The sequence below is a fragment of the Lepisma saccharinum genome, chromosome 1 (assembly GCF_977018435.1).
Source record: "Lepisma saccharinum chromosome 1, izLepSacc3.1, whole genome shotgun sequence".
Lineage (NCBI taxonomy): Eukaryota > Metazoa > Arthropoda > Insecta > Zygentoma > Lepismatidae > Lepisma > Lepisma saccharinum.
This window is the reverse complement of record NC_139229.1, coordinates 10,410,957-10,699,314: the sequence shown is the minus strand read 5'-3', so window position 1 is coordinate 10,699,314 and position 288,358 is coordinate 10,410,957. Positions and strand designations below refer to the sequence as shown.

General features: G+C 37.9%; 6 protein-coding genes across 10 annotated transcripts in view; 4 read left to right on the top strand and 2 right to left on the bottom strand.

Annotated features, from left to right (window-relative positions):
• Positions 1-205, bottom strand: part of Nrx-IV (neurexin-4) — a 114,191-nt gene extending 113,986 nt beyond the window's left edge. Inside the window, exon 1 of the mRNA XM_083129054.1 lies at positions 64-205. Within this exon, the coding sequence (XP_082985180.1) occupies positions 64-190 (127 nt within the window). The 5' untranslated portion in view covers positions 191-205. The remainder of the gene's footprint in view (positions 1-63) is intronic.
• The window catches only part of LOC145992689 (V-type proton ATPase 116 kDa subunit a 1-like), a 62,678-nt gene extending 21,037 nt beyond the window's left edge, over positions 1-41,641 (top strand). For all 3 annotated transcript variants that reach the window (XM_083129080.1, XM_083129072.1, XM_083129088.1), the window contains 10 exons: positions 2,001-2,151; positions 3,166-3,305; positions 7,251-7,493; positions 8,927-9,036; positions 10,494-10,618; positions 18,347-18,459; positions 22,660-22,767; positions 26,528-26,756; positions 38,460-38,634; positions 41,237-41,641. In XM_083129080.1, coding sequence (XP_082985206.1) covers positions 2,001-2,151; positions 3,166-3,305; positions 7,251-7,493; positions 8,927-9,036; positions 10,494-10,618; positions 18,347-18,459; positions 22,660-22,767; positions 26,528-26,756; positions 38,460-38,634; positions 41,237-41,336 — 1,494 coding nt within the window. In that variant the 3' untranslated portion in view covers positions 41,337-41,641. The remainder of the gene's footprint in view (positions 1-2,000; positions 2,152-3,165; positions 3,306-7,250; positions 7,494-8,926; positions 9,037-10,493; positions 10,619-18,346; positions 18,460-22,659; positions 22,768-26,527; positions 26,757-38,459; positions 38,635-41,236) is intronic.
• Positions 41,642-52,877: 11,236 nt separating this feature from the next.
• On the top strand, positions 52,878-129,684 carry LOC145992654 (V-type proton ATPase 116 kDa subunit a 1-like). Of its 3 annotated transcripts, none has more exons than XM_083129043.1 (17): positions 52,878-53,117; positions 55,250-55,426; positions 57,787-57,915; positions 67,716-67,801; positions 83,078-83,204; positions 87,559-87,735; positions 90,129-90,341; positions 91,376-91,526; positions 92,836-92,975; positions 97,148-97,387; positions 98,528-98,637; positions 107,940-108,064; positions 117,454-117,569; positions 122,653-122,760; positions 123,508-123,733; positions 127,653-127,824; positions 129,147-129,684. In XM_083129043.1, the coding sequence occupies exons 1-17, from the start codon at positions 53,001-53,003 to the stop codon at positions 129,247-129,249; spliced, it is 2,517 nt and encodes an 838-aa protein (XP_082985169.1). In that variant the 5' UTR covers positions 52,878-53,000; the 3' UTR covers positions 129,250-129,684. The 3 variants fall into 3 exon arrangements, with proteins under 3 accessions (XP_082985169.1, XP_082985153.1, XP_082985160.1); XM_083129027.1 differs by having other exon boundaries at positions 67,689-67,801; XM_083129034.1 differs by lacking the exon at positions 67,716-67,801 and adding an exon at positions 77,231-77,328 and having other exon boundaries at positions 129,147-129,683.
• Positions 129,685-131,134: 1,450 nt separating this feature from the next.
• On the top strand, positions 131,135-131,602 carry LOC145993406 (uncharacterized). Its single transcript, XM_083129440.1, has one exon. It carries the CDS (start codon positions 131,135-131,137, stop codon positions 131,600-131,602), a length of 468 nt encoding a protein of 155 aa, XP_082985566.1.
• Positions 131,603-138,766: 7,164 nt separating this feature from the next.
• LOC145993247 (glutamate-gated chloride channel alpha-like) lies at positions 138,767-179,794 on the top strand. The gene is made up of 9 exons (XM_083129428.1): positions 138,767-138,812; positions 158,904-158,990; positions 161,490-161,554; positions 165,063-165,292; positions 168,722-168,804; positions 170,078-170,215; positions 175,605-175,803; positions 177,804-177,987; positions 179,540-179,794. The coding sequence occupies exons 1-9, from the start codon at positions 138,767-138,769 to the stop codon at positions 179,792-179,794; spliced, it is 1,287 nt and encodes a 428-aa protein (XP_082985554.1).
• Positions 179,795-191,872: 12,078 nt separating this feature from the next.
• On the bottom strand, positions 191,873-206,836 carry LOC145983992 (thiamine pyrophosphokinase 1). The gene is made up of 5 exons (XM_083117300.1): positions 206,652-206,836; positions 201,933-202,102; positions 201,032-201,279; positions 195,421-195,679; positions 191,873-192,571 (listed from the first exon to the last, which is right to left on the bottom strand). The coding sequence occupies exons 2-5, from the start codon at positions 202,075-202,077 to the stop codon at positions 192,453-192,455; spliced, it is 771 nt and encodes a 256-aa protein (XP_082973426.1). The 5' UTR covers positions 202,078-202,102; positions 206,652-206,836; the 3' UTR covers positions 191,873-192,452.
• Between the last annotated feature and the right edge of the window lie 81,522 nt (positions 206,837-288,358).

The window sequence follows — 288,358 nt, the reverse complement described above, 5'->3', positions numbered from 1 at the left end:
GTCAACAGGAAACACAATGTTATTCACTTTCAAGTGTATTAACCAGGTTCAATATTTACTCACCGCACTTCGTCTGTTGGCAGTAACAGTAACGATGAAGTACTATATCCAAGTAACACACGCCATTGCTTATAAAGAAGCAGCTTAGAAGTAGCAAAGAATCAAAGACATTCGGAGAATTTAACGTCATGATCCACCGCTCGTTTAAAACCTTGCCTACTGATTGTTTACGTGAACTATAAGTAGATGGAGCTGTTAATGCCGATCCAATTATACCCGCCATCTATTGGTAATTCTTGGAATTCGTATGTAGGATAGATTTGAAGAAATGGATCTGACTGTTCTCAGAAAGCGATTCTACAAAATACGCAGTTGTTATAATTGCAATAACTTCCAGTGGTGTTGGAGAATTTTGGTCTTGTGGGCTGAAAAGTGAACGAAATATTTTCTCATGTTCTGTCTTACTCTGTTTCACCCTTCCTCTCTTTCTATCTCTTTGTTTCTATCTTTTGTCTCTTCTTCTCTATCGCTTTCTACTTTTCCTCCCTCCATATTTTTCCTTTCTCTTTCTCTCCTTTTTCTTCGAATCCTTCCTCTCCTTCTCTCTTCTCTGTGTCTTTCTTTCCGTGATCTGTTTATCGTTCCTTCTATTCTCTTCCCATTTCTTTCTACTATATGACTTCCTCTCTATCTCTTGCTTTTCTCTTCTATGATTTTCCTCTCTTCTTCTGTTTATCCCTCCCATTCTTTCCCGCCGCACGAAACACTCTGACACAAATGAAGGGGACGTGAGAAGAAAAAAACAAATTACTATCCACATTAGTTCGCGAGTTTGCTGCGGTTCTTCTCGTTTAGTTGAGCTAGTTGAGCTGTAAGTACTATATGAAGGTAAAGGATGAGATTATGATCAACTGACCCAACAACCTGCTTGTTATTTAATACATATTCCATTTCTATTTCTTGCATTAATTTCTTTGGTAGGCATATATTTAGACAGATATTAGTCTGGTCACAAACTTGACAATGATTATCATTTTTTTACCCATACATATACTGATAATAATAAATGGATATGTTTAATATTAATTAATAATAGGTTAACTAATCCTATTAACATATTAATTACAAATATTCACAGTGAAAATGGTTTGTTTGAAATAACCAATAACTTGTATACGACAAACAAACATTTGTTGGCACCACAATAGAAGCCATGCGATTCTTAGATTTACTGTGTCATTTCACTGAAATTAGTGGTACTTCAGCTCTCACCCTATACTTCAAGTTTCCAATAATAGGATACTGCTCTCCAAACTGGCCAGTGGCATGTCCCACTCAGTTCTCTAGAATCGCTTTCGCTTTCCACTTTTTCATAGCTATAGTTCAATACAGGGTCCCTCGTTACGCAATTTTTCACCCATGCATCTTTTGTCCATTCTAAACTTACAGACTTCCTACAGCCCCATTTTCTGAATGAGTTTAATTATCTATACAAAATTGCAAACTGCAAAATCAGATGCAACACAATACCTTGATGTACCTATGAGCAAAACGCGTAACACAAATCATATTTTACACAAAAAAATTGGATTGGAAATACAAAAATAAATCTCTCTTCTACAGACATCCTACCCAATATAATGACATACCATCAAGTGTTGATACATTTTCAGCAGAGTATACCACACAAAATTCTCGTACAATGCACATTTAATGCCGAATTCGCGTTATTTCTCGATTTCGAATTCACTGCATATACATTTTTCTGCAAAAACATTAAACATTTTTAAATGTTATCGCATTTACGAGAAATCAAGGTCCCTGCCCATATGTCAAAGTCCACGGGGTTGAGGTCAGGTGACCGTGGTGGCCATTCTACATGGCCCCTTATCCCAATCCAGCGTCCGGAAACACATACCAGTCGCGTACGCCATTTGTTTCAAACTTTATGTTCACCCTGTAGGCATGTATTGCAAACAATACTTTTCTTTGTGTTTCAGAAAGCCTCCGGAAGTTCTGTGTCGTCCTTCCTGAATATTATTCCAACCAGCGACAATCCACCGACTTTTCACAGAACAAACAAGTTTAGCCAGGGCTTCCAAAACTTAATAGACGCTTATGGAGTGGCGAGTTATAGGGAAGTGAATCCAGGTATTTGCCTTTCTTTCTATATTATGGTTCTCTGAAATTATCTGTTTCAGTGTTTGGAAATAATTACGTAGTTACTTGTAACGCAGATGCAAGAAAGTTCTTTTTTACAAATTCTAATTGTAACTACCTGGATTTAACAGTAAGTAGCTGTAAGTGCATCAGAATTACTTTTTGCAATAAAAGTAACGTTATCAATAGTTACTTTTACAGTTACTTTACGACACCTAAACTGTAAACTTGAAATTCTGTAACGTGGGGGATGATCTAAATTTGGCAACTCTGTTTTTAAATGTCTTCTCTGGATGCTAAGGTGGAACCATTTTAGTGGAACCGCCTAACACAATGAAGCTACCCTTCGTTGAATGATACATTTTTAACATCTACACTTTATTGTAATTACTCATTTCCAATTGAGAGAATACTTCACTGTCTCGGACGAATTCCTGCATTCATTAAGAACTTGATTGGCAAGAAAAACGAAATATATGATCATTTAAGAAAAACTGCCATATTTTTTCATAATTTTATTAGTCGTAATAATATAAACATGTGAAGACCCATATCATGTCCCAGAAACATAAACAAAACACATGTAAGTCATCGGCGTACGTATGATTTTTTGGGGGGAGGGGCTTGAATTGTAAGTAGTACATAGCTATACACAATAAGATATTTCGTATATTTAGAATTTTCCACTCTGAAAAATGAGAATAAGGGATAATTTAGGAGTGTTTGCATTTCTCACTCTCTAGGGAACTGAAGAACTTTTATTTGAAAATGTATATTTTCTCCAAATTTAGGAGAGGTCTGTAACCACATCAGCTCCCCTCTGCGTACGCCAGTGCATATTGATTGCTTGTAATTTGCTCGCAAGAAAGTTTCGAGCAGAAAGTGACTAACTGTGACATATTTAATTTTACGAAGTAACTTTCTGAACTCTGCTTCATTTTTCAAGAAATAATTGAGTAGTGATCTACAAGTAATTAATTTATCATATTCTCGTTTCTACTTCAGCGCTGTATACCATCATCACCTTTCCGTTCCTCTTTGGCGTGATGTTCGGAGACTGTGGCCATGGAATTATCGTCGCTGCCTTTGCACTGTTCATGATCCTGAAGGAGAAACAATACATGAAAGACAAATCTGGTGGTGAGGTAGGAAGTCGTAGAATAATGATTGAATCATATTTTTCTCATCTTCCACCACACTGCCACTACCGTTTCCACAAATTATTGGTCGATTTTGTAAGACTCTATTTTCACCAATAATGAATAGAAATACATGATAGAAAAGAAATGTTTGAAGTTTTGCGTATACTTTAAATGCATTCGATGCGCTCCCAGCGTGTGGCAGATGTCCAGGTAGGGCAGATTCTCACCAAATCTTCTCCAGCACGTTGAGTAAATGGCGATTTCCTAAGCCACCGGACCTCACAATGAGCGATTTCTTCTTTACGTTCCTCAACTTACACAGACACTGTCAGAATTGCAAAGGTGCATCAACACCGCCATCGAGAACGTCACACAAGATATGCTTGAGAGGGTTTGGCGAGAGAATGGAAGTACCTTTTTTTTTATTTGTTGTTTTAAGTTCACTTTATGCACAGTAGGGCTAATCGGGACTGGACCTACAATTTAAAGTGAGATCCGAACCACTTGTGCCTCCACCGGGTATCGAACCCGGGAGCCCTTGATTACAAGGCGAAGACGCTACCACTGCGCCATCGAGGAGGCCAGAATAGAAGAACTGCGTGGACATCTGTCGTGTCACACATGGGGCACATGTAGAATGCATTTATGGCCAGTACTAAACTTCAAACATCCCGCTTGCAGATGGTGGTAATATCACGTCTGTCTGTTCAATATTAGTGAAAGCATGGAGGTAAGAAAGGGAGGAGTCAGCCCTACGCGCTGTTTCTGAAGCCGGGTCACGTGACAGAACCGGAGAAGTCAGACCAAAAAGACGCCATAAGAAAGTGTGTAATTTTGTGTACTTCTGAATAAGATTTAGGAAGCAATGGTGCCTGCTCAACACACGACTGTACTAACAGACGCGACAGGAAACCTGAAGGAATAATATTCCATAAGCAAATAAAGCTAGTTATAGTTTGTTTTGTAGTATTCAATTGTAAAGTAAACCTCGAGTTTGCGTTTGTAGTTGGAGCCTACTTCCATGCTCTTTCCAGCCCGCGTGCGCTTGCAGCAGCCAATGCGATGTTTTTCTGTCTGTGAAGTCATTGGTTGAAGTAGATGCGTACAGCAGCATGCGGGCATCTTACTCAGACCATAAGCTCCGCCCACTGGCTTCAAAAGGAAAGCAAGGAGTGATACGAGACTGCAGGCACCTGAGTGAACTGTAATATTATAAAAACGTCCATTAATTTATGGGCACTCTGTATCCATGCACTTACATTCAAATGTCCATTGAGGATTTTGCATCCGTCTGTCACGGGAGTCGATAAAGTTATTTTTAACCTTTACATAATACGGGGATAACCCTGTTAACTAAAAGAAAACTGAGGACCCTGACAATAAAATAAAATATGTCTTAAAACACAACAGACGCTGACCAGGATAGTTTTATTATAAACTAAAGACAATTCACACGTTACGTTTCTGCTCTCAGGGTCTTCTTCAGATGGAGAACTAATCTATAGGAAGACCCTGATACAGGGTAGAAACGTCACGTGTAGAGGTGTTTTTAGTTTACAATAAAACTATCTTGGTCAGCATATGTAGTGTTTCAATATGGAAAGAAGGCGTAATAGTGTTTCTAAAATATGACTGTTAAAAACTCCCTCACTCAATTTTTAAAACTATCACAGTTTTAACAAGAACTTAAACTGTACGGTTTCTGAGGATGAAACTTCCGTACCGTACTTAACAGCTGAGGCTGTAAAGTGGAACTCAGCACAAATAAGATCGAAAAGAGGAGAACGCTGCCATATTGCTAACACGCCAGAGCCTCGTTGCCCTGCAAGAATGCAGTGTGTACGAGGGTGTAGTACGTGGAATAGAGGTTGACATTTGGGTGCCTTCCGAAGATGAGGATGAATGATGATAAGATTAAATTGATGAAGGTACACACGCAGAATACACATTCCCTGGCAGGGATTCGAACCCGTGAGCTGGCATCGTAGTGCAGTTTGCTAACCATTCGCCACGGAGGCAGGCTCTATATGAAAATTACAATTGGTTAAAACTTATAGAAACAAACATAACAAAATTCATTTGTTTTCTTATTGTTTATTCTCCTAAATATGTACATGTTTCATTTATATTGATCCAAAACTTTGCTCGGTTACACATACAGCTCACCGCTCACGGGAAGATTCCCAAAGGAGGGACGACGGGGAGCGGGTGTGAAGGGAAGGATCGGTCCATTTGCAGATTTTAGGGGTAGCAGAAAGCATTCCGCTGCGCCTTTTCGAAGTGCGTGGGAGTTGATTTGCGTCAATCATGCAGAGCGTGTGTCCGCAGCAACAGTTTGCTGCTTTTCTTTCAGTGACCAGAATACTTTTGTATTGCTTATCCTGTGCATTATTTCGACTGCATTTCAAAGAATTTCAAAAGAATATACGGCAACGACTTTAGGGCTACCAGATAACAAACTTAAGAAAGAAAAAAAAGGCATTTTTAGATTGCAAAATGTTGTCAACTTTAGACGAAGACACACGTTTTGTGCTTACTGGTGTTTTGGTATGCTTATAGATCACACAACCCTGTATAATAATTTTACACCGTTTCCGTATAACTAATAATAGGCCTCATTGTCTGAATATTCTAATATTTATTCACTATGCTCCTAATATTATACGGTTGTGAAGCTTGGTCTTTTACTTTAAAAGAATAACATAAATTGACATTCTGCCTCGGAGTTTTTTCTTCCAGGTTTAAAGTCAGGAAACCTGTAAGTCGTCACTAAAAACGCATTTGAATTTTGATATGGTTCAGATCGTTGATAGACAGAACTTCACTCCTCCACTGTCATGTAACAACTAAGAGTACGGCAGTTAAAAAATACTGTTTATTTCTGAATTCTGTTATGAAACTCAAATCAAAGTAGCCGCGGCGAATTGCATATTCTTACCTATTGTCAGAAACTTGCTGCTCATCAAGAGCCGCGGTAGATGTCACAAGTGCTTTCAAATCAAAATGTCACGCGGCGTTGACAACAGAAGAGACGCAAAGGTCCAACAATTTTTCTTTGTTGCAAGAAAAGTTTATTTTCTTTGCGCTTGCAACTGAGTGTTGTATTTCTTTACTTTGAAATTGAAAACGGAAACAATATTAACAATTATTTACAAATAACATTTTGTTACTAATCTTGAAGATAAACAGTTGTCTATACCCGAAAAATCGGATATTTCCAAATGTTCCTAAAAACCCGCCCGGAGCATTTGTAGTACCCGAAAAACAGGAGTTGTCCGTGTAAAAGAGAACTTCTGGTAAGTGGTAACTCTAAACGACTTGCGTCTCTGCACCGGTTACAGCGAGCCCACATGTGTTTTTCATTCAGGGTGTACACCCCCGACCCTAATAGTGGAGTCGCCTGCCGCTACGTCATTCCACTTCCGTCAGGGATCTTCTCCTGAGCGTTCAGCTGTAGTCTGTGTACTTATTCTTGTAAGTTCCTAATTTGTTACTAACAATAGTGCGCCATATTGATGACATTTCAACCTTTTTGGTGCCTCCTTTCCATATACTCAATTTTCAGTTCTGATTTCCACAAATATTACATACCCCAGGACTATCGTCTATCCAATATATTGCGATATTGAAAAAATATCGATCAGGCGATATCAAGTAGACCATATATCGTCATGATATTTTGGCAATATATATCGTCACGATATTTTGGCGATATATATTGTGTCGACGATATATCGTCGAAATTTTGGCGACATATATCGAGGAGACGATATATCGCCCCTATCACGAAAGGGGGAAAAATATCGTATCGTCTGTGACAATATTTTCTTGACGATATATCGCGATATCAATTTCCGATATCGTCCATCCCTACCCAGGACCAAGGTTCACCTAGGAACTAGTTCTCATCCAGTGAAACTGTTCTCAATTTCGTTTTCCTTCTTGCAGATATGGAACATATTCTTCGGAGGGCGTTACATAATTCTGTTGATGGGCTTCTTTTCCATTTACACCGGTCTCATTTACAACGACATGTTTTCGAAATCATTCAACATTTTTGGTTCTGCGTGGAGAAATACATACGATAAGACGACCCTACTTGGAGAGACTGCGTCTCTAGAGCTAGAGATGAACCCTAAGGATAATTACATAGACTACCCATATGAATTCGGGGTAGACCCGATCTGGCAGGTATTGTCACATCTTGTAATTACTATAGAGATAAAAATATGGATTATTTAATTATTTAGTTAATACCCTCCAATTTGAGACGGCACATAAATACACTTAAGTATATTGATATCATGGGCGCCAGCAGGGGGATGCAGTGCCCCCCCACGAAATTTCTAGAAAGAGATATTGTAATTCGAATGGTCAAATTGTAGAGATATTTTATAACAAAAAGTATAGTTTTTTGACTTACAGGCCGTAAGTTACAGAAACCATTATTATTATTATCATTATCATCAGAAATCAATTCAGAAATTATTTATTAGATTACTTTGTATGAAAAAAAAGGTACATATCACTAAAATATATGGAGTGGTTGGAAATATTTAATTTAACAACATTGAGCTTAAGAAGGAAAGATAAAATTAAAGTAATGATACAAAATATTTTGTCAAATAGGATTGATAGTGAATACTTTAGAAATACAATAGTTTATAACGTTACAAAATAAAAAAAAACAATAAAAAAATCATTATCTATTGGCAGTAAAATTGAAAAATTGTGGTGAATTTACAAAAATATTAATCGATGATTTCAATTATGACTTCCCTTAAATATTATATTTAGGTGTAGGATGTGATTTCCTGTAAAAACCATTATGTGTTAATCCATTGATATTACTCTTTGTGACACAGTGCTGTATAAGGTTTTTTCTTTTAATTCTTCTCAGTACTTTTACACTGATTCTCTAACTATAAAAAACAGCTTTTTGACCTACATGAAATAATGCTAAGTATATACATTTAGTTATGCAAATTGTATATAGATATACAGAATATTGAAATCAGGACCGGACTTGGACTGCCAAGAGGGCGGTGACAATTTTCCTTAAGAGGGCGCCCCAAAAAATCGTTGATTGTAATGGGCTATTATTACAGGAAAAGCTGAAATAAGAGGCATTTTACAAGTTCACATTGTTTTTACGTGTGTATTTTTTTTACCTGATGTTCCTGCTGTAGCTATATTGCAGTACATCTGTTCTGAAAATGGTCTCAATTATGAATCACCATATTAATACACTTAATAAACAATACTATATTAGACCAGCAATGGAATGCATTACATTACATTACATTAGATATCGTATCATACTGTAACGAAGCGTAAGCCTGTACATTTTCTAGAAACTTTAAAGCTTCAACCTGACCGTAATTTCAATAACGATCTAATATCACATGTAACAGTGGATTAAACTGGTTTCAACGTTGCCATTGACCTGAGGAAAGACAGAAATTAACAAAACATTCAAGGAATTGCGAGAAATGTTCAAAACCAGGTAAATTGAAGTAATTATACATTTTTATTTTTTAAAAAAAAGATACATTTCTACGTATAGTTTGTCGTATATATTCCACAGAAGTGTGTGTGTATATGTATGTGATCTTCTCTTTCAGATGGCGAAGAACAAAATCATATTTTTGAACGGTTATAAAATGAAGCTGTCCATCATTTTAGGTATAATCCACATGTTGTTCGGACTATGCTTTGGAGTTGTCAACCATCTGTAAGTAGATAGGATCCTCTTGATATATATAATATTATATATATGAAATATTATATATTACAATATTATATATAATATTTGCCATATTTCACTTTAACTGAATTTACCGAGTGACTTATTGCAAATCCCTTATAAACAGAGACGTATTTAAGGGAGGGGTCCGGACTCCCCCTGAAAGACTTACCTAGTATTAAAATTAAATAATGAAAATATACTTGTTTAACATTTGCATCATCTATTGTTATTAATTTCATCTGAACTAAACAATTTCGACAGAGAACGAGATAAATTATATAGTGGTTTGCGTCGAAATAGAATTCCATTCCCTACATCTCTTACTGCCCTGCTCACGGACCCTACTCCTCCCACCATATGGCTTCTTTATGGATATGCAAGAAGATGTAATTTGACGATCTAACAGTATAAATAAATATCAATAGATGTTTTTTTTTTCATTCTTGTGAAATATAAGTGAATAGCGAACTAAATACTTAAAAAAAAAAAACCCTCAGGAAGATGACTAAAATCGACTACCAGTTGATAGGGTCAGAAAAAGAAGAAGAAGAAGAATTCACCTGAACTTATTTGAAGGCAAGGATCACATTGCGATCATTCGGCTTTGAAGGACAATACCAAAGATTTATACTTGCACACTACTATTTATGATAACATACATAAATTATTAATCAGGAGCTTTACTTCTTGCCAACTGAATCTAAGATCCTATTTTGTTATTCAATAAATATTCAATTCTTTATCTTTTTGACATTAGTTTCCTTGCCAGGGCAGTTGTTTTCACACATATTTTGGCGATCTTAACTATACGTAAGCTAGATAATGAATACGTGCTGTTATATCTCTATTATTATACCGTCGGTTTACCTATTCGTGTAATAATATTAATTAACTTATATATTTAATTAGTATTTATTTAATATAATTATAATATAATTATTTTAATTTAAACATTATTATTATTGTTTTTAAGTAAGGTTACATTTAAGCTTACAGTCTATTTTACATTTATTATCTGTATAGAGATATACAGAATATGGAAATTACAAGTGTATGTAAAATAAACATTATTAGTGGTAGTAGTAATAACAAAAATAACAGAAATAATAATAATAAAGAAATAATAATAAAAATTGTATGACTGTGCCCCCCTGAGAGAAATCCTGCGGACGCTCTTGGTGATGCATCTGGTTGTCAAATCGTGCTTATCACTTAAATAAATAGATATTATTATTATTATTGTTTCTGAGACACTTGGTTTGGATATCTTCTCCCCGAAATATATCTCTAGATACCTGTCCACTGACGGTCATAATTTTAGTATCAATTAAGTTTAACTATACTGCAGGATTTAAGAAGGACAAATGTAAAGGTTAGCAAGCTCAAGAATGCTCATAGAGTTCCAAAAGGTAACACCGTTCTCATTTTTTTTTTCCTTCCAGGTACTTCCGCAGAGGATACGCAGTTATTCTTGAGTCTCTGCCCCAGTTCGTCTTCTTGTGCTCGCTTTTCCTTTACCTGGTCGTCCTCATCTTCGTCAAGTGGATCACCTATGGGCCAAATTTTGGTATGAGCGTACATAACATCTGTCAGTAATTGAATCGTTGAGACCAAGAAGGGAAAGATTCCACTCGACCTTACTTTCGGGAAATAATAAAAAAAAATCTCATAGCAACCAAAACTAAAAGCCGGATGAAGAAACTTACAATTACAAACTTATTCATCATAACCATACTAACAATATTCCATAAGTGGTTTGTTTTCAAAACCTTTATTTTAGCTCTGATATGTATTCAAAATATTCAGCCCATTGTGTTCAAAAAGTGGAATCTTCCCCTTCTTGGTGTCACAGGTTCAATTATATTGTGTCGGTGCATAAGTTCGTAGCGTTTAACCTATAACATACGTTAACATGAGTACAATAATTAATTAACACAAGTACACAGGTGGTAAGATGAAACATTGTTATTGTAGTCTAACAATACACAGTCACAACAACACTCAGTCAGTTAAGTAGCCGCCTTTATTGTCAACGACCATCTGCGAACGTTGGGGGAGGAGTTCGATGCCTCGCCTGTACAACTGCTGTCTTTTCAGTATATGGCATTAGCCCAGTACACAGCACAAATTGTTTTTGAGTTGAAGAAATCAGTTAGCCAAGTTTCAAGAGCAGAGCAGCTTCGTTAGGAAATACTTCCTCCTGCTGCACTTGATCCTCGGTTAAACTCGTAGAGCAGAATGTGCCGGAAATGTTCAACTTTGTCCACTTGACACTTATTAGTATGCAAAATAGACAAAATGTGCTCAGAATAAAATATACTGTGTTTTCACGAACACAAAACTACAAACTAAGCAATAACAATGGAATAACGGACAAGGAACTTGGCAACGCAGTGTTGGCAACCCATAACAAAACGCTACGAACTTATGCACCGACCATGGAGCTAAGAAAGGGGACGAGCCAGGCCCGTAGCTAGAATTGATCTCTGGGGGGGGGGGGGGGGCTCACGGTTTATCAGGGGGGGCTCAAGGTTTATCAGGTGACTTTTAAAAAAAACGTTTCACATTAAATAAAGGTAAGCTATTTTGTGTGTGTTAAGGGGGTCATTAAGTTAATATAAAACATTAAAGAAATAGAAATATAATACAAATAATACCCTCTTTTTCAATATCTTCTAAAACACGGTCATCTCTCGAAGTGTTAATTGAATGCTACTGACCTCATTCCTTACTAAACACTTCATACACTTTTGATTACACAAATATTTGTATCCCATATGAAAAATGCACAATATTCAATAATAGTGACTACAGTACATACCTCTGCCTTAAAAAAGTTGGAGTCGGCGATTCTTCATGTTGTTGAACCTGTGAAGCAGTCTCGACATATCTATGTTCGATGCTCGTTTCTTCTCAAATGCCAGAAAAACAAGATTTGCCAGGCGCTTGCTGCACATTGACAGTCTCTGAGGGCTATTGATGCGGGTTAACACAGAGAAAGTGGATTCACACAACGCTGTACTGCATGCAAAAGTTCTTATGCCAGCAAGTAGAGCATAAGTGTCTTCGTAGGCCATTCTAGTTTTGTACAATTCTTCAAAAGTATCAGGAGAATCCAGTTTCTTGAGATATGCATTGGCAACAGTTAGTTCCTCTTTTGACGGAATGGTGATTCCAAAGGCTGATAAATATTCAATATTGCTAAATTGAAGGGACTCAGCCGATGATATAGCCTCCAATAAGTCGTCGTTATTGGTAAAACGTCTATTTATTTCTGTTAGCACAAGATCTAAACATTCGTAGAATATTTGTGTGAGAGATGTGAGCTTTTCCTCTCCTAGGACATCAGTGATAACGAAGTCTTGCAACTGTGTATTTCGTTTTCTCTTTCTTGTGGGGTGCTCAACAATCTCTTCATGAATTCCATCCTCTTCTAGCAGTGCATAACTTTCTTGCAGAATGCCTTCGTACACATCTTCCTGACGCATGCTCCTTAATGTTTCTGTGGCAGCTTCAATCATCTTTCTACCAGCATCCAAATGAACATTACGTGCTTGAAGCATTTTATCAACTGGGCTTAATATTTCAAGGATCTTTTTCATGAACACTAAGCAAAACCGAAACTGAGGTTTGCTAATGACTACAAGCAAACCAACACTTGCTGCTACGTCATCCCCGTTAAAATTTCCATTTTTCACCAACTGCAAAACATGAATTATATCTCTGTAGTTTTCAAATATTGTTCTCGTCATTTTTAAATGTCCCGACCAACGTTGTTCTAAAAGTCGCGAAAGACTTCTCCCCTCGTATAAAATGGCAACTTTTCCCTTTTTTAGAAAATTGTGCAACATGGAACTCTGTTCGAAAAAGTGTTTAATTGGAGAAATTTCATCCACACATTTAACAATTACCAGATGTAACCGATGGTTAAAACAGTGAACGTAAGGAATTAGACGCCCAAGCCGTTGCTGGATTAAAGCTTGCACACCCCCTTTTTTCCCACTCGTAACTGAAGCCCCGTCAAAACACTGGCTGAGCAATTTCGCACTATCCAAACCATATTTCTGAAAAATATTTAGTGTTAGATCTGCAAAAGACTCTGCATCAAAAGCTGACAGTGTTTCTATGCACAGAATTGATTCCACGACTGTTCCATTCTTTACATAGCGGATTCCTATGGCTACGTTTTCTCTGTTGTTTTTATCTCGTGTACCGTCTTCAAACAAAGTATACAAAGGAACATCTGCACTATTAATGTCACTAACAATGTTTTCACGTAAGATGTCAGCCATTATTTCAATAATGTCATTTTGAATTTCAGGGGACAAGTAAGATGCGTTTTTAGGCACCTGCTTAAAACAGTCTGCCAGTTTCTCATCTTTTCGAAAAGATTTCGAACTCGAAAAGATTTCGAAACAGGCTTTGTTCTTCATGTTCTTCTAAGTGGTACGTTCCCCTAAGAGGCAATTCGTTTATTGCAAGGAACTGAATAACTTCAGCAATGCTCTTGATATAATATTGATTCTTTTCAAGAACATTCTGATTGACTAGTGTAGAAATAGATTTTCCCACCAACGAACGGTTTTGCTTTTCTGCTCACCTTGACATTGCTTCTACGTGTGTAAGTGTCGCATCATGTCTCACTAGCCCTGCTTTGGTTTTATCGAGAGCTGCCTTCCAGTTCTTAAAGCCGTTAGATGTAAAAGCCACTTCTTTGCATCCGAAACGCCGATATTGTCTACAAGCATAGCAGAATGCTGCATCTAAAAATTGTGAATACTCTAACCATTTGAACCTTTTAAACCAGTCACTTTGAAAACACCGTCCATCAGCATTTCGGGGGTAATGTTTGAGTTTTAGCTGTGTAATTTCCTCACCTGGTTTGGAAATGTCCTTTACTTCTTTAGGCAATAAATCCTCTTCTTGATTGGAGGCAGCCGTAGATGGGGAAAGAGTAGGTACGGTGGTCGCCGTGGTCAAAGATTCAGATGTTTTTTTTACGAATTATAAATTTATCCATGGTGCTGGGGAATCGTTAAAATATCAAAACACTACACACCAAAGACGAAACATGGTTATATTATTCGTCACTAAAACCACTCACTATCACACGAATCAGTTTTACGAAGATACGAAACGCGAAACCTTCTTTACACGAATGAAGAACTCAACAAAGTGTCTTTGTCAATGTTTTCCCCAACAGGGCATGGGCAAGCCCTTATATTCCACCCCCGACCGGGCAATAAAACTCCCCTTCGCAAAACCTGGGAGCCGATGACCTTTGATGCAGATGGAAAGGACCTGCTACAAGGGAAAGCCGAAAGAGGGGGAGCGAAGGTGCATAGATCAGATCCCCTGTGGAAGAACTTTAGAGAACCTTCTAAATACTTCCCGTTACTTAAACTTCGGTTTATAAACAAGATGAACAAATGCGATAGCTGCTCTTCAATGAATTTATCCTTCTATCAAGTTATGAGCAAATAATATCCACTCTCTACATTTTCACTTGTCACGGCAAACAAATTATGCAATACTTTTACCTAATACCAGGGGGGCTCAGTCCCCCCTGGCCCCTGCCTAGCTACGGGCCTGGGACGAGCAAGCATCGCGCGATTTTTCTGAAGCCTGGTCACGTGACAGAACCGGAAAAGTCAGACCAAAACATTCGAAGACGCCGTAAGAAAGCATGTAATTTTGTGTACTTTTGAATAAGATTTACGAAGCAATGATGCCTGCTCAACACACGACTGTACTAACAGAAGCGACAGGAAACCTAAATAAACTAAATAAAGCTAGTTATAGTTTGTTTTGTAGTATTTAAGTGTAAAGTAAACCTCGAGTTTGTGTTTGTAGTTGGAGCCTACTTCCATGCTCCTTCCAGCCGGCGTGCGCCTGCAGCAGCCGATGCGATGTTCTTTTGTCTGTGAAGTCATTGGTTGAAGTAGATGCAGCGGCAGCAAGCGGCCATCTTACTCAGACCATAAGCTCCGCCCACTGGTTTCAAAACGAAAGCAAGGAGTGATACGAGACTGCAGGCACCTGGCACCGACCCAATACTAAAGGGGGGGGATCCCCCCAAGAAACAATTTAATCCCCGCCAGAAGAAAACGATTTTTATCCCTGCCAGGGATGTTTTTATCCCCCTCAATGAAAATGGAATTAAAACCAATTCTTAACTTTGTAGCAAACACAACATGAAAAATCATTGTCCATTAATGGTCCAGTCATCAAAGATTTCCCTGCCGAAAAGCACGCAGCCTTGCGGATTAAAGGACAACCCATTATGCAACTGACCTACATCACCGATCCAATACACAGCAGGCTTTTTTCCACTTAAGGTACCTGAACCCAATATGGCCTATTTGCTGTTTCCAAGTAATTACATGATTAATTCAGCAGATGACGTTAGTATGACGTGATTGAACCTGTCGACTGTACCTATAGTGCAGTAACTTGATGACAAAGATGCGAAATAGCTGGACCTCGTGATTGTGTTCTATGTGATCTAATATTGCATATGGAAGTTATTACTTATTACATCTTCTAAGTGATAGGTGTTTATATATCTAGTACATATTATGGTAGCTCATAATTTGTACTTTACAACAATGTACTTAGTTTAGACTTTAATCTAAGTCCTGTTCATAACGAAGGAAAAAGTAACACTATGTAAGGTAGACTCAATATGGCCTACATAGAAATATATCGTGAAGGACAAGCGCAAATGTGACATTTGTTACTTTTATGTTCACGTAGAGTGTGTAGGAGTCACTAAGGATGATGAAGGATCTTTCATTTGCCCAGAATGTGATGTGTAATCCATAGTCTTCTGGTAACAAGTTATGACACGTCACTTCCTTGTTTATTGGTTTGTAAACGATGTTATTTCTTTGTGCAATCTCATAACTTAACGTTATGTAAATAAAACGTAAGTGTACCTATATACCTTATCTATCTATAAAAATAACATTGTGGTACTTTCTATGCAATTTATGTTGCATTTTTTTTTATATGAAAAACAAAATATATTACTAGGCCATATTGGGTACATATGTAAACGTTACTTTTTAACAAAATCTTCACTGTACCCGTGTTATTATTTTGAACTAACTCCAATTTTCAGTATACGTCCAGAAATTTTTCCTCTTTTGCATCTTGTGGTTAGTTTTATATTTCTGACTTTGTACACCATTAGAAACAATAGCAAACCTTAGGTAGGCCATATTGGGTTCACATATCTTAAGTTTTCATCGCATATTGTTGATAGTTTGCATGTATTAAAGTGTTCACAAGAAACTTGTAAGTAGATTATATGGACATTAAGTTTGAGCTTGTCGATAGAAATTTCGTCAAGTTTTCGTGTTACTATAGTTCGATTCCTCTTCTTATGCAAGAGTTAGAGTTTTCTTAAGATGTAAATATACTAAATCTTTCTAAATTATATATAAATGTTGATTTAATGATCTACCTTACTACCTTAGAATCAATGTTCTATGGTACTTTGAACAAGGGTTGTTAGAGGTCCAGGAATTTTAAATAAATTCAATTCCGGTCCAGGAGAGAAAATCAGCAAGCGTAAATGGGTTCTGGACCGTAAAGAACCTTTTAATCTGTAAAGTATTTCAATTCGGTCCAGGAACCTTTTTCTGAATGAATTTAAATACGGTCCGGGAATCTTTTTTCCTAACCAATTTAAATTCGGTCCAGGAACCTTTATTCCAGGATCAATTTAAATACGGTCCAGGAACCTTTTTTTCCGAATCAGTTTAAATAGGGTCCAAGTTCCGTATTGAAATGAAACAATACGCAACTTGGATCGAATACGGACCTAGCGATAAACAATTATCCACTTGTGAGCATGAAAGACTAATCCAGGTGCTGGCTGTCTCGAGAATCTAAGGTTCAAGGTAGAAATGAGCGAAACGCAAACGCTGCAGTCACGTTGTACCTCTACATGTAGCCCCATTCTCTCTCGCGCGTTCCTTCACTTGGTTGTAGCAGCACTGCCGTTCCATGTTGTTATATCTGCTGGGAAAACAGCAGCCTCACGTTACCTCATCGACGGCTCCTATTGGCTGCGGTTCCTGGATCGGATGCCAGAGCAACACGTGACGGGTTTGTTTGAACTCAATGTGACGCCACACTAATATAGTCCATTGCGTTATGTAGTACAGTAACTCTTCGACAAGGGAGTTTTTGAACCTGGCCCACGAGAGAACAACGGTAATTTTATTTATTCCCTGCGCTACGTTTTCTACAACCGCAGTGTGACATTCCAATGTAAAACGTACTCGTGGACATTCTTAGAAGGCAACTTTTGATCGGTCAACCTTGGTCCAGGAATTGTAAATAAATTCAATCTCGGACTGGGAGAGAAAATCAGCAAAGGTAAATGAGTTCTAGACAGCGTATATATATATAACATTTTCATATTTAAAGCATTTCAATTCCGTCCAGCAACCATTTTCCGGATCAATTTAAATACGGTCCAAAAACCTTTTTTCAATGTAATAATACGCAACTTAAGCAAAAAGCTTAATTCGCACATTGACTAAAGATATTGTTGAACTCAGCTGTTTCACCTCCAGATATACGAGGCGTGTCCGAAAAGAAATTTTAGAACGGCTAGTATTCATTCAAAGAAAAAAATGCATTTGACAACACGTCCACTACGATTATTTAGTGTTACACGAGTTACTTTTCCACATAATTTCTGGCATTGTCCAAACACTTGTTAATTCTAGATACTAGCTTCTGTATTCCACAGTCGTAGAATTCTGCCGCCTGCTGGAACCACATTTCAACTTCGCTCTTGATCTCTTCATCGTCCTGGAAGTGTTGACCTGCAAGATGTTTCTTAAGGTGGAGAAACAAGTGGAAGTCGCTGGGCCCAAGGTCCGGGCTGTATGGCGGATGGTCCAAAACTTCCCACTTGAATTCTTTGAGAAGCGCCTTGGTGACATTCGCTGTGTGAGCCCGAGCGTTGTTATGAAGCAGGCGGACATATGTTGTCAACATTCCCCTGCGTTTGTTCGAACTAGACTCCAGGTAACGGCCGCGAGACGAAAGCAGAAGGATGAAGGTCAAAACCAGTGTTACCAACGTACGCACTAAAACATCACCTTTCGATCTATATGGGCTGTAACCTATCTTTTCGGATACGCCTCGTATTTCTGTATCGATATAAATAATTAAGCTTGAAAAATGCATTTATATTAAGTTAAAATTCACAACGTTCTGCATACGTTGTTCAACTGTTTGTGTTTTATCATTCCGTTTATGTCTTTACTTTCAGAGTCAAGAAGAGGAACAGCCTGTGCTCCATCCATTCTTATACTCTTCATTAATATGTTTCTGTTTGGCAAAACTGAGAGAAAAAATTGCGACACATACATGTTCCCGAACGAGGTAAGCAAACTGCCAAGATTCTTTTCACAGACCTGAAACCGTTAGCCTCGCTTTAGACGAAAGCATTTCCATTAACATTTTTGCTAGCATAATTGCTACCTAAATGCATCCAAAAATTTTAAACCAAATGGTATTTTACACGGAAGCATTTCATGTAAAATTTCGGTAACCTTTTGCGATTACAATGTATAACATATACAGCATGAAAGGCAGGTCGAGTTACACCATCTATGCTGAGTTCAGGGTGTTTACAATTGAAACAACTAAAATATCCTTCCATACGTGTACAGTAAATGTTGTAAAGTATGTATTTAAGCAGTAGGGTGGATCGAAAAAATCGATTTTTAGAGTATCGAATTGTAATAGGGCTCAAAAGTTGCGTATTTGCACGCTAATCAACGGGAACATATTGAGAAAAATCATACTTTGTATCTGCAGTTCGCGCAAAGGGCCTAAAGTTTGGAAAAAATGACAAAGAATACCAAATTTTATCTTTACGCTCAAAATATACAGGTAACGTTTCTTGCCTTTTAATAGCATCTAACTACATAATTTTAATTGCCTGATGACAGAAAAATTATATTTAAAAACCATGCGCTACATTTTGAGTTCGCGCAAAAGGCCTAAAAGTTTAGAATTTAGGTGAAAAATTGGGATTTTACCGTTTTACAAACAGACGCACTGTGGTATTTTAAGTTATATAAATCTTTCTTAATAATTCTTTAATGTGAGTGATTTTATACATTCTATTTTGATAAGAGTAGCCTACATAATTTTGCAGCTCTTTGCCCATTTCACATTTTTTTTATAAAATGGCCCAGAACTCACCACGAGCAGGTGGCTGCAATTCGATTTTCACCCACACCCTACTCAACCATCCAATCAAGTAGGGTGTGTTAAATTATGTTGATTTAGTCAAGGAAGTTGTCTTAAATTCAGACTTTTAATCAAATTTTGGCCTTGTGGATCTTGAGAGCAAAGTTGCTCTAATGTAGCCATCTCTGTTTTCTTGTCCGCACACTTTTCCTGCAGATTCTGTGACAAGTTTGACGCATCTTTCAACAGCTTGGGTATGGCATGGAAAATTTAAAGAATCAAACTCAAGCAGAGTTTTATCTTGCAGAACCGACGAATAGTCTCTGTTGTCAAGTTTTTTTGTCCAATCTATCAGCTCAATGTAGTCCGTGGCATCAAAATTTATTGAGGGCGTCATAAAAGTTCTAACAGACTTCCCCTTCGGATTTTTTCTTGCCTTTAGTACCCTCCTGTAACCCAACTCTCGTATGTGTTGTCTCTCATCCACTATCATAGCCAACAACATGTTCTCTGGGTGACAGAAGAAAGCGTTTCTCTCAATCATAGCATCGATGATTCTTTTAATGTCGTCTGGCAAATGTCTCGTTGTTTGAACAACCTTGAAGATATGTTTAGGAACATATTTCACTGACTGATATCTCTTAATGTCGAACCAGACATTAGTAGTTTACAAGCATCTTGAGTTCGTTTGTAGGACTTCTTTGGGAAATGAACAACCGTAAGATCCGGTTTGCACCTGTCAGCCATTGGGAGTGACCGAGAGGTCCAGGATCTCTTACAGCCAGATCTGGAGCACATTGTCCTGTCTGGATTGCTCTGACAATATCCAGAAGGTACTGTAGGTCTTTACTAAGATCAGTTTTATTTACATTGATTTCATGTAATGCAATTGGTTCGAAATTTATAACGGGTAATTTCTCACAATCAGCTCGTTGAAGTGAAGTAAGCAAATGAACCACTGCAATGGGCGCTGAATTTTAACCTCTATGTTGCGGATAACACAATTTTTCCACCCTGTGTTTGTTGCTGTGCCACCACAACCAATCACTTCCAGTTCATTAATGTGAATATCATTATCTTCCAGGTACTTAAGGAGTGGGGGAGACGTGTCGCGACAGGTTTATTTGATGTGAGCCTTGCTCAGTATATCACATCACGGTCAGAATAACTGCAATAATCAAGCTTAATTACGATTTTGGATTGCAAACATAAATAACACGCAATGGTTATCTCATTTACGCGTATTACATTTAGTAAAATACTGCGTATATTTGTAAAGCGGTAAAACCCCGATTTTTCACGAAAGTTCGAAAATTTTAGCCCTAATGCGCGAACTCAAAATGAAGCGTGCGATTTAAAAAAATATTTTTTCTATTATCACGCATCAAAAATGAAGTACTTAGACGCTATTAAAAGCCAAAAAACATTACCTGTATATTTTGAGCGTAATGGTAAAATTTGGTGTTTTTTGTCATTTTTTCCAAATTTTAGGCCCTTTGCGCGAACTCAAAATGAAGCGTATGATTTTTAAAATATTTTTTTCTATTATCACGCATCAAAAATGATGTACTTAGACGCTATTAATAGTCAAGAAACGTTACCTGTATATTTTGAGCATAAAGGTAAAATTTGGTGTTCTTTGTAATTTTTTCCAAACTGAACTGAACTTAAGTTTGCGCGAACTGAAGATCCAACGTATGATTTTTTTCAATATTTTCCCGTTGATTAGCATGCAAATACGCAACTTTTGAGCCCTATTAGAATTCGATACTCGAAAAATCGATTTGTTAGACTCACCCTATTAAGCAGTGCCATCGTTTTATAACTAATAACGTTTTATATGAAATGTTATTCCTCTCGGGTAAATAGTAATCGGCTCTTAAAAACGTGAAGTGATACATTGTTTACATCTCACGCGGCCGCCATTACAGTTGCACTTGTGACCTAGAGGTCGCTTCTGATTGGTTACGCTAAGAAAAATGGTACGGACCGAGCCTATCCTTGAGAAATGCCATGAAATATTCCATGGCATATGAAATGCCATAACATTTCTCACTTTACGCGGTAGCTTTTTGGTCATGGCATACATGTTAAGGAAAATGCTTTCGTCTGAAGCGGGCCTGACGCCTTTCTATGTACACTCACCTTCAATAAACACGAGACGCCTAGATCCTGCGTTATGTGTCTTGCCAAACTTGCTTGAAGTTCACTCATGCCGTAAAGTTAGGCAACACACATAACGCCTAGTGGAGAAACGAGTTTTTCATACTCTAAATACTACACAAAAATGCATGTATAGGGTGTAGCACAAAATGAAACCGTAAAGTACACGATAGTAGAAGCAAAAAAAGTTTCAGTAAACATGGGGTCGCTCGCGAATGTATGATTACGATCCGCTACTGACTTGATTGTTTGTACACATCGAACCCTTGTCTCCTTGCGCACTACGAGGTTTCTTTGTTTAAGACTGAACACTGCCGAATATGTAACGCACTGTACAATAGTCCTGCGTGTCTGTAACCTCCCTGGATCGAACTTTCGAACAACTTTTCTCAAAACACTTTCTCGTTAAACCTTCTAAAATTCTAAATTGCTATCCTGCATGTATGCAACCATGCAGGTCACTTTCAGGGTTGCCACTGGTATTGATGTATTGTGCAGAGGAATGAAAAAATAGGGGGTATAGACTGACTGAGAAAGCGAACAAGATGCACCTTTCTTAGAGATTGTAAATATTTCTGTACAAATTATGCGAATTTAATCTTAATGGAAATTCAACGAGGATAAACAACAGACTTCAAGAAGTAAAGCAATAAGATGATGCAGTATTATTTGAGGGAAATGGTTAAGCCTAGCGATATCACCTTGACGACGTCTCTGATGGCACGACACTGAATCCATAAAGTACCACTGGCAACCATGAATCTGTTCTACGTGGATGCATACAGACAGGTTAAAACTTCCATTTCTTGCAGGGCCCTTATTCTTAGAAACAAGGTGAATTAGCAAAATATTATTAAGATGACTTATTCGCCTTGTAGCTTGTTGAATGAGTTTGATCTTAAAGTTAAGTCAACTTCTTTCTTATTGTGACATATCTAAGGCAGCTTTCAGACCGACGCGACACGTGTCATTTGGAAATGAGCCAATCATAAGCAACATTGTATACCGCAGCGGCATGAAACGTTGTACAAGCCTGTATTCGTTTGCTGATATCCCGAAATGCCACGTGACACATGTCGTTTGTCGGTTTTGGTCTGAAATCTCCATCGCATTTAAGTTAATAAAGCAGGTCTTTATTTTTTTTTTACAAACGAGGCAATCACTGTATGGATATTACCTTAATCATTTTCTGACCTTTTTTTGTTTGTTTTATTTTTGCAGGACATAGTAGAAATAATTTTGTTGGTATTGGCCGTTCTCTGCATTCCAGTTCTGCTATTTGGAAAACCAGTTTATTTGATTCTAAAGAGAAGGAAAAGACCAAGTCATGTAAGTAGCCTATAACAGGTAAAACAGATCTACCACGCAAAGTGAAATTGCCTAAGTTTTGAGGTTTGTCGCAATATTGAAACACTTGTAGCGATTTAAGTCATATGCAATACCAGATCATCTCCGATGAACCAAGTAACTGTATGGATTTCAGCTTAAAACATTTTAATATTCTGTAGTTTTCTGGGTTTAAAGTTCTCTCTTGAAACGGTTCAGCACGGTTCGGTGCTTCAATGAGAACCCATTGTGAACGGTCGCCACAGCACCGGAAACCCAATATGAACGGTCGGCAGGGCGGCTGACCTTCATGGATGGCTATGGGTGTCAACAAACTCAGTTGCGAAGTAAAAGCTGTATGGGGTAACATCGCTCTCCCGAAGCAACGTTGCCAAGCGTACTTCTGTTTTGCCAATTGAATACCGACCTTTGGGTGGTTGTTCCGGAAACTTCAGAACCACGCGTTCATTGGCCCGGTCAAAGCAAGCTATTGTAGGTGGCAGCACCCATGTTGTGTAGCTTTTCATGGCAATTGTTCTCTCATTTAAATACATGGGAATTTTGATGCTGAACGTGCTGCTATTACATTAAATTGCAAGTTTAATTTCATCTTAACCTAAGAAATTATGTCGGAACATAATAGATAAATAATCAGTGCTGTGAAACTAAGAATTTTAATAAGACGATCGTCAACAACAGAAAAGATATTGGAACTCAAAAAAGCCTTAAAATTTGCATAGTACTTGTTTACCTTGTAAATCTAGTAAAGAATAATACATAATAATTCTACGGTACTGTACTTTTATTTTTATAGTTGTTATTAATGACTCCTTTTTTTACGTGATATCATACTTTTCCTCATGGACAGTAAATATGGTTCTCTATTTTATACATACATATTTATCGAGAAGAATAGTTATTACAAGAAATATTTTATACGTATTCTGTTTCTTGTTGGTTGTTTGATTTGGTGTTTTAAGTCAACTTTATGCACAGTAAGGCTAATCGGGACTGGGCCTACAGTTTAAAGTGGGATCCGAAACACTATGTGCCTCCACCGGGTATCAAACCCGGGCCCCCTTGATTACAAAGCGACGACGCTACCACTGCGCCATCAGGGATGCCCCATTCTGCTTCTTGTCTTGCAACCTCTAAGGCTTTCTTATTTACAGGAATTATAATGTTAAAATTGTTGTAACCCGAAACAAAATGGACGAAAATATGGGGAGAAATGTCTGCTTAATACAAAGAAAATATATGTTAATATTAAGTTATCGGATAGGGCATAGTGTATAATAATAAATATCATGGATTACTCACTGAACACATTTTTTGTTTGTAATTTGGTGAGTTTCTCCAATTCCTACTCCCGCCGTTGAATTACACATACTCGCAAGTCGCAACAAGAGGAAACTTAAAAGAATGGTGTAAAAATCTATTTTTTTTGTATTCTAGACCGATGGCAATTAGGGGCGACCAAAATTACGTCAGGTTTTGTGCTCTTTGTGCATAAACATACTTGTATATTTAGCTCGTCTGAGCTACCCTGCCGTTTCGCTTTAACATTTTTAGGTAATTCTTCGATTCAGAAGAATGTAATTTCCGGAAAATTATGACTTGCTATATAATCCTAAAGGCTTGCTAAACACATTTTTGTTATCACGAGAAATTCTTATCTTCGTTGAAAATAACATTTGAATAGCCATCCTATTGCGCTCCAATGTAAAGCTTAGGGCAACCAGATGAAGAAGAACGAAATGCTTTAGGGACACAACAGGGGTGGCGCCTCTAGCGGAAAAGTTTGGCAATGAACAGCCCCATTGTACCATCCCTCCCCCAGCCGTGTCACGTGCCAGTTCCGAAGACACAATGAAAGGTGCAAGGAACAAATGTTTCCCGAGAGCGACGATAGATGGCAGCACGCCATGTAAAGAGGAGCAGAGCCAATTGTAGAAACTAGGAGCGGAGAAGAGCGATTATATATATTATAGTAAAAAAAAATATATAAAGGAAGAGTATAAAAATTATAGAAGGAGTGAATAAAATGTTGTATATAGCAAATTAAGATAATTAAGAACATGCTCTTATATGAAACAATTAGGAAAGTTATTAAGTGAGCAAATGAATTTAGAAATGTATCTCTTTTTGATTCTCTGACGAGGAGAACATCGTCAGCTTTTGTATTTGTCCGTCCCTCGGTGGCACTGTGTTCAATTAGACGCCCCGAAGCACTTACGGTTGCGCTTCTTATTAGACGCACTGGGCCATAGGCAGCGCTTGCTGTTAGCGATCCTGGGCTATTCCCCTTTGGTCGTTACATAGGAGGTGGCGCTATTGTCAGTTTAGTCGACCCTAATCTTTCGCGAGCGCATATATATAATAAATAAGATTACGCTTTAAAAAGAAAGACAATAAATTAGAAGAAGGAAAAGAATAAGAAGCCTTTTCCTAAAATAGAAGGAAGAAAAGAAGAACAAGCCTATTCTATAATCAAAGCAGAAAAGAAGAAGCCTTTTCCATAATCAAAGAAGAGGAAGCCTATTTTATAATCAAAGAAGAAAAGAAGAAGCCTTTTCATAATCAAAGAAGAAGAAGCCTTTTCCCAAAAATAGAAGGAAGAAAAGAAGAAGAAGCCTTTTCTCAAATCAAAGATAGGAAGGAAGAAGAAGCCTTTTCCCAGAAATTACGAGAAAAAAGAAGAAGAAGATTTCCTTTCAAGAAGAATATAACCGACGTAAATTTGAAATCAGCATATATATATATTTCAACGTATATACAAGTTTCGCTATATATTTTCTCTGTATTTTGTATAGTTCTGAGAATATAGATCCGCATTTAACTATATCCTCTTGGCTATAAAATGCTTTCTTATTTGGAATTCTCGAATAAAGAACCTATCCCCTGAGATTAAGATATATCTGTAGCCGTGGAAAATAACATTTTTTTAGTACGTACCCCAAGGGCGTAGTACCCGTTGATTTCCGGAACTCTCTCGCTTTACAGTACGTTTGCTAACATGTATGCGACGCTCATTTGTCTCGTCCCGCTCACACATCCAGTGTCTTGTGACTCGAAAATGCCCGATGCAAGTCAAAACAAAATCAACTGATCGCTGATTTGCTGTTTGGAAATGCGACCAATATAAACGAAAATAGCTGGTCGCTGTGGAAATACGCCCAGGACCGGTTTTAATTCTCGAGCAGGCATTCAGGCCGTGTCCCAAAGGTGCAAGACCGTACTTGAAGCGAGCATCCTCCGAGTATGGTCTTGGAGTGCGGTCTTGAAGTCGTGGACTGGAAGTGAAAGTCTTTCGAATTGCACTTCGACTGCAGCGCCAAATATGATCAGTAGATAAAACTGAGTACTAGTTGTTTTCCCCACGTTTTAAACACTTGTTTTTCACCATAGAAATCACGTTGCATTTTCAAATGTTCGTACACATACATTTCCACACATTAGAATCACTTTAACCAACAACTTGCTGACCCATAACGTGTATTTAACCTGTGTTGCTGGCTTTCTACCTCCGCGATTTTAAACAACGAGTGTGGAAATCACGTGACCGAGTCAGCTTCCATCCGCACTGCGAGCTATGCACTTGCGTACTCCTGTTCTTGGCGCTTTCGAACTGTACTAGGTGACGTCACTTCCGCCAAATCCATGCTTTAAGTACGTACTTCGTACCTTTCGGACAGAGCCTGTGCCGTGCTGGCCGTTCATAATGGATTTGCTCCTTAATACCACAAGGTATTTTCATTTTCAGGTGAACCAAGGGGGTAAGGTGAACGAGGGAATCGAGTTGCAGGGTGACGTCGAGGCGCAACAAACCGACGACAGCCCCAGCCACGGAGGAGGACACGACGACCATGACAACATGGAGGTGGGAGAGCTTATGATTCTGCAAGGAATTCACACCATCGAGTACGTACTCAGCTGCATCTCACACACGGCCTCGTATCTTCGGCTCTGGGCGTTGTCCCTTGCACATGCGCGTAAGTACCTAATTGTTTCCACTTCTAAAATTATTGGTTTATGCGCTAAGGAAAGAATGGCGTAAATTATTATTCTCTGCACATAAAATTGATTGATTGTTTGAGTTGCTTTATTTTACTTCGCCTTTTGTGCCACTTTTGGCTAATTTGCGAAGATGAGGATGAGTGATGATAAAATTAAGTTGATGAATGGACACTCACAAACGTCCATGCCCAGGTCAGGATTCGTACCCGGGACCCCTGGCTTCGTAGCGCGATGTGCTAACCACTTCGCCACGGGGGCTCTCTACATATAAAAATGTGTGTTTGTGTGTGTGTACGTAAAAATAATTTGTACGAACTTAAACATGCAAGGTATGTATCCGAATTGTTTATTTTGCGACACTTTCTGACACTTTTCGTTAATCGCATCGATGAAGATGCATGCCTAAACCAGGATTCGAACTTGGGAATTTCTGCCAACAACTGAAGTCTATCTACAACCAAGCCGGCTGGAACATGCAAGGAAATCAGTTTCTTGCCGCCCAATTGAATATCGTCTCGAACCGCGTGATGGACTGAAAAGTATCGGCTGCTATCGGTAAATAAATTCCAATCGATACATAGGGACCAGTATCGGCTCTGCCCAGTTGTTACAGACAGTAAATGTTTATGTTTACATTTTTAACACGGTCTATAGCGCAAACAGCGACGCGGAGGTCTACACTTCAATGGATTGCTCTGTAGCACAGGTTGTAAGGGAAAAATTCAAGCAACAGATAATAGGGCCTCCCCTATGGTGCAGTGGTAACGTCGTAGCCTTGTAATCAAGGGGTCCCGGGTTCGATTCCCGGTGGAGGCACACAGTTGTTCGGATTCCACTTTAAACTGTAGGTCCAGTGAAGTGGACTTAAAACACCAAATCAATCAGTCAAACCAGCAGCAGATAAATAATTTCACTGAAGCATGTATTTTATTAGTTCAAATTATGTGACGTTCAAAATGTAGGACATTTATGATATTTTTCCAATTCCTCCCGGACGGCGGACATGCGGCTAAAATGTAGGCCTAGGACATGTCCGGATGTCTGGTAACCCTAATCACAAGGAAATATTTTCTCACTCCCAGTAAAAAAAAAAAGGCGCCGACCGGTAACAACGTATCTCTCATAGCACCAACCAAAATACGGGTGAAACGTGGTGATGATAAGTGTTCAAAGTGCAAGAAAATTGTCAAAAATGGTATACTATGTGATTCTTGCGACAAATGGCTTCATTTTAAATGTGGGAATTTGTTTAATTAAGATGAGATAGATACCAACTCTGAGTTGTTCTGCCCGCAGTGTGTCGTAAATGAACAGAATTATATTGTGAATAGTGAAGATGATGAAGAACGTGCAACCCTTCTCCATATTGTGTACTTACTGCAAGGCGATAAATGACCATGCAACCTCATGGACGCAAGTGGTAAGGAAAACAAAAAATGTAAGTACCAATGACAAGTTAACATCTTTCATGAATGAAAACAGATACTCTATAGTACAAGACTTATGTACAGTTGACTCAACCCCAAAAAGTGCCACAACAAACAACCCTAAGACAAAGAAGCCAACTAAAAATGCTTCATCGAAGCAAAGTCGAGGAAATCCACCACAAGTACTTATATATGGTGATAGCCATGCAAGAGAGATGGCTGAAAAGGTGAAACATAATATTAGAGAAGTTTATGTTAGTGGTCTTGTCAAGCCGGGCGCTAAAATTCAAGAGGTTTTAAATAATGTAAAAATCGAGGACAAAGAAAACAACAGTGGGGTAGCATGTTCATTTAGGGTGGGAACGCCGAGTCCAAAGGAAGGGTCGGCCATTTTTTGCTTAATAATTTACTTATGGAATTAGTCGCCACAGGTATTGTTTATTTGCCTGAAGTCAGCTGGGTTTTCAATAAAACATCATCTATGCATGTTTTAGCTAGAAAATTAGATGCCTCACTATGCCAAAAATGTTTTGAACTCTGGTGTTTTATACTTTTCGGTATGACGCAAGTCATTAGAAAACCTACCTGAATCAAAAGCGCCTCTGAACAACAGTAGACGTCATTGTTGTGGGCGATCCAACTACTGATTGATTTGGTTTATTTTACTTCGCTTTTCTACCACTTTTGGTTAATCGCGAATATGAATATGAGTGATGATATTTATGAAGTTAATGAAGGGACACTCATAAAGAACACCCGTGCTAACGCCGGGATTCGAACCAGGGACCTCTGTCCTCTTGGCGCGCTGTGCAAAACACTCTGACACGCAGGTGGGTGGATGATCCAACTATCGTACACACTACTGACGTAACAGTGCCGATTAGTACTTCAGACCACTGTTTATTGCATCTTGTAATGGTGATAAAGATTTTAAAATAATTTTGTCCACAGACCATTCGATGTTAAGAGTTTTCAAATGAATGCTAAACATTTCCATTGACACAATATTAAGCAGTTAGATACTAACAAAAAATAATAATAATAAAAAAAGAATAGTTTTGCGGGTTAAGTGGTAGAGCAGCCACAGGCTGAACTTCTACCACGAGGACTTCACCAAATTATTTGACAAAAACTGTGTTGATCTTTTAGTTTTTAATACACATCGCTGTTCGTGCAATAAATTATACAATGCAATGGTCATTAAGAAATGGTATATTTGAGTTTGGTAAAGTTACGTCAGTCAATATTGCGTATTGTAGCATCACATAGCACGAGTGGCACGAGCGCGAAGAACCGGGTAGGAATTCTACCGCTGTCGTCTGCTTAAGAAGGCAGGAAGGGTCACGTGAACCCTAGAACCAATCACGTAGGTCTCTGCTCCGTACGCTGGCGTACGAGAGAGCATTGCGCTGGTGCTTAGAGATCCAAGCTTTCCCTCCAGATAGACAGCAAGGAATATAGAGTTCTTTACGTCGAACCTGCCCGGCGTCCAGGCGGGAAAGGCATTAAAAAAAATGCTGGAACGAGTGTTGTTAGTGGAACGTTGCAAGCGGATCGCGAAAAATAGATATTATAATGCCATGAAGGTCAAACATATATGAAATTAGCAAAGATTTACTTTATATTTACAGCATTTACGTATTTTTGAAATTTGAAATCAGGGAACGCAGGGCATATGGGCGTACTATAACGCTACGCCACTGGAAAACAACTGTGTAGTGCTAATCGCTGGTGCAAATAATGTGGCCTGCAACGAAAGTAAAGATCTGGTAGATGCACTTGAGAACACACTACCCAACCTTAAAAGTAGTAAGGTCATTGTAGAGAATTTACCGACTCGACATGACTTAATACCGGAATCGTGTGTCAATAAAACCATAGAAGTGACAAACAAGAAGATCAAACTCTTGTGCAAATGGTTTCATAATGTTCACAATTTAGATGTAAGCAACTTAGATAGAAATGCTATCACTAGACATGGTATGCACCTAAATGAGCTAGGCAAAGAAAAGGTATCAAACAAAATATGTGAGGTAGTTAAAGAATATTTGATGTGCATTAATAACAAAACAAATCATATTATGTTGAAGTGGAACACTACAGAGGGAAACCCATAACTCCACCTGGCCACTTAAGAAAATTGAGGTGTGATTTAGGTCAGGTGGACCATTCTGTACCTGGTATAAAAAACCCTACTTCACTACATTTTAACGTAATGAATGATATGGTAACTATCATGCACAATACTGTGCAAACAATCACAAATAAAATAGACCAAATTGAGATTTTATTAGATGAGTGTAAACCAGATATTTTTGTAGTAACTGAACATGGACTCAATTCTGACAACTATAGCCTATTCAATATTACTGGATATTTGCTAATTTCCTTGTATACAAGGCCTAACCACAAAAGTGGAGGTACTAGCATCTTCGTAAAAAATGGCATACAAAACAACAAAAGGGTATTAAATATGGATAAATATTGCATAGAAAATGTTCTAGAGGTTAGCGGTCTGCAGTTAAAATTAGTAAGCAATACTGTGAACATAATAGTTGTCTACAGGTCCCCAAGCAGTAACCCAAAATTATATTTAAATAAATTTGAAATTATGCTAGACAATTTAACCAAATCCATGAATGAACTAATTATACTAGGTGATATGAATATTGATCTTCTGAAACGGGAAGTATGTAACAGTCAAACATACCTAGAAATATTAAAATCAAACAAATTAGAATAACAAGTAAACGAACCCACAAGATACCGAAACTACCGAGTCTTTAATTGATCATGTTATTACCAATATTCCCAGAAACTGTGTAACTGTCCAAGATGTTCACACCACTAATCTCCGATCATACTGCTCAACTTGTACATTTAAATGGCAAAAACCTAACGTACATGCCAACAATTTCAATGGAATATAGACAAAAAAACATGGAAAATATAGGATATCTTAAACTACTATTGAGCAATGAAACGTGGGACTGTAACGAGTGCACTCACGGTCCCCGAAATGACGTGTCAATCATACCCCGGCACGGGGCCAAACGTCGTTATGTGTACGGGAAACCGGTCGTGGCACTCACGGTCCAGGTTTTCAAGTTCGGTACTGAGACGGTCGTTTATTGTCATACTATTGCGAGGCGGAGATTAATACCTTGAAATGTTACACTGTTTTGTTTACCTTTGATAAGTAGATTCGAACAATCATAAAACACTAATAGCATAATATCTGATACCTGAAAAAAACGTCAAATAACAACACTGACGAACGGTAAAAAGTGAATATATATTGTAACAAGAAAAAAAAATGCAATCAACAACTGTTTACAAAGCCTCCTCAAACTCTCACAACATTCACTCTATCTCTCTTTCACACACATGAGGTATTTTTACATGCGAAGTATAGATACAAATGATGGATCTCATTAACATATCATTCCTTTTTTTGTTTTAAACCTTTATGTGAATTTAGGGCATTTGTCTGCCAGCTCCTGTGCTCTTTTAAATTAACTAAAGTGCCAGCCCTCGGAAAGCGGTTAACTAAGACAATTGGGTCGGCGTTGTTAAATCTTTCGTTCGAATGAACGTATGCGTCCAGTCGTAAGCACGACATTATACAAGTTTCTCGGACGGGGGTAATACACATAAGCCTCTCTCGTCCAATGAAAACAACTACACAATTACATAGTGATGCAAAAACTTAATTGGCTCCAGCTGCCGGAATACACAAATCAATCGTCGGCGCGAGCTAAAATTACATCAAAAACCACTATGCAACAAATAATACTACTTCATGCGCACGACCTTGTAATAAAAATTACGCTTTCCACAATTAAAAAGGACTCATCAGTCAAGTATTGACAAATTAAATGGCGCGACGGGGCGGTCGGTTACACAAGAAATGGAGCACACTTTGACAATTTACACTAAATACTAAAGAAATGAAATGGAGCTTCTAACGCTGAATGCAGACAATTAAATTAGAACATCTGAACATGAAATAACCCTTCTTTACAACAATACCAAAAATTGTCAGACGCGGGGGGTTAGGTTCGGAGTTTCCTGAGTCACTTTGCAAATAAGTGAGGCTTCGGCGTTAACAGTACGGTGTTGGTACTAACAATGCACGTTTACATGGACATAGACCCTCTGAAGTATACTCTACCAGACTCTGCTACGTTGCGTGGTCATTCATCTCTCCTGGACGCGGGACTTGCACACGGTTCCTTTGTGGCGAAATTATTCTCCGAGGTCGATCGCGACGAAGAATAATTGCGACGATACGGTGTACTTGCACCTCCTTAGTACTTCGGGCGTTCCTCTTGTCACTAGCGTCGGGTGTACGTGGTCACGCGCCGGTCAGGAATCTCTCCAGTGTCGGGCATCAATTGGACGCCGATCTGAATTCATCTCTCTCTGGTGACGGGCTTCGTTTGGGCGTCGTTCTGGAATCGTCCTTCCCTCTCTCTCTCTCTCTGGTAACGAGCTTCGGTTGGAACGTCGAACTGGAAACGTCCTTCGGGCTTTGGTTGGAACGTCGATCTGGAAACGTCCTTCGGGCTTTGGTTGGAACGTCGATCTGGAAGCGTCCTTCGGGCTTTGGGCAGTGTTTGGTTTTGGCGTCGTCCGACTGGCTTCGGCGTCGTTGTAGGCGTCAGGGGAGTCGACGGACTCCCTTCTCTATCTTCATTAGCCCTCCATTATTATGTAGTCCACGCTTGGCAAAAACAAATCACCGCGTAATCTTCACCAAAATAAGGCGCTCACTGGTAACTCTCTATCTGCAATTCGCTCACGGTACGTAAGAAAACGAAGTCCACGGACACAAAAACAATAATCACGCGAGAGTGTAGCGCGGAGATGCTCTCTCTATGAAATCCGGGTAAAAACTGTGTCTGGAATCGGGGTACTCTTGTTTATATGTCCCTTTCGAATTTGTCCGTTGGGAATGACGCTAAGGTGGTTTCGCTTCGGTTTCCCAGGGGATGGAAATGACCTCTGTCCATTGTCTTGAAACGCGGTCGGCAGCGCGTCTTCGATCCTTGCAGGCTTGGGCTCCAGCTGGTTTTCCTGGTCATCCGTGAACATGGGTTCGACCGCCCGCTGACTTGAAGCCCGGTCTCGACGAAAATATTCCTTTCTTTTCTTCGTGTTGGTGCAAATATGTCAACTTCAAAGCGATGACAGCTCGGCTGTCACTCAGAAAAACCCATCTCCCAACTCCCGAGGTCTGGCTGGGATACAAATTTAATCCACAAAATCAAGAACCTCACACTTTTATATTTGAACATAAAATGAATCAATAAACAAAAAATAATTTATATCGAACTGCGTTTCACCTGTCACTAGATACCGTGACATCTCGCCCTCCTTCCGATCAAAAAATTCTGTAGGCGAATAAAAATTTTCACTACTCATAGGCATGAAATTTTGACTACAAATTTTTTAACACCCTGTACAAGAAAAGTCAACCAGTTCGATAACACAAAACACATGATATAAATGATACCACCAATTTACATAATAAATATACATATTGTACACTCTAGGAATGGCGCAGTGTTATTTTATACTTCTAAAATGGCGCGACGTCGCTTAACCATGTTTCGCCATCCCATTCCTCCCTTCGGCGCTGACGGCCTGACGGCCCCGGCTGTGGAGATGTGTTGCTGGGATTCGGCCCGTTCGCGTTTCGCGTCGGGCTCCTTTGAACCCTCGGCGGGCTGCGCCTTGTGTGCCCGTTGTCAGAACGCAGCTCTCCGGTCTACTGTCGGGGTGACGTTGATAATAACCATTGTTCACTCGCCCGTTGGAAAAGTTGCTGTCGTTGCTGTGGTTATAGTGGGCCGGCGAACTGCGAGTCTGACCACCTCGACGTCTCTGTCCCCGATAGTGGCGTCTCTGTCGTGGCGAAGGCGGACCATCTCGAAGCTGACGAACTTCGGCTCCTGGAGCGCGTTGCTGCCCATCGTACATGAAAAACAGCTTTTTGATCTTTCCCTTCACTTGCATAGAGCGTGGAAAGTGCGTCAGGAAGGCTTCCCTAAACGCCGAGTACGAATGAAAGTGTCTTTCATTCTGATCCAGCCTGTTCTGTGCTCGATCTTGCACCCAGCCTTTCAGCACAAGCAATCGCTCTCCATCCGCCAGTCCTAACTCCCGGGCTGTTGCTTCGAATTCCTCGACGGGGGCAGACGGCGATATCCTGTCGTCCCCGGAGAACTTCTTGAAGTTTTTCTCATATTCGGGCGGGAACAAAGCTCTCCCCGCCGACAGTGGTTCAGGCCGTATGTCGTCCTGGCTTGAAGTTTGGGCTTCGAACGGTCGCGGCGATGGAAGATGTAGTCCAGGTTCCACTTCGCTTCCCCCGTTGACAAGCGTAGTCGGTCTTGCGTCACTCGCGCGCCTTGAAGACGAGGGGACCGCAGCTGGCTGCGATGACGTCATGGCTGCCGCCTCTCGCGATGATCCCGGAACGTCGGCTACGTTTAGTCGTTCCAGTTTGTCCTCTATTTCCTTTATTTTTTCGGAATTCCCTTCCGCTAGACTCGCTGCTCGCCGTACCTGTCGCTCGAGGGCATCGTTTCTCCGATTACAGGCTGACTCCAGCTGTGCACATTGTTGGCCGATGTGTTGCAAAGCTCCTTCCTGCTCACTTACGCTCTGCGCCAGTGTTGCCACCTTGGCTTCCTGTTCATCGATGCGATCGTCGGTCCTGGCGATCCTGGATTCGATTCGAGCCTCGGATTCTTGGATCGTCTGAAGGAGCCGTTGCGTCACTTCTTCTCCGGAGGCGCGAACCTTCCCTTGTAGGCGTTCTTCCATCCCTCGCACGTCGGTCTGCATCCCTTGCACCTCAGCCTGCAATCCCTGGATGTTCGTCTGGACCTCGGTCTGCAATCTGGTTTCCAATCCCTGGATGTTGGCTTGCATCTCGGTCTGCATTCCTTGCATGTTGGCTTGCATCCTGGTTTCCATTCCTTGGAGCATCTGGAGAAGCAGCTGGAATTGGTTGGCACCACTGCCACTTCCTACGTCATCTCCTTGTTCCTTGCTGTGGTCGCTGTCTGCACGTGACGATGTACCCCCTTGGGCACTTGGTATCTCCCTTTCCATTTCCAACGGGCCCTTGCACTGGGGACAAACCGGTCCGGATCCCTCGCTGTCGATTTCGAAATCAGAAAATTCCTGTCCGCAAACCTCGCAAACCATCATGACGTCACTCGTGTTCAAACAGTCTATACGGCGATTTCTTAATCTCATGAAGGCCTCTCGCTAAATATCTGCTCGATTTTCTGTCGCACTTTGGAACAGTTACGCAAACTTACGCGAGCTCACACAAAATGTGAATTACAAATCGATACATAAAAAGAAAAAGGAGGTCCGTCGGGAATCCCTTATCCCGCAACTCAGCCTGATGCCATAAATTACGCCAACAACCAAAAATAGTACACAAAAAGTACATAAAAAATGCCCTATGCAGCTGCCCTTGCTGCTTTCGCCGAAAAAAAAAATATCTGCCCTATTGTTACCAATTACGCCCAAAAACGTGTCCTTACATGTGAACCTACGACAAATACATGAAAATAACCCTCGAAATACAAAACGAAAAACACACAAATAACCAGGAACCTAACACAAGAATTTTATGCGTGACGTATACACAATGAAATTTCTACCGCTCTCGAAACCTGGTTTTCCTGGAAAGGAATGACAAAAGTTGCCGTCCCATGTTCGCGGCGCCAAATGTAACGAGTGCACTCGTTACAGGACGACATCTTCAATCTTACTGATACCAATCAAATATGGGACTATTTTGTTAATAACTTTATTTATTACTTAAACTTAGCATGCCCCAAAATAACTAAGAAAGTAACTCCTAGTTCTACTAAAATCCCTCATTAATGATATAATACTTCTCAAAGAAAAAATGAATGATGAATATACTAAGTTCGTAACCCACAAAGATATCAAGTATCAAAATAAATATAAAGAACTAAGGAAATTATACAGATAATCCATTAAGGAACATAATTCAAAGAAAATATTTAATGAAATTGTGAATGCTACTAATAAACAAAAAACAATTTGGAGTATTATAAATAAACGGCGAAAAGCAACCATAAAATATGAGGATAACATAAAAATTATAATTAATGATGAAGAGATAACCGAACCAGAACTAATATGCAACACATTCAACAAATATTTTGCCGATTTGCCTAATACAAATCACAATGTCGATAATGATAATGACACAACTCGGAATCCAACACATAAATATGTTATAAATAGTATACTTATTTCTGAGTTAACAATAAGCGAACTTAATGAAGTCATAAGAGGAATAAAAAATAAGAGGACTTATGGTCCAGATGAATGGTCACATGATTTAGTAAAGACCTGTTCACAATTTTTTGAGAAACCATTGCTTCATGCAGTGAATTCCTCAATCAGAACTGGAATTCTTTCCTAGAATAATGAAAACTAACAAAGTTGTACCTATTCATAAAAAGGAAAATAAAAATAATATTGAGAACTACAGACCTATTTCACTTACTTCTACATTCTCAAAGATTCTTGAAAAAATTATATCTAAAAATATACTCAATTTTTGCAACAAATTCAATGTATTAAATAAATGTCAGCATTGATTTCTCTCAGGTAAATCTATAAATACAGGTCTTGCTCAAATGATTAATTACATATCTGAATCGTTGGAAAATCATGAAATTGTTAATGTAGTATTCCTTGACCTCTCTAAGAAATTTGATAGAGTAAACCATAAAATTCTGTTGGACAAACTCTATAGCTATGGAATAAGAGGGATTCCACATTTATTAATACAAACATATCTACAGGAAAGAATGCAATATACACAAATACGTTTTAATATACGTGGAACACTCACTGATTACACCACTAACACGAGAAGTATTATTAGTGGTGTTCCTCAGGGATCAATTTTAGGACCATTTCTATTTATCTTATACATTAATGACATCCCTGAATATCAAGATACGAGAGTAATTACTTATGCAGATGATACAACAGTTTTGATTAATGACAAAGATATTGCCAATCTTGAAATTAATACTTTTGTAAAAATTAACCAAATAATTCAATATCTAAACCTAAACAAACTAACTATTAACAATAATAAAACTAAATATATGACCTTTAATCCAAGTAAAAACAACAAAAATGTCCCACAAACTACCTTCATTGATAATATAGAAATAGAAGGAGAATATTCTACCAAATTATTGGGTGTTATCATAGACAATGATTTAACATGGGACGAGCAGATTGACAATATATGTAGTAAACTAGCCACAAATCTTTATCTTTTGAAACAGCTAGCACATTAAAACGTAACTGAAATCAATAAAACTATCTATTATGGACTTATTTACCCTCATATTGAATATGGTATTGTAGCATGGGTTAGAGCTTCTCATATTAAAATCTCCAGAATACTAAAACTTCAAAAAAGGGCATTGAGAATTATGTTTAAATTAGGTTGTAGAACTTCCTGTAAAGAAACTTTTAAAGAGCAACAAATAATGACTGTTTTCTCTCTATACATATACAAAGTCATCTTATTTGTTTTAAATACTGGTCTAGTGACCAAAAATTACCAAATACATGACCATAACACTAGAAGCAAAAATGACTACCACCTAAAACAAAACAGACTGCAGTTATCAAAAAACACACCACTGAATTCTGGAATATGGTACTATAATAATCTCCCAAACAATATTAAAATACTCACACCCCAAATTAAACAGACATTAGGTATAAAATACTATTTGCTAAACAAAGCACTCTATAGTCTAACTGAATTTTTGGAAAATCCAGGTCTAGAAATTAACTAATGACACCTATAATTTTTATCATATGTAATTACACCATATTTACTCATTTTATATATATATATATATATATATATATATATATATATATATACTTTATTTTGTACTAGTTGTAACATATATGCCCTCATATATGAAATTCTGTTCAGTAATATCTCCTTTTGCGTATGATAATTTTTATGTAACTTTTAAGGATATATCATATTCTTAACAATCATGTATCTTAAACTATTTGTAGAAAAACTCTCAATAATACACATGCAATTCTTGACGTTTTCCATACCTATGTATTGCAGGTTTACGGAAATAAATTATTATTATTATGTATAGTTCTGTGAAATATTGTTATTCTATTTTGTTGCAGAACTTTCTGAGGTACTTTGGACAATGGTTTTCAACATGGCACTTACCACAAGAGGTCTAGGTTTGGGAGCCATAATGATATATGTCATATTTGCTTGCTGGGCTGTTCTCACTGTGTGTATATTGGTGCTAATGGAAGGATTGTCTGCATTCCTCCACACTCTTCGTCTCCACTGGTAAGTGCATGTGTGCTGGGCATTATTGTTTTTAATTTTATTTTGATTTGCTTCATTTTACTTAGCTTTTTGTGCCACTTTTGGCTAATTTGCGAAGATGGAAATGAGTGATAACATGATGAAATTGATGAATGGACACTCACAAACATCCACGCCCAGGCCGGGATTCGAATCCGGGACCCCTAGCGTCGTAGCGCGATGTGCTAACCACTCCGCCACGGGAACCGGCTGCTGGGCGTTCAGACTCGGCAGTTTTTTTTGTTTTTTTTTAAAAATATTCTGAAACAGAATAAGTCAAACTATCGACCTATCTCTTTGTATGTCTCTGTCTCTCGACTTAACTTCTGGCTAGCATTCTTGTGCGCTAGAGGGAAACGAGCATGTGACGCGGATGCGCACGCACAAGAAGGCTAGATACAGTGTTGCCACAATATGTAGGCACAATTTCCCTTTGCAAGGGCTAAAATTTCCCTTTTTCGCCCATTTTTTCCCTTCATCTAAAGAATTATTATTATTATTATTATTAATAATAATAATAATTAAATATTATCGTTGGCCCATGTTTGTATGTATAAAATGTTTAACTTTTAAATGCTACGACGCCAGTGGTCCCGGGTTCGAATCCCTGCCTGGGCATGGCTGTTTGTGAGTGTCCATTCATAAATTTCATCATATCGTCACTTCGCAATTAGCCAAAGGTGGCAGAAAAGCGAAGTAAAATAAAGTAAATAAATAAACAATAAAATCAATAACTTTTAAATGTTTCTTTCGGAAGATTTACATTCTATTGCTAAACCAAGCTAATTTTTTCGTTTTGAGATGAAAGCTAAAACTATGTTAAAGTTGGCAACTGCAGATTTTCATTAGTAAAAAGCAAAACATACAAACAGAGATTTAATTTAGGGAGGCTAATGGTCCATGTCTTCATCACACCATCAGAATAAAATGAAAAATATTCTACTCAAAATGCTGTTCTAACAGCACAGACAAATTTGTTTGTGGTTGTTCTAGTAAGGCGTAGATAGAAAGAGTTTTAGAGGAAAATCACATTTTTGCCTCCCCATAAACATTTTTAAGTTCGGTTCATGGGTAGGATATACATGTTTTATTAAAATATATATATATACGCGTATATAGTAAATACCTGAGCAAATGTTCCATTCTGGTAAATTTCACATATTAGGTGGAAACTTCTAAAACACAGCAAGTTTTTTTTATTAAAATTTAATCCATTGAATCTGAGAAGTATTGTTGGTCACTTCTTGCCACTCCGCACGGAATTTTTTAACTTGTTTCCGCAGTGTTTTTTCATCTTCCGATAATTCTCCACGACGTTTTCTAATATATTCTGGAGTTGCAGATCGTTTCCTTTGCTTCCCTTGTTGTTCCATCGTCCATGGTCCAAGACGGACACAGCCTTCCACCAAACACTCGCACACGACGAATAACCCAGTGTCCATTGAGGACTGAAGTAAATATAATTTGCGACAAAGAGAACTTTATTGTTTGCACGTGTAGAGGTTGAAGCAAAATTCAGAGAACCGCGGAAAGCTTTACATAAATGATACCCACTCCCAAAGCCGGGACATAAGGGTGAATGGTCAATAGCCTCCGGCCCCAAACGGTAGCCAGATGTGGATCAACCCAAATTCCACCCTTCCTCTCAGAACAAAGTATACGACAAAATAATAAAAAAAAAGTTCTCATTTTCAAAACTGGAATCTCTTATAATGTTTAATATAATTAATGTTGAGTTTGTCTTAAAATTTCCCTGAAAATTCGCCTTTTTTCATCGAATTTCCCTTTTCCCTTTTTACTTAAAATTAGCTCCAAATTTCCCTTCAATAAGGGAAATTTCCCTTCATGTGGCAACACTGGCTAGATATCGTGGGAATCCCTTAACGCACAACGCGCTACCAACCTTTCGTTCTGACATCACCGCGGAATTGTTAGGCTAAATGCCTAAATTATTATGTTAGGCTTACGTTCGCTTAGCATAAATAATGCATTTGCAGTTTATTTATGCTAAGAGAACCAAACCTAACAGACCTGACCTAAAAACGTAGGCATTCCAGTTCCACGTCTGTCGTCAGAACACGCAGTTGATAGATAGCACGTTGTGCGATAAAGGACACCCAGATCTCTTTTGTGCTACAATTGACGCAGATCGCCTTGTAATCAAGGGGTCCCGGGCTCGTTACCCGGTGGAGGAACAAGTTGTTCGGATCCCACTTTAAACTGTAGGTACAGTCCCGATTAGCCTTACTATGCATAAAGTGGACTTAAAACAGCAACTCAAACCAAACCAAACCAATTGACGCAGATCGGAACAAGGCGAACGGCGAGTTCACGCCAATATTTTAATTTTTACTTCCACTTCGGGTTATTTTGGTAGGTAAATCGTGACTACGAGGCAAATTGATGAATTAGATGATGGGACTGATAAAATGATACATTCATGCTGTAAACAGAATATGAATTTATGATCGAGCACCTCTTCTTTCGTGAATTAACATGATTCACAATGTATAAAAATTAAGTATTCTGATACTGGAACTGAACAATTACAATCAAAATTTATTTTAACTATTCATTATTTCAGGGTGGAGTTCGACAGTAAGTTCTACGCAGGAGAAGGCCATGTATTTCAACCATTCTCCTTCAAGACAATGTTGGAAGAAGGGCAGTTTCTTGATGAATGAAGAGAAACAATAATCATATTTCTGTAAAACTTGTTAACTATTGTGATATATGCAGTTAGTTTGTAGTTTACCATTAATGTGGGAAGACAAAGATTTAAGAATAGTTTTATACATGATTTGTGTTAAAGTCTGCCTACTTGAAAAAAATATTAGTTTACTTAGTATATTACATTTTTTTGCCTTTTTAAACAAATAATTCCGTAGCATATTTAATTTATTAAGCTGAATTTGATAACCAGATAAGGGTTACAAAACTTCAAGAAATTAGATGATTGTACTAACGAAGCTGTAAAGGAATGTACCCTAATAAAATGTATACATTGTTGATTTATATGTATGTATGCAAATTTTAGATTAATGAGACTCATTTTGTAGATTTGTCCTTTTCTCTCCTATTATAATGATAATAACTGTAGCGCGACAGCCCTGAAAGGGCCTTGGCCTATCTCCCGACTGCCAGCCTCCCTCCCACAATCCTACCTAGAGGTGGCGAGTTCTTCAACCGGTAATGGGGTGACGTGGGGTCAGCACGTAGAACCCTCAGCCGTTATAGGAGATTTCCCAGACCGGATTACGCTACTCACTCGTAGCTTTCCAATTTCCTGACGATGGTGGGTTGCCACCGGTCCTATACACAGGTCGTAAACCCAGAGACTGAACCAAGGCGGACTCGAACCCATGCCGTCCCGCAGTCGGAGTCCAATGTATAGCACCTTAGACCGCACGGCCACGTAGGAGCACTCTCTCCCATTAGTGATCTTTATATTCCACAACGATGTAGAAGGAAATTGAATTGAGGAAATGCAAGCACTGTTCAGAAATGTATTGTCTAAAACTAATTGAGTTGTAGTTAAAGTTAGTTCACTCAGAAAGTAACTCAGCCACAGTTACTAATTGTGGAAAGTAATTATCTAGTTAAGGGATCCTGGGTTCGATACATGGTGGTGGCTCACCGTAGATCGGATCCAACTTGAATGAAAGTTAAAAACTCCCAGACGTCTCATGTTTAAGACAGTGGAGTGGGAAACGAGAAATTCCACAATGAGCAACAACTTATATACACATTTTGTTTAATATATAGTAAATTTTAAGCCTTCCCATGAAAGAAATCTCAGATTCGACTCAACTCCACAACGAACAAAATGTTTTGAAAACTAATAATGACCAACGTAATATTGAACCCATCATTCATTTACATATACTCACCGAAATGGGCTTGCATCACTTCAAGGATTACGTACACAGACAGAAATCTCCGGAAATAAAGTTTCAGGAAAAACAACCTGGAGACTTGAACCAGCGCGTGTCGTACCCAACGCACGGCGATTCCTCCATGTAGGAAGTGAGCAACTTCCTACAGTTCATTTGTACGTATTTTCAGTTCTCTACTTTTTAGGAGTTTAATGCGTCTTAAAAAATTATGAGTGTGCAATGTACATACAATTGCCTAGGATGGCTACTGTCAAGAGTTGACTGCTCTCGCTCGCTCCAGCTGCAGCCCAAAGACGATGGTCACAGGCTTTTCTGTTGCTCGCTGAGGAACATCGGCGGTCATCCTACAGACAGATGGGTGAGGAGTGGAAGGGGCAGTGAGTGGAGGGAAGGGTGAAAATTGCGAAGATCGGTGAGGGCCGAGGAACCATCAAAAGTTTCCTCAATCAGCGATGCCAACCCCTGCAAAACAGTACTAAACCAAGCAGAGTTTGATCTTTGTTCGTACCTAGTACCTGCTTTTGGCATAATGGTAAAATCTAGCATAATCTGCAAACGCCAGTACCTGGGAGATGGAAATCGAATTCAAAGGAATATGTTTTCAGGAAAAAAAAAAATATATGTCCAAATCTTATTTCTACTGCACCAGCGGACATGTTTTTAAAGAAATGGAGTATCCCGATCCAACGGAAAGCTTTTATACAACCATGTCACATTCCATCCTCTGTCTCTTCTTCATCTTGCCCGATTTAGTTCGTCAGGAGATTTTATAGTAAGATATCGGTAGAAATCTGAGAGTAAACAATTTTCTCAAACCTTGTTGAACCCATGTCGTTTTTTTGCACCATTTTAAACATTTGGGGAAAATTTACACTATTACATAATTGTTAATAATAAGTAACGCAAGTTTAAAACTCTATAAAAGTAGATGCAGATTTATAATTATCCGAAAAGAATAATTAATAATACGTAAATCCTAGTACAATTTAGAAGCATTTAGCATAATTTCGAAATTTAAGCAGCACTTTTTATTATCGTCAATCCATACGACAGACAGGGAAAATCGAAATTCTTGAAAAATCTGAAATGTTGTCAATGTTATTTTTGTCGGTTTTTATAGGTTCAAAAATATTTCATAGTTCAAAGTGAGGAGCAAGGGTTCTTTGCCATCAGTGACGTGCACTGAGGAGTAGCTAGTCTAGCAGAGATAGATCAATCAATCTCACATCTCTAATTATTTTCAAATCACAATATTTATTGTCTTGTTGAAGCCAAAGTTTACATGCAACACTTATTTTTTCACGCGCTTCTTGTCCCTCGCTGAGATCAGCGGGAAGACTGGAAGGGTCTACTCTAGCTGGCATTTCCACCGCCTCACCAGTTTCAGGTAGAAACGGCCGCCAGAAGGGAAAGGGAAGATTTCTGCCTCTACTTCCCTTGTCCCCTCGCCCCCGCTCCAATGGTTGAAAGCCCGTGCTTTCAGGTCCTCCAGTCTATCTCCTATGGGACAGATAGGGGATTGGTTTCCCTTCGATACTCTAAAATGTCTGCAGTACTTATGTTCTCTGTATTTATGCACGTTGTACAGGGTCCGGCAAAGGAGTTAGACGGTTTTGAAATGTGAATAACACACCTAATTTCCAAAGGTACAGAAATTTATTACTACAGATATGCAGGTTATTGTATGTCATTTTAAGTTATTGTATGCTACTTGCCATGGCAATTCTTTATGACTTAAAAATGAAGTCCTTCAAGTGACTTCCATTTACGTGTACGCACATTCGAAGCCTCTCCCAGAAGTTGCGGACGGCACGTTGCAATATTTCACCATCAATGTTTGCAATTTCATCTCTAATTGCAAGCTTCAGGTCGTATAATGTGCGAGGTTTATTCACATACACTTTGGATTTAAGGAATCCTACAGAAAAAATCACAGATTGCAAGGTCTGGTGACCGAGGAGGCCAGGGTATGTCACCAAACCGGGAAATGATATGTCCTGGAAAAAGTTGACGAACAACAGCCATAGAAGATCTAGATGTGTGAGCCGTTGCTCCATCTTTTTGGAACCATATGTCTTGCTGATTTATCCTATGCCTACGCCGAAGCCGACAAAGTTCTGCACCCACCTGAGGATAGTGTTGCGGCTTGGTAACGCCCATGGCGTGCCACATGAAAATGACGTCGACAAAGATGCTGCGTTTTCAGTACAGATTCTCCAGTCTTGAAGAATCCCTTCACAACAAACGCTCGATGTTGCACATTCGAGGGCTTCATGCTTACTGGGCTGACAAACAGTTAAGCAGGCCACCAACTTCTCACCGGATCGCCGATTGTTGATTTGAATTTATTTCAATTGTTCAAACGGATAAAGCGCTGACTCAAGATCTTACGTAGGTCATTTAAAAGGAGAGGAAAAAGGCCTTCGAATGTGTATAAAAGTACCGGTAAATTGAAGGCATCATTTTTTTTACACGAAATGTCGTGGTAAATAAAAATGGCATACAATAACCTGTATTTCTGTAGTAATACATTTCTGTACCTTTGAAAATAAGGTGTATTATTAACATTTCAAAACTGTCTAACTCCTCTGCCGGACCCTGTATAATATGTATCTATAATGTGGGATGTAAACATATAATTTTATTGTTTATGAAATGGGAACGTATTATGTGCAGACAAAAATACTTGGAAATGTTATGGTTTCTTTTATTTTTTTCAAATACGGAAGATATTACAAATATTTACTCACGCTCTCTCTCGTCTTAGTAGTGTTTCTTTTAAATATACTAATCTCTTGGCCTCAAATAAAAAATAAACGGGTTAGCTAAACGGTTATAAATACGGATGTATTTATTTGGTCAAGAGAACGTGCGTTCTTATTGTTGTTTTTGGTTTGGTTTATTTTACTTCGCTTTTCTGCCACATTTAGTTATCGCGGAAATGAGGATGAATGATGATTTGATGAAATTGATGAAGGGACCTAACAATGAACATCCATCTCCAGGCCGGGATTCGAACCCATGATTAGGGTTACCAGATCGCTATAAGGGAAATGTAGGACACAATGTCCCAAAATGTAGGACTTTGTCAAAATGTAGGACACAAAACACTCGCAACAAATAATATACATTTCTAGAACAAGTTAGAAAGTAATTTAAAATTGGCACTTTCAGGTTGTTTTCTTTTAAAAATTTGATTTCTTAATGAATTCTTAAATACAAAATTTCCAAACATGTAATCAAAACTAAACAACACACTTTAACTACGTTTTAACTGGTACTTTTTAGAGGAACCATTTTTTCTCAAACTTTCAGATTTCTCAAAATATATTTCTGAGAAACTGATGAACAGTCAAACTCTTTGAAAATATATTAAAACAGTATCAAAGGTTTTGCAGACTTTAATGAAAAAAATATTTCTCTCATGAGTCCGTTGGGCTCTCTCTCAACATTTGCATCGTGACTCAGCAATTACCGTAACTTGAAATGGTTCAAGAAGTTTCATCAGGGGTAGTTTTTAGTTCAATAACTTTCTTCTCTATACCCCTGCTTTACAATCAAAATATTGAGTAAGAAACACCTTGTTCCATCAGTATAAACCCCAAGGCAAGAAATTTCGCTCATGCACCGAACAGTGACATCATCAGAATCTGCCCCCCCAAAAATATTCATAAATTGCTTCCGTTTTTGTTATAGCAAGACTATTGAGTTTGGTACTGCAGTCCATATTATAACTTGAATGATTTTCTTTGTTCAACTGAGCCTCCCCGATGGCGTAGCGGTAACGTCGTCGCCTTGTAATGAAGGGATCCTGGGTTCGATACCCGGTGGAGGCACATACTATAGTGGTTCGGATCCCACCTTAATCTGTAGGTCAAGTCCCGATTAGCCTTTCTGTGAATAAAGTGGACTTAAAAGCAAAAGTGGACTTAAAGCAACAATTCAATCAATCAATCAATCTTTGTTCAACGAAACACGTATTTAGGACATTTACCATATTTTTCAAATTCCTCCCGGACGCCGGACATACGGCTAAAATGTAGGACATGTCCGGGAAAAATCGGACGTCTGATAACCCTACCCATGACGAGAGTGAATTCTTGTTCCTATGTGTTGTACTCTGTAGTGAATAATGAAATAATTTGGAATGAGAAATGTATCCCAGAACTTAAGAAACTAAAGTATATTATTGGAGAAACTACAAAAAAGTGTATTTCGTTACCAGTTTATCCCCCTTTAATATATCGAATTTTGGCCACATCCCATCACTTTTTCTAGCTGTATAGATTTAATCGCGATAAGTAGCTAATGAGCTTTAGGAAAGTCATGAGGGACAATAGTGAGCAGATAACTCTGGACACCTGATTTTGCAGTATCCTGCAGATGCAAGCTGGTTCTCCTAATGAAGACATCTTCAAGCCTTCCGATGAAACAAAAATAGATTCTACTGAGTTCCACTACGAACAAAATATTTTCTGAAACAAATAATGGCAAGCTTATGACTCACACAACGTTTTCTTACGTAGCTTCACCTAACGGAAAATCCTACATTCAACAATTACGTACACCCACCGAAAACTAAGGGGAGAAATATGCTTCTTAGCCATTTTTTTAAAGGAATGCCCCTACGCAGTAGTGTCTCCCGTCATTCACACATTTTATCAACTTCTACACATCAATTTTTACTAGCTACATTCTCGTTTTTTTTTCTAATTTGGACAAACACAAACATCCATGTCCTAGCGGGGAATCGAACCCGGGACCTCTGGCTTCGTAGCGCGCTGCGCTGACCACTCTTTTTTTTATTATTTTTAAAGGAAATACCCCCTACACAGAGGTATCCCCCATCATTCACTCTTTTCCTCACTTTTACACTTTTTCAATTCTTACATTTTTCTTTCTTTCTTATCAACTGGACGAACACAAATACCCATGCCTTACCCGGGACTCGAACCCAAAACCCCTGGCGTTGTAGCGCGCTCTGCTAACCACTTCGCCACGGAGGCCGACAGGCTGCACATTCGAACCCGTGTGTTTACCGCAGCCTGTCATCAGAGGGTGACACCTTGGACTACATGACTAAGGTGAATGACTTCTTCACCTCTCATATGAAAGACTCTAATGCTTATGTTTTAGTCAAAGAAGACTTCCAGAACGAAACAAATGCAGATGCTTGTGTATAAGAAAGCAATTACCCATCAGCTGATGTTCGTATAAATGAGAATCATGCAGTAGCGGCGATTGGGTTTCAACGGCGGGGGGGAAGACAGTATATTTCCCTTTGTGGATAAGATTAAGCATAGTGCGGGGGCAAATGTGGCGTAAAGTGGGGCATCTGCCCCCCATAATCGTCGCCACTGTGAGAATGTGATCTCGAGAGGACATATCCAGTGACTTTGAGAAATAATCACTGTAAAGATTTCACCTCAAGGAGGTTACAATACTCTTCCTTGCTGACATTCTAATGCAAGTGGAAGTTAACTACCCAGGTGTCTCATGTTTAATGACTGTGGAGTGAGAAACCAGTAATCAAACAATAAGCAACAACTCACCTGCACATTTTGTTCAATATATAGAGAATTTTAAGCCTTCCCGTATAAAGAGAAAAGTTCGATTCAACTCAACTCCACTACGAACAATATATGTTGAAAACCAATAATGGCCAACCCATCATTATTTTATGTATACTCACCGAAATGAGCTTCCACCACACTCAACGTTTACATACTCAGCCAGAAATCTTCGGAAAAACGTTTCAGGCAAACCAGCGCGTGTCTCGTAAAAAGCAAGTACCCATTACTTTATATTGAAATAACTGAGATTCTGATGTTGAATCAGGTGTTTCAAGTTTAATACAGTGGTTCAAAGTGGGAATAGAACCACTGTATCTCTACCTAGTATTGAATCCAAAGGCCCTTGATTTTAAGGCGACGACATAAGCACTACGCCATCGGGAGACGAGTTGAATTTCTTGTTGACGTCTGAAAGCAGTGAAAGTGGATGTGAATCCGAAAATGAAAGGAAAGAGAAGGTCGTGATGAAACGGCATTTTGAAAAAAAAAAAAAAAAAAAAAAAAACACGCAACTTTCCAGTGCTGACTTACATACCTTGGAAATTCCACATCAGATGGGTTAATGTTTTCATTTGATTTTTTTTATTTTCTCAGATTTTCGGGGGGCGGTAGCCCCTCTGCGTACACCAGTGTGTAGCCTACTGGCCCAAATTTTATAACCCCCTTCCCTGTGAGAGAGACTGAGAGAATACTGAGAGGAGTACAGAAAACATTGAACAATAAACGATCAAGAAGTGTGGGAGTAAACAAGACCAAACATGAGAAAATAAGAAGCAAGAAGGATACAAGAAACGTAAAATTGAAATTTTCCTTCTCCAATTGAGGAGGGGGTCAAGTAATACCTTGAGCATTCCTGCGGACACTCATATCTGGAAAATCCGAATCTTTTCCCATAGCTACAAGCCAGGTATATCCCCTCAATTGTCCATGTTCAGGGTGTTTGTTTGTATGCATGGGGAGTATAAGGATAAATTTGAACCAAAATCATCATAAATTGCACCTCTGTCAATAAGAGTTTTTAGGGGTTTTGGGACGTGTAGATTAATCCCTGGCAACAAATAATGAGTGGCAAAGTGGACGGGGACGGGGAGTTTAAAAAATTCTCATAATGCATCATATATCAGAGACCACTTAATTTACTGTCTTCCATGGCACATCTCGTCCATGGTTCCATGCTACAATTTCACCATTCGAATTATATTGTCTCTTCAGTAAGTGTCCCCATGGTCCCCCTCTGCGGACGCTTTTGATTATAACCAAGAAAGACTGAATGTTATATGAAAACGAAAAGTAATGGCATAAAACTACTAACAGAAGAAAGATACTAATAAATTGAATAATGTTTACTGCACGAGTAAAAGAGTGTTGATAAATTAATGGTTGCAACATTGATTACTTTCACTACGTTTTCCATGTCTTACCCACATTTCTTTGTTTTAACCCCTTCAGACCCTTTGTACATGATCATATACATCACTCTTATTATTTTTTTAATGCGTGATAGCGAATGTTTCAGTATTTGATTTTTTCCCGCATGATTTTGTACATTTCGTCTGCTGAGAAATCGCTAAGCTACTGCCACCTGGTATCACCGACAGAAAATAGAGAGTAAGTAGCAATGATGGCGGGAATAGTTTACGACATTGAAAGTAATTATCCTACATTTTGTTTCACTTTAACATAGATTTAGATTAGATCATGTACATGCCAAAAATGTACGAACATGTCTTGAGTAAAAATAAATGTTGTTGTTTTTGTAACACCTCTTATAGCTACATTTCAGCAAAACTCTTTTTTTCGTTATTGAAAAAAATCAGGTGTGAAGGGGTTAAGTCGGTCTTTCATTTTTTTTTTATCGAAAATTTATCAGACGAGATAATATTAATCTGTCATTATTTGTAACTTCTTATCGAAGTTTATAACGAGAATATAAAATGCTTGTCATCACAAATATTACATTTTCTCGGCTGATATGTTTCATCTACATTTTATTGTATATTTATCACATAAAATCAAGCAGTGATAACAATTGTAATCGCCGTCTCTGTCCCAAACCATTTCACTTTTCATTTGTTGCGTCATTTTAGAGCATCATCAGATGGCATCATATTAAGAGATATTTGTAGGTTTCCTGCGACATTTTTCATATGTTATCCATTAGTGCCGAGGTTCGAACCTACTGGAGGTGCATTGCACAGTAAATTGAGCTTAGCCTATCTAAGCATAAAGTGGACATTTACAAATGACAATGTCTAAAATTGTAGTTCCAGTTAGAATGCATGTCAATGTAAAATTCGTCAAGCTGTCCACCATTGAAAGAAAAGCACTCCCGATGGTGTTGCAGTTAATGCATCGCCTTGTAATTAAAGAGCCATGGGTTCGATTCCCGGCGGTGGTAATTATTACATCAGACCGCACTTTAAACTGCAGGACAAGTTCTGTTTATTCCATTTGTGCATAAACTGAACTTTTCCCTATGAAAAAAATAGCTGGTAACGTACGTACTCAATTAGTACCCTGGCAGTTTGTTTCTTTATACAGCATATTTGCAGAAGATACAATATATACGCTGTATAAAACACTAACTTATTACTAACTTCGTTGAGCCTGTACCAGTGATGTGCGTCTACGCGTAAACAACGATAGTCTACATTCTACACGTAGACTATTTTATACACGTAGATGACGTAATCTATGTAAACAACATGGCGAAAGGTGATAACTTAGCAAAGGGCGCCGTGGAATTAAAAGAAAATTATACTGCGTATCAGTTGCTGATGTGTGAGGAGAACTTTTCATACGCTCCCTTCCAAATCCCAACAATTTCTCATCTAGGAAATAACCTAAGATAGGAAATATTTTAGTGTCTTATGGAATAAAGACTAATTTTGACTCACGACTGCCATCTGTTGTTTCTTTTGCATACTATTTATCTTCTTCCTTAGTTGATAATAGAAGAGAAGAGAAATTTTGTTGTAAATAGGATTCTTTTCAGTTCGTTAGGAACCAATACAGTTGAAAATGTCACTTTCCCTTCATGAAACCCTTGAAAATTTATTTTAATGCACTTTAGATTGTCTACGTAGTCTATGTAAACTACAACCAGTGATGTGCGTCTACGCGTAAACAACGATAGTCTACATTCTACACGTAGACTATTTTATACACGTAGATGACGTAATCTATGTAAACAACATGGCGAAAGGTGATAACTTAGCAAAGGGCGCCGTGGAATTAAAAGAAAATTATACTGCGTATCAGTTGCTGATGTGTGAGGAGAACTTTTCATACGCTCCCTTCCAAATCCCAACAATTTCTCATCTAGGAAATAACCTAAGATAGGAAATATTTTAGTGTCTTATGGAATAAAGACTAATTTTGACTCACGACTGCCATCTGTTGTTTCTTTTGCATACTATTTATCTTCTTCCTTAGTTGATAATAGAAGAGAAGAGAAATTTTGTTGTAAATAGGATTCTTTTCAGTTCGTTAGGAACCAATACAGTTGAAAATGTCACTTTCCCTTCATGAAACCCTTGAAAATTTATTTTAATGCACTTTAGATTGTCTACGTAGTCTATGTAAACTACAACCCAATGTAATATACGCGTAGATTACGTGTAGACAACGCATGTAGACGTAAACTTATAGTCTACGGCACATCACTGACTACAACCAGTGATGTGCCGTAGACTATAAGTTTACGTCTACATGCGTTGTCTACACGTAATCTACGCGTAGATTACATTGGGTTGTAGTTTACATAGACTACATAGACAATCTAAAGTGCCTTACAATTAATTTTCAAGGTTTTCATGAAAGGAAAGTGACATTTTCAACTATATTGGTTCCTAAGGAAATGAAAGGAATCCTATTTACAACAAAATTTATCTTCTCTTCTATTATCAACTATGGAGGAAGATACATAGTATGCAAAAAACAACAACAGATGGCAGTCGTGAGGCAAAAGTGGTATTTTCCCCATAAAACACTAGAATGTTTCCTACATTAGGTTTCTTCCTAGGTGAGAAATTGTTCGAATTTGGAAGAAAGAGTATGAAAAGTTCTCCTCACACATCAGCAACTGATACGCAGTGTAATTTTCTTTTAATTCCACGGCGCCCTTTGCTAAGATATCACCTTTCGCCATGTTGTTTACATAGATTACGTAATCTACGTGTATAAAATAGTCTACGTGTAGAATGTAGACTATCGTTGTTTACGCGTAGACGCACATCACTGACTACAACCCAATGTAATATACGCGTAGATTACGTGTAGACAACGCATGTAGACGTAAACTTATAGTCTACGGCACATCACTGGCCTGTACGTACATACAATTGGTGGGCGTGGCCAGTTACATTGGCTTCGGTTTGACTTGGTTCAATTGGTGTTATAAAGTCCACTTTATGCACAGTAAGGCTAATCGGGACTGGACCTACATTTTAAAGTGGGATCCGAATCACTATGTGTCTCCATCGGGCGGGTGTCGAACCCGGGATCCCTTGCAAGGCGACGACGGACATTGGCTTCGTAAGTAGAAGTATGTTCTGAGGAAACACGTACGTACCTCCATTCAAAAAAAAAAAGTGTGATATAGAGTATGTTCTTGCCTGTTAGTCTATTTTATGCACAAATGGGTTAATGAGTAGGACATTTCTTTCATTTGTCATATCTGGACCGTTAGTGTTATTTATCGTACTTTGCAGTTGTTTACCTGACAACTATGATAACTTACATGACGTCACGAGTCTTTGCAGAAGAATCACCTGACTTCTTCGCCTGCTGCCGAAAACAGGACGACTTCGTTATCGCTTAGCTCTATAAAAAGTATATCATTTTGTGGCATTGAATCTCAGGATCTCAAAGACCCAAAATGGGGTCCTTATTTCGAAGCGAGGAAATGACTTTATGTCAATTATTTTTGCAAAGTGAAGCAGCGTATGCGTGTGTTTCGGAACTGGGAGAACTAGGATTAGTACAATTTCGTGATGTAAGTATTCTATGATTCATATATTGCTCATGTTACTGTAATATCAGTATAATATATTATTTGTATCGCAGTTGACACCTTGGTGTAAGTCAGGAACATTTTTTTAGTTCATTGGGTTGTAGAAAAATTGATTTGTGTAATACCATTGCGGTAGACTTTCCTTGTTACGTTCATGTAACCTAATTTCTGGTAATAACATGCACTATCTCTCTATTAAAGGTTACTTCATGCTATACGTTTGAGAATTTGCATGTGTGGAAAGGTAATAGGCTAGTGTGCAAAGTGTCCCACTATCTTTATTCAATCCGTTTTAGGTAATGATTCTGAAAAACTGATACAAATGTGTAGAGGACAATTGGTCTATTACCGGTGCAATCTTAATCCTTGAAAAAGCATAGGAAGTTGAAGAAAAAATAAGTGAAAAAGATATGCCCATTCGCCCTCCCATTACCTTTTCCACAGCTGATTATACATTTTTGAAGCAGTGTTGAATACATCTGTGGGCTTCCGGAGGGGAACAAGGGAGACTTGAGCGAATTGACAATATAGAGAAAGTCTCCAATTTTGTTAATTTTCGGTACTAACTTATTTTGGCCTCCTAATCACGAATCTGTTGTAAAAAACCGGGGATCACGTCTGGAAATTTGAAAAAAAGCCGATTGAATTTTTTTTTGTGTAGGTGCATATACATAGTTTTACGAACGAAAATGTAATCTCCTGCCTTTGTTTTACAAGAAAATGATTCATGATGTTCAATTTTAGTACGAACCCTATTTTATCGATCAATTTAGGGGTGAAGTGAATGCTAATGGAACCTAACCTAACAGGCGTAACCTAACCTCATGTAAATGGTTCGTGGGGCTAACGTCAATGGTTTGTGGGGCTACCCGTGGATGGTTTTTGGGGCTAACGTCAATGATTTGTGGGGCTAACGAACAATGTTTCATCAAATGTACAATTTCCAGATGTGACCCCCGGTTTTTTACAAGATTCGTGATTAGGAGGCCAAAATTAGTTAGCATACCGAAAATTAACAAAATTGGAGACTTTCTCTATATTGTCAATTCTTACCAAACTCTCCATTCCTGAAAAATGTATTTATTTCACATATGATTTCATTTCTTGGGCACGTGACCCTCCAAACACCAGCGAGGAAGATTGTGTTTGGAACGACTTAATATGACCGGACCCCTCGCCAATTTTCTTAATATTTGGCATAGCTACTCACTAATTGAGGCCTCCTAATCACGAATCTGAAGTTAAAAGTTGTCGGAAACTTCTAGAAATTTCAAAATAAGCTAAAAGAAGTTAGTTTTCAGAATGGAAACCATCGATTTTTGCGAAATTTTTTGTTTCACAAGCAAATATATATATTCCTGATACTACCATGACACCAAACCCCAAATTTGAACTATGTTTGCTTAACCTAACCGAAACTAACCTAACCACACATCAATGGTTCGTGGGGCTAGGGTCAATGGTTCACAATTAGGTATAATTTAACAATACAGGGAATTTATCCAATTTGTTTGAAATTTGGGATACTTACTAATTTGGGCCTCGTAATCACGAATCTGCACTTAAAATTTCGTGCTCACGTATAAATTTGGCGCTTATTTGGGGGCAGGTGAAGCTGGCCAATTTCTAACATGCCTTTAACAGGGACTCTATAGAAAAAGCCGGGGAGCCGTAGCGGAGCGGAGGTGGGGCCGTGTTAGCAGTTGGGGGCGGTATGTCAATTACCCCAGGGGCGGAGCCCGGAATCGGTGGGAAATTTGGAAATCGAGGATGTAGAAATAAGAACTTAATTTAGAATATTTTGCTATTTCTACGTGTGAGCGCCAAATTTTTTAACTGCAGATTCGTGATTAGGGGGCCAATATTAGTGAGTATGCCGAATTTCAAACAAAACGGAGAAATTCCCAGTATTGTAAAATCGCTCCGAGCATTTTCAGTTTTTAGCTTACAGAGATAATGATCATCTTGCATACAATGGAATAAAAATTACAAATATTCCAAGGCCTGTTAGTAAAATTTTGACATACATTGTAAATTATCATTAGTGCTATATTCTTGCAGTAAAGGCTATAACTCGATACAACTGATAATTGAATATTTCCTTATTTCCGCAGCTGAATCCTGATGTGAATGCATTCCAGAGGAAGTTTGTGAATGAAGTGAGGCGTTGTGATGAAATGGAACGGAAGCTTCGTTACCTGGAGAAGGAGATTAAGAGGGATGGGATCCCTATGCTGGACACTGGGGAGAACCCAGAAGCACCACAACCCAGGGAGATGATCGATTTAGAGGTAAGATCATTTCTCTAGTCATTGGAGTAGTTGCAACCAAGTGTAATCTTCATCCTCCTTGCAACTGAAGCAAAAAACTGTTACTATAGGTGGTCTCAAAAGAGTTTCCTGATGTTTTTCAAATTCTCCCAGCAGGAAGGCTAATTATCATAAAATTTTGACAATCATTGTCACACGAAATTTAAACTTTCCTTAAAGTAATGAGTGCTGTTTGGATTTCGAAAAAAGTTATTTATGTTGAAAAAAAACAACTTAAAAATTACCTGATGCAAGCATGCATGCTTCCCATGGACAACGTATTTTCCATTGACAAGCGACTCTTAATAAGTATCGTAGACTAGTGTGAATTAATGTAGAAGTAAATTGGGACCTTAGTAGAATGCATTTAGGGATAGTAGAATGCATTTAGGGACTTTATTTTAATGTTAGGAGAACCAAACCTGACCTGCCTAACCTAACCATGAAAGCATATATTGATCAAAATCTCAAGTAATCACCAAAACTCTGCAGTATGTGTTAACAGAAGTAAATTGAAATCCATGTAAAAATTGCATTCGTAGGATGATGAAATCTCGATAAAACAAAAGGAACTTGGTCTTTTGATTGATTGATTTATTTTACTTTGCTTTTCTGCCCCTTCTGGCTAATCGCGAAGATGAAGATGAGTGATGATATTGATGAAGGGACACTTGCAAACATTGTAGTTCAAATGTGGGACCCCTGGCATCGTGCACTTTTACTTTTGACATCACCACCCCCAAATGAGTGTTTTTTTAGTAGTTTGAAGAGAAAAGAATGTATATGCACCAAGCATTGGAAATGTAATGTTATTTTCTATTTCAATCCAGATACATCTTACAAATATGTATTAGTTTCTTGTGATATCCATGTTTTGGGGATGGGGTGGGGTGGTAACAACCTATTGACTGTTGCCACTCTCTACGAACACTTGGTGTGGAGAGAAAGGAGGTGGTGAATATGCAGGTAAAATTTGGCAGTGGCATGCCCAGGATTTTCAAAAGGGGAGAAGGGGTTACATGTACTTTTTTTTTTTAGTAGTCTGCCCTCATTTTGCCATAGTTTCCTGCCTTTGACGTTCTTTTCTCAAAAATTCTGGGCCAGAGGAAGGGGTTCACTACATTTTGTTGCAGTATACACTACGGCAAATGTTCAGTGCATGATGGAAATCCTAATTTGTTGTGCACCAATAGGCAAGAATGTTGCCATAAGCTGCATACCGTACTCTTAACTGGGGATCGCATACAGATGTAAGAGATCACCATGCTGCAAATATCAATGTCTGCATTCAAATGCTTGATAATGCAGTGGTTTGTGCTTTTGTTTTTTTAATTCTTACCAGTTTCATCCTCTATGTCCATGGTTCTTAAACCTGTGGTCAGCAGACTCCCAGGATGTTGCAAGGACTAGAACTGTTACTACAGCCCAAGTTCGGACGGTTTAATTCAGATTTCATCATGGTTAAATTTCTTTTTAATACTGTTAACACATACTTTGAAGTTTTAGCAATTACTTACTGTGTGTTTGCTTGAGAATGGTTTTTCACTTGTGTATGATTCTTCTCTTGCAACCAGTCTTTCATTTACTGATCTTGCCATCTAGGTCACATGTATGGTGTACACCCTTTCAAGCCATGTGTCAGTAGTAGTCTGTGGACTGCCCTGTCGATGGGAAGCAGATATATTTGCTTGAGATGGCTTTTTTTTTTTTGGCTGGTAAATAGGATTTTTTTGTAAACAGTGCTAATTACTTTCAGAAAGCTTCAAATTTACTTCAATTAAAGGGTCCAGAACATTGGCATGGAGACAGTCATTTTCGTAGCACAACCTAATTCTGCGCCATGTTCTGGCAAATGTTTTGCTTTCAAATTCCGCAAGCTCCTCAGACCTGGTCACGTATACGTGAAGGCATCTTTCACAACTGCTCGTAACACTATTGTGTGATATGATTTATTTGAGACTCTCATTTATGAACATCCAGAGATGTGGGACTTCTTTGAAATTAGGTTAAGGGAGCTGGGTAACCTTCAGAATCTCTGTCCAGGGAATATCTTATTTAGGTAATGACACACTTGCAACATGAAGTGTGCCAGAAGGTGGTGCAGAAGTTGGCTTTAAAGTACTGGGTATGTGTCCATATCAAGCATTCAACCATAACCATCGTAGTGTCAAAAATAAAGGGGAGTATGCCAACTTTCTAACCACTGTGGTTTGGGAAACATCTGCTGTGTTAGCAGTGGAAAGCACTATTTTACCCAAAGATTGTTGGCACGTATATAAACTGAGAATTTTATGTAAATTCTTGTAAAAATGTTCTCATATTTGGTTCTGCTGTTGCCGTAGGCTACTTTTGAGAAGTTGGAAAATGAGCTGAGGGAAGTTAATCAGAATGCGGAAGCCCTGAAAAGGAATTTCTTGGAACTTACTGAATTAAAACATATCCTACGGAAGACGCAGGTTTTCTTCGATGAGGTACGTATTACCACACTGTTATATAAAAGTGACAATAATATGGTGGTTGTTATAGCTATATGTGATTGATTGTAGGGTTAGTTACTTTTGGAATATTTTCACTTGATTCTCATTATTGGTTGGTCTATTATAATTTTTTCATTATTCAAATGCTGTTTTTCATATCTAGCTACTGTAAGGGAGCTTCTAGAGTGGAGTGGCCAGTTACTTGTCACTTGGGAACAAGCATTCAGAAATAAATGCAACCTTTTGTGTCAGTGTCATAAGTTGCACATGTTTCAGTCGCGTGTTTTCTTGAACTGGACATTTTCCACATGGATTCTACAGTACCCCTTCAGAAAAAGTAAAATATGTTGCATGATTTATAAAGATTACATTATGAACATTTTTAGCTTGTGGAAATGTGTTATTGTGAAGTAAAGTGCATCTTACGTTAGCGTCTTACCTTACCATGAAACAGAACAGACCAAAGGCTTCTTGAAATTGAATAAAGCACCCAACACGACATTCCACAGCATAAGTTATCATTTTACCTCTCTAGGTTTGAAGCTGATACCGATTACCAATGCTTTGTTTCACTGTTTTAGTGTGCTTACAAATGGTTTTTACTAATAAAAAGCAGCGAAAGGCAGGTTTTTACTTCTGCATGCTATACTTTGGGATGAAATATCTCCAATTTTATATTGCATGCAACATGAAAAATTTCAACATAATTCTTGAGGGGGTACAGTGTGACTTGTTCCTTGTCTTTCTTTACTTGCCATTTCAATCCAAAAGCTCCGTTATATAATAGGCAAATTTCTAGTTTTATTCTTTTTTCTTTACGCAATATTATGGGAAGGACATATAAAGGCAGACTGAGAATCTTTAATATGTTTATGTTTATCAAAGTTTACACATATTTTCATTTCTATAATAGTGATTGCATTCATTTGCAACACGTTTTTCAGCTAGTGGGAAGATTAATGAACCTTGCAAAGTCAGGAGAGTATGGTGAATACATGATTATATGATGGTAGACAGGCTCTTATGGAGACTTAATCACTAGCAGCAAACCGTTGCATTCATAGTGTTGCTACTTTCATTTCATGGACATTTGGAGACATTCTTTTAGGATTTGTTATGCAATTTCCCCCACACACTAATCTCAAACTTATTCATAGTGGTAATTGTCCCATCTTGCATGTTTACAACTCTCCCTTTTCGAAGATATTCTTTCAGCATCCATTACTCAACATTTACAAAATGTCTTTCTTACATATTAGGGTGTAGATGCTGATTTTCTCAATGCTAAAATATCTATCTACACCAGTGTATTTTTAACACTATACATTTTGATCATTCATTTATGCATAATTGTTTCTTCAATTAGTAGAATTTATCAGGTGTCAGCATTATATGTGAAGTTTATTAAATTCTTTCTAAGCATGTGTGGTAACAGTGATTTTTTCGCTAGGTTTATTCAATATACAGGTAAGATTGTTGGTAATTTTCTCAAAAGTTACCCGTTTCTCCTCAAGACAATTGTTAATTTTAGTGACATTTTATAAGCATGTGCATGGCTAATAACTAAGGTTGTATTAGTTGATATGTCTTCATTAATTTTAAGAAAGAGTTTCAGATTTCTATTTATTCTTGAGATACATTATTTTTTAGACTTAAATTTTCAATAGCTTCTCACGTTTCGAAGAATCTGACTGAGATGGTTTTGTAAATTATTCGGAGCAAATGTTCAGGTGTGGGGAGTGCATGAATGACAAAAGTATGAGAGAGTCATATTTGAGAGTAGAGATTGGGTACATATTGTTAAAGGCCAGCAAAGTAGTGAAGTCTTGGCCAGTTTTAAAACTCTTCATTTATATAGGGCTTGAAATTGTGGAAATGCTGGTAATTATCAACCAGCAATACATGCTTGGGTAGCTCAGTAGATGGTTTCCATAACCAAGATGCCAGGGACCATGGGTTCTGGTCTAGACATATGGATAAAAGTAAAGAAAATCATCTGACCACATCCATTGAAAGAAGTTTTAATGTTCTTCTGTTGTAAATAATTTGTCATGAATGAATGAATGTGAATTTTTAAACTTAACATGTGGTTCATTGTGAAATTCATAGTAACTATTTCCCTGCCACCTGTTTGGGAGGAATTCAATAATGATCCATGTACATATATTTTTTAATTATTTTTTTTCCAAATCCCTGTAGTGGATGTAGACTGGACAGAAAATTTCATTTCCACAGTATTTTAAGCATCTGCTGTACCATAGTTCTGCATTACCAAAAGGATATTGTCTTTAGGCATTAACATGACAATTAGTACTTTTCATTCAAACACTCCGTATGGTTCAATATGATTTGTGCAAGTTAACATAGTTCTGTTTTATTGCATGATTTAGATATGTACATTTCACTAACACTACTAGTACAATTTTATTATTCATAGGATTATTTCAACTTGAATAAATTTGGTAGCATTGTTACCTTGTAATCTAGGTGCCCATTGTTTCATCCCCTGTGGAAGCACACAGGGGTTCGGATCACACTTTAAACTGTAGGCCCTATCTGACTTAAAGACTTAAAACCTGTCGTGTATGCCCACACCTAGGTACTTCATAATATACTGTTTATCACGAGGATTCATAAAAATTACGGTTTAATACTAAACTTACAAAACCATTTCTAAGGTGGCTGAACTTACAATTGAATGTAGATTCAGATATTATGCACACTTAACAAAACCAAAATTGACAACCTTATTGACTTGAATAAATTACTATCACCACAGGGTTTGATATTAACGTGAACCGGGACATATAGGTTACGTTATAATTAGTACTTATTTACTGAAAGGAAGTTGGAATGAATTTTTGGCTCAGCCAGGGTTAGAGCCTGAGACAAACTTTTACCTTAGAACCTCACTAGTTTTTCCCACTGAATTTTCTGTTGAAATATATGAATTTAAGAAATTTGCCAGAAGTGTTGGTGATATGGTCAAATATAACTTGTTTGAAACAGGCTTGGACTCATCACTTAAAAAGAATGGACAGCACATGTATACAATTGGTGAGAGCTGTAAATCAATGCCCTTGACGCAAAAAAAGTATACAGTCAGCTCGATTCTAAAATTTTCGTAGTTCTGGGGAAAGGGGTCATTGTTGAAATTTGGACAGATTTTGATCCACCTCATACTCCCATGTGCAAAAATTGTACTCAGGCTGTTTTTGAACAACAACTGTTGAAAAATTTGTTATGTTAAATAGAACTACTTTAAAAGGTAGACTTCTTAAGACCCTACAAGTATCCCCAAAGGTACCATAAAAATTTTCAAATAACAATAGTGCGGGAATACAAAATTACATTGTACCATAAAAATTTTCAAATAACAATAGTGCGGGAATACAAAATCACATTGATCTGCCTAATATAACAGCTGCATGCTGAGAAATTATAAGTTCTTTATGAAGAAAACTTTATTAGTTTAACAATGGAAATCATCCTGATTACAGTGATACTCCACAAGCACAGTTAAGATCAGTGTCAAAATTTTTAAGAAACTGGACCATACATTGACCTAGCAAGCAACACATGGCCTGTACCTTGTATGGTTGGCTAGCGACCAAAGCCTTGCTGGCTGAGTAAATATAGTCTGCGATAGCCTTTAATGTTCTATCATCAACAACATTTGTGCAATTTTCACGAAGAGAATAGCCAACCCATCTACCAAAATAAGTGCAACAAAAGTTTATTTTTGAGTGCAGAGTCCATTGCTTGCAAATTTTCTGAAAAGGTATATTTATTTATGTGGGCATGTTCAACAAATGGTGTAAATATTTATTAGGATTGAGCTGATGTGATAGTAATGTTAATACTCCTCCCACTGATTTGTATTGTGATTATTTTAATGTTTTTTTTTAAATTTGCACTATTCCACAACATGTACTTTACTTCAGTTTTCCTCTGTGAATTATGAATATGCCTAGATCCTTTTGCGGGATGCAAGACAGTGTTAAGGTAAAAACAAGGATAAAATTGGTTAAAAGGTACTTTTCGGATTGGAGGAGAATTGAAATAAAGTATGTGTTGTGAGTGTGACTGTGGTTGAAGTTGATATTTAATATTTCTTGCCCTCTTAAAGACATTAATATCTTCTATTGTGTTGTAGCTTTGATATGGAAACAAGATTGTTTATTAAATGAATCATGTATGTCTTACCAGACATCTAAAAAGATATGTCTATACATGTACGTTGGTGTCTGGGATGGAGATATTTTCTCTATATATAGACCAGCTGAGTTTTCAAGCTGGTGAAGCACAAATTTTGTGGTATTAAAATTTGGGTGTGCTGAAAGTGGTCCATTCTGATTGTTCTTTAAAATGATGTCATAATTGTTTAATTATTAGCACTCCAATGGGTTTTAAAAATTGACATCTGCAGTGGGATACATAACAATTTCCAGGCAAATTGTTCGTTGTTAAAATATTTCACTCTGTTTCATAAAGTAAAAAAGTAAAGTGCTCCCCTGTGCATTGCACCACTCCATGAAGGCATATAGGGGCTGTGGAGTTACGGCTCCACACTTTCTTGATCACCACCATGCCCCTGGCTGCCTGTACCCCCCAGAGTTTCCTCTAGGTACCCAGTTTTTACGACGTAGAGTTGGTGCCCTGAACCACCTGAACAGGTGGAAAAGATCCCTGTTCTCCCCCACTGGGGATCGGACTCTTGTCTCTCGCATGGTAGTTAGATGCCCTAACATCTAACATTTCATGTAATGTAAAATTGAAGTAAAGTAGTGGACATCTTCTGCTTGAGTAGTACCCCCTAAACACACACTCAGAAAATTGGATAGATATTTTGATTGACAGTTTGCCAGGTAATATTTATGCAATCCACCGTACATCAAAATCTGTTTATCAGATTAATATAAGTGACCGTGATTCTTTGGAAAATTTTCCAATAACTGGAGAAAATCTCTTCATAATTTATGTCCAAGAAAATACCAAGACATTCAATTGCTGTCTACATCAGCTCAGTTCGAACATTTGTTATTTTAAACTCTGTCTCTTTTCTAGACATAGGATAGTGTTGGTCTTGTATTCAAGTTTCATGACAGCTCTTTTATTGTAGTTGTTTGCTTTGTGTAACTCTCAGCCTGGCATACAGCTTCTCTCACTGGATCAAGGGCCTTGCCTTCCCACTCTATGAGCAATGGCTTAGCCTCTGTTGTTTTTTTGTATTTTTTACTCTATATATTTTTTTTAGTGATGACAGATTGTTCTGCAATACATACATACGGATCAAAACTTCAATGTGTCTGTGGAAAGTGTTTTTATTATAATTTCTGTCTGAGAAGTAATTTTTTATCTGTTTGATGGGTAGTTATGTGTAGCCTGAATGCTTAATGGAAATTGTGTACCTCTGATGTTTGTATCAAAGGATATGATGTTTGTATGAATCAAAGTTGAAAACAGAAATGTACTGCTTTATTGTGTTGATGTTACTTTGTTCCTATATAATTCTTTACTGAGATCTAATTCTGTAGTTAGAGATCCTGCAGTAACGGTTTGCCTAATTAAGTAAGAATGTTATGTAGCGTAGTTTAGAAAACTTAGATAGTGGGTGTTCAGCTCATGCTTGACCTTTTTCCTGTAGTAAGCCTAGTGCCTGTAACAATAATAGGAACTTATCTGCACTCAAATAAGAGGTTATTGGTATTCTCGGTGAGCAGCATTCTGTTTTTTCTCTGTCAAATTGCACATTAAGGAAAAAGATATCTTAATTTTTGTGTTCTGATTCTACAATACACTGAGCTTTGAAAGAATGAAGTGATGCTTCTGTAACTTCAGATTTTTCTATTGGCTTCTGTTCTTTTCTTCTATCCCTTTCCACATGTGGAAGCAACATGGTTTTATTTTCAACATTCTTGGATTCCTTGGACCTCTTTATTTCCCAAACTCTTATAATATTTTACTCAAATTGATTTCAGTTTCCTATCTGTTCTCAAAATTCACGAGGGAAGGTGGTTTGAAGAAATATCAGAGTATGAAATATTTTCGTTACCTCTGCTTGTAATTTCTGTTTTCAAGGTAAAGACAAAGTTCCACGTGCATATAACACTGTGCCATGAAGGCACATTTAGGGGATGTGGAAGTAGGGCCCCACACATTCTCGATCTCGGCCATTTTGGAGGTGATGTGATCAGCATCATGCACCAGCCAGCTTTATCCTTTACGGTTGCCTCCACCCATTGATTTGTGGCTGGGTGAGCCCCGGAGCCACTCTGTGGGGAAAAGTTAGATCACCAACCCCCGGTCTCCCGTGTGGCAGTCAGGCACACTATGGACTAGACCATCGTGGCTCCTGTTTCTATAAGATTTCTGTTTTCTATGAAGAAAGATTACAGTATTTATAAATTCATAAAAAAGATCATATTAACTCCTAACTTCATTGAGAGATTAATGTACTGGCATTCTTGCATCATCTAATAGATGAATAGAATTGAATCTTTTATGTAGTTTTCATTGTTTGAAAGTATGTGTAAGGTGTATGGATTGTTGTTTATGGTAGCTTTCACAACAAGTTAATGTGTTAAACCTCCCTTTGGTTGAATCTCGCCCAGGAATAGTTGAATTGAGTTCCGTATGATGTATAGTATTTTTTATTCCTCTACATTCCATATTTTCAGTGCAATACTTTTCAGTACACACTATTCATATTAAAATTAATTTATTTGTAATTGAGGCAAAAGTATGACATAGTTCTTGTTTTATAAACAAGATTTAGAACATCTAAAACACCAGTACAAACTGATTTTCTAAAGTTTCAGGGCATATGTAGTCTATTAATTTTGCTCTGTGCATTGTGGGTAATGGGGTAGTGCTGTTGCTTGATGCTTGCATGCAATAAGTGTGTCGGTTGGTGTATTTGTGTGCATGACGACTTTGTGTTGGTATTCTTAAGCACAGTATTATTAGAAGTCAGCTTTTGTATAAGGTTGGTTTGGAAAGTAAATTTACAACTAAGAAGTACAAGAAAACTATTTTTTTTTGTTTGTCTTTTTAATGGTAGGTCAAGTCTTAGTGAGTAGGATTCATTAATCAATGATCTGTCTCAGCTTTCATTATAAAACCCATCACCCTTAAGTAAGACTGTTTTTCTCTTGAAGAAAAGGTCTTAACAATAGTGAACAGATATGCAATGATTGTACGCATGCTAGTCTTACCACCTTGTAATTAAAGGGGTTCCAGGTTTGGTACCTTGTGGGGGCGCACAGCGATTCTGATCCCACTGTAAACTGAACGTCCAGTCCCGATTAGCCTATGTGTGCATAAAGTGGACTTAAAAAAATAAAAACTCTTGCACAAACACATATTTACAATACATTCTACAGCAGCATTTGTTTCTTATGCAGGGTTTTCCTAAATTCTGGAATCTAGAGTTTTATAGAAGTTGTTTGAAATGGTCTTTATTCATAACACACGAATGCAGTCAATGCGGACACTCCCATTAACACCTGGTTGATTATGGTACAAATCGTGTTGTAGCCCACTGGCTCACCTAAGTCTTCCCCAAGGACTGTTGTGATTCATATCTGTGCTGCTTAAATAATTAAGACAGGAGAGAAGATGAAACTTACCCTGTCTGTGCATGCACTCTCTCGATCTCCAGCTCTGCTCGGATCTAATCTGGCCCCTTTCCGATTACTGCCACCTCTTTATGTTCTCTCCGTATTCCACAATCACACCTCACGCACCCCGGCAGTGTCCAGACATTTATCTGTTGAATTTCCTCCTCATTACCTTCGAGTTGCGAGACTCGTACCTGCACCGACAGACATTCCATTATATCAATCTGACAATAATGCCAGGTGCTGCATATCATCGAAAACCATATGTGCATCCAAATATAAAATAATTTCACCACCCGACACAAGAAAATTTGCCTTGGCATCTTTCCCATACTTATCCAATGCCAATTGACAGAATTCCATATTCCTGTAATGAAAGAGAAAATTAAAGTACTCTGTATGATTCCAGACTTTTCTGAACTGTATGATTCCAGAATTTTCTGACACCCTGTGCTTCCATGATTTGGCGGTTTAAAATAACATCTTCCTGCCAGGTGTCCCAGGTTTGAATCTCAGCCTGTGAGTGTTCCTTCGTCAGTTTCATCACTCATCGTCATCTTCGCGATTAGCCAAAAGTGACAGAAAACATAGTAAACTAAACCAAATCAATCGATCAACATCTTGCCCACAGTTGCCATCACTACTGCCACATATTGGGTAGCAGGAGAAAGACTGAGTTTGTTGAAGATATCACTTGCCTTGTTGTCCTCTCTCTTTGTAAAGTACTCTTTGGTGTGAATTATGGCAGAAGTTCAATGTGCAATGCAGTCATCTTTCCTGCAGCATCTGACAAGTCTCACAGTATACTCTTAAATTCGGACCAAGTTTAAGTGTAGCCAACTTCTACTCGGAAGTGTTAAATGTGTATTCTTTTTTGGATATTTAGCCAACACTGGGGCAGCTGTTTTCGAATTTTTCTCCCCCTTCGAAAAACTGTTGCAATATTCCAAAATTTGAAAAATTACATCTGCTTAGAATTCCTTCTAGAACATTCATGTGGATCTTTGTGGTATGCTTTCGCTGTTGACTAGATATTCTCAATACAGTAAACCCTCGTTAATCTGGACTAATGGGGTGGGATAAGTTGACGAGTTTAACGAAAGTCAGGATTAACTGAAATAACCTAAAAGAACATTAGAAAGTGCATTAAAACTCAGTTTATAGCAACAAAATACATTTATTATGGTGTATTTAAAGGGTCATAGGCCTATTGTAACAATGGCGGCATGTACAATGCACAAATAACATTTTCTTGGGGCTGTGTTTTTTTTACAAACTTGTTGCTGAATGTTGTTGGACTTCAAAAATTTGTGTGTTGGCTTAAAGCATGGGGGGTCCATTTCGGAGCAATATGAGGAATGCAATTGTTCACTTCTAGCCACATTTAAAACCTTGCATTCTGCTTTTTTGCCTGTCTGGTAAAGCTAAGTCCGGCTTATCGAGGTCCGAATTAACGAGGATTTACGTAGTTCTATGGCTATGTAAGTCTATTAAACTATTGATATATCTAGACAACAGCAAAATCAAACCACACAACAATTCTCCTGAATAGTCTAGAAGCATACGCAGTTTTTAGGATTTTGGAATATCACTCTGAAAGGAGAGAAAAATTCAAATACAGCTGGCTAGTATAGTTATTTCAGTTAAGTAGTAAAATTGTCCATACATTTATTATTCCTGATCAAGCAACAGTCTGTACCTGATATCGTCACACTGTCATTTTCTTGTTTCTGTAAACGTAACAGTTCGTGTACCCTGGTTTTGTAACATAAGTTTCAAACATGTAACTGTTTGATTGCAGAAGCATTTAAATTTGCTCCGTTTTTACAACAATCTTTCAATACTTTCCAAACTGCCTTGCATATGTAGTATATTGCAGAACAAAGTGTAACACAGTATTTCATTTATGACCATAAGATTTTTTGGGGCACTATTGAATGTTGCCAATCTTCATATTTTTTTTATTTCAGGTTTATTTTTTATACCTCTTTTTGTTCTATTATTTTTGGTGTTGGTTTCTTTTTAATTTAATTTTCTTATTAATGCTTAGTTTACTATAGTTTTTGCATCTAACCATAGTTGCACCTAATACCTATTTCCACCCCCATGGTGGGGCCCTCAGTAACAACAATGTTGTGTTGCCAGGCTGACCTTGGCTACCCGTACTCGCAGATGGCCGATCCAAGTCGGGAGGAGGAGCAGGTCACTTTGTTAGGGGAGGAAGGGCTCCGTGCCGGCGGGCAGGCGTTGAAACTAGGGTAATTACGATATTTTTACGTAAGATACATTTGTTCAGTTGTTCTCATCAAGTTTTGTTTACTTTTTAACTGTTCAAAGAGTGGAGAGATGTATCCTTCCATCGTCACTTTTCGATGTGGTGTTGATTCGTACACCAGGGACTCGTCGATGGATTTGAAGACGTTAAGCAAGAGTAATTCCACTTGTCTACTGTTTGTTTCTTTGTACATGTTAGAATCTCAATCCACAGTTTGAAATCGTCACACACACACACAAACTGTCAAGTTTTCACTGACGCCCTTCTTCAATGTTTTTGCATAATTCACTTATCCCAATTTAATTTAAATTTAATATTAAAAGGTTTGAATGCCACATACAACAAGGTTTATAATTTGAAAAGGGCATTTACATTAGGATTCCAAATATATAATTTTAATAAGGAGGCTGTATATGTTTGAACTGAAAAAGATTCTTAATGTTTCTACCAAATCACCATTATTTATCTTGTAGTGTACAGTTGTTGCAAGCATATAATCACAATTTTTGATGGAATGCTTCATCAGGGAGTATCTTTTCTCTCAAAACGTTACATCAAAAATTGTTTATATGCTTGTAAGAACCATAAAGTACAAGAAAAATAATTCCACAATGCAAGCAATACGTACATACAAGAGAAATCACTGTCAACCTATCCACCAGGGCATACTAAAAATTGACAAATGTCACGGAAGTGGAGGTTCAGTCCAAATGAACCTATCTGAGCATAAGCCAACCTCCGTGATGGAATGTTAGCACAGCATGCTATGATGTCGGGTGCAGGGTTCAAATCCCAGCCTGGCATGCCCGGAATCAATTTCATCATATCACAAGTGGCAGAAAAGCAACATTAAATAACAAAAATCAAATGAAACTATCTGAGCATAATGTGAATTTAAAACAACTTTGCCAGTCTAAAATTGAAGTTGTAAGAATGTTTAAAAGATAGAAAGTTAAAGAGAAAAAAAAATAGTTGTACCAAAATTCAACATATTCTTTTGTTCTCTTGTTTTTACCTTCTACAACCACAAGATCATTGAAAGTTTGGTTGAAATGTTGAGAATATCCGAGAACTCTGTGATCATAAGGTACACTACTGTTCAGATAAAATTAGGGTGACCCGAAAATGGGGCATCCCAAATAGATCCCTTCCTGAAAAATCGGTTGTGCCTAATTATAAAATTATTATTTTTATTAACTTGATTAACGTATTGTTATTATATAAATGATACATCATAAACAATAAATGAAATATGATCTCCTGTTGTGAAACATTATTAATTATTATAATCTCAGTATGACTTCACAGCATTTCTCTTACTCACTGATCAACTTTCGATGTTAGTCCTGTGCTGAAGTTGAGTAATGCCAGAAGTATTTATCAGAAGAACCAATCTTCTTGAGAGCAGCTTTATTTCTCATCAGTCGTTTATAAATATCCCCAAAAACCTTACTCCACATATCACACACACAACTCTAGATTTTTCTTTGTGTCAATAGGCAGGAACTTTAAAGTCTTGTTGCAATTTCATAAAGAAATGCATGCTTATTTTGCTCTACAAATTACAGAACACTCAATACAATACAGCAGGTTTTTAGGAAATTTAGATTTGGTTTTCAAGATAACTCATAGACTTTATAAAACGGGACAAATAGTGGCTTTTCAATAATATGGATGGGATGACCGGGACACACCTCTGAAACTGGACTGTCCCGGTCAAAATGGGACGTATGGTCACCCTAGATAAAATGGAGTATTGGACCCAACCTTAATAAGGAATCCAACCAAATTTCAATATTGTAAAGCAGTCTTTCTTGCATACAAACTGCCCATCCTCAGAGTGGTAATAAATTCACATGTCATCATTGCAAAGTTCATCCTCAAATATATATTGTGGAGACATTTTTGGTAATGTGTAATCTGAATCCTGTTGTGAGGTATGAATTACTGATGCTGTCAAATCTGTAACTAGAATTCAAACTGATTTTACCATATGAAATAGGTTATGGCACATGGGAAATAAAGAACTAGACATGCATATTTTGCTTTTCAAAATGTGATTTGTTAAATACACTGCATTATTATAATGCATATGAACTTTGATGCCACCAACTATCATGAAAGTCATTCAAAATTCCCAGAACATGATTTCTTTTGTGAAGAAAATATTGCACTATTTCTGTAGAAAAATGTATCATAAGAATAATTTGGTTAAAAAATAATAACCACCTTACTTATTTGTGCATTTCACATAAACTGTTATTATAATTATACACGCTGAGAGGAAAATTTTTAATCCCCATTACACCAATGGGGAAAGTCTGGTAGATTTTGTGTTGGAAAAATTCCACTTAGTCATCTGAACAGGCCTCCCAGATGCTGTATTGGTAATCGTGTAATTAAGGGGTCGTGTGTTTGAACTCCTGTGGTTTGGATCCCAATTAGTTTATTTGAGCATAGAATGGACTTGAACTATCATACAATACCATACTTTTTTTCTTTGTATTTGACAACCCATGCATATAGTGTTATCTTGATTTGCCAATTGTTATTTTACAATTAAATAGTTGAATGTTTCCAACTTTGACATGGCCAATTTAAGAGTTTTATTTTAAAATATTCTACATTCATTTATGTAGTATTTGTAATATTATCATGTTGTGTTTTAAGGAAGTCAGTATATCATCATACTTTATGTTACGGAATTAATAAACATGCCTGCATTTTGTGTAATTTGAACCAGATTTAGTAACTGTTAGTGTGCAAATAAACAATGAGCACAACGTTCAAAGTTTACGATAAGTGAATTGTGATTATTTTGTTAGAACTGCTGTCTTTGAATCAATATATAACTTGCTGAAATATATTTTTTTAAATTGGCATTAATGCATATCCTGAAGCATAAAAAAGTTAGTTTTAAAAGTGAAAACCAAATACACCACTTATTTGAATGATACTTTTGAGTCCTAATTTTAAATCTTTTTTCCTCAGTTATTTCCCCATTTAGCCTCAACAAGGTATCAAAACAGAAAAACAATGGAATTACTCTTGCTTCAACAAATCACAAGTAAATGTTATATAATGGCAAACTTAAGATAACTAATGCTTTGGCAGCACAATGGTTTCCTGTTAACATTAAACAATGTGGTCATGGTTTCTGGGGGACAGTAGAGTTTTTCTAATCGCTTTTGCACTCATATTGCATGTGAATGTGATGCACTAGTCACGGTGCAAACTAATGCTTTTTTCCTTTCACAGCTATGACTAACTGCAACGAATGACTAACATGCTTCTTGAAACGACTGTTTTTCTTGCAGTAGAACAGCTTAATAAATACAATTAACACAGTGAGAGTGTGGTTTGTGATTTTTTATGTGAGTTTACCACATATCATTTTGCTTAAAAATATTTGTCAGTGTTTTTGCTCAGCTGTACCTAAGTTTTATCTGGTCTTTGTAACTGTTCAAATATAGGGTGTCCTGGATAAAAGTGTAAAAAAAAATGCAAATTACAGCGCAAGAACTACTTGCTGAATATTCATAAATCTAAACCTCAGTTGATAGGATTTTTTTTTCAGGATATATTTTGTAACACATCAAAAATGAGGGGCTCAGGAGTAAAACATGTCAAGGCTTGGATGGACCTTTGGCATTCGAATGGGCAATTTTTTTCAAATTTTCCTCTCCATTCGAACAACTTCTTGGATATTTTAAAATATGAAAAATTACATACGCTTAGAATTGCTTCTAGAGCATTGACGTGAATATTCGTGTAGTTTTCTTTCACTGTTGTCTAGATATTATCAATAGTTTTGTGATTACGTAAGTCTATTAAACAACTGATAATATCTAGACAACAGTGAAAGAAAACTACACGAAAAGTCACGTCAGTGCTCTAGAAGCAATTCTTGGGTATGTATTTTTTCATATTTTGAAATATCCAAGAGGTTTTTCAAATGGAGAGGAAAATTTGGAAAAAATCGCCCATTCGCATGCCAAAGGTCCAGCCGAGCCTTAAGTGACATTTTGTTCATCATTGAGTTACAAAGTAAAAATAGCCATCCTTCAATTTTCACGTATGATTACCATCGCAATTTGCATTTGACCCATTGAACACTTCTGAAGTGGGTAAATGTGATACAAAAACCATTTATCTACAGTATAGCTATATCCTTTTTCTCGATGAACTCAATAATGCAACCATGTTTTACCCCCGAGCCATTTAAATATCATTGATGCAGGCATGTCACGCATGTACAAAAACAGCTGTTGCCATAATTTGTGTTCAGTTATAAATCTACCTTTTGAATGGAAGGAATGTAACGCGCACAACTGTTGCATTTGTGGTTTCGAAAATCTTCACCAAGTTATGGTAAATGAAGCAGTTGCTCCAATAATGCCTCAGATGATGAACAGAAAAATGGCAAGAGCGTGGGTATCGTTTGGACATCTGGTGCCCACTAGAGTACTGCGTGGAACAACTTTTGCTCGCTCGTACTCGTTCAAGTCTTCAAGCTCAAGCGTTTGCATCATCATCCTTCGCCATTTCCTGCCTCTGGCTGGGTCAGCATAGAAGTCAAGCCTCTCTATTTTCTTCTGGTCTTCCACCACTCCTCTCTTTCCACGGTTTTCTAATCTTGTCCTCATCTCCCAACACTCTCTGCACTTTCCACCGACATCTTGGTCTCACCCTTGACGTTAGTCCCACTCCTTGTGCATTGTAAGCTCTTACTGGTAGTCTTTCTGGACCCATCCTCTTCATGTGTCCAAATCATCTCATCTGTGCCTGATCTAATCACTGTCCGTCGGATTTTCTCATTCCTTATTCTATCCCTTCTAGTCTTCCCCAATATACTTCTTAAAAACTTCATCTCCACTGCTCAAGCGTTTCAATGTGACAATCATAGACACACACATGTAAGATATCCCACCCTGGCAGTTCCAGCGCACAATCATGTTTCATTTTCATACAACGCTGTATCGGTAAGATAGACTATACTTCATCTTAACATGTTGATAATAACTTATGTTACTTAAGTTTCAATTTCACTGCATCCTTCACCTCACGATCCATATTTGAGGGCCCACTACCACAGACACATTACCACAGGTTATACATGCACTACTGGGGTTCGAGTTTATACCTCTTGTTTTGCATGTTCGGGCGAAGAAGCTCTCAAGTCCGTACACTATCTAGCATCGTCCATGCAAACTATTTGGTGCTTGAGCGAAATGCTCTTCCTGCTGCATTGTGCCAGCATTGATCTTAATTTGTGCAAACTTTGAGTTACTTTGCATAATCAAAGATATATTTAGCCTGGACACCCTGTACTTAAAATACATTTTTGAAGTTTAGTCTGGTATGCTGTACTGTGAAAGGAATTTTTATGTTTGAAAAAGTTTCTTTCTAACATGTTTGCATCAGCTGGATTTGGAAGGAATGAAGGTTCAAAGATTAAACCACCTATAGTGGCGAGCATAATGGCGAACATAGTGCTGTTTAATTTTTAAAGTCCAAGGTTTAATTTCAAGAGGTTTCCCTTTTATTGGGAAACGCATAAAGAACATGTTTAGTAGTAAAACTAAAAACTGGTTTAATACCTCTATCTGGCCATGGGTGTTCCTTCGTAATTGGCCCATTTCATCTAATTATCTTCACCCTCATTTTCATGATTAGCCAAACGTGGTAGAAGAGTAATACATTTTACTTGGCTGTATGAAATATGATTATGATGGGAGCAGCTTTTGTAGCCACACTTTCTCCCATACACACTGTGTTTTTTCTTCAAAATTGGTTGAATGTGCATGTGATGGATTTTGAGAGCCTTCTCCAAGTAGGAGAGAGAATCAATCGCTGGATTTATCGAATGTATACCACCACCTAAAAAGAATTGGAATGTCTGGTCTGTCATCCTATAGACAGAGAAATGTACAACAATTAAGTCTGTGATCTGTTTTTTTTTATATAATATGCATGCAGGTTTGATTTTATATACATGGCCTGTTCCTGAAGGAATGATAGTAAGGATGAAAAATGATGGAAAAGTAAGTTTTAACTGCATTCTTACAAGTAAATATTTGAAAATATTACCCACAACTTTTCATTTTATTTCAATTCTGTTTGTTTTATACTGTGTTGTATGAACATTTAAGCTGTCTGTATATCTCATTGAGCACACTGTGTTGTACTGTGTGTACATGCTGAAATATGTAGAACATATATCACAGAGAATAAATGTAACAGCATACATATTCAAGAAACATCCATTATCAATGTAATTTATAGTGATAACGTGTATGCCTAGGAGTTTTATGACCAAAATATGCCACTTGAGCAACGCACTTTCTTTAAACTATTTATGTAAGGTACAAAAAAGGTAAAAAAAAAGGTAAAGTGTTCCCCTGTGCATAGCACCACACCATGAAGGCGTATAGGGGGTGTGGGGGTAACGCCCCACACTTTCTTGATCCGGTCGTGAGTGGGGGGTGATGTGATCAGCATCACGCCCCTGACCGCCTTTACCCCCCAGGGTTTCCCCCAGGTACCCATGTTATTCGACGCTGGGTAGGCGCCGGGGCCGCTTCCACCGTTAGAAAAGTTCCCGGATTTGAACCGGCCGGGGATCGAACCCGGGACCTTGAGCATGGTAGTCAGACGCGTTACCGACTGAGCCACCGCGGCCACAAAGAGAAGTAAAAAATTGAAATTCACAACTAAAGACTAATGTTCAATATCAATGCATTTTCACATAGTACTTGTTGGTTCTCTTAAGAACTGAGCTGCAATGTATACTGACAACTATGTGCAAATTTTCTAGTGTAAATAATAGCCTACTGTCTGCCAACAAAGCTTTGTATCTATAAAAGCTTCTTTCTACTTTGACCGACACCAAAAGGTAAGGTTGCCCTGTGCCATGAAGGCACGTACATATTCACCAGATTTGGACGTAGGACTCCACACATTCTCAATGTCTGCCATTTGTGGAAGAGAAGTGGTCAGTATCATGCTCCATCTATTTAAGGCTGGGTGAACACCTCAGCCACTTTTGAAAAATTCCATCCTTGGACCATCCACCCTGGGAATCAAACCCGGGTCTCCTGCATGGCATCCAGACACCAACAAGACCACCATGGCTCCAGACTGATACCAGAGGAACAAATTTAATGCACTTCAGAAATAGCAAGTGTAAAGGAAAGTTCTGTACATCTTACAAGAGCAAGAATATGCTGAATTTGACTGGGAAGTGCTTAAAATATGCTCAGTCAGTCAATTAAAAAAAAAAAAAATGGCCAATTGTGCAGTCATGAAAATCCTAGACCTTGCAGTAATGTGGCATATTATTAGGACAGGAAGTGTTGTACTGTGTGTAAAAAATTGTCCCGTGTTGAAATATGTAGGACATAAGTATATCACAGAGAATAAAAGTAACAGCCATTATTAATGTACAGTGTTTTGTGTATGATACACAAAGAGGGTAACCCCAAGAAAGGGAAGTAAAAGTCTGTAGTTGTTTTTTTTGGTCACCCTGTATTTTAATCGCAATTGATATTAAATTTTATTTTAAGATCATCATTAGAATTTTTACATTATCTGTCAAGACCCTTGTTTGATAAAAGGCTATTTAGTAGGGATGTGACGAAGCTGAAAATTTACCAATGCTGATGTACCCACTGATAATTTTTGGAACCAATTCCGATATTTAATTCAGATACGTAAGATTATTCAACAGAAATGGGATGTTATTTTCAGCATGACAAAAATAAATTTGCTATGTACATTTCTATTGCATATCATATGTATATACATATATATTCTCAAGAGATGCGAATGTACATTTGCATCTACAAAAAGTGGTAATGTGAACCTTTAAGAAGAACATAGATTCTCAAGAGATTTAACATTAGTACACATGCAGTTCTTTGAAATGCAAAATTAATTCCTGTTCTTAATGTTGTAAATTTAATGCTGGCAGATTCAACTTCAGAAACACTAGTTTTGGAAGCACTTCTGGAAGTAACCTACTTCTTCTCTTATCGCAAATCTGTCCAGCAACACTGAATACTGATGCAGCAGGTATGCCCAAGTATTTTCTCACCACTTGCTTCAGGTTTGGATACTCAGTTTTGAATTTCCAATACAACATCGGATCCTGGTCACGTGGACTAGTTTGTTCAGCAATGTACTGTTTTATTTCTGATTTTGAGGTAGGTTGATCCTCTGAATGAGAGTTTGCAATAATTTTATTACAAAAACTCTACAATGATGGAGAATCATAACCTAATTTTCAATAAATCTTACAAAATTAAAATATAATCTTATTAGAAGGTAAAACTCTAGTATTATCTGTACCGGTTTAAATATCGGATTTTTACCTATGCCGATATGTCAATTTCTGCCTATTTTCATACATCTGTAATCGGCTTCGGCACATCCCTACTATTTAGCATTTCCTACAGTAGCGGTAGATAATAAGAAGTCTGTTTTGCTGTATACATAAAAATGTAACAAGATGTGGTGGACACAATATATGTACGTGTATATGTTGTTGGGTTTGGAGAATTGTTGTGAAACCTGCTCGTCTGCCATGAGTTTTTTCTCTCGCAACACTTGAAATCACAAACTTAACATGAGTAACTCAACATCCCATCAACAATCTCCTGCCATTCCAGGAATTATATTATCGCACCTCATAGTCTGGCATTACAAGTTGCCCAATGAGTGTACATCAACAGTTAGTCTAGCAATTGTGAGGTGGCCAAAAATGCCAGTGGAGTGTGTGCGATATAATCTGTGTGTGTGATGTAGAGTGTGACATTAAATAACCTTCATTTTCAACTTTTCATTTCTGTGAAGATTACGATTGTTGTGCCTAAAACTGGACGATGAGAGACAAGTTCTAATCAAGGTAAAACAAATGTAGCTGCCAGTTTTCAGATTTCTGTAATGTGGTACTATTTTTTTTCTAGGGTAAGCTATTTCATGTACTTGCAATTGATCTACATGTAGTCTTACCACATACATTGAACCATTCTTGTGTGTATATAGAATAGGCATTTGCATGGAATTGTGTATAATAAATAGGCTGATTCTGCCTGTACTATTTATATTTACATTTTTTTTTCAGTTCTTTATTCATAATTGAGTGTATTTTTGTTTCTAGGAGGTAGGTGAATGGCAACGTGAAATTTTGGTGTAATTCTGTTAATGTATAGCATGACTTACTTCAGTAATGTCTTGGCATGATAAAGATCTTTGCTTTCTTGAGTTAAGCTTGCCTCTTAGCTAAACACTAATGTTGATTTGTTATTTCCTGTAGATATAATTTTAATGAAAGTTGGTTCACTCTCTCTACTTTATTTCTTATTTGCTGTGCGTTCTCTGTGATATTTATGATGTTGTATGATTTTACTAGCACGAGGGGGGAGTAAATCCCACAGAATCAATGACGAGGGCTCTGATAAGCGATGACACAGTGGCTAGGCAGACCGCTGCAGGCCCCGTGCAGTTGGGGTATGTATTTGAAAAGTAGTGACCTTTTGTAGAAGTTGGATAACTTTTTTTTTGCATGTTTATATTTGGTGATGGAGATAACATTTTTATTGTAGTCTTGTTTTTTCTTCTCCTTTTGTAGGTAGTACTATAGATTTTTGAACCTTAAATGGCTAATTTTTCAGGAAAAAAATATAACAACCACTTTTACTTACTGTCTAAAATTATAAACAGCACCAAGGGTAACTGAAGGGAGGGGCAAACAGGTTTCAAATTTTACATGAGTAAGTACAACTTGGAGTCCCACACCGTAGCTGTGCAGTCTAAGGTGCAAGCTTTGGTTTCAGACTATGGGATGCACACAGATTCGAGTCTCCTTGGGGAAGCATATCAACATTTCCCGAGATTTCAGCCTGTGCATGGGACTGGTGGTCAACCACCATCGTGAAGGAATTGTGGAGCTACGAATGAGTAGCATAACACAGTTATGGAAACCCACGACAACGACTGGGGGTGTTGTGCTGATCACACATCACCCTGTAATTTGCTGGATGATATCCCACCTCTGGTGGGACCAAGGTAGCTTGATTTAAATCTGTTGATTATTTTTTTTAATCACAGATTTATGTCACTTTAAAGAAATAATTTATAGAATAATGTACATTAGGAATTTGTACAGTAGATATCGGAATCACTTTTGGTGAAAGAACATTAATCTCGTATCACTGAATGGTTTTTATTAGGCTCGTAAGAAAGGAAACGAAATGTACGTACTGATGGGGTGAAACTCATGTGAAAGGGAATGTAATATGTAAACTGTAAATACCGTATCGTACCCAAGGTATTGGGTAAGAAGTATAAAGTCTTAGCATAGCAGGTAGCAGAGATAGGAATGCTGAATAAGTAATCAGACAAAGGTCGGGTGATTGACTTGGAAGGCGTATGTGGCATGAGTGTTGGAATTGTCAGGAGGTGTGATCGGTTGGCGAGAATACGAGAGAGAGTAAGGTTTGCGGATTGTGTGAGAGAAGCAAAGTGGAGAACGATTATTGGACGATGGTGTGTGATTGAATCAATGTCTGACAGGGAGGTCAGACAAGTGCATTTGAGAGGACAAGTGTAGGAATCATCTTCATCTATTTGTAAGGCAAGTAATATCCTTTTCTAAACCAATCCATATCGGTTCAGTCATGGAGAGTATAAAACCCATATCTAACCTAGGTTAATTTCTATCGCCATTCCTTTAAATGTAACCTCTTGCATTTATCACATTTAGCCAAGCGAGTGATAACCATCTGAGAGATGAATGAGGAATAACTACATCACCCAATTCAATCTAGAGGTTCTTGGTTCGATCCCAAACGCAACATGGGAGTTGCGTTACGATACACTTAAATTTCTCTGGACTTAAAATTCATATAGGCAAAATTTTTTATTGGCAAACATTTTGTGTAGAATAACACTGGTATGCATTTTTATACTTTTTTCTTGCTTTGATGAAAATAGCTTCTCTTTATTAATTCAAGGTCGCTGAATCCAGATCTGTTATTACTTTTTCGATATTAGCTCTGGTTTTTAAGAAATGAAAGAAAAAAGAATTCGGTATTACTATAATATACTACATACATATATACTACACATACTGATTAAAATGCAAAAATATTTCCTTGTAAGTGATAAGTGAAACAAAAATTGAAATTTCTTCAAAATTTGTGTTGGATTAATGTATTAGGTTTCAAACTAAGTTAAATCACTTGAACCCTTTAGCGTTTCGCACTTCTATTGTGAGGTACGGAAGAATATCTCATCAAACACCAGCAGTAATCTGCCATCATGACCTCATTCCACCGGCCTTCATACCTCTGTTCCATAACTTGAATGTCTTGGTGGAACCACTCTCCCTGTTGCTCACTCAGTCTCCAGAGTTCTTTCTGGGAAGTAAGTAACATGACCGTGAAGAAAGTGAATCTTAACACTCATTCTATATCCCAACTTCCTAAAGGCCTGCAGCATCTCTTGATAGTTCTCTGCTTTCACGTTTCCAAGAAAGTTAGCCACATCCATAAAAGCAACCCAGGCTGACTTTTCATCTTCAGTCGTGTGTCCAATGAAAGCAGTATCTTCCATGAGAGTCCGATCTGTGGTCCTTCAAAGACACCTGCCTTCAATTTGGCTTCACTTATATTTGGAAACTTTGACCTTAAATACTGAAAAAGTGTTACCATCATCTGGAAGGGATGTCATGAACTGCTTCATCAGTCCGAGCTTGATGTAGAAGGGTGGTAGAAGTACATCTTCCCTAGGAAGGAGGGGAGGTCTCAAAACATTTTTCTCCTGGTAGAAAAGTAAGACAATTATATTCTTTCCCTGTGTCTGTACCAAGCGAAAGGAGACTTGGGAGCAAGTAAATGTTTTTCTTTGAAATGTGAACCCAGCAGTTCGGCCCCAATTTTAGGTAGGTAAAAGTCCCTCACTAGATCATTTAGTTCATTCTGGGTGAACAGTTCAGGTGGCTGTGATGACTCCGCACAACAGAAATCTTCATCACGTTCATTTGAAACCGACACATCAGAATCAGAGGACACAGTTTCCAGTGTGTCAGGACGAGAAGGAATTGGTACATCATCACTATGGGGCACTGGCAGAACCACTGAATTTACACTGGAATATATTATAGAGGACATTTTTTTCCTATTTACACCACTTAAATTACACAAACAGAAGTGACAATCACTTAACGTGATCACGAGGCTGCATCCAGTACATTGGCACACCAAAACGCAAACTTTTCAGTTTCCCTTGCATCCACTGAATCAAGTTCACATTGCATGTACTGCAAATGTAATGTAGTGCCCACCATTTGTCCTGGTCCCCCAGTTAAGCACCGAAGTAGGCATAGTAGGGTCTCTTGTAGAAACTTGTAATGTTTCTTCTTTGTGGTGTTGAGGTATATTTACCACAAGTGTAACAAAATAAATCTGGATCATTTTTGCATTTGCGGTTTGACGTCATCGCAAAGTGTTGGAATACCACTGTCGTCACTTCACACACTTCAAACAAACGTCCTAAACTCAGAACAGCTTACACTCCAATGTCAACGATGATGTCTAGCTTACAGCACCGTCACTAGATAACGCCATTGCCATGAATCAAATTTAAAGGTCATTCGCATCGCCTGGAACAAAACATTGCACAAATGAAAAATATGAAATGTTATTTATTTAACTTAATTTCAATGTAATTGACATATTGAAACATTTTAAACATATCTTATTAAGAGAAAATAATGCTGGAATGTACGTACACTTCAGATGTATTAGGTGTACTTTGAAAATTGGCTATTTTCTAAAAACGGGAGCTAATATTAAAAAATTAACTTTGCTTTCAGTGTTCACTCACCATGAGGAGTAAGAAAAATATCATATCGTTAGAGAAGCAAGATGGTTGCATACCAGTGTAATTTACATAATACTAGTCATGTTAAACTGTTAATAGTGTCATTATCTTTAAGCTGTAAATAAACATGGCAGCTGATTTTGCAATATTTTGCCATTGAAAGAATCGCCAAATTCCACTACAAAGACTATAAAAAATATTTTAAGTTACAATTATGTAGTACATCCATACAATTATGTAGTACATCCAGAAGTTTTATTTCCACTGTAAATAAAAGAAACAACTGTTGAGTGTTCAATTTATTTGCGTTGAGTAAAAAAGGTTCCATATGCAACCTGAAGTTCTGCTATTTGAAAAGATGACACAATAAATAATGAAATAATGTAGTAGCTTTTTTGGACTGCTTCACTTTTCTGAAAATGTTCTGAGAATGTCCCCCCTCTATCATATGCCTTCATTTACATTATTACGTAGCCTACCTTCTGTCTTCCACACATTTTGCGATGTCAGGACAAAATTGAAACTGTACAGTAACTTCGTCTTTGTTAAAATCTTCTTCTGCCACACTATCCTCAACAATGAACTGTAACATTTCTTCACTAAGTTTGAGCCTCTCTGTAACAAAAGAAGAAACAATTCGTAATTATAATGTTGATGAAATAATGGCAATGACCCCTTATCATTATGGAGACTGCTGCCAATAGAGGAAAGTAGGATCAATGATTGGCTGTTGTACAGAAGAACAATAGAGGTCCCAATTCAATATGACATGACATAATGTGACACTGCAAGAGTTTAAAATGTTTGCAATTGAAAGCAGGTTTAGAAAATGGGTTGCGGGAAAAATTAAGGGGCAGGGAGACACCACCGTCCCTGGTGAAATTACTATACTTTCATTTACACACTCAAGAAACATGGTAGTTTCATATACACAGTATCAGAAAGAGAGAAATTTATATTTACATAATTTTATTTGCTTTAATCAAACTGTTCCTATATTTTTTAGGGCTGTTTACCAGATGGCATGTATGCTCACATTGTACCACTTACTTGCTTAGTAATTCATATACAACATGAACATGAAAACGGTTTTCTTCCTTAAGATTTTTTGTGACTAGTGATTTGTTCCCAAAATGCGTCAATTTTATCGCAGATGATAGCTTGATTATATTTCATCTGTTCTAATATACTTCTGCAAAGTGTTCTGTTTCAGGTTTTATGTAGTGATGTTGACAATGAGTTTTTTTACTTTATTAGTGTAAGCAAGAAATTGAAGTTACTTTAAGTGTAGTATCAAACCTCAGAAACCGTGACCATAAAATTGTGTGGGAAATATTTATTTAATTTGTAACAATGAAATCTTCATAACTATCACCTTAGTAAGAGCTTAAAGATATTTTGTTTTATTTTACACAAGGGTGAATTTGGCATTATAAGCTCTCATTTGTTGTTTTCTATTGGTATACACTTATCTTTTAGTATTTGTATTTTGTTAAAAATAATTATTATTAAAGTAGTTTATTAAGTTAAGCAAACTTTATTGTTTTTATATTGCATATGAAATGAGTATTCATGACATTAAGAAAGAATTTGTCATTTGTAAAATCTAACTTAGTAATAAGCATATTTTAAAATATATTTTATTCCTGTGCCTACACATGTGCACTATGACATAAAAGAAAAAGTTATTTTGAATGAATGATTCAATTCATACATAATTAATATGCACAGTTTGTTTTCACTCTTTAAATCAATGAATCATTAGCTGATGGTGTGTATGGACCTGTTAATAATATCACTAAATTGGTACATCTTTAATTAAGTATAATATGTTAAATTGATAATAACTGTAAATCTGAAGGTAGTAACTGTTGGCTGATATGGTATACAACTGATCTACTCATCTGATTTTCTTGTTAATATCTTTGACTTTCCGAAGTACAATTATCATCTTATCATTATCTTTATGGGTGTTTGGGTCTCAAAGCACCTAAATATCAACCTCCCATCCACGTAGTACGTCCTGAAGTGCATTTTGCAGACTAATGAGGCTCTGACGTCTGGATTCACAGCCAGTAGAATCTTCTGTGGCGTTTGTGTTGTCCGTATATGTTTGTGATGGTCCACCTCATCTTCATCTTCGCTATTAGCCAGGCATCATTATCTTCCTAATATCAAAGAATCGTGTACATAACTCTGCTGTTGCACCACAGAAGGTAGTTAGTGCTTGCCTCTACCAGATGTGAAATCTATCAGTACTCCATTATTGGCCAATAATTAATACCTGACAGTTAATTGTTTCCAACTTTAGTACATGAATCAGCTCATGAGGTCTATCTGAAATCTTGGAATTTTCAATGTTCCGTTTCCTTAGGTTTGTTGCCGGAGTCATTTTGCGTGAAAGGATTCCTGCCTTTGAGCGGATGCTGTGGAGAGCTTGCAGGGGAAATGTGTTCCTGCGACAGGCTGAAATTGAAACTCCTCTCGAGGATCCTACCACAGTATGTAACTTTCATTTTGTATATATGAATAGAAATGCATGCATTTTATATTTTATTAATTATTTTTGTAATTATAGTTTATACGTTTGATTGTTCATATTTTGTATAATCTATAACTGTGTATTGGCCACATTTGAACTATACCATCAGGGACAGAACTTTTATTGAACGTACAACTTTGTATTTTTCCATCATGTACACACCCCTTTGCTGACAGTATCACAAGCACAAAAATCATTCATACCTATATTTCAAAACATACATGTATATTATTTTCCTGTAGTTTACGGTTATTACAAGCATAAGAAAACAGTTTTTTCTTTGTGACGTTTCAGGAGAACACACGCTCCTTTCATCAGACATTTATGTTTTCTTATGCTTGTAATAACCGTAAACTACAGGAAAATAATTCTATCATGCAAGCAATGCGTACATACAAGAAAAACTATTATACATGTATAAACACATATATATACATGTATGTATATAAGGTGGATTTTTCAACGAAATATGCAGGCTCGACCAGCAAACCCGGGTCACTGGCAATCTGCACCATTGCTCTGCCACCGAGCTACCGAGTCTGCCCGGCTTCGCCTGATTTTTCACTCATGCTGTTTTACCTGTGGAATAGTCTCAAGTGCTACCACAACAGGATCTGTTGCCTTTCAAACACTGTAGACGTCGACGTTGCCTGGTTCCTCTCAGCATAGAGATGTCAATTCATTAAATTAGGCACACACAGGAAATGTACTACATAGATTTTTCAGCTGAAAAATCTATGTAGTACTTCTCCCGTGTGTGCCTAATTTAATTAATATATATATATATATATATATATATATATATATATATATATATATATATATATATATATATATATATATATATATATATATATATATATATATATACAGGGTGTTGCAAAATACCTGTTACAACGCTTGGGAGGTGATTCTACAAGTAAAAACAAGGAAAAAATGTCATGTGAAAAAATGTCGAAATCGGCACCGTTTTCGAGTGACAGGCGTGCGAAAATCGCCTCACACCATGTGTAAAGTACAATAACTCAAGAAGGAAGAAATATATCAATGTCGGAATAAAATAATACAAACAAAATCGTACCTGGTGAATACAATGGTGCATCAATTGAGGCCCAGTGTAAATTGCGCAAGGGGACTCTCAAAGAAAGTGGGGAATCCCCTGATGGAAAATACAAGAAATTTACTACTATCTTCTACATAATGTTGAGATCGGAATGTAGCCAGTAAAAAATGGCGACGTATGTCCACATGTCCCACTACTGCTGGGACACCGTCCCACACCCGGGAAATAGGAAAATAACTGCAAATCTCCTGTTGTACACGGTTCACATTGCGGTTCGAAGAAAAGAAACCAATTTGTCGCATGTCTCACTACTGCTGGGACACCATCCCAAATGGAAAAAAATACTGGAAAATCATAAAAAAAAGTTTTCAATCCCTTAATGTTGACACACTACTTTGCAGTACGAAAAACAAAAGTTAAACAATGGCCACATGTCGTTAGGCTGTACATATACTACAAGAGAGCTCCCCAAAGAAAGTGGGTAATCCTCGAAAGAATGAAGACGGAGAATGGCGAGAAAACGCACACAATGGCATGTAACATTTCCAGGCACAGCACATCTGGAAGGGATTCCACTGAGAAGCGCACAACCTCCGCACATGCAGATCGACAGTATGAAGTACAGCGATATCCAGCATCTTCACTCGTACCTTTCACTAAAGGACACTATGTGGTGCTGATAAGGGCTCACACAAACACCGGTATACTCAGAGACGTTGTTGAAAATGTCCGCCATTGACTTCAAGACAAAGATGGCATCGGCGAAGCACTGATTGTCTGGTACGTGCAAATACCTCTGGCATGTCACCAATTGTCCCAGCAGCGGCACTAACACGAGCAACGAGATCCTCAGCACTTTCCACAGGGGTTTCATACACGAGCCTTTTCATTTCTCCCCACACAAAGAAATCCAGTGGTGTGAGGTCGGGGGAACGAGGTGGCCACGGTAAAGGTCCACCCCTGCCAATCCAACGATCGCCGAAAATATCGTTGAGTAAGGCTCTGGCTCCCCGGTCGAAATGTGCGGGGGCGCCGTCGTGTTGAAACCGGATACGTTGTCTACCTGCCAGTGGCACGTTTTCCAAAAGTTCAGGTAATACGTCATGTAGAAACACCCGATAATTCCCACCACACAAAGTAGATGGCAAAATGTACGGGCCTATCAAGTGGTCACCTACTACGCCACACCACACATTCACTGCGAACCTATGTTGATGATGGCGCACAATGATTGCATGCGGATTGTCCATATCCCAGACGTGGCTGTTGTGGCTATTGAACATGCCGTCCCTGGTGAACATTGCCTCATCGGTCCACAAAACTATTGTTGGGAACTCTGGAATGGAAAGAGTTTGTTGCACGTACCATTGGCAGAAATCCATGCGTAGGGGAAAGTCCGTGGGCAGTATGTGGTGCACCTTATGCAATTTGTATGGGTGCAATCCCTCCTCTCGAAGAACGCGGAACACATTGCTATGGTGGGTTTGTTGAGTACGAGCAATGACACGTGTGCTGGTGTCAGGACGGTCTCGTATCGCGTCCAACACGTCCTCTTCAAATTGCACAGTGCGCACAGTGCGGGGTCTTCCACAATCCCACCTACGGGGTAGTAGAGATCCAGTTTCACGCAGTCGAGCATCAAGTCTTTGAAAGAGTGCATGTGCTGGTAATCGCCTATTGGGAAAACGTTCGTGATACAAACGACGTGCTTCACGGCTGTTTCGGTTTGCCTCTCCATAAACGAGATGCATATCAGCAAGCTCGTGGGTAGAGTACTCCACCATTGTCTTGTTCGAGAACTGCCCAGAAACAGGGCACTTTCCCTCCGAGTGACGGATCACAACTACCGTGATTAGCACCCACGTAATGTCACACAGGTGTCCACGCAGTTGTTGCAAACCGAGAAAGAACACGGGAATACGTACTCTACGTACAGTATTCCTTAGCGCAATTCAACCATACACACACGCCAGACTAAACTCCACGCTGCGAGACGCAGAACAAGACAGGAAAAACAACGGTCGACTACAGTCTCTACGTAGTATCCACCAACACTAATACGTAACAGGTGACCTACACTCACAGCGCCTCTAGTGGAGCTTTCTGTACCAATTAGCTGAAATCAATCTGAGCGTAATTTGACGGCATAGCGTCATTTTCGAGTGAATTTCCTATTTCCCGAGTGTGGGACGGTGTCCCAGCAGTAGTGGGACATGTGGACATACGTCGTCATTTTTTACTGCCTACATTCCGATCTCAACATTATGTAGAAAATAGTAGTAAATTTCCTATATTTTCCATCGGGATTCCCCACTTTCTTTGAGAGTCACCTTGCGCAATTTACACTGGGCCTCAATTGCTGCACCATTGTATTCGTCAGGCACGATTTTGTTTGTATTCTTTTATTCCGACATTGATATCTTTCTTCCTTCTTGAGTTATTGTACTTTACGCATGGTGTGAGGCGATTTTCGCACGCCTGTCACTCGCAAACGGTGCCGATTTCGACATTTTTTCACATGACATTTTTTCCTCGTTTTTACTTGTCGAACCACCTCCCAAGCGTTGTAACAGGTATTTTGCAACACCCTGTATATATATACTAGCCTATTTGTATTTTATAATTTTGAAATACGTAGTATGTCTTAAAATTGGCAGCATGCAATCTCCTGAAACAGAGTACTTAAAATGCATTCTCAGATGTATATGTATTTTCTTGTGCTATCTTCATATATATATATATATTGGATTACTTAAAAGAATAATAATAATTTTAGTAATACCGATAATTGGATATTAATCTCCTTACCATTTAAAGGACTATTCCTAGTTTTTAATTGTAATTTGTCTTTCATGAAAAATTTATTTGCTTTTAATTTCTTCAAAATTATTCCCCTAATTGGTCTAATTTTCACAAGTTATAGTGGAGTGAAGTGGAAGACACAAAGAAGCGCATCATAAAATTGTCCAGCATTATACACATTTTCTTGCATAAAGCCACAGTCCCCTGAAAGAACATATAAACAAGGTTGCGCTGAACTCAACAAGTTAAAGTTTGATCAGAACCATTGCACTGTTTCCCCAAAAATCTAACCCAGAACCATATTATTTCAGTCCATATTCACAAAAAATATTTCCTCCCATCTTTTCATTCAGCATGTAGCACAGATTTACAATATTATTAGTTCAGAGTGTGAAATAACATATTTTCAAATTGCGTGGATTTAACATAATGCATTTCCTCATTTCAGGGAGACCAAGTATTCAAGTCCGTATTTATAATATTCTTCCAAGGAGATCAGTTGAAAGCTCGCGTGAAGAAGATCTGCGAAGGGTTCCGTGCCACCCTCTACCCTTGCCCTGAAGCACCAGCTGACCGCCGGGAAATGGCCATGGGAGTTATGACCAGGATCGAAGATTTAAACACAGTAAATATTTTATTTATTTCAAGATTCAAGAATAGAGCCCAATTAGTAACCAAGAGCTTTGAATGTTTTTGATGAGTGCAGGGCTTATCAGCCTCTCTGATTAAGCAAATTACAATTACATATACAGAAGGACTCTGATTTTATGTTCCAGATTTATACATTCAATGTTGATGGTCCCAACATAGCAAAAATGTCATAATTTTTTTTTCGATTTTACATTTTCCCACATTTTAACATTTTTCATGGTCCACTAAAAACTTAAAATCTAGTTTCTACTGTATATATTTTTTACATGCTGTATGTAACAATTTAGCCTTTTTGCACTTATGGCTGAATATTGGAGTACAGTACAGTTATCACATTTACCAGTAACTGATATTCTGCTGACCAAGTCTTTATTGAGCACAAATGGTTAGAGTTCTTAACTATACATGTAACTGCTTTGGAAAATACCAGGTAACCAAGAAAGTTCATGCAGTTTTAGTACAAAGAAGAAAAGGTCCAAAACAAATGTGTTTACCTTATATTTATTCTGCAAAATATCCACCATCCGCTTCTAGAACCTTCTCCCATCTTTGTACAAGCCTGTAGATGCCATGTTTGAAAACGTCTTTGTGTAGGGCTGCAAAAAACTGCACCACCGCGTTTTCAACCTCCTCGCGATTTTGGAAATGTCGATTGCGCATATGGTTGTCCATAGACAAAAATAGATGGTAGTCTGATGGAGCGATGTCGGGTGAATACGCTGGATGTGGCAGAAGTTCCCAGCCAAAAGAAGAAATCACCTCCAGGGTCATCTTCGCTGTATGCGGTTTAGCGTTGTCTTGGTGGAAAAGAACATGCTTCCTATTCACTAATGCAGGTGTTTTTTTGCAAGCTGTTAGGCCACTCTTTGCAATTGCGTGGAGTACACCTCTTTGTTGATGGTTTTACCACTTTCCAAGAACTCATAATGCACAATCCCAGCCGTAGTCCACCAGACACACAGCAGCACCTTCCGCTGATGAAGAGCAGGTTTTGCAGTTAAAGGTATGGTGTCATTTGACGATAGCCAATGGTATGAGCATTTCTTGTTATCGTACATTACCCACTTTTCATCACACATCAAAATGCGGTCCAAAATTGGACAGTTGTTGTTCCTAGTGAGCAAGGAAGCACAAATGTTCAGTCGTTGGAGACTGTTCGCAGCAGTCAGCTCGTGCGGGACCCACTTACTCAGTTTCCATGATTTGCCAACCTCATGCAAGTGCACACGAATTGTTTCAGCACTTACCGCAAATCATTGAGCGAGTTCTCGACACGTTTGACTTGAATCCTCTTCAATTGCTGCCTTCAGTTGGTCCACATAGAGAGATTTTGGTCTGCCCGATCGAGGTTTGTCTGCCAGTGTCTCATCGCCACTCGAGAAGGTCTGAAACCACTTTTGCGCTGTCCGTTCACTAGTTGTACCTTCTCCAAACTCTGCACATATTTTTCTTGCTGCTTCCGCTCCTTTTGTGCCCAACTTGTACTCATACAGTAAACACGCCCTGATTACTGCATTCGACACAGCCATGGTTCACTGCGAATACTTGCTCCCGAACTATCGACTGCGACCTGTTATCTACGTTAGCCGACGTGCCAAGGACTGAGCTTTCCGCCAATCACACATACATGTACCCCTGGCGGCTGAACTGCGTACTACCCCACGAAAACTACGGGCAGTTGTAAAAACCGCATGAATTTTCTTGGTTACCTGGTACACTATGTATTTAGACATTTTCTTTATGAAATTAGGGCTTGAATTAGTATGTATATAAACATAGAACTAATAACAAAATGGTAAATTTTGCACAAAATTGCAGGATGTTTATAACACCATTAAGCCTTGTTTCTATGATATGAAAAAACTAAATATACTGACCAAGGCAGTAATTTATTTTATTAAAAACATAAACTAAACTTAACGTTTCAACCTTCTACCAAGGTCTTCTTCAGACTCTGTATCAAGTATAAACATTTGTACTTGATACAGAGTCTGAAGAAGACCTTGCTAGAAGGTTGAAACGTTAAGTTTAGTTTGTTTTTAATAAAATAAATTACTGCCTTGGTCAGCATATTTAGTTTTTTCATAGGATGTTTATGAATATTGCTAAAATTTAATTTTGCCAGTCAATGAATATGCCTAGATTGGCCAACTGATAAAGTACTGCTTAAACTCGTGGCCTAAAACAAAACTCATGGCAATATTGCATTTCACATTTCATCACAATATAGATTTTCTTTTTTCTTTTTCTTGGGATGAATTTAAAATGTTGTTCAATGGAGGGGAAAGGCTGAAAAATGTTGAAAGAATAACTTTTGTACGTACACAGTTAATGCACAGATGTTTTAGGATTGTATTTTTATTTTAGGTTTTGGGCCAAACTCAGGACCATCGTCATAGAGTGCTGGTGGCTGCTGCCAAGAATATAAAGAATTGGTTTGTGAAAGTGAGGAAAATAAAAGCGATCTACCACACACTGAACTTGTTCAATCTGGATGTTACTCAGAAATGCCTGATAGCCGAGTGCTGGGTACCTGTAGCTGACTTGGAAACGATACAACTGTCTCTAAGACGAGGCACGGTATGCAGGTTTTCCTTCCGTTCTAAATGCTAAAGCAGACTTAGAATTTACACTTTCTCGTTTTTTATCTTGTTGATCATTTCTTTCTCTTAGACATCTTGCTCTTTTTGTAGGTGTAGACTTATTGTGTGTGTTTTACCACCAATTTCCATTGAAGAGCAGTCTTCATATAGAGAAATAACTCCAGATGGACATTTTATGATTGAACATCATAGTGACTGCGTGAATGTTGTTCATGAACATAATAAATTATATTTTTATTCTAAACAATTGCAACACAATTTGTAATGTTTTTCTTTACTTATTTATGGGCCAAAATATGTTAATGTTTCTCAGTCTATGGACTAGCATATACACATAAGTGTAGGGGATTCATTGTTATAAATGTAGTACTTTAATATTGTAACATGCATGGTTACAATTATTTTCATTATTGCTGTTTATGTTCATTTTTATTTTGCACATTTTGAGTGCATTTAGGTTTGTATGGCATATTTGCATGCATATTCATGATGGATGCCGTAAATGCAGTTTAAGTATTACGGAAGTGAAGTTTCTTATTTCCGAGTTGCAGAATTGGATATTTTTTTCCAATTAATTTCGAAAGCTCACTACCTTCATTAACTAAGGGTACGGAGACGGAACGCGCTAGCATCTCCATTCAATATGTCGTAACCTTAGTGAATGAAGACGGTGAGCCTTCGAAATTAATCTGAAAAAACTATGCAATTCTGCAACTCTGAAACACAAACTTCACGTGCATAATTGCATGCATATGTTGCTAGTTTTTAGTGCACATTAATCCTCAACTCGAATAATAACAAAGCAGTTAGCATTAATTAAATCAAAGTATTTCATTACTAGCCTTTCAGCACTTTTTTTAGGCTTTCGTAATTCTGTACAGAATTTTTTAGTTTTGTTACTTATAAATGCACATATGGGGGGGGGGGGGAGAAAGTTCACTTTAAGACTAGCCTAGGATTTTGACCCTTGCTTAGTATGTGAATATTCTGATTAAAATTGCTCTATTGCAGGAGAGAAGTGGTAGTTCTGTTCCCCCTATTCTTAACCGGATGGAGAGCTATGAGAATCCACCAACGTACAACCGCACCAACAAGTTCACTCAGGGGTTTCAGAATTTGGTTGACTCATATGGTGTCGCAAGCTACAGGGAAGTAAACCCAGGTAAATACTAGAGTACATTTTCCTTCCATGTTAGGAAGAAATAGTGTTCTGCACATTTAGCAAGATTCCACTGTGCAGTTTGCTACAGTTGCAATTTTCCATTCTGAAAAATCTATAAATATATTGTAATTTAGTACAAAAATCTGCCATTTTTATCAAATATAAAAGTATACAGTACTCTTGCAAATTAAATGTCTGTATAAGCAAACCTTTCACTCTCAAAAGTTCACGGTTCATTTTTCCATTCAGTTTTTGTTTGATCAATTTCACCTCCTGTCTGATAGCTTCGTCAGGCATGTACTGCCTAACGGTTGGCAAAATGGAGTGAACAAAAACTGAGAGGAAAAATTAACCATGAACATTTATAGTGAATTATCTTTCTCTGTGTAACTACTAAACCGATATCTTGAGATGCAATGCAATCACCTGGTTACATACGTTAATTAAGGTGAAGAATGAATCCATGTTCTTCAAGGAACAGTTGCAATTTTGTATCAGTTTAGTAGAATACTGTTTTATCAGTAGAGCTCGGAAGTTATGAAAAGTCATCTTTTTATCTGAGCCTTGAAAACAATGTTATCAGTCAGTTTTCCTTCAATTAGAACCAGAAAACATTGTTTTATTTTCAATTTTTTGGTATTTTTCGAACTGTTAAGTTTTAACTTACATATTTAAATTTCCTGAGATGGTCCTTTTAGCAAGCTTGCCATTAATCGAAAATATGGTCAATGGAAAAGTGCAATATTATTTTAACTGAAACATTTTGCAATGGATTAAATAATTAATTAAGCAAACTTAGAATACTTTGTGTGAAGGTTCCCTTGATGGCCACTATTATTGATTTAATCTGTGTTTATCAAGTAAAATTAGTCACAATATAAAAAAAAATATATTTATAATCTAATGTGAAGCACAAGGCCCACTCTGAAAGGAGGTGAATGGCTAATCCAGAGAAACCTTGCCATGTATTTTGTGTAACCTTGAAGTAAAAATAAGCAAAACTACATTGGCATTTAATTGCTTTTTTCCATTTGCTTCAGTAATTTGAACCACCAAACAACTGGTTTGATCAAATTATTCAACTATTTTCTTGAAATTTATGAAAAAAAATCAAGCTTTGATTTTCAGAGTGAAAATTATTTTTATATCATTTTTTACCATTTTCAGGTCATTTTTTAATAATTTTTAGGGTCACTCTTTAGGTCATCAACTTCCGAGCCATATTTATCAACATGGTTAAATTTTGCATCAGTACTATATCAGTTTCGGCAGGAATATTCCTCTCTAATTTTTATTTATTTCTTCACAGCTCCGTACACCATTATAACATTTCCATTCCTGTTTGCTGTAATGTTCGGAGATTCTGGCCATGGACTTATCATGGCTTTGTTTGGGGCGTTCATGGTCCTTCGTGAGAAACCCTTGCAGGCGAAGAAGTCCGACAATGAGGTAATGTAATTTTATTTTAAGAATGGTTTGCGAGAGTGGAGGAAATTACATTTTGAAAGTGGTAGTTTCAAAACCATCGTAGGTACAGCCTACAATGACAAGGTTTGTCACGGGCTACTACAATGGAATCACAATTTTAAGTTTTTCAGGGGACGAAGCTGAAAAAGGTTAAAAATTGGGGGAATGTAAAACCAAGGAAAATTCCTAACATTTTCCTATGTTGGGACCATCAAGGTTGAATGTATAATATAGGAAAATGTAAAATTGAGGAATGTAAAGTTGGGGTTGCACTGTACTCCTGTCTTGTATTGAACAATTTCCTGTATTTTAGAGACAGGTTGTTGATGGGTAGGGACATGCATATTTTGTTTTTCGTGAAAATACAAACTATACTGTTCATTTTAGATTTCTTAAAATGGAAGTGCATTTTTCTGCCACAAAATTGTCAAATGAAATATGAAATAAAACTCTTAAATACAAAATTTATTGATCTTTGAGTCTATATTTTCCAGTGTGTTCAAAAAATCCTGCATAATCAGAAATAAACTTATTTAGCTCATAATCTGGGCTTCATCCCCCCACCCCCAAATCCTACAAATGTCTTATTTAAATAGCAGTAATTAATTTTACTTTCTTTAGCAGGAAAAAATAATTGTACAAGGGTCGTTCAAGGTTGACCGGGATTTTCGTACGTAAAAAATCGATGAATAGCTGGATCATGATGAAACGTGCGGGTGACGTAATGTATTCCTTCGCGAGTAACTAGCGCCCGGCATGACGTATTTCGCGCATGCGCAGCAGTTGCAGCGAACATGGCGGCAAGCAGTGTGTCTGTGGCTGTGGAGCAGCGGTGTGTAATCAAATTTCTCGTGAAGGAGAAAGTGAAACCAGCTGAGATTTTCAGACGATTGCAAGCACACTATGGTGAACAAACGATGTCGCGGACAAGAGTGTACGAATGGTGTGAGCAGTTTCGCGAAGGACGGGAGCTGGTGACAAATGAAGCGCATGGACACATTCGCCCGACTGCAGTCACACCAGTGAATATCGCACGTGTTGAGCAAATGATTCTTGAGAACCGGCGAGTAACAGTGCGGGATATTGCTGCCGAGGTGAATATCAGTGTCGGGAGTGTTGAGACAATCATTCACGACCACGTATGCTTCCGCAAAATCTGTGCAAGGTGGGTTCCCCGCCAGCTGACATTCGATCAGAAGTGGACACGCAGGACAGTCTTCTGTGAACAGCTTCTGAATCGCTTTCGAGCAGAAGGTGATGAATTGTTGCTATCCATCATCACGTGTGATGAAACATGGTTGCACAATTCAACCCCAGAGACCAAAAGACGCAGCATGGAGTGGCGGCATAAAGGTTCCCCACCCCCCCAAGAAAAGCAAAACGCAGCCGTTCCGCTGGAAAGATCATGGCAAGTGTCTTCTGGGACATGAAGGGCGTTATCCATGTGGATTTTCTGGACAAAGGGAGCACGATTAATGCCCAGTATTAGTCCACATTGTTGAGTGGTGCTGTACAAAAGTCCATTCGCAAGAAAAGACCTGGGATGTTGTCTGGAAATGTCATTCTTCTCCATGACAATGCCCGCCCTCACACGGCCAATGTGACAACAACAACTCTGGCCGACATGCCGTGGGAAGTTCTGCCCCATCCCCCTACAGTCCGGATTTAGCCCCCAGTGATTATCATTTGTTTGCACCCCTTAAAGACCATCTGGGAGGGAAGAAATTCACGACAGACGAAGCACTGCGGAGCGATGTCCTCCAGTGGCTACGACAACAACCAAGTTCTTTCTACGCCAAAGGAATTCGGGAGCTGCCAGAACAATGGCAACGGTGCCTCGGCGTGCACGGAGAATACTTTGAAAAACTGACATAGTTTGGTGTTTCTTCTGCTACCTATTTCCTCTGCAGAAATAAAAGTCCCGGTCAACCTTGAACGACCCTTGTAATATACTGAGAAATTCATCTTCAGAGCTTCTACCCCTCACTTTTTTGCCTTTTCATGGCGGCTGATGACAAGGGATGAGTCCTCCCAAAATAGAATTCTGGCTATAGCCCTACATCAACATTGGTATCTGCTCAACTAGTCTTTAGCTTTGAAATCTTGGAAGCAACACGTAAATGAGATTCAACTGTTTATAACCATTCTAAGGTTTCTAGCCAGAAAGCTTTTTTTCGTAGTTTGAGACTTGTTTACAGTATCTGTGAAAACTGTTTCTCTTTGAGATCATTTAAAAGTACAGTTGAACCTGAGTTATACGTGTCAAGTTGAAGAGAAAATAATATGTATAACTGAGAATTACTTAAAAAAAAAAAAGGTAAAATGCTCCCCTGTGCTTTGCACCATGCCATGAAGGCGTTGGGTGGGCACCGGAGCCACTTGAACAAATTGAAAAAGTCCTGGTTCTCCCCCGGGAATTACTTACTTACTTACTTAGTCGCATCCTCTTCTACCTGCCGGTGTCGAGGGGTTACAGAGAGCTCTCCAGACGTTTCTGTCCAACGCCTTTTCCTGTGCCTCTTTCCATCTTATGCTTCGTTTCTCGAAAATCTCTTTGACACTCATATTCCATGTCTTTCTTGGTCTTCCTTTTGGTCTTGTTCCTTGTGGACATGCTTCCCATATCTGCTTTGGCAGTCTCGTCTCACTCATTCTGCTCAAATGGCCGAACCATCTGAGTTGATTACGTTCAACTGTTTCTTGTAGTGGCTGAGCATTTAAAGATTGCCGAATGGTTTGATTCCTTATCCGATCTTTCCTGGTTTTCCCACTTATTCTTCGAAGGTACCTCATTTCCATTGTTTGTACACTTTGCAGGTGTTTTCCAGTCATTGTCCAATTTTCACTACTATATGTAAGTGTTGGTATATAAATTGTTTTATATACAGTGAATTTTGTTTGGGTAGATATTTCTTTTTTGCCTATAAATCCTCGGTTTATCATTTGATATAGCTTTCTTGTCTTCATGATTCTATCTCTTATTTCTTCCTCTTCTTTTCCTTGACTGTTTATAATTACTCCAAGATACTTGAAATTTGTCACTTGTTCTAAAGTTTTGTTATTCAGTTTTATCTTATGGTTTGTCTTTTCTCTGCTAATTATCATTGTTTTAGTTTTCTCTATATTTATTTCCATATTCTTTTTCTTTAATTCTTCATTAAGAATATTTAGGTTATATTGTAAACTAGCCTGTGTATTAGCTATTAGTATAATATCATCAGCGTATATGAGCTCTGTAAGTTTAATTGATTTCATATTCCAGTATCCCACATGGAATTGTTTCATTTTTATATGGCATTCCTTTATTACTTCATCTAATAAGAATTACTTACAAATCAGATTTAGATACCATGTCATATCATGAAAATACTGTAACTGCATCTATTTTGAGAGAACAAGATGTATGTAATGCAGGATATTTCTGTGAGAAAGTGGTAAATTAATGAATCTAAAAGTTTGATTCTTAAGTTTTATGTGGGTTAGGGTGAGTTTTCCGTAGAAATTTTACTTTCTGTTCAAGTATGTAACTTTTCCTCTCTCTGTTCCCCATGGCTGACCAGTAGCAACTGGAGGAACCGGTGTTTTGTTTTCATTTTGGAACACTGCAAACGTCAGCTATCTGCATGTTTTTAATGTGCGTACTTTCGTATTACAATTACATAGAAAAGAAAATGAATCATGTTCTGAACAACTGTGGAAAATCTTTCTCTAATTTCATGCCATGCTCTGCCTCTCCTTGCCTTCTCTGTGACACCGCATGCTGCACTTCTCTTTCTCGCAACTCTAGACTGCCTGCTGCCATGCCTGCCTATCCTATTTTGTATTTGAAACTCTCCTTGTGTTTTTGTAAGGATAAGAAATATATACTTTGATATTGTTGAAGCTTTGTTACATACAAATCAACTGTATTTTATGAAAATTAGTACGTATAACACCGAATTGCATATGAATGCATTACATACAAATAAGGTTCAATTAACACGTTTCTAAATTATATTTTGCTGGGACCTACAGTAATTTACGAATGAAACAGAATTATGCAGAACTGAGTTACGTATGAAGCAGTTTCAACTGTGTATTAGTTCTTACGTAGTATTCGTGATATAATGATATTATTGTTGCATTATTTTCATCAATCACCTTTCATTTTTCAGATATGGAACATATTTTTCAGTGGACGTTACATAATACTGCTGATGGGCCTGTTTGCTATCTACACAGGATTTATATATAATGATGTGTTTTCAAAGTCCATTAATATATTTGGTTCATACTGGGCAAATCCTTACAATGAATCGACACTACATACAAATGAGCATCTACAACTTGACCCAGGATCAGATGTTGCCTTTGCCCAGCATCCATACCCCTTGGGATTTGACCCTATTTGGCAGGTATGTATGGTATAAGTATGCTAATCTTTTGATATTCAATGATTCAAAAGGTCCTTGGATACTTATAAACCAATCATTTATTTGTCGAAATGTACATAGAAACAAATGCCAATTGTTAGAAATACAATCACTAGCTATGATCTTGACATACATTTCTGCCAATTCTTGATCATGTGGCAGCACCACTTGATTGGTTTGAATGTCAAAAACCAGCAGACCTCAGCTGAAAAAGTATGATCATCTTTCATGTAATAAATACATGAAAACAATTTATGGCTAAGATGGTGCAGACTCATTTTTAATAATAATAATGTGTGTTAACCCTCTGTCAGCCAGGAGTTATGGCCTGAAGGGTTGATTTTTAGATTTTAATTAAATATGTTAGAATAGGGATGGGATAGATTAATCTGTACTCGATCAGTATCAGCCGATGTAGCCATACTGGTTTATTGGTAAAATTACCGATCCGATATATCTTTAAATATCTTACAGTTTAGTGCAAAATTCTGCCATTTTGTTATATTTTTATTGATAATCTCCATGCCATAATTTTTAAAAAAGTAAATGTTTATATACGCAACTTATTTTGCACTGCAGTAGACCTCAAAATGCACATTTATTAATAACACACTAAAAATGCTGCAAGAACAACAAACAAAGTTTTTTCTGAGTAAGAAGACCTTGCCAGAAGATTGAAATGTCACATGTATAGTGTTTTTTTTTTTTTAATAAATTTCTGCCTTGGTCAGCATTTTTTTAGTGTGTTATTAAGCATACAAACAAGACTTAACAGTGTTGTTGTTGGACATTTATTAAAGTGGTCAATACCAATCAGGTTCTTTAAGGACCATTTGGAATTTTATATCAGTACTTTATCGGCATCGGCCAAAATTTCATATCTGCACATCCCTAGTTAGAATTAAAGAAGAATTTGACTTTCAAAAACCAATGGGATTTGTGACAGTGTACGTATGTATGAGGTTAGGGGTTAAAGTACATATTACAATATTTCTCTTGTTATTGTACATATTTTCACAGAATTACCATTCACAAAATTTCTGGTGAATTCATTGTGTTTGTAGTTTCTTATACAAATAGAATTCTGACATTGTGTGTGAGTAACGTTTTTCTTTCTTTCAGGTTTCAGATAATAAAATTATTTTCCACAATTCCTTCAAAATGAAGATCTCCATTATCTTGGGCATCCTTCAAATGATGTTTGGTGTGATCCTTAGCTTGTCTAATCACATGTAAGTACTCCCTTGTGCATATTCTTAGCTTTAAAGCCTTTGATGTCACCAAAGTTAGCCACAATTCCACATTTGCTTCATAAGCTACTGTACTGGCTGTATCAAGACACAGAACATTCTAGCAAGAAGTAAACAAAATTTGTTATTTTATGTCTGTAACACATGTGAGATCTTGGGAACTCCTATAATCCCTGAGTGTAATTATAGTAGAATAGGCAAGACAAGAAACTCCTCGCGACCTCACGCCCAAGCCATACGTAGGGGAGGGATGCACAGAAGCAGGGTTGGCAGTGCATACGGGCCAAACTGTCTACGCAGAACGAGAAGAAAAGTAAGCAAGAAATTGAAGTTCATGAAAAAAATAGGTTTTTACAGTAAAAAAAAAATACACAAGAAGTGAGATGTTAAGATAGTGAACTAAGATAGAGCATACCTGCACTATAAAGTTTAGTCGCTATTGGTTATGTCTTCTATGCCAGTCATGTCATCCTCTTTGATGGGACGATCTTCCAAGGAGCTATCATCTTCCAAGGGACTATCAACGTCAGAATCACTGTCGTCGGCAACATTAATAATGAGTCTCTCTGTTGCACTATCGATTAACGGTTCTGCCTTGAGATATTCATCCTCAATTTTTTTAACGTGATTTGACACTTTTTCCCACGCTGAAAGTGGTAACGTAGCTACAAATTCTGTGCACAAATTAGTAGCTGATTCCACAGTAAACTTCACGTTCTTTTTCGAAATGTATTGTTTCATGTCTGCCCATATCAGTTCTATCGGGTTAAGATCTGTGTGGTATGGCGGTAAACGTACAACAGAATGACCGTATTCTGCTAAGATTGAATCAATTTTGAACATTTTCAAACTGGGTTTGTTAAGTTTCGCCAACGAATACAATTCTGGTTTGAACATGTGTTCATCAAAGGGAATGTTGTTTTGAACTAGCCACTGAATCATAGTATCTTTTCGGGAGGAGGAAGAAAGCGCAGGATTTATTTGTACGTTATGGTGTGAGGCGTTGTCAACAACAACCACACTGTTTGGTGTCAAATTTGGGATCAACTTCTCTCGTAGCCACTTCTCAAAATTTTGGGCATTCATATCATGGTCGTAATCGCCAGAAGACTTTCCAGATTTGAATGTTAACAGTGCACCTGGAACAAAACCCTCTTCGCCGCCAGCATGTACAACAATTACACGTTGCCCTTTAGACACCGGTGCTTTGATGCCAGCCGCAGTTCCATCCACCCAAGCTTCTTTCTTTGTTGTCGAGCTGCGAAAATAAGTCTCGTCAACGTAAACAATGGGTCGCCCTTGTCGACGAAAGATTTTTATGGCTTTGAGGTACGATGAACGTAAACTTCTTATTTCGTCCTTTTCTATTGGTGAGCCCAACTTAAGAGTTCAGTATGGGGCTTATGGCAACAACGTTGCCGCATGGTACGCAGTACAAGAAAGCTCCAGCGTGCATCGAGCGTCTGCTGTAGTACACGCCGCAACAAAAGTTAGTGGTCAACGGGGCTGTTCACTGTCAAACTTTTCCACTAGAGGCGCCAGCTCTGTTGTGTCCCTAAATAATTTCGTTCGTCATCTGGTTACCCTAAGCTTTACATTGGAGCGCGATAGGATGGCTATTCAAACGTTATTTTCAACGAAGGTAAGAATTTCTCGTGTAAATCGATAACAAAAATTGTTTAGCAAACCTTTAGGATTATGTAGCAAGTCATAAGTTTCTGAAAATTACGTTCTCCTGAACCTAAGAATTAATATATTAAAGCGCAACGACAGGGTAGCTCAGACGGGCTAAATATAGTATATTTATGCACAAAGAGCACTAAACTTGACGTTATTTTGGTCGTCCCTAGCTGCCATGGGTCTATAATTAAAAAAATAGATTTTTGCACTACGCTTTTATGTTTCCTCTTGTTGCGACTTGCGAGTATGTGCAATTCAACGGCGGGAGTAGGAATCGGGGAAACTACCCAAACTACAAAGAGAAAATGACCCTAGAACACTACCATACGTAAAATTTACGTATGCTTCGCGCTCAATTCCCTCCCATACCTCCCACATCGCACCCACCTACCCCTCCACCTATGGTATTCCTCGGGCATTCTGTCAGGTGCGTGGCAGCACTGTGGTAAGGAGGGCAGAAGTAGTGAACGTCTTTAGTTTGTGCATTATGTGGGACTCTGTACGTCAGTAATACGTAGCGATAGTAACAGAAGAAAAATCTTGCACGTAATTTTGACGTGCATATAGTGATAACGCCTTTTGTGTTCACGTAAAATTTACGTGAATTTTTCTATAATATCACATATTTCTATAATATGATCAACATCGCAGCGATCAATGGATACATTATTCACACTCACAACTTCTACAACAATCAGGGCAACTCAGAAAAGAGACCATTCTCACGAATTCAGTTCATGCTTCACCTCCATGAGAACTAGACCAAGATCTGGCAGGAGCAAAGGCTAATAAATACAGGAGTTAAGAAAGTTAATTTTGAAGGTACTGGGGAAGGAAGAGACAAGTACAGTAGCAGCCATGTTACAAGGAAACCGAAAGTATTGCAGTTTCTGCAACTACAAGAAAAGGAGGATGACAACTACGTACTGCTCCTGTGGGAAGCCAATTCGTGGAACACTACCGTACGTAAAATTTACGTATGCTTTGCGCTCAAATCCCTCCCCCTACCTCCCACCCACTCACCCCTCTGCCTAGCAGTGCCTCAAATTGTCTGTCGGACATAAGGCAGCACTTTGGTAAGGAGGGTGCAAGCGCTGATCGTCTTGATTTGGTTTGTTATGTTGTGCACTGTACGTCAATTTTACGTAGCTGTGTAAAACGAGAAGTATCTTCCACGTAATTTTGACATTTGTAAATTCGATTTGGATACTTAGATTTTGAACACAAAAGTTTAGAAGCCTGCACTATTTTCTTGTAAGACTTGAAAATTACATTTGTTCCTTATTTACAGCGTTACGAATATTATTATTGTTTGCTTTTCATTCTTCGAACTTTTCGCCTTCATTCTTAATGTACGAACGGGCTTGTCAAGCAAGACCTTCTCTTAAAATATTCTATGTTTAATAAAACCATGCTTATACATTTTAAAATGAAGAATAAAATTCCAATAGAAGGAAAAATAAACAAAATAATGTTCACAATGAATAGAAATTTGTTTTCATGATGTAGAGGTTGTTTTAAAAATAGATTTCTTCATGTACGTTAAATTTACGTAGCGGTAGTTATACTGTAATATTGGATAAGTGGATAAGCGCATAATATTTATTATTATACACTATGCCCTATCCGATAACTTAATATTAACATATGGTTTCTTTTTTTAAGCAGACATTTCCCCCTCGTATTTTCGTCCTTTTAAAATTATAATTCCTGTAAATAAGAAAGTCCTAGAGGTTGCGAGATATGAAACAGAATGTAACATATTTTTTATAATAACTATTCTTCTCGATAAATGTGTATGTATAAAATAGAGAACCATATTTACTAGCCATGAGGAAAAGTATGATATCACGTAAAAAAAATGAGCGGGTATTAATAACAACTAGCTATAAAAAAGTGCAGTCGCGTGGAATTATTATGTATTATTCTTTACCAGATTCAGAAGAATAAAGCACTTAAATTGTGAAAATTCAAAGTGACGTACACAAGTGCTGTGCAAATTTTAAGGCTTTTTTAGTTCCGATATCTTTTCTGTTATTGACGATCGTCTTATTAAAATTCTTAGTTTCACAGCACTGATGTTCCGACATAATTTCCGATGTTAAGATGAAATTAAACTTGCAATATAATGTAATAGCAGCACGTTCAGCATCAAATTCTCCATATATTTAAATATGGGAGAACAATTGTCCATCAAAAGCGTGGGGTCACAACATGGGTGCTGGCACCTACAATAGTTTGCTTTGACCAGGAACATACAAGAATGCATGACTTGGTGGGAAGCTGTTCATTCTTGCAGCTGTTGGTCCAGAATAATGACAGTCCGTGGAGGAAGATTTAAAAATAACTGTTTCCGAATATACTTTTCATACGTCTTGCTCTCTATTTTATCACAGTGTTTTTCTTTCCTTTATGCACAGAAAGGCAAATCGGGACTGGACCTACAGTTTAAAGTGGGATCCGACCCACTATGTGTCTCCAACGGGTATCAAACCCGGAACCCCTTGATTACCAGGCGACGACGTTATCACTGCACCATTGGGGAGGCCTCTTTCACATTTTTCGGTGCACTGTCTCATTTGAAACGGAACAGTGTTCATTATAATACCGGCATACACCAAAGCACCCCGGTCGTCGCATTTTAATTAAGGGATTAGGGTTCAATACCCGGTGGAGGCATATAAAGGTTCGTATCTCACATAAAACCGTAAGTCCGTCCAGTCCCAATTAACATATCCGTGCAGAAAAGTTAATTTAAAACGCAATTAATCAATTACTAGAGGTGTGAAATAGATGGAGTTCTGTTGTATTTGTGTGAACAATGATAACAGAAAGAAAGAGATAGACATTGGAAATATTCAATCTAAAATGCTCTCGCATTGTGTCCATCAGTTAACGTTATTGCCTTGCATGCAACAAGTCCCGGATTAAATTTACTTAGGTATCTCATTTATGCATTTGCGTCAAACTTTACTATCTGGAAAAGAACTGCTCGATCATTTTATGTTCTTTTAATATAATGCTATCTAACTTTTTATAATAGTTAGTCATCCTTTGGGAAGAGCAAGTGAACCGGGGGTATTCCCGCTAAATCTGCCAATGCATACAATATGCCTGTTTTCAGAGTAAAATTCCCCAAAACGAGAAAGCGCACACACAAATAATAAATTTCTTGACCTGGCCCCAAGACGGAAGCCTATTCACGAACTTTTGCCCGGCCATTCCCCTCCCCCTTCCCTCTTCCCAACACGTGTTTGCAGCGAGTGGCAACAGGCGGACGGCTGTTATTTTTGACTCCCCAAATTGCGCTTAACATAAGAAAGGAAAGCGCATTTTTTGAATGTTCTGAATTGTAATAGAAGGTATAGACCATCAAAACCTTACATTTCCTCTCCTTTTTGCATATTTATTATTTTCTCTTCGCATGTTAACGACTTTTGTTTCTGACAGAATGGGGGTGGGGATCTCAAAAGTAAAAGCCCATAACAGCTCATACTGAACTCTTGGGCTCCTCTATATAAGCAGTTCTCTATTATTTTCTGCTTTTTTCCACTTAAACCCTAGGTCACGTATTATCTTGCGCACACACCAGACACTGCCTTGGAACCCTATTCTTTGTTTCAAAACCCTTCGGATACCTTCTAACGTTGGCCTTTCCCCATCCGTAATGTGAAATTCGTGCACAACATGCCTAACAACACACTTATTGAACTCGTCTATATCACTCTTGATTTTTCAGCGAGGTCATGTTTTATGGGGCGTACGAAAGTGCTTCTTCAACATAGTGCATGCTTTACTTTCTATTACAATTCTTCTCACACTGCTGAAAGAAACACCACATGCGCGAGCCACCCTCCTTTGCAACTGTTTTTTGGACATACGAACTCCCACCTCGTCTTTCATAAATGTATATACATTATATACAATTTCTCGCCCTTGGCTGTGGATTACTTGCCGTCCCCCGAGTTTACTTGGTTTCTCTGAACTGCAAGCTTCCATGATAGCAAGTACACTGCACACAAAACAAACACACACTTTAAATTAAGACAAGGAAGTCGATCACTTTGTTTCTTCAGGCTCGCACAGTATTTATGACGTTCGGCAACCCTGCCTGTGTGCACGATAAGGGGAAGTTCGCGCATGCGCTAGCCGCGTTTCCAACCCAGCACACGGGTGGGAGAGTTTCTTGTCTCACCTCTTCTACTGTAACTGTGTTTATTATACAGGGTGTTCCAGGAGGAAGCGGCAATACTTTGGGAACTGGTAGTATGGGTGATTCTAAGCAAAAAAGTTCATATGAACATGGGTCCGAATTTGAACGATAACTGAGATATGAACAGAAATAAAAATGATGTAGGAAAACGTAAACAAAAACAGTAACAAGTAAAACGTGGCAATGTAATGGTAATTGTGTAAGTAAATATGAGAAGGGACATGCTGATACTAATCTTTATTGCATGAATTTGTGGTGTAGCAGTAATTAGTACACGATAAGTAATGAAGCAAGCAATAAACGTAGAAAAATGAAATGTTAACACCTGCTGCTCAGTACTCACATGAACGAATGTAAGGATGGAAAGGCCACAGAGATGAAAGCAGGTCTCAGCAGATTCTCAAAAATACCAACATCAGTGCACTTCTGAGCACGTCGGAGGACATCTTGTGTTGCACTACAAAGTTCCTGATGATGTTCCCGGATTAACGCAGCAGCATTTATAATATGAATGTGCAGTTCATCCCTTGTATTCACCCTTTCCCGGTAAACCTCCTGCTTCATCCACCCCCATAAACAGAAATCAAGAGGGGTTAGGTTGGGAGAACGAGGTGGCCACTGAACCAGACCACTACCACGACGGCAACAACGACCAATCCATCGATTTAGGGTAGGTGGAATTCAGATGTTGAATGATCAACCGACTGGAATGAGCAGATGCTTCATCATGCTGCAAGATGAGGTTCCGCCTTCTGTGCAAAGGAACATAGTCTAACTGGTCCATCAAATCATTTGTAACAGATGAAGGTACCAGTGTGCATTCATGAAGGATAATTGGGCCAAGAAGAATGTCGCCAACCATGCCACACCACACGTTTATGGAAAATCTGTCTTGGTACCCTGTGACAAGGGTTTCGTGAGGGTTGTCCCGAGCCCAAGTGTGTCTATTACGGGTATTATTCACACCAGTACAAGGGAAGGTCAGCTCATCAGTGAATAAAATGTATGGCACTTATACTGCATGCTGTAGTATCCAATGACAAAATCGACTGCGGGAAGCGTAATCAGGACGTAAGTCCTGCACTGGTTGGTGGTGAAATGGATACAAATGTTCCCCATGTAATGTCTGCCACATACGAGTATGTGGAATACCCAGACGTGTTGCCATTCGTCTGGTACTAGTGGTAGGACTGTGTTGCACCATGGTAAGTATTTCCTCCTGTTTGTCAACAGATTGTCTGGTTTCACGTTCAGAAGTCACTTTAGCACTGGGAAGTGTTCCACGCTCTCTCAATGCACGAAGCGTATTAGTAAACACTACCTTATTTGGTGTCCTTCGTAATGGAAAACTCTTCCTGTATTCTTCAACAGCCGCATGTGCACTTCCATTACAAAACCCGCACACAGACGCATGTCCGCATACTCCTCATTCGTGTATGTAGGTGCCATTTGATGGTTACTGTCTGTGAAACAACCCAGATAACAGCATCTCACAAATGTGCACGTGTTCCAAGTACACACTCTCACAGCACTGCAGGTAAGACGCTTCGATGAGTGACTGTCACGTGTGCTGCCACCTGTTGGCAATCTTGCGAAATTGTCAGGGAATGTTATGGTTTACTAAGAAGCCGTGGTAGCTCTGTTGGTACGGCGTTCCACTACCAATCCAAGGGTGACGGGTTTGACTCCCGACCGGAGAAACCCGGAATTGTTCTGACGGTGGAAGAGGCTCCGGCATCTATCCAGCGTCGAATAACATGAGTATTTACTTACACAATTACCGTTACATTGCCATGTTGTACTTGTTACTGTTTTTATTTAAGTTTTCCTACATCATTTTTATTTCTGTTCATATCTCGGTTATCGTTCAAAATCTGACCCATGTTCATATGAACTTTTTTGCTTCGAATCACCCAGTTCCCAAAGTATTACCGCTTCCTCCCAGAACAACCTGTATTAGGCTTGTCTGGGTTTCAAGCACGAAGGGCCACATTCCATAGCAGAGTTAGCATCACTAAATATGAAGCTAGATGTTTCAGGTTTGAATCCTGTGTAAGGATTGTTTCTCATCCATCCCATAAGTTTAGTGTTCATCCTCGTCATATAAAACAAGTGAATAACTACATTTCTATGGGTCAAATTAGTACTTTCAGTGTAAACATATCGTAAGTGGTGTCAACCAACCATTTTCATAAATTTTTGGGATCATAAATGTGATTTTTACTTGATTTTTACTTATAATGTAGGCCAGCAGTTACTAACCTTTCATTTACCATATATCCCCTTTAAATATACAGTGTGTTTCAAAAACTCTGCACCTTTCACCACTTATAACATGAAAACTAGTGATATTCACATGTTTTTTCTGCATTATGAAGCGTATTTTTCAATACTTTTGGTTGTCATTTCATTCCACACCAAAAACTCTAGAAATTAAATATTGGCTGAAATCCGAATGAATTTTTTCCCCAAATAGTAATTTCAGGAGTGAAGAGAAATTAAAAATAATGGTTTGTAGTTTGCAGCACTTGTTGGTTTTTTTAACAATTTCATGGGCAAAGTGACATTTTTGGGGCAACACTAGCAGACAGAATTTTGTCAGTTTCTAAGTACTGACCATAAAATGTAGGGGTGTGCAGAACAGATTTTTTTGGGTCGGGACGAGAAATTTTTTAAATCCCGACATTCAGGATGGGAAAAATTCACCATTTCCTGACTAAGTCTGGAAATTTTTGGGATGGGAATTGTACAAAATTTCCCGAAGCTCTGGAAATCTCAAATTTTACACGCCATTTTCATCTTAAGTGATTGTTTTTGCATTTGTGGAATAAAAATTAACAATTTTCAATAAGTTCCAGACATTTGCAATGCAGAAAACTTCTAGAATTAACGACTTTTTAAAATGACCATTTGGTATTTCCAGATGGTTCGGGATCCCGAAAAGTCTGGATCAGGATGGGAATTTTTTTTTCACAATCCTGCCTGCACACCCCTAATAAAATGGCATGAAACATAATTCATAATTAGTGCTGCATCATACATGAAATTCCCTAATGACTTGGTCTGGAAAAGTCAGGGAATTTTGTTTTTATGTAAATGTAGATGTCCTGTTTGCTCATGAAGGCAGTGGCCCTTTGAAAATAATTGGAAGAATCAACGAAGTTTACAACTTGGAAATATGGAACATCGCCTGCACAATATCTTATGTTCTTGTTTATGTATATTGAACACTGCAATGGTTGGTATGCACCTGTCGTGTTCCAAATAAGTAAATGCATACTGGCTTTGTAGTGCATTATGCCAGTCTCAGAAGTGTTGTTTCGGGGATCCTTATTAGAAAATATGTTGCCAAGATTTCGCTACATGTGTTTAAATGTTTCTTTCTTTGCAGGTATTTCCAAAAGACCATGAACATTGTCTGTGAATTTGTTCCGCAAATTATTTTCCTCACGCTTCTCTTTGGCTACATGTGCTTGCTTATGTTCATCAAATGGATTATGTATGGACCACAAAACGGTGAGCGAATTTTACATAATTGTAGGATGATCACCTAACTTATGTCTGGTCACTCCCAATATTATGTCATTGTCCTTAGCAATTAATATATGCAGAGGATAGCAATTAATATATGCAGAGGATATCAAGCTGAGCCATTTTTTTTGGTAACATTTTGCTCATCGAGGCTTTGTTTAGACGTTATGAGCCCTTGAAAAGATGGCAGTTTTATCCTGTATGTATGCAACCATGTGACACGTTCATGGTTGTCACATATGTACAGTGGCGTAGCAACACTTCACGAGGCCCTGGGCGAGATTAGAATGTGAGGCCCCCATCCGTTCTTTAAATTTGAAATCTCAATGTGAATCGATACAAAATCATCAGGGGTATGTCAGCAATTTATCATATGTAATAATAATAATAAATTACTGACGAAAATGATATTTAATAATTTTACTCAACGTAAAAATGGAGCTGAAATCCGAAGCTGTAGGAGAGCTGTTGAATTCAACATCTGTTGAATGTTTTCCGTTACTTTGGACCATAACATTTCAATTCTACAATTGTACAGTCAATGGAAAAGATAATAGGCAAATTGTCCATCACTATTTTAATTTTTTCATTCTTTTTTTAAACTCTACATCTTGTGTTGTTCTAAGGGATGGAGTTCTGGTGATGCGAAGCAGATGTTGCCGTCTGCTTAGTGGCGTTTTTATTTAAACCCATTTAATGGACATATTAGTTCTGCCGTTGGGTGTACACTTAGCACTAGGGCCGGCCCCCGTGGCGGAGTGGTTAGCACATCACGTTTCGATGCCATGGGTCCCAGGTTCGAATCTTGGCTTGAGCATGGACGTTTGTGATGTCTATTCATCAATTTCATCATATCATCACTCATACCCATCTTCGCAAATTAGCGAAAAGTGGCATAAAGGGCAAAGTAAAATAAAACAAATCAAATCAAAAACTTAGCACTAGCTGCAATACTACCATTACATTAGTGGGCACATCTAATACTTTAACATTTTGCAGACCACCGTGACGGAGTGCTTATCACAGCATGCTACAGCACCATGGGTCCCGGGTTTGAATTCCGGACTGGGCATGGGTGTTCTTTGTGAGTGTTCCTTTATCAATTTCATCATAACTCATTCTCATTGTCGCGATTAGCCAAAAGAAAATCGACGAAAAATAACCCAATTCAACCAATCTAACAGAATTTCAGATCTTCCTTTTTTTCCACATTTTCGGATATGTCTCCCCCCCCCCCCCCCCCCGTCCTCTCAAAAAAAGCCTTCCTGTGTACGGGCCTGCTGTTGGAATGAAGGAAACAATGCAAGCGTTTACCGGTAAATGCCTCACACTTGCTTCGTGGCAGTTGAAGGTGCTTTATTGGAGTGCAAGGCCAAGAGAAAGTAGAAAATGCGAGACGAAGTGCTTTTATATTCAAGAAAATAATAAATGGGTAAATATGTCCAAGCAAGTTGTCGTGAATTTTTGTGTAAATGTTTCACATGAGAAATACGACGTTCCTTTTTGCTAGCCCGCCTGCCTGTATTTTACGCCCCTGATATGACGTATTCATTCAAATTAACGTTTAACTAGAATTTAAAACCAGATAAAAACAGAATGTTTTAATTTTATTGCCTACAAAAATTAGTGTTTTCCATATTTTTCTCACTTTTATTTATTAATTTTTTTTGTATGAATCCTAAAGGATGCGAGGCCCCGGGCGGTCGCCCACTATGTGCACCCCCCCCCCCCCTTGCTATGCCACTGCATATACACCCTTGTGCAAATTAATTGAAACAAAGCATGTTTTCTACATTACTTGGTTTTTGCTGATGGAAGAGGAAGTGAACGAAGCCGTTGAGAACTTTGTCGAAATTCTGCATGCCACGATAAAGGACTTCGTGCCCACTGCGAGACCGAGATCTACCAAATACCCCGTCTGGTTCGACAGAGAAGTTCTCTTTGTGTTAAAAAATAAAAAACAGGCTTGGTACCTATGGAAGCAGCACCCTAATGTTCACACTCACGGTACCTATTGTGACATCAGACGTCATTCAAAATACCTACTCAGAAAAAAATATAGTGAACATATAAATAACATAACAACCGAATGTACTACAAACCCTAAGAGATTCTTCACTTTACTAAATTCAAGAAAACAAAGCCCAGTTATACCTAAAGAAATTGTTCATAATACTGATATTGCTAGTGGAGAAGAAAGAGCCGAACTTTTTAATGTTTTTTTTCATCAGAACTTCTCACCTCCCTCACTTTCCGACCCTCTCCCCCACTTAAATGCTGTCTGTCCTCACACACTATCTTCAATCAAAACATCCCCCGAGGAAGTAAAATACCTTCTCGCTTCATTGCCCCTCCACCGGTCCCTAGGTCCAGATGAAATCCCCACAATATTCCTACGTAAAACTGCCAACTCCTTGGCTCTTCCTCTGTCTGCCTTACTCAACAAATGTTTCTTTAAGGGTGTGTTTCCTAAAAACTTCAAACGGGCCAACATTGTGCCCATTCACAAAACTGGAGATAAAAAATGTGTAAAATCCTATAGACCAATCTCGCTTCTATCGCCACTATCAATTATTTGTGAAAAAATCATCAAAAACAGGTTACTTCAGTTTACGTCACCATATATCAACACAGCACAACATGGTTTTCTTCCAGGCAGCTCTTGCCTAACAAATCTTTCCGTCTTACTTTCGCATGCTGCCAGAGCTATTGATAATAACTCCCAACTTGACACTATATATTTGGACATTTCGAAAGCCTTTGACAAAATTAATCATAAATTTCTCCTTCATAAATTATCATCCAGATTTAACATCCATGGCAAATTTCTCTCTTTACTCCAGGACTACCTCCATGAGCATGAACAACGTGTTGTTCTTTCAGGTACCTCTTCTAACTTTCTTCCCGTTTTGTCTGGAGTTCCCCAGGGGAGTGTCTTAGGGCCGCTCCTATTCCTTCTGTACATGGATGACCTCCCTGAAAAACTGTCCTCCCTCCCTATCAATATACTTTTGTTTGCGGATGATTGTAAACTCTTTAAGGAGATCTCATCGCATCATGACATGATGATTCTTCAAAATGCTCTCACAGAACTTGTTAAGTGGTGTCGTCAGTGGAATTTAGAACTAAACCCTCAGAAATGCTCTTTCCTTACTTATTCCCTAAAAAAGAACAAAGTGGTGCCTACTTATACTATTGAAAACAAACCAATCCAAAACGTTTCCACCCAAAAGGACCTAGGTATTATCATGGATGAAAAACTCACTTTTAATTATCATATTATTGCTACCACTAAAAAAGCCATGCCCCTTCTCGGTCTTCTATACAGATTTAGCGAAATTCAAAACCCATCATCTCTTGCTTTATTCTTTAAATCTTTCATCTCGCCCATCCTTGAATACTGTTCCCCAATTTGGGCAATGGCCTCAAAAACCAATCTCACCAGAATAGATTCTGTTCTCAGTTTCTTTCTTGCAATTGTTCGCCATAGAATACCTTCCTTTCGACATGTATCCAAATCAGACACCATGGCTGCTCTGAATATTCACACTCCATCCTTTCGTCGTGATCTAGCTGACATGAAATTTTTATACAAAATAATAAATGGCAAAATCAGAACAGATCTCCTAATCAGTGAATTCTCACTTAGGGTACCCCAAAAGCTAACGCGCAACCTGCAACTCTTCCACAACCCAACCATTAGGCTATCCCTTCTACAACGCTCCTTGTTTTACAGGCTCCCAGAAATCTACAACAAACTTCCCCTGAATTATAACTCCATTAAGCCTTGTTTCCATGATTATGAAAAACTAAATATGCTGACCAAGGCAGTAATTTATTTTATTTAAAAAACATAAACTAACGTAACGTTTCAACCTTCTAGCAAGGTCTTCTTCAGACTCTGTATCAAGTACAAAAGTAACCAGATACAACAAGAAGGGTAATATATATACACAAACATTACTCCCTCCAGACTATTTAGAAAGTTGTTTGGAACTTTCTAGCAGATGACTTTCACTTTCCAACTTTACTTTCACCTAAAAGGCTAAACACTTCCATATACAATGTGGTTGGACATTTTAATCTCACGCTCTTTTCCCTTCATTTTTCTTCCTTCTCCTCTCCTCTTTTTCTCTTGTCCTTTCCACTCTTTCCAACATCTTCTTCCATTCTTTGTTTAACTTCAGTCCCCCATTCCAGTTCATTGTGTCTTCTTCGCCTTTCTTCTCTATTTCCTTGGCTTCCTTCCATTTTCTCACTAGCATTCTCTTCTCCCTTCCTATCTGCTTAGCCTCATCCCACTCTATGTCATGTCCTGTTTCTCTCGTGTGTTTAAATATTGCATTTCTCTCTCTCTTAAGTCGTACATCATCCCTATGTTGTTTCAACCTGTCTTTCAGCCTTTTTTTCGTTTCTCCTATGTACACACTCTGACATTCTTTACATTTTACTTCGTAGATAATCCCTTCTTCTTCCTCTTCTCTGTTTTCCTTTTTCTTGTTAGCATTCCTTGCTATTCCTAAGATGCTTCTTCCTCCCTTCCTGTAAGTTTTAATTCCTGCTTTCCTAAGCACTTTGCATATCTTTTCTGTGGTCTTCCCCATACTCCTTATTCCAAACCTTCTCTCCTCTTTTTCTTTCTCTTCCAATTCTCCCCTGCCCGTTTTCTTACTTCTTCTGTTTATGTCTAGTCTATTCTGCTTCTCATAGCCATTCTTTTCCAGCTGTTTCCATAGGCTATTTATTTTGCCTTCTTTTTCACATTCTTTCATGCATATTTTCTTGATTCTGTCCTCCATATTCTTTATAAAATTTATTTTTGTCACCTCACTTACATCACTTCTTTTGTGGCAGAATACCCCTGCTGCACACTTCTTCTGATGCCAAGCGGTTCAATTTCTTGTCCTCTTTTCCTTTTCATCAATATATCTAGATAGCTTAACTTGTCTTCTTCTTCTATTTCAAGTTCCAATAATATCCCTCTTTCTTCATCTTGAATTTCTTTGGCAAAAATGTCAAGCTGCCTCTTCGTTCCCCTTCCCATATGCCCAAAACAGTCGTCCACATATCTGCAAACAGAATCATTTTGTCACCTCCCTTTTCTATCACTTTCTTTTCCCATTCATTCATAACCAATTCAGCCAATGCTGGGCTTAAGACTGGAACCTATATTTAGTCCTTCACTCATTAACATTATTTTATCTCCCATTATACTGTAACCGTTATTCCAAATGGTTTCCAGCGCCTTCACTACCCTTTCACTATCCCATTCTCCTATAATTTCTTGTCCCATTCTCTTTCTAATAATGTCCAAAACGTGTCCCCTCTTGATGCGCGGGAACATACTTTTCACGTCTAAGCTAAAAATTGTCGTCTTCATCTCATTTAACTTAAGTCCTTTTATGAGGTCTACTACTTGTTCACTGTTCTTAACTGCTCTGCTTTCTTGCTGTGTTACTAACACGTCAATAACTTTCTTTAATTTCTTTTCTAAGGGTTCCAAAATATTGTTTCTGCAGTTCATTACTGGTCTTAACTTTATCTCCTCTTTGTGTATCTTTGGAAAGCCTTTCAAACTTGGTAGTCTTCCTGTCTCCTTTATGCATTTCTTGAATCCACTCCTCCTACAGTCTTTAATGATTCTTTCTTTTATAGTTTGTTCTTCACCTGTTCCACAAATCTCCTCATATCCATTTTCTTTTAGGTCTTCAAACTTCCTCTCGTACCATTCTCTTTCCATCACCACAATTGCTCCACCTTTATCTGCCTGACTCTATCACCACATCATTTTCTTGTTTTAAAGATATACCTTACACTAAAAAAAAGGTCATTTGATATTCTTGTAATAAAGAATATATAAATTCTTTGTTGTGTCTAAAAACGTTAAATGGTAGACTTTCTGTTCCACCACCCAAGTTGCCAGGTTCAGGTTCTGACCTCCTGAGCATGTCTGCTATGTGTGTTTCTCATCATTTTTATCTAATCTTCATTCTTCATCATTGCAATATACCAAAATTGCCAGAAAAGCAATGCTAAATAACAAAAATACAAATACAAAAGAAATAAATAAATAAAACTGAGAGGTTTAAGTTCATGTTAATGTGTTCAACATTGATTTGCATACATTAAAGCTTGCCCGATATTTTTTTCACTTCCTCCTCTCTCTCTCTATTTCCTCTTTCGAGAGAGAGAGAGGGGGGAGAGAAAGAGAGAGAAATTCCCACCCACCATCCATTCGTGCCCACCCTTCCTTTTCTCTTTCTTTTTCTTTCTTTAAAAAGAAACTTCATTTTGAACATTTGTGCGTTCTGCAGATTATGTTTGATTCCCCGTGACACTTTCGCAAATTGTAATTATCATTGAAGTTGTTAGAAATTCGAAGTTTCCGTTGATTTTACACCAATTTTATGTGGAATAAGCATTATTTTTGGAATATATAGCAGGTATTTTAATATTCTGATGTAATTTTTGTTGAGTAGTATTTTAAAGCAAAACTCTGGTAAACTGTTGCTTATAATTGGAGTGGACTACTTCTTCTTTCTCTAACCCTTATGTCATTACAGCATCGGGATGCCTCGACCCACTTTTTTCCATTCTTCTCTGTTCTTGGAATGTCTTCCCTCTTTTTCTTCCACCATTTCTTCATATATCTTCCTTGGTCTACCCCTGGGCCTTCTTTCTTCTGGTCTTGCCTCCAATAACTGCTTGGGTTTCCTTTCTTTTATCCTGGTTACGTGGCCAAACCATTTCGTCTGTTTAGATGAGGTGGTTTTCAATTGATGTTTTGCTTTAGCTCTTCCCTTATCCTTCCGTTTCTTACTCTGTCTTGTCTCGTCTTGTTTTTCCTACTATCTTTCGTTGGCCAGCTCTCACTTCCATACAGTAGTATTGGTTATATCACTGATTTATATATTTGTAGTTTGGCTCTCGTTCCTATTTCTAGTTTTCCAATACGAGGTGTGGCTATAAAGAAACCGGACTGTTGCTATAAAATCTTTTATTGGTTATTTTGTACAATATGAACATTATCCTCTTCAAAGTACTCATTTGAACTATCGATACACCGCTCCATACTAATCTTCCATTGCTGGAAGCAGTGCTGGAAATCATTTTCTGAAACCCATGTTCATGACCTCTGTCGTTTTTGTTTTCACAGATTCTACGGTCGTAAATCTGGTTCCTTTCAGTGCTGATTTGACTTTTGGGAATAAAAAAAGTTGCACGGAGTGATATCCGGCGAATAGGATGGACGTTCTAACACTGGGATCCCATGCTTGGCCAAAAAAGCCTTGACTGACAATGCCGTGTGGACAGGAGTATTATCCTGATGATGAATCCATTACGAGCTTTCCCACAAATCAGGTCGTCGTCGTCTTAGTCGCTCAAAAAGAGTTGTCAGCACCGTAATGTAATAATGTTGGTTGTTTTGCAATAGCTCGAATACTCAAACGACGATCTTTTCAAATCAATTCACCGACATTTGCAATGTTTGACTCCATTTTTGACGTGCAAGGCCGTCCAGGATGCAAGTCGTCCACGATCACTTCTCGTCCCTCTTTAAACCTTTGAAACCACTCAAACACTTGCGTGTGTGATAAACACTCATCTCTGTATACTTCCTTCAACAAACCATAAGTTTCTGTGGCAGATTTTCCGAGTGTCATAAGAGACTTCATGCTGTTCCACTTTCACACTTAACATTTTTCTGACGGAGCACAGATGTACGGTTTAATTCGTCCACAAGCTACAGCGGAACTGATTGCTGTACACCCTGGGAAGTCACACAGTCGATAGGCAGGATATCACGTTATACACTCATTCACTGCTTGACTTTGACGTGCTTGCCGTTTGTCGACAGCAACATCAATCCGTTTTTTTTCTAGCCAGACCTCGTATTGTCTGGTTCAATTGATAATATGCATTATTAGCTTTTTGGACACGATTTGAGACATCTGGCTCTATTTTCCCATTTGGATGAAGCGTTGTTCCAAGGTATTCATAGCTTGGGACCTGCTCGAGCTAATTACCATGACAGTTCATGTTTAGGTTTCCTACTTGATCTTCTGTTCTGCTCTCTTCATTACTTTGCTCTTAATTTCATTAACAACCATCCCTTTTTCCTTTAACGTTTGTCCATTCTAGTACCGTTCTTTGCAGCTTGTCCTCTGTATTTGCAGTGAGCACTATATCATCTGTGTACACCAAAGTTTGGCAATACACTGGCCTCATTCTCCACATTACTACCTTGGTCTTCTCTGTTCTTTGTTTCCCTATTTTTATCACTTCATCCATTGCTGTTATAAAGAGTAATGGGCTCAAACTATCCCCTTTTTCATACATCAACTTTACTGCTCTGAATAGTCTAGGTGGAACCTTCCTTCTTTTTAGTAGTTCCCATATTACTTTCCTTGGTATCATGTGAAACGCGAAGTGAAATACTCACCTGCTAATATCATATCGTACCTGCAGTTACCTGGAAACTATAAAGACTGGCTAGCCTCCTTGGGTAACATACTCTCGGTACTGGGATCAATTTTTGGGGAGTGTGTAAGCTCGATCCTATTTGCACATTAATAATAAATAATGGTGAGCCTCCATAGCCTCAGCTGCGAGAGGTGAAAACACAACTTTAAAAGAACTTTAGAGAACTTGCACACTCATATGCATTTTATATCATCAAGATTGGACCCGGCTTATATTTGGATATGAAAGTAAGCATTCTTACCAGTCTCAGCAATAAATGTGAATCTCCTCAGAACTCAGGAGCTCATCCCCTATACCTCCGTCACCAACTTCTCTCCAATTCTGAATCCCCCTGGATTCTCCTCTCCCCTCTTTTCACATAACAATCCCCAGTTATCCAGGTGTCATCCTTCCTACTCACCCATTTCCTGCTTCTCCTCAGTAACTTTTAACTCTGCAATCTGACAAGCATTCCAGGAATATTTCCTGACTGGACTGCTTGCTAACCGTCTGCCAGTAACGACATCTTTTATATTACTACATTTCCTCTTCCTGATTTTTAACGATTATCCTTCCTTTCCTTTTACACATAATTATCATCTCTTTATGATATTAATCAATATTTTTAACTTTTAATTGTTAAAATTTTGAAACCGCTATTTGTATTGATGATAATCATGATTGTGATGGTTATCAGTTCAAAGTGGCTTAGCTGTATCATACATGTATTATTGTGCATATTATAAACTTTTATTATGTTCACAAATAATTTAGGTCAATTGGTAGTAAATTGACAAAACTTGTAATGCAGAATGTAAAGATATATTTATCTGAAATATCAAATTGCCCACTGTAAAGTTTAATTTTTCCCTCAGTTGTTGCTAAATATACATCCCTTCTTTACTCTGCAGATGTAGAATCGGGACCCCACTGTGCCCCTTCCATCCTTATTACTTTCATCAACATGGTTCTCTTCAAGTCCACCAAGGTGCCACAGGATTGTGATGCGTACATGTATTCAGGGCAGGTAATGTAACTTCCAAACGCTTGGAATATGTAATGTTATTTTAATATAAAATTGGTGAAAATAAGATATGGGGAAGGGGGGGAGTGCATTTCTCATATGTCCAACATCCATGCACTTGTGCAAGGTAAAGAGCATGGGTGCATGGATCACCCTTATTGCACAATGCAAGAACAACCATGCATTCTAACGTCAGTTGAGGAATACCTATGTTCTCTTAGCATAAATACACTATAAATGTATTATTTATGCTGAGAGAACTAAACCTAACAACTTCAGGGTGGCTACTCACTGGGAATTCCTTGAATTATGCGAATTATGCGTGAATTCTATGTGAAGTTTTGTCCGTAGACGTGAAAAATTGCAACTTTTTTAAATCTAAATCCCATTGAATTTATATTTATAAATGAGTTGAGTCAAGTTTAGTGTTTATTTTTATCTAGGAAGGAAAATAAAACTGAGTATGTTGTTTGCAAAAGGACGTTTCGAGAATCTACTGTTCTTCGTCAGGTCGAAAACTTCAATTATGAAAAACTTTCCATAGCCACGTCAAGATATTTTAAAAACCAGGAATAAGAGTGGATTTGATTTGGGTTAGACAGGAATTCAAGAACTATGCCTAAAATTGTTGTAGCCTCCATATTCCATTACAAATTAACAGTCCCTGATGTTAAAAGATCTTTTCCTTCTAAAATACGTATTTCAACATTGAACATTTCATTTCATTTCATTTCAACATGACGCGGGCCGATTTTAAACTTTTTTTAAATTGTTCAAGGTTGAAATACGTATTTTACATGGAAAGGATCTTTTAACTTCAGGGACTGTTAATTTGTAACTGAATATGGTGGCTACAACAATTTTAGGCATATTTTTTTAATTCCTGTCTAACCCATATCAAATCCACGCCCTTATTCCTGGTTTTTAAAATATCTTGACATGACTATGGAAAGTTTTTCGTAGTCGAAGTTTTGGACCTGAAGAAGAGAACAGTAGATTCTCGGAAACATAGTTTTGGATTGGATTGATTTGTTGTTTTAAGTCCACTTTATGCACAGTAAGGCTAATCTGGACTGGACCTACAGTTTCAAGTGGAATCTGAACCACTATGTGCCTCCACCGGGAATCGAACCCGGGACCCCTTGATTACAAGGCGATGATCCTACCACTGCTCCATCGGGGATGCCTCGAAACATAGTTTTGTAAATAACTTACTCATAAAACGTAAGTACCATTTTTTGTGTTTTTTGAATATTTTTTAAATATTTTTAAAATACGTGTTATATTGCTATTGTGAGTAATTTGCACGTTCATAGTGAGTTTTTTATTAGTGTCGTTTGCAGAACAATCTATCTGACAAACTGAAGATTATTTCAAGATAAGATAATCTTGAAGTTGGTTAGGTAAATTTGAATTATAAATTCTTATAACAATTAACAATTTTTCGTATATTAGTACATCTCGTATCATTTGTGACTTATGTTTGTCTGAGTTTGTGAAAATAGCAATGTAAACTCTGCACTTTAAATTAAATATTTTAAATATAAATATCGTTTAATTGAATTAGATCTTTTGAACACATTGGAATCATACAGACGCTTTATATTGTTAATATATATACGTATGTGTGTGTGTGTATTATGGGTGTGGGTGGTGAGAAGAAGTAATACGTAAGGTTAAAATAGTGAAAGCATCTGCTTGTACCCTTGAATTTTTGGAAAGTTCAACTTGAAAACCGGGAATTATTCTTGAATTTTATCATAGCCTTAGAGTAGCCATCCTGAACTTATGCATTTTGCCTAATAATAAAAGTATTTCCGGTTTAACGATGTGCTTCTCGCTATCAGCCTCACCTTAGCATCAACCACCAGCAAGCAACCAAGATTACCCACCAGTGATGACCACAAGCAACAAGGAAAAGGTTTGGTTGCTAATATAGGTTGAGACTTTTCGAGCCAACGTATAGCAACGGTAGCACAGCAAGCTTGTTACCTAGAGGTGCAAGCAGATGCATGAAGTGGCGTGAAGGAGGGGTGTGAATTTCATATCTAAGGATGGAGTGGTGTTTCCTTTTTAAAAACTCAGTTGAATGTATGCAGTAAGACCTTAAACATCAAATTATAGTGAACGTCCTTAATCATACAACCATTGGAATGTTAGCTAAATAATCACTTTTAAATAAGGCCAAATCGTATTTAGAGGACGATTACATTAATTAGCGTAATAACATGTACATGCATTTACATACGAGTTGTAATGATACGTTGTGTATCTTAGATACATGTGTTCGATTAAAAGGTCACTCCTGTAGTTTTACATGTCCGGACTGAATTTTGCAATTGCTTAATGTTACGTCTGTTAAAAGGCCTGACACTGTGAATTTCGTGAACTAACACTTGCATTCTAGTCCTTTTTTAAATTTTACCAGAGCTCTGGGTTTTGTTGTAAAGGATACCCCACTCTCAAACTTTCAGTTGAACAGTTCTTTCACAAGATGGATGTCATTTTCCTTGTCTTCAATATCTGATTGTCATCATCACAACCGATGGTAGATCAGACACCAAACTTTCTTCAGAAGAACTGCGATATACCAACTACTCCATTGTGGGTATATCTTGGATACAATACGATCAGATTCCAAGTTATCGGTCTTTTTTCACCATCCTTATTCCGACGCGTCCCTTTAGTCCGCCATACTTTAGTCACCGGTTCCCTTCTTCTTTTATTCTCCCACGTATGATTTCCACTATCTTCCGATGCCATCTTGGATCCCAAATTTTCTTCTATTGTAAGCTTCAAAGCAGTTGTAACCAAAAGAATTATGTCCAAAACACGAAAGTAACTCGATTGCAAGAGAATCATTACGAAACATATCTCATGCCGTGAAAATAAAGAAAAATTTCAACTTATGATGATATCATGTATGTAGGATTGTTCATTACCTTTGCGTGACTCTCTATTTGTACTGTTTATAAACTGTGACTTGACTATGTACATAAACAAATGACAAGCTATGCAGATCATATCTGTTCCGCCTATGTAAACTAACTATTGTCAATTACGATGACTGTAATACCATATACTATGGCTTTGAAAATAATAAAAACCACGGTAAAGAGCATATTTACCAAAATACATTAATAAAAGTGCATTGAATGGGAGAGATATCATGGCTTTGGGAAGTAACATTGTCTGCATACTTGTACCTTTCAAGTACGGAAATAATTCCCTTGTATGAATAATGTATGTACTAGATTTGATTTAGTGAAATTTTAAGTTTTAAAATGTTACTAGACCTGAAGATCATTGCCAAACATGACATTTTTTTTTAAAAAAAAAAAGAAATACAAAAACTAGATCTCCATATGGCCTAAAATGCAGTGATGGTCATACCGGTGACGTCAGAATGCAAGGTTGTCCTCACGTTGTGCGTTAAGGGAGACTGAAAGAGCATATGGGCAGTGGAGGGTTAAATCTTCGAAAGCTGCTAATTTTATTTCCATAATCATGATTTAGGTTGGCAAGACACTAATAATGCTTCTAAACTAGAAAGTATTGGATCAGACTTGTTAGGGGCTGTTGAAGGGATTTTTTTTAAAATTTAAATTTTCTTTTTCTATTTTTTTTTGGGGGGGGGGCGAACAGGATATCATAATTTCTCATTCCACAAAAGTGTGTGATACTTGAGGAAAAAATAAGAGACTACTGCCTTTGTTAAATAGTTTTCTTCCTGTGAATTTTTTTGTACACACCACATAAGATGTGACCCCCCTCCCTTTTCCCTCTCCCTTATTGAAATAATCCTCCCTGGCATATTTATTTTAGGTGATGCACATATATTTTCTCTTCTTTACATGATTATAAAGAAACTACAGGTTTTCTAATGTCTATAATTAAAAAAAGAAGGCTGCCAATTTTCAGAACATTTGGCTAACACACACAATTTATATTGTGTTTTAATATTTTCCGTTTTCCCCTCTTTCTCCTCTACATACACATTGTGGAATATGTAGGTAATACAATAAATACAGTAAAACCTCGTTAATCTGGACTACGATAAGCCAGAATTTTGCTTAATCTGGACAGGCAAAAGGCCCAAAAAAAAAAAAAGCAAAAGGCAAGATTTTAAATGCAGCTAGAAGTGAACAAGTGAACTTCCCAAAGAAAAGGCAGAAAAAACCACTGATGAAATTTTGTTTCCTACAGACTTTGTACTGTACTGTATAGTGTACAAGTATTGAGGCCTATGCCCTTTAAATACACCATAATAAACATGTTTTGTTGCTATAAACTGAGTTTTAATGCACTTTCTACTGTTTTTAGGTTATTTCAGTTAAACCGGTCAACTTATCCCCCCCATTAGTCTGGATTAATGAGGTTTTACTGTACTATAATTTTTAAGAAAATTACGCTCTGTAATACACTGTGGGTGTACATTAATAACAATAATAATTTTGAAGGTGCAGCTTTCAGGATGTTAACCAGGCAGACAGAAAATTGCCCACTACTAGGAATCTAACTTCATGTAGCTGGACTAGGTTCATTGATAATGAAACAATGTACCATATTTACCAGGGTATAAGATCCCCTTTACCTTTTAAAAATAGGTCTAAAAAGAGGTCTTATACTCTGTTTTTGATTACCTTCATTTCTGGAAGTATTCTGTTCTGAATTAGACTATTGCTTCCTTGCTGTCCCCGAGAGAATTCCTTAGCTCTGGATATGAATAGCTGGGCTTTGACGAAGATTAAAATGTATTCTTTCCTAGTTAGATTACATAAGTTATTTGTTGAAAGTAAACCTACATATTACTAGATATTTGAAATACTGCAAATTAATTGTAACATTCAGTGATACGTTTTAAAGTTTGTTTTCAGTCCACTTTTTATGCTGATGTAGGCTAATATGGGTTAGACCTACAGTTTAAAGTTGAATCTGAACCACTGTGTAGAATGGCTCTACCAGATTGTATAGGGATAACCGTACCACTGTTTCCATCATGGAGGCTCAAATGAAGGCAGCCCATTCCAGTTCTGACCCTAGGTGGATACACTGTAACATGAGCATACTTTTTTTTTACTTCCAGCGTGGAATCCAGTACTGCCTTGTTGTAATTGCATTGCTGTGTGTTCCGGTGATGCTTCTGGCAAAACCAATTCTCATAATGGTTCGCCAAAAGAAGAGGCATACTCCTGTAAGTACATTATTATAAACATATTTTTCTTGTAGAAATTTCTAAAGCTTGAAGTGGCATTACTTATTGGTTGTGTTTGTATTAATACAATATTAATATCATGGCTTTTTGTAGCAGTTTTTTAAATTTTTTTATTATACTGACATTAGCAAGCTATGATCAATCAATTTAAGAGAAGAATGCAGACTCAACCAGGACTAATCTTTTTCTAAAATTTCTACATAGTACATCTCCTGTGTGTGCTAAATCTTAATGTATTTTTTTTAACCGTCTCCGTGGTAGAGTGGTTATTACAGTACACTACAATGTCAGAGGTCCCAGGTTTGAAACTCGGTGTTCTTTGTGAATGTCCCTTCATCATATCACTCCTCCTCATCATTGTGATTAGCCAAAAGTGGCAGAATTGTAATGCTAAATAACAACAAAAATAAATCAAATTAAATATTGACATTTTTTTTTTCACGTGTCATTTACATGTATGTAGTATTTTAATCCATTTTTAATCTTTTCTAATTCTGATTTTTCATCAGTGTGATTTCTTCTTCAAAATGTTCGGTTTGAGTGCAAATATTAATTGCTTTTCTTGCAACATTGTACAAATTTTATTTTTGTTATAAATTATTAGATTAATAAAAATTTTGAACCTTCCAGGGAAGGTTTTCTCTAAATTTCCATTCCAAATTTTCACGATTAGTCTGTAGTAGTATCCATTTAAATATAACTGAAGTCCTTGTGTGTGTATTTCAGTTGATGAATGCACACATGAACAACGTGGAAGAAAACGGAGATGCGGAGGCTGCAATGTCGCAAGATGGCCCCTCGGCCATCCCAGGGGGTCCTCCCCCGGAGGAGGAGGAAGACATGGGCGAGCTGTTCATCCACCAAGGAATCCACACCATAGAATATGTGCTGGGCTCTGTTTCACACACGGCATCCTATCTGCGGCTCTGGGCTTTGTCTTTGGCTCATGCCGGTAATTCTGTTCTACAACATTACAGACTAACGCATAAAAATAAAACTATTTGTAATTGGTTTAGGTCAGTGGTATTAAGGGGAAGAGTGTCAATTTCGCACCAGTTGTACATTTATTTCAATATCGTCAGAATGAGCACTACTACTAAAAAACCTTGACTGTACAAGAGAGTATGAATTTATCTCCATGTTGCAAGTGAAGTGTTTTTTTAAGGTAATTATTAAGCTAGACACGATGTTTGAAAAATATGATCAATAAGAATTTACAGAATCCCATGTATTCCTTTTGGGAAATCAACTTCAAGTTATAGCTAATCAAATGGGAGTTTTGCCTTTTCCTACGACTAATACATTGTTCATTGTGTCCCCTTTCCGTCCACGTACTTTTCTACGTCATTGGATGTTTGATATTCACGAGAGAACAAATAAAATAATGCTCCCATAAGCGTAATGCATTTCTCCTTGCCTCCTATGGACATTCTAGCAGTGTTGCCAAACCTGAAGCACATAAAAGAGCTAAATTTCACCTTAAATGGAGCTAAAGTTGACTTTCAAGGAGCTCGATGTAGGAAGCTAGATAATGTGCCTCCTAGGGTAATTTTAGTTGTCAAGGGGGTGGGGGCTGCTGCTAATGCTGTTAACTTTTAAAGTGATGACAATATATTGTTAGATTTCACTGTCGATCTGGTGGCATCACCCATCTCAATAATCCACTGATGGTCATACGAAATCGAAGAAAAAGGATTCCCGGATGATAATAATATTGTCATCTTCACCTCAGCCACGGTGCTACATAAAAGTAGCTGGGGAGGTAAGAGGGGAAGGTTGACGCAGCCAATATAACAATATCACGTCACGTGCAAAATGTATACTCATGGCAAAAGTTGATCTACGAGGGCCGGAACCAGTGATGGCATCATAGTGGGGCAGGGGGCAGGTACCACAGTTTACAGCCAAACGAGTGCATGAAAGAGCCAGAGCTGGCTCCAAATGAGCTAAGTTGGCAACAGTGCTTTCCTGTAGAACTGCAGAGAGAAGAGCCTAGGGGAAATTGTCCGTCATCCCCTTAAATGGCTTAAAATGTTCCACGTTAAAAAGGGTAATGCTTGGACATGATGTGTAGCCTCATTTAGAGATGCAGGAGAGCTGCATTCGGGAGAAGCTGACATGTAGTGTCCTAGTTAGTCGACATGTTGAGCGACTATGAATGTAGTAACATGGAGGATTGCGAAGAAATTTATTTTCGCTCTGTATGATTTTGATGGGGCTGCAACTTTAGTATGTGATTGAAGGAAAGTGTAGATTGTGAATATGCCTATTAATTTTTGTGTAAAGTGTTTTATTTACCATAACACTCTGGCATGTCTTTTGATGTTCCAGAAATGAACCAGAAATTCAGTCCATGCTTGTATTGGAAGTTTTGCTTTATTTACCACAAAATATGTGCCCCTGCTTATCAAGTGTGCCAACTTGCCTAACAGAAATGAGAATTAAAATGTAAAAGTGATCTCAAAACATCTACAAGAAATTTTAATTAAGGAAAATATAAACAAAAGAAAAATGAGGTTCAAATCAAGACACTTTCCAGGCATGGATGTTCTATACCACAAAATAACATTAAAAAGAAAACACAACACATAACATGTTTACCGAAAAAATATCAAAACGTGTTGGTGCTGTACCCACCTGCGAACGGTCCAGATCCAGCCAAAAATCACAGACGATGAAATTCTATGATTTTTGGTCTTGAGACTCAAGCCAGCTGTAATTAATCTCTATTTCCACAAATGAAAGCAATCAGGACACTGTAATGGTAGAAGAAATAATTTAATATATCACCACATACTTACAATAGCTCGCCTCCCATCACATACACCCATAACAAAATAGAGTAGCGCATCGCACTGTTTTACCCAGTCAACACCGGATGGAAACACCTGAAGATGGCAGGCCGCAAATGGCCATCATCGTACACTAAAACACTAGGTCATATCTAATTTTAGTATTATCTTTACCGATGCACATTAACTGTCTTTAAAAATCTGACTATTGGCACGTTACTCACAGCAACTTTTTAAGCACCCTCCTCCAATAGGCAAGAATGCTCATGCACGAGTGTTTGAGAACGAAAACTTTTTCTTACTCGCGGGTCCTACCAGAGTCTTCACCCTCAGAGTTTCCTGAATCTTGTGGCCACGGGGAGGAATTGTCCTTCTTCCTTATTTGTCCATGAGCTATAGCCCTACCCCATGGCTTCGTGTTTACACCAGGGAGGGATGGTATCGAAAACACAATAACCCTTTGTTCGTGTGGGTGATTTGGAGAGTGAAAAGTATCTGGTTCGAATCAATTTAAGCTTCTCGTAACTTAGGTGCGAGCACCTCACTTGTCACAATTTGTTAAGTTTATGCGTTTCCTGGCTGTCTTAACTTCACTGCCGCAAAGATATATTCTCGGGCGAGGTTGGAGTTCAACATCCAGCACTTTTTACTCTTTGTCACTAACCTGTCAGTGAGGCAGACTGGCTGGCGTGCGTGCGGAAGTTACGACCTCGGCCCAGGTCATGATACATGCTGAGATGCCGGTCTGTTCACGCCAGAACTATTGGCTCCCATCACTGGAACAGAGGGAGTCATTGTCTTTACCAGCCCACGCTGAGAGTGGGCGATGTTACCCACTGAAGTTATCAGGATATTTTAAAAATTAAAGTCCCGGAACTCGGTAATAAGGGCACGTTCCTGTTGGCCATCTGCCTTTCCCAATTTTGACCGAATGCAGCTTATGAGTTTTTATGGTGACAGGAGCGAAATGTAGACTGGTTGGAGTAGAGTTCATTGCGGGACCATACTGTATTCCATGTCAGAGAATGGGTTCTTTGATTGAGCTCACGCCTGGCTTCGTGGGAAAGAAAGCTGGTTCGTTAGAGACGGCTATGTCATTTCTCAGAGAAAGTTTGGGAAGTTTGAAGCAAGACTGTACTTGTAAATTGGTCATACATCCCCCTGCTCCCGAATAAAATTTGCTGAATAGTAATGAAGCAAATTTTCCAGCTTGCTGTAGTGACACATCATGTAGGACTTCTGATGTTTCTTGCCTCATGTTCTCTTCCTTGATAGCTTAGGTCAGAATGTGGCCCTAGCACCCGTAGACTTAAGTGTTCGGGTCACATCTGCCTTTCTCTGGCAAGTCTGCCTGTCTCTTTCTTTTTCCCTTTCCTGTTGTTGTTTTCTGCTTCTTCATTTGCCTGGATTGGCCGGATCTGAACTGTTCGCAGCTGGGTACTGCACCAACATGTTTTGATATTTTTTTTTTGGTACACATGTTATGTGTTGTGTTTTCTTTTTAATGTTCTTTAGTGGCAAGGAACATCCATGCCTGGTAAGCGTATTGATTTGAAACCCCATTTTGCTTTTGTTTATAAAGTGGAATATTTTTATTCTGTTTGCGAGTTATTTAAAATTATTACTCTTATCAGCCATATGTGAAGAGTTTCTTTTAATTTCCTAATCATAAAAATTCAGAAATTTGTCCAATTTTTGTAGCTATTATAAGTGTAATATAATGTGAAGTTAGCCTCCCTGATGGTGTAAGGTCACCTTGTAATCAAGAGGTCACAGGTTCAGTTCTTGATGGAGGCCCAAGTGGTTTGGATCCCACTTTAAACTGTAGGTCCATTGGTTATTGGTCTGTCTGAGCATGAAGTGGACTTAAATCAAATATGAAGTCAATTAACAATTATTAAAATTAGGCATTAATAAGAAATAATACTGACACTGTAAATTGAGATGTTTCCCTTGCTACCTTTTCTTGGCCGAGATTTCCCATGTTTGGAAATCACTCTTTTCAGCACACTCGAAATAGACAAAAAGAGTATTTTATTGTCTTTAAATTAACAGAATAAACTTTCATCTCATTTGCAGAATTGTCCGAAGTGCTGTGGAACATGGTTCTGAAGATGGGCCTCACATTTGATGACTGGGTAGGAGGAATCGTGCTTTGGGCTATCTTCGCCTTCTGGGCTGTCCTGACGATCGGCATTCTGGTAATGATGGAAGGGCTATCTGCTTTCCTGCATTGTCTCCGATTGCATTGGTAAGACTTAATAATTTTCACTTCTCCCCATTAAGACTTAATAATTTTCACTTCTCCCCATTTATTTGTTTCTTCAATGACTAGGGCAGAAGATATTTTTCATGAAATCAAATGCCTTGTTTAGAGAAACGTATGGCAGATCATCCATTGAACTGATTGTGAAGCCATTTCTGCACCCATTTTTTTTATTTTAATAAGTGCCTAAAGATACGTTTACACTCTTGACGGTATAAGCTCATGTAACAAAAAATTAGGACCCGTGTTGTGTAGAACGCCAAAGAACAACAGATGGTATTTCATAAAGAACATCATCTGACAGATAGCTGGAACATGTGGTGCAAGGTTCATAGGATGAGAAGTGGTGTGTAGTGTTCCTGTTTTTCACTCTAGGGAAAATTGGTTGCACAAATGTCGTGTATCAGCCATCAGACCTGATGTATCTGTTTTGTTTATTTGTTTTGTGCCTTCATCTCTTAGATGCCAGTCTGTTTTCTGTGGTATTAGCCTGTGTAGAGACTGTTTTCAGCATGAGATTTAAATTTATATCCTGCTATGTTTACATAATTGAGCACTGGTGACTTTTACTTTGTGAAAAAAAGTAGCAAGTTTTTAATAAATATGTAGGCATCGTATCTATTGAACGACATTACTGTAAATAAAATTTAGTGTGTCTGAAACGTGCCTGATTTTCAGTGGCGTGTCCATCCAGGTTTATTGAAACTGAGTGTTTAAGTAAATTTTTTTTTAGTAGTCCTCCCTCATTTTGCCAGCTGTTCCTGTCTTTGATGATCTTTTCTTTTTAGGAATACTGAGTCAAGGGAGGTTATACCCCACTAACCCCCCTTGGGCACACCACTGTATATTTGTTTACCACAGACCAGCTTATAAGTAGCTCGTAAAGTATCCATATATTTCAGTAGTTAGAAGAGGAAGTAGAAATTATGGAAAGAAAGGTATTTCCTTACACAAATTAAAACTAGCCCCACGCTCTATAGTGAACACCTCCACAGTGCTTCTTTTAATGTTAAATATCAAAAATATTTTAGTAATTGTCACTTTTACAGTCTGAGAAAAAAAATAGCTTTCAAATATAAATCATGTCTCATATATAGCAAATAGAAACTAAAATAGTATTACCACAAATCATACTTCGTTTTGTTCATTATAGATCAGGCAGTGTTTCGTTAAGTATTATATTACATGTCATAGACCAGGATGTCCCAGCTTGGTATAGTCGAAAATACCTGACCGTGATCATATCAAGGCTCGCTGGGTAAGGAATGTTCGTCACATTATCTTAAACCGTGCTTTTTTTCTTCCAGGGTGGAGTTCCAGAGTAAATTCTATGCTGGCCAAGGTTATACATTCACTCCATTCTCCTTTGAGATGATTCTGGACCAGGCCGACCAAGGCCCTACGGAGTAAAGTGCACGTTGTTGGTAGTTGTCATAGATCTCATCTAGCACATGCTGTAGTTGGATACACTGAGATTTAAACCACATTTCAGCAGTATTGTTGTATATATATCTACTAACACTCATTCAATGTCTGTAGCAATATTATAAAAACAGGATAGATCTGAAGTTTTGTTTGTGCTGTTGACACTGATTCAAAAGTTATTTGCAATTCAATTTGTTCCAGTGATCTGTCAGCCTGCAGTATTGTTGTTACTATATGTAAAAATAAAAATGTTTGTAAGAATGTCTAAATGTAAGTTTTAAGTATTTGAATGCCTATATGTTATGTAACTTGTTCCAAGAAAACATTCCTGTTATATATTGATGCATTACGTGTAGAAGGTAAAGGGTATGTTTTGCAAGAATATATATATATGTACATAAGTGTGTATACATAGAAAATAAATATATATAAATAAATCTTGAAATAAATGTTTCAATGTTAACTAATGTTGTTCCCACAAAGTATTCCAAAAAATGAAACTGACAAATTGGCATTAACCTTTATGTACCAGAACCTCGTGGGACGTTAAAGGTGGAGCCTTTTCAAGTGCATTCTTTTCAAACTTGTTGTGAAATACAAAAGAAAACAAAATTGTAGCTCAAAAACTAATTGTCATAGAGATGAAATTGATTTTGTTTTCTTTAAGACTGGGCTTTTAGCAGAGGTAAAATTTGTGTGTTTTGCCTCCCAATAATTAGTGTTAAAGGAAGAAGAATAAGAAGAAAATTGAAATTTAAATAATATTTGGTGGGGTGTAAGGTGTCCTTGCACGTTTTATCCTTGTGTGTGCTCCTTTACAGTCTCAGCTTTTAGCACAAGTAAGAATGTTTTAGTCCATCGACATTACAGTAGTGTTATATATTAGTTATGGTAAGGTGCTGGTAAAGGTAAAAAAAAAGGTAAAGTGCTCCCCTGTGCATAGCACCACGCCATGAAGGCGTATAGGGGGTGTGGTGGTAACGCCCCACACTTTCTTGATCCGGTCGTGAGTGGGGGTGATGTGATCAGCATCACGCCCCTGACCACCTTTACCCCCCAGGGTTTCCCCCAGGTACCCATGTTATTCGACGCTGGGTGGGCGCCGGGGCCGCTTCCAAACCTTAGAAAAGTTCCCGGATTTGAACCGGCCGGGGATCGAACCCGGGACCTTGAGCATGGTAGTCAGACGCGTTACCGACTGAGCCACCGCGGCCACTACCCTGTATAATGTGAAGGATGAAAAATAGCCTAAGTGCTGATGCACCCAAAATTTCAAATTCAATCAAAATAGTTTGCATACAGCATGCTCCTGTTCCCCCTTCCCCAATAGACCAAAGTGAATGAAAAAATTGTGTGGAGAGGTGGTATATTCCTACAATCATGCAAAGTTTCCTTGAAATCAGAATGATACTTCATGGTTAAAATAATATTGTACAAAGTGGCATTGTTGCCAGCTTACGGAACAATTTACGGAATTTATATTCTGGCTTCGGCCCTATGGAAAGCATGACAAAATACTCTCTGAGTATTGCCCATACCACAACTTTGAGAAGAAAAAAAAACCTCAAATTGAGGTTATACATTTAGAGGTATACTAATAAACAATAAAGGCAGAACCGAAATATAGTGTTCTTTTTTTATTATAATTATTATTAAAGAAACTGCACGTTAATTCTGCCACGCGGTCCAGGAAAATTTCTCGGCAGAATTGCAAACGAAGTATACAGAGAAGGATCGAGAAGTAAAGAGTAGTGTTCGTAGGGATCAAAGAAATTGGGTAGACAATCTGTCTCAGCAGGCGGAGGAAGCAGCAAAAAAGAGGAATCTTAAAGAACTATACAACATCACAAAAGTTCTGTCAAGGAAACAGATGCAGAGAAATCGACCAGTGAGAAGTAAAGATGGTACCCTCCTTACGAATACTGAGGACCAACTGAAACGTTGGAAGGAGCACTTCTCTGCAACCCTTAATCGCTCTGTGGATGCTCAGATAGACCAGGGGGAAGAGGAAGATGATAATGATGGTGATGTTGGCCCCAGTGTAAGAATTAGGACGGATGTTCCAACAGTAGGAGAGATTAAACAGGCTCTGAGAGAGGTACGTAATTGTAAAGCAGCTGGTGTCGACAACATACCACCGGAAGTGCTGAAAAGTGATATAAACACCACAGCAAATATGTTGCAGCCCTTATTTGAGAAGATATGGATAGAGGGAGTGATGCCTAAGGACTGGAGGAGTGGCCTGTTGGTGAAGCTACCGAAAAAAGGGGATACATCAAAGTGTGACAACTGGAGAGGTTGTCCATTCCGAGTAAGATCTTCACTAGAGTTATCCTAAACAGAATTAAGGAGCATGTTAACTTGAGACTTAGAAGAGAACAGGCAGGGTTTCGACCAAATCGCTCCTGTATTGATCAAATTAACACCTTGCGGATAATTTTGGATCAATGTATAGAATGGTCATCTCGTCTCTATACAGTTTTCGTTGACTTCGAGAAAGCATTTGACTCGGTCAACAGAAATGCAATGTGGAAGGAAGTGAAACGATATGGAGTGCCCACAAAAATTCTTGATCTTATCCGAGAAACTTATCGTGATTATACATGTAGAGTTATACATGAAGGCCGTGTATCTGAACCAATAGATGTGCAGTCTGGAGTGAGGCAAGGTTGTATATTATCACCTACAATGTTCCTGATCGTGATCGATGCAGTGATGCGAAATGTAATAGGAGGGAAAAGACGTGGTATCCAATGGGGATTGAATAACAGACTAGAAGACCTTGATTTTGCAGACAATTTGTGCTTCTTATCTGAAGCACATGGTGATATGCAAACAAAACTAGCAGATCTGATAGAAAGTACAAAAAAAGCAGGTCTTGTGATTAACTCCAAGAAGACCAAGGCACTGAGGATTAACTCCACAAAAACAGACCCGTTTAATATTGGTGAAGAGATTATTGAAAATGTGGATAGCTTTACTTACCTGGGTAGTGTGGTGGCAAAAGACGGAGGGGCGGCATAGGATGTTTCTCAACGAATCCAAAAAGCAAATGGCACCTTTGTGAGGCTCTATCCAGTATGGAAAAACAAGAAGATATCTATGAAGACCAAACTTCGTATTTTTCGAAGTAATGTTAAGTCTGTACTGTTGTATGGGTCTGAGACATGGAAAGTAACAAAAACGATTACCTCTAAATTACAGACCTTCATCAATCGCTGCCTGAGAAAAATTTTGAATATCTTTTGGCCAGAAGTGATTCAAAACCAAGAACTTTGGAGAAAGTCTGGAGAAACCGAGGTGTCCATACAAATAAAGCGGCGAAAATGGAATTGGATAGGACATACGTTGAGGAAGGAAAATGAGGCTGTAGAGAGAGAGGCACTAGACTGGAACCCGCAGGGAAGAAGGAAAAGAGGGAGGCCTAGACAGACGTGGCGAAGATCTGTTCACGCTGAGGCCTTGGAGGAAGGAAAGAGCTGGAATGCAGTGAAGAGAATTGCCGTCAGTAGGACCAGGTGGAGATGCTTTGTTGATGCCCTATGTTCCACAGGGAACAACAGGAAATTAAGTCAAGGCCTTGTCCCCCCTGAATCCATTATTGTCCGACATTGCTTAAAATATTGGATTCAGATAATGAAACCATGCAATTTTAATTAAAATCCAACCATTCTACTTCCGAACACAACCGAAGCTCAATTCATAGTCGATGACAGTGACCCTGCTCATGGGAGTCTGAAGTCGGGTGACTGCAGTGGCGCCAGCAATTATCTGCAGTTTTGGATCGGATGCCAGATAGGTGCATTCGCTTTGTCCAATTTCTTATTCCAGTTATTCTTTACCTTATCCTCTGCAAGGTATGTGTAATATACAGGGTGAACAGAAACTATAGGGACAAACTTCAGGAGGTAATTCCTGACAGGTAAAGGAACAAAAAAGTTCACATCAACATATGTCCGGAAATGCATATTTGCCAAGGTAGATGGCACAGAAGAACGACATCATCATCTCATAACACTCGCAGTGTGCTTTTTTGTGTTGCAAATTGTGTGATTGGAGCTACGTCAAAGCACCATGGTCCATTATCAAGGTCCGTTGAATCAGTCTTCCTCCATTTAGGGTAGAGGAAACTCTTCACGGACCTTGGTCCGTTATTCATGCCAGGAACAAGCTGAGATGGTCTTCGTATATGGTCAAGCAGATGGAAAGGGTCGAGAGGCTGCACGGATGTATCGACCCATGTACCCGGACAGACAGCACCACCCAAACCACAAAACCTTTGCAGCCATTTATGGGCGTTTGTGTAAGCATGGGTCCTTTCATATAGGCAAACATGGAGGGCGGCCACAGCATGTGCATACACCAGATCTGGAGGAACATGTGCTACACGATATTGAGAACAACCCCAGTACAAGCTCCAAGCAAGTGGCCTGCCAGCATCGTGTAAGCCAAGCGACGGTGTTGTGTATCCTGCATGAAAACTGCTACTATCCCTATCACCAACAACGTGTGCAGGGATTATCACCAGGGAATAATCCTCCAAGGGAACGGTTTTGTTGCTGGTTTTTGCAACAGTCCACCACCATATTGGGATTTCTGTCGTCAATCCTCTTCACCGATGAAGCGACCTTTGATAGAGATGGCATCGTCAACCTACACAATCGTCATCTGTGGGCTACAGCCAATCCTCTGGGAATGGTTGATTTGTCTCATCAGCAACGGTTCAGCATCAATGTTTGGTCAGGAATTATTGGCGACCACCTACTTGGACCATTTGTTCTTCCACAATTCCTTAAGAGACAGACGTATCTGGAATTCCTGCAGAATACTCTGCCTCTTTTGCTTCAGAATGTGCCTTTGACAAAACGGCAGATAATGTGGCTGGTGCATGATGGAGCGCCAGCCCACTTTCGCATTATTGTTCATCAAGACGTCAACAACATCTTCCCCAGAAGATAGATCAGACGAGGAGGCCCTGTGGCATGGCCCGTTCAATCACCAGACTTAATCCCCCTTGATTTTTACTTGTGGGGGCATCTGAAAAGTGTTGTGTATGCTGAGGCAGTTCCTGATGTGCAGACCCTTGAATAGCGTGTCCATGTAGTCTGTGACGCTATTCGGGTACAGGCTGGAACATTCGAACGAGTGAGGCAATCCATGATGCGACGTGTGGATGCTTGCATTGTATCCCATGGATACACCTGTTGTAACATGGATGAAGGTCATGCCATGTAATGTGTATCTGTACTAATTGCTTTATTGCAGACTCACCGTCCATTTCTGGGCATATGTTGATGTGAACTTTATTGTTCCATTACCTGTCAGGAATCACCTCCTGATGTTTGTCCCCATAGTTTCTGTTCGCCCTGTATATACATATTCTCTGAAATCTCAACTTTAAATTGTTATACGATACACATGACGATTTTGTTTTATAACTGCTATCACAATCCTTAAAGCTACCCCTTGCGATGAAAAATCCAATGCTAAATAATAGGCCAAAACCATGTGTTATCTTTGTGTGGACTCAATCGTGCCCAGTGGTGTCACTAATATGGTCCATTCAAGTACACAGTTGGTAATGGAACTTCGGCATTAGGTAGGAACTGCAACAGCTCCCATCTCCCTGCGCTGCAATAACTTAGCTACACAGCAAGGTACAAGGTGTCAATTTCACCGTGCCACAAGAAATTCACCTGAAGTTGCAAGCTGTAGCCCAAGCTGGCAACAACATAAAAGATGGCCTTTCATTAGGGGTTCACCAATGATGAGACCAAATTCTTTCTCGGAATTCGTGTGAGAATTCAAAGCCACTGAGAGGGGACTGTCACCCATACAGCCTCCAAATTTGAATTACAACTTTAGGGAGGTTCTAGAGTTAGAGATAGAAGGGTGAAGCTACTTGCAGCCCGAACTGGCAACCACATGGAAAGATGACCTTTAATTCAGGTTTCGACCAATAACAGAAAATGCTTTCGGGGCAGGGTTGGTGAGCAATCAACCCTTGCAACACACAAATATCCAGGAGATATCCAATGGATATCTTCTGGATATTATACCTGCCGCAAAATTAGTTTGGTATTGAGAGCTGAAGGAACACGCATCACGATGTTGCCATATTGTGCGGTACGGCACGGCTGTGTCGAGGAAAACGTGTTATGAAAGGGAACAACAATGATGAAATGTGTTATTGTTTTTCGAGAAAAACTGAGTAACAATGATGAAATGTGTTATTGTTTTTCTAGGAAAACAGAATAACAATGATGAATGTGTTATTGTTTTCTCTCTTAATTTCCATCTCCCTTACAACATGAACGAATTAACAAAACGAGCATTGTTTGCAGGTTAACTTTTCAATCCATTCTGAAAATACTGAATATATACACTTGCAATAACCATTTCTTTCCGAAGTCGCCGTTCAAGTCTGCCCATCTTTCAATTATACCGCAACTGAAGTGCACAAAAGTCCAGTTGGTGGGGCGCCTGACTTTCACGCGGGAGACCCACGGTGGTTTGTGGAACTTTTTCAAATATCCCGAGCGGCTCCGGGGTCGACTCAGCCCAAGTGAGTACCTGGAGCAAACCTGGGGTAAAAGCGGTCGGTGAACCATATCACCTCCATAATATGGCCTAGGTCGAGGTCGAAAATGTGTGGAGCCCTACCTCCACATCCCCATATGCCTCCATACTTTACATTATATGCATTTGTTTAAAATATGGCTAAAAGAACGATAAGTCAGTTACATCAGATATACAACATGAGATAAAATTGTGCTTCGTAATTTCCCTGAGGAATCTACATCGCCATGCAGAAATGTGAGGTTTCTCCATCAGTATTTTGCTTTCATTAATTTTTTTTGTATGAGAATCCCAGAGATTTTATGATTTTCCTTAAAGATGTTTCCCCACTTTGGAAAAGTTCCGAATCTTTCAACGAAACGCGCAGTTTCCCAACAGTGGGATGATCTTTCCTCCTATAATAAGAGTAAATATAGCAACGAGTAGCGTCTTGCTGAAAGATATGTAAATTTGTCACACATTTATTGATATTCCTCTTCTTTCCTGGGGTTTCAAATTTTGAAGCCTCGCATTGATTTATTTCCACCACATTATAGTTTTTTCCCCCTATGTTAACAGTAGTGTTCTAAGACACGCCGACAGCAGCAGCAGTCCTGTCCAGAACTTTATTTACAGAAAGGATTGGACCCCCCATTGTTTTTCTCTTGCTCAAAATATTTGCGCGCAGAATAAACCATCTCCCGCGTTTAGCCTTTGAGAGGAATTCCTTTACCGAAGGCTTTCTTTCTTTAAGTGAATGGTCTCTTTGGTACATTGTCATCTCGAGTATTGTCTCCTGTGGAGGGGGCGCCGACTTGTTAAAATTATTGGGGGCTATGATCACTGAAATAAATTAATGAATGGCTCACTTTCTCCCTTTCTTAAGTTTTGGCCTTAGTGTTCGGAATCTCATGAATGCAGAATGTTAAGGTTCTTCTACGCTAAATTTCTAGGTGAATGTAGGGACATAGACGTCTGGAATGGTGGGGGGGGGGGGAAGGCAAGGATGGCCACACCTGTCCCTCAGAAATCGAATGTCAACCTAAAAGTATATATTTCACACGCATAATTTGATTTTAGTCATTGTACTTTACATTATTGCGGTAATTTCAAATTCAATTGATGTTTTTTTGAGGGGCAAAACTATTATCGGGAAAATATGCCTCTTGGAAAAATGCCTTGCATGTCCCTCCGCGGAAAAAAATTGCGGATGTCCATGATTAGGGGGGCAATTGCCCCAAACCCGTGCGCACGCCATAACACCACCGTCAGTTTAGTTTACGCAGCAATTTTCATTAAGAAATATATTGTAGTGAAAATATTCAGATAATTGGAATTTTTCGGTGTCCGATGGAACATGCCAATTAGTGTTGCTCACGGGACGGGACATGCCCGTCTCGTCTCGTGTCTCGTCTCGTTTTCGAGACGAGACACGAGATGGGACAAGCCTTTTGAAATTCGAGACGGGACGAGACGGAATGTTTTTCTCGTCTCGTTTTCGAGACGAGACACGAGACGGGACGGCACGGCTTTTGAAAAGTCTCGTCTCGTCTCGAATGTCTCGAAAAAATAATAGCAAAATATTTAATCAGTTGCAAATACTTGTTTGCTTGGAAAAAGGTATTTCAATTAGAAACGTTGATAAGCGCGTGTTAAGTAAAAAGAAAACTATTCGAGAGAGAGGAATGAATGAATGAATACCTAAACTTATTTTCAATACTCTTTCGAAACACAGGGTTACTCCTCATTTCTATTTTTCAATTCATTCCAGGTTAATAATTTTATGTTACGATAGTACTCCAGATACTAATACAATTCTGAATAACATCAAGTAAAAGGGCAGGTAGAGAAGGTGGAAGGAGGGGCCAAAAGATCGTGGAATGTCTGCGTCCGAGGTTTATCTTGTAAAAATAGTCTCAGCTCTATAGGTTGGAAAGATAAACGGACCGACGGATAGGGTTTATTATTATTATTTAATTTTTACATCAAAGGGTGTACAGAAGTGAATGTTATTAGGAAGTAGGAAAAACATTGTGGGAAACATGGCAGTGCAAATTGATAAGGAGTTGTTGGGAAAGTTATTAAAGAGTCCAAGATATTAGCAAGACTAAGAGAAAGAGATAATTAGGGACAAATAATCTTGCATTATCCCACTCCGAACAGCTGAGAGCTAAAGAGGAGGAGAGAATACGGGTATTATGGAAATAAGTAATTTGGTGATTTTAATGTTTACAGGGAACCATGACAAGATTTTACCACGTGATTATTTGCACGGGTTGCGAAATTTTTAGAATGTTATGGAAATTTCGGAAATGTCTTTGTTGAGAAAATTCTTGTTGTTTCCCTCAGGCATTCTACAGGTGGTTGGATTCGATTTTTTTACGTCCGTTTGAAGATTATTTCCAATGCTTTTTTTTATTCATTTATTTCTTATTTAAGGAGAATACTATTCCTTTGATTGTAATAACGAAATACTGAGCCTGATATAGAATAGATTTCAAATGAAGGAAGTGCACTAAGTTCTGTATAATCGTCGTAGAAGGAAACGTTGTTCTATGGGGACTCCCCGATGGTACAGTGGTAGCGTCGTCACCTTGTAATCAAGGGGTGCCGGGTTCGATACCCGGTGAAGGAACATAGTGATTGAATCCCACTTTAAAGTGTGGGTCCAGTCCCGATTAGCCTTTCTGTAAATCAGATGAAGGAATGTTGTAGCTGTTCTTTTTATTCTGTGAATTTAGCCTTCAAGTTTATGAGCAAAATACATGTAGTATCTACTGTCTACATTTTCAATCGTTACTAAACAAATTTCACAAAGTAGTTTTATCAAACTTCAGAGGGAAGCTGACACCAATGCCAGGGTGGCGGGAGCCTGTTTACGGCCAGGGTGTATTCCGAGACTATTTTTCGCCGTTCCTCACTGACAGAGGTTTCGCTTTGAACAATGGACACCGTTGCTTCAGGGGGAAACACCAAACCTTCTGTAGCGGGTAAGTGCCATAAGTTCAGGCCTAAAGTAGGAATGAAGGTTGATGCAAGGGAGGGGCAATAAAAATTCTGTAATTTGCTTTGCTTGCTGACAAGAAGTTTTGCAGGAAAAGCTGAAAAGGAAAACGGCAGACTTTGAATGAAAGAGGGACAGTGAACACAAGTGCTTTGTATTATTCGCCGACACACGAGCTTCCATTTCGAAGGTGAGGCTATCAGCAGCGAAGTTATTAGAGGGTTGGAAGCAGTGACGACGCCAGAGGAGGCAGGGGGACGCCCCATGTCAGACACTTTGCCACCCCCCCCCCCGGGCCCTCCAACTGAAGTTAATTAAATATCGAATAATAAGAGAGTTCATTTATAAGAGTATGACGATTTTCACCTTTTCAAAGTGGTGTATTCTGCATGATATCACTTTCCTGCTTATAATACCAACTTGATTAACAAATATTAATTTGTTTAGTATATATATAGCTACGTGTATGTGACTTTCGTTCAAGATTCGAGCGCCGACCTGGGCATAGGTGATTTCTCATTCATTTATGTCCTGTAATAGCCGAGATTAACCTAAGTTTTAACCAGTCTTAAGAACTGGGAAAAAGTGTTGAATGTGGATGGTTTTAAAACATCACGAACATTTTGAGGACCACAAGACATCATCTGTAGTACGGGCAAATTATTCTAATCGTGGTCGTTAGTGACAACGCTAATTATTAAAAGACATTCAAAGTTGATTCAAGATTTGGTTGGTTGGTTGATTTGATGTTTTAAGTCCACTTTATGCATAGTAAGGCTAATCGGGACTGGACTTATAGTTTAAAGTGCCTCCATTGGGTATCGAACCCAGGACCAAAGGTGATCGAAGAAAACTCGACACTACATGTCAGTTGTTGTGGATTCATCGCGGTTTCTTACTATTCAGGGACTTGAATTTCGAGATGATGAGTCTGAGGAAACCGTAACAAAGGGAATTTCTTCGATACTCTTTAAGTTAATGAGGGGATATTATTTGGAAATGTATTGAACGTGAACCTTAAAATGCAAATTACACTTAAAATTCGATTCAAAACATTTCGCGGGCAGGTAAAAAATGCTTATTAGGATTTGCCACTCTTCAATCATTGGATGCAGGTTTGTTCTTTCTCGTAAATATCAAAAACCAAGAACTTTTTCCCATGAACCCCATAGGTGCCTGTAATTGTGTAGCACAGACATACGTTGGAGTGGTAGAGTAAGAGTAAGTAATGCCAGGGTCAGAATATTTCTTGAATTATGAGATAACTGTAACCTTTGTCTGATTTTTTTATCCTGTGATAACATTTCCCTGAAAGGTGAAACACAAATTTTGCCCAAAACTCTTCAGCGTTACGAAGATGGTTGTCCTTAAAATCTTTGAAAAGGCTTGCTCGAAACAGGATACTGGATGCAAACTGCCTCATTTGGCTGTTCTTGCCATTGAGAAGAAATGTCAAGTCCTGGACGTACCAAAGGTGGGCAATGTGTTCTCCAAAGCACGTAGAGCAGAATTCTCCTACAGGAGAAGTGCCTCACATTGTTTCTAATACTTAAGAAGATTCATTTCTTCCAACGTCACGTTTATTTTGCAAGAAAATTAAACTCTTCGAAGCATTTTTTCGTCATTTATATTATTATCTTATAACTAAAATATTGATATCAGTAGTTTAATCTCAAGAAAGACGATGAATTATAAAATTATGAATGTCTTCCAATACTGAAATAGGCCACTAGAGACAACGCAACTTATCAATAAAAAAGAATTAATGTCTTTATTAAAACGAATCATGTGGAGATAAACTCGTAATCAAGAAGTAAATTTAGGCAGTAAACGTCCACTCTAAATAAAAGACAAACACAAAACACCATACATGAATATTATAATAATAATAATAATTATTATTATTATTATAATTATAATAATAATTATTATTATAAGTATTATTATATATGTAGTGTTTTCGGGCGTTTTAATGTGACTGCCCCCTTACAATATTTCGTTGCCAGCCTTCCGCCCCCCCGGTCACATTTCCCTGGCGCCTTCACTGGTTGGAAGTAAATTTATTAGGACGAGGAAAGTAACATTAGCTGTTGACAATGTTGCACCAAAGGACGTGATGTGTGCTACAGTTTATATAAATTATAGGAAATTTAAGCAAAAAATTATAATTGTTGAGACTTGAGTAGTTGTATTTACAATATAACCAGTGCGAGAAAGGAAGAGCTCCCCTCATGCAGATTTGCCTACACTTAAAACTTGCTCAACATGCCCATATGAGTTTTTTGCTCAAGTGTGGAACCCTGCCTAATCCAAGATTTTTGTAAAAATGCCCTCGGGAATTTCCTGAGAAAGTATGACCCCCCTCAGATTGATTTGCCTACACTTATAAAAGGCACTTCTGTGAGATTGTTGTCCATAAATTTGTTAAAAATATGCCCCTCTTGATATTTTTTTTGCCCACACCTAAAACTAAGCCCCACACACACACACACACCTACACCACCACACACACACACACACACACACACACACACACACACACACAAAGCACATTGTTGAACCCAACTGATATTTTTTATTAAGTATAGAGTTTTGATTTGAACCCCAAGAAATTTTATATAAATACCAAAGGCAAAAAATATTAACACACATACACACACACACACACTAAATATACAAAACACACTGCTGAACCCAACTGATATTTTTTTATTAAGCATAGAATTTTGATTTGAACCCCAAGAAATCTTATATAATAAACAACAACAAAAATGCCAAATCAAAAATATTGTAATCAATGCAATAAGAATATATCCAGCCCCAATTGGGCTAAGCATCAAAAGATTTGTAATCCAGACAAATGCAGAACTCCCACAAAAATATGCCCTAAATGCCATAAAGAATATAACATGAAATATTTCTCTTATACTTGTTCTGAACAGTCATCAACATTTCCAAACAAAATTGATTGGAAATATTTGTGTAATTGCTCTCTATAATTTAGATTGCAAGGCCATATTTTGTAATTTTCTAGACCAGGAGCTAGACCCTATGCACCAGAAATAGGCCATAAAATGCCTCTCCACAAATTATGTGAGCATCATGGAGCACACAATACACTTTACAATTTTGAGAATCTCAATTTAAATTCAGGAACAAGAGATTTGGATTTGATGTATCTGGAAATATCAAAAATTATTTCATTCTTCACAAACAAATCTCATCTAACAATTCCATAACAGTTCCATGCTCAGCTCTGTGTCTGTGTGAGGCAAGCACAGCTCTGTTAGAGATAGGGATATTATATAAATTTAAAAATTATTTCATTCTTCACAAACAAATCTTATCTAACAATTCCATAACAGTTCCATGCTCAGCTCTGTGTCTGTGTGAAGCAAGCACAGCTCTGTTAGAGATAGGGATATTGAGTATTGAAACATCTAGAAATTATTTTATTCTTCTCAAGCTCAGCTCTGTCTCTGTGTGGGGATTTGTACCTAATAACATCAAAACAACACAGCTCTGTTAGAGACAGAATATTCAATTTCATATCTATAACATCTCTGTGTAATTCCATAACAGTTCCATGCTCAGCTCTGTGTCTATGTAGAGCAAAACAGCACAGCTCTGTTAGAGATAGGTATATTATATAAATTTAAAAATTATTTCATTCTTCACAAACAAATCTCATCTAACAATTCCATAACAGTTCCATGCTCAGCTCTGTGTCTGTGTGGGATTTGTACAGCAACATAGCTTTGTTAGAGATTTATTTAATTTTTCACCTCCATATCCATAACAGCTCTTTGTTTATAATAGATAGGAATATTGAGTGCATCTAACAATTCCTGCCCATAACAGTTCCATGTTGTAGAAATATCAGCAAGGCTCTGTGTCTGTGAGATTTGAAACCTTGTTCCCAATCAGTTCCAAGCTGTACAGCTCTGTGTCTGTGAGATTTGAAACCTGTTCCTGTACAGCTCTGTGAGAATTTTCATAGTGCCTAATAATATCAGCACAGCTCAGTTAGGATCGCATCTAACAAATATGAAGGATTTGTACCTAATTACAGTAGCACAAGGATAGGGATAATAAGTATAGACTATTGATATAGAAATTATTTTATTCTTCAATCTTATTCATAACAGTTCTATGCTCCTATGTGTCTGAGCAACATCAGTACAGCACAGCTCTGTTAATTAATATCTATTGAAACATGTGTCTGTGCGGGGATTTGTACCTAAGTATAGCTATTATTGAGTATAGAATTATTATATCTAGATCCATTTTCTGTGTCTGTGCAGGGATTTGTACTTAATAACATCAGTACAGCATTGCTCTGTTAGAGTATAGATTTATATTATTATTGAAACATCTCTTCACAAACAATCTCATCTAACAATTCTATAACAGTTCCGCTCAGCTCTGTGTCTGTGCGGGGATAAACATCAGTACAGCACAACTCTGTTGCTCATCTTTTCAGCTCTGTGTCTGTGCAGGGATTTGTACCTAATAACATCAGTACAGCACAGCTCTGTTAGAGTATAGATTTAATTATATTATTATTGAAACATCTAGAAATTATTCTTCAAACAAATATCATCTAACAATTCCATAACAATTCCATGCTCAGCTCTGTTGCTCACCTTTTCAGCTCTGTGTCTGTGCAGGGATTTGTACCTAATAACATCAGTACAGCACAGCTCTGTTAGAGTATAGATTTAATTATATTATTATTGAAACATCTAGAAATTATTCTTCCTAACAATTCCATAACAATTCCATGCTCAGCTCTGTGTCTGTTCTGGGATTTGTACTTAATAACATCAGTACAGCACAGCTCTGTTAGAGATAGGGATATTGAGTATAGATTTAATTATTGAAACATCTAGAAATTATTCTTCAAACAAATATCATCTAACAATTCCATAACAATTCCATGCTCAGCTCTGTGTCTGTGCGGGGATTTGTACCTAATAACATCAGTACAGCACAGCTCTGTTAGAGACATTTAATTCTTCACATTTATATCCATAACATCTCTGTGTCTGTGTGTCAGTACAGCACAGCTCTGTTAGAGATAGGGATATTGAGTATAGATTTAATTATATTATTATTGAAACATCTAGAAATTATTTCATTCTTCACAAACAAATCTCATCTAACAATTTCATGCTCAGCTCTGTGTCTGTGCGGGGATTTGTACCTAATAACATCAGTACAGCATAGCTCTGTTAGAGACATTTAATTCTTTACATTTATATCCATAACAGCTCTGTGTCTGTGTGAGGCAAGCACAGCTCTGTTAGAGATAGGGATATTGAGTATTGAAACATCTAGAAATTATTTCATTCTTCACAAACAAATCTCATCTAACAATTCCATGCTCAGCTCTGTGTCTGTGTGGGGATTTGTACCTAATAACATCAAAACAACACAGCTCTGTTAGAGACAGAATATTCAATTCTTCACAATTCCATAACAGTTCCATGCTCAGCTCTGTGTCTATGTAGAGCAAAACAGCACAGCTCTGTTAGAGATAGGGATATTAAGTATAAATTTAAAAATTATTTCATTCTTCACAAACAAATCTCATCTAACAATTCCATAACAGTTCCATGCTCAGCTCTGTGTCTGTGTGAGGCAAGCACAGCTCTGTTAAAGATCTTCACAAACAAATCTCATCTAACAATTCCATAACAGTTCCATGCTCAGCTCTGTGTCTGTGTGGGGATTTGTACCTTTTGGGCATTTTTACAAAAATCTTGGATTAGACAGGGTTCCACACTTGAGCAAAAAGCTCATATGGGCATGTTGAGCAAGTTTTAAGTGTAGCCAAATCTGCAAGAGGGGAGCTCTTCCTTTCTCGCACTGGTTATATTGTAAATACAACTACTGACTTGAGAGGAATTGTTAGATGCACTCAATATTCCTATCTATTATAAACAAAGAGCTGTTATGGATATGGAGGTGAAAAATTAAATAAATCTCTAACAAAGCTATGTTGCTGTACAAATCCCACACAGACACAGAGCTGAGCATGGAACTGTTATGGAATTGTTAGATGAGATTTGTTTGTGAAGAATGAAATAATTTTTAAATTTATATAATATACCTATCTCTAACAGAGCTGTGCTGTTTTGCTCTACATAGACACAGAGCTGAGCATGGAACTGTTATGGAATTACACAGAGATGTTATAGATATGAAATTGAATATTCTGTCTCTAACAGAGCTGTGTTGTTTTGATGTTATTAGGTACAAATCCCCACACAGAGACAGAGCTGAGCTTGAGAAGAATAAAATAATTTCTAGATGTTTCAATACTCAATATCCCTATCTCTAACAGAGCTGTGCTTGCTTCACACAGACACAGAGCTGAGCATGGAACTGTTATGGAATTGTTAGATAAGATTTGTTTGTGAAGAATGAAATAATTTTTAAATTTATATAATATCCCTATCTCTAACAGAGCTGTGCTTGCCTCACACAGACACAGAGCTGAGCATGGAACTGTTATGGAATTGTTAGATGAGATTTGTTTGTGAAGAATGAAATAATTTTTGATATTTCCAGATACATCAAATCCAAATCTCTTGTTCCTGAATTTAAATTGAGATTCTCAAAATTGTAAAGTGTATTGTGTGCTCCATGATGCTCACATAATTTGTGGAGAGGCATTTTATGGCCTATTTCTGGTGCATAGGGTCTAGCTCCTGGTCTAGAAAATTACAAAATATGGCCTTGCAATCTAAATTATAGAGAGCAATTACACAAATATTTCCAATCAATTTTGTTTGGAAATGTTGATGACTGTTCAGAACAAGTATAAGAGAAATATTTCATGTTATATTCTTTATGGCATTTAGGGCATATTTTTGTGGGAGTTCTGCATTTGTCTGGATTACAAATCTTTTGATGCTTAGCCCAATTGGGGCTGGATATATTCTTATTGCATTGATTACAATATTTTTGATTTGGCATTTTTGTTGTTGTTTATTATATAAGATTTCTTGGGGTTCAAATCAAAATTCTATGCTTAATAAAAAAATATCAGTTGGGTTCAGCAGTGTGTTTTGTATATTTAGTGTGTGTGTGTGTGTATGTGTGTTAATATTTTTTGCCTTTGGTATTTATATAAAATTTCTTGGGGTTCAAATCAAAACTCTATACTTAATAAAAAATATCAGTTGGGTTCAACAATGTGCTTTGTGTGTGTGTGTGTGTGTGTGTGTGTGTGTGTGTGTGTGTGTGGTGGTGTAGGTGTGTGTGTGTGTGTGGCTTAGTTTTAGGTGTGGGCAAAAAAAATATCAAGAGGGGCTTATTTTTAACAAATTTATGGACAACAATCTCACAGAAGTGCCTTTTATAAGTGTAGGCAAATCAATCTGAGGGGGGTCATACTTTCTCAGGAAATTCCCGAGGGCATTTTTACAAAAATCTTGGATTAGGCAGGGTTCCACACTTGAGCAAAAAACTCATATGGGCATGTTGAGCAAGTTTTAAGTGTAGGCAAATCTGCATGAGGGGAGCTCTTCCTTTCTCAGAAAATATTTGAGGGCATTTTTACAAAAATCTTGGATTAGACAGGGTTCCACACTTGAGCAAAAAGCTCATATGGGCATGTTGAGCAAGTTTTAAGTGTAGCCAAATCTGCAAGAGGGGAGCTCTTCCTTTCTCGCACTGGTTATATTGTAAATACAACTACTGACTTGAGAGTTGTTTCCTTCATTTGATCGTAGGAAGAGGTTTTCTGAGACAGAGTGGGATTATTTTACACATACATGAGAAAGGGTGGTTGTTTAAAGATAGAGACGTATTTTGCACATTTTTTAAAAGTTCAGATAAAACGAGAATTTAGCCTTACCCTTATGAAAAGAAATAACGCAGTACAGGGAAAGAATAACTCTTCACATTTCTCGCACCTGGTGGGATGCAACCCACATGCACAAGAGTATTGCAGGAAGTCTATGAACGAGGATGAAGAGGGATATGTGAAACTTGACTTAGCTGCAGGTGAATTAGTGGGTTCTAATATTCTTAAGGTTGATATTGGGTTTCAAGTCCACTTGATTCACAAATAGGCTAAATCGCGAACCGACCTACAGTTTAAAGTGCGATCCGATCCACTTCGTGCCTCCATTGGGTATCGAACGCGGGGACCCTTGATTACAAGACCTCGACGTTATTACTACGTAATCGGGGAGGCACCCAATTTACACAAATATGTTGATTCCAATAACACGTTATATGTATAATCTGATAATGATGCACTTTTGGTGCATCTAAACATATTTTTTTCAACTATAGCATGTCTAAAAGAATCATGGAAGTTGGGATTTTTATAACTTCAGGAGGCACGGCTCTGTAAATGTGCGATATAAAATATATGCAGGTTTGCCTTCCATACGTGGTGGTTTTGTCACGTTTCTTCGCTTCGTACATCATACACTTTTGCAGGAACGGCTTCTTGCATCCTCCTGGGGTCTTGCTCTAGCTAAACAATAATATATTTCTTTAGCATAATCGAAGGTTACTTTTTTATGCCGAACAAGGATTTTATTGCGATCATACGGCTTTGAATGACAGTATCAATGAAGATTTATGTACACTACTACTTATAATAATGAGAATAAAATATTAATCAGGAACTTTATTTTTCGTCAAGTGGACTTAACATCCTTTTTTTGTTATTTAGCAAATATTCAATTCATCACCTTTTTTGACATTAAACTTCTTGCCAAGACAGTTGTTTTTATGCAAATTTAGGCGATCTTAACTACACGTAAGCTAGATATTAGCTAATATTCGTGCTGTTATATTACTATTCTTCTACAATCTTTGTAACATTTCATGTAATAACAATAATAGAATTGATTAATTTACATATTCAAGTGAATAGACCTATGAATTATATTAATGTATTAATTTAAACATTTGCTTAATTGTTGTCGTTAATGTTATTATTATCATTTTTTCTGAAACACTTGGCTCGGACACCCTCCCCCGACATATATTTCTAGATGCGTGCCTGCCAAAGGATCAATTAGATCAAGCGGTGGTGGTACCTGACTTAGAGGCTAAAGAGAAAACGAAGAAGTATGTGCGTCATAAGCTGAGCATAAGAAACAGCACAATATCACAAAGAAACACTTTTTGAAACTTATGTCATAGAAGATGTTTAACAATATTAAAAGCAATAAATGCTTTCTATTTGTAATATACTAAATATTGCAATTTTAAATAGTCTTTTGTGTTGGAACTACACATTTAAAAACTCTTTTGTTGCTCCCGAGCGCCAAGCTTAGAATTTAAAGAAGAAATGTACATTTTCATAGTGCACGGAAGTTCGACATTCAGAAAGAAAGAAGGTCTAGTGGAAAACATTTCAAAACTTCCAAAAGGTATAGCAGTAATGAAAAGAGCACTCTTGTATGGAAGCCAGAAAAACCACAAGGTAGATTTCATAAGATACCTAGCAATCAGTAACCAACAAACTGCATTTTTAATATTAATGTCCTCATGATTAACGAACCTTATTTATTCTCACCAAGCAATGGATAAAATATTTGGAGCTTTATCCCACTTTCCGGAAAAATATTTCGTGTTTCTGCTACTGTTGACTTTTGTTGGCATGATATCCCGAGTCACTTTTACGAGACGAGACGAGACAAAACGAGACGGGACGAGACGAGACGGGACAGAACCCTTCGAGACGGGACACGAGACGAGAAAAACGAATATTTTCGAGACGAGACACGAGACGAGACAGCATTTTCACGAGACGGGACGGGACAGACCAAAGTCTCGTCTCGTCTCGTCTCGTGGGCAACACTAATGCCAATGAAAATCAGCACTTACCAAACTAATTTAATGATATTGGCTAGAGGAAACTAAATGATTCCATTAGATTGTCATTGCCAACTGATTTAAACCAAATTTTATATTTGTCAACACACCTAAATATAATCGAACTAATACTCTCGATAATTATGTCATAATTAATTTATTAGTATTAAATTTCTAGGCTAGAAATGAATTAACGCATAAATTTTGAAACAGAAATAATTTACGAATAAAATTGATTGATTGATTTAGTGTTTTTTAGTCCACTTTAAGCCCAGTAAGGCTAATCGGATTGGACCTAAAGTTTAAAGTGGGATCCGAACCACTATGTGCCCCCACCGGGTATCGAATCCTGGATCCGTTGATTGCCATCGGGGAGGTCGTTTACGAATAAAATTGTTGGAATCGGAGCAAAAGGTAAAGTGCTTCCCTGTGCTTAGCACCACGCCATGAAGACGTATAGGGGGTGTGGGGGTAACGCCCCACACTTTCTTGATCCGGTCGTGAGTGGGGGTGATGTGATCAGCATCATGCCCCTGACCGCCTTTACCCCCCAGGTACCCATGTCATTCGACGCTGGGTGGGCGCCGGAGCCGCTTCCAACATTAGAAAAGTTCCCGGATTTGAACCGGCCGGGGTTCGAACCCGGGACCTTTAGCATGGTAGTCAGACGCGTTACCGACTGAGTCACCGCGGCCACTGTTGGGACTAACATCGACTAAAAAAAAAAAAAAAAAACAGGCCTTGGGCTCACGAAGGTTGAGATCCACTACTCTAAGGCTCTGTTTTGTTTTTGTTTTTTGTTTTCAATGGAACTAAGCAACCCGTATTTATGCAATGTGCATGTCTTCATATTCATATTGTACCCGAAAAGAGAAACAAAATCTGTTGACACTTCTAAGATACGAAATAAAATGTAACGGATTCAAACCTTTTTTTTTAGAGACCCCGACGCGACCATTCACTGGTAAGATCAATGAAACTATAGAACATAATTTGCAACTCTCCCAGACACCAACAGTCTCAATAGCCCAGTCAAATGAGACATATCGAGGGAAAAAATCCAAGAGTTTTGAAAATTGGTACGGTTTTTCGTTGGTACCTACAGTACAACATATTAAAAGTCCTGGAAGGGGGGAAGGTGGCGAGCGGGGTGTGTGGGAGCTGTTTAAAGTTGACTTTTCCTCGTTTTTTGCTTATATCTCCGTAACTACCAACCCTACGGAAAATTTATCCATATACAAAATTCAAGTAGACAAAATTGCCTACAAAAAAGGTCCTATTCATTTTTCTCGTAGGGAGGATACTTTCAAAGTTGTAGGGTAGACAAAACAGGCATTTTTTTTTTTAAAAAAAAAGCCTTAATTGGCATTTCATAAGTAAATTTACAGAAAATGTGTATTTGAATGAAATTAGGAGAATTACCGAGCACCACATTTATATTATACATTAAACATTAAGTAAAATCAAATTGTTTTTGTGGAAACTCATTGGTCTGGGTCTTCGGCTACATCTTCATCGAACTCCTCTTCTTCTGGTGGAAGGCTCTTCGTGCAGCTTCCCTCACAATTGCCACAGACTGAAGTGCATGTTATCCCAGCCTTACGACATCCGCATCGTACCCCACAACCAGTCACCTTTAAACAGCTCCCCCACACCCCGCTCGCCCCCAATCCTCCAGGTATTTTAGTATATTGTACTGTAGGTACGAACGAACAACCATACCAATTTTCAAAACTCTTGGATTTTTTTCCCTCGATTGCAATCTTTTTTTGTCTAATTTGACTGGGCTATAACGGCAAAAACGATTTCTTTGCCGCGTTTTGGCTGGCCAGACCTCTGCATCAACTTACCAGGCGAAACGTGGCGAAACAACACAAGTTCAAGAGGGACAGGCTGCAAGCATAGACAAGGGTCAAAAGCGAGCACAGAATCGCAGTCTAAAGGGAACCACAAAAATGTTGTTAGGCAGGCCCGTACCAAGGGGAAGGTCCATGCCCTCCCCCACCTCGAATTATGAAATAATACGTATAATGTGAATCTATACAAACCTACGAAAATAACATTGATGATTTTTCAGATATTGCAAGAATTTCGATTTCGTCCTTGCATAAAAGAATGGATTTGTTCTAACCCATTATTTTAAGAGAGGTAGCCTGCAGAAGTCTACAGTCTGCAATAGTGAGTAATTTTAGTTTTATAACCATTTATGGCTATTAGTCGGGACAGTTCATTGCTTTTTAATCCCTGTTCCCACTTTTTTAAGAACTGCAGTCGTGTTACGAAAATGTCTCGTTTTCTGGTTAACTTACATTTAGACATGTTTTTATGTTAATAACCATTGCTAATACGTATCATTTAATTTATAAATTAAAGGAAATTTGAAAAAAAAATGTTAATTTGCGGAACACAGAACTATTCGATTACATCTGAGAATTGAATGTAAACAGTAAACACGTGTAACTATGCCATGTGACAACTTTTGTCTATAAGCTGTGTTGCTGATTGTCGGGTAGGGTGTGATCTATTGGTGAGTTGAAATTTTTCCGTTGCCTAGGACTATAATAGGCAACTCTGCAATTGTAAGTTTAGCTCTAGCTAGCTGTAATACTACCATAGCATAGCATACCATACACTCTAATACTCCAACAGCATTTCGCCAACCTCCGTGACGAAATGGTTATCACAGCGGGCTACGACGTCAGGGGTCTCGGGTTAAAGTCCAGGCCTTGGCATGAGTGTTCTTTGTCCTTCATCATATCATCATTCATCCTCATCGTCGCAATTAATAAAAAGTGACAAAAAGGCGACGTCAAATAATAACTTAATCAATCCGAAAGCATTACAGATTTATTTTCCACCCCACATTTTTGGGTTTACCCCCTCCCCCCCCAAAGGCTACGCACCTGTTGTTAAGTGAAACGAAATCGAGGATTCAGATTTTGAAAACGCTCTGTCCTTTCAAAGAGCACGCAGAAAGCAACAAATACATGAAATATTTTTTGAGAACGTCTGAAAAATGTTCGCAATCGGCACTTTCCCCGCCACTTCTTTTAGTGCAAGTTACTGACTCCTGACGTCATAGCGCAGTGCGCGTACCACTTCTCCAAGCACGTAGTCACCTTCAGTGGGAGGGGAGCATATATGGAGCAGTTACGATTTCTCACGATGTAATTATGAGGTGTACGGTGAATTGATTACAGCTGTCAGTAGCGGCGATTGGGTTTCAAAACCAGGGTTTCAAGGTGCCAAAAGTGGAGGGGCAAAGACAGTATATTTCCCTTTGCAGGGCCGGATTAAGACGAAATTGGGCCTCATGCTTGAAATCTTCGGTGAACAATAAACACAACGACGTTATAGTTACGTCACAGCGCAAAGAATAATAGTAACTGTATAATAAGTAACACTGTCAGAGACGCAACCACGAATTTTTGTCTGGGAGGGCAAGTACCAGGATAAACGTACCAATAATAATAATAATAATAATAATAATAATAATAATAATAATAATAATAATAACAATAATAATAATAATGTTTATAACATTATTATTATTATTATTATTATTATTATTGATTTCCTTTATTTTACTTCGCTTCTTGTGCCACTTTTGGCTAATTTGCGAAGATGGGGATGAGTAATGATATGATGAAATTGATGAATGGACACTCACAAACATCCATGCCCAAGCCGGGATTCAAACCCGGGACCAACATTATTATCATTAGTAATTATTAGTAATACGTTATTATCCTCGTAAATGATGCAAAAACGGGGTAGAAGTTCATGCTAAAGCATTTGTGTTCCAACAAACGATTTGAATTATTTTTTCAACACGTTCAATTTCACATTAATAATGGAAAACAAGCACACAAACTATTTTTGAAAGACAGAAAATGCTTGATAAATGCATTCCAAATATAATTATTTTTTACATTAACATGTATAACTTTCATGCACGATATAGTATGTTTCACATATATGCAACATGGAGCGACGTAGACACAAAACTGTGTATGTATTCAAAGTTTCTTTAATACATATTATATACAACATATATTATTTAAATACATTACACATCCAATTCATCCATCTCACAGTAAAGCTACAGCAAAAAAGACATTAATTGTCTCTCAAATGTGCACATTCTCTTTCCTCAAAACAATGGTTCATGCATTTAAAACAAAATCAATTAAGACAAGTGTTATTTCTCTGTCTGGAAATTTACAATGCATTACAGAGAAGAATGCCATATTGCGAGCGAACCGAGCAAGAAAATTTTTGGATCCGATTTTTTTGCAGGCTGTAATCATTATTGATGTAATAGGGCGCAAATAATTTCACGGGACGCCAATGCATTTACTCTTTTACAACTTTTGTGCCTCCTCAATGGTGTAGTGGTAACATCGTCGTCTTGTGATCAAGGGGTCCCGGGTTCGATACCCGGTGGAGGCACAGTGGTTCGGATCCCACTTTAAACTGTAGGTCCAGTCACGATTAGCCTTTCTGTGCGTAAAGTGGACTTAAAACAAAAAATCAATCAATCAATCTTACAACATATTTTCATTGAGATCGTTCGGCGCCCAGAGCCGACTTCCGCTGCCCCTAGCTACGGTTCTGAACTTGATAAGACTGAGCAGGTATTGCGAGCAAAGCGAGCAAGAAAATTATACGAAAAGTATTTTTATTTGCATAAACTTTGTAGTTGTGGGCGGTAATTGCCCCCTGCAGGTACACTTGTCCGTCAATGTTTGCCCCCTTGCCCCCGCCAGAACTCATTTCAGTCCAAGTTTGGGGGGCAATCTCCCCTGCCCCCTGTGGTTGCGCCACTGAAAGCTGTATCTAGGTGTCCGAAATTGGGGCTCCGAATTTCATTCTAAGATTTATTTTCAGGTTAATATAACAATAAGAAAAAACAGCTTTTGGAAAATTCTCTTCTGTTTTCATCTGGGGCTATTTCAGGAATGGACCTAATGCTGCAGCATCAATAGCACCCACCTTAATCCGGCCCTGAGGGATTGTAGATAAAGTTTAGCATAATGCGGGGGGCAAAAGTGGCGAAAATTGGGGGGCAAGGACCTCCTCGCCTCCATAATTTCCGCCACTGCAGCTGTTTGTGAAATAAGGGCAAATCGATTGTGTTACCCGCTCTTGCGATAAAGTGATATATAATTATTTTCTTTCCTCCTCGTGCAGTATTTCACGGAGACTAAATTTGTTGGTTACAATGTTTGTTGTCACAGCTTCATAATTAATTCACGAATGTCAAAGCTAATCGTTTCATCGTGAAGTTCGATTCGGAATGAGGCATTCATCTTCGCTTCGTATCAGTTACCGTAGAAATGTGAAATGCTGTGGTAGGCTAACAGAATGATGTCCGTACAGCTCAGGTAGGCCTAACTAAACGTTCCTGCTGTTTTGTTCGGGTCATATTGACACGAAACTGTATTTTATGTGTATATAATTCTTGTATTAATATTTGCACAAAGCTGTACTCCCGTGACTTTATGTTTACAGTGGGTTGCTTGGTTATTCAAAAGAAAATATAGTATTTTTTTATTATCACTACATATCCTTAATGGTGTGTGCGGGTCAATATGACCCGAAGTCGTTATATGAACTGGAAACTTAACTTACAATAACCAATTTCTCTTATTTTCTGAAGTTGAAAATGTTATTTTATCAAGGTGATAAGTAGGTCTCGGAAGTTGAGTAAAAATCAATTTTTTTCCTAGTGTCCGAAGACGAGGCCCAACATATTTTAAGTCATTGTAGGCCAGAAAAAGGTGGGTTTTATTTGTCCTTTTTTTGCCTTTTTTCGGCGTTTATTTGGCTTATTGGTCCTTTTTTAGCCTTTTTTTGCAACTTCACCTTCTTTCGACTACGTTTTTACTGCCCATTCTTAATTCGAATCATCATCATTTCATCACCTCTTAAACATCCTTTCTGTAGTAAAGAAATAATAAATAAATATATTTTTGGACGACTGGAGCAGGTACGGCACAAGGTCCTTTAACCGTAATTTGTCTGGAAGGTCGCGCTGCAAGTGGCAACTTTATCTTGTTTTCAAGTTTTCAGTTTTTTCGCACTGTGTGTTCCATACCACCAGAATTTTTAATTTTTTTATTCATTAAATATGTAATTAAAACTGAAGTTATTAATTAATTTGGATCACATTTATATGTCCATTTTTTTCGTTTTTAGGTCCTTTTTGGATATATTTACGTCTTTTTATAGGTCTTTTTTTTAGCAATTTTAAGGTTTTGTGTAAGGTGTAAGGTGTTTGGAGTCAAGCGTAACTATAGGAGGACAAGGAGGTAAAATTGCGTGAGATTGTTGCAATAACTCTCTCAAGTAGCCAGAGTCTCGTTACCATGCATACTTTTATCACAGTTTTGTTTGCACCTCCATGTTGAAAATATGTTACTGCCGGCTGTGGTTACCTAATCATATTTTTATAGTAGCTAGAAGTGAGGTGTTTCTCGGAAGGTACTTCCTTTGTAAACATCGCAACAATGCAACTGCTCAGTTTCTTAAGGCTTTTGATGAAGCTTTTGTAAACTTTGCGGCAAAACATTGTTGCGCTGTTACAGCAGGGCAAGGTGCGATATCCTGGGGTTAGGGATTCCCTCCCCCACCAACAATCTTGGCCTCAAAAATCCCTCCCACCAAAAATTTCCGGGGGAGAGAGAGTTTTTGTTATAACAAACAAAATATAAGCAATTAATTTTAATTTCAAATATACTTTACTAAGAATAATATCCAAAAGACACAAATTAGTGTAGTTGTGAGTATTGAATGCATTCTCTCTCAAGAGATCATTAGCAAATCTACATCAATACGCACAATAAAAGTAAAACAAGAATGCAAAACAATAACAACTATGAAATCTAAAGCACAGACTAAACAAAAACTTACATATAATAAAACCACTTCAACTAATTCATAATTTATTAACATCTTTAATCAGTTAGTAAAGGAATTAGTTAGCTGCTTTGCAATAGCCTATCTGATATATATAAAACTAACAAATTAATTTCTTTATGTAATTAATAATAATAATATTTTTTAATTGCGTAATATATTTGTACTTTTAATAACATTACAAATATGTATATCGTATAATTCACATATATGTTTGTGGGGAGGGTGTTTGTAGATGAAGAACTTTCTACCCCCCACCAGTTTTCAATGATTTCGGACCCTGCAGCAGGGTTAAGGAGGCACTGACCCCTCTGAAATTTTCACGTGCCCTCTTGAATCTTCCGTGGCTTCGAGAAAATTTTACTTTATTTTACAAAACCCCTACGAAATATTTATTTTAAAAAAATCAATGTACATCACAATCGAGATAATATTATGGCTATCGTACTAACTATGTATATATTTTAAAATAACTTCCGAGTAAGATAATAAGTTCTAATTAATCAATAAATAAATTTAAAAAGAAAACGTTTACATATGTAGGCACATACGTGCACATTAAAAACTTAATATGGTACATAAATTATACGTATCTCCATGGTGAAGTGGTTATCACCGCGCTATGACACCAGGGGTCCCGGGTTCGAATCCCGGCCTGGCCACGGGTGTTCTTTGTGAGAATACCTTCATCAATATCATAATTCATCCTCATCTTCGCGATTAATCAAAAGTGGCAGAAAAGTGATGCAAAATAAACCAAATCAATCAATCAATCATCGAATGCAGGATACATTGACTACAAAGGCGACAACGTTGCCATTACACCACTGGCGATGCATAAAACAAGATATCGTATTCTGATTTTCTTTTCAATTATTTGGATTTTTTATATTTAGTGTCGCTTTTCTGCCACTTTTGGCTAATCGCGACTATGAATATGATGGATGATATGATGAAATAAATAGATGAGGAGACACTGACAAAGAACAGCCGGGATTCGAACCTTGGACCTTGGCGTCGTACCGCGCTGTGCTCACCAGTCCGCTGAGTTCGGCAGGATTCGAATAAGGATCCTGCAGTGGAGAGATGTGTGAGGCCATCTCGTTACACAACGACCTTCGACCACCGAGACAGATATTTATTCACATTAACATATTTATAATGTTACTTAAGTTTTGACGTTGTAGTACTATCGTAACTCGGTGAAAGAATACGGAACTGCGTTACGCTGCCGAGTTGGCATCTATTGGTTCAAGGTGTAATTAGCTAAGCACGTTGGGACTACTGGGACCTATTAATATTTGCGACAGTGCCGATATAAACATATTTACCTTAACGCGTGTGTTAAACTCAAGTTCTAACAAGTAATACAATGAATTTTGGTTTCGCTGGGCAGATTAAAGAGCATTATAAATTGGTATTGAAGAAATAAAAATACATGACGTTACCCTGGATAAACATAGTTAATAATGATTAATCATTTCTTACGACAACGTTATTGGGTTAAATAGGCATGTTAAATGAACGGCAAGGGAGATTCATGACGTCAATTCTCAAACAGAATAACGGATGTCAGTGTCAAAATAGTGTTATTGAGTAGTTGTCTGGCTACTCTGCAGATAAATTGTTTCCTTGGAAGATGTCGACCTTGAGATTTTCTTCGAAATAGCACTGCGTATGCAGCATAATCATTCAAAATGGTTTGTTTAAAGACCAGTAACAATATCAAGGCACATGTTCAACCCAATCTTCTTGGATCCCAGGGTGAAGGCAGTGCTATTTAGAAAAATCAATGTCACAATATTCTGTGTGCTATTATCAGATCCGCCTCCACTTGCGTTGGCCGTGAATATGTTATCTGCAATATTGATCATAGCTTCAAAGCAACCCCTGCTGTTGCTCATGTGTGTATATCATGTTATGTATCGAGTATTTACGACAAGATAGCAGATAATGACTTTCTTTTACTGTTTTTTACCTTGCACGAAATGGTATAAGTCAATATATATGTACATCATTTTCCTAGCAGACTCAATATTTAGTAATTCCCTCTATCTATCATATTATCATCAAACATATTAGATATTTTGTTCTTCCGCCAAGGTCTATCAATTACATTAGAAGTAACTTCCGTGCAAGGTCCCAAAACGGGGTAATAAATTTATCACACCAACTATTTGATTACTATCACTTGATGTTGATGTACACACCTCTATGAGTAAACGGACTTCACTGGTCAGTGTAAATAACACAATTCCAATCGTCTCAGTCAGTATGTTGGTTTATAGCAGTTAGCTGTGGAGGAAATCAATTCGTTGGAAACAAAGAAAATGACAGTTCAGAGTTGGATGCTATTCAAGTGTATGTAAGTATTTCTTGAAATGGCTCGCTCTTCTTAGAAATTTCAAAGACAAGCGTTTTTCCAAGCCTTTGAAATATTTAACCTGTTATTAACTGAACCTTGGTTTCTGCCAAGGATGTGTTTCAGCACTAAATTCAAATAAGTTAAGTAAAAAAATATTATTTATAAGTCTTGTTTTTTTTATATTTATTTTGATACTATTTTATTTCTTAAAATAGCTTTATATACAAATTTTCATGGTCTTAGCTATAAATAAGGTAAGTAATGAATGTATACCGTTATCACTTCTTCTCCATGTACATACAAGTCTGTGGGCCTCCCCGATGGCGCAGTGCTAGCGTCGTCGCCTCGTAATCAAGAGGTCCCGGGTTCGATACCCGGTGGAGGCACATAGTGGTTCGGATCCCACTTTAAACTGTAGGCCCAGTCCCGATTAGCCTTACTGTGCACAAAGTGGACTTAAAACACCAACTGAATTAAAAACGTACAAGTCTGTACTAGAGTAACAAAAAATAGAAAATAATTTTTATCAAAAGCTCTGCCAAGTGTTTATTGTGAAAGCAACTTCAATTTCTGTTTCCAATAACAAAACATTATAATATTATTTTCTGTGAATTCATTTTAAAGTGTAATCTGTCAGATCTGCAATGATCAGTGTGTTTCATATAAGCGCTCTGCAGGGCACATTACCCCCTTCCGAACGAGTTGTAATAAATGTAAACATTTTGCACTGTCATCCATTTAATTATTCTGTAAAATTAAGTTAATACTTGTTAACGAACGAATATTATAGAAACGTTTAATAAAATTATTGATATTTTTTAAAAGCTTTGGGTCGTTTTTCTATTATTTTGGGTCATAAATGCATTTTTATTTGACATTTTTAAGTATGTTTAGGTAATAATTTAATAATAATGAATGCGCAATGTTTCAGTTTTCTTCTAGCGTTGCTGTATAGCGTGAGTAGTAAGGAAAAGCCATACGATTTGCCAGAAGATTACGACAAAAATGATGTGCCTCCGGGAGACAATGGTAAGAATAAAAACAGTGGCGGAGAAAGAATATTTCCATGTGGGGAGAGCGCGTTTAGTAGTCTACTTTCGATCTCACAACAAAAAATCCCGAGTTCGATTGATTGATGGATTTCGTTATTTTACTTTGCTTTTCTGCCGATGTGATGATGGGATGAAAATGATGACAAAGAACACCCATACTCAGGCCGAGATTTCAACCCGGGACACCTAGCGTCACAGTGCGCTGTGATAGCCTCCGCCACGGTTGTAGGCAGCGAGTTCGAGCCTCGGCCTGGCATGATTGTTGTTTGTGAGTGTTCATCAATTCCATCTAATCACTCGTTCTCATCGTCGCGATTAGCCAAAGGGGCACACAATGCGACGCAAACGAACAAAAATACAAAACAATACTTAAGGTGAAGAGTGCGAGTTTCGCACCAGGTATAACATTTATTTCAATATCGTAGGAATGGGCACTGCTACTGAAGAAACAAAACAGTACAAGAGAATCTCTCCCCACGTTGCAAGTGGAAACGGTTTTCTTTAAGATCATTATTAATCTAGATACGATCTGTAGAAAATATGAAGAATAATTACTTATAGATTCCCATGTATTTCCTTATGGACAAAGAACTTCAACTTCAGGTTACGGATAATCAAACGGAAGTTTCGACTTTTCCTAATACAAACAAAATCTTCAACCTGTCCTGTTCCCGTTCATGTGTTTTTCTGCACCATCGGATGCTTGATATTCCCAAGAGTAGAGCAAGTAAAATAATACTCCCCATAATGTTAAGTTTTCTCTCCTCCTACAATCATCCAGCGCACAGACTTCTCTTTCCCCAGCTTGCCGCGGGGAAAGGTCTGTGGTGGAGGAGCAGTTTGGGGTTCTCGCGTCTGGCTGGACGTGGAAACTGTTCCTCGTGCCTTTAACGGAGCTGCAACTCTATCCACTACTTAGCCCCATTCTTAATTCAATTCCAAATAACGACAACAGTTGAATACGCATCCCCATAATGCTCCTAGTAGCGGGAACTGGGGGAGCGCTAGACACTAGACTTAAACTAAATCTATCCTGCTAATGCTAACTTGTATCCGTTACAAGTTTACGAACAAAATAGGCTATGCCTTACTGTTAGAAAAAATAAAGATCGAAATATATGAACCAATTACAGTGGCGGATCCAGAAGTTACAATTGGGAGGGGCGAATTTCAGTCAGGTATTCACTTCACGGAAAATGAATTATTCTAACAGTTGGGCCCAAGACTGAATTAAATCGTGATCATTATTGTATGTTGTTATCATAATTCCTCCTATTGCCAGGGCAACTAAATGAACAATCAGATACGATAAGTAAAGTGAGTAAACAAGAAGCGATACATTCAATTTACCGCTAACAAGTCATTGGACACAAAAACGTGAATCATTGGTTATGGGCCGGGGCTGCATAATGTAAGGGACATGATCTAGAAAATAAGGAGGTTTAAGTAGAAAAAAGTATCTTGTTCAGGGATTTCTAGGAGGCAACTGTTTTCCTTCCCTAAATATGCCACTGCCTACATATGTTGTTTGTGATAGTAACTTGCAGTGGCGTCTCGTGGCCTCAAATTTGGCTGGGGCTTATTTTTTTAAGAATTTAAAATATAATGACAATTCAAATGAATTACAAAAAATAGGTATTTTTCTTCTTCTAGACTACAAAACTGGACTTATTTTTTTAAAAAGTATTTAAAAGGTAATAACAATTCGTATGAATTACAAAAAACAGGTATTTATCTTCTTTTAAACTACAAAATTGGACTTATTTTTTTAAAGAATTTAAAATATAATGACCATTCACATGAATTACAAAAGACACAGGTATTGTTGTGAAACGTACCTTTCTACGAACGTTGGTTCTCATTTAAACAAGAAGTGTGCTCTCCTGTCCTTCTGCTCAGTAAATTTTGTAATTATTTTTTTTTATTAATTTTGTAATTATTTTTTCATTGAAGCCCTCTAAACTAATTGTTTAACAACAAGTTTTTCTTGGTCACTCAATGTCTGAAATGGTGTTGCCAACAAGAAATCCACTTTGTTCATAGAGAATAAAAGCCACCACAACGCTACACTACAACACGAACGAACGCGGATCGAACGAACGCGACGCCACGGAAGTAGCCCCGAATCAACATCCAAACCCATTGCACCCCTCCCTTCGCTCTCTCTGCTAGCACGTGACCTTCACTGTAGCGTGTAGCGTAGACCACGCCTTCCTCTGCGACGAGCCCCGAGATGATAACTGACATCAATGCCGCTAGGAGCGCTGTCGTATCCATTGCTGCTGACAATGAACTTAACGTCGGTAACAATCGCCTTTTAAAAGATTGTGTGATAGTTACGTATGTATTATGGTGATTGAAAATTACGTCAATACGTCCGTTTTTCTTTAGGGGCTAAGCCCCGGAAGCCCCAAGGGACGAGACGCCACTGGTAACTTGTTTATATTGCATGGATTAATTCTTGTGTTTATTGCAGGACCATTATTAGTTGAAGTCACGCTAGATGCGTTTTCTGTCGACAACGTTCTGGAAAAAGAAAGGGTAACGTATATGCCAACATTTATGTTTTACTTTTTCCTTGATCTATTGTAATTAATATTTTATGGAATCACTCTCACATAACGACGACCGGGGGGAAAGAATTATGGGAGTCTTTGCTTTAAACTTCCAGACTTCGACATGAAGATTCCAAAGCAGTTGGCGTGTTTGAGGCAAAAGTATAAAATTATATTATATACAAGGACAAAGGAGTCTTCGTTCTCCACAACACTTGCCTCTCAATGTTGCCAACAATTGGAATGCAAAAGTAGCTAAAGCTATTACACCGCTGAATGAAATATGTACAAAAATATAAAATATACTTAATTTATGGCAGAATGTATTTCCCATGTTTGTACAAGGAAACATCATCTTTCGTAACTAAATTATGTGGATAACAGCAATCTACAGAACTTACTGTATCAGATTTAGCTATTTAGTTATTTAATATATATATATATATATATATATATATATTGAATTATTTGTGAATTTTAATGAAGAGGTCCCGGGTTTGATACACGGTGGAGGCACATAAGTGGTTCGGATGCCACCATAAACTGTAGATCCAATCCCAATTAGCCTTACTGTGCATAAAGTGGACTTAAAACACGAAATCAATCAATTAATCAATTATTTGTAATTTTAAATACGAGTACTGGTACTGATGGCCGTAGGCAGGAAAATTTTTTGGGGAGGGGGGAGTTCACTCATAGTTGATCCCATGGGCGTCGCCAGAAATTTGAATAATATAAATAATAATAAGTATTATTATATAATAATAATTAAAGTTTCATAATAATAAACCATTATTATTATTATTATTGCTGTTGTTATATTCTTGAGGAAACTCACTTTTTTTTCAGTGTGTACTGAAATGCATAGTTATTATATTTTGTTATTAAATTTTACATACCTTCAAGAAAATTTTTTAAAAGTTAGATGGAGATGTTAGTCATAATTTTGTTGTTGTTTGGCCTGTTAAATTTTGGAATTTTGAAAACTTTGGAATCATTTATTATTTTTTAAAAAAACATAGCCTGGTGCACGTATTGTAACCTCAATTTTTGAATAACTCAGTTTTTCTTTCGTTATTCTGTTCGAATACCAACTAAACTATATTTCCGGTGATAATAATAATAATAAAAAAAACGGTCTGCTATCTTGTAACGTTCAATAAACGCTGGACCTGTACGATCCCCCTCCCGACGCTCATAATTGCTATACTATACTTACCAAACAGCATTACGCACAACCACTATGCAATCACTATACGAGGGTCACTATTTATATTTTGAGCCTAACAATGAAAAAACAGGAATTTGGCATTGAAAACGGCTTTATTGTTTTTCGAAGTATTCTCCTTTATGGTCAATACACTTTTGCATTCGTTCGAACCATTTGTCAAAGCAGTTTTTCCAATCTTCTTGAGACACCTCCATAATATGGTTTTTGAACGCATCAACGGCGTCTTCAGCCGACGAAAATCGTTGTCCACGCAATTTATTCTTGACATTCGGGAACAAGAAGAAGTCATTGGTGCCAAATCAGGACTGTACGGCGGATGACCCATCAATTCCATTTTTTGACTGTTCATAAAGTCGGTTGTTAGACGAGATGTGTGACAGCTGGCATTGTCTTGATGAAGAATGATCCGACGGCGTTTGTTTGTTTTCCGAATTTGACCGAAGACCTCTGGCAAACAAATTGTTGTGTACCATTCAGAGTTCACCGTTCTACATTCCTCTAAAGGCACAGTTGCCACATGACTAGTTTTCCCGAAAAAAACAGGCGGCCATTTGTTTCGATGTGCTTCGAGCCCGAACAACTTTTGTTGTATTGGGTTCATCTTGAAACACCCATACAGTCGACTGCTGTTTACGTTCCGGCTCATATGCATATATCCATGATTCGTCACCTGTTACAATCTTATATACGTCTTTTGAAGCACCACGATTGTATTTATTGAGCATTTGTTTGCAACAATTGACGCGAGCGTCTTTTTGAGTTTTTGTCAAATTGTGTGGGATCCAACGAGAACATACCTTTCTCACAGCTAAATGATCATGTAATATTTTATATATGCTGGTGGAACTAATGCCTATGGTTGTTTCAATCTCACAGTATGTCACATGACGATCTTGCAGTATTAGGTTTTGCACAGCATCAATGTTTTCTTGAACAACAACTGATTTTGGACGACCTTCGCGAATCTCGTCGGTGAGCGAATGGCGGCCACGATTTAATTCGTTACACCAGCGTTTCACAGTGGCAAAGGATGGGGCTTCATCGCCAAATGTGGAAGTAAGTTGATCGATGCACTCTTGTCTTGATAATCCACGTCGAAAATCGTAAAAAATCATCGCACGAAAATGTTCACGAGTTAATTCCATTTTATTGTTGTCGCGCAATCTCCAAGGCAACATAAACAACATAAATGAAGCTATTGACAAAACATTTGAAGTACGTTATGGTCAATAATGCCAGACAATTCCGTGCAAACGTCAAATCGCGCCTAACTTCAATCAGTGTTGCCAAGGCTCAAAATATACTTGTAAATAGTGGCCCTCGTACAAGTATGTGTTTTATGGAATGTGTGCTGCATCGATCGCTGGTTGGAGGATAGTTAATGTTACGCGCTACGAAGATGGACTCCTATCAAGGTTTGAACTCCAAGGGGAATTTTAAACCTTATCGGACAGGCAATTTAAAAATTGGAAATTGAATTTTGGGATAATCATAAGGGAATTTTCAGTCTGACCCAGGAACAACACTAGAAAGAGGACAGCAGAAGTAAAAATGGAGGGGTTGCGGTGGGCTACAGTACCGAGAATAAATCCTGTTTCACTCAAGTTTAAGAATTCCAAATGTATGGAAATTCTAGCTTGATCGTTTCAGCATTGTCTCCCTGTTGTATATTCGTGAAGCTTCGAATAATCTTTTGAAAATGAGTTACAGATTTTGGTTTCTGAACTTCCATTATTCCACCATGCCAGAAACTTCTGGCATGGGGGTTGGATTGAACCCTATAAACCCCCCCTCTAAATACGGTCATGCTGGTACTCATAACACTTTTTTTTTATTCCTTTCGTGTATTTGACAGATATCTGTTGTGCATTTGGCAACCCTGCATTTGAGCCGAACTCTTATGCAACCTGCCAACGTCTTGTGTAAATTTGGTTGCCTAGTATACAATGTCATTGTCCTGAAACTTTCGATGACTGTACAGTCACGGCCACTTCTAGGTTGTAGTGATCCCATTGAAAGTCAAAAGAGTTGTTACAAGCCAGAAGTGTCCGAGACTGTACAACGTGATTGGAAGTTGGTTCCGATTTGCTATTTAGATGGTAGAGTACTAAGCTTTCTAGGGACATAATCTCCAAGTACTTTCAGTTTGGTAGCGAGCTCCGCGTTCACGTCAACGCATAGAGTTTTAATTGGAACTTTGCATAAATTGTTGATTGCATGCCCTTGTAGGGATTTGTATAATTAAGATCTTATTTCTTTACAGCAAATGTTGACAGATCTAATGCTTACTTTTACGTGGATGGACAAGAGGGTTAACATCACGTGCAAAAACTGCGAGGACGCTGCCTTCTCTTTAAGCTCCGAGGAAGCTAACCGGTTCTGGAGGATACATTTCGCCACCTTCGAGACAAAACGCTTGCTGCTGGCAAGGGGTGACGTGCAAACGACCGTGAACTTCATACACGGAAACAATAAATTCATGTACATGGTGCCGTAAGTTGGGGCATAATTTTATTATTATTGTCCTGAGTATCGATCTGTGTCTTGTGATGGAAGCTACTAGTTCGCCTTGCATACTCGATTAGTGGGTCTGTAGTAATTTATTGATGAGCATGAAAATGCTCAATAATTTTATTGCCTCATTCTCTTTCAAACGGATGGCGCAGTGGTAGCGTCGTCGTCTTGTAATCAAGGGGTCACTGGTTCGATACCCGGTGGAGGCACATAGTGGTTCGGATCCCACTTTAAACAGTAGGTCCAGTCCCTATTAGCCTTGATGTGCATAAAGTGGACTTAAAACGCCAAATCAATCAATCAATCTTTCAAATGGATTCATGAGTTCCAAGGCTTATCAAGAATTAATACCTGATACAAAAATAAACTCTGCAGGCGATTTGGCTTTTCTGTCTGCATTTCTAACGGATTGATTTGAACTTTATGCACAGTAAGGCTAATCCGGACTGGATCTACAGTTCAAAGTGGGATGCGAACCACTATGTGCCTCCACCGGAAATCGAACGCATTTCTAACGAAAACGGGGAACGAGCTTCACGCTATTAAGCCTACCATAGGCTAATGGCGTTCCTCGTCCCGTGCCTCTCGTCGAGAAGAGGTTCTTCTCATTCGACTGCGTATTAGACACATTCGTCTAACCAGTGGCGTAGCCGGCCGCCCCCGAAACCCTCGCAATACGGGGGGGGGGGGTTGGCAAGGTGTAGGGGCCCCGCAATGTGCTCCTGAAATTTTATATAATCGCAGAAATTCAACAGACAGTGCCGCTTTTTTTTTTTTAAAAAAAATCTATTTACGAAACCGAATCTGGATCCCAGTTACATCATATGACGACGTCTTCGATAATAGGCAGTGGCGCATTGTCTAAGCCAGAGGGGTCCGGGTAACTTGTCATGTGGACCCCCTCTCAAATGCAGAATTAACTTCCCTGTTTGCAGAAGGCCATCGATAGGGAAATATCCCTCATCTCACCCTTTTTTTAGCTACGCAGTTTGTCGTAACGTAGTGTGTCAATTGTCTACAGTTATGAATCCAGTAGAGAGATTCAGTTCCTCAACCAGTCGATGCCTCATTGCTGCTCGTGATATTTAAAATGTAACTTCCCACCAAATATTTTCGTATTGAAATAAGAGTTGAAATGGATTTCCCACATTGTCCAGACCTGTTACGTTTTACTTAAAAGGAGCCCAAAACTCAGTATGAAGTGGATCCCAGGGGCATTTATCCCTTCGCCCTAAGGGCCATTATTCCCTCCTCTGCCACGCAGGGTATACAGAGTATGAGTTAAATGTCACCATTATTTTATGTAATTTTGTGAAGCTCATTTTTCCTACGCATTGAAATTTTGTGGACATTTCTGTTGAACGAACCAGTTGTTATCTTCCAATGTACAATATTACAATTTTGTGATCTGCAGTGTTCCAAGTGGAAATTAATAAATGTGAATTTCCTTGTTCGAGATTGAGGATAGATGGAAGGATATTTGCATGGATCAACTTGAAGACAATGCAGCAGGTGGAGGAGGATGCTTATGCAAATTCGAGCAGTAATCTAATAATAAAATGGTTCTTGTTTCATGAAAAAGTCTTCAAGAAATATATGATCAGTGGTTTATCCGATCGAAAAGAAATGGCATCGTTAAAATTATGAATAATAATAAAGAGGTCCACTAACACCAAAATTAAACACTGTGTCTTCGGCAACATTTTTTAAATTTTTTATTTATTTATATATATATTTTTTTTTTTTTAGTGGGGCATGGGTTCAGACCTTCCAAGCGGTATTTCATTAAGTGACAAATTGTCAGTGAATAGAGTTTCATCGCAGCTTTGTTATCTCTCTCTCAAGACTGGAGTCCGCTGCTATTTCTTCGTAGCAGATTGCAATTGACTTTGTGATATTAGGTCACCTAGAGGTCAGGCTCAACCCCCGTAACTGAAGTGATAAGTTTGCTTTAGTATATTAGGCAGTATTAGTATTAGAAGCCTAATGTGAGAGGCTCCTAACGTTGAATCATGGCCTAACGCAGCCAGGGGATGGCATAGAGCCTGAAGGTGCATTCACCTCAAGTCCAAAAGAGGAGTGTTCACTATTCTTTAAACAATTCTCCCAAAACAATATTTTTTAATATCTGTGTATTATAAGTGACCTCATTAAAAAGTAAAAAATACAAAGGAACTCGATTCACGAATAATAGCGGGAAGCTTTCCCCTCCTCCAAAATAGATTCCTGGCTGGGCCGCTGCGTTGAAGTAGAAGATAAAATATTTCCAGATTCTTCTTCCAGTTATTTATCAGAGATTCAGACCACTCTTCTTTAGTTCCGAGAAGGCACTACGCTGATATATAAGTCGACAACAAAAAATGGGAAAGCAGAATATTTGGGGTAAAAGTTAATTTCATCTACAACTGGGCAGGGGGGAAGAGGGACTAGCAAACTATTGTCAGGGCCGGATTAAGATGGGTGCTATTGATGCTGCAGCATTAGGCCGATTCCTGAGATAGGCCTAGATGAAAACAGATGAGAATTTTTCGAAAGCTGAATATTTTTCTTTTGCTATATTAACCTGAAAATAAATCTTAGAATGAAATTTGGAGCTCCATTTTCGGACGCCTAAACACAGCGTTACTTATTATACAGTTTCTATTATTCTTTGCGCTGTGACGTAACTATAACGTCGTTGTGTTTATTGTTCACCGAAGATTTCAAGCATTAGGCCCAATTTCGTCTTAATCCGGCCCTGACTATTGTACGTCCGTCTCATTCTGGCGTCATAATTTTCTTGTCAATATTGGGGGGCCCCCAATGTTTTACTTGCAAGGGGGTCCAGAGAACTGCGCTACGCCACTACGTCTAATGCACGTTCACTTGTTCCAAGGGGTAGACCCTTCAATGTATCGTGTTTGTAATTTTGTTTTATGTATTCGGCATATTTCCCCATGTACATCGGAGGGTGCTGCAAAAAATGGGAAAGCAGAATATTTGGGGTAAAATATTGCCGACGCACCCAGTACTTTAACTCAATCATTCTTACTGGATGAGTTTGCTCCAGTGTACTGCAACGTTAACTTTTGGTTAACTTCTGGTTAACTTTTGAACGGGTGGTTGGGTGCTCTACTAATGAAATGGCAACGCTCTATTGGTGTTTCTAGTTTGACCTGGACTAGAGTGACTCATTGCCTTAAGGGAAATAACTGTGTGTATGTGTAAGTGTGAAGTGTACTACATTTGACAGAGTATACCGAAACAAGAATTTAAGAAAAACTGATCAATTTAATTTCTGAGAGCTTTTCCTAACGTTAAAACACCAGTTAACAGGAATAATGATATTTTGGTTCAGACTCACAAATCAGCTAACAAATTTCTCATTAAATATGACCCAATAATGGAATGTTCCTTTGTGTTTTCCAGGATGCTGTTGTACTCTGTTTGCGACTTCCACTTTTCGATGTACCCTTTCGATATTCAGAGATGTGCAATCAGTTTCTTTGCAGGTGAGTGGTCCCCCCGTTTTAAGTTCCACACCACCTTCTAATTCACTTTAAAATGTGAAATATCATGAAAGAAAGTTGTAGTATGGTTCATGTTGTGATAAAGTGATGTGCTTAGATGTTTCGGGAAAGATGTGTTTAGACATGGGCGTCCGGAAGGGGGGCAAGGGGGGGCCGTTCCTTTCTTGGAAAATGAAAGTGAATCAAAAATTATGTATTTCACACATATAATTTCATTTTAGCCACAATAATATGTGTTATTATTGCATGAACACCATAAATTCAAATTTAAGCAATGTTTTTTTATGGAACAACACTATTTTTGGGGAAAATGTGCCTTGTTTGCCCCTCTGGAAAAATACTTTTTTTCCCCCGTCCTGGAAAAAATCCTGCGGACGTCCATGTGTTTATATGTTTTGGGTGCTATGTCCAAACTGTACGTCCAGTCCGATCAGACTTTGTGTAATGTAAGTAGTGTCCTTTAATCAAGTCATAATCAGTAGTGGACGATTTGTTTCTTTCTGTCTGTTTTAGTTACCCCATATGTAAAGTAATGTTCCAAATGCTGTTGTTTTCTTCTTCCCTGGTTCTTTCCCAACACCCTGTACATCATTAGCGTCTGGAGGGGAGTCGAACTGGTCCGTCGACATCCACTGAAAGTTGGCATGGTTCTTTTGAAGTTACGAAAAGTTTTGTCAGAACTGCAGCTTCTTATTTTTATTGTTACTAACAGAAATGAAGTTCAGTTAGTTAATATTGGAACAAAATAACCAAGGTAAAAACTGCGTTAGGTCGAAAAAAATGGAGTATGAAATACAGGAATAAATGATTCCACAGTTTTCTGTTCTAAAATATATCTATATTTTTATGTGAGAGGTCAAGAGCATTTTCTAGGACGATGTATGTAAAAGTTAATAACAAAATACAGGGTGCCCCAAACAAAAGTGGTGGTAATCTTTGGGTATACTTTTGTTTGGACTAGCCGATATAAAAACTACGCATTTCAGTGCACAACTATATAAAATATTAAAAAGATAATGAAGAACTATAGTGCTGAATATCCACTCATCTGTGGATCGAGTGCAAAAATCTCCCCGAGGATATAATAACAATAATATAGTAAAATTTGTAATAAAATTGTTTATTTTGATGAGTTCACAATAGATTGTGTAATAATCATAACCATATTAATAGTTACTATTGTTATTATTTCTACTGTTCAAGTATTATCAATTTTCTGCCGACGTCCATGCTGTATATCTGTTCTGTCTTGCAGGAGGACCACGTACAAACGAGTTGATGTTGCAGTGGAGTCCAGAAACAAATATGAAGCAACGACGATATATCCTCCCTCTGTTCTGCGTCGACATGTGCCTTGTTGCTAAACCTATAGAGGTACCCGTTACACCTACAGGTATTGTCATGGTATAACAGTGATCATCCTGTTCACGTTGTCGACATAGTTGTTTCAAATAGGCATAATACGAAATCATAGAATAATAAATTTTCGTAGATTTGCTTAATTAAGTTTTACTTGCACCTTTTAAAAAGAAACAGTGGAATGATGGATTTAGTTTTCTATAACATTTAAATGTCATTAAAGTTCAGATTTTAGTACATTTTTGTATATAACTCAGTTACGTTTATAACAGGAACCTTGTTTGTTTATATGTTGTATACATGGTCGCCTGACTAAGGGGAAGTTGATGGGGGTAATAACCCCCTTTGGCCCAATATTCCTAAAAAAAAAATTATCAAAGGCAGCAGGGACGACGCTACGGGTGGGCGAGGGTGGGCAAGCGCACACTCAAAAATTCCTCTGTAAACAAAAACAAGACGTAATTGTTTAGGAAAATATGAATGCTTCAATAAGAACAAGTAATTTATTGTCTTGACTCCGTGCACATTTTTCTTATGAATATTGTCCACACTATAAAGTGTCAAATTATCTTAGAAGTTTTGCTCATTCACTGTTTTTGGATTTACGTCACTTTACTGAGTTAGAAGAGGAAAATCGGTAGAAAGTATGTTCAGGAATAATACCTGTCAAATTTATCTCTTATAAAACTTGAAACATAATCTAGTTAATACTTATGTGGCTAGAAGTAGTGCAATATCTTGGCTGTAGCCAAAGTGCGCGTATTCCGAGGTTGAGAGTACAAAATCATACAGAATGGAACAAATATCTTAAAACAACCAAACACGTAAATAAAAACACGTTACTTCCATATGGTATTAGAAAGAACTTCGAGGCTTCCTTATCCTAGCGTTTTGGGCAATGGATGTTTCATTTCGATGGTATAATCAGAGGGTAGCAACTTCATATAAACATTTGGGGAAAGGGGCAAGATTGAGAACAATATATTTTAAATATAAAATGTAGATAGCCTACTTCTTGAAGAATCTGGAGGGCAGAAAGTACTTTTCCCCCTAAAGTCGACGCTTAGGGTGATGTGATAATTGTAAATAAATGAAACTTGTTCCAATAGTTTTAAAGCGCTATGAGCAAGAGAAGAATTGCTAGGTAGCTATCATGATCAAATGTGATGAATTTTTTGATCTAAAGTAATTTCCACAATACAGTATGTAAAAGTATTTGTTTTCCCAAGCGCTATTCATATTTCTATTGAACCCTTTCGAGCATCTCTTTTCCTGCATTGGCCAGATGAAGATTTACTTCAGTAAGTGATCGCTTCCGTAATTGCATCGATTTTTCAGTATTCATTTTGCGTTAATTACTTTATTTTTACAATTTTTCAGTAATATATAGTGTGAAAATTCTCGTTTTTATGCTGGAAAAGTTTAATGCAGAACGAACAAATATTGTGCATTCCTTGTGTATATAAAAATTTCACAATTTGACATTAATTAGATGCAAAGATTCACACGCACTTATCAATTTGTAAAACCTCCGTGAGCCAAGTAAAAGGATCATTCATTAACCCTCATCCAGGAAGCAGCACTCTGCAGTTAAAAACTCACAATATTAAAACTGCATGTTCAAGATCATTCATTTGAATATGGAGAAAACAAAGTAAAAAATCTTCACTGTTGTCGATGTTTACATAACTTCTGTCACCATTCTTAAATGTATAATGTACACATAGCATGTGTCTTGTATCGAAAGAAGAAACAAGGTATTTCGTTTTGTAAAGGACATTAATAGTGACAAATAATAGACGACAGTTGAAACTTGTGCAACTGTAAAAGTCAAACTTTGGCATAACTTGCTTTCCGAATCTAAAACGCTAAAGAGTCATTCCATGCCAAATCAACACAGATATGTGCAATTTCCAACCTGACCATCTCCGATTTTCATGAAATTTGGGGAGTTGAAACTATGCATAGAACTTAGTAACTATGAAAATTTTTAGTCTTGTAATTGTTAAATTATTCAAACGTCAAAATTAGCAGAAATTGGCCTTTTTGAGCCCTCTTAGCTATACTAAATGTGCTGTAACTCCGCCACTATTTCGCCTAGAAAGCTCAAATAAAGCTTATTGTACAGGGAATTGAAAAAGCTTTCCAATGGTATATAACAAGCCCACCTTTCGATAAAAATATACTTTTGTCACGTGACCTTGACCTTTGACCTTGAATATCTCAAAACATGTCATCACCAAAAATCGTGAAAAAAATATATTTGGCCTCTCATGCCATACTATAAAACATATCAAAAAATCATTCTGGGACTGCAATGGGATCAGAAGATACAAAATAATATGTGTAACTAATTGACTGATAAAAGCCTAATTACATGAACTATGACGAGTCAAAAGTCCCTTAAGACCCTCTACAAAATATAAAGGAGTTATCCTGGTCATGAAAGATATAGGTTAGGCACAGGGAGATCCCTAGATGTGTGTGTCAAGCGCAAGTCCGGCACATTGTTGACCACCATATTGAATTCAACGAAAAAATTTTAAAGGAAAGGGTGTGAAGTGATATACAAATCAGGCTAGAATTTCACGAGAAATTAAACGGCCAAGGTTTTTCCAAAGTATCTTTAACTAACAAAAAGTTATTACTGCATTCTTGTAACCATTTTCTCCTTTTTGAGGTGTTAAAAACAAGTATTAAGAATGCTCCTAACGTGTTAGGAACTCATCGAGATCACGCTGACATCTTGGGAGAGAAAGAAGTATACGCCAGTGGCGGCTGGCCAAGTGCAACAAGTGCAGATGTTTTCACCTAATTTTCAAATTAATATTGACATTTTTCATTTGCTTGTTAAATTTAACTATTTCCCAGCAGAACGCGCACGATAATACTCAAATAACACGCCGCTCGGCGCTACGCACGTATTGAGTTCGTCCCAACCCAAGAGCAAACACCGCTAGGTTGCGGAAAACTTAGCCGGTTGTCATGGCAACGGTGACGTCACCTAGCGTTGGCCTTGAACGGGTGTCGCCTTCTAGATGAAGCAGTTCTCTCGTCGGAGAAAACATCGCATCCAGTGCTTGTGGCAAAATCTTCGCGTTCTCGCGAGATCTTGTTCCGCGTGTGTGTTTCGCGTTTCCTATCGTGTGTTGTGTTCATGTGTTGAGCTGTGGTTTCTACAATGAACCCAGTAAATGACTTAGTGTGTAATTTGTTGCAGACACCATTTTCCAGATGGACGGATGAAGACAAAAAAGACGTTTTAAATTGGGGGGGGGCACTGGCACTTACTATTTGTTTTCATTGCCTATAAATATACTTCTTCACCTGTTATTTTAGGCACGAGCCGCTACTGGTATACGCACCATTGCATATGATTTTAATCAGCAACATTCCACTTTAAACTGTAGGTCCAGTCCCGATTATCCTTACTGTGCATAAAGTGGACTTAAAACAGCAACTCAAACCAAACTAATCATCAACATTCACCAAATACTTGAATAGTGAAGAATATTTGGATAAGTATCTCAAACAACTACGTGACACTTCCTTAAGAATAAAAAAATCTTCAGTGACGAGGCTAATTTTTATGTTCACGGTAAAGTTAGTAAAAATGATATGCAATACCTGAGATTTGATAATCTACAGTAGACAGATCCCAGCCGAATGGTTGTTGCTGGTAAGCTAATGATGTGGTATAGTGTATGGAGAACTGGAATGGTTGGTCAATATTCAACAACGGAACCTTAAATGGTGAGGGCTTCTTGGATGTGTTAAGTGAACAGGTTTTTCATCCTTGCTTAAGGGATATGGCACTTTTCCAGAGTTTTGAAACCGGACAATGTGTGACCACACTATGTGAACATTTTGACAATTTCTTCATGGTAAATTTCTAGGTAGATTGATGGGCAGACGGGGATCTATTAAAAGGCCTGCACATTACCCAGATCTAACATCTTAGGAGGACTTTTACATTCAGAAACATTTCAAGAGAATGGTGAATGCACTAAATGTCCCTGATATTGACCATCTGAGAGAAGGCATAGTTGCTGCTTGCGATGATGTTGCACCTGCTACATTGCCAAATGTTCTATGTGAGTGTGAGAGACGTCAACGAGTGTGCTCACAGGAATATTGACAACACTATGATGTTCATATATCGTAAGTGAAAGATATGCGTATAACGTTTTGCTGCCTAAAAATAAGTTGGACAAACCTTCGCTGCTTCATTTCTCCTGAAATTCTAGCCTGATTTGATATATCACATCACACCCTTTCTTTTTAAAATTTTTGCGTTGAATTCAATATGGCGGTCAACAATATGCCGGACCTGCGCTTGACACACACAGCTAGAGATCTCCCTGTGCCTAACCTATTTCTTTCATGACCAGGATAACTCCATTACATTTTGATGGGGGTGTTAAAGGACTTTTGACTCGTCATAATTCATGTAATTAGGCTTTTATCAGTCAATTAGTTACACATATTATTTTGTATCTTCTGATTCCATTGCAGTCCCAGAATGATTTTTTGATATGTTTTATAGTATGGCATGAGAGGCCAAATATATTTTTTTCACGATTTTTGGTGATGACAGGTTTTGAGATATTCAAGGTCAAAGGTCAAGGTCACGTGACAAAATTATATTTTTATCGAAAGGTGGGCTTGTTATATATCACTGGAAAGCTTTTTCAATTCCCTGTACAATAAGCTTTATTTGAGCTTTCTAGTCGAAATAGTGGCGGAGTTACAGCACATTTAGTATAGCTAAGCGAGCTCAAAAAGGGCAATTTCTGCTAACTTTGACCTTGAATAATTTAACAATTACAAGACGCACGAAACTAAAAATTTTCATAGTTACTAAGTTCCATGCATAGTTTCAACCCCCAAATTTCATGATAATCGGAGATGGTCAGGTTGGGGGCTGTGTTGATTTGGCATGGAATGACTTTAAAATAACATTTGAGTTTTTTGAGTTATTGTTTTAAGTAATAGTTTCTTGTTATGCCATGGTTTGTGATATATGCATCCTACAGATTGTGAAATGAGGAAACAAAAGAAGAACTCATTAAAAATATATATAGGTTAGATTCGTAGTTTTCATTTCTGATTATAAAAAAGGTTCATCATATTAAATAACATTTCAGTTATGTCTTAGTGTGTACAGCGGAAAAGTAAAAGGTTAAAAATAATAATTAAAATAAATAATACAGTTTGCAGTGTGTTCTTAGTAGAAAAAATGTAATTTAAAATTATTCTCCCCTTACCCCTGCCAAGTGTAAATTTCTCCTAGCATATTCTGATTTTGTTGTCTTAAAAGAAAGCTTTGAATGGCGCCCTCTGTGCATAGAGCCTTAGGCTTCAGCCCTCCGCCCCTCTTGCCTACTGTCCTGATCCGTTCTATAAGCAGCATATTTCTCCAGAGTCCATTGCAGTGCTACGCATTGTTCTCATCCTTCACCGCCAGCTGAAGACGCAGCTGCTGCAGGTCTATCTACCGAGCTTCATCCTTGTGGTGGTGTCGTGGGGAGGCTTCGTTATCTCCGTGGAAGTGGTCCCTGGTCGAATGGTCCTCCTTGTGACGTCACTGCTCAGTCTCATGACGTTGCTTGGAACTACAAGGTGGGTTTATGGAGAAAGGGAGACGTTGATAGAAACATTTTTTAGTTAGCATTTAAGTTACAGCCAGGCGTCTGTGGAGCAACGCCGCGCATAACGGTAGAGAAGGGGAGAAGGCGAGTGTGCGAAGAAAACCAGTACGTGCTGCTACAACGGCTGGTAGTTGCAGCCGCGTTTGGGGGAAACGTTCATTAGTCGAGGCCTCTCAAGTCACTACTTGCGCGGATGATTTGTTTATACTTATGTAAGTTATATACATAATTTGGCGCTAAATTATATATTTCATTTGTATTAATAATATCCATAGCATGATATTGAAAGTATACAACATATAATTTATGTGCTATATTAAGTTTTATTAATATATATCAACAGGGTATTTCGATAAATTTAACAAGACATAAGATGAAAAGCGAAGTATGGAGTCACGAGCCAATCTTTATGAAATGAAAAATTACATATTGACTGTCTTTCGAATACTTGCAAGAGGCACATTATTAGCTACGTTTATTTTTATGAAACCACACGTGATTTACTTGCAATGGTTTATAATAAATCATTTGAAGGATCTTTTCTTTATCTTAAAGGAAACTTTCCACTAAACCACGGAAATGTTTGGGAGGGGTCCATCTTAACAACTTTCCTGCCGATTTCGTTATTCGTTTCAATAATATTAGTGCTCGTTTTATTGTGATTATTTTTATTCAATATACCCTCTACGTTCTGAAATAATAATCACTACAGTTAACATTTTATTAGTAGTTATTTGTATATTCAGTGACTAACTAAATATTCAGATAAGTTGTTTGAGAGAGCTCCTCTTAAAATATACATTCTTAAATACGTGCCTGGATATAAACCCTCTTTAAAACTCCTTGATTGATTGATTGCTTTGTTGTTTTAAGTCTACTTTATGCACAGTAAGGCTAATCGGGACTGGACCTACAGTTTAAAGTGGGATCCGAACCACTTCTGCCTCCACCGGGTATCGAACCCGGGACTCCTTGATTACAAGGCGACGACGCTACCACTGCGCCATCGGAGAGGACAAAACTCCTTGATGAACACGGGCGTGTGAAGGGGGTTTCTTTCAGAGTTAATTTCTTTGTATACTTCTTCCATATGTGACAATAATAATATTATCAAAACCCCTGAATGTTTTTCGTGGGCATGCTTACTATAGACGTGCGCAGACCCTCCGATTAAGGGGGGTCTTTTATTTTATTGATGGGTACAGAACAGGGGCGTATGTGTACGGGCCCATCGAAAATCACTGTATTAGAAGAATTCCAACTTCCCTGCCACCAATTATCTCTGCCCCCCTCTTTTATTTCCCCTCTCTGTGGTTCAGATACTAATTTACATGGTTCTGCAAATCAGATTCAATACAACTACAAATAATTCTATTAATTTCTAACAGTGGTACTGATTAGGGTGGCGTGGGGGCAGTTGCTCCCCCACTTTTTGTCCCTCCACTTTAGATGCCTTGTCAACCACCCCAGTCTTGGCACCCAATCGAAGCTGCTAATTTATTCTGCAAACATAGAGGTAACGCAACATACGAATATAGTGTGTGGGAGTTTTATCTGTAAATACAAGGAATTTGCTAGAGAACGACGTTAGATAGTACAATTACAGAGGAAATAATGCACCCCCTTCGTAGTTGCTTTGAACATGAAAATGCTTGAAAGGAAATAATTTGTCTTTAACAGCATAATATTGTATAATAACGGTTATAAAATTCTTATACACTAAATTTGTAAGTGAGAGCATTGGGGGGAGCAACTGACTCCTCTTGCCTGCCCCCGTAGTCACGCCCATGCTACTTACTTAGAGCACATTGCCTAATAATACTTCACAAGTAAATTTAAATATTTTATTAATCGTAGAGAGACGTCAATAGAGGCAGGCTAGACGCTGTCTATCTTGGAATTCGCAGAAATATATTAATTCATTTCAATCTTAACTAATAATTTTCTTTCTCTTTTTATTGTACATTTCAGGCATGACTTGCCTCCGTCTCTTCAAGTAAAGTGCATGGAAGTTTGGATTCTATCTTGCATTGTTTTTGTGTTTTTTGCCTTGTTCGAATTTGCCATTCTGCTGTTCCTCAGCAGAAGAAAAGAAGAAAGGAAAGAACATCAAATGAACCACCAAAAATATTTGAAAGCCATAAGAAAGAATGAGGTAACGTTTTTATTTTTAAAAACTTAATTACTGAGGGGATTATGGGGAATCATTTCTTGCACAAAATAGAACCTTCTAAATAGCTTACCTTTTACGGCTGTTCTTGTTTTTATGATAACAGTGTTCGTACATGACGTGTGAAGTAGAGATGGCTAAATCTATTCTTTAAAAAAAAAATTAAAAAATGGAAATATTGTTAAACTTCTCTCCCCGAAATTCGGATTGCTTCCGAAATCGGCTAGTAGAATTTTTGAATCGAGTTTTAAGATTTTCCGGAATCCTCATATTTCTAGCCATCCCTGGTGTGAAAGTAAGATATGTTAGGAAACAGGTTCTGTTTGAGTAAGTATGTCTGTCACCTCGAGAACAAAAATCTTGATCAATCTTGTCATTTGTAAGCAACACAAAACAGCAGGAAGTACTTCGTGTTTTGTAAACCAAGAACATTTTTTCCCCCAAAAAATCGATATTTGAACCGCAGGATCCAAAAAAATTAAAAGAAGAAATACTATGAAGAAAATAGAATGGATCCAGAACTGCTTTATTTTCAGTTCTTTCTAGCACTAACCGTGGGGAAATTTATGCTTTTGCTTACTTATATTTTTTTCTATGCACCATTACTTTCATCATGTATTCTGTGTAAGTTGCGTTGCGATGCTCTTCAATTTTTTTTTGTCTCTTAAAAAAACAAGAGCGTTGCATGCTTTACAGTGCTTGACATTCTGAGAAGTTTCATCTTGATGTCACAGAAACTCTGCCGTGTTTGTAAACAAGGAGACTGAAAAAAAAGGTCTCTCATGACCAGACCTTCAAAAGCGGGGGAAAAGCGGTCGAAGGACCTTGGATTCGCAGACCTGCTGCGATGAGCTGGCCCGACTGACACCATTGCACTCAACGGAAACGCAGCGGGACGGTTGGGCACGGGGGGGGGGTGTAGAACTGGGATCTCCTTTCGACGCGCTAAACTTAGCGAATCTCTTGCGTATTTCTAGCTGTTTAATGGTGTTACTTGACTAATTTCGCTCAAATATGCGAATATTCTGATTTATGTTTTCTTCTTCCCTAAAATATTTAAAGAGCAATATTTTTATTATTTTGCTTTGTCATCGCCGCATCTCCCGATGACCGGACGCCTCGCCTCTGGCTGTTATATCTCTATTCTTTTACAGTCATTTTAGCTATTCGTGTAATAATAATATAATATTAATTTATGTATTGTAATTAGTAATTTATTTAATATAATTATTTTAATTTAAACATTATTATTATTATTATTATTATTCTTGAGACACTAGGTTCGGACCTCCCCCCCCGAAACATATTTCTAGATACGTGCCTGGTACAAATCAACTGTATTTTATGAAAATTAGTACGTATAGCCTAACTCCGAATTACGTATAGATGCATTACGTGCAAATAATATTAAAGTAACACGTTTCTAAATTATATTTTACCTGAACCTACAGTAATTTACTTATAAAACAGAATTACGCCGAACTGCATAATCTCAAGTGATTTGGTCTCCTAATGTTGTTATCATTTTCATTTCCAGCACCCTGACATATTCTCTGTCTACTCAACCAGTGCGTACAAAACCATCAAGAGAAGGGGTTGGAGGAGATGTTGCCTATTCTCCTCTTCTCACACGTGGAACACTCTGGACAAGATCTCCCTGATTCTGTTTCCTGCCATGTTCATTGCTTTCAACGGCGCTTACTGGTATCTGTACTTGAAAGAGACAGCTGAGACATTTGACAAATTTGTCGCTATTGATGACGGATGTTTCCGTGATATTACGTACCACTGATCAATCTTTAAGCTCAGTTCTTTCGTCTGGCATTCCCACTTCCGTCTAGGGCATTTTGGTTACTCAGAGTGCTTTCAGAGATGAATCAATGGTATTGGAGCCAGAAACGGCCCGCCGCCTCTTTTTCTATAACCCGCGAGCTAAGAATGGATTTTTTAATATTTCCAAATTCTTAAAAATTTCAAAGTGGGATAATATTTAATGAAACGCGAAAATTATATGAAAGTAATATTTCAGAGTTTATTGCAGTGTATGGGAACATCTCTACGTTTGCCGATACGTATTGTGTTTATAGCTGGTTACGCACTCTAACGGCCGACTTCGAGTTGAGAAGTTGCGAGAAATACCGTGTGTATTTATATATATATATATATCTTTGTGTAGACTTGTTTTTCTCTTTTTTAAGTAGACCTACCTAAAAAAATCCTCCAGTTTGCCTCTTGGCCCGCAGAGTGTAAAATATTTAATGTTTGGCCCTTTACAAAAATGTTTGCCGACACCTCCTCTAGATTATAATAGATACAGCAGCAAGCATGGATTGTTGAAATGGATAACGGGGCACACACACATCCGTGCACAGGAGTGGCGCCTGCTACGCGTACTTGTGGCAAAGTTGCGCAACCACACCTCCATCCGCCCAAGGCGCACCCCCCTCAAGAATTGTTCATCTTAACCCCCCGCCCCACACATATAGTTTGGATAAACACACAGTAATTGATTTTTGTTTGAATGTCAATAATTTGATTTCATTTTTTAAAAAAATACATTTTCGAAATACGTAAGCTAACGAAAACTGACACTATTTTACAAGTATCCAGTCAGTCTTAACACAGAAACACATACAGGCGTAACAAATCGTGCCTGATATCATCCAACACTCAAAGTGCGCATGTTGGAAGTTACGAGCCGACTCGGAACTACCACAAATAAAACGCCAGGTGCATGACATTTGAAACATTTCATTGCAGTTGGAAAAAAAAAAAAAAAAAAAAAAAACCTACGGAAAAAGAGCACGGCTCACTTTCATTTTTGCAAACATGAAACGTACTCCACAAAACTGCTCAGTCTCACTGTCATAGTTAGAGTACTGAACCTTAATCTTAACACATTGTCTGCTCTGATATTAGTGCGAACAGCACATCTCCTCCACTCCCCTTCTAAGCCGATGCTAAGGTCATAAGAGCTAGTGTTTCATTTCAACCCCATCGCCGCAATGACAAGGAATTGAAATAATGACGTCAATTAGCAGAGAACAATGCCTGCTTCGAACCAACATAGTTTCATTCCTTAAAACAACACAGGATGTAGAATAAAAAGTATTGGGTTGGTGCGAATGAAATGTCCGCTTTGACGTGTGGTGGGAAACTCACCTCAACAACACAACACAAGGATTGACTGAGGTCACAGGTCTAACGTCATAAACTCTGTATACGTCCAGCAAACAGGCTGGAGCACCTAGACAGTCAGGAGGCAGTGTGTTGCTGAACAGGGTCATCTGAAAGTGCACCATGGAGAACACACAATTGCGAGTGATTTGTCTTTACGAATTCAAACTGGGACATTCTGCTCAGCAAGCCGCCAAAAACACTAACAGTGCATTTGGGCCAGGAATGGTAAATGAACGCACCATTCGCCGCTGGTTTGTCAAATCTCGTTCCGGTGACACAGCATTGCAAAATGAACCCAGTGGACAACGACCAACATCATGTTCGGATGAGCTCCTCGGAAACCCCGTGGAAGCGGACCCTTGGAAAAGTGTTCGTGCTATTGCAGACGAGTTAGGCATACACCATACCACTGTCGTTTGGCGGCTCCGTGCGATCAGTAAAGTGAAAAAGTTGGACCCATGGGTACCACATGATTTGACACCGGTCAACAAGACTCGCCGTCTGGAGGTGTGCAGTTCTCTGAGTGTAAGGAATAACTGGGATGGTTTCCTGCATCGGATTGTCAATTTAGATGCAAATTGGATCTGCTATGACAATCCTAAACGACCAGGACAATGGCTGGTTCGTGATCAACGTCCAGGGCGGTTTCCGAAACCACCTATCCACCCACGGAAGGTGTTGTTGCTGGTATGGTGGTCTATGGTGGGTGTAATCCATCATGTCTTTCTCAGGCGAGGTGAAACCATCAATGCAAATTGTTACAGTGCTGAACTCCATGAAATGCACCACAAACTTCTCCACAAGCATCCAGCAATGGTCCACAGAAATGGTGTCCTCGTGTTGCACGACAATGCTGGCCCACATGTCGCACAAAGGACGGTGCAGGCTCTCCATGAGTTGCAATATGAAACCCTTTCTCATTCAGCATATTCTCCCGACCTCTCTTCCACTGACTACCATCTCTTCCGGCATTTCGATCACTTCCTGATAGGGAAGACCTTCGCTGATGATCGGGCGGTGTAACATGCCGTTGAGGAGATCTTTGCGTCGCAGACTCCAGACTTCTTTCGCCATGGAATCCAATTGTTGGTTGAGCGATGACAAAAGTGTGTGGCTGCAGACGCGACTATTTTGATTAACCAGGTATTGTAGTTTTGATTCTTTTGGCCTTTGGTAATGACGCACCTGGGCCGGACATTTCATTCGCACCAACCCAATAATTAACATAGCAGTGGACAATTTGCCTACTTATCTTTGCCGTTGACTGTACGATGAACATCACATTTTTGTCTCGTAACTGCTGTCACGATTCTTACCCTTTGCAATGGGAAAAACAGTGCATTTGAATAAGGCTAAAAAACACGTTTTTATTTGTTTAGAGTCAGTCCCAGTTCGTCGTCTGCTGTGACGTCACACTGAGTCCGCTCCATTTCAGACAAAGCCTATTCCAGTTGCACTCCTGGCGTGAAACTAATGAAGCAGAAAAAAGGCACAATTTCTTGTTAATCGCTCTTACGATTAGTCACGCACTATAAGACAGCAGGAAACAAACATTACTACATAATCAAGTTTTTAGGTTGTAAAATATAACATTGCTATTTTAATTTGTGCTTAGAATGTTGTGAGTGAATGTTAAAGTCGGCGGCCTTTCTGTTGTTTTTCTAAAAAATATTTTCTTACTACGATTTGTTAAACCGTGCTGGACAATTAGAAGCGCAAATAAGTTTGAAATTATCAAGTATTCGTGTTTCGTGCGTCTTGTTCAAAGTGCAGGTATTTACTAAATATATTTTTTTTTTATTTATTATAAATGTCCTTTCCATTTATCTTATCAAATATTAATACCGGTTAGCACTTAGTAGAGTAGTAAAATAATTAAACCTTCATCAGTATAAAATGTACTTTCATATTTTATCTTGAGACAATCACGGCTTCAACAATGATTTCCCAACAAGGTGAGTAGGAGCTATTTTCGTGATAATAATAGAACAGTGACGATTGGCCATCATCTTGGATTTGCTGTTGAAATCAGTAAAATGCAGATAGTTATATAATACCACATGGCTCCGATTTGTTTCAAATATATATATAAAATAAAAGGTCTTTGAATCTGCGTGCTAATACCTGGAAATACAAGTCTTTTAAACAACTGTTTTCTAGTAAAGCTTGACAGGGTGGCGACAGACCTGTAAAACGTGGAAAGTCATGGAATTTGAGAGGCCAAAGATGTCAGGGAAATGTCGGGGAATGTTCCCGTTATTGATTTTTTTTTATGCGATGAAATCAATGTGCTAGGCTTTTGCTTTAAAAGATGTCATTATGTAGCGCTGCATGGGAACAGGCTAAATCTCGGCCTCAACTTTTAGGCCCCTTTTATGCACAAGACAACCACAGCAGCGCCAGAACAAAAAACAGGGATGGGAGGGAGAGATAAATTTTCGGAGGGACATAAAAATTTGATTAAATATCACATGGAAAATGCATTGAATTATCATTTTTGTTGTCGGTATGGAAGTAGTAAGGGGACAGAACAGTCAACAGATGGAGGGAAAGGGAAGGGGGCATTACCACTGTGGCTACACTGTCCGATAGTTGTTGGACGTCGTAGCATGACATTTTGTCGGACATTCTGAAGGAACATTGAAACAAAAAGGGCTCTATGCAACCCTGTAATTTGTTGAATGTCGTGGTACAGCATTTGTCAGATGAACACTCCATTGATACATACGATTTTTGTCGGATATCGCCATTCGACTAACGTTGAACTTCGACAAAATGTTCATTACAACGTGCGACAAAACTCGCACGCATGGCATTCTTATGGAATATATTTTTGTTGGATGGTTTCGGACTGCAATATCTGACAAAAATTCCATGCACAAACAGAGCCTTGTACATCTGAGTTTGTCTGGTGTGGTACATTTCACTGAACAAACTTTTTGGCTCCTTATGTGCATGCGATTTTTGTCGAACGTAGCAATACTTGTCATTCTGCGACATCCGACAAAAATCACATGCATTGCGCTCTCAGGAATCCGACGTTTCTTGGATGTTTCAGTAGGACATTTTTTGTCCTTTACGATGTTTGTCGGATGCAACAACATTCAACAAAAGTTGAGCCTTAGTCTGCTGCATCACTGTAAATATGCTGCTGGAATTTTACTTCTTTTCTGGCTCACTTAATCTTATTCAATGTAGAAAAGTGTACGAAGGATTTCTTTCATCATCCAGGCGTAATACTGGTTTTGCACAGGTTAACATACGTTTACAATGACATGGAACTGTAATTCCATGTCAAGAAGAATCCAACAACTGTTGAATAATGTCAGAAAAAGTAAAACAGAAATCTGCATTGGTAAACGTCATATAAATTTGACAAATGCATGATGCTGCCCCCTCAAGTTTTCTGCAACACTCGTATTGCAATTCACGTCACCCCCCCCCCCAACCTCGTTCGGTCCTGTCTGTTTGAACTCGTGGAATGTCCAATGATATGAAATAAAATTATAATAATAAATACGTAAAAATTTAATATCATAATTACTCGAATCATTCAATCCTAAAAGCATATCACTTTCTTCAGTAATTGACGTTTCTCTGCCAGAACTGCTAATTTTTCACTTTTCATCTACTGATTTATACAAGGGGCGTTCAGAAAGTAAGTTCCAATTAGTAAGGATCTTGATTTTTTGCAAACGCGATAATAGTGAAAAATGTGCGAAGTAGTGTTTTTGAATGTGCAGTGATGTGTGGACACATTTTTCACCCGTCGAAATAGTGAAATGACGAGAATTTGGCATAAAATGTGAATTTTTGGCATTTTTCGCGAATTTTAAAAATGTGCGTAAACAACGAAAAATACCTCGAAATCCAACATTCTTGTCTTTTTTAGGCTTAAAGAAACAAATTGTGCCATATTTGTGTATCTAGAACACAAGTTTTCCAACATTTTATCCAAAAAAAAACTATAATGCATGTTGTAGGCTATGTGGTCAGCCACATTCAATCAAATATTTTCCAGGATTTTCTCAACTTCTATCAGAACAATTTGCACCATAGAGCAAAGTGGCGGGATTCACACAGAAGCCGCATCATCAGTATTTGTCGTGCGAGAAGTGTTTTGAATCACTGAGCTAAAGTGGTGCGATTTTGGTGGAGATCGAGTGCTCATCTACCACCACAGGGGAGTCGTAATATTGTCATTTGTAACTTCCTCAAAACTCGGTTCCAACATATTAAACTCTCATGAACAGGTGTAGGTCATGTGACATACAATTTAAAACACTAATTTCAAGACACCATAAAGGTATAATTTTAGGTATATTTGCCACAAAATGCGCTAAAATGAAAATGTGAATTTTAGGAAAAATAACACTGAATAGTAAAAATCAATAAATAAAAATAGAATAACAAATTTGGAAGAAAAATAACAAAAGATCAAGGTCTCTACCAATTAGGCATAAATAAAAGAACATCAGTAGTAATTAAAATTAGTTACAGTGACTCCTAATCTAATTTTCAGCATAATCACCACTGTTGTTCCGGTATTGGTCGTAGCATGACACTAAATTTTGTGTGTCCATGGCATGTGTGTGTGACAGCAAAGACTGGAACTATCTGTACTGCAGTGTTGCTGTCAAAACCTAGTCCTGCCGGAAATCTCTTCAGCTGAACAAAGATAAAATTGGGTACATGCAAGGCCAGGGCTGTACAGGGACTGGTCCAAGATCTCTCACTTGAAATTATGTAAAGGAGCCTGCATATACTCAGCTGTACAGGGTCGTGCACATTGGATTGCCCTTCATCGTGTGATCATACTATCGCTCATAATGTCTGGTCTGTACACCTCACACGATTGCTGGTGGCTCTATGCCGGATTCTGAGCATGCAAAAATTTCATTACCACACGTTACCTTGCAGTTGGTGGGAGACTGTATGAGAGCTGCCATCCTTAACCTAGAACTGTTAAAATGGCTGTGTTTTACTGTACCACATTGTAGCCACATGACACTTCTTCCTGCCTGCATATGCATGTTGCACTCCGACCACTAGCACCACATACAGGTGCAATTGGAACTTTTTCTGGATGCCCCTCGTACATAAACTTTTGGAAGCTGTTATCAACAGTGTGTTCCTGTTTTGATATTTGATTAGCTACATCAGGCACCTTTACAATGCAGTAATTCCCCCTACCATAAATTGCTTGCATTTAATTTTTAATACCCTTTTCGCCAGTAATACTGGTATAACTGCATCTTGGCAGTTTCACAGTACTTCACTTGAATATACTGTGAATGTTTGTATTGAAAGAGAAGTAAAAAAAAAAAAAAAGTAAAGTGTTCCCCTGTGCTTAGCACCACGCCATGAAGGCGTATAGGGGGTGTGGGGGTAACGCCCCACACTTTCTTGATCCGGTCGTGACTGGGGGTGATGTGATCAGCATCACGCCCCTGACCGCCTTTACCCCCCAGGGTTTCCCCCAGGTACCCATGTTATTCGACGCTGGGTAAGCGCCGGGGCCGCTTCCACCGTTAGAAAAGTTCCCGGATTTGAACCGGCCGGGGATCGAACCCGGGACCTTGAGCATGGTAGTCAGACGCGTTACCGACTGAGCCACCGCGGCCACCGTAAGAGAAGTCCCATTGATAATGTAAGGAAATATGACACTTTGTTTTGTATGATTCAATAGTTTCACTTGTGTGCAAGGGTTAAGTTGTTTGCTTTACATAGAAAAGAGAAGTAGTTTTGTGCATTGAAAAATGAGTCTGCACTCATGGTTCTTGCAAGCAGAGGGTTACTTCATGAATGTTTTGCTCATCAGCAAGCAGCATAACCATTCTATCAATCCTCAGTGGAAATCTCGGTAAAAATTTACTATCCTTCGGATGCCTATAACTTCTTCGTTTCGTCAATGTCTGCTTCGTGGAACATTCCTTAAGGTGTATTGACGTTTTTTTCATCAAAGTAATTGCAATTTTTCAAATTACAAGTACTTCTTTCTCGTAGTCTTTTCACTTACCTGAGACAATATGGTGCGTACACCTTCGCACATAATCGCACGTCGTGCTTGTTTTTTGTTGATTTTCATTCGTTATGCAGTGTTTCAACCTTCGGAGCCCAAGAAATACCCATGAACAAAGCTCATTTTGTCCTTTTTTTCTCCGCATTGTTTTACGAAGAAAATTGTAATGTTTCATGGCGCTATCCGTGAATGGTTTTTGGGGCTATCCATCCCGGAATTGATGGGAAATTTAAACTAAAAAATTGTTTTCATTTGAAATTTTTGAGTCCAAATTTCCCACCGATTCTGGGCACCGCCCCTGGGGTAATTGACTTACTGCTCCTAACCGCTAACGTGGCCCCACCTCCGCTCCCTGGCTTTCTCTATAGAGTCCATGTTAAAGGCATGTTAGAAATTGGCCTGAGTCACCTGCCCCCGAATGAGCCCCAAACTTTTAAATTTGAAGAAATCCGTTTCCAGGATATGGAAGACTTACCTGAATTTCACCATGCATCCACGACACATCATATTAGGCATATACCCACAATTTTTAATTGTGTTCAATTAAAAAATCCACTGGATCTTGCACACCCAGTACGAATTTCACCATGCATCCACGACACGTCATGTTTCTAACTTACGTTGCAAACACACACAGTTTGAAACACTGGATACCCAATGAACATGAACAGAACACAATCACGACGCATGATGATGTACGAAGGTGTATGCGCCAAAGGCTATTGTCCATCGGAGAATTAATTTTCAACAATGAACATGAATTTCCCCTATCGTACATACATTCCCACATCACACAAAACACCTTCCCGATGTTAGAGAATACTACAGGAACTTATTACGGTAAGTAGTTTCTTCTGTAGAAATGAAGAAATCTGTCCGAACAATAGTAAACTAGTACCGAAATCTCAACATCTTAATAACGAGAAAGGATGAGAGATTGAAAAATACAAAATTCCTTTTTGCATCAATCACTTCCCTCTAATCTAATTTAGTCGTAACTTTAAAAATAATCTAATATTTTATTGAAAAACTGGCTGCATATGAAAAATCCCATAATTCCACTCTAGCTTGTGAATAGTGATAATTTTTGGAAATTCACTATTTTGCAGTTTGAATGCAAATCATAGAGAAATAAAGTCAATTTTGTGGAAGCTAATATAGGTACTTAATATACCTGGATCTGTATGACATTCTTATTTTCATTTGCAAAAACATGAATTTAGTTTATAATTGTCAGAGAAACATTTAGATTTTGTCCTGTAAAAGTCAGGGAATTTCATTTCTGCTTGTCTGTAGACACCCTGGAGAAAGGATTTACACCTACATGACTTCTGTTCCACCTACAACGTTGTACAAAAAAATGAGAGAAGTCCATCAAAAACTAAAAACCTTGATGCATGCATAGATTCTGACCAGTTTGTTCAGTATGTTGAAGATAATGTTGACCACAACATTAACACCTTTGGTGGACAGTGTACCTTCCATGGAATCCAAGATCAAATCTAGAGTTCTTTCTAAAAAGATAATTCCAAGGCAGGATCTTATTACTGCAGGAAAAATAATCGTTAGATATCCTCAGAGACCCAGTTCAAAGAAACAGAATGCTCAATGTCTTTGAAAGACCCTATGAAACTACGAACAAATATACTTCGGAAAATTTAAACATACATATATATATATACACACGAGGTTATTTTTTAATTAGAGATCATTGTTGAATTTCAACTTTTGCTTCGTTATTTCTTAAAAGTAAATATGACTTAATAATCAAAATTCTCACTACGGGTTTCTATATCGCGTATGTATGACTCGAAAAGAAACTGGCCGACCTCCGGGGTGGAATGGTTAGCACAGTGTGCTAGAATGCCAGAGGTCCTAAGTTTGAATCCCGGCCTAGGCATCGGTGTTCCTTGTGAGTGTCTCTTCATCAAAATCATTATATCATCGCTCATCCTCATATTCGCGATTAGCCAAAAGTGGGAGAAAAGGGAAGTAAACAAATCAACTCAATCAATCAATCGAAAAGAAACTGAGGAAACTACATGTGTTCCAGCAGCCTGGGATGCGTTCGGAGGGCGAAGAAACGAGTTAGAATAATGCTAATAGTAGAGTCAAATTAGGCATATTTGGGGGTAAACCTGGACATTAAAAAAAATGAATGCCCAAGTCAGAATGTAGGCATATCTAACACTTGCAATGCTCAGTTAGTGTGGTTAGGTTGCTTGCCTCAAGTTAAAAAATAAACGCATACTTCAAATTCAGAAACCTTTATTATATAAAAGGTATTAAAACCATGTGACACTAACATTGTCATAATGTGTCATTTCATTCAAAATATTGGAACATTTCGGGGCACCCCTGTAAGCCAGCCATGGTGCTCCAGGGCACTGCGGTGCACACTTTGGGAACCACTGGCCTAGGGAATAGACTATAACTGCCATCCGTGATCAAGATTTCTTTCCACATTCTGTAGATTTGTGTGAAAATATTTTCCTGGCAAAATGCTTACATGAGTAGACTATGCAGGTTTGGTGATTTTACCTTATTATTCAGCCCCACTTGTTTCTTCTTTACGAGCAGTGTCTCAAGTAATGGGAGGGTGTGGGATGATGGTATTTCCCAGCTAGCTCCATGGACCGACCGACTATATCTCCCACCTAACGATTTCAACTTTGGGTGCTGCCTGTGTGAATTAGATTGCTGCAGTGAGAGGATTTTGCTTGAGTGCCAAATTGTTCATACGGACGACACTGGATAGCATATGCAATTCAGAGGTTCTTGCTCAAGCGAATAAGGCTCAAACAGGCAAAACGACTAATATACGCTCAAAACTCAGTAGCACATATGGCTGTGCGATATTTATTTTTCTATATCGACAATATCAATAATATTGATATCGACGATACCGAAAAGACAGATATTGACGATCCAGACTGTACAGATATCAACGATTGCGACAATATCAACACATCTTTAACATTCAATTTGAGGTTTCATCCCTGCCCTCTCACGATGCTGTCCCTGCTCGTTGCATCAAAACTATGCATCAAATAGAAAAATGTTATTACAAAATATTTTGTGCTGTGTATATGCTGTATATCAAGCCAAGACCAAGAACGAGGCACAACTTGAGACAGAGTCTATGCAAAGTATAGTCTTGTATCGCACCGATACCATCCATATACTTAGGCACACATAGGTAACCAGCAAGTTCTATAAAGCAGGAACCTTGTTATTTTTATTGGTTGTTGCACGTATTTGCTTTCCACGTTAATCAGAGGTAATCTCTCATCATTCATCCCCTCAAGTTCTGTCCCCACATGGTGAGCGCATTACTTGTTACCTTAACATCCTTGTGCTTGACTTGACTTGTGCATAAGGAATGCAACACCACCATACATCGATTATATAGATATTGAATATCGATGTATGAAATGTCAGTATCGAAGTTGATATTTTTTATATTAATATATCAACATCAATATTTGTACGATATCGACGCTTTGATATTTAAAAATATTGACTCGATATCGAAATATCACACAGCCTTAGTAGCACATGTATAACTGTATGTGGTAGTGGGCTCTCAAATATAGATCGTGAAGTGAAAGATGCAGTAAAATTGAAAAATAAATTAACATAGTCTAAAATGTAGTTTAGTCTATCTTACCAATACAGTGATACATGAAAATGAAACAGATGATCGTGGGCTGAAACTGCCAGGATGGATATTTTACATGTATGTATCCATGATTGTTGTCACATTAAAATGATATAAGTAAAGAAAAAGTAAAGTGTTCCCCTGTGCTTAGCACCACGCCATTAAGGCATATAGGGGGTGTGGGGGTAACGCCCCACACTTTTTTGATCCGGTCGTGAGTGGGGGTGATGTGATCAGCATCATGCCCCTGACTGCCTTTACCCCCCAGGGTTTCCCCCAGGTACCCATGTTATTCGATGCTGGGTGGGCACCGGGGCCGCTTCCACCGTTAGAAAAGTTCCCGGATTTGAACCGGCCGGGGATCGAACCCGGGACCTTTAGCATGGTAGTCAGACGCGTTACCGATTAAAATGATATTCCTTTGCAAAAGCTTCAGGATGGGAGGCTCAAATGAGTACAAGAGAGCAAAAGTGGTTATGTGAAGTACTCTAATGTGAATGTAACATTTTTTCGAGCTAAAGAAATATTTTTAAAAAAATACAATATGAAACTTTGGCACAGTTACTGCTTTCTGCAAGTTATAAGTTGATTTCACATTCTATATTTCAATCATTTTCAAAGTTCCAAATGCTGACACCCCTTAGCAGAGTGGTTAGTACAACATGCTACAATGCCAGGAGTCCCAGGTTTAAATTCCAGCCTGGGCATGGTTGTTCTTTGTCCATTTTTCTTCATCAATTGTATCATATCATCACCCATCCTTATCGTCATGATTAGTCAAAAGTGGCAGAAAAGTGACGCTAAATAACAAATATGAAGTTAAATCAAGTTCAAAATTTTTCTTTAGTCCTCCCATACAGCTTGCAAAAATTACCCAACATAGAGTCTAGAATATGCATAATCTATATAAATTTGACAGAATTCTTTATCCAGACTCATATTTTCCTTTCCTTCTGTTGCTCTGTCACATGGTACTAATAAATGTTTCACAAATTTCAGAATGTAACATGAAAATGACATGTCCTTTTATTTTCTTTCAAACTACACAAAATATCACAAAATCAACAAGCATTTCCAACCAATAATACTGAGCTAAGAGTTAAAATAACATTTTTACTTTCAACAACATAAGAACTCATTATTGCAGCACACTGTTTTTTGTAACAATAAAATGTCTTTCATAAAATTGTGACTGGTAATACCTTGCACGAGGTAAAGTACAAAAATATACTCTTATCTAAAAATAATTTCTCTTACACTTATTTTCAATAATTTATATATTACATATACTTGAGGGGAAATGTAATTTTCAAAAATGCTAAGAAATGTGATATTTTTCCTTACAATAAGGACATATCATAAATGCATCTTTGAAGCAGATATCACATGGAACTTAGAAAGTAAATAAATCTGTTACCAGAGCTGGAAGAATATTGAAGGATAAGGATGGGGGTGAGGAATGTTTCCTATATACCATTAAGTGTTGTTTTAAATTTGTTCGACAATGACAAGTTGGAGCTAAGGAACTAATGTTGGCGACTACTTCAGCCAAATTGCGGCACATATTTTGTGCATGTATATCTACATTTACATTACTTCCATTGACCACACTAATGGAGAATCTGTTTCAACTGTTACTTTGTCTTCTTTCCCACTGTATGTATTGGATGTACTTACTAGGTGTCCAAATTCTAGTCTTTGGTTATCTGTAAGAGAAACAATACATTTAATGTCATCAAGCCTTAGTTTCAGAAAAGGCAAAGCTGATTCATTAAAGATTACATACTAATGGCATAAACTACAGCTTTCAATATTTGTAGATTTGTGATAGCATAACCATAATCTAGACTGAAAAATGATATTGAACTCTATGACGTATGTGGTCATAGGAGTTTTTTTTTTTAATGTAATCATTCGGTCCAACATGTTAATTCATGTATACAATGAGTAAATTTTATGTTAAATGCCTCGCCACCCTCGTTATAGATATTTGTGGGCGATTCAGATCAATGTTTGTACACCTGGTGACAGCAGTGTACAGGACGGATGAATCAGCTGTTCATTTGAACAGTTCGTAAACAATACGTGTTCTCAGCCGACCTGGTGTTTGCATACAAATCAATGACTGTTTTCTCTTTAATTTATGTAAATGATTTATCATGAAAGCAAAGCCATGGTTTAATAATTTGTTTTGTGAAGAAGACACAACTTAAATTGGGTTATGGATGCAACGGTGCACGGAAGATTGAACCTCATCAAGGAACCGAAGAACGGATTCGCTTTCTGATGAGCAGGTCAAGGGAGCGATTCGGGGACTGGTTCGAGAGGAAGAAAACATGAAGGTTGTTTGAGTTTACGCCGATCAAAGACATCGGTGATCATCCCAACGCACAAAGGATTGCGATAGAATTTGATTGGATCCAACGAAACACAAAGGACTGTGTAACATGTTTTGCCAAAAATCTATGCGCGCAATATATAGTGTGGACAGATAATTGAAATTTTCTTTGACGATTGTGAGCTGCGTTATGAGGTAGCCGGATGGTCGTAAGTACAGTATCTTTACTTATCTAAGTGTCATCGGAAGACTGCAAGATATTTCGTGGTACAGCGGAATCTATTTGCATCCAATTATAAAAGCTAGCTTTCGTGTGCATCGAATTTGGCCATTTTCGTCGACGCGTCGCATCGTTAATTTAGGCGGGAAGGGAGAGCGTCAGGTAGCCATCTTGGCGAGTATAAACAATCGGTCAAGAAACTGTAATGTATATATCAATTATTGTAAATATTCTTTGATGCTCTTATTCTGTGTATTCGGAACTTCCTTTGAACAGGTGGTTTGGGTAATGTTTTATGTTTAAGCATCGGGTAGGTGACGTATGGTAATACGTAACTGCCTCACACAGAGTGAATGATTGACTTGTATGTTGCCAAGTTGTTACCGTAATCGTTCAAATTTTTATTGAAAGATAGACTCTTGATAATACAAGTCACCTACAAACTGCTTGTTTTAAGGGTGTTTACATTGTAATTTCACAAGTGTACACCAGTAATTCGTCGAATAGATTCTAGCTGGGGATGACGTCACGTCATGTTAGCTTGAACAGCTGAATTCTATAAATAACTGCACTGTTTGTTTATCGGAGTCAACGGACACAAAATGCTACTTGGATATTATGGCATGCAACTTTGGCGTTAATAATTGAATATAAAAAAAAGCGCTTGATCAGTTGGATAAATCTTTGTCTGTGTTTATCAAAATAAATATATATTAATTGTACTTCGTAGTGTTAACATTTCACCACAAAGAAATCCCATTGTTAAATGTATTATTATGTATGTATTAATGACAGTGTTCCTTTTCAGAAAAGGGGGGGGGGGTACAATTCGCACTGGTCGCTCTGGGATGATAAGTGTCAATTAACTCATAAATAATTGGGAAGTCATTGTTGCAGGATTATTTTTACTTTAGTTTGATCTGCCTTGTCTTATTTGGTCACTGTAGTTCTAACGTCATCTCAAACAGCGCTACCAATCGGGTGGGTGGCTCTGAAACTCAGCGAATAATTGGATGCGGTTTCAGTGTTTAAATTAAATTGGTAATATTCGTGAATGTACATGCTTCAATTTAATATACCCATCTTACGAGGCAAAACGCTTAGTTTTTAGGGATTCCTATCATATACAGGGCTTCCCCTGGAGTTGTGGATTTAATTTGGAGTTCACAGCACCCACAGAGCGTTATAACTCATAATTGCATGTAAATTATAAATTGGATGGCTTTGGGATAAAAAAAAATGACACTTTGTTCATTATTGAGTTACAAAGTAAAAAGAGCCATCTTTCAATTTTTGCGTGTAATTGACATGTACTTCGCATTGGACTCATTGAACACTTCTGAAATTGGTAAACACAACACAAAAACAATTTACCTACAGTTTAGCTATTAATACACTTTCTGCTTAAGAAACTCGATAATGACCAAAATGTCACTTACCATGCTTTACTCCTGAATCCTTCAATTAACAGCTACAAACAAGTTACAAGACTAGTTTTCACATATAATTATAATAGCTGATTATCAAAAAAGTATGATATACTTTTCAGGCTGGAAAAGTGAATAAAAACTTCATTTTGTTTGTGTGTCTCAAAGAACAATCAAATTGTGAAAGCCTGTGGAGAGACATTTTTCACTTTACTAAATTTCTTCCTCAATAGTACACTTGCTTTATCTGCTCTGTATACAAAATTATACATCAAATCCAGATCTGCAAAATTACTGTTAAGAATTAGCATTTTTCAATAATGGTTTGCCTTTTTTAGCTGGAATTTAGTGTTGTAAAGGATGATCAACAAAGCAAAACATTCTATATTATTTGTGTGTATACATATTTCAATTGTACTAGACAAAGAGCTCAATATTGTTTTTTAAAATATTGTTATAACTTGAAAGGTTGGAAATAATACTATGCTGTGTCCCTGACTGAGAAAATACAACTCGTGTTTTACCCAAGCAATAGTTGAAAACTAAATTCTTGCCAAAATTTATGCATACTTAGATTCCACTTAAGTCCTGTTGTTGTAGCATGCTCACAAGGTTTTCCAACAGGAATCAAACTGCACCAGCATTTCATGAGTTCCTTGTTGATAGAAATTTCATGTTTTCCAGGCCACAGCAGCCATGTCAAAGAAACACTCGCAAGTATATACACCGGAACGTGAAGTATTTCTTCGGCTTTGAACAGTGTGTTAATGTTGGCCATCACTTGGTCAAAGCGGCCGAAGGTCTCCCCTAAGGCAACGACACCATCCACCTTGAGAAAATACAATATGGAGAAAAATCACAATCCACATTGAAAAGTTAGGCATAAAGTTTGGGTACATTAAGAGTGTTGTATGGAGAAGATTTCGAAGCGCCAAATAGTTCGCATGGACTATACGGTACAGAATTGAGAGCATCTTCGCTCGAGGCGAAATGAGCAGTGTACACTCAAAGTCCAGTAGTACATATATAACCATAATTTGTCTGTGGCAGTGGGCCCTCAAGTATGAATCATGAAGTCAAAGACTCAGTGAATTGAAACTTAAATTAACATTTAGTCATCACTTCCAAGTTAAAATGTAGTTTAGTCTATCTTACAAAATGATATATGAAAATGAAATTGATTGCGGGCTGAAATTACAAAGGCGGATATTTTACATGCATGTGTGTGTACGAATATTGTCACATTAAAATAATAATCCATTCTATATGCTCCAGGGTGGAAGGGAGACTTGAACCACTACAAGCAAGTGAAAGTAGCCCCATGCAGTAATCTAGTGTACATATATTACATAAGCAGTGCTTTTTTTCTGAGGAGAAAGGTTTTGATACTCTTCACAAGACAGTTTGCTGTGGTAACAAAAATTCTAGTAATTCAAAGTTAATCACGTATTTCACCATGTTATCAAGGCACATAAGGAGTGTGGCTCCTCATAAGAGGTACTGGAAATTGCTACATGATATTATCCATATTTCTCTTTGTTATTGAGTTGTCATAAAGGTGCACAGTGCTGAAAGGCATACAGGGTTGCTAAAGGTCCAGGAATTGTAAATAAATCCAATTCCGGTCCAGGAGAGAAAATCAGGAAGCGTAAATGGGTTCTGGACCATAAAGAACCTTTTTATCTGTAAAGTATTTCAAGTTGGTCCAGTAGAACCCATTAGAATTTATGGGTTCATGGAGCTTTAACAACCCTGGTAGCATACCACCAGAAAGAAACCACTGCATATAAGAAAATAAAGTAAGGCTATCCACTGTGCATTACAACATGCAAGGCATATAGGGAATGTGGATGTGGGGCCCACACAATTCAGATGATGTGATCAGCCACATCCCCAGATTAAGCACCAATTTATGGAGGCTGGGTGAGCCCCAGTGTCACTTTAGGCAGGGACATTGCCATAAAAAATTCATATCTTGGGAATTGAACCTGTTTCCTCGTGTAAAAACTTTGAAAAGTATTTTAAATGTGTAAAAACTACAATTCCTGGCTACAACCAGATCAGAAAGATCTTACTCAAATTTTATCAATTTCTAAGAAGTAGAATATACACTTAGCATGTGGAAGTTCGACTAATTGCACATCAAAAAATTCTTTACAGCAAAACTCTAGGATATCAGGGCAAAGTTGCAAAATATTAACGTTTAACATTCATAACTGTGCTCCCCCCAATTGTGTAGTGACTAACACTGTTGCCTTGTAATAAATAGTCCTATGTTTAGTTCCAGAGGAGGAACATTGCAGAGGGTTTAAATTTCACCTTAAACTGTAGGTCCGGTCCTGATTAGCCTATTGGAAAATAATGTGGTCTTAAAACAAACTTTACTTCGAACAAATAATTACAATTGCTTAGTGATGAGTATTTCCCCCTCAACAACTTCTCCTTCTCTCTTTCTTGCTGAGAATATGGCATAATAATTTGCCCTGATAGTTTTGTCATACATTTGAAATAAATATTGTGTGGCAATATGATTTTTCTTGTAGAACCTTATTGAAACTGCATTATCACAGATTTCCATCTTTAATCATGGGAATGGATTTAGTCATCAGTAAAGCCCGGATTTTTATGTAATATCAACCCCTAAAATATGTACATAAATATGTCTGAAATATGTAAAAAATATGTAAATTCATAATGAAATATGTACTATAAATATTTATTCCAAACGTTACTTCCTATTTTTGTTACATTTTTTCCTCACAAAGGGATATGTTTATTTCAAAAAGACTTACAAAAATTGAAGTTACAATATTACAATGCTTACATTAAGTATTTTTTATGTTCTTATAGAGCAAAAATATTAACCACAATTTGAATATATTCAATATTTAATATACAATGTCACCAGGTACCATTCAAAATGTTCAGTAGTAAATTTTCGTTGCCCAAATTTTTCACTCAAAAAGCACTTACAAAAATTCAGGTTACCTTTGATCTTGGGGCAGGCACTGTATTTAATTATTTAACTTACAATATGTTACCAGGTACATTTCCAAATGTTCAGAAGTAAATGTTTGTCGCCGATCAGATAATATGTTCTTGTACGCAGAGAAATGTCTCTCCACGTCACAAGAAGTAACCGGAGCGTACTTCAGGAGGTGAATGTGGTCGGGAGAAATATCATTGGGAGGGTTAACTGTTTCACCATTGAGAATGCAGCTCACTGTAAATAAGCTGACGTAACCTGGGTTTCTTTCAGTCACTGCATCAAATTTTCTTCGAGCTTTCTCTCCCACATTTCCTCCAACAGCAGACAGTTTCTTTCTTGCATCCTCATATATATCCATGGCTTCCAGGAGAGGAAGCCCAACAGTTTCAAGTTTTTATATGCTTGTATCAATACAACCAAAATTGCTGTTTATGTATGCCATATCGCAAGCAAGTTTGGTGTCCTTGAAGAGATTTTGAGCAGTGCGTACCGATACAGCTGAGTCCGCCGAAAATGAGTCAAGCACAGATTTCACTTCTTCAAAATGTTCATTGTACAACTTACTTGCCCGGATCCAAGTGCCCCATCTAGTAAGAATAGGTTCCGGAGGAAGTGGTACACCTGGCAATTGTTCCTTGTAAACTTGCACTGTTGTGGTGCCTTCAGAAACACCTTTTTCGTGGAAGAAATAAGTTGGTTGACTTCCGGGAAATTGCCTCTCACCTCCTCAGCAATACGTTGGAGAGCATGTGCCAAGCAAGTAAAGTGGATCAAGTTAGGATAAAACACTTTAAGTGCCGTAGCAGCTTTTAACATGTATGATGCACTGTCTGTGAACATGAGAAGAACTCTCTCTTCTTGTACGCCATCCGGATACAACAATTTAAGACTGTCATTCACAAATCGTGCTATGGTGGAATGATTAGTACGCTCTAGAACTTTGCATGCAATGAGATGTGGTGTAGATGGAGAATCAGCAATTAGCGTTCCAACAATGAAATTACTTACATACTGTCCCAAAGCATCAGTTGTTTCGTCGATGGAAATCCACACATAGGAACTGCCTACTTCTGCCCTAATTGATTCTAAAGTTTCTTTGTAGGAATGTGGAAGATATCGCTTTCGAAGGGTTGACTCGTCAGAAAGTTTACGGCCACAATATTTTTCCAGAAAATCCCGGAACTTCGGTACTTGAATTTTATGCCAAGGGATGTTTGCTGCAATCATTGCTTCGCACATTTCCTTGTAAAACACACTGAATGAAGAATCCTCTTGCATCTGGGTTAGTAAAACTTGCTTCTTTTCACTCCGTAGTTGTTTGTTTTTCACATGAAGTGAAGTGCGAACATGTTGATCTAATTGAGACTTCATAGTGCACCCAACTTTTTTATCGCACACTCGACAAAAAATAACTTTACCATCCGTAGTAAATGCATCATCGACTGCTATTCAAGATCGCAACTTTTGAGATAACGAGGAGGTAGGCGGAGCCATTCCAGCTTTCTACAGTTAAAACACTGTTTAAATACTGAGGCAAGCTCTTCTTAAAACTCCAATGGTTAAAATGAAAAGGCGATGAAATATATAAACAAAATTCTACGGTTGAGTTAACAATACTTCATTCAAGATTTGTCGCCGCCGGCTGCAAAAATCAAAACGATCACAACAATGTACGGATGAAAGGTAAGTGCCTCTCAGCGTTGTACTTGCCGCCTTCCATTGTTGGTTCTCTTCGTTCGCTGTGTGTTGCTTGCCGCTCCATGTTACAAACTGGAAACTGAAACACTGTCGAATCTTGATGTAATTGTTACGATGTGGCGAATCAACGAACTGCTATGTACGTACAACGAAGGCAAATCGCACTTTTAAGTTACTATATTTTTTTAGACCTGGAAATGGGGAGGGGAAGTGAGAAGATACTTTTTTAACTAGTAAGCCAAAAGTTCATTGGATTTTCCTCTTAAGGACTGTTTTATGTAAAAAATATTTCATATCTTAGGAATATGTAACATTTAGTAAAATATGTAATATAAAACTTCACTGTGACATCTCTACTGACGTAATTCGTCAATATATTTTAATTCCACGCTTGTACATATAAAGGAAAAAATATGTAATTACATAGAAATCCGGGCTTTAGTCATCAGACAATATTAACACAAATTAATTACAATTTTTTCTTTTAGTCAACACGATGTATATTTTATGTTACACCATGATTTTGCAGACATCATACATTTTATATTCTTCCTTACACATAAGTATGCTGACTTCATGTGTAACAGATTGAAAATAGTCTTAACTGCCTTGTACATGATCATATTAATCATGTACAAATCACTGAATTAAACGTAATTGAAAGTCGTTGAACAGCGTTCTTATTGGAAATCTTGAATGGTCTGAAATTGCTCATGTACACAATCAAAGAAACTTTGACAAGTTCACATTTGATTGACCAAAACATGGCAGTGTGTACGGCATGGAAATAAATAAATAGACTAGCGATTAGCCATAACAGAGATTTTTTTTTATTTCCAAAAGAAGAAGTAGGACATATTAGAAAGAAACTGGAAAGAAGTGTGATGTTGATGTATTTTCTGGAGTCCACTTTAGACAAAAGCATTTCCTTTAACATTGTTGCTAGCATAAATGACAAGTAAATGCTTCAAAAAATCTTAGATAATACGTACTTTTTACGATTTGATTTGATTTAGTTTGTTTTACTTCGCTTTTTGTGCCACTTTTGGCTAATTTGCGAAGATGGAGATGAGTGATGATATGATGAAATTGATGCATAGACACTCACAGACATCCATGCCCAGGCCGGGATTCGAACCCAGGACCCCTGGTGTTGTAGATCGATGTGCTAACCACTCCGCCATGGGGCCGGCTACTTTTTACGAAAACGAAAGCATTTCTTGGAACATTTCGGTTAGCTTATGCGATTACAATGTATAATATATACTGCACGAAAGACTGATTGGTCAACAGTCAGATTTGGATCGTGTTAATTAGAACCAATCCTAAATAGAAATTCTTTGACTGAACCTTGGATCCAATGAGAAAAATGGCATTACCTCTGACATCATTTCCTTTTAAGCATCCAATTCAAGGACTTGAAACTGAATCCAAAACTTCATCTACTAATGAATAAATGCAACAATTATACAGTATATCTAAAAATATGCTCACCTTCAAATTATCAGCATTCGCCTTCTTTGCTACCTGTCGTAGAGCCTTTGTAAAGTCTGTCTCATTCTGGTCAGGGGTTTTTATTACTTGCGACTTCTTCTCTTTGAAGTACGACACTATTTCTGGAGATGCAGAATCTAAATCTCCAGTGATGAGTTCTGGCGAATCTTTTCTCAGAACAGCTGCATACTTCAAATGGAACTCGTGGAAAATGTTTGTGCCGCCATCAACAGTCACTCGGAAGGCTGCTGTAGATATAATTTAGGGGGTAAATGCATGTAGATTAGATATCAAAATTAATGTGTTGATTCCTTTCAGAAGGAATTGTACACCAAGTTTTCACACATAAATTTGTCCCCTTGCTATTTTTTTTTTTTTTGTCCACTATCTCTAAAGAAATGAATTAGCTATGTTTTAAAAATGGTATTCACTCTTTCTTCTTCACAACCTGATGATGAGAAGTACTGAAAAATATCTCGTTATGAGGCTTTACAATGAAGAAACCTGGTGTAAGTATAACTTACGGTTGTCATGGTATAAGGGATTAAAATTTATATTGCACGACTTATGAAACATTCTGTAGTTTGTAAGGATAAATACAAGAGAAATCTAAAGCTTGGAGCTATAACAGTAAAGAAATATGATTTTGTATTAAGTGAAAATCAAGAAGCAACCCATTAATTATAATTGTGTAGGCCTGTTCATTTTAAAATATGCAATATACCAACATAATTACATGGTTTCATTACAACACATGATGTATTTTTTTTTCAAACCATTAGGATATTTTTATAATATATACAAAACAAAATATTGGTTGTAATTTTTTAATGAGCATTTTTATTTTTCATCCCGACTATTAACAAATTGCTGCACTATAACAAAATTTCAATATACAAACCTCTGTTCCACAATGATACAACTACTTCTGGCCTACATTTGATTGGAATGTTCAGAATCAGGAAAACAAATTTGAAGTCTCGATTTGATTCATTCAAAATATCAAGAGGTGCCCACTGGTGAATAATTGCTGAATTCATCACCATGTCTTTTCACAATACTCCACATCATCTGCAAAATGGGAAAACATTATTTAGAAAACGCACCAATCATTCTTGAGTTGAAGATAAGATTATAATGTATCATTGCATGTCAGGTGTGCTATGTCATTTAAGTTATCTTGGTTATCTTTATGTATAATGGGATTAGTTTCAGCTCCTGCATGAAAAAGTTTTCTGTGGAAAGAGAGTAGTCAATAATAGAAAGAAAAGGCGACTACCACGTGAGAGATCCAAGTTCGATCCCCAACAGGGAAGGGAAGAACGGGGATATTTTCTACCTGTTAAAGCAGCTCTGGCACCCACCCAGCAGCACCTGGAGGAAACTCTGGGGGAGGGGGGGGGGGTAAATGCAGCCAGGGATGTGGTGCTGATCACATCAACCCCACCTTTGTGATCAAGAAATTGTGGGGCCCTAACTCCACACCTCTATATGGCATGGTGCGAAGCACAAGGGGCATATTTATAAATATGTAGTACCAAAAAGCACTTTACTGCCTCCAGTGGTTGGCAATGTGTGAGTTGATGTACAGGACATGGATGCGTCATTGTGTTTCTTCATCTTTTTTTTATCATATTTCATTCTGAATGTTGGAATTAACCTAACTACGTAGAAAAGCAATGTTAAATAAACATACACACGTATGTATTTTTGCTAATTTTCTGTTGTTGTTTCTCTACCTCTCGAGCCATGGTGGTCCAGTCAATAGTGTCTGGCTGCCACATGAGAGACTCAGGTTCAATTCCCATGATGAGATCTAAGGTTGGAATCTCTCCAGCTTGTCCCTGCATAAAGTGGTCCTGTGGTTCAGCCAGCCTCAAATAAATAGATCCCCAGGGGCACCCAGGGAGGGATAATGGTGCTGATCATATCACCACCAAAAATAAATACATGAATGGGCCGAGGTCAATAATATGTGGTCCTACTTCCACACCCCCTATGTGTGCATTCTAGGCATCGTGAAATGTGCGCAGGGAACTTTACCTTTGTTTATCCCCTCTCTATCTCTCTAGATTAATGGCAATTAGAATTATTTATGATCAGAAGATGGGGCAAACACAAAGAAATACCCATGACCAGGATTTGTAACCAGAACTTCGATGGGAGACATTTGATTGATTGATTGATTTAGTTTCTTTTACTTCGCGTTTTGTGCCTCTTGGCTTGCGAAGATGGGGATGAGTGATGAAATTGATGAATGGATGGACATTCACAAACAACCAAGTCTGAGCGGGATTCGAACTGGGGAAGACATTTGAGTCGAGCACAGTAGCATGGGATAATTGCAAAGGTTTCTTGCAGCAGTACCAACATTTTATCTAGCATGTATACTAAGAAGTAAAGTGCTCCCTGTGCTTAGCACCATGCCATTAAGACATATAGGGGGTGTGGGGGTAATGCCCCACACTTTATTGATCCGGTCGTGAGTGGGGGTGATGTGATCAGCATCATGCCCCTGACCACCTTTACCCTCCAGGGTTTCCCCCGGGTACCCATGTCATTTGACACTGGGTGGGCACCGGGGCTGCTTCCAACGTTAGAAAAGTTCCCGGATTTCAACTGGCCAGGATCGAACCCGGGACCTTTAGTATGGTAGCCAGACGCGTTACCGACTGAGCCACCGACATTTATATGTACAGAAATTTTGCACTTGTGTCACTGAATTAAGTAAAGTTTGTAGAAAGGCGTGTAGACAAAACTAAAAAGTTTTCAATGGCATGCCTGAGGGGGAGGGGGTGGTGGTGGGCATATCATAACCCCCTTTGGCCCAGTATTCTGCAAAAAAATGTAAAAGGGAGGAAAATATGGCAAAATGATGACGGACTAATAAAAAAAGTACCTATAAACACCTCCCCCTTTGAAAATCCTGGGCACACCACTGGCCACACATTACTGCAGAAAAATGAGTATATGCATGAATTCTGTTATGATGAGCTCCACCTTACTCATACCTCTATCCTTTACCTCAGTTGGCAACAGAGTGGAAGAAATTTCTAGTTGGAGGAATTTTGGTATGATTCAATATGGAGAGAATTAATCCGGTGAGGGAAGCATTGCAAATTTACACTATACATTTTTTTCCAAAGTGTTCAATGATCAGGGAACGGAATTGCATGTAGTAAAAATTTACCTTTTTAATAATAAAGACACTACATGAGCTATATAACATCCAGTCTTGGCATTGTAAATATTACTATGACTGTCTTGAAGAGAATCCAGATGCTAATCCTGCAAGTGTGCCACAAAATCGTTGCTTCCGACTCTGCTGTCAGGTACACAACTAAGTAGTGAGAATGAGATTAGCAATGGGCTGCTCGACTTGGGACTGACTCTCTTCCAACAATGCCAAAATAATGTTTGTAACAACCAGTAGCTGACGCTTTAGCCCTCATTCTCTATTGTTGATAACAATTGTAAATAAACAGAAATTTCAAATGGTTTACAAAAGCAAATAGTTTGGAGGTATAACATTGAAGAAACACAATTGTTTGGATGTTTGTTTGACGTTGCTTTGGACTTTCTAACTCAAGAATGGTTGCTTGATGAGAAGCACAGGTGCTCATGTAAGCTACTTTTCAAATCATAATTTCTCTGGTAAATAATGCACTCAGGAAGGGGAGAGAGAGAGAGAGAGAAAGAGAGGGGAGGTAAAGAAGTAAAGAAAGAGAGAGAGAGAGAGAGAGGGGGGGGGGAGGTAAAGAAGGAAAGAAAGAGAGAGAGAGTTTGTTTCTCTCTCTCTGTTTCTTCTCTCCTCTTTCTTTGTTTTCTCTCTCTCATTTCTTGTTTCTCTCTCTCTCTTGAGAGAAAGAGAGTTTCTTTCCTTCTTTGTTTCTTTCTTGAGAGACAGGGAGATCTCTCTCTCTCTCTCTCTCCTCCTTTTTTCTTTCCTTCTCTCTCTCTCTTTCTCTTCTTCCTCTCTCTCTAAAGGGGGGGGGAGAGATGTACAAATATGGAAAATAAAAACTGAATTTTTCTAGTCAACATGCCATGATGTGCATGTATAACTGATTTCAGCTTCATACATAAATATGTATTTAATATAAATCTGTTCCCTGTTAATGATCTTGAAGGATTTGAGACTGTAATCCCCTTATTTGTAAGCTGGGGGAACAAACAGTTCGGAATGTGTAATGATTTTCGAGAAACTGTTGTGGAAGTAACTTCAAAGCTTGGAGAAACGAATTAGCACAGTTAAAAGCTTCACTAAGCATTATTTACCAGAGAAATTATGATTTGAAAAGTAGCTTACATGAGCACCTGTGTTTCTCATCAAGCAACCATTCTTGAGTTACAGTTGTCTCAGACAATGAGGATTGCCAAGTCTTTATGTGAAGCTTGAAGGGAGTTTTGTGCTCGTGGAAGGATTCAGGAACATACCACTTTGCACCTCATGCTACATGGAACAGTAGCAGCAGTCTGTATCTAAGACGACATAAGAATGGCTGCTAGCAAACAAATATGCACATAGAAGAATACAGAAGAGAAAAACAATTCTCCAGAAAACATGCAGCAAGTAATCACTAAACAATAAATGTGTTAACAGGCATACGTAGATATTCAACCAGGTGAAAAATTCTTATGTACAATTATTAATTCTAGATTAAACAATTGGAACGTGACCAAGGGAAACTATTAATTTCAAAAATATTTGCTCACGAAAAGTAGGTTGCGTACCATGCTGCTATTTGAATCAATTTTAGTGATCATGTTTAAAAAAATAAGTACCAGAGGGGCAAGAATGCACACAAGTATGGGCCCTTAACCAAACTACTCCATCCTGAATTAAGTCGAACTATTTTTTAATTGAGAATGTTTGATGTTTTATGTAATATAAACTGTGTTTCAGGGTGCGGAAGCCACAAATAACATATGTAATTGATCTGAAAGTATGGCCTGCCTTAAAAAAAAAAACAAGAATTTGCATAAAAACGTGGTTATGTGCATACTAAAATAATGAAAAAAAAACATGCTAATGAATATCATCAAACTTAACACTCCAAACCTAACAAAAATGATGAAAATTTGGGAGATGGTGACCCTACCTACACCCATGAGAAACTTTAAAATTTTTTAGTGGGTTTGGGAATATTGTCATTCATTCATATGAATGTTTCTGGTTTTTAGAGTGTGGAGATGTGATTGATATAAGTGAATAATTAGTGATTTTAGGTGGTATGATTTATGACGTCACTCACAAGGTTAGGCCTGTTAGGTTTGGTTCTTTTTGCATAAATACTGTGTAAATTTATAATTTATGTTGATACAACTAAACCTAACAGTTTAGGCATTTAACCTAACAATGAAAGCATTCACCGGTGACATCAGAATACAAGTTTGTCCCTGCACTTATCGTTGAGGTCAATGCCGTGAGTGGAAATTGTGCTACAAAAGATGTTGTTATGTTATTCTAAGAAATTTGAAATTTAAGATTTCTGTGTATATTCGTGAGTTGCAGGCGGAAGGATTAGTGGCCCAAAACAAGAAATGTGTGAAGTGCAGCAGGCATTATTTTTTAAAATTTACACTTTTTTTTTGTTAATGGATAATGAAAATTGCTTACCGTACAATAAATGGTGATAGTAATTATGCATTATTTTTTGATATCCACCATTGATTCCTTGCATGTGTAATGAAAATTTCTTTAATAGAAAATGATCTGAAATGCGATGGAGATGTCATGGCCATATTTTGAGGATAAATATCTTGCTTATTTGTAGTTTCCACTTGTTAAAATCACTTTCAGGCACCTTAAAACATTGAAAAGTACAAATTTGAAAGAAAAAATTTGGAATGGCAACGGTTTAGATTGTTTCATGAATTTTCAAATTCTCCTAGCAGGACTAATTATCTTACAATTTTGGCAATCATTGTCACACGAAATTTGAACCTTTCTTAAAGTAATGAGCATTATTTGGATTTCGAAGAAAGTTATTTATGTTGGAAAAAAACAAATTAAAAATTACCTTACCCTCCATGTTGATAGAAGCGACAGTAAGTATCGAACACTAGTGGGAATGAATGTAGAAGTAATTTAGAACCTTTTCTTAGAAAGCATTTAGGGATATTTTAATGCTAAGAGAACTTAACCTGACCTGCCTAACCTAACCACAAAAGCATTTAGGGTTATTAAAATGCTAAGGTAACTAAACATGGCTGCATCGTGAAATCCTTCACCCTCGATTTCTAGCACATTTCAAATTTCTTTGTCCAAAATGAAGTTTCTTCTAAGAAAGGGTATTTTTAAGTAGCATGGAAGGAAATTTTTAGAGATCTACGTGCTACGAAACTTACATTTTTGTAATATTAAAATTTCTTACCTACGTAATGCCATTACGATTTTTCAGGGCTTCCTAATGTTAGAGTGAATTGTCTAAAAATAGTATCGGGCAGGTTCTAACATTCCTTTAAAGGGACTCTATCGAAAAAGGTGGGGCCGCGGTATGTCAACTACCCCAGGGGCGGAGCCCGGAATCGGGGGGCAATTATCATGAAATTTTTTGTTTAGCCCTGAAAAAGCGACTGTTAGATATTCATTGGTACGGATGCAGGTGGCTGCTACGAAACTGACATGGCTGCAAGTAGACTTCCACCTCGCAACTTTAAACGGCTGTACACTCGTAAATATTTGTTTCCGTGCTCGAGGATTTTGTTTTTCCCAATATTCAACACACAACCTTCCTTAAAAAAAAAAAAAATATCCCTAGCGAAACCGAGGGTGGAAGATTTCACAATGGACTCCTAAACATGACCCACCCAACCTAACCACGAAAGCATATTCAAACAGTTTTGTGTAAGTAATCGCTACAACTCTGTATTGTGTGTTAACAGACGTAAATCGAAACCATGCAAAAATTGCCTACGTAACATGATAAAGCTGAAATAAAACAAAAGGAACCTGGGCCTTTGGAATTTTCGTAAATTTATGTACACCAATAAATCTAACTCTCTGAACTATAATCTCACTTCTACCTTGGTTTCGTCAATTTTTACTCAATGTTTCATTTATTGACTTCTGTCACAAATAAATGTTGTTTTATGAAGGGAACGACTGAAGATGACCGGACCATCTCTGATTTTCTTCATATTTGGCATACTCACTAATTGAGGCCTCCTAATCACGAATCTGAAGTTGTCGGAAACGTCTAGAAATTGCAAAATAAGCGAAGATAAGACATTAGTTTTCGGAATGGAAACCGTCGATTTTCGCAAAATTCTTTGTTTCACAAGCAAATATATATATTCCTGATACTACTACGACACCAAATTTTAACTATGTTTGCCTAACCTAATCTAACCACACGTCACTGGTTCGTGAGGCTAGCGTCAATGGTTCACAATTATTTTGCAATTTCCAGATCCTGATACTACCACAACACGAAATCTGGTACCAGCTAGTTATAGTGAAAACACATTTAACTCATTTATTTCTGAATTATTTACATTTGTACTTACCTTATATGCATAGCGGAACATTTTTCAACTTGGGATTATGTTTTTTCACTGAAAAAAGCGTAATTTTTCACATGACAAGTATTTATTGGTCGTTGCTAATTCGGGCAGGCAAATCTTGACTCGCGTTGTCTATCATCACCTGATATGCAGTGTTTCCAAACTTATGAACCGAAAAGTGCCGCACAAAAAATTCACAAAAGGTTTTTAAGCGAAAATTGATCCACAAACCATTCACGGAAGGTTAGGCAAACATAGAAAATTAAATTGGAAAAAAAACAACGCTCACACGTCATCTTGTACAACTACCGCGTGGTTGCTACACTAACACTTATTAACCAAAACATGATGGTTTTTAGGCTAACATTGATCCACAAACCATTCACAGAAGATTAGGTTAGGCAAACAGAAAATTAAATTGGAAAAAAAAAAACGCTCAGACATCATCTTGTAAAACTATCGCATGGTTGCTATACTAACACTTATTAACTGAAAAATGATGGTTTTTAGGCTAACATTGATCCACAAACCATTCACGGAAGGTTAGCTTAGGTTCAGTTAGGTTAAGCAAACAGAAAATTAAATAAAAAAAAAAAAAACGCTCCCACATCTGGTAAAACTACCGCATGGCAGCATATTCGAATGCACGGAACATTTGATTCACGTAGTCGACAGTAAGGGTGGCACGAGCTATTGTGCAACGGAGATACATTTATGTCGAAAATTATATTATTTACCGGCCGAATAAGTTGCACGAATGGAAACACTATTCCCAGCTTCCAACAGTCCACAGGAACTCAATTCCGTAAGTACTTTCCCGTCATTTCTCCTGTAAATTTGAACAAATGTTTCCACTATATCTAACTGTTACCCGAAATTTTAACTATGTTTGCCTAACCTAACCTAACCACACGTCAATGGTTCATGGGGCTAGCGTCAATGGTTCGCAATTATTTTGCAATTTCTAGACGTTTCCGACAAATTTTAACTTCAGTTTCGTCATTAACAGGCCTCAATTAGTAAATATGCCAAATATGAAGAAAATCGGAGAGGGGTCCGGTCATCTTCAGTCGTACCTTATATAATGATATGCTACTTTTCATCTGTTGTTCTTTTGGATGATATATTTAATTACATGAAGCCTTCGGGGTGCGCTGCTTCAGGCTAAGGAAGCAAGAAATACTTTACTTCACAATAACACATTTTTGTGAGTTAAAAACAACAGAAAATGTAAATATCGTCATAACACATGCATTTTTTTTCTTTTTAGCGTGGGTAAAAGGGTCAAGGGCAACCAGAAGTAACCGGTTTTTTATATTTTCTACGTGTTATTAATGTTATTGTTTTTTATAAATTCCAATTTCGTCACATATCATTCCAATTATAATGAAAATTATGCATTTCTAAGAGAAAGCCAATACTGTCCAACAGTGGATCCACACGAACTTCATCATCTTGCTACTTCGTACATGATTTGTAAACATTGTGTTACAACAAAAACTACGCTAATTTTTGCACTTACAACTTCGTACAAACCATGTTTTAACACTTCATATAAGAATCTGTTTTACTTTCGAGAAAGTACGGTTAACATAGTCACAACACCGCAATGTAACATGAACATGTGCGTGTCGTTACTTCTATAGCGTGATTTTTTTTTCCTTTCGTAAAAATAAATGGCTTGATTTAGGAACGAGACATTTTCTTTGGAGTTACTTCCAAAACGGGCTTCATAAACTATTTATGTATATTCTTCAATATGCATCACCATTTACATTATGTACAAGAAAACACACATGCGAAAGTGCGCTGTATAAAATTGTTGATTGGATTTTCTTCTGCTGAGATTAGTGTTGCCGTTCGTGATTTGTAATTTTTTCTTTGTATCCAAATACCTTTACCACAACGGCTGGCTAGTGTTCTCAGTAGGGATGTGCGGGACAGAATTTTTTTGGGTCGGGACGGGAATTTTTTTAAATCCCGACATTCGGGACAGGAAAAATTCGCAATATCCCGAAAAAGTCGGGAAATGTTCAAAATTTTCCGAAGCTCTGTAAATATCGAATTCTACACGTCATTTTTACTTTAAGTGAATGTTCTTGCATTTCTGGTACAAAAACTAACAATTTTCGATAAGTTCCAGACATTTACAATGCAGAAAACCTCGATAATTAACGACTTTTTAAAATGACCATCGGGACGGTAATTTTTTTCTCGATCCCAGTCCCGACTTTTCGGGATACCGCACACCCATAGTTCTCAGGGTGTGCGGGACAGAATTTTTAAGTCGGGACGGGAAATTTTTTTAAATTCCGACATTCGGGACGGGAAAAATTCGCCATTTCCCGACAAAGTAGGGAAATTTTCGGGACGGGAAATGTTCGAAATTTCCAGAAGCTCTGAAAAACTCGAATTCTACATGTCATTTTCAACTTCAAGTGATTGTTTGTGCATTTCTGGAATAAAAACAAACAATTTCCGATAAATTCCAGACACTTGCAATGCAGAAAACGTCGAGAATTAACAACTCTTTAAAATGACCATTCGGTATTTCCCAATTGCTCGGGATCCCGAAAAGTCGGGAAGTCATTTCCCTAAGTCGGGGGATATCGCACAATCGTACTGTACTGGATGGAAATCTCGATGTTCGGGACGAAAAAACATCGTCATTTCCCGACTAACCTTTTGGGCACATAGGAACCGGCTTCTCTTCAATTCCCCTTTAATTTTTAACCACAAAAATTTCCCGTCCCGATCCTGACTTCGAAAAATGATTTTCCAACTTTTCGGGATCCCGAACAGTCGAGAAATTCCTAATGTTCATGTTTAGAAAGTTGTTATTTCTAGATGTTTTTTCGTTAAATAACTTAAACTTCTCGGAAAATATTAGTTTTTATTCCAGAAATGCAAGAACAATCACTTAGGTCGGATGTTTCGAAAATTTCATCTTTCTCGACAAGTAAAATCCAACACACCCCAAGGAAAATCTAATCATTCGTAAAATTTACGACCTTTGGTTTTTGTTAAATACCATGAGGCTAAAAATAAGATGAAAAAGACATTTCCACTACAATATCAAATATGGTAAATCATTAATTTTACAGAAAATATGCAGACATGTGATGCATCTAGACAATTTTCGTTTTGGTTCTTGAGAAGTGCGTCTTCAAAACTGCTAAAATTCACGTTCTACAACATTGAAGTTGAAATGTCTCGCAATGGACTCCGTTTGTGCGACGTCACAGGAGATGATGCGCTGGAATCGAGTCTAAAAAAATAAACACGTGTTTTTTTTTTATATTCAAATATATTGAGTTTCCAATTGCAATGGGTACATCAATGTAAAGATGAGATTTCGGAGAACACATATATATATATAACATATACCTTACAGATGATAATGTAAAGAATAAATGGAGTAGGAAATCGAGTGAAGCGAATGCTCCGAAAGAAATCTCAGCCAATGGTCGGTTCAATCGCCTGAGGCTGCTGGTTTCCCATCATCCATAGTGGCAACGTGGCCGACTTGAGATCGGGTGATCTTCGGGTCGGCTTCGGCTGTGCTCGGAAGTGGAATGTTTTGAAAATGCATGATTTTCTTACTCCGGTTAATCTTTACCTTATTCTCTGTAAGGTATGTGTGTCGTATTCTCCGAAATCGCATCTGTTCATTGATGTACAGTGGGATCCACGAGTAATACCGTGCAAATTGTCCATCACCATGTTCGTGCACTTTATTTGACCCAATAAGAGCTTCAAGAATTAAAAGAACACTCAAAACAAGCTGTTAACAACTTCTGCACCAGCATACATAAAAATTCCATCGCTTAAAAACACATAGAATGCAAGAGAAAAATGAATGAAAATAGTCATGGACAGTTTACACGGATCACTGTACGATACGCACCACAATTTTGTTTCATAACTACTGTCACAATAATTAAAGCTACCCGTTCCGAAGGAAAATAGCATTGAATTGAATAGGATGAAAACACTTTTTCTCGTTGTGTAGACTCAAATCCTGGTTTGTCGACTGCTAATGGATTCCCTTAGTGATGACGTCACAAGCAGACGAAGAGCTGGAACTGAGTCTATTCCTATTCGTATTCAAATCAATGGGATTTGTCATCGGAAGGGATAGTTTTAATTATTGTGACAGCATTTATGAAACAAAATTATAAAGGCTGGTTTACATTGGTCGAGTGAGCGGGAAAGTTACTGGGACGAGTTACTGGACTGTCTGCTCGACTCGACCCTTCTATGGCGAGTAGCTGTTTACACATTTTTTACTCGATTCCAGCAAAGTGGGATAGTAGCTGCAGCTATTTGGTGCTCTTTTGACAGAATGAACCCATCGACGTCGTTGTCGATTTTAAGAAAAGAAAAGTTCTGAAACGGTTTCCACACTTTTTTCACGAAAAATGAATACAATAATGCACGAGGACATGTCTGGAAAGAAAACACATTTCTTTAATTTTTGTATTTTCGATCGTTCTTGATTGAACGTAGATCATAAATTCCTTATTTTTATGGAATAAATCAAGTCTCATATCTTCATGCGCCCGTAGTTTATTTTGTTTGTCCCTATAATCGACACAAATTCCATGGACACTCACACAACACAATACAGACTCTATACTGTCCTCAGGAGAGCGCTTACATTGACAAAGTTGTCTGTCTAGTTTACGCGCGAGTGAAAAAATCGATGGGAGAAGAAGCAACTCGGTCGAGTCGCTGTCCTACGTGGACAGCCACTCGACTGTCCTGAGTACTGGAGCGAGTACTGGCTCCAGTGCTCTCCAAAGTTGTTTACACGGGGAGAGTAGCTCGCTTTACCCTACTCGTTTCAGCTACTCTTCCGTCTACTCGACCAATGTAAACCAGCCTTAATGCATATCGTACATCGATGTAAAGATGAGATTTCGGAGAATACGACTTATCACACATATCTTACAGAGAATAAGGTAAAGAGTTACCGGAGTAATGCCGGCTTTAGACGAAAGCATTTCCTATAGCTTTTTGCTAGCATAAATGCTATGTAAATGCTTCCAAAAATTTCATAGCACATAGTACTTTACACGGAAGCATATCATGTAACTTTTCGGTTAGCTTCTGCGATTACAATGTATAAGATATACAGCATGAAATGCACGTCGAGTTACAACATCTTTGCTGAGTGCGCTACAAGACACACGCTGGTTCGAATCGTAAGGCTGGTAAAGGTTTTTTTTTTCTAAATAGTTTGTTGCTTGTAATATTCTATGGATTGTAACGTTTTATTCTTTCAAAGGATTGACAATCTCTTAATACTAACTACGGTAGTTTCCCATTCCACTACCCTGAGCATGAGACACCTGGGGAGTTGATAATATCATTTCCATTTGACTCTCTCATCGACTGTTGTCAAGTTACCGATCCAGGTGTGTTTAACTTCCTAAACGCAGTGAGTTGAGGGAATATCTTGCTAATTTTGAGGAGGTTACAATGATTTTTGCTTGATATCACTGCATATTACCCTCTTGGTATCGCGTTCTATAATATTTGTATTGCAGATAAATTCTATTTGATTTTCAGAATAGCCATTTTATTTGTGTCACGCTTAGAACTTTCCTAAGAGGCCTTCACCGGAGATACTCAATTGTCTCGCACCGTGGCCATGCGCTTTAAGGCGTCATTCTTTGGAGACTGGCTGCAAGACACGCTGGTTCGAATCTCCAGGCTGCTAAAGGTATTTCTTTTGCGAAAATTTCGAGTACTGTATGTAATTGTTGAACATTTCCGTGTGTTGACGTAACAAATTATTTTGTTTTATGATGCCATTACTGGATTTCTAAATATCTTGTTGCTTGTAATATTCAATCGATTGTAATGTTTAATTCTTTGAAAGGTTTGACAATCTCTTAACACTAAGCAAAATGTGTACATGAATTGTTGTAAGTGGTTGAACTAACTAGTTTCCCATTCCACTGCCCTGAGCATGAGACGCCTGGCAGTTGATAATTTCATTTCATACTTCACTCCCCACATAAACTGTAGTCAAATTACCGTATCCAGGTGTGTTTAACTTGTGGCCGCGGTGGCTCAGTCGGTAACGCGTCTGACTACCATGCTCAAGGTCCCGGGTTCGATCCCCGGCCGGTTCAAATCCGGGAACTTTTCTAACGGTGAAAGCGGCCTCGGCGCCCACCCAGCGTCGAATAACATGGGTACCTGGGGGAAACCCTGGGGGGTAAAGGCGGTCAGGGGCGTGATGCTGATCACATCACCCCCACTCACGACCGGATCAAGAAAGTGTGGGGCGTTACCCCCACACCCCCTATACGCCTTCATGGCGTGGTGCTATGCACAGGGGAACACTTTTGTGTGTTTAACTTTCTAAACGTAGTGAGTTGAGGGAATATCTTGCTAACCCTGTGGAGGTTACAATAATTTCTGCTTGATGTTACTGCATATTACCCTCTCGGTATCGCGTTCTTAAATATTTCTATTGCAGATAAAAAGTATATGATTTTCAGAATAGGCATTATTTTTGTGTCAAGCTTAGAACTTCCCTTTGCCTTAGGCAGGTATAAGAGGCCTTCACCTGAGAGATTCTTTTGTCTCGTACCGTGGCCATGCGGTTTAAGGCGTGATGCTTTAGAGATGGGCTGCAAGACACACGCTGTTTCGAATCTCCAGGCTGCTATAGGTATTTCTTTCCTACGAAAATTTCAACGGCTATTCGTAATTGATGAACACTTTTCTGAATTAAAGTAAAGAATCATTTAGTTTGATTATACCATTGTAAAGGATTGGCGCATGTTTTTGAACGAACAAGTTTCCCATTCCACTGCCCTGAGCAGGAGGCACCTGGGGAGTTGTTAGTTTAATTTAATCTTTTTTCTCCCCACATCGACTGTTGTCAAGTTACCGATCAAGGTGTGTTTAACTTTCTAAACTAGTGACTTGAGGTAATATCTTGCTAATTCTGAGGAGGTTACAATGATTTCTGCTTGATGTCACTGCATATTACTCTATCGGTATCGCGTTGGTAAATATTTCTATTGCAGTTAAGCGTTATTTGATTTTCAGAATAGCCATTTTATTTGTGTTACGCTTGGAACTTCCACTTGCTAGTACGCCAGTATGAGAGGCCTTCACCAGAGCACCCCGTCTCCTAAGCATAACGCAGTAATCCTCATGGCGACGGTACGACATACCCTTCTCCTTACAGCGTAGCTTGGTACTAGTTTGAGTGCCCTCTGGAACTTTAATTTTTATTTAACCCCATCAAACTGGACGTCGATTTCACCACCAAGTACAGCTAGCGTCATTCTTACAGGCACTTTACAATGTAAATCTGCTTTATTTCGAGTAAAGATTTTGTGTGGAGCTACTTTAACGTGTACGTATATATTTCCGCTTTTTCCACCTCTTGCTCCAGCTTCTCCTTTATCACTTACCCTTACCTTAGCGCCTTCTTCTATATCTTTTGGAATCGAAACTGATATATTCACTTCATGTCTTCTACGTCAACTTCCACTACAGTTTTTGCATTTAGTTTGTATTATTTCTCCTTCTCCATAACATGTGGTACACGTCCTTTCGATTGTAAAAAAGCCCCGCTGAGTTCTGATTCTACCGCTTCCCTGGTATGTGTGGCATTGAACTGATTTGATTGCTCCTTCGCTACCCATGCCCTGGCATGTATAACATTTTGCATTTGTTATATAATGTATAGGCGCTTGTATCCCTTTAAATGCATCTTCTAAAGTAATTTCAAGATCATAACGTAGGTCAGCTCCAGATACCCCTTGACTTGTTGTGCTTCTTTTTGCTCTTGATATGCTTGCACCACCACCAAATCCTCCACCAAAAAAGTCATTGAATATGTCACTAAAATCTCCTGGAGCTGAAGCCTTGAAACCCACCAGAAGCACCTTCATGGCCATAATGATCATAGCCTGCTCTTTTCTCAAGGGCCAGACAGAACTTCATATGCAGCTCTTACTTCTTTAAATTTTTCCTCTGCTTCTTTATTACCAGGATTTTTATCAGGTTGATATTTTAACGCTAATTTTATATGCTTTTTTTATCTCATCAATACGGGCATTTCTGCCTACTTCCAGCAGATCATAGTAGTAGTTTTTGCTCATATACAATAGTTCAGTGTTTAACCTTTAAAGATAGGTATTTCATACATTAATTTCAAGTGTAGCCTCTGTTTCTATATATACTAAAAATGTAATGTACCCTGAGCGACTTGAACGTCCGACCTTTTGATCCGTAGTCAAATGCTCTAATCCAAATGAGCTAAGGGTGCCTTTAAAAAATCTACTTTGGCAGATTTAATGGCGTGATTCAATTAGTTTGGTTAAAATCGTATTAACAAAATTATTAGCCCCTATGAAAAATACGCGTGTAAAGCAAGATTTACAAAAAAAAAAAATACATCCGCTTTCTTAAGAATCATTTGAAATTAACAGTGGCTGTAGTTGTAGTAATTTAGGACTATGACTTCTACCAAATGGTGATTCTAACCCTAAATTTAGACTGTAAAATAGCTAATTTCGTGTGTTTGAGACTACTAACACCAACTCTGGATTAGAAATTAAAAAGTACAAGAATATCAATAGCTTACTATTCTGGCATTTATAATAAATACAGTCAATGAATACCTAAATTTGAGTAAAAAAAACGGTTTCCCTTTTCCTCACGCCTATTCTGTCACTCATATAAAGTCGTTTGTCCAATTTTAAATCTCTTGGCAACAGTTGCTCTACTTTCTCAGTCATCCAAAGCTTCCAACTTCCATACTCACCTGAGCTCAATCCTGTTGAGAGGCTTTGGTTATATGTAAAACAGAAAATTTTGCGCAATAAAATATACGATACAATAGCTTTGCTTGAGAGCGCTTTGTGCAAATTTATTACTTCTCTTACCAGCTCCACAATTAAACAACTCTGCAATGTCTCCCTTTTGACTGGCCAACAATGAGAATTGGTATAAGTCGAGGCCAATTTTGGAGAGTAGCAAGAAGAAAACAAAACCAAGAAAACTTGATTTGTATGATTTGTGGAGTGTTGTACGTCTTAAAAAGTGGTTGTCAATGGAGAATGTTACGAGATGGTTTTCCAAGATGGGAGAGCATATATTACTATTTTCGAATGTGGAGCACAAAGAATGGAGAAGAGCCAAGCTTTTTGGAATTAGTCTTTAAAAAAATAGTTGGAGAGGTCCGTATCAGCAATGGTCGGAAAGAGAAAACTAGTTTTTATATATTTGATTCTCAAAGCGTTAAAAACGCAAATACTGCTGAAAAAAGGGCTATGATGCAGGTAAAAAAGATTTCAGGAATAAAGCGCCATATCGCAGTTGATACGCCACATGCAATTTATGTAACAACGGCAGAAGCAACTGACCGTAGCAGTGCTGTGAAAATGGTAGAAAATGCTAAAGCAAACCTCTCTGAAGTTAAAAACATACTGGTTGATGCCGGCTACATAGGAGGAAATTTTGCAACACATATAAAATATATCATTGGTGCTACTGTTGAAGTAATAAAGCGAAGTGAGTTACACACTTTCGTCGTATTGCCAAAAAGATGGGTTGTTGAACGCTCTTTTGCTTGGTTAGAAAAGTGCAGACGATTGTGGAAAAATTGCGACTGGAAGCTCAACACTAGCTTACAGATGATTGTCCTCTTCTTCATTTCTCTCCTGTTACGAAGATTTTAAACAGCCTCGTAGAAGTTATCCAAGGTAACCAGTCTGTTAAAAATTCACCTACTTGAACTCTTACTCTTGCCTTTTCATAATCTACTTCTTTAATAAGCCCAATACGGTCAATATTAGCTAACTTTCTCTGTAATTCTGCAATATTAAAGTTGTATTGCAACATTTTCTTCAATCTCCTATAATTGTTGTCAATAAGAAATTTCATATTTTGTAAACCCTTTAAAAACCCAATTGTTTTTAAGAGTATAGAAAATAGTTGTGAGAAACTTCCTGGCAGTTGCAATAATAGCCTTAGCAGAACACGCTTCTTTTTCACATGCTCGTAAAAACTTTTCAAGTAAGGACTATAACGTATAGCAATCCAAGTACACTGTGTACGTCCTATTTTTGATCCACGTTTGGGAATTCTTCCAATTGTGCACTGCTGATTGGATTGAGAAACTCGCGGTACAACTCCAAAATATGCTGTGAGCTTTTCTGGTTTACTAAAATCATTAATATCACCTGTTGTTGCAACAAAAACTGCTGCAGAAATCGCACCAATGTCTTAAATGCTGATGAGATTATTAAATCCAGGAAGCTGTTCAGCAAAATCTATAATAGCCTTTTTAAGTTTTTTGAGACTTTCTCGAATGACTTCCAAATTACTGCTAATCACTTCAATTTCAACCATTTCCAAGTAACTCCAATCATGTTTACCAAGGGAACGTTCAAATCTCGTTTTGGTTGTCAATACTTCCTTTTTAATCTTTATTCCGTGGTAATTGAAATGACCATGCATTTTATTGGTTAAAGATACACGTGATTTTAGTAACTGATCTCTTGTTTTAAGAAGAGAAGCTACCTGTTGGCATTATTTGCTTTTGCATTTTGCTTGAGGCAGCATATCTTTGCTTAGAAAAAAAGGAATATCTCTCGCATCGTGCTTGTCTGTTTTGTTTACAGAACGGCGAAAAACTTCAAATTGCAAAGGATCAACTATTACAACGCTCTAAACGTTGGGAAGATCATCGATTTTTTTAGATTTATGGAAAGCAGCATTATCAAGCATTACAGTTTGGCCAGACCTTGAAATTGGAGTAAAAAACTGCTCAAACCAAGCCTTAAAAACATCCTTGTTGCAGTATCCCTCAAAGGTCAATGGAACAATGATTTTCTTTTTATTTAGAGCTGCAATCATACTGACACGCTGACTTTTTATTCCAGATTTTAGGTCATAAAATCTTTCTCCTTTTCGACAGTATCCATAAGCATAATCTTCTGTATTATCTATCCCAGATTCGTCAATATATACAAGATTTTTAGGATGTTTTGTTGCTATAACCTTCGCAAATTGAGTTCGCTTTTCTTCATTTATTTCTTTATATCCGTAGATCTTTTTTTCTTGTAAATCCAACATTTTTATATCCCTTCCCATAATAGTCCAAAAGAGGTAAGATAAGGATTTATAGTAGTGAAGGTAAAGATGGCAGCAGCGTATAGTTATGACTTAAGAAAAAAGCAATGGAAGCTTTGGATGAAGGAGAAAGCATAGCAGATGTTGCCAAAAGGTTTAAAATTGGCAAGACAGCGTTATATGAGTGAAGAAAAAGACGTACGGAAACAAGAGATTTTCGGTCAAGAAAGCCTGGAAGCGTAGGCTATAATCATAAAGTTACCAACTGGGATGAGTTTGCTGAATTTGCAGAAGAGCATGGTGGCAAAACACAGTCGGAGATGGCCAAACTTTGGGGCAATATCAACAGACAGACAATTCATCGAGCACTTAAAAACATAAGATTCACAAGCTAAAAAAGACCTATGGATATAAAGAAAGAAGCGAGGAAAAGCGAGCTCAATTTGCAAGTAAAATCTAGTAGATTTTTAGCCACAGCAATTTTAGCCTGTTTTTGGCCTTCCGCTCTGCCCTTTTCATGACCGATTAGGTTGCCTTCTTGTCTACCTTCTTGTTTAGCATCATCGAGTTTTTGGGCGAGTGCAGCCTTTTCATCACGAATACGCTTGATCTCTTGTTCATAGGCTATAAATTCTTTCTCTGACCAGTTGAATCTATTTAGCTCTTCATATGCCTTTTTAATTATTAGATCACACTACCTATGATCTCTTCCAGCTCCTCTTCACTTGTTTCATCAGCGTACTTAAAAAAAATTCACCCGCTTCTCAACTATATTTTCCAGCTGATCTTTGATTTTCGTAAATTTAGGCAATTCGATAAATATAGAGTAAAAAACCTTTCAGATCATGTTCATCAGTATCCTCATCGCGAATAGTATGCTTTGACTTATACTCAGACTTATCTGCTATAGTAATAAAGATAATTTCTTTAAGGTCATGGTATTGCCCACCTTTATCTGTCTGTCTTGAATAAGCTTCAGCAGCATAGTATTGAGCACGTTTCTCAAAGCCTTTGGTTTTAGCGACCTGCATCTCGTATGTATTGAGCATCTGTAGAGTCCCTACAAAGAACATAAACTATGCTTTGCTTTTTAGAGGCAATATCAGGGTCTTGTATAGTATTTAGAAACTCTATATCTTTGATTTGTTTTTCGTTAGCGAAGCTTAAGATATCATTGAGAAAATTAATAAGTATGTCTTTATTCTTTTCAGTACCAAAGATACGGCGAAAGGCGACATCATTCTTGGATCGAGGAACTTAGAGGCATAGCAAACAAGCCTATAAGACGTTAATAATTATACACAATTCTGAAGAAACATTAAACCTTTTTATCATTAAAGTGGTAAATTTAGGGACTTATTCTAAGTTTTAAGAACGTTGGCTAAAAGAACGACTGTCAGAGATCGTCTTAGAATAGTATTTTCTACTTTAGACGTGTCTTTATTACCTCTTTTTATAACTATCTCTATAAGCCCCCTTGAAACCCCAGGAAATGAATCCACGGATTTAGTAGCATAAAAAACTTAAAGATACCTTACATCATAAAGATCGTGAAGCTAAATTTCAACATTTAGTAGAAAATTCATGTTAATCTGTGTAATGTTTATTTCTGTGAACTCTCTTCGGTATGGCAGAGCATACTACTATCTCCTCAAGACACTAAATAGCGCAAAATATAAGAAGCTGGTAGAAAAGTTCGCACGGATCCAGTGGTAGACCACACGATTCCAAAAAAAAAAAATTCTTCTCACCCTTGCCGGTTCTGGTTGCTGAAAGTGGTTATATCGTTTAAGTTTTTAATATTATATATTACTAGATTAGTAGTAATTTATTTGAGTATAAAAAGGGAAATGAATGCAAATTTATAGCAAGAAAAGTAATGAAGATGGGATCCATAAAATATTTTCTTATGACACTAAACCTCACGCAATTTTTTTAGTTTCCTTCTTGAATAAATGAAAACTAATGATATATTAGGTATTTTAGTGGGATTATTAATAATGAATTATGTTCTGAAGCCATCACTTGAGCATATAGCCCTTACAAAGATAACTGTTACATTATGGAATCAAGATGATATTAGGGCCTTAACGGCAAGGTTCTATTTTCGATCATTAATTCTCAGCGAAATCTTTGTTGGACACCGCAAGGAACAGTAGATAAAAAGAAAACAGCAGAAATATTAACCCTCCAGTACTCGCGCGAGTGATCATTGTTACCCAGCCCCTTTGTTTTCGTTACCGATAAGCAGTGTGGATGAGGGGAGTGGTGGGGGCTTCAGTACCTTCCGCCTACATTTCCAGCTACCTGACTAGTGTGCGTTTGTATGTTGTAGTGAGGAGTGGCCCGTGTTATTGCACTTGAAAATCAGTTGGGTGACACTTGTCCCCCGCGCGATTAACGGCGTTATGAATGCACCAAAGCGTCCACCACTCGGTAATAACTCTCTTATTTTGGACGTATTGCTTGGTGAGAATTCCGATGAGGACGATGTTGTGGAGAATGATAGTGACGATGGTGGAGATGACCATTTAGATGTCCAGGACGATTTCTTTTACACCGAAGAAGCAGATGAGCCACAAGAGGACCAAGTGAAAAATGCCGAAAATGACCTGGCTCCAAATGCGGAGGAAGAATCCAGTGATGAAGAGTACATCCCATTTGCAAATTTATACATGGTAAGAGACAAGTTTAAAAATGTAATGAAGTGGAAAAACTATCCCCTCAGCCCAGAAATGTACGAACCAGAGCTGACAACATTATTTTGCGGCTCCCAGGACCAACTGGACAGAGTAGGAAAGAGTGCACTTGATTGCTTTGTACTTTCTAACGTTATTGGAACTATAGTTACATCAACCAACATTTATATTGACCATATAAAGCAGCATTTTAGCCGAGACAGGGACACCAAACACGCAAATGTTGTTGAAATTCATGCTTTCCTAGGCATTTTGCTACTATCCGGCTGTTTGGGCAGTAACAGGAAAAAAACTAAACAGGTGTGGGACAACTCTGCAGGGACTGGTGTGGAAATCTGTTATCTTATTATGAGTGAGAATAGATTTCATTTTCTCATGCAATATCTTCATTTTGATGACATCAGAGATCGTCAGCAGCGAAGAGAAATTGATCGGCTTGCGCCTATCAGACAAGTCCTAGAACATTTGGGGAAAAACTTGTGGTCAACGCCTCAATTATTTACAAGTTCAACAATGCTGCAGCTAAACCACCTGCAAGACGAAAATTCCTGAAAAGTTTGGCGTTGGAACTCATGAAACCTCTGATTGAGAGTCTAATCCAGCTTCCTTTCATTCCTGTACATCTGAAGAGAAGAGGAAAGGCCCTTCTTCTTCTTATAATCGAAGAAACTCCTCAGCCTGAGCGCAGACAACAAGGTAACAGTAGAGGTCGCTGCTATATGTGTGGGAGGGCGAAAGACAAAACAACCAGAAAACATTGTGAAAAATGTGGACGTCGTATCTGTAGTGATCATTCATCAATCGTTTGTACTGAATTGGAATGGGACGAAAGTAATACAACCATTGCAACTGTAAAATATTGCTGACTTCTTAGTATTCTTACGTACAAATAGATTTTTGTAGTTTTACATTCATTTCAATCTTGATATCCAAAATGTGAAACAAAATAAGGACATTATAGGCCTAGTTATTACATTGTAATTTTCAACCTACAATATGCGTAAAAAAATATTACGAATAACAAACATTGTTGTGACTATACTCTTTCTATATGTAAAATGCAGGGTACGCTTTAGCGATTTCTTTTGCCTTGTAATAAAGGAAAAAAATATGTTAATATATATGTTTATGGATTCTCAATAAAGCTGTCTTTCAGATGAGCAAGGATTTTTACAATGTTAGCCTGCAAAAAAAAAGTTATGGTAGCCTAAAGTTTAAGATATTTTTTCTATGCAAAATTTTGTTAAAGAGCGATTTGGTAATTTTTTCTCTACAACACCTGTTTGATACAAAAATAATTCAAAAAATACTTTAAGTGTCACTATAATAAATTGTAAATATAACAAAACAAAAAAATCCACCATACTATAATTAGTCTTTTCGAAATTAATAAAATACCTTATGGGTGACAACTGTCACCCGCGCGAGTATCCGTGTTACGGGATGCTGCGCGAGTACTCGAGGGTTAATTAAAGATGAGAGTTTAGATATTACCAGACGCTACAAATTAGCATGTATTTACTGTTTAAAAAATGATATTCCGGCAAGAGAAAAATTATTCTTTCATGGTGAGAAGAAACTCAGCATTACTACCGGTTTTCTTAAGGCGGCCAAGTAGCAAGTTCATAGCATCTAAAGGAGCTAGATCTGCTAATGCTTGACGCATAACATAAATTTTTTCGAGACAAAATACCTGAGAATCGCAGAAAATCTTTATATAGTGAGGAAGACCCAAGAAAGGTTAGACAGCAGGAATTAGTAGTTCTTTGGACATATGATATAAAGGGAGAAATGGTTAGGATGGACAATATGATTGAAAGAAGATTGCAGCGTAAATGTCCTCCTTATCAATATGCATTTGGATATGCAGGTAATAAAGCGGCAACTGAATATTTTTTGCAAAAACTAACCCCTGAAGAAAGAAGACAGTCTTTGGTAAGGTACGCAGGATATGTAGCACATAGACGTTGTGACTCTGCTCGCAACCGTACTGACCTTCCTAAAGAACACTATGCTGATGTTTTATGTTTTTTGCTCTCACAAATGGACGAGGAGCAACAAATAGAAGTATTTAAAAGTTACCCTTATAAAATACTAAAATGTTTTATTAGATTGGCCATGGCAAAGTCTCTTTATGGACACAGCAAATCTTATGTGGGATTTTCTTTCTGAAGAAAAATGCTATATTTTATTAAGAATAATCGTTGACAATGTAATAGATGGCGCTAAGGATTGCGATTATCAAAAACTTTTTGAAGAGTTCTGGAAGCAAAGCTCTAATGCTCATAAAATATATGTTATAGATGAGTGTACTAGTGGTTCTCTATTATCAAAATTACTTAAGAGTGAAGGTAAAAAGAATGTTAAGCTAATTTTAGAAGATGCAACTCTCCTAGGGAGAGAAATGATTATTTTCTCTGATAACGGAAATAATACTTGTGAAAGTCTAATTTATGATAGTGAATGGAATTTACTAAAATTCTTTGCTGAAGAATGTATATCGTCCAAAGAAATAATGATTAAGTTTAAAGAAGAATTCAAAGAACATATCATACGCCGTCGCTCAGAGGAAAAACTAGAGAAAGAAAAAGATATGTGGAGTAAAGTTTTCCAGTTACTAGATGGCCTTATTCACAAAGATGATAAAAAGAGAAGTATGGAAGAAGGTGATAGTAGTCCACCTAAGAGACTTCATAGTACAGAATTCGAGGAAGTAACACGTAGTATGAAAAAATAGGTGGAAAAGTGCCTAAGGCGAGAGCTAAAACAAAACACATTGAACGTAAACCTGAATTAATAGAACTATTAGTTATTAAACCGATTAACCCAGAAAAAAAATAAAGGCAATCCAGTTATTCCAGTAGATAGAAGCAGATCCGAGTTTACTTCTGACAAAACTCCGATTATTGGTTCAACATTTGGTCCAGAACTTTTTATCCATGGTATTTTAGGTTCAGTTTTAATGCTTCCTGAAAGTGGACTAGTGGAAAAGCTTGGTATCAATAAGGTATACGTTAGGCATTCTAAAGAATATGTTGAATATGTGCAAGATAGTAGGAAAGTGGAAGGTAAAGCTAACGTTGTAAAACTACGCTTATTTTTTTAAAAAATGGGAAGAAACAAATAGCTCTTAGGGTCTTTTCAAATGATGAAATTACAGGTGATGGAAATCCAGAGGATAAATATCGTTATAGTGATGGTGAACTTAAAGAAATATCAGAAAAATTTGATATATCTGATATGAATAACATAAACGTAGATCAACATGTGTTTCGTATTCATACTGAAGGAGACTCAGGCAATAAATCATTTAGATTACATAAAGAGCAGACAGGGTGCATATTGTAGGAGGTTGAAAAACATGCTAGGAACTCCAAAGGCAATTACTGCTACGGCAAGGAAATTAGCATGTATTTTTTATGAAATGTTGAAATATGGACAAGAGTATGTAGAGAAAGGAATGAGCTATTATGAAAAACAATATAAGGAGAGAGTTGTCAAAAATTTAATTAAAAAGGGAAGGAATTTGGTTATGCCCTAATGAAAACAGAGGAACCGACAGGAGAAGTTTCTTAGAGCATGTCTGCAAACTTAAAAATGAGCTAATTTGCGAAGCATAATGGTGATCATATTAAAGAAAATATTAGTTACAGTAAAGTTGTTATAAATAACAAAAGTGTGAAAATATTGTTAAAAATTACTTATAATTTTTAACATTTACCAAACTCTTGTTTTTACGGGAGAACAAATTCAAGCTTTCAAGACTTATTACTTTCCCATTTTATACCATTTTTAAACTTTCGCATTTCTCAGGACTTACCGAGTTTTTCATCTGTGTAGTTACACCATACAAACTACACTGAAGGAGCTATTTGATGCCATCGAAAAGAGCAAATCGATAAAATTGAACTTCAAGTTTTTTGCGTGTGTTTGAATGTACTGATATCTGATCTAGCACATAATCTGCATTCTACTGTAAATTAAAGAAAAATCCTAATTATCTCAACATAAATACACCGTTGTTCCTGAAAGAAAAATATATCTTATGTATAAAATATATAAATAAAATATTAAAATTCACTCTTCCAGCCACCTCTTCAGAAGTGAACATTTCTCATATATTAGTATTTTCAAGGAAAACAGAAGGCGAGAGGTTGAAAATTTAAAAATATATATATATGTATACTGTGTACCCTGCACTGTTCCAAGTTCTACTTCTGCAACTTCTTGGTTGTTATCTCTTTGTTTCCTTGTAAACAAATCGAGAAGAATTTGAGATTGTGTTGTCCCACAGGAGACACAGCAAAGCCCCAAGAAATTCAAAACACGAAGTCTGCAGGGAAGGTTTTGTTTCCAACACTCAGTGTAGCATTTCCCATTCCAATATGTTATTACGGTCTGTATTCGTCTTGGAAACTTGAGTCATACTCTACGTTGGATGCTCTTCTTTTCATATTGTGTACGTTGGCCAACAAAAATTACAGAAAAGTGAACTGAAATATTGCCAGTTGAAGTTAAAAGAACAAATGACTGCAAGGCAACAAATGAATGGAAAAGACAAGTAAACGGTGAAGATAAAAATAACTTGTTAAGATGAATTGATGGAACAGAAAGGCCACAAATTTCCTTAAAGTTGTGGCATTTTACGTATTTCTTGTTATCTGCTGGCCAGTTATATGTGAAGTTACATTAGGCATGAATTATATTAATTTTTTTTCAGTTTATATATGTTGAAAATGTATTTCTCGGTACTAGTTTAATGAGAAGATATGTTGCCTTATATATATATATATATATATATATATATATATAATGAAGTATACTGTAGAGGTGCTGAAAAGTCTGTGGCCCCACCATGTTCCCAAACGATTTGAAGGAAGGTCATACCCTTGCATGTTCAAGTACCAAAAGTCAGCATTAATCGAAGCCTTTCCTTTTTTATGTCCTACTATATCGTTTTTTTTGGTTTTCTTTACTAGTGCAGTTTTTATATTCTTCTGCCGTCGAACAACGTCAACCACACAAAAGGAGACTAGCAGTGAAATTTTATATTTAACTATCTAAGTATTTATACACCACAAAATACAGTATTAATATTTATTAAAGGCCCAGGCACCTGACGTCTGTGGTTTACAAACTATTCCGGAATACACAGATTAGTCAGCTTCCGGTGTGAATTTGTTGAGATATATTAGACCAAACTTAGTGGTTACTTCACTGAGTACTTACGTCTTCGATGTAACTACTTAGGTGTTCAATTCACTTGGCGGTAAACACGCTGAAAAACACTAAAGGTGAACACTTAGGGGGAGTTGGGGGGAAAGCACAAATCTTGCTGATACCGAGTTCGACGTCTTCAATCTTCTAATCCTCCTGTCGTTGGTTCATAATAAACATGTAGCCTCTCTTCTTTAGTAACCTTTTCTCAGGTTCTGGTAGAGATACTGCACAGGCCGATAGTTCACTAACAGTTAATTCTATAGACACTATCTCTCTTTCCGGCTGAGATCATGACCGTTAGTTCACTTGCAGTGCGTTCTTTAGACACTATATCTCTTTCCGGCTGAGATTATGGCCCATAGTTCACTTACAGTTCGTTCTGTTTTGCACAGCCCGCGAAACCAATAACCAACGTAACACGGATCCTAACCGTATCAATGCTTGGGCCGGACTGTCTTCTCTGCAACGCACATCAACCGTTTTCCAGAAAAGACGTTAACGTCTCTTGCCGTCCTTTTTTCCCCAACGAGGGCGGGTCAACTTTTATAAGGGGTGCGTCAAGATCGGTTACACTACGAAGTGAGCATGTCTGCCAGCAGGCAAGATTTACAAACTCAGAAACCAGGGCTGTGATGAAGTTTTTGTTCCTGCAGGGCAAGTCACGGAAGGATATCCATGGGGAAATCGGCAACACCATGCAGGACTCTGCTTCTTCATACGACCCTGGGTGGCCATGGCCGTAGCCAGGAAAAATTTTCAGGGGAAGGGGGGCTTACTCATAATTGTTCCCGTGGGCATCACCAGAAATTTGAATATTATAAATAATAACAACAATAATTATTATGTAATAATGATGATAAAAAAATTTATTCCAAAATTTATTATTATTATTGCTGTTGTTATATCCTTGAGGCTGATGAAAATTCCACATAATTTGCTCAGGTTCACTTTTTATTCTTCTAAAGATGATTTAACTCTTGAAAGACAGGAATGGAATTTTTTCCGCCTATGATCCTGAGGATTTATTTTCTGTTGTATGTGTGCCACTGTGTGCATGTGTAGTATACACTTATACAAAATATAATTGATAATTATCATTAGAGGAATAAAGTAATACTGGCTGCAAATTTTATGTCATGCATTTTTTTAGTTAACAGGAAACTCATACATTTTGCAATATCATTTTCTAGACTGTACAATACATTACATAACATAGGAAAAATAATCTGTATTTTTTCACTAATAATAACAGTAATAGTAATAAAAAATTGGTCTGTACTATGAAAAAATCATGAAAAACAGAAAAAAAATATAAGAATAATACCAGGAGTGAGTATTATGATGTAGGCGAAATGAATATTATCATGAAAAATTTTGAAAATTTTTAATTATGATAAACGAGATTTGTCTCTTTTATATTCATTGATAAAGGTGCACACTGTAGTGTTTAATTTTCAAGAATTTGTTTTCAGTTTTATTGCATGTTTAGTGGATTTGCATAGTTCCTATTTCATTGTCATATCGGTGCAAGTTTGGACAATTTATTTGAGTTCATCAGTATATGCATCTGCATTTAAGAATATATACAAACTGGTTGACACGAAAACCAGAACATTATAACATAATTGAGGTAATTTTGATCTCCATCATTTTTGCCAACATTATAGGGTGTAATTTGAATACTCTTATTGGATATTCATTGTCGAATTTGTGTAAATTGCATTCGATATTTGCTCTCATTGAATGTTATAAACATTATTTTTGTGATAATAGTTTTGTAGGCTTAGATTACTTTATTTGTGTTGCATGGTTTGTATCGTGGTTTAAAATTTAACAAGAAAACATTGCATTTTGAGTTTGAATTTAGTTAAAACTTTTGGAAATTATTGTGTGATGTAATGTGGAAATAAAGTGAAATTCTGCCAAGTTTCTAAACTCCATGGTATTTTGTAAAACTTCCCCCAAATTGAGCCAGCTTCTTGCTGATGGGTGTACACTAGGGCTGAGCCACTTTGAACCGATACCAATGCCGATACTTTTACAGATTCCGATACCGATACTTGAAAATTGCAATAATTAAAATTTGTTCGAAATATTGATCAATATGGGTGTGTAAATATTCTTCTCCAATTATATGAATCAATTTACCAAGAAATTAGCTTTAGAATATTCAAGAATTACATCAAGATATTAAAATACATATCATGTAGTCACTAATTATAGTTTTTCGTGCAAAATTTATGCAAAATAAATAGAAAGTTTGCATTTTGCATAATTTCCAGGATAATTAGACCCCGTGAAGGAAAAAAATGCCTGCTTCGTATTTCAGATGTTTTGCCCTTCAGCTGTGTCCGTATTATTACTGCAGTCGCTGCGCGCTTTGTAGTTACTGGTGTGGGTGTTGCTGTCTGCGCAGGTAAGGAATGACTGCTAAAATACATACAATCAACGGAAACAAACTTTCTGGTTTGTTTCCGTTCATTGAAACGCTACAACTTTCATTGAAAGCTGTAGCGTTTCAATGAAAGGGTCTGAGGTTTCTAGTAGGCACATGCTATTATTGCCATTTCCCTTTAATAATTGCAGGACCATTGTGATTGATTAGTCGTTTTATAATTGCAGGCATGGACTTCCGAAGGGGAAAAGGGGCCACACCCGCCTGGAAAATTAATGTGAACCTAAAACTATTTATTATGCACACATAATTTCATTTCAGTCACAGTAATTTATGATAATTATTATAAAGGCGTTGCAGGGACTGAAGGAGTATTTTTTGAGAGAACAACACTATTACAGGGAAAAATGTGGCTCGTTTGTCCCCCCTGGAAAAAAATATCTTGCTTCCCGTCCCTGGAACAAATCCTGAGGACGTCCATGATTTTCTAATAAAACCCGAAATTTCTTTCATAGAGGCACAATTTATTGTACTTAGTTTTAGCCCTAAATTTATTCGCACACCTCTACTATGAAACATCATTCTAAGAAAAAAATATGTACCAATATTTTAAGCCCCTCCCCCCGATTCCTTTGTTTCGCGAAGAAAGTCTATTTGCGGAAACTGAATATGTTGCATATGACTTCGGTGAGCCCCCAGGAAAATAATGCACGAGCCGCGCCTGTCGCAAACATCCATATCCAGGCCAGGATTCGAACCAGGACACCTGGCGTCGTAGCGCGATGTCCTAACCAAACTACGAAATTTCCAGAGTGCCGTTACAAATCGTTAATTTTTCTCTTTACACACATTACTTTGCTGCTAGATATTTGCATGCTAAGATGTAGAAAGTGCTACATTTTCATTTTGTGGAATTGAGATTTATTTCTGAGAATGGAGTAGTGGGAAAAGGATCACCTCACATGTTTGGATTATATCACCCCCGCCCCCCCCACACACACGAACACAAAAGATATCGGCTGTTATTCTTATAAGGAAATATAACATGTATGAATTGTGTCAAAAAAAAATAGAGACTGTTCACATCCCTACGGAACTTTGAAGAAAGCCCACGTAGAGATTGGCAAGTTCTGTTCCGACAAAATCGGGATGTATAGTAAATTAAAAAGCAAAGTGCTACCTTGCGCTTTGCACAAGCCATGAAGGCGTATAGGGGGTGTGGAGTTAGGACTCCAACCTTTCATCATCAGGCCAAAGGTGGGGACGATGTGATCAGCACTACGCCCCTGGCCGCCTTACCAACCTCCCTTCCCCAGAGTTTCCTCCAGGTATCCACTTTATACGACGCTGGGTGGGCACCGGAGCAGCTTGAACAGGTGGACAAAATCCCGATTCTCCCCCGTCGGTGATCGAACCCAGATCTCTCGCATGGTAATAAAACGCCCTAATGACTGAGCTACTGCGGCACATATAGTATAGTATCCTATGTAATTAAGACAAGAATTGTTTTAGCGTTTCGTTCAACGTTTGTAGGCGAATCATTTTCGGACATATAACGTGTAGCTCTTGTCGGTTCTGCGACCTGGCTTGAGAAAAGGCGATTTTCTGACTAACAACATTCCATCTGACAATTCACGTGACTTTCCTACATTTTCTGTGCCTGTTGGCTATTGCATGAAAGACGAGTTGCTCTCGAGACAGACAGAATCACCCGATCACCTAATGGTGCAATGTGTGTTGCCTACCCTTCCGGCATTATTTACTGCCATTAAAGTCTTACGGGGAAGAACTTTTTCCACCACTGTACATACTTAATGCATGAAGGGGTGGGTGGGCATAGGCGTAACTTAGGGAGGCGCACTGACCCCGTTCAAATTTTCAGATTTATAAAATTTACGAGTCAAGGGTATTTTTGTTAACTTCCTGAAACATGAGGAGAAGAGTAATAGTAATTATAAATTATCATTCAAATTTTGTAACAGTTATTTACATAATTTTTATAGGATGGAAAAACTTTTCGATTTTACCCCCAAATAATATTATTTGTGAGATTTTGTTTTACCGTGCAAGGGATTTCTAGATATGTGCATGGCGGTAGTATAAGAGAACTTCAAGACGCTTGAAATTGTTGGGTGGGGAAAACACCAGATAATTTCCCGCTTTACGTTTGCAGTTGGCGCCACCATGTGGCGGCCTTCAGCAATATCACGAAAGGCGATTTGGTCCATACTTTGGAATTGACTGGCATTTCATTTCCTGAAAATTGCTCCAAATACCCTGATGTGGTCTGGCTCGATGCTTTCCGCCGAGTTCGATTCGAGCGCCAGAAATTGCAATATTCCCCTGCTGCATGGAGGAGGAAATGAGCCACACTGCGAATGGAAGAAAGTTTTGAATTAGGCCCTTATTGTAGGCTGTGCTCCCCCTACCAGCAAACCACAAGCAACTGCGTGCCATCGAGTTAAAAACGGTCGAATGGGTCGAACATTTTGATCATTGTATTTGCTCGAAATTAAAACACAACACTAAACTCCAGTTAATTCTCCCGACCCTCTTTACCTCTTTCATCCATTTCCTGACTCGAACCCGCGACCTATAGACCTCCTACCTGGCATGCTTATTGTTACCTTTGTCTTTTGTCATCCTGACTTAGTAGCTAGAGTGTTTTGGGCGCAAATAATCCCAATAAATGAATTGATATTAAGGTACCAATCCTTCAAAGGAAGTTTGCAATTCAAATACTTCATTCGTGTTGGCGAGGTTCAAGCTCAAGGTTCGAGGTTCAAGGTTAATCTTAATCCACGTCACGAAACACATGGAACATTACTTCTTGTAATCAAGGTGTCCCGGTGGAGGCACATAGTCGTTCGTATTCCACTTTAAACTGTAGGTCCAGTCCCGATTAGCCTTACTGTGCATAAAGTACACTTTAAGAAATCAGTCAAACATAGATGATTACATTTCTGATGTGCGGTTCGAATATTAATACAATAAAATATCCGATTTGACTAGACTGCTACTATTTGTCAAAATGGGTATATTCAGCGAGGAGGGGCAATTTCCCCCCTGGAAAAACGATTGATTTATTTGGTTTATTTTACTTTGCTTTTCTGCCACTTTTCGCTAATCGCAAAGATGAAGATGAGTGATAATACAATGAAAGTTAATGAAGGGACACTCACAAACACTCCTGCCGGGATTCTAACCGGGACCTCTGGAAATCTAGTGGTATTCATTTAGATTTTTTACGTCGAAATGAAAAGTAAAATAATGTTATTTACTTTCAAATTATTCAAAATAAAGTAACTTACTCTGCTGAGGGCTAGACCATGAGACTGATGTCTGAGTGTAGTTTGTAACTACTTTTTTAAATTTTTTTATTAACAAAACAAAAGTGCAAGGGCAGGAAGACAAGTGACACATTATGCTCTTCTGAATACAACCTCCAGTACTTTCATTATTCAATCTTTTGAAGATAACGTAAGTAAAGGAACCAGACCATCAACATTGAGACGCACTGCTTACGGAGACGTAACAAATCAACTCTAGTACACTTTATCAGAGGGAGAGTTCATAAAGTGTCGCCTCATTATGCGGTATTCGTTCTTGAAACTGCCAACTCCATTCGCGCACAAGAACTTCTTTTATTTCCCAGTTTCCAAGGACGATTTCTATCTCTTTGGCAATTCCAGAGCAGCTGTCCTCCATTGTTCTGCAGACTTCAGCGCCATCTCTTGAAAGCTCTTTGCTATCCACATTTTCTTTATGTCTCCTTTTGTACCGTCTTCGTAATTTAGTTCGACTTAACGAGGAAGAGCGAGGAAAAGTAAAAGTTTCGAGAACAAGTTAAGGAGAAATAAGTTTCACGAGAGAGGGGTGCGTCTTTTTCATTCTGTATTTCCGCAATAATGGGACGAGTATTTTATGATTTCCGTTCCTGAAATTTTCGTCAAGTCTGGCTAATGTGTTGTTGAATGAATTACATGTATGAAGGCAACGTGAAAGTTCCTGAAATTTTCGTCAAGTCTGGCTAATGTGTTGTTGAATGAATTACATGTATGAAGGCAACGTGAAAGTTCCTGAAATTTTCGTCAAGTCTGGCTAATGTGTTGTTGAATTAATTACATGTATGAAGGCAACGTGAAAGTTGCACATTTCAAAAGATTTTAAGTAATACAGGTGCCGAAGTTTCTACATTGACTTTTATTTGATAATTGGGAAAGCCGGACCCCGTGGTAGAGTGGTTAGCACATCGCGCTACGACGCCAGGGGTCCCGGGTTCGAATCCCGGCCTGGACATGGATGTTCATGAGTGTCCATTCATTAATTACATCATATCACCACTCGTCCCCATCTTCGCAAATTGGCTAAAAGTGGCACAAAAAGCGAAGTAAAATAAAGCAAATCAATCAATCAACAATTGGGAAGAAATGATGGTGCAAACGAACCACTAGGTTTAATTTTGTTAACCGCTGGTATTACGTCATTTACATCTACACTGCCTTCCAAAAGTTAAGCACGCAATGCAAATTTTCGAAAGCGTATTTGAATTTGAGTGGCTGAAAATTGCTGCGGATGTAGATGTCAGTTTTTATGTGTAGCTTCCTTTTTGTAAGTAGACAGTGAATCATCTGTACCTAGGTGCTTAATCTGTGCTCTTGAAATAGCATAAAAGCGAGGATTTCGTGCAAGAATCATCACACTTTCCTTGAGGACGCAGCATTCTGAAGGGTTTGGGGTGCATTTAAAAGTTGATACGAAGTGTTTATAACTTTTATAGGATTATTTTTGATAATATTCGTGTTTGTATGGCTGAAAGAAGACGAATGACAGATGGTGAGCGCTGGCGTGCTGTCGGATGCATTGAAGCAGGACAGTCAATCAAAGATGTGTGTTTGTGTGTATACAGGGTGTTTAAAAAAATGTTAACAACATATAGGACATAGAAAATTTGCTTAAAGGAGGAAACTTTGCTGCATTGCCACTTGTTATACAGGCTACATGTGACAGGTAGGCTAAACACGTGGAGAGCATGTGAAACTATTGTCATGTAACTTTGATCAATATAATTCAATCAAAAAAGTAAACGTAGGTGGTGAGTAGTATATTTTCTATTTCACATATTGAATCACACTGTGTATGTATATGCACACATTATATGTACACCGTCCTTTCTGTGTCCATCGGACAATCCTTCAACCTGTCCGTCAATCCGAGTCGCAAAGACCGTCTGGATTTCCACACATAACACCCGCCGGGCAATATTTCAGCCCCATCAAACGACGCAAGTATCCTGGATGGCGGGAATGGAATTTCCTTTTCCCTCATTGGCTGACGCGTCGGGGAAGATCGAGTTTTAGACTCCGAAGGGCCTTGAGTGGATTACGTGCAGTAATGGCCTCTCTGGCCGGACAAGATCTTTCCCAGGAAATTGGTCTTCGGGCAATGAAAAGATGGGAGCCCGGGAGCTCCGAATGAAACGTAAAAGGAGGTGGGGTCCCCCCTCCCTCCCCCACAGGTCCCATTTGAAAGGATTCGACTTTGCGGAATGATGGATCTGCTCCAGATTGGCGAGCGGCTTTTCGGATTCGAATGGAAAGATGGACTTTGGTTTCCCAAGAAGATCTGCTGATGGGCCATTTTTACCTTTAAAAGCGTTCTCTGCAGCAAATCTACGTAAATAGGCTCTAATATGACGTCACATCCGGGAATGCGAACTAACATAAGCTTTTGAATGTATAGCTCTGTGCCTAATTTGTGATTAGGTCACTTGACTCGCGTTTCGACCTCTAGGTTAATCGCGACGATGATTGATGAAAACTATGAACCTGCGAGAGGGAAAGGGATTGCATTGAGGAGGCAAAGTGACTGCTGCTAAAACCTTGTTGCAGCAGCTCGCTGCTTTGCTCTGCACGCTCGCTTCTTCCCCATCTCCACCGTTATGCGCGGTGTTCCTAAACAGACACCTCTGGCAGACAATATAAGTAGTCAGGCAAATATACGTTTGGTATGTCGGAGTAAGTCGCATAGTAAAGGACCGTCTCGTCTCGATAGATTGATTGATTTGCTTTACTTTACTTCGCATATTGTGCCACTTTTGGTTAATTTGCGAAGATGGGGATGAGTGCTGATAAGACGAGATTGATGAATGGACACTCACAAACATCCAGGATTTGAACCCTGGACCCCTGGCGTCGTAGCGCGATGTGATAACCACTCTGCCACGGGGGTCTGCCGTCTCGATTTTAAATAGGTTACGCACTGAAAGAACTGCAAAATTCTAGAATATCGGAACCAAAAACTTAACTGATCAAGAGTTTCGTAGGATGTTTAAGTGCTCTGTGAAACCAGGTGGCCTACGTTAGAGACTATAAACTGTCCCAGCTAACTGTGGAGCAGGGTCGCCCATAGCGGCAGAGAAGGAGGGAAATGGAGTAGTGAAAGGCAGTGAAAGCGGGGAATTCCAGTCGCTCATTACGTAATCCCGTCCCTCTCACTGTTCTTTGGTGGAGCCGTCTTGCGTCACTACTTGCGCAGAGACTTGTTCTCGTTCGGTTGCTCTACAGTTAGCTGGTACAGAGTATAGCTAAAATTCCAGATCAGAACGAGATCAGATCCTTCAGGAGTTATCCAGACGAGATCTAGGACGAAGCAGACGTATGTGAAATCGACAATCGACAGTTTGATTTTTTTATTTATCGTCGCTTTTCTTCACTTTTGGCTAATCGCGACGATAAGGGTGAGCGATGATAAATTGAAGAAGGGACACTAACAAAGAACACTCATGCTCAGGCTGGGATTCGAACCCAGTACTCTTGGAGACGTAGCGCGTTGCGCTAACCATTCCGTCGACATTGGACCGAGTGTCTACTTACTAGGATGTCTATAATCTTATAAACTTTTCAGAGCTGAAAATTTTGGAATTTGTAATGTTGTAAATGAAATAAGGTTATTAAAAAGTATTTTGCAAGACTGTGTTCAAAATAGCAGTAGAAGTTAGGAGAACCACTAAGTTCTGCTCTCCTCCATCTTTGAACACAGTTGCGCTTATGGGAGTCAACTTACATAAAGCAGAAAGCTTGTTATTTCTATTGTTAATAACAGAAACAAGGTTCAATTAGTTTGTATTCTAACGGATTAACCGAAGAAATTTTAAAAATAATGACTATTATTTTCTACTATTCAAATTTTATAAATGGTGTGATCCCCCCGCCCTCTACAAACATTTTTAACACGCCCATGGTTGCGTCATAAACTTAAATCTCAACCTGCCTCTCTCTGCTACAACCTAGCATTCAGGACCAACTTAAAGCTATCCAGTCTGTCTTTGTCCTTCCAAAATCAACCACATGGCGGCGCGCGCTGCACACGTACGGTATCAGGCGGGAGCAGAGTGAAAAGTAACAAAATTTGCATGCGGCCCGTTAACATGGAATGGTGTCAAAAGGAGAGCCTTGCAGACGCCGGGGGCGGAATAGAAGGTATAAAGGTGGCAAAATACAGCATGCAGAGAGGGAATAAAACATAGATACGGTATCATACGGAATATTACATGAAGCTAGGCACATTTTCTTTTCTGTTACGATATACTTTATACGCTCTGGATGCTAGGGAACCAGCCACAGGAGGTTTTCTATGTAGTTGCTTTGAAGGCAGGATTGTGCCTGTAAAGTGACACGGTGGCGGGCCATCCTACGATATCAGAAGACAGTGCCTATCCTATATGTGTAAAGAAAAACTAGATCAACAGATGACGTATTGTCCTTAATACAATCGTTGTCCAGTTTTATTCATAACGAATTCAATATGGCTACTCTCATATGAACTATAACAACCGCTTCGTACTCGCCATATATTTTGTGTCCCATAACTTCTAGGGAGAAGAGTGTCGCATTTTTGCTTCTTCGTTCGAACAAAGAGAAAAAAATGTTGTACGTACGAACAAGAGCCACTCAATACGCACAGGAAACAAGTGATCGTGGGACAATTTGCGTCAATGTCCTACAGAGGTCAACATTGTTGTTTCCGCTGGAACGAGAGTGATGATGTGAAACGGAAATGCGTTGTTGTGTGGCAATAGGTGAGTGAATATATTTCTAGTTCTGGTTTTAATATAAGAATCCAGGTAGTTTTTGGAATTTTAACCACTGTTATTTTTTAAAGCGATTTACCTACGTTTCGGAGGCCAAATCTGCCTCCGTCTTCAGGGTAGCGTGTAGTCTACCAAAAACTAGAATGAATAAATCACCACTGATTAACTACAAAGAAGGAAAGAATCCAGGTATGTTTACGTCTCACATTGCCGTTAACGAACAAATTGCTTCAAATCTGAGTTTTGTGATAAGGGAATGAATAACAGTGGAGTAGCAGGCCCACATTTCAGGGTTGCAAGGTGTATGTAATTTATTGCATATGTTCGAGAATAACCAACTTTCTCCTTTGTCGTTAAAAGTGCCTTAGTGTGAGAACCTGAGCTGAAACTCGTCTGTTAGTGACAAGTGACAGCAACAGTGTTGCCAGTGTCCCTCGTAATATTGTGAAAACATCGATTTTTGGAACAGCCCATTTATTCCCTTGTGCAATGTTTTTGAAACTTCGTCAAAGTTCTTTTTCTGTCAAATTCAATAGATGGCCATCCAAATTGCTCGTTGGTATTGTGAAATGTTGCAATAATTTACCTCAGTGAGTTCTGTGCATCAATACACAAGATTTGCAAAAAAAAAAAAAAAAAAAAAAGCCTTTGGCAACATTTTATTTATTTGTTATTAAAACATGCATGTTCTTACATATGTTTGTCTCTCTAAATTTTCCCAAGATACAGGGCATTCTCTTGGCAGAAAGCGTTTCTTCTCATTCCGTTTCGCTATTCCGTTATACGGTCGTAAACAGCGGGTTGTGTGACTTTTCGGACACTCTGTATATTTCGCTGTAGATATAAACGATCATTAATTGCTTTGAAAACAGAAATTTAATAGTCGATACAGCATGATTTAAATAGCAGTATCTCGCAACTTATTTTCGGCCGTTTTATCGAAGTATAAAATGGGTTAAATACATAATGACAGGGTGCAAGGGCACCCGTAGAGTGAAGAGGGGTGAGGGATTCAAGAATAACTTCATGTAATTGGAATGGTGAAATTGTAGTGTGTAAATAGGAGGGGTGCCATGAAAGCAAATTAAGTGGTCTCTGATATCTGTGTATCGTGAAAAAGTACGTACAAGAAGACAAAGGACTGTTCAGCAACAAAGTGATAAATGTTTATGGAAAGGAAGCAAGATATGAAATCTTCCCCTACCCCGTAGTGCTTGAAGTGGAAATTCTTAGGTGGGGGGATGTCTTGCTCAGTTTGGGAAAAGGTTGTATGGATCAACATGCAAAAAATGAAGTGGGTGGGGAAATGCCTATGCAAATTATTCTAGTGGGAGGGGGGGTGCTTTAAGAGAATTTTCTTAACTGGGGGACATCATCCCCTACGTTCCCCCACTTTGAGCACTGCTGCCCCCTTGAGAAAAATCCTGCGGCCGCCCATGACAGGGTGAAAAGGTCAGCCTTGAGTGCCAGTGACAGTTCTGTTACGGGGGTTGAAAATCTCCTTTCCCTCACTACATTTAATTCGTACCGTGATAATGAATTCGCTCCCGAAGAGCTTCCGAACGGATTTCATTTGCGGCTCCTCGCTAGATGTCTCTTCGTCCTCAGTCAGCGCTTCGTTATTGTTTTCTCCCTTTCGTATTCTTTTAGGTTTTTTTTCGTCTCTGGTGAATTATCTCGAGCTTAATTCGGTTCCCATCGCGAAATTCGCCGACGAAGGGGGAAAATATGCGGTCGCGAAGGATTAGAGTTTGTGATTATTCCCCTGTTAATTAAGAATCTCAGTCTCCCGGGCACCGAATTCCAGCGACTCGTAAGAAATAACTGCGAGGTTAAATGAAATATGGGAGTCTCGGAAAAGGAGGGACTGCTTGATTGCAAGCAATATTCAACCCATTTGCGAACCGACCTTTGTTCGTCACTGATATTGACTTTCGAGTGGAAATTGCAATAAAGGAGAGAGAAAGATCAGTTCGGATGGAAGGAAGATGGTGAGTACACTTTCATTGTGTTTCATAACTTGACAGGCTTTCCCTAATGAAGCCTTGCTTTCATTAATGCTTTATTTTTAAAGAAGTCCGCCGAACATTAGGTGGCATCGTCTGTGTAACTCCACGCAATTTTCCTTGAACTGCTTTTCTACTCTCCTTTTTGATACATTTTCCATGAACACGTTGCATGAGCAGTAGTTCTCAAATAGATTTGATTAAGGACACTTTAACCTTCTTCTTGATATTAAACTTGTGAATTTGCATTCAATATAGTGGCTTTTAAGATAGCCGACGTGCATAGAAACACATGACGTCACAACTTCATCAATTCCTCTATGCATGATGACAGTGATATTATACACTAACGTTACGCGTGATAGTTTTTGTGTGTGTGTGTGTGTGTGTGTGGTTCCAGACTTTAGCATCCTACGTGAATAATTTGAAGAGCCACAACTTCTAAAAGAATAAAGATAAATCAAAATTATTATCATCAATGTATTTCTCGAAAATTTTACATCAGTTTGAGTTAAAATGGACTTCATGACTCAAAATTGGTGTAAGTCAATTGATGTAAGACATAATGATAATAATTTTAGCATATTCTTATTAGTTGTCTAAGATATTTGGATGGTTCCAGATTATTTACTCAACCTATATACATACAGGGTGAGTCACACGTTTGCAATAAGCAAATATATGGGAAATGGATAATAAAATACACAAAACGGCAATGTATCTACAGTACGTTAAAAACGTGGTACTCGTTGATAAGTGGTATTTTTATCTTTTAAAGATTAAAGTGAATTGAGTGTCACCTCCTTTGGGGGGGGGGGGTTCGTCTATATTTCGAGAAACTTCGTAGAAATTTGCGAGGCTTCTACAGGTTTTATTGAGCCGAATTAGTTAACAGGCACGTATTACATACAAAAATAGAGGAAGATTGAACTTAATATGTATTTTTCTATTTTAATGCGAACAGCCGACATGCGTGGCGGAGTGGTTTGCACAGCGCGCTACTACGTGTTTAAAACCCGGTCTGGGCACGGGTGTAATTTGTGAGTGTCCCTTCATCATTCTCATCATATCATCACTCATACTCATCGTCACGATTAGCGAAAAGTGGAAGAAATGCGACGCTAAATAATAACGAAAATCAGAACACACTGCGAACAGACTCGCGAAGAAGCTGGCTGCTACTGCTGCTGTTCGTTCGATTGGGCGATCGTAAGAGCAAGTATAGCAGGGTTCATAGGCGCACCCAGGAATTTTCTGGGGGGGGGGGAGGGGCGTTTCAACCAAATGAAAAATATGAGAAGAAAAAAACTGGAGTGGTTCTTATTCTCAAGATACAACCTTGGTACGGGATGAATTGAAAGTCCTAAAAACGGGGTGCATCGATTGATACATGCTGCTGTATCGTTAATTACCGGATTCCTGTTTTTGAAAATGATGCATGAAGAGAAATTTTAAATTATAAAATTGTGGAAACAAGTTATCAAGTATTGTAGTTGTGCTGTCTAGTATGTTTGCGTAGTAGTTGTGCTGTCTAATTTGTTTGTGTTTGTCTTGTGTAGTAGTTGTGGTGTGTTTATATTGTGTAGTAGTTGTGGTGTGTTTGTGTTTATATTGTGTTAGAGTTGAGATTTGTTTGTGTGTGTCTGGTGTAGTAGTTATGCTGTCTAATGTGTTTGTGTTCGTCTTGTATAGTAATTGTGCTGTCTAATGTGTTTGTGTTTGTCTTTTGTAGTAGTTCCTCCATTCATATTGGGGGTTAGGCGTAGAGCTGACAACTCTGCACTGTAAAAAGACATGTCAAGAAACAGCAATATAAGGCCATGGATGTTCCCAAGGTAAAATATTCCGGAGGTAAAATAGTCCCCCGTTCGGATCTCCGGGTGGGGACTACTTTGGGAGGTCCCTGGACTAAGGATAAGATCTACATTAGGAATAAGGATATTAAATTAGGCACCTGGAATGTTCTGAGCCTTTACCGGCCTGGGGCATTTCAGTGTACAGTTAATGAGATAGTTAAGTATAAATTAGATGTAGTAGCTGTCCAGGAAGTTAGGTGGCCAGGAGAAGGGAATTGTAAAACTAAAAATTATAATTTTTCTATGGTGGTACTGAAAATCATAATTTTGGAACAGGCTTTTTCATAAATAATAGAATTATCTCGGCTCTTAAAACAGTAGAATTTATTAATGATAGGATATCATATGCAGTTTTACAGGGTAGGTGGTGTAAAATTATTTTAATAAACATACATGCACCAACGGAAGATAAAGATGATAATACTAAAGATGATTTTTATACAGAGTTAGAACAGGTCTTTGATAAATTTTCTCAGTATGATATGAAAATTCTGTTAGGTGACTGTAATGCACAGATTGGCAAAGAAGAGACATTTAAACCCACGATTGGTAAAGAAAGTCTTCATCAATTAAGTAATGATAATGGTATAAGATTGATTACTTTTGCAACCTCAAAGAATTTAATTGTGAAAAGTACCACTTTTAAACATAAAGATATCCATAAATATACCTGGTCTTCTCCAGATGGTAAAACTCATAATCAGATAGATCATATTCTCATTGATAAGAGAAGGCATACTAGTATAATTAATGTTCGTACACATAGAGGTGCTGACTGTGCCAGCGACCATTATTTAGTAATTGCTAAATTAAGAGAAAGACTCTCAGTGATAAATCATAAGCAACAAAATCTAAAAGTTCTAAAATTTGATACAGGAAAGTTTACTGATGAAAGAATTAAGAAAGATTACCAAATTAAACTGTCAAATAGATTTGATGTTTTGCAGGATTTAAATGATGATGAAAATATAAATGAAACAGACGTAAATAAGAATTGGGAGCACATACGTAATGCAATAGAATCAGCAGCTAAAGAAAGTATAGGATACCATAAACCGAGAAAAAGTAAGCCATGGTTTGATAATGAATGTCATAATCTAATAGATATAAGAAATCAGGCTAGACTTAGGTGGTTAAATAACTCTGATGATACAAATCTAAACAATTATAATAGAATAAAGCGAGAAGTTAACCGCACGTTTAGAAGTAAGAAAAGAGATTACTTGAAAAGTAAAATTAACGAAATTGAAAAAAACAGCAAAAATAAAAATATCAGAGATTTATATAAAGGTGTAAATGAGTTTAGAAAGGGGTGGCAACCTAAAGTAAACTTGATAAAAGATAAAGACGGTGATTTTCTAGCTGACCCAAGCGATATTCTAAATAGATGGAAGAACTACTTTAATGACCTTTTAAATGTCCATGTAGGAGATAAATCAGAAGTAAATGAAGTCCACACAGCAGAACCTTTAGTTCCAGAACCTAAATTGACTGAAGTTAAAGATGCTATTAAAAGGCTAAAGAATAACAAAGCACCTGGCATTGATTTAATACCAGCTGAGTTAATTAAATATGGTGGAAATTCGTTAATATGTAAAATTCATAAATTAATTTGTTTAATATGGAATAAAGAAGAAATCCCTCAACAGTGGAAAGAATCCATAATTGTTCCTGTGTTTAAAAAAGGTGATAAAATGAACTGCAATAATTACCGTGGAATTTCTCTACTCTCAACAACATACAAAATATTGTCTAACATTTTTTTAACAAGACTAACCCCATATGCTAATGAAATTATAGGTGATTATCAATGTGGATTTAAACGTAACAGATCAACTACAGATCAAATTTTTCACATCAGACAGACACTTGAAAAAAAGTGGGAATATAATCAAAATGTCCATCAGCTATTCATTGATTTCAAAAAAGCATATGATTCTGTCAAAAGAGATAAATTATATAATATATTAGTAGAGTTTGGAATACCTAAGAAGAAATTATAGGTGATTATCAATGTGGATTTAAACGTAACAGATCAACTACAGATCAAATTTTTCACATCAGACAGACACTTGAAAAAAAGTGGGAATATAATCAAAATGTCCATCAGCTATTCATTGATTTCAAAAAAGCATATGATTCTGTCAAAAGAGATAAATTATATAATATATTAGTAGAGTTTGGAATACCTAAGAAGCTTGTTAGTATGATAAAAATATGCACCAGTGAAACAGAAAGTAAAATTCGTGTGGGTATTAATATGTCTGACAAATTTACAATTCATGATGGGTTAAAACAAGGAGATGCATTATCTCCATTGCTCTTTAATTTTGCCTTAGATTATGCTGTTAGGAAGGTAAAAGAAACTAAAGAAGGACTAAAATTAAATGGTGTGACTCAGTTGTTAGCATATGCAGATGATGTAGACTTACTGGGGGATGATGTGAATACAATTAAGAATAATGCTAAAATATTTTTCAAAACTGCTAAAGAGATAGGTTTGGAAGTTAACAAAGAGAAAAGTAAATATATGCTTACAGGCCGAAACCAAGTGTTAGGTAATAATCAAAATCTAATTATTGATAACTACTCGTTTGAACCAGTTTCCAAATTCAAATACTTAGGAGTAATATTAACAAATGAAAATTCTATTAAAGAGGAAATAAAAAGTAGACTTAATTCAGGAAATGCATGTTACTTCTCTCTTCATAAACTTTTGTCTTCTCGTTTAATATCTAAGAAACTAAAAGTTAAAATATACAAAACAGTAATTTTGCCTGTAGTATTATATGGATGTGAAACTTGGTCCCTTACATTGAAAGAGGAACATAAATTGAGAGTATTTGAAAATAAGATCCTTAGGAAAATCTTTGGACCTAAAAGGGATGAGGAAACAGGCGAGTGGAGAAGGTTACATAATTTAGAACTACATAATTTGTATTCATGTCCAGATATTATTAGAATAATTAAATCAAGAAGACTTAGGTGGGCAGGCCATGTGGCACGAATGGGAGAGGAAAGAGGAGTTTACAGGATTCTTGTTGGGAAACCTGATGGTAAGAGACCTGTAGGAAGGCCAAGACGAAGATGGAGGGACAACGTTGAGATGGACCTAAGGGAAATCGGTATTGATGGAAAAGAGTATATAGATCTTGCTCAAGATAGGGAAAGATGGAAGGCCTGTGTTGCTGCAGCCATGAACCTTCGGGTTTAAGAAGGCTAGAGAGTTAGTTAGTTAGTTAGTTAGTTATTTTCTGTATAACATAATGGTCCGGGGTGGGGGTGATGGGTTCTGACCCCCATAACCCCCCCCCCTTCGGTGCACTCATGGCAGGGTTATATGTGCGACTGTATATAAACCCTTATTGTGCAGTGGGATCCATAAGTATTGCTCAGCAAATTGTCCATGACTATTTTCATTGGTTTTTATCTTCACCCTAGGTATTCTTAAGGACTGTAATATTGCGTCTACTGGTTCAGAGGTTGTAAGCAGCTTGTTTGGTGGTTTGTGTCAATTCTTGAAGCTCTCATTGCATAAAACAAAGGGAGTAAACGTGGTGATGGGCAATTTGCTTGGTAATACTTATGGATCCCACTGTACAAGTGTAATCTTTCCAAATTGATCGCCTTTCCTAGACTTTGTCTCGATAATCTGGCTAATCTTTTTCTTCCACTTCTCAGCTCTATGGATCCACGATCATGGCCACCGAGGTAATGCATAGACTTTCCAGCACAAAAGGGTATTTGGTTTCGTAATGTGTTTGGCGCTGCAGTAGGAAAACATGAAACATGATATCCTCTGCGTCTCTAGCTCTTATTTCCCAAAGCTTATTGCTAACGAAGTCACACACGCCCGGCTTAGCAACAGCGTAACGAGTTTGCAGCTAAATTGAACTTTCGAACAGATACGTAGCCGGAATTTGCGGCAACGTTCTCTTGTTTACGTACGTGCGTACAAGTGTAATCTATTCTGCAGCGAGAAGTGACATATTGTTCAAATTTCGTTAGAGAATATGTTCCAGTGTGTTGATGTCAGACATCTACTGGTACTTTTTGGACAACGCAGTGGCGTGCTTTCGGGGGAAAGGGGTGAAATTGCCGGATTCAATACACACAGGAAATTTATTTATTTGAAAGGAAATCTCCTACTGTATGTGGTGAGATAGATTCACATTTCTCGTTATGACAGTTTTGTGTTGTTTTAAGTCCACTTTATGCATAGATAGGCTAATCGGGACGGACCTACAGTTTAAAATGGGATTCGAACCACTACGTGCCTCCACCGGATATCTGATAATTTTTATAGGTTTTGATATCACTGGCGGCGATTATGGGGGCGTGGGGTGCAGTTGCCCGCTACTTCTTGCCACGTTTGCCTCCTCTCTATGCTAAACCTTATCTACCAAGGGAAAATAAACTGTCCTTGCCTCCGAGTTGCGAAACTCAATGGTCAGTAGTGGTATTTATGATAGGGACAGTGCCGGAAAGGAAGAGCTGCTCTCATGCAGATTTGCTACACTTAAAACTTGCTCAACATGAGCATATGAGCTTTTTGCTCTAGTGTGGAACCCCGCCTAACCCAAGAATTTTGGAAAAATGCCCTTGGGAATTTTTCAGAAAGGAAGAGCTCCCTCAGATTGATTTGTGCATACTTACAAAAGTTGCATCAGCCAGATTTTTGTCCATAAATTTGTCAAAAATTGATATATTTTTGGCCACACCAGAAATTAAGCAAAAACCCATACATACACATACATATTTACTTCTGGTTTAAGTTTAATTGGATACCAGGTTCAATTTTTTTATCTATATGCAGAGCCCCCCTCTAGAATTGCTCCGTGTTTGCATGTTTCCCCCTCTGTGTCAGTGTGTACAATTCCCGAGACGGTAGTATTGATTTTTGCTTTGCATGTTTCTCCTCAGCGCCAGTATTTACAGAAATTCCCGAGTATTGCATCAGCCAGTATTGTGAGAGTGACTGAGGAGAACAGATGTGTTGATACAGTGCTTCTCATACTTACTGGTTTAAATATTCATATTGAACAATATAAAATCTGATATTTGTTGTAATCCACTCATATTTAGAGTCAAGCTTATATTTGTCCCAGCCTGTTATACAAAAATTAATACATAACAAGATTATTGCCATTCAAGATATGCATGTCTGTGCAGGTATTTGTGCTGGGTCAGTGTGAATGAATATTTATTCTTTTTTCCACTTGTAAGCTATTGGCTTTACAACCTGTCATAATAAGCATAGAGATTAGATTTAAAACCCAGGAAATTTTATATAAATACCAAAGCCAAAAATATTAAGTGTATACACACCTACACACATATACATACACACAAAGCACACAGCTGAACCCAACTGATATTTTTTATTCAGTATAAAGTTTTGAATTGAAACCCAGGAAATTGTATATAATAAACAACAACAAAAATGCCAAATCAAAAATATTGTAATCAGTGCAATAAAAATATATCTAGCTCTAATTGGGCCAGACACCAAAAGATTTGTAACCCAGATAAATACAGAACTCCCACAAAAATTTGCCCCAAATGCAATAGAAAATACAGCATGCAATACTTCACATATACACATAAAAATACTTGCTCTGTACAGTCATCAACATTGCCCCCTCAACCATCTACATCTGGTCTGAAAAGAAGGCATGAAGCACCTCTTAATGCCAGAGCAGCAAAGCAGCCACGCTATGCACCACCTATCCACAGCAGTTTTAACGGCCAATTAAGGGATCACCGGTTTGTATCAGAGCCAAGATGTGGCATTGAGAATTTCTTGAACAGTATAAATTCTGATCTGCAGGCAATTCTTAATGCACAAAATGGCTCTTATAAGCTCTCCCTCAAATTGTTTGTACAATATAAGAAACCAAATGGCACAAAATTTACACAGCCCCACATAACAGAAACTATACCTGTATACTCAAATTCAAATTCAGACAAAATAATGGGCAATTTGATGGATCAACTGAATATCAAACACTCTGAATTTGCGGCAAAAGAGTCAGGATGGAGAGTATGCGGCTCTCCGCACAAGTTATATGTTAATATTTCTGAATTCAGCCCATTACAAGGATCTACATATGTGCCATTACCTGCTAATATCAAAAACAAAAGAGCCGTGGTCAATATAAAAAATAATGACGCGAAATGCTTTTTGTGGTGTATATTAGCTGCTTTGTATCCAGTTTCAAGGAATCCTGAGAGAATAACTTATTACAAACAACATGAACATCTTTTTGACGATGCAATGGAGGGTTTAGAATATCCAATGTCTGTTCAGAATATTGATAAATTTGAAAAAAAGGCCAGACATATCAATGGCAAACAATTATCTATTAATGTATTTATTTGTTCCACTGGCAATTGCCCGATAGCACCTCTCAGAATCAGTACACTTGATGATGAATCTGCTATTCCGATTGATCTGCTCTTAATTGAAGGGAATAGCACATATCATTATACTCTGATACATAATCTTGAAGCTATAGTCAGAACACAACTAGACAAATCTAATAGAATATTTAAGTTGTGCAGAAGATGTTTAACTGTATTTGATGGTCAAAAAATGGTAAATAGGGTTCCTGAATGTAATGCAGAAATTGCTAAAGACAAGTTAATTGAGCATCTGAAATACTGTGGACACCATAAACCTGTTCATATGGTGATGCCCAATCCAAGTGAAAATTGCAAATTCAAAAATTTTGAAGCCTTGTTGGAACACCCAGCATATATTGTCTGTGATTTTGAATCGAACCTCAAACCTCTTGCATTCTGCAATCCAGATAATGAAGAATCTTCAATTACACCATACCAGCTACATGAACCTTCCAGCTTTTGTTATACAGTTATACGGGGTGGTGTAGCTAGCGAGCCACACTTATACATGGGACCAGATGCCATCAAAATATTTGCACATAGAATAGAAAATGAGTGCCGTGACATATCATCTAATATCTTATTAAAATCAAAGCCTATGTTGCCTTTAACAGAGGAACAGATTGAAGATTTCAACAATGCAGAAAAATGCCCGGTATGTGATTCTGAATTTTCAGATACAAATATCAAGGTGAAACACCATTCTCATACAGATGGTAAATTCTTAATGGCCCTGTGTAATAGCTGTAATATTAAGATCAAGAGACCAAGATTTGTCCCCATATTTTGCCATGGAGCATCCAATTATGATTTCCATCATCTGATCAGGTACGAGGGGTTTGACAAACAGAATTTAAACATTTTAGCTGAAAATGATGAAAAATATATATCTATTAGCAAGATAATTAAAGTTGATGGTGTTTCTATTCAATTAAGATTTCTTGATTCTTACAGAATTTTATCTGCTAGCCTGGCTACACTGGCAACTCAATTATCTGATGATCAATTCAAAATCACAAGTGCCTTGTTTCCAAATCAGGACCTGAAATTAATTAGGCGGAAGGGTGTATATCCATATGATTATGTTACAGATTTTTCTAAATTTGATGAGTGTTCTCTGCCACCGCAACAAGAGTTTTACAGCAAAATCAGAGGATCTGGAATCACTGATGAAGATTATCACCATGCCCAATTGATGTGGAACAATTTAAATTGCCAGACATTTGGTGATTATCACATGGCATATTTGAAACTTGATGTCACCCTCTTAGCTGATATATTGCAGGCATTCAGAAAATCTTCTATGCAAAATTATAAACTGGATCCAATGTATTTTTACAGTGCCCCGGGCCTAGCATGGGCCGCAATGTTTTTCAACACCAAAAAGCCATTGGATCTGATCCACGATCAAGATATGTATCTGTTTATGGAGAAAGGTATAAGAGGAGGGATGGTGCAATGTTCCCAGAGATATGCCAGAGCAAATAACAAATATATGCCTGATTATGATCCAGCACGGCCATCAAATTATATAACGTATTTAGATGCAAACAGCCTCTATGGTGACGCCATGATGAAAAAACTGCCATATGCAGGGCTTGAGTGGGTTGAAGATATCAATATTGAGGATCTTAAGAATTTTGATGACCGTGAACATGGCCTCTTCTTAGAGGTTGATCTGATAATTCCAGATAATGTACACAACAAATTTTCTGATCTGCCCCCAATTTCCGAGGTTCAGTGCTCACCTGGCTCTAAACAGAAGAAGCTCATGATGACTCTGGAGCCGAAACAGGGATATGTCACATATTACAAAAACCTCCAGTTCCTGATGAAACATGGTGTTCAAGTAACCAAAGTTAGAAAAGTTTTGAGGTTCAGGCACTCAGAATGGTTGAAACCATACATTGATACAAACACGGAGCTTCGAACATCTGCAAAGAGCCAATTTGATAAGGGCTTGTTTAAATTGATGGTGAATTCAGTGTATGGCAAAACTATTGAAAATGTCAGAAAACATACCGATGTTAAAATAATTACTGACCCCAGCCTGAGCAAAAAATTGGTTGCAAAGCCTAATTTCAATTATAGAAGAATTTATGATGAGTACATGGCACTTTTCAACATGAAAAAAACAAAGATCAAGTTTGATAAACCTATTTATGTAGGGGCTGTGATATTGGAATTGTCCAAATTACATATGTTAATATTATATTATGATGTGTTGAAACCTTTTTATGGTGATCGTGTAAAATTATTGTACATGGACACGGATAGTTTTATTCTTGATATTCAAACAGAAGATGTTTATCAAGATATGTTACAGCCTGAATTGTTTCAATACTTTGATACCAGTGAACATACAAAGATTCAACACCACCACAACAAAAAGGTGCCTGGCAAGTTAAAAGATGAGACACTTGGTGATGTTATTGTGGAATTTGCTGGGTTAAGTGCCAAGGTGTATACTTTTAAAACATGTAGTGGTGCTGCTGCCAAAAAGGCCAAGGGCGTTGGCAAAGTAACTGTGGAAAAAGATCTTGAATTTGAAGATTATAAAAATTGCCTCAAATCCCAGAATTCAATTAAAACATCAGAAAATAGAATTCAGAGTGAGGATCACTTATTGACTACAAATATTGTAAGAAAAGTGGCACTGGACCCACATGATGATAAGAGATGCATTTTATCATGTGACATACATACTTTACCTTGGGGGCATTGTGATTTGAAAAATGGGAATCAATGCCCAATTACAGAGCATGATTTGAAATAAATAAACATGCCTATGAACTTATTTGGGTTCAAAAAACAGGCTATTATGAACCTGCCAACACCACAACCCTCTCCTGATATGATATCTAAACTGAGTGGCTTGTTAATTATTCATCTGAACAGCATATTTACAGATAATGATGATAAAACAGGCAAAATATTGTACATATTTAACAATAATTTAAATCATTACCAATTACCTGTAGGTGGGCAATTACAATTTATTACAACCCCTGAGGGTGATGTTAAAATTTCAGTAGGGAGAAATATTTATAGAATTAAGCACTCAAACATGATTTCTGGCACTGTATATACTGTTTCTGCTGGTGACTGCTTATATATTGAGGTCCCTGGATCATATGACAAGCTTATACCCTTTTTTATAGAATTAAGAATCAGATACTCTATAATAAATAACCAGTAAAACAAAAATGCCTAATGATATATTTGGCCATACAAGACATGAAGATCACAGTGATGAGATTCTGATGCTTGATGTCAGAGTCAAGAAATTAAGAAGTGATTTACAAGCTTTACAAACCACACTCAACGCCAGTCTTCAATTAGAAATTACAAATTTACAATCACAATGCATGGACCCTCTTCTTAAAATTGATTCTGAACTCAAAGTGTTGCTTCAAAAATATACTGACCTGGCAACATTAGATAATTTTCAAAGTTTAGAAGAAGCTGTAGCAGCTCTTCAAGCCAAATTTAAGACCCAGGCTAACAACTCTGAGCAATTGAAACAACAATTGGAAGAGCAGATAAATAATGTCCAGACACAGCTCCAAACAATTGTCAAAAGCATAAAATCACAAGAAGATTTTGATCTAGTGATTTCCACTCTAAAGGAACAGATTCAATCACTCCAAATACCTAATCTGGATCCTCTGCACAATGCCATAGCCGAGGTTAAAGAAAAAATTGAGACACTTGAAAATTTTATGAACAATTTGCCATCTTCTGATGCTTTGAGTGCAATAACTCGGAGTGTAGCAAATATTAAGCTGCAACTTGAAACATATGAAGATTTTGGAAAAATTCAAAGTACCATAACCCATCTTGAAGGTACAATAGCAGCAGTGCAAAGTGATTTGGCAAATGTACAAGAATCCCGCCTGCCCGGTATTGTAGACACACTTGTCAGTGTCCAGCAACAAATCACAAAGCTTGAAAACCTCAACACTGAATCTGAGCTATCTCATTTTCATCACTTGATCGATGATATCCAAACAAAACTTGAAATTTTACAACAATCCACACCCACTCAGGCAGATATAGCTCTGCTCCAAAATGCTATGCAAAATGTGGCTGATGCTTCTGAATTAAACAATGTGAAATTGGCACTTGAATCTTTGCAAAATACAGTATCAAATCTTCCTACATCACAGGAACTTAAAAATATTAAGAGGGCAGTGAATAGGATATTGAAATCAGAAGATATCAAGAATATCCAAGCAGAGATCAAACATCTCACACAGACAGTGGCCACTCTACCAACCAATCAACATATTAATGAACTGCATGCCCTGTTTGAGGATATCAGAAGACAGGTCCATGATCTTACAACCCAAAATTCAAAATTGGCAGTTGTTGAAAATTTGCAACAAATTGTAGCTAATATCAAGCAACAGCTAGGGACCATGGAATCCAATCAAGCAAATGCTCTGTCTGTTTTTGCCACCCAGCTTCAAGAGATTGTGCAACAATACAAGAAACTTGTTGTGGACATAAAGATCAAGCCAGGCCATGATGATGTTGTTAGGACCATCAATGAGCACCTTGAATCTGTAACAAGCAGATTGCTTACAGCAGAAAAGGAAATAACAGGCATAATCGAGAATCCAAAACATACAGTAATTCTTGAATTGTACAGCATCCCCAACAAAGAATATGATTCACCATTTACACCAGGTGGCAAAATATATATGCTGTCCCCTGCTCAATTTTATTACCAGTTTTTTGTTGGGGGCACACTGAGACCAATCAAGATCAAATATTGGCATCAGCCACAGGCACACCACTACCCTACCTTATCAATAACAAATGCTGAGAACAAAGTGAAAATCACCAGTGTAGAGTTAGAGGATTTTACAGATCCCAATACATTAGAAACAGCCTATACTGAAGATGATGGCACTTTGGAATTTAAAATACAAATAGGGGACAAATTATATTTAGAAAATCCTGCAGTATCAGCTGCTGAACACCCTATAGTTGCAATATTCCTGTTTTCATATTATGTCTAGAGAAATTATTGTTGATGAATTACACAGACAAGCCAGACATAATTTTAAGAGACTCCCAGTAGTCACAAAAGGCATAGATGATTTATGGCAGAGCGACTTGATTGAGTTGTCAAGTGGGCAGTTGAAAAACTTGGACAAAATCAACAAGGGCTACAAGTATCTACTCACTGTGATAGATACATTTTCAAAATTTGCCTGGGCTGTGCCACTCAAATCCAAGACTGGAAAATGTGTTACAGAAGCCATCAGGACAATCATCAATCAGAGTGGAAGATCCCCGCGCTATTTGCAAACAGATAATGGCAAAGAATTTTATAATTCAGTGTTTCAACAATTTATTAAAAGCCAGGCAATAAAACATTACTCGAGTTACAATGATCTCAAAGCCTCAATTGTAGAGAGATTCAACAGAACCTTAAAAAATCTTATGTATAAACAATTTACACTTCAAGGTAATTATAAATGGATTAATATTCTTCCAGAACTTCTACATAAATATAACAATTCTGTCCATTCCACAATCAACATGAAACCCTCTGAAGTAACTTCATCTGATGAGCAAAAATTGATCAGGACTGTTTATTATCCTAGATACCAGCCAACAACAAGAAAGGCCAAATACAGGGTGGGTGATCAAGTAAGAATCAGCAAATATAAGCACTTATTCAAAAGAGGCTTTACAAGAAACTGGAGTACTGAATTATTTACAGTGGTTCAAGTTAAACCCGGGACCCTTAACACATATATAATAAAAGACCACCGAGGAGAAATTCTCAAAGGCAGATTCTATGAACAAGAGCTCAGCAAAACTAAACAGCCTGACACTTATCTCATAGAAAAAATCATCCGCAGAAAAGGCAACAAGTTATTTGTCAAATGGCTGGGTCATCCGGAAAACAGCTGGATCGATGCAGACAAAATAATAATATGAGCACCTGGGATGTTATAAAAAGGCTGCCAGAACCTGAACAGCAGAATAAGAGAAATGGCAACTTGCTGCCTGATAATATTAGGTGTCTTATTGTTGGGCCATCTGCTTGTGGTAAAACTACACTAATGGTTGATAATTTTTTATTGGCACCCAACTGGTTAGACTGGAAAAACAGGCACTTGTATGTCTTCTCTAAGAGCTTGGAACAATTAAAATATCAGCAGCTGATGAAGCTATATGATGGATTGGATATTGCCACTTTTGAACCAGATGTTAAGCCACTTGATGAATGTCTCGATAATTCCGTTGTTGTGTTTGATGACGTTATACTGTATAATCAAAACAAGGTTAGGAATTTCTTTACACAGGGCCGACACAAAAACATTGATTGCTTCTACCTGGCACAGACTTTTTCTAAAATACCGAAGCAGCTGATCCGAGACAACAGCAATTTTATATGTGTGTTTCATCAAGATCATACCAACCTCAAACACATACATGATGAATATGTAGGTGGGGACTTGAGCTACAATGATTTTTCTAAATTTTGCAGCAGGTGCTGGAACCAGGACAGTTATGGGTTTGCCACTATTGATATGACAAGAAAACCCAATAGTGGCAAATACAGAAATAAAATCAACGATTTTCTAGACATTGAAACATATATAAATAAACATGAAAAGGCCAATCATTGATGATCTTAAATTAAGAGATTATCTTGTAAAAAGATTTAAGGGATGGAAATCAGAGAACCGGGGAATTTATGAAAAACACAAACAAACAGAACAGCCTGTAATTGATGCTATTAATAATTTAGGTAAGAATATCAAAACTGTTACAGAGCAAAATCAAGATTTGATTTCAGAGCTTGTACCTGTAGCTGCAAGGAACATATTAGATTATCCATTCACCCCACTTTCCAGTATTCATACACCTAGTCCTGTTGCTCCTCGAAGAATTGAAGCTACACAGGATCCTATTGAATTGGGTCTTCTTGCTCAAAAATATTTAACCACACCTAAAGACAATAAAGATGAGGTCTTTGGCTTATATGCTGACACAGAGCTTGATGGGAGCATCATACATAGAATTGGCAATTTCAGAGTAACATTTATGGGGGATGATATAATTGTTTATTCAGAATCTCGTCTCGGAGAAAAAGGTGCTTTTGTTAAATATCTCGGCACACCTGGATTGTGGGAATTGATGACTAGGAAAAGGCCTGGCAGCTATACAGATCAAGATTATGAGGATTACAAAGAAATATTAATAAAATCAGATGCTCTATACCAGAACAATGATCCCACACAAAAAAGAGTGAAGTCTAGCAGTGGGGCAAAATACAATAATTTAATCACGCCCATATGGTCACAGATCAAGACTGGCAGTGGAATCAAACAATACAACACCCTGCCTAAAGAATTTGTCTGGGTTGATGATGTCAGGAAACTTGTAGATAGGTTATTGGTGATAGCTGGGGAGGAAAATGCTGGCAACCACAATTTTTACAATGAAAAGGTTGGAATTATGGACATGATAAGCACCAAATTATCTAATTTTATAGTGAATGACACTAAGGGGATTGGATATCTTATAAAAATTATTAATACTCTACCACCTAAATTTTGGAATATTTCTGAGGGTCGGGGCCTGGTTAATGACATTATAAATAAGCTGCCATTTGAACTACATATTCCAGGCTATCAGTATTGTGGTCCAGGCACAAAATTGGATCATAGATTAAACAGAGGGGATCCTGGTGTTAATCCCCTAGATGCTGCTTGTAGAGACCATGACATAGCATACAACACACATACTGATCTTGACAAGAGACATGTTGCAGACAAGAAATTAGAAGAGGCCGCATTTGGCAGATTTGTAAGCAAAGATGCTTCTTTAAGTGAAAAAATAGCAGCATTGGGAACCACCATAGCTATGAGCACCAAACAAAAACTGGGGTGGGGGTTGTGAATATGTATATAATAAACCTAGGATGAAGGCCAAGGGTGTTATGTATCAAATACCTTATGCAGGTCTCAAATCTCTTAAAACTATTGATAGTCTTTTAACCAAAAAGCAGCGCAAGAAAAAAAATTCTTGTCTTGCAAAGGGCCATGGTATGAAATTGTTGCTTAGTACCCCCCAATTAAAAAAATTACAGCAATCAAGAAAAAAATCACATGTAGGGGGATTTATATTTACCATCCCTGCCATCTTAGCAGCTCTCGGGGCTGTTGGGAGCTTGGCTGGGGGATCAGCTGCCATAGCAAAAACAGTAATAGATGCCAAGAAAAATAAGGCAGAATTAGATGAGCAGAGGCGCCATAACCTGGCCATGGAGAAACAAGGCAAAGGTGTTAAGAGAGCCATGAATAAGTTTAAAAAAAAACAAGAGCCGCTTACAAACCAAGATATTGAAGCTTTAATCAAGCCACTGGGCATCAAAAATTTTAGAGGTGTGTACATGTCTGATTCTTTACCAGAACAACCACTCAACAAAGAGTGTGGCATTGTTAATTTGGATAAGTACAAAAATCAGGGCACTCACTGGATCTGTTATCTTAAATATTTAAAAAATGAGGCATTTGTGTTTGATTCATTTGGAGGTGTTCCACCTGAAAATTTAGTAAAATATCTAAATTCATCTAATCTTTATTACAATAATGCCCGTGTTCAAAACTTCAAAGATGTTAATTGTGGACATTTGTGTTTATCTGTTCTTAGATATATGTCTCAAATAAATAAACCATCAATTGAAAATTTTCAAAAGGCCTTGTGGTATCTGAAACATCATGGGGGTATTCCATCTCACCAGCCAAAATTCAATATTGAAACTCAAATTACATGATGAAATAGTGTATCCCAAAACAATAGCTCTCAGAGCATTTTACGGCATGTACCTAATCCCTAATATTACGCACCACAACAATACAATTGCAGTAGGGGATCAAAAAATTGTCATCACTCCAGGGCAGTATAATCTGTCCACTCTAAATGCTCAATTACCCAGAGGTGTGGTGTTAAGTCAAAATTCTGTCACTCACAGAGTAGAGATTGTGTCTGCTACAGAAACAGTGGATCTGGGTACTATAGGAGAGCTGTTAGGCTTTGAGAACAACACAAAACTTGAACCGGCCATCAAACACACTGCTATGAATATACCTAAATTCTTAGCCATAGAGACTCTGAATATTCACTGTAATGTGGCCGAGGGTATGATCACCAAATCAAATGGCATAGGCACTCACAAACAAACCGGCATCATTGCAACATTCAAACCTAATTCTGAATTCATGGAGCCAATCATCTACAATCCATCCCCAACATTATATTTTCCTGTGTGCCATAATAGAATAGATTACATTGAATTGATGGTCACTAATGAAAAAGAAGAATTAGTTGATTTTGCTGGAGCCACAACAACTGCAATCATAGAAATTAATATTTAAATAAAAATACATACAATGGAAAATATTGAGAGTTATGAGCTACAATCATTCCCCCCAAACAGGAGGACATTTGCAAATTTAAATCAACCCAACACAGAGATTGAGGTTGATCTTGATGTAGGGGATGGATTTATACACCCCCACAGAGCAGATCTATACATCAAATTTGATGTTGTAAAGCTCGATGGAACAGATTATCCGGCAAATTCAAATATAAGATTGGTAGACAATTTTGTGCCGCATCTGTTCTCTGAAATTGAGATCAGAAAGCATGGCGTTGTTATAAACAGAATAGATTATCCCGGCATTACCTCCACAGCTTTGGCCACACTAAAATTATCCAAAACCGAGGCTTCATACTACCAAATAGGTGGATTTGAGGCTGGTGATAAGATATTAACCAAGAACCACACAGTGCTGTTCCCCATGCGCCTGTTGCCAGGATTCTTCTCGGATTACAAAGATATTATGTGGAAGGGCGGGTTAAGAATTACATTTAGAAGAGCTGCAAATGATAATAATGCTTTGATGAGGTACAGCACATTAAACCCTACAGGGGAAGCTCTGCCCAATACCTTACCAGATGCAGGCAAATGCATTATTCAGACTATGGAGCTAAGAATCCCAGTTGTTGAATATGAGGCCAGTTATGCTCTTAAATACAAAGCTGATATAATAAAAAATCCACAGATTCCTCTGCAATTTTACACATATCAATGCGTACAGAAGCCTGCATCTGGCACATATTATGAGTTTGATGCTACAAATTCATTCTCCAGCATACAATACGACATGCCTGATTTTGTGGTGGTACTGTTTCAGACTGGGAGACACAACAATCAGGAAAAAAATTCAAGTAAATTTGATAGCTGCAACATCAAGAACATATATCTTAAAAATGGCAGAAATGAGGTTTTTCCTAGAGAAAATTATAATTTAGACATGTCCAAGAATGATTTTCTCAAATTATATGAGGCATTTTCTTCCTTCAAGCTTGTCACTACTGGCAGTACAGACATGTATTACTCACCAGATGAATTCAAAACACAGAGACCCATGTTTGTAATCAACACTTCAAAAAGAAAACAAGTTGTGGTGAATGACAGGACAAACATTAAAATTATCTGTGAATTCCATGAGGCATTACCTGAAGACACCATATGTAGCGTTATTCTCATAGGAGAAAAATCATATGTTTATGATGTAAGAAATGAGAGAGTCACGGAGCAATTCTAGACATCCGATTCAAACACAAAAGCCCCTTGATTACAAAGCAATAATACCAACACTTTGCTGTCAGAGAGGCCCCAGACACTCTACCAGCTTTGAAACCTCAACTGTATTATCAGCTAGCAGTGAATATCTTATGCATGGGCAGTTGTATATATTTCAATCTTATATCAGGACTCAAACCCAAAGCCCCTGATTACAATGCAACAATATTAACACTTCTCAATATGGAATATGCCCACATTTTACTGGGTTCTGAGACCTTAATGCAGACAAAATTGGATTTTGAACTGCCATAATATTTTCTAAGTCTTTGCCTAGGCTCATATTATCAGAATAGAATTGCTTTCAGCATGAAGGGGGGCAGTTCATTGCTACTGTGTGAAAATATGTATTTTTATCTCAATAATCTTTGTTACACTTTTACATGTTGCAGACATGTTACACTTTTTCCCCTGTCGCACAGAAAGATTAATGGCCCCTTCAGTAAATCGTACAGAAAAATCATTAATGCCCCCTTCTAGCGTGTAGATTTTATCTCTTGCGTGCCGGCAAGACATGCAAACAATTAATTATGTTTGCCTGCTTTTCCCCTATTGTATGGCTGAGCGGGTGGTTCCCAATAGAGAATAATTTTGCTCTGTTGAACAACACTTTTTACCAGGTTTAAGATCTGGGAGCTATCAACTAGGAATAATTATTCTCAAAATCTCACGTATGGAGATATTATTTTGCAACATGTATTTCAATCTATCAGGACTCAAACCCAAAAGCCTCCTGATTACAAGACAACAATATTAACATTTTGCCATCAGATTTTATGAGGACTCAAACCCAAAAACCTCCTGATTACAAGGCAATAAAAACCATGCACCACACTCCACTGGGTCTCAGAACTCAATAAATATCAATTCAAGATTCCTGGGATTTTGACAGAAAAACATACTATAAGCAATAAGATGATAAGAGAACTTGCCATAGTTTTAAGTATGCACAAATCAATCTGAGGGAGCTCTTCCTTTCTGAAAAATTCCCAAGGGCATTTTTCCAAAATTCTTGGCTTAGGCGGGGTTCCACACTAGAGCAAAAAGCTCATATGCTCATGTTGAGCAAGTTTTAAGTGTAGCAAATCTGCATGAGAGCAGCTCTTCCTTTCCGGCACTGTCCCTATCATAAATACCACTACTATGGTCGCCACTGTTCATAATTATAAATATGTGATAAGGACCATAAAGGCTACATGATACCTAGAGCTCACAGAGTTCTAGGCACCAATAACTGCACAAATAGGCAGGCAAAAGGGTACGATAATATGCACTAAAAGCTAAAATATAATATATAATATCTTTAAAACTGAAAATAATGAAAGGCATAAAATGCAAAATCTCTCGTATACAGTTTTGGTACTTCCAACAAATGAACAAAGATAATTTATTTATTTATTTATTTATTCAAAGTTTCAGATACAGCACTTTTAAGGCCATTTTACACTGAAAACTCTAACAAATAACAAGAACAAGTCAAGATGGTTTAAGGTAAAAACAAGAAAAGTTAAATATAAACATAAGGCATAAACAAGGAAACAAACAAAGATTTACATATTCATTTTTAGGGAAGATCGGAAAATGCTCTCAGGGGCAAAAATGTCTATGTTTGTGGGTAGTTTATTGTAGAACTGGGGCAGCCTGTGGAATAGAGCGCGCTTTATAAGGGAAAGCCTAGCGGTAGAGTTGTGGAACAATTCAGTGTTTCGGGTGGATCGAGAGGGAACTCTGAAGTTGAATTCTGTAAGAAGAAATTCAGATCTTAATTTCCCATTGATGATTTTATAGAAAAATTTCATATCGGCCATATCGCATCGGGTCTGCAGTATCTGAATGTTCAAAGTAGTCAGGATGTCAGGTTTCTGAAGATGCCGCAAAGAAGGAATTCTGTGACGAACAATGGCGGTAAAGAAGCTGAGGACGGAATCCATGCTAGAAAGATTTGTATTGGAAGCCATGGCCCAGACTGGAGAACAGTATTCGAGAATCGGAGAAATGAATGACTTGAAGAACAGGCTAAGAGAAGTTGGAGTATCAATTTCAGTGAATCTGTAGAGGAGGCCTAAGAGGCGTATTGCACTTTTAGTTGTAGCTGCGATGTGTTCCTTAAAGTTCAGTTTTTCATCTATGATAACACCTAGATCTTTTTGGGTCGCAACTGTAGTAATATAATTGTTTTCAAGAAAGTAGTGGTACTTGTACTACGGACAGGACGAGAAAGTACGAACCCCTCTCCAGCAGCTTTGCTACACTTAAACCTTGCTCAACATGCTCATATGAGTTTTTTGAGCAAGTGTGGAGCTCTTATAATTCAAGATTTTTGTAAAAAATGCCCTCGGGAATTTTTCAGAAAGTACGAGCTCTTTAAATTGATTTGTGCATACTTAAAACTTGCATCAGCCAGATTTTTGTTCATAAATTTGTCAAAAATTGATGTATTTTTGGCAACACCAGAAATTAAGCTTATAGTATGTTTTTCTGTCAAAATCCCAGGAATTTTGAATTGATATCTATTGGGTTCTGAGACCGAGTGGAGTGTGGTGCATTGCCTTGTAATCAAAAGGTTCGGGTTTGAGTCCTCATAAAATCTGATGGCAAAATGTTAATGTAAACAAGGGGCTTTGGGTTCGAGTCCTGAGAGATGTGGCATTCCATATGTAAGATTTTGAGAATAATTTTGCTCTGTTGTATAATATTTTTTACCAAATTTAAGATCTGGGAGCTATCAACAGAGCAAAATTATTCTCTATTAAGAATCACCAGAGTTTTGTTATCTGGGTAACAACAATACGGGGCAAAACTGCATAATCAATACAACAGAATAGAGGTCAAGTAAACATTGCATGTGTTTTCCAATCTTTTGATCAGTCCCATGTTTCGGCCAACAATTAATCATGCATGCCCGTGTGTTGTATGTCAAGAGATATAATCTACACTGCGTCTTTTCAGAGTTATTCATCATCAAAGAATAATTGCCTTCTTTCTATATGCCTGAATAATTATATCTCTTGATATTATTGTGCTTTTTCCGAGGGAAATTACAGGTCATTTGTCATGGAACTCAAAGAGAAATTCTTATCTGCACTATGTACCTTTTCAGGGGCCATCCATCATATTGAGGAAATTCCTGGATATTGTCATTGCAAACTGAATTGCATTTAGGCTTGGTCTTGTTGTACACAAGTCTGTAACTTACAGAATAATTATTGCAATATTTCTGTATTTCAGCTTTTGGCAGTATTTTAGGTAGGTATCTGCTACGAGCAGAGATGGTATAAAATGGGTAGGTAAATATATTTTCTGACGGTAAAGTATTGTTTTATATCCAAAAAGTTTCTGTGTTTGAATCGTGTTTCTAGTTCGAGTTGCTGTTTTAAGTCCACTTTATGCACAGTAAGGCTAATCGGGACTGGCCCTACAGTTTTAAAGTGGGATCCGAACTACTTGTGCCTCCACCGGGTATGAACCCGGGACCCCTTGATTACAAGGCAATGATGCTACCACTGTGCCATGGGGGAAGCCCTGAATCGTGCTTCTAGAACTGCTCTGTGACCCGCTCATTTCTTACATCATAAATATATGATTTCTCACCTATGAGAATGACACTACATATGGTGTCTTCAGGTAAGGCCTCGTGGAATTCACAGATAATTTTAATGTTTGTTCTATCATTAACCACAACTTGTTTTCTTTTTGAAGTGTTAATTACGAACATGGGTCTTCGTGTTTTGAATTCATCTGGTGTGTAGTACATGTCAGTATTGCCAGTAGTGACTCTTTTGAAAGCCGAAAAAGCTTCATATAATTTAAGAAAATCATCCTTGGACATGTCTAAATTGTAATTTTCTCTAGGGAATACCTCATTTCTGCCATTTTTAAGATATATGTTTTTGATGTTGCAATTATCAAATCTACTTGAATTTTTTTCCTGATTGTTGTGTCTTCCAGTCTGAAACAGTACCACCACAAAATCAGGCATGTCAAATTGAATACTAGAGAATGAATTTGTTGCATCAAATTCATAATAGGTACCAGTGGCGGGCTTCTGTACAGCTTGATATGTGTAAAATTGGAGAGGAATCTGGGGATTTTTTAGTATATCTGCTTTGTATTTAAGAGCGTAACTGGCTTCATATTCAACAACTGGAATTCTTAGCTCCATAGTCTGAATAATGCATTTGCCCTCATCAGGTAGGGTATTAGGCAGAGCTTCCCCTGTAGAGTTTAATGTACTGTACCTCATCAAAACATTATTATCATTGGCAGCTCTTCTAAATGTAATTCTTAACCCGCCCTTCCACATAATATCTTTGTAATCCGAGAAGAATCCTGGCAACAGGCGCATGGGGAACAGCACTGTGTGATTCTTGGATAATATCTTATCACCAGCTTCAAATCCCCCTATTTTGTAGTAAGAAGCTTCGGTTTTGGATAATTTTAATGTGGCCAAAGCTGTGGAGGTAATGCCGGGATAATCTATTCTGTTTATAACAACACCATGCTTTCTGATCTCAATTTCAGAGAACAAATGCGGTACAAAATTGTCCACCAATCTTATATTTGCATTTGCCGGGTAATCTGTACCATCGAGCTTTACAACATCAAACTTGATGTATAGATCTGCTCTGTGAGGGTGTATAAAGCCGTCCCCTACATCAAGATCAACCTCGATTTCCGTGTTGGGTTGATTTAAATTTGCAAATGTCCTCCTGTTTGGGGGGAATGATTGTAGCTCATAACTCTCAATATTTTCCATTGTATGTATTTTTATTTAAATGTTAATCTCTATGATAGCAGTTGTTGTGGCTCCAGCAAAATCAACTAATTCTTCTTTTTCATTAGTGACCATCAATTCAATGTAATCTATTCTGTTGTGGCACACAGGAAAATATAATGTTGGGGATGGATTGTAGATGATGGGCTCCATGAATTCGGAATTAGGTTTGAATGTTGCAATGATGCCGGTTTGTTTGTGAGTGCCTATGCCATTTGATTTGGTGATCATACCCTCGGCCACATTACAGTGAATATTCAGAGTCTCTATGGCTAAGAATTTGGGTATATTCATAGCAGTGTGTTTGATGCCTGCTTCAAGTTTTGTGTTGTTCTCAAAGCCTAACAGCTCTCCTATAGTAGCCAGATCCACTGTTTCTGTGGCAGATACAATCTCTACTCTGTGAGTGACAGAATTTTGACTTAACACTACACCTCTGGGTAATTGAGCATTTAGAGTGGACAGATTATATTGCCCTGGAGTGATGACAATTTTTTGATCCCCTACCGCAATTGTGTTGTTGTGGTGCGTAATATTAGGGATTAGGTACATGCCATAAAATGCTCTGAGAGCTATTGTTTTGGGATACACTATGTCATCATGTAATTTGAGTTTCAATATTGAATTTTGGCTGGTGAGATGGAATACCCCCATGATGTTTTAAATACCACAAGGCTTTTTGAAAATTTTCAATTGATGGTTTATTTATTTGAGACATATATCTAAGAACAGATAAGCACAAATGTCCGCAATTAACATCTTTGAAATTTTGAAGACGGGCATTATTGTAATAAAGATTAGCTGATTTTAGGTATTTTATTAAATTTTCAGGAGGAACACCTCGAAATGAATCAAACACAAATGCCTTATTGTTTAAATATTTAAGATAACAAATCCAGTGGGTGCCCTGATTTTTGTACTCATCCAAATTAACAATGCCACACTCTTTGTTGAGTGGTTGTTCCGGTAAAGAATCAGACATGTACACACCTCTAAAATGTTTGATGCCCAGTGGCTTGATCAAAGCTTCAATATCTTGGTTTGTAAGCGGCTCTTGTTTTTTTTAAACTTATTCATGACTCTCTTAACACCTTTGCCTTTTTTCTCCATGGCCAGGTTATGGCGCCTCTGCTCATCTAATTCTGCCCTATTCTTCTTGGCATCTATTACTGTTTTTGCTATGGCAGCTGATCCCCCAGCCAAGCTCCCAACAGCCCCGAGTGCAGCTAAGATGGCAGGGATGGTAAATATGAATCCACCTACATGTGATTTTTTTCTTGATTGCTGTAATTTTTTTAATTGGGGGGTACTAAGCAACAATTTCATACCATGTCCCTTTGCAATACAAGAGCTTTTTTTCTTGCGCTGCTTTTTGGTCAAGAGACCATCAATAGTTTTAAGAGATTTGAGACCTGCATAAGGTATTTGATACATAACACCCTTGGCCTTCATTGTAGGTTTATTATATACATGTTCACAACCCCCACCCCAGTTTTTGTTTGGTGCTCATAGCTATGGTGGTTCCCAATGCTGATATTCTCTCACTCAAAGATGCATCTTTGCTTACAAATCTACCAAATGCAGCCTCTTCTAATTTCCTGTCTGCAACATGTCTCTTGTCAAGATCAGTATGTGTGTTGTATGCTATGTCATGGTCTCTGCAAGCAGCATCTAGGGGATTAACACCAGGATCCCCTCTGTTTAATCTATGGTCCAATTTTGTACCTGGACCACAATACTGATAGCCTGGAATGTGTAGTTCAAATGGCAGCTTGTTTATAATGTCATTAACCAGCCCCCGACCCTCAGAGACATTCCAAAATTTAGGAGGTAGAGTATTAATAATTTTTATGAGATATCCAATCCCCTTAGTGTCATTCACTATAAAATTAGACAATTTGGTGCTTATCATGTCCATAATTCCAACCTTTTCATTGTAAAAATTGTGGTTGCCAGCATTTTCCTCCCCAGCTATCACCAATAACCTATCTACAAGTTTCCTGACATCATCAACCCACACAAATTCTTTAGGCAGGGTGTTGTATTGTTTGATTCCACTACCTGTCTTGATCTGTGACCATATGGGCTTGATTAAATTATTGTATTTTGCCCCACTGCTAGACTTGACTCTTTTTTGTGTGGGATCATTGTTCTGGTATAGAGCATCTGATTTTATTAATATTTCTTTGTAATCCTCATAATCTTGATCTGTATAGCTGCCAGGCCTTTTCCTAGTTATCAGTTCCCACAACCCAGGTGTGCCGGTGTACTTAACAAAAGCACCTTTTTCTCCGAGACGAGATTCTGAATAAACAATTATATCATCCCCCATAAATGTTACTCTGAAATTGCCAATTCTATGTATGATGCTCCCATCAAGCTCTGTGTCAGCATATAAGCCAAACACCTCATCTTTGTTGTCTTTAGGTGTGGTTAAATATTTTTGAGCAAGAAGACCCAATTCAATAGGATCCTGAGTAGCTTCAATTCTTCTAGGAGCAACAGGACTAGGTGTATGAATACTGGAAAGTGGGGTGAATGGATAATCTAATATGTTCCTAGCAGCCACAGGCACAAGCTCTGTGATCAAATCTTGATTTTGCTCTGTAACAGTTTTGATATTCTTACCTAAATTATTAATAGCATCAATTACAGGCTGTTCTGTTTGTTTGTGTTTTTCATAGATTCCTCGGTTCTCTGATTTCCATCCCTTAAATCTTTTTACAAGATAATCTCTTAACTTAAGATTATCAATGACTGGCCTTTTCATGGTTATTTATATACGTCTCAACGTCTAGAAAATCGTTGATTTTATTTCTGTATTTGCCACTATTAGGTGTTCTTGTCATATCAATTGTGACAAAGCCATAACTGTCCTGGTTCCAGCACCTACTGCAAAATTTAGAAAAATCATTGTAGCTCAAGTCCCCACCTACATATTCATCATGTATGTGTTTGAGGTTGGTATGATCTTGATGAAACACACATATAAAATTGCTGTTGTCTCGGATCAGCTGCTTCGGTATTTTTGAAAAGGTCTGTGCCAGGTAGAAGCAATCAATGTTTTTGTGTCGGCCCTGTGTAAAGAAATTTCTAACCTTGTTTTGATTATCCAGTATAATGTCATCAAACACAACAACAGAATTATCGAGACATTCATCAAGTGGCTTAACATCTGGTTCAAAAGTGGCAATATCCAATCCATCATATAGCTTCATCAGCTGCTGATATTTTAATTGTTCCAAGCTCTTAGAGAAGATATACAAGTGCCTGTTTTTCCAGTCTAACCAGTTGGGTGCCAATAAAAAATTATCAACTACTAGTGTAGTTTTACCACAAGCAGATGGCCCAACAATAAGACACCTAATATTATCAGGCAGCAAGTTGCCATTTCTCTTATTCTGCTGTTCAGGTTCTGGCAGCCTTTTTATAACATCCCAGGTGCTCATATTATTATTTTGTCTGCATCGATCCAGCTGTTTTCCGGATGACCCAGCCATTTGACAAGTAACTTGTTGCCTTTTCTGCGGATAATTTTTTCTATGAGATATGTGTCAGGCTGCTTAGTTTTGCTGAGCTCTTCTTCATAGAATCTGCCTTTGAGAATTTCTCCTCGGTGGTCTTTTATTATATATGTGTTAAGGGTCCCGGGTTTAACTTGAACCACTGTAAATAATTCGGTACTCCAGTTTCTGGTAAAGCCTCTCTTGAATAAGTGCTTATATTTGCTGATTCTTACTTGATCACCCACCTTGTATTTGGCCCTTCTTGTTGTTGGCTGGTATCTAGGATAATAAACAGTCCTGATCAATTTTTGCTCATCAGATGAAGTTACTTCAGAGGGTTTCATGTTGATTGTGGAATGGACCGAGTTGTTATATTTATGTAGAAGTTCTGGAAGAATATTAAGCCATTTATAATTACCTTGAAGTGTGAATTGTTTATACATAAGATTTTTTAAGGTTCTGTTGAATCTCTCTACAATTGAGGCCTTGAGATCACTGTAACTCGAATAATGTTTTATTGCCTGGCTTTTAATAAATTGTTGGAACACAGAATTATAAAATTCTTTGCCATTATCTGTTTGCAAATAGCGCGGTGATCTTCCACTCTGATTGATTATTGTCCTGAAGGCTTCTGCAACACATGTTCCAGTCTTGGATTTGAGTGGCACAGCCCATGCAAATTTTGAAAATGTGTCTATGACAGTGAGTAGATACTTGTAGCCCTTGTTGATTTTGTCTAAGTTTTTCAACTGTCCAGATGCCATTTCAATCAAGTCGCTTTGCCATAAATCATCTATGCCTTTTGTAACTACCGGGAGTCTCTTAAAATTATGTCGGGCTTGTCTGTGTAATTCATCAACGATAATTTGTCTAGACATAATATGTAAACAAGAATATTGCAACTATAGGGTGTTCAGCAGCTGATACTGCAGGATTTTCTAAATATAATTTGTCCCCTATTTGTATTTTAAATTCCAAAGAGCCATCATCTTCAGTATAGGCTGTTTCTAATGTATTGGGGTCTGTAAAATCCTCTAACTCTACACTGGTGATTTTTGGTTTGTTGTCAGTATTTGTTATTGATAAGGTAGGGTAGTGGTGTGCCTGTGGCTGATGCCAATATTTGATCTTGATTGGTCTCAGTGTGCCCCCAACAAAAAACTGGTAATAAAATTGTGCAGGGGACAGCATATATATTTTGCCACCTGGTGTAAATGGAGAATCATATTCTTTGTTGGGGATGCTGTACAATTCAAGAATTACTGTATGTTTTGGATTCTCGATTATGCCTGTTATTTCCTTTTCTGCTGTAAGCAATCTGCTTGTTACAGATTCAAGGTGCTCATTGATGGTCCTAACAACATCATCGTGGCCTGGCTTTATTTTTATGTCCACAATAAGTTTCTTGTATTGTTGCACAATCTCTTGAAGCTGGGTGGCAAAAACAGACAGGGCATTTGCTTGATTGGATTCCATGGTTCCTAGCTGTTGCTTGATATTAGCTACAATTTGTTGCAAATTTTCAACAACTGCCAATTTTGAATTTTGAGCAGTAAGATCATGGACCTGTCTTCTGATATCCTCAAACAGGGCATGCAGTTCATTAATATGTTGATTGGTTGGTAGAGTGGCCACTGTCTGAGTGAGTTGTTTGATCTCTGTCTGGATATTCTTGATATCTTCTGATTTCAATATGCGATTCACTGCCCTCTTAATATTTTTAAGTTCCTGTGATGTGGGAAGATTTGATACTGTATTTTGCAAAAATTCAAGTGCCAATTTTACATTGTTTAATTCAGAAGCATCAGCCACATTTTGCATAGCATTTTGGAGCAGGGCTATATCTGCCTGAGAGGGTGTGGATTGTTGTAAAATTTCAAGCTTTGTTTGGATATCATCGATCAAGTGATGAAAATGAGATAGTTCAGATTCAGTGTTGAGGTTTTCAAGCTTTGTGATCTGTTGCTGGACACTGACAAGTGTGTCTACAATACCAGGCAGGCGAGTTTCTTGTACATTTGCCAAATCACTTTGCACTGCTGCTATGGTACCTTCAAGATGGGTTATGGTACTTTGAATTTTTCCAAAATCTTCATATGTTTCAAGTTGCAGCTTAATATTTGCTACACTCCGAGTTATTGCATTCAAAGCATCAGAAGATGGCAAGTTGTTCATAAAATTTTCAAGTGTCTCAATTTTTTCTTTAACCTCGGCTATGGCATTGTGCAGAGGATCCAGATTAGGTATTTGGAGTGACTGAATCTGTTCTTTTAGAGTGGAAATCACTAGATCAAAATCTTCCTGTGATTTTATGCTTTTGACAATTGTTTGAAGCTGTGCCTGGACATTATTTATCTGCTCTTCCAATTGCTGTTTCAATTGCTCAGAGTTGTTAGCCTGGGTCTTAAATTTGGCTTGAAGAGCTGCTACAGCTTCTTCTAAACTTTGAAAATTATCTAATGTTGCCAGATCAGTATATTTTTGAAGCAGCACTTTGAGTTCAGAATCAATTTTAAGAAGAGGGTCCATGCATTGCGATTGCAAATTTGTAATTTCTAATTGAAGACTGGCATTGAGTGTGGTTTGTAAAGCTTGTAAATCACTTCTTAATTTCTTGACTCTGACATCAAGCATCAGAATCTCATCACTGTGATCTTCATGCCTTGTGTGGCCAAATATATCATTAGGCATTTTCTTTTAATGGTTATTTATTATAGAGTATCTGATTCTTAATTCTATAAAAAAGGGTATGAGCTTGTCATATGATCCAGGGACCTCAATATATAAGCAGTCACCAGCAGAAACAGTATATACAGTGCCAGAAATCATGTTTGAGTGCTTAATTCTATAAATATTTCTCCCTACTGAAATCTTGACATCACCCTCAGGGGTTGTAATAAATTGCAATTGCCCACCTACAGGTAATTGGTAATGATTTAAATTATTGTTAAATATGTACAATGTTTTGCCTGTTTCATCATCATTATCTGTAAGTATGCTGTTCAGATGAATAATTAACAAGCCACTCAGTTTAGACATTACAGATTGTAAATCAGGAGAGGGTTGTGGTGTGGGCAGGTCCATAATAGCCTGTTTTTTGAACCCAAATAAGTTCATAGGCATGTTTATTTATTTCAAATCATGCTCTGTAATTGGGCATTGTTTGCCACTTTTCAAATCACAATGCCCCCAAGGTAGAGTATGTATGTTACATGACAAAATGCATCTCTTGTCATCATGTGGGTCCAGAGCCACTTTTGTTACAATATTTGAAGTCAGCAAGTGATTCTCACTCTGAATTCTATTTTCTGATGTTCTGATTGAACTCTGTGATTTGATGCAATCTTTATAATCTTCAAATACAAGCTCTTTTTCAACAGTTACTCTGCCAATGCCCTTGGCTTTTTTGACAACAGCACTACATGTTTTAAAACTGTACATCTTGGCACTTAACCCAGCAAATTTCACAATAACATCACCAAGTGTCTCATCTTTTAACTTGCCAGGCACCTTTTTGTTGTGGGGTTGAATTCTTGTATGTTCACTGGTATCAAAGTATTGAAACAATTCGGGCTGTGACATATCTTGATAAACATCTTCTGTTTGAATATCAAGAATAAAACTATCCGTGTCCATGTACAATAATTTTACACGATCACCATAAAAAGGTTTCAGCACATCATAATACAATATTAACATATGTAATTTGGACAATTCCAATATCACAGCCCCTACATAAATAGGTTTATCAAATTTGATCTTTGTTTTTTTCATGTTGAAAAGTGCCATGTGCTCATCATAAATTCTTCTGTAATTGAAGTTGGGCTTTGCAACCAATTTTTTGCTCCGGCTGGGGTCAGTATTTATTTTAACATCACTATGTTTTCTGACATTTTCAATTGTTTTGCCAAATACAGAATTGATCATCAATTTAAACAAGGCCTTATCAAATTGGCTTACTGCAGATGTTCGAAGCTCTGTATTTGTATCAATGTATGGTTTCAACCATTCTGAGTGCCTGAACCTCAAAACTTTGCCAACTTTGGTTACTTGGACACCATGTTTCATCAGGAACTGGAGGTTTTTGTAATATGTGACATAACCCTGTTTCGGCTCCAGTGTCATCATGAGCTTCTTCTGTTTAGAGCCAGGTGAGCACTGAACCTCAGGAATTGGGGGCAGATCAGAAAATTTGTTGTGTAAATCATCAGGAATTGTCAGATCAACTTCTAAGAAGTGGCCATAGTCACTGTCATCAAAGTCCTGAAGATCATCAATATTGAAATCTTCAACCCATTCAAGCCCTGCATATGGCAGTTTTTGCATCATGGCATGACCATAGAGGCTATTTGCATCTACATACTGTATATAATTTGATGGCCGTGCTGGATCATAATCAGGAATATATTTGTTATTTGCTCTGGCATATCTCTGGGAACATTGCACCATGCCTCCTCTTATACACTGCTCCATAAACAGATACATATCTTGATCTTGGATAAGATCCAATGGCATTTTGGTGTTGAAAAACATTGCGGCCCATGCTAGGCCCGGGGCACTGTAAAAATATACTGGGTCCAATCCATAATTTTGCATGGAAGATTTTCTGAATGCTTGCAATATATCAGCTAAGAGCGTGACATCAAGTTTTAAATAAGCCATGTGATAATCACCAAATGTCTTGCATTTTAAACTGATCCACATCAACTTGGCATGTTGATAATCTTCATCACTGATTCCAGATCCTCTGATTTTGCTGTAAAATGCTTCTTGTGGTGGCAGGGAACACTCATCAAATTTAGAAAAATCTGTGACATAGTCATATGGATATACACCCTTCCGCCTAATTAATTTCAGGTCCAGATTTGGAAACAATGCACGTGTGATTTTCAAGTCATCATCAGATAATTGAGAGGCCAGTGTAGCCAGGCTAGCAGGTAAAAATCTGTAAGAATCAAGAAATCTTATGTGAATAGGAACACCATCAACTTTAATTATCTTGCTAATAGATATATATTTTTCATCATTTTCAGCTAAAATATTTAAATTCTGCTTCTCAAATCCCTCGTACCTAATCAGATGATGGAAATCATAATTGGATGCTCCATGACAAAATATGGGGATAAATCTTGGTCTCTTGATCTTAATATTACAGCTATTACACAGGGCCATTAAGAATTTACCATCTGTATGAGAATGGTGTTTCACCTTGATAATCGTATCTGAAAATTCACAATCGCATACCGGGCATTTTTCTGCATTGTTGAAATCTTCATTCTGTTCCTCTGTTAAAGGCAACATAGGCTTTGATATTAATAAGATGTTAGATGCTATGTCACGGCACACATGTTCCATTCTATGTGCAAATTCTTTGACGGCATTTGGTCCCTTGTATGAATATTCTTTAATAACAACACCATCCCGTATAACCACACAACAAAAGCTGGAAGGTTCATGTAACTGATATGGTGTAGTTGAGGATTCTTCTGGATCTGGGCTACAGAATGCAAGAGGTTTGAGGTTCGATTCGAAATCACAGACAATATATGCTGGGTGTTCCAACAAGGCTTCATACTTTTTGAATTTGCAATTTTCACTTGGATTGGGCATCACCATATGAACAGGTTTATGGTTGCCACAGTATTTCAGATGCTCAATTAACTTGTTTTTGGCAATTTCTGCATTTTTTTCACAAACACCATTCACCATTTTTCTACCATCAAATACAGTTAAGCATCTTCTGCACAACTTGAATATTGTATAAGTTTTGTCTAGTTGTGTTCTCACTAAAGCTTCAAGATTATGTATCAGAGTGTAATGATAAGTGCCATCTCCTTCAATTAAGAGCAGATCAATCGGAATAGCAGATTCATCATCAATTGTACTAATTCTAAGAGGATCTATCGGGCAATTGCCAGTAGAACAAATAAATACATTAATAGATAATTGTTTGCCATTGATGTGCCTGGCCTTTTTTTCAAATTTATCAATATTCTGAACTGACATTGGATAATCCAAACCCTCCATTGCATCGTCAAAAAGATGTTCATGTTGTTTGTAATAACTTATTCTCTCAGGATGGCCTGAAACTGGATACAAAGCAGCTAATATACACCACAAAAAGCATTTCTGGTCGGCATTTTTTATATTGACCACAGCTCTTTTGTTTTTGATATTGGCAGGTAGTGGCAGATATGTAGATCCTTGTAATGGGCTGAATTCAGAAATATTAACATATAACTTGTGTGATGAGCCGCATAGGCTCCATCCGGACTCTTTTGCCGCAAATTCAGAGTGTTTAATGTTCAGTTGATTTATCAAGCTGCTTATTATTGTGTCTAAATTTGCATTTGAATATACCGGTACAGTTTCTGTTATGTGGGGCTGTGTAAATTTTGTGCCGTTTGGCTTCTTATATTGTACAAACAATTTGAGGGACAGTTTATAAGAGCCATTTTGTGCATTTAGAATTGCCTGCAGATCAGAATTTATACTGTTCAAGAAATTCTCAATGCCACATCTTGGCTCTGATACAAACCGGTAATCCCTTAATTGGCCGTTAAAACTGCTACGGATAGGTTCATAGCGTGGCTGTTTTGCTGCTCTGGCATTAAGAGGTGCTTCGTGCCTTCTTTTCAGACCAGATGTGGATGGTTGTGCAGAGCAAGTATCTTTATGTTTATATGTAAAATATTCCATGTTGTATTTTCTATTGCAATTGGGGCAAATTTTTGTGGGAGTTTTGTATTTGTCTGGATTACAAATTTTTTGATGCTTGGCCCAATTAGAGCTGGATATATTTTTATTGCACTGATTACAATATTTTTGATTCGGCATTTTTGCAGTTGTTTATTATATACAATTTCCTGGGCTTCAATTCAAAACTTTATACTGAATAAAAAATATCAGTTGGGTTCAGCACTGTGATTTGTATGTGTATATGTATATATGTGTGTATACACTTAATATTTTTGGCTTTGGTATTTATATAAAATTTCCTGGGATTCAAATCTAATCTCTATAGATTAATATTAATAATATGACAGGTTGTAAAGCCAATAGCCCACAAGTGGAAAATCACTCACACTGACTCGGCGCAAATGCCTGCACGGACATGCATATCTTGAATAGCAATAACCCTGTTATGTATAACAGGCTAGGACAAATATAAGCTTGACTCTAAATATGAATAGATTACAACAAATATTGTTTAATATGAATTTAAACCAGTAAGTATGAGAAGCACTGTATCAACACGTCTGTTCCCCTCAGTCAGTATTGTGAGACTGGCTGATGCAATATTCGGGAATTTCTGTAAATACTAGCACTGAGGAAAAAAATCAATACTACCGTCTCGGGAATTGCGCACATTGACGCGGAGGAGAAACATGCAAACACGAGGCAATTCTAGAGGTAGGCTCTGCATATTGCATTGTTTTAATATTAGATAAGCAACCAATTAAACTTAAACCTGAAGTAAATATGTATAGGTAGGTATGGATACAAGTTTATAGACAAACTGATGCAATTTTGTAAATCTGCTTGAGAGGGGGTTTAATATTTTCCAAATTAGGGTTAGGCAGGTGCTACACTTAAACAAATAGACATGTTAAGCAAGTTTTAAGTATAGCAAATCTGCTGGAGAGAGGTTCGTACTTTCTGAAAAATTCCCGAGGGCATTTTTTACAAAAATCTTGAATTATAAGAGCTCCACACTTGCTCAAAAAACTCATATGAGCATGTTGAGCAAGGTTTAAGTGTAGCAAAGCTGCTGGAGAGGGGTTCGTACTTTCTCGTCCTGTCCGTAGTACAAGTACCACTACTCAAGAACATAATGAGAATGTATTTTGTTCTTTTTTAAAGAGACTGTGAGGGAGGAACATTTCTGTGGGTTAAGTTGTAGATTCCACTGCTTACACCATGTGACAAGTTCGGAAAGAGCATTCTGGAGAATCACAGCATCTTGTGTAGTTGAGATTTCTTTGAAAAGTTTACAGTCGTCAGCAAACATGAGTATCTTGACAGGAAGCGAGGAAAGTCTTTGAGGGAGATCGTCCATGTATAGGATGAACAAGAGAGGGCCTAAGACGCTCCCTTGTGGCACCCCAGACAAGACAGGAAGAAAATCAGAAGAGGCGCCAGAAAGGGTGACACGCTGTGTCCGTGAGTGTAGATAATCCTGGATTAAGGAGAGAAATTTGCCATGTATGTTAAATCTAGTTCGTAATTTGTGAATAAGAAGAGCATGGTTTATTTTGTCAAAGGCTTTTGAAATATCCAAGTATATCACATCTAGCTGGGAATTTTTGGAAATAGCCCTAGTGACATGTGAAAGGAGAACTGAAAGATTAGTCAAGCAAGAGCTACCTGGAAGAAACCCGTGTTGGGCAGTACTGATAATGCGGAGATGTAAATCTGAATACTGAATACTGAAAATTGCGTAATATCTTGCATTAACAGAAACATCATCATCGCGATTAGCTGAAAAGTGGCAGCAAAGCAACTTAAAATAACAAAAGTACAAATATGAATGTCGGTACTTATGTGAGAATAATGGAACAAAAATTGAGGTTTTTTTTTTGTATGCTTATTCTACAATTTACAAAAATATCCAGACAGAGAAAGTAACAAATAGAAATTATTTGTCATTCTTCTCAAAATATAGGATATCAAAATATAAACTCAAGTACGTAAACAAAACCAACGTTAAAGATTTCAATTAAAATCAAACAGAAAAAAAATATTTTCCCTATTACACGGTGGGATAAATCACCGTTCCCGGCCATGCACCGACGCTCATAATTTCATGAGTAATCAGGCGGCTACGAACAAATTCGAAACGCTAGCGCGGAAGGATACATGAAAAGAGGAGAAGGGCGAAAACGAAAAAAAGATAGCAGTTGCATTACGTAACGAGAGCCTTGTTCTATTAAGTTACTCGAGAGAAAAATTCCCACGGAAGCGTGGAGAGGTAGTTCTGCAATTTTCCGTGATGCGGCGCGCTAAATCCTTCGTCCACAAGGCTGCACTGTTCTCCGTCAGTGTTGCCGATCTCACTGAAAAGTAGCCAAAGTGTTTGAAATAGAAATGTTCTCAAAGTTTCTGGTTTCGTCTCTTATCCGGTGAATAGGCGTGAAAGTAATTCTATATTTAACCAGATAGGGACTTATTAAATGGATACTGTGTTTTCTTTCTGAGAATATACAGTTGCGAGAAAAGTAAGTTATGAATCAGTCATTGGTTCCCTACGTTCAAGAATATTTTGCTAAATAAGTGTCAAATTTTGTAAAATCTTCAAGAATTAGGTTACTCTTTAGTTTCTTGATAATGTTGAAAATGTTATCCCAGTAAGTTATTTCTATGGATCAGAGTTATAATAAGTATGTCTGAACTTCAAGTCACGATTTCTATGTACTGTATGTACAGTTAGCATAAGAAGCGCCAATATAACTGCCATGTATATTGGGTTGCATACCATTCAAGGATGTACACACATACCGGGGTGTCCAAAAATTGTATACACATTTTAAGAGCTTGTCATACATCCGATACGTTTCAATTTGCGTTGGCTACGGGTTCAACGTCAAGTACTAATCGTTCAGAAACAGCAACAGATAGCGTTAGTGTGCAGCGACGCGATGCGCTGCGCTGCGCAATGCGATGCAATGGAATAAGTTGAGAAAGTGCAGCGATGGCGCAAACACTGCTGTCATTCGAGGCGCCGATTGAGTACCCGCCCCATTCGCCTGATTTAACCCCCCTACATTTTTACTCGTGGCAGACTGTCAAGGACGTAGTGTACAGTAAAAGAAGCCACGGTCACTAGTGGACCTACGCCATGAAATTGAAATGGCTTGTAAAGCAATCCCTGTGGCTACTCTGGAAGATGTCATCAGGAATGTATAACATCGTGTGCAAAGGTGTTTGCAGGCTGGTGGATTGCAGTTTGAGCCCTTATTGTAATTGCACGAAGAAACTGTGTCTATGTTGTAACTTTTCCCTTTTTATTGTTGTAATACTCACAATAATATAGTAGCTATTCCATTTTAAAGTGTGTATACATTTTTTTGAACACCCCGGTATAACCAATCATTGGCAAGGGCAAGTACAAGTCCCATTTTCTATTTTCGAACTGGTGAAAATTTTTACTTTCTACACCTCTAGTGTGTTGTTCAATGTAAGTAATAGATTTTGATATTTGCGTGGCTCTGATCAGAGTGGTTATGGTGTCTTGTGTCAGATTTAGATGCAGGTAGGAGAGCACGGATTTAAAACATTGTTCCACCACAATGTCCCTGGAGACTCCTGTCGTTTATCTTTGCTTCCCTGCTTATTTTGACTTATCAGCGATTGGGACCGAGCGTGTTAAGCGTTATTCCTAATAAACAGCACAATTTGCGAGGATTTCATCAACTCCTGTGCCCGACAGCCAGACACGAAGATGTCTTTCCACATTTCTTTCCAGTATTTATCAATATTGCATATGAAACACTAAACCGGCCTCCCCGATAGCGCAGTGGTAGCGTCGTCGCCTTGTAGTCAAGGCATCCCGGGTTCGATACCCGGTGGAGGCGCATATAGTGGTTCGGAACCCACTTTAAACTGTAGATCCCGTCCCGATTAGCCTTACTGTGCATAAAGTGGACTTAAACGCCAATTCGACGAATCAAGCAATCAATAAATCAAGTAACACCTAGCCCAGTGATTCCCAAAGTGTGTACCGCGGTGCCCTGGGGTTCCGTGACTGGTTTTCAGGGGCGCCACGAAATGTTCCAATATTTTCAGTGATGTGACACTTGCTTGTTATTCTACACATCGTTTTTAAAATGATTGTTCCAAATATGTGCTTATTTAGTACCCTCTTTTACACACAAAATGTTTCTAAATTTGACATATGTATTTATTTTTTAACTTAAGGCAAGCAACCTAACCGCACTAACTGAGCGTTGCAATTGTTAGATAGCTCTACATTCTGACTAAGGCGCTGCGGAAATGTCTTGAAACACTAAAGGTGGCGTGAAACGAAAATGTTTGGGAACCCCTGTCAATGAACATTCGGTGGTGTTTGCATTTAGAATTAGTAGCTTATGCGTTGTTTAGGCAAATTAATATTGTAATGAAATGATTTGGTGGAACTTTCGGTACCGTAGATTGCAACACTGCGCCGGCTTGCTCGAATCCCGTGGGGCTCGAGACGCCTTGATCCCTGTCAACAGACGCATTGGAAATTTCAGACTAATGTCCTTACATGGACATGTTGGGAATACGTTCCCCTGGATGCTCAAGTGAGAGACGAGTAGCCGAATTAACATGGCCGCCGGGGGACGCTATGTGCTTCGAATTCATTCTCTCATTGTTGGCGGGCGAAGCTATATGGACCGTTTTCTCTGTAGTCTAGTCCCAGTCGTTCTCTTTTACACTGCCTAGGGAGCGCGCGATAACTACTAGGTTGCTACTCGTAGAACAGAGAAAATGAAACTCCACGATATATTAGGTTAGTATGTGAATTAAAATTTTACTTCGTGTTGAAAATGAACAGATCTGAGTGGCCATAGGCCTTTATATTTCATACATTGTAAAATCTATTTCACGTCTAAATAGTGTCCGAATAATAATAGAATCCCAAAAACTTCCCTGCTAACATTGATTGAATTGTTGTTTTAAGTCCACTTTATGCACAGAAAGGCTAATCGGGACTAGACCTAGAGTTTGCTACGCCCTTGGGTTTGAATTTGATTTTAAAATTTTGGGTGCGTCAGCACTAAGGCTATTTTGCACCCTTCACACTATACGGGGTCCAGCACCTTACCTTTACACATAACAACTCGAACGTTGCTTAATTAAAATCATAAAATATTAAAATGTTCTGACTTTCGTTAAAAGCCGAGGCTGCAAAGAACACTCAGCACAAATAAGGACAAAACACAGGACAACACAAACAAAATTATATTGGCCATGGAGCCAGTCGCCAGAGCCTCGTTAGTCTGCAGTCCAGGGTGTACTAGAGTGGCCGCGGTGGCTCAGTCGGTCGACCTCCGTGGCGAAGTGGTTAGCAGAGCGCGCTACAACGCCAGGGGTTCTGGGTTCGAGTCCCGGGTAAGGCATGGGTATTTGTGTTCGTCCAGTTGATAAGAAACAAAGAAAAATGTAAGAATTGAAAAGTGTAAAAGTGAGAAAAAGAGTGAATGGTGGGGGATACCTCCGTGTAGGGGGTATTTCCTTTATATATATAAAAAAAAAAAGTCGGTAACGCGTCTGACTACCATGCTAAAGGTCCCGGGTTCGATCCCCGGCCGGTTCAAATCCGGGAACTTTTCTAACGATGGAAGCGGCCCCGGCGCCCACCCAGCGTCGAATAACATGGGTACCTGGGGGAAACCCTGGGGGGTAAAGGCGGTCAGGGGCGTGATGCTGATCACATCACCCCCACTCACGACCGGATCAAGAAAGTATGGGGCGTTATCCCCACACCCCCTATACGCCTTCATGGCGTGGTGCTATGCACAGAGGAACACTTTACCTTTACTTTTTTACCTTTACCAGGGTGTACTAACGTGGAAGTGAGGTTGACATTTGGGTGTACTACGTGGAAGGTCACCCCTTACACCCCTCTACGCCCTTGGGGTACGTACTCAAATGTTATTTACCACGGCTACAGAAATATCTTAATCTCAGGGGATAGATTCTATATTCGAGAATTCCAAATAAGAAAGCGTTTTATAGCCAAGAGGATATAGTTAAATGCGGATCTATATTCTGGAAACTATACACAATACAGAGAAAATATATAGCGAAGCTTGTGTATACATTGAAATATATATATATATGCTGATTCCAAATTTACGTCGGTTATATATGAATAATTGAAAGGAAATCTTCTTCTTCTTCTTTCTTCTCGTAATTTCTGGGAAAAGGCTTCTTCTTCCATCCTATCTTTGATCTGGGAAAAGGCTTCTTCTTCCTTCCTATCTTTGATCTGGGAAGAGGCTTCTTCTTCTTTTCTTCTTTCTATTTTTGGAAAATACTTCTTCTTCTTTTCTTCTTTCTATTCAGGAAAAGGCTTCTTCTTCTTTTCTTCTTTCTAATTTATGAGAAGGCTTATTCTTCTTTTATTTCTTCTATTTTTTGGAAAGGCTTATTCTTCTTTTCTTTCTTCTATTTTTGGAAAAGGCTTATTCTTTTCTTTCTTCTATTTTTGGAAAATACTTCTTCTTCTTTCTATTTAGGAAAAGGCCTCTTCTTCTTTTCTTCTTTCTAATTTTTGAGAAGGCTTATTCTTCTTTTCTTTCTTCTAATTTATTGTCTTTCCTTTTAAAGCGTAATCTTATTTATTACATATATGCGCTCACTTTCCCCGTTTCTTTGGCAAATGATAAAAGCTATACTTATAGAAAGAGTAGGGTCGACTAAACTGACAGTAGCGCCACCTCCTATGTAACAACCAAAAGAGGAATAGCCCAGGATCGCTAACAGCAAGCGCTGCCTATGGCCCAGTACGTCTAATAAGAAGCGCAACTGTAAGTGCTTCGGGGCGTCTAATTTGACACAGCGCCACCGAGTGACGGACAAACACAAAAGCTGACGATGTTCTCCTCGCCAGAGGTATTGAATCAAATTTTGATCACTAGGATCAAAAAGGAGAGAGATACATTTCTGAATTCATTTGCTCACTTATTAGCTTCCCTAATTGTTTCATATACGAACATATTCTTATTTATCTTAATTGGATATATACAACATTTCATTCACTCCTTCTATAAGTTTTATACTCTTCCTTTATCTATTTTACATTTACTATAATATATATAATCATTCTTCTCCGCTCCTAGTTTCTATAATTAGCTCTGCTCCTCTTTATATGGCGTGCTGCCATCTATCGTCGCTCTCGGGAAACATTTCTTCCTTGCATTTCTCATTGTGTCGTCGGAACTGGCACGTGACAACTTTAAAGTGGGATCCGAACAGAGCCGTAGCTAGAGATTTCTGCGTCCGGGGCGAGAATAAATTTTGGCGCCCCCTACACTCGCCTTGTCGAGCTTCTACCATTGTTTTTTTAAGGGAGGAGTAGAAGCATTTGTTGTTGTGCTTTACTTAAATGTCGTTTATTCAAGGAAGGAAGACAGTAGACATACGCCAAGCAGCATAGACTTTTATTTATTATTGTTGTTCTAAGTGACGTGTACTCTCGTCCTGTACACTTTTCATTTGAAAGCTGCCTGATAAGATCACTGAAAGAGCCAAAGACCATCATACGTATTCTTTTAAATGAAATAGCTTTTTTGAAGAGAGAGTTTTCCGTCAAATTTCGCAAAAATATTTTGTTTTAAAGGAAAATTTACTACAGTTGTTACGACAAGCAGACTGCAGTTTATACCAATATTATTTTTACAGCTGCATACGCTATTGGAACTATTCACTAAGAAGTTGTAAAACACATCCTCACTAACAAACAAATAATATATATGTAAATTGGATATTTATTTATTTTCTTTCATTTGTTTAAAAGAAAAGCTTGCAATGCGAGCAAAAAATCATTATCTTTGCAAACTGGAAATGATATTGTTTCAATAGGGCGCCAATACTTTCGAGGGGATCGCATGCATTCTCTATTACAAGTAATTTTCAACTTTTTCTTCTTGCCGTTCGGCGCCACCTTCCATCAGCGCCCGGGGCGACCGCCCCGCTGGCCGCCATAGCTACGGCTCTGGATCCGAACCACTATGTGCCTCAACCAGGTATCGAACCCGGGACCCCTTGATTACAAGGCGAGGACGCTACCACTGCGCCATCTGGGAGGCCCTTCCCTGTTAAGAGAATGTCCAGAACAAAGTTCCAATCTAGTCAAGAAAACATCATTTTCACATCCACAGAATATCCAGAAAATGTCCTTTTCATATGTAAACAATGTTCAGATAAGATCCAACTGTAGTCTAAATGTATTTTTCTCATCCATACAATAGTAAAAAAAAATGTCAAAATCAAAGCATAACGTCCAGATAACGCCCCACTTGCATTCGAAATATGCATTGATGTCCAAAAGTGATTCCAGAAACGTCCATAACATATCATTTTCTGTATATCTTCTGGATATCTTGTATGTGGACAAATGGATATCCAGGGATCATCCTCTGGTTTTTTATTGGATATTCCTGGGTAGCTATTGCATATCCAGAATTTCCGACATGAATATCCAGGGGATTGTGAATAGGCGTCTGCCTCCCCCCCCCCAAAAAAAACCCTGAAGTACCAAAACGTACTATTACTACAACTTTGGGAAACATAAAATTCCAGCAGTGTATTACCAGAACAAGTAAAATAAGAAAAAAAAGTTAAGAATAATAATTAAATAATGCAGTATGTTCTCAGTAGAAACATTTGTGTTTTTCTTCTCCCCTTACCTTTGACAAGTATAAATTTATTCGTCGTATACTCATTGATGTATTTTTTTAAAGCTTTGAATGACGCCAAAGACTTCAGCTTTCCTAACCTGCCCCTCACTACGGACCAGAATAATGTACATCATTGAAGTGGACATATACGAGGGTTACAGCAAAAGTCATGGCAACCATTTTTCCCACGATAATGCGGGCCTGGCAAGAAATTTTAAAACACATGCAATGTATTCTGACGTCACTAGATGGCAGTGGCTGCAAAGACATTGAACAGAGGGAAGTGGGAAGTCAGTTCCAGTGTGTGTTTAACAGTCGTGCAGGATGAATGTGTTCCGGCGTGAACAGCGTTCTTATGTGAGAATAGCAGTTCTCCGTGGAAGGAATGCGAGATAATGTCACACTGAGCTTGTGGAAGCTTTAGGAAACGATGTTCTACCGTACCGAACTGTTGCGAGGTGGACAGCAGCATTCGGGCGTGGAAGAGAAGCAACAGCCGACATGTAACGTTCAGGATGACCTGTAACTGCGCTTATTTTGTATTTTTCTCTATCCTGATACAGATCTCCATGTTGTTCAAAATTCATATATTAAACGTTAGCATTTGAATTTCTTGCCTGACCCTCATTATCGTGGAAAAAAATAATTGCCATGATTTTTGCTGTAACCCTCGTATTAATGAAATGTGGAAATATAGTGTAATGGCTACTTTCAATTGGAATGGTCCTAACTTGTCCCTTCTTTACACACGCCAATGGTTCATTCGCTGGACACAGCGTAATATTTTTTAAACTTTACCCGTCCAGGTTCGTTAGTACCATAAAAATAGCGTTCTCTTTTGGAAATCGAGTTTAGGATTACAGCGACGGTCGAATTTCTGGAAATTGGAGAGCATCTGGATCGAGAAGGACGACATAACTATCACTCCCAGGGGTTATCAACGGCGACTCGAGTTACAGAAGCGATCGTCCTGCCATCTACGCGGAGAGTCGTGTTACGGAAAAGCACGAAGCTTCCAAAGTCCAGCCTCTCAAGGGACCATCTCCATTGCCCACGCTGGAAATAGATCGTACAATTCGTTTACGATTCGCCGACCTCCGTGGCAGAGTGGTTAGCTCAGTGCGCTACTTTAGAATAATTTTGATCGTTTTTTTTTAATGTTGAGCTAGTGAGTTGAAATTTGACACAAAGGTAACTGATGTCAAGGGAATTAGTGTTGCCCACGGGACGAGACGGGACAGGCTTTTAAAAATTCGAGACGAGACGAGATTGACCATGTGTCATAAGACAAACGAATATTTTCGAGACGAGACAGCATTTCCACGAGACTCCACGAGACGAGACAGGCCAAAATCTCGTCTCGTGGGCAACACTAAAGGGAATGAAACGTATACATGCGTTTTTGAGATTTCCCAAAAAAAAAAAATGGAAAATGGCGGATTTTCGCCCCAACCTCCTTGTTACCTGGTGGCCGCGGTGGCTCAGTCGGTAACGCGTCTGACTACCATGCTAAAGGTCCCGTGTTTGATCCCCGGCCGGTTCAAATCCGGGAACTTTTCTAACGATGGAAGCGGCCCCGGCGCCCACCCAGCGTCGAATAACATGGGTACCTGGGGGAAACCCTGGGGGGTAAAGGCGGTCAGGGGCGTGGTGCTGCTCACATCACCCCCACTCACGACAGGATCAAGAAAGTGTGGGGCGTTACCCCCACACCCCCTATACGCCTTCATGGCGTGGTGCTAAGCACAGGGGAACACTTTACCTTTTTTTACCTCCTTGTTACCTTACCGTCAGGCTATCTTTGCACGTTCGTATTTTGTCGCCTAAGTCGAGCCTTAGGAATAATCGAAGAATGAGAAAAATAATCGACCCCAGTGGTCCCAGGTTCTAATATCGTCCTGAGCATCGGCATTCTTTATGAGTACCCCTTCATCAATTTCATCATACCATCACTCATCGTCGCGATTAGCCAAAAGTAGAAGAAAAGCGACGCTAAACAATCAAATCAAATCTATCAATGGTGTATGAGTATCGATTTTAGCGATAATTGTGTTCGTACTGGAACTAACGTGCCATCTAGCGAGCATTTTGTGACTTGCTATGCTTATTAACGAACTTTCGTTCCCCGACGTAACAAAAGTATGCACCTTGCAACACTGATTTCGAGTTTCAACTCTAAGAGTTACCCAGTGCAGCGAAACGTGCTGCTGATAACATTGAATCCCCTTTTTGCTCGAGGTGCTGGTGCAACTAACGGTGAGAAACTGGCGAAGTTTGCGAGAGAAGGTTGCCCCATGTTTCTTAAGCGTACTTTCAATGAATTCCCTTGCCTCTTGGGACCCAGGGAAGAAAAGTTTAATTAAAAACAAGGCGAGAAGCGGACATAATGTTTGCGTTTCCTTAATCTTCTCCTATCGGCCTCCACTGCATTCATTCCCTACCCAATAACCTGCTATCGCGCGTACCGCAGAGAGAGCGTGTGCAAGTGAAGAAGCCAGTTCGTAGACTACGTGAAAGCAAACAAAATTGAAATTGCAGAGGAGGGAAAAGATCTCATTATCAGGAGGCGAATGTTTTATTCATGGCTCATCCCCTGATAGCTTCGTCTCAGGAAAATGCAATATGCATGTGATCTAAGTTTTGAGATTGTTCACAGGAGGAAAAGAGTGAAATGGGACGATCTATCTTCTACTGAACGCTTCGTGATCATAGGTGAATTTTTCTGGAAGTGTGTGAGTTCTAGGTTTTTCATTGGTGCTGCAATCTTTCCGTAACGGAAGAACCAATACTGCTGATTGTTAGGAATACATGATACGCTTCATTGCTTTTTATCGTGCTGTATTTATGCAGAGATAATTGTATTGTATGCACTGTTACGATCCAGACTTGCAGGGCTCACTTTCTGTGGAATGACCTAGTACTGCGTTTAGAATATGATTTCAGTAGTTTCGGAAATTTTAAAGTGTATAGAAAAATCAGATTAGGTACTTCGTTGGAAGCACCAGCGTCTTACAACTCGCAATAATCCGTAAGTAAATAATTATTTTTATCTTGAGCACGCTGCCTAGGGTGGATGCCCAAGTTGCCTCTTTCTAGAACCAGCTCTTGTTGAGGCCCCGAGTATATTATACACCCTGGGCCCCGCACTCATTTAGGGCCGGTGAAACGATGTACAGTCACTTTTCTACAGAGTCCGAATTCCCCGTTATACCAGCCCTGGACGCGATTAGCCAAAGAGGTACAAAAGCGACGCTTTACAGACGAAATAGGAAGACAGAAACTCTTTATTCCTTAATCACAGTTCAGGCTCGCTGGGGCAGCTGTCGATCACTGTTGCCAACTTCGTTCTTTTGGAGCCAGATCTGGCTCTTTCGTGCACTCGTTTGGCTGTGAACTGTGGCACACGCCCTCTGCCCCACCATGATGCCACCATTGGCTCCGGCCCATAAAGACCAACTTTTGCCATGAGTGTACATTTTGAACGTGACGTGATATTCATATACAGTATAGGCTGCCTCACCCACCACCTCTTACCTCTCCATTATTTTTATATATTGCGCTGTGTATAAGGTGAAGGCGGTCCTACACGCCTTCATGGCGTGGTGCTAAGCACAGGGGAGCACTTTACCTTTAAGGTGAAGATGAAAATATCGTTATCCGGGAATCCTTTATTTTCAATATTCTATGAGCATCAGACAGACACTTGAAAAAAAGTGGGAATATAATCAAAATGTCCATCAGCTATTCATTGATTTAAAAAAAGCATGATTCGGTCAAAAGAGATAAATTATATAATATATTAGTAGAGTTTGGAATACCTAAGAAGCTTGTTAGTATGATAAAAGTATGCACCAGTGAAACAGAAAGTAAAATTCGTGTGGGTATTAATGTGTCTGACAAATTTACAATTCATGATGGGTTAAAACAAGGAGATGCATTATCTCCATTGCTCTTTAATTTTGCCTTAGAATATGCTGTTAGGAAGGTAAACGAAACTAACGAAGGACTAAAATTAAATGGTATGACTCAGTTGTTAGCATATGCAGATGATGTAGACTTATTAGAGGATTATATAAATACAATTAAGAATAATGCTAAAATATTTTTCTAAACTGCTAAAGAGATAGGTTTGGAAGTTAACAAAGAGAAAACTAAATATATGCTTACCGGCCGGAACCAAGTGTTAGGTAATAATCAAAATCTAATTATTGATAACAACTCGTTTGAACCAGTTTCCAAATTCAAATACTTGAGTAATATTAACAAATGAAAATTATATTAAAGAGGAAATAAAAAGTAGGCTTAATTCAGGAAATGCATGTTACTTCTCTCTTCATAAACTTTTGTCTTCTCGTTTAATATCTAAGAAACAAAAAGTTAAAATATACAAAACAGTAATTTTGCCTGTAGTATTATATGGATGTGAAACTTGGTCCCTTACATTGAAAGAGGAACACAAATTGAGAGTATTTGAAAATAAGATCCTTAGGAAAATATTTGGACCTAAAAGGGATGAGGAGACAGGTGAGTGGAGAAGGTTACATAATTTAGAACTACATAATTTGTATTCATATCCAGATATTATTAGAATAATTAAACCAAGAAAACTTAGGTGGACAGGCCATGTGGCACTAATGGGAGAGGATAGAGGAATTCACAGGAATCTTGTTGGGAAACCTGATGGTAAGAGACCTATAGGAAGGCCAAGACGAAGATGGAGGGACAACGTTGAGATGGACCTAAAGGCAATCGGTAAAGATGGAAAAGAGTATATAGATCTTGCTCAAGATAGGGACAGATGGAAGGCCTGTGTTGCTGCAGCCATGAACATTCGGGTTTAAGAAGGCTAGAGAGTTAGTTAGTTATGAGCATCATTGGATTATTGAGATGGGTGATGCCGCAAAATCTAGGCGGAGAAATCTAAGAATAAATTGCCATCACTTTAAAACTAACGTTAATAGCAGCGCCTCCACTCGTCGGACACCAAAAATTAACCTAGGAGGCACTTTATGCACCCTTCGTTAACAAAGCTCCTTGAAAGTCATCTTTAGCTCTATTAATGGTGAAATTTAGATCTTTTATGCACATCAGGTTTTGCAACACTGCCAGGATGGCCATAGGAGGCAAGGAGCAATGCATTAGGTTTATGGGACCATTATTTTATTCGTTCTCTCGGGAATATCAAACATCCAATGACGTAGAAAAGTACATGGGCGGAAAAAAGAAACGTTGAACTATGTCATAGTAGAAGGAAAAGTCGAAACTCCCATTTGATTAGCCGTAACTTGAAGTTGAAGTCGATTCCCCATAAGGAATGCATGGGATTCTGTAAAAACTTATTAATCATACAGGTCAAACATCGTGTCCAGCTTACTAATAAACTTGATAAACAGTTTCCTCTTGCAACATGGAGTGAAATTCATACTCTCTTGCATACTAAACCCTTTTTTAGATAGCAGTCCCCAATCTGATTATATTGAAAAAAATGCACAACTGGTGCGTAATTGTCCCTCTTCGCTTTAAGTTCCATTTTATAAGAAAGAATTTTCCTTAACATTTATGCCATGACATAAATGCTACCGTGTAAAGCGAAAAATCTTATGGCATTTCTCAAGGATAGCATCGGTCCTCTATTCCGTAGCGTTTTCGTAGCATAACCAATCGGAAGCGACCTCTAGGTCAC

Excerpts from the sequence above, each read along its gene's own strand:
- LOC145992654 (XM_083129027.1), top strand. The coding sequence starts at position 53,001 with ATGGGGTCCTTATTTCGAAGCGAGGAAATGACTTTATGTCAATTATTT. Across the intron at positions 53,118-55,249 it reads GATTAGTACAATTTCGTGAT|CTGAATCCTGATGTGAATGC; the intron begins GTAAGTATTCTA and ends TTATTTCCGCAG. Across the intron at positions 92,976-97,147 it reads CGAAGAAGTCCGACAATGAG|ATATGGAACATATTTTTCAG; the intron begins GTAATGTAATTT and ends TTCATTTTTCAG.
- LOC145993406 (XM_083129440.1), top strand. The coding sequence starts at position 131,135 with ATGCAGAGAAATCGACCAGTGAGAAGTAAAGATGGTACCCTCCTTACG.
- LOC145993247 (XM_083129428.1), top strand. The coding sequence starts at position 138,767 with ATGGACACCGTTGCTTCAGGGGGAAACACCAAACCTTCTGTAGCGG. Across the intron at positions 158,991-161,489 it reads TGTGCCTCCGGGAGACAATG|GACCATTATTAGTTGAAGTC; the intron begins GTAAGAATAAAA and ends TGTTTATTGCAG. Across the intron at positions 161,555-165,062 it reads ACGTTCTGGAAAAAGAAAGG|CAAATGTTGACAGATCTAAT; the intron begins GTAACGTATATG and ends ATTTCTTTACAG.
- LOC145983992 (XM_083117300.1), bottom strand. The coding sequence starts at position 202,077 with ATGGTGATGAATTCAGCAATTATTCACCAGTGGGCACCTCTTGATATT. Across the intron at positions 201,280-201,932 it reads TGTATCATTGTGGAACAGAG|CAGCCTTCCGAGTGACTGTT; the intron begins GTTTGTATATTG and ends TTATATCTACAG. Across the intron at positions 192,572-195,420 it reads AGGACTTAAGTGGAATCTAA|ATAACCAAAGACTAGAATTT; the intron begins GTATGCATAAAT and ends TTTCTCTTACAG.